The 276,148-nt window shown below is 43.6% G+C and overlaps 13 protein-coding genes across 32 annotated transcripts; 9 read left to right on the top strand and 4 right to left on the bottom strand.

Moving 5' to 3' along the window:
- Positions 1-7,261: 7,261 nt before the first annotated feature.
- On the top strand, positions 7,262-27,744 carry CBX6 (chromobox 6). 2 transcript variants are annotated; one of them, XM_079994590.1, is made up of 5 exons: positions 7,262-7,549; positions 7,743-7,786; positions 8,075-8,140; positions 8,267-8,333; positions 16,082-27,744. In XM_079994590.1, the coding sequence occupies exons 1-5, from the start codon at positions 7,481-7,483 to the stop codon at positions 16,982-16,984; spliced, it is 1,149 nt and encodes a 382-aa protein (XP_079850716.1). In that variant the 5' UTR covers positions 7,262-7,480; the 3' UTR covers positions 16,985-27,744. The 2 variants fall into 2 exon arrangements, with proteins under 2 accessions (XP_079850716.1, XP_079850715.1); XM_079994589.1 differs by having other exon boundaries at positions 16,028-27,744.
- A 10,820-nt stretch (positions 27,745-38,564) lies between these two features.
- NPTXR (neuronal pentraxin receptor) lies at positions 38,565-70,632 on the top strand. Of its 2 annotated transcripts, none has more exons than XM_079994585.1 (5): positions 38,565-39,531; positions 61,232-61,445; positions 62,116-62,360; positions 63,386-63,565; positions 64,886-70,632. In XM_079994585.1, exons 1-5 carry the CDS (start codon positions 38,902-38,904, stop codon positions 65,108-65,110), a joined length of 1,494 nt encoding a protein of 497 aa, XP_079850711.1. In that variant the 5' UTR covers positions 38,565-38,901; the 3' UTR covers positions 65,111-70,632. The 2 variants fall into 2 exon arrangements, with proteins under 2 accessions (XP_079850711.1, XP_079850710.1); XM_079994584.1 differs by having other exon boundaries at positions 38,569-39,531; positions 61,229-61,445.
- A 5,349-nt stretch (positions 70,633-75,981) lies between these two features.
- Positions 75,982-86,132, top strand: DNAL4 (dynein axonemal light chain 4). The gene is made up of 4 exons (XM_079994612.1): positions 75,982-76,092; positions 80,793-80,994; positions 82,451-82,534; positions 85,113-86,132. The coding sequence occupies exons 2-4, from the start codon at positions 80,923-80,925 to the stop codon at positions 85,275-85,277; spliced, it is 321 nt and encodes a 106-aa protein (XP_079850738.1). The 5' UTR covers positions 75,982-76,092; positions 80,793-80,922; the 3' UTR covers positions 85,278-86,132.
- An 801-nt stretch (positions 86,133-86,933) lies between these two features.
- On the top strand, positions 86,934-107,977 carry LOC307226107 (extracellular serine/threonine protein kinase FAM20C-like). The gene is made up of 11 exons (XM_079994577.1): positions 86,934-86,952; positions 92,833-93,942; positions 95,183-95,346; positions 95,661-95,739; positions 97,715-97,807; positions 98,107-98,222; positions 98,897-99,077; positions 100,111-100,220; positions 102,799-102,880; positions 104,452-104,511; positions 105,474-107,977. Exons 2-11 carry the CDS (start codon positions 93,467-93,469, stop codon positions 105,748-105,750), a joined length of 1,638 nt encoding a protein of 545 aa, XP_079850703.1. The 5' UTR covers positions 86,934-86,952; positions 92,833-93,466; the 3' UTR covers positions 105,751-107,977.
- Positions 107,978-114,591: 6,614 nt separating this feature from the next.
- Positions 114,592-149,487, top strand: SUN2 (Sad1 and UNC84 domain containing 2). Its single transcript, XM_079994568.1, has 18 exons — positions 114,592-115,048; positions 118,779-118,945; positions 124,153-124,349; positions 125,359-125,496; positions 126,755-126,850; positions 127,603-127,696; positions 129,083-129,153; positions 130,021-130,142; positions 131,060-131,278; positions 131,784-131,861; positions 133,211-133,254; positions 134,237-134,402; positions 136,183-136,398; positions 140,638-140,722; positions 141,280-141,395; positions 142,475-142,642; positions 144,058-144,150; positions 145,105-149,487. Exons 2-18 carry the CDS (start codon positions 118,815-118,817, stop codon positions 145,219-145,221), a joined length of 2,151 nt encoding a protein of 716 aa, XP_079850694.1. The 5' UTR covers positions 114,592-115,048; positions 118,779-118,814; the 3' UTR covers positions 145,222-149,487.
- Positions 149,488-151,659: 2,172 nt separating this feature from the next.
- Positions 151,660-169,962, bottom strand: GTPBP1 (GTP binding protein 1). Of its 2 annotated transcripts, XM_079994569.1 has the most exons (13): positions 169,735-169,962; positions 168,216-168,327; positions 166,489-166,669; positions 165,622-165,970; positions 162,534-162,657; positions 160,356-160,470; positions 158,775-158,919; positions 158,450-158,632; positions 157,321-157,456; positions 156,572-156,750; positions 155,121-155,321; positions 154,097-154,138; positions 151,660-153,680 (listed from the first exon to the last, which is right to left on the bottom strand). In XM_079994569.1, the coding sequence occupies exons 1-13, from the start codon at positions 169,957-169,959 to the stop codon at positions 153,588-153,590; spliced, it is 2,085 nt and encodes a 694-aa protein (XP_079850695.1). In that variant the 5' UTR covers positions 169,960-169,962; the 3' UTR covers positions 151,660-153,587. The 2 variants fall into 2 exon arrangements, with proteins under 2 accessions (XP_079850695.1, XP_079850696.1); XM_079994570.1 differs by lacking the exon at positions 154,097-154,138 and having other exon boundaries at positions 169,735-169,961.
- Positions 169,963-173,981: 4,019 nt separating this feature from the next.
- Positions 173,982-181,227, top strand: JOSD1 (Josephin domain containing 1). 8 transcript variants are annotated; one of them, XR_013843321.1, is made up of 7 exons: positions 173,982-174,104; positions 174,783-175,622; positions 177,765-177,893; positions 178,010-178,204; positions 178,869-178,996; positions 179,860-179,949; positions 181,002-181,227. XR_013843321.1 is itself a non-coding variant. In XM_079994609.1 (6 exons), exons 2-5 carry the CDS (start codon positions 175,438-175,440, stop codon positions 178,966-178,968), a joined length of 609 nt encoding a protein of 202 aa, XP_079850735.1. In that variant the 5' UTR covers positions 173,982-174,104; positions 174,783-175,437; the 3' UTR covers positions 178,969-178,996; positions 179,860-181,227. The 8 variants fall into 8 exon arrangements, 2 of the variants coding, with proteins under 2 accessions (XP_079850735.1, XP_079850734.1); XR_013843322.1 differs by having other exon boundaries at positions 178,869-179,119; XR_013843324.1 differs by having other exon boundaries at positions 178,869-179,591.
- Positions 181,228-181,498: 271 nt separating this feature from the next.
- On the bottom strand, positions 181,499-186,719 carry TOMM22 (translocase of outer mitochondrial membrane 22). The gene is made up of 4 exons (XM_079994611.1): positions 186,559-186,719; positions 185,928-186,046; positions 183,438-183,555; positions 181,499-182,147 (listed from the first exon to the last, which is right to left on the bottom strand). Exons 1-4 carry the CDS (start codon positions 186,661-186,663, stop codon positions 182,073-182,075), a joined length of 417 nt encoding a protein of 138 aa, XP_079850737.1. The 5' UTR covers positions 186,664-186,719; the 3' UTR covers positions 181,499-182,072.
- A 938-nt stretch (positions 186,720-187,657) lies between these two features.
- CBY1 (chibby 1, beta catenin antagonist) lies at positions 187,658-193,514 on the bottom strand. 5 transcript variants are annotated; one of them, XM_079993269.1, is made up of 5 exons: positions 193,254-193,514; positions 191,577-191,695; positions 190,649-190,754; positions 189,462-189,588; positions 187,658-188,937 (listed from the first exon to the last, which is right to left on the bottom strand). In XM_079993269.1, exons 1-5 carry the CDS (start codon positions 193,423-193,425, stop codon positions 188,883-188,885), a joined length of 579 nt encoding a protein of 192 aa, XP_079849395.1. In that variant the 5' UTR covers positions 193,426-193,514; the 3' UTR covers positions 187,658-188,882. The 5 variants fall into 5 exon arrangements, with proteins under 5 accessions (XP_079849395.1, XP_079849394.1, XP_079849398.1 ...); XM_079993268.1 differs by having other exon boundaries at positions 189,473-189,588; positions 193,254-193,511; XM_079993272.1 differs by having other exon boundaries at positions 189,473-189,588; positions 193,274-193,387.
- Positions 193,515-193,895: 381 nt separating this feature from the next.
- FAM227A (family with sequence similarity 227 member A) lies at positions 193,896-215,575 on the top strand. Of its 2 annotated transcripts, XM_079994579.1 has the most exons (17): positions 193,896-194,003; positions 194,964-195,029; positions 195,460-195,597; positions 197,509-197,594; positions 198,140-198,209; positions 200,565-200,629; positions 201,153-201,299; positions 203,025-203,126; positions 204,398-204,502; positions 205,057-205,180; positions 206,477-206,584; positions 208,272-208,342; positions 208,853-208,925; positions 209,925-210,043; positions 211,856-212,013; positions 214,327-214,476; positions 215,391-215,575. In XM_079994579.1, the coding sequence occupies exons 3-17, from the start codon at positions 195,477-195,479 to the stop codon at positions 215,512-215,514; spliced, it is 1,623 nt and encodes a 540-aa protein (XP_079850705.1). In that variant the 5' UTR covers positions 193,896-194,003; positions 194,964-195,029; positions 195,460-195,476; the 3' UTR covers positions 215,515-215,575. The 2 variants fall into 2 exon arrangements, with proteins under 2 accessions (XP_079850705.1, XP_079850704.1); XM_079994578.1 differs by lacking the exon at positions 194,964-195,029.
- A 3,201-nt stretch (positions 215,576-218,776) lies between these two features.
- DMC1 (DNA meiotic recombinase 1) lies at positions 218,777-233,723 on the top strand. Of its 4 annotated transcripts, none has more exons than XM_079994593.1 (14): positions 218,777-218,795; positions 221,249-221,299; positions 221,980-222,024; positions 223,065-223,211; positions 224,368-224,450; positions 226,089-226,141; positions 226,598-226,639; positions 227,646-227,718; positions 227,971-228,062; positions 228,950-229,023; positions 229,532-229,646; positions 230,038-230,098; positions 232,173-232,289; positions 232,864-233,723. In XM_079994593.1, exons 2-14 carry the CDS (start codon positions 221,252-221,254, stop codon positions 232,931-232,933), a joined length of 1,020 nt encoding a protein of 339 aa, XP_079850719.1. In that variant the 5' UTR covers positions 218,777-218,795; positions 221,249-221,251; the 3' UTR covers positions 232,934-233,723. The 4 variants fall into 4 exon arrangements, with proteins under 4 accessions (XP_079850719.1, XP_079850720.1, XP_079850718.1 ...); XM_079994594.1 differs by lacking the exon at positions 218,777-218,795 and adding an exon at positions 219,158-219,210; XM_079994592.1 differs by lacking the exon at positions 218,777-218,795 and adding an exon at positions 219,339-219,566.
- Positions 233,724-235,337: 1,614 nt separating this feature from the next.
- On the top strand, positions 235,338-253,003 carry DDX17 (DEAD-box helicase 17). The gene is made up of 13 exons (XM_079994571.1): positions 235,338-235,838; positions 238,622-238,760; positions 240,283-240,382; positions 241,273-241,406; positions 242,439-242,504; positions 242,662-242,803; positions 243,669-243,829; positions 243,911-244,083; positions 244,502-244,612; positions 245,162-245,223; positions 245,542-245,601; positions 249,410-249,646; positions 250,312-253,003. Exons 1-13 carry the CDS (start codon positions 235,795-235,797, stop codon positions 250,824-250,826), a joined length of 1,944 nt encoding a protein of 647 aa, XP_079850697.1. The 5' UTR covers positions 235,338-235,794; the 3' UTR covers positions 250,827-253,003.
- KDELR3 (KDEL endoplasmic reticulum protein retention receptor 3) lies at positions 250,813-264,455 on the bottom strand. 2 transcript variants are annotated; one of them, XR_013843320.1, is made up of 7 exons: positions 264,341-264,455; positions 262,273-262,901; positions 256,839-256,939; positions 255,625-255,783; positions 255,177-255,429; positions 253,805-254,087; positions 250,813-253,043 (listed from the first exon to the last, which is right to left on the bottom strand). XR_013843320.1 is itself a non-coding variant. In XM_079994607.1 (6 exons), exons 2-6 carry the CDS (start codon positions 262,361-262,363, stop codon positions 254,047-254,049), a joined length of 645 nt encoding a protein of 214 aa, XP_079850733.1. In that variant the 5' UTR covers positions 262,364-262,901; positions 264,341-264,455; the 3' UTR covers positions 253,769-254,046. The 2 variants fall into 2 exon arrangements, 1 of the variants encoding a protein (XP_079850733.1); XM_079994607.1 differs by lacking the exon at positions 250,813-253,043 and having other exon boundaries at positions 253,769-254,087.
- Positions 264,456-276,148: the final 11,693 nt, after the last annotated feature.

Raw genomic sequence — 276,148 nt, 5'->3', positions numbered from 1 at the left:
TCTCTGCCCATTTTTTGCCTCTAGCTGTGCCCCTGGAAGGTTCCCTATGAGGGAATGTGGCCCTTGGGCTGAAAAAAGATACCCAGCTGTTTGGTTCAGTCCCATTCCTAACCTGCTGTCATGGACTGGCTGGATGCAGAGGAATGGTGGGAGGTACCAGCTATGGAACTCCCAAGGGAAGAAGGCTCAGAGCTCAGGGGATTGGTGGTGGGACAAGGATGAGTGGTCAGAGGGGGAAGACTGGGAGGAGGAGGTGTCAGAAGCTGATGAGGAAACAGGGTTTAGTGAGCAGGAATAGGCCGTGGCAGAGAGCAGTCCAGAATCGGAGGCGGAAGTGGAAGCTGGATAAGAAGGGGGCCAAGAGGCAGAGACCGGGTGGGCCGGTGAGGAAGCCGAGCTGTCTTCACCCTCTTGCTGCAATAAGCTTCCCCATCGACTGGTCTCTCAGAACACAAGGAGGTATGAAGAGGGAGACACTGCATTGATTTCTAAACTTACTTCACAAGCGGAGTTGTAGCCAGATCTCCGGGGACCAGTATCATAACTGAAAGAGATTTCAACAGCTGGCCGTATGCGGCGTTGCTAAAGAATTATTGTAGCAAAGAGCACTGGAGTAAGAATCTCAGGCTTTCTGCAGCTGCCAGCTTGCAGCAGTTCAAGACATAAACCAACATTCTGGCTGTATTGTGGATATCTTGCAGAGTTGAGGGTGGGGCAGGAAAAACAGAAAGCAAGCTCTGCTCATGCACCCATCAGTGTCTGAGCCAGGGGAATAGGCAAAGGAAAGGAACGGCTCTTGATCCACAGACCATTGGTTTATTGAGCATTCATCGTAATATATTTTCTGGTAAATGAGATGATGTTGGCTATTTGATGAGCAGTTCATTCTGATTGGTTGGCAGAGAGGTTAGATACTGCTGCATCAAAGCAAGTGTTATCTCATGTTTTCTGGTGCATTTCACCTTACTGCAAAAAAAATCTGATCTTTTGGAGAAGCAGGTTTGTTGCATAAAAATTCCCTATCAACTACAGCTTGGCAACCTGAATTTGCCAGTATATGATTGAATCCCACCCCAAAATAGCGGGATTCTGGGAGTGCTGAGTTAACACAATAGATTTCTGACCTCCACACAAACCGGTTTATCTGTGTGCCTAAACAGATTTCTGTGGTGGATCATGTGCTCTTGAACTAGACCAAGGTCACATCCACATCACATAGTTAAAGCACCCTTATTCATGGCTCCCCCTGCCCCAAGAATCTCGAAATCTGGTTTGTTAATGCTCTCAGCTCCCATAACAAGCTACTGTTTCCAGGATTCTTTGGAGGAGATCCATGACTCCTAAGGTGGAATAAGAGTGCTTTAAATGTGTGGGTGTGACCCAGACCCAGCCAGTATGGCCAATGGTGAGGAAAGATGGGAGCTGTAATCCAATAGGAGTTGAGGAGCCACAAATTTCTCACTCCTAATCACAATGGAGAAGACTTGGAAAAGGTCGGGAAACCTGATCCGTGCAAGCTTAGCTGGTCTACAAGCCAGAGGCCCTTGAAATAAATTATTTGCAACCAACCAAGGTTTTTCTTTATTGAATACAGCTCTTCAGCAAACTGTTTTTGGAATTTGAGGGTGAAGGGGTGGGGCTGAAATGTGCCTGGGACACAAAGCTGGGATCTGCTCTTCAAAGGTAATGTCCACAGTCCTGCAGAATACAACAGCAGTCTTCAAATGATGAGAGTTGCTATCTAGATAGTTGCATAGGTTTCCATAGCTGTTGGACAGGATGGGAGGACTTGATGAAAAGTGACTTGATGAAGGTTAAGTGTTTCGAATCTACACTTCAAGCTAGCTATCTGGACGCTGCTTGCACTGAGCCAATAAGAGAGAGAGAAAGCTTTCAGTCTAAATGTCCACCATTTGGCTGACACAACAGTACAGTACCAAAGAAGTGGATGAGTTTTTTATATATAAAAAACACCTAATACAATCTCTCTTTCTTGCTGGCACATATGTCCAAAGGAAAATACCACACAGTAAGTATTCTAACTTGAAAGGGGTGATCAATAACCTATCCATCTGTCTGTGAAATTACTTTAGTGCTACAAAAGTGACTTAATAGGCTGTTCTTAGGTCTACCGCATGGTTAAGCACTGGTTTGAATCTGACACATTAAACCCTGGCACTGTTATTTTGAATGAAGTGATAGTATAGAAGAAATATGCTGTCTTAAAGTGTAAGAAGAGGCATTGCCATAATGTAATGAGTTGAATAGCATGCCAAACAGTGCTGCAGAAGTTATGAGGCAGCTGGGTAAGCATTACTGCGGCTAAGATAATGATAATTGAGTTAAGAGCCACTGCCAAGGCTTGAGGCTAGAGCAGCAATGCAGAACCTGCAGCTCTCCAGGTGTTGCTGGACTATAATTCCCCAAATCTCTGACCCTTGACCATGGAGTCAGGAATCCAACAACATCTGAAGGGTCACAAGTTCCCCATTCCCTATGCCCACATCCATATTGCTAGGACCTAGATTGAGGTATCTACAGTATTCGCCAACCTTTGGTCCCTAGATGTTGTTGGACTACAACTCCCATCATCCCCAGACAACTTAGCCAATGGTCAGAGATGATGGGATTTGTAGTCCAACAACATCTGGAGCTCCTTGACTAGGTGTGGGGAACCTTTGGCTCTCCAAATGTTGATGAACCTCAACTCCCAACATCCTTGGCCATTGGCCATGCTTCCTGAGGCTGATGAGAGTTGTAGCTCAGCAACATCTGGGGGGCCAAATTTTCCCCACAACTGCCCTAGACTGACAAGGCTATGTAGTAAAAATAATACAGAGAGGCATGCATGCTTCTGCAAGCTTGGAGCAAGGGTTCCTGCAGGGAGGGATTAGTAGAGCATATACAGTACTTGCAGAAAGTCCCAGGTTCAATCCCTGCCTTTTCCAGTTAAAGAGATCTTGGTTAGTCCTACTCTGTATGGGCTCCTGGCAAGCTGCCGCTTGCATAGACACTACTGGGCTGGTTGGACAAACAGTCTGTGCTTGGTATAAGGCAGCCTCCCATGTTTTGATGACAAATAAGGTGTCTCAGTACTATGAAGGACTTGCAGCAGGAAGATTTAACCTTCATCAAACTGGATGTCAACATAAATGCAAAACTGTCCTTGGCTGGTGGGTCTGCAATTCAAGGGCAGCTTTCAATGTTTTTACAATCCATGTTTTTCAATATGAATATTTAACCCATTCTCAATGCATGCAAGCTAGCCTTTGAGGGAGGCAGGGTGGCTGGGGGGAGGTAGGAGGAAGTTCTGTAACTGTGAAGCTGAGAGCCCTTATCTGTGTGCCTTAGCAATCCAGATTGGATGTATCAATGCTTTTTCACAACATTTACCACTGTAAAGAACTGTATTTACAAAATGAATAGCTTGCCCCTTGCTATAGTTCTCATTCCAGACTTCTTGCACTCTAATAATCAAATAAATCAAAATGACTGAATGGCTTTAAAACAAGTTGTGGGGAGTTGGAGGGTGTGCACAGAAATCTAGACCAGCCATGGATGTGAAGTTGGTTCTGAAGCATTGCAGTTTGCAGAACCATTTATGCTCTCTGTCAGTTCATCTAACTGGCTTTTAAGCCAGTTATATTACCAGCTTTCACAGTATCTCATAGTAACATCCCAAGGGTGTGGTGATGTTACCACCTTGGTTCCACAGAGGGAGAGAAAACAGGATAAAAGGAGTCACTGAAAGCATTTCAAATGGACTCATGTGGAGCCCTAATTATGTGGCTGACCTTAGACTTCTCCATTAAGTCCCTCCTCAGTTTGACTCTGCACAGTGATTGCATGCTTAATTTCCTTGTATGCTTTCCCTTCAGGGCATCTGCTGATTGTAAACAAAACAAGGTAACAAGTGCTCTCCAGAGTGCTGATTGCTTCAGAAATGTAATCAAGCACCATTGCAGCTTATCAGAGCACTTAATTGCTATGTACAATGCAAAGAAAGTGGGCAACACAGGCAGGCCACTTTATTGATAACCACTTTATTGAACTGTGTAGGAAGTGTCTTGCAATTCAAATGGTAGATTCAGTGGTGTCTGGCTACTTTTTGCAGTGAACATGGTTTGAAAAGGTGGTTTATGTAACAGAGTCACTGTCTGGTTTAAAAGGGGCCATGCATGGAAGTGATTCACACGTCATATATTTATTGCTGTACTTATATATGCAATGGCTAGTCTCAGCATCCTGGCATGTGTACCTATTTGATGCATGGGGGGAGGCAGCAGTTTCCAAACTTCCCAGACTCAACCCAGGAAGGTATCCCCACTCTAGCAGCATTTTTGGCTGTATCTTAAATGTTGTAAGATACTCTACAAGCCCATCTGGGCCTGAAACGTGGACTAAAATTACAAGAACTACAAGAGATATGGATGCAGATATGGAGATAACCATATCTGCTGCATGCCCGCATTATTAAATTGCTATGTACACATGCATGGTCTGTATCGGCACATGTAAAAATGTAGTATGTGAAACTGCCCACAGCAGTCACTGGAAGCTCAGAAGCTACTTCGGTCATCTCATTAACATCAACTTGGGGTGGGATATGGGAAGAGTATCTGGAAGATGCGTTTGTGAGAGAACAACAGCATGCCGTTTGAATTGACAGAGGGCTGAAACTTGGGCTGATAGAGCCTCAGGGGATGGCTACACAAGTTGCTCACCAAGATATTTATTGCACGTTGTTCACATGTTGGTTTGCTTTCATAATGCTATGTTTTGTAATAGTTGCAAATTAAACATTACAAAGACACTATAAGGCTGAAATCCTGCACATGCTTACCTGGGAGCAAGTAATGTTGCACAATGTGACTTTTTTCTAAGTAGATCTCCACAGGATTGCACTGTAAATCTCTAGTGTACTCTTCTGCAAAAGAAAACTGTTATCCTTGCTGTTTTCACTATTCAGAGGCAGGATGTGTGTAACACAGCTTGAAACTTTAGCTGTGAGTCATTGAGTCATGTGTTATTGAATGATACACATGCAGGTGTGAATCAGTCCTTGGTATTTATTCAGCACTAGCAATATGGTAGGCCAGTGACTAGGTTTCTTTTGCCTACACACTTCAATGTTGAATAAAGTTTTGTTTTTATTATGAGAGACTTGAGAGCTTGTCTGATAATGAACACACTGACCATATGCCCAAGTGTCCACTCACACATTTTGTTTGGCTATTTCTCTTATTTACATAGTGTAACGTACGAGGTGGAAATTAATTGCTCTTCCTTTGGTAGCATCTGTGACTGTGAAGCTTCAAAACATACCCTACTATATCAGAGATGCATGAGCTACGCTCCTCCCAGGAACTACCGGTAATAACTTCAACAAATGAAGAAAACACATGAAAGTAATTGATGAACTGGTTAATTTTTTTAAGATTTCCTTTCTTTGACGTTCCATTTACTTCATCATTGCTTGATGTACTAAATCTTATTCAGTTTGTTTCTTTGTATCCATTTCCAGCTTCCTTCTTCCAGCTCTACCCTCCTGGATAAGGGTCTGTAGCTCAGGGGTGGAGCACCTGTTTTGCATAAGGAGGTCCCAGGTTCAATACTCAATAGTATCTCCTGATAAGGCAGAGTGAGAGACCTCTGACTACTCCTTATAAGGCAGTTTCCTATGTTCCTCACCACTTCCTGCAAATTGCCTGTAAATCTACACAAAATAAACACCCAGGAGTGGAGTAGGGAGAGCTGAGGATTGTCTGTGATATCCTTTTGTATGGAGGACAGAATCAGAGCAACCAATTGTGACAGGAGCTGGATTCTCAAGCATTTATGTGTGTGTACACGAGAGAAATGTGTGTTGACTTTCAGACTGTAATCCTAAACACATAGGGCTTGCCGATTGAAAGGTCGGCGGTTCGAATCCCTGCGGCGGGGTGCGCTCCCGTTGCTTGGTCCCAGCGCCTGCCAACCTAGCAGTTCGAAAGCATCCCCGGGTGCAAGTAGATAAATAGGGACCGCTTACTGGCGGGAAGGTAAACGGCGTTTCCGTGTGCGGCTCTGGCTCGCCAGATGCAGCTTTGTCACGCTGGCCACGTGACCCGGAAGTGTCTCCGGACAGCGCTGGCCCCCGGCCTCTTGAGTGAGATGGGCGCACAACCCCAGAGTCTGTCAAGACTGGCCCGTACGGGCAGGGGTACCTTTACCTTTACCTTTAAGCCTGAAATACTACAGTGGAACTTATTTCTGAGTAAACAAGTATAGGATTGACCGTACTATTAAAGCCCCTGGGGATTTTTTCTCTCATTTTTAAACTAAAATATTCTTTTTTTTTTTTTAGGAGGGCAAAGAAAATAGTAAATCTTACCACTGCACACCCCACTAAATATTGGTGCTGCATAGCCTATAGTAAAGGATGAGGGAGATTCTCCATCCCTGGTGTAAGCCTCAACATTTTTGCAGGGCTGAAGGCTTACAGCCAAAGACCCCATCAAATCACTCAGCAGCAAATCGAAAATGCGATTTCAATCTTGCTTTTAAAACGGCCTGGAATATGCTATATTTTCCAAATATGTTCCCCACCCCTGCAGAAAGATGTTCCAGAGTTACAAGCTCTAGAATCCCACTGTTTTGCTTTTCTCTCAGCGGGGTCAAAGAGTTATTTGCGCCCCCCTTTTTTTAAGCACCCATCGAGCTGAAACCCGGCTGCACTTTGCCGGAGGCGACGGCCCTCGAAAGTGTTGCTTTTATTTGCAGCGACAATGACAACATCGTGGTCATAATCTTCAATCGCAACCTGAGCAGAGGCAGGAGTAGAGAAATGAGGCAAAACATGAGCGGGGCGGGGGGGGGGCGCTGAGAAAATGGAAATAGCGGGAAACATTCGCGCGAGGAGGGGGCGCTGCCCCGCCTGCGAGTCCACGCTGTACTTTCCTGCCTCTGCCTGCCGCACGTCCACCACCCTCCCGCTCTTCAAAAAGCTGCCCGCACGGCCCCTTTAAGGGTCCGCGCTTGCGCTCTGCAGACCTTACTCCCTTCGCTCAGAAGGAGGCGAGGGCGGGGGACGAAGAAGTAAAGAAGCCCCAAAAACTAAGCAACGGGGCGCGCGAAGCCGAAGGCGGGCTTTACTCGCGTCACGTGTCCCCCTCCCTCACTCCCTCTTTCCAGGCCCCCTCTTTTCCGTGGCGGCGCGCGCGAGCAAAGACGGTGCGCACGCTCGGAGGAGGGGGCGCGCTCGCGTACGTGCGTGCGTGCGAGTTCACGGCGCGAGCCAGTCCCTCGAGCCGCTGTCGCGGGAGCAGCAGCCCTCAGAGCCGTTCTCTCGCTCGCTCGCCCGCCTCAGTCAGTCAGTCACACACTGAGGAGGGAGGGAGGGAGGGAAGGCGAGGGAGCGGGCGGGATTATTATGGGCTGTGAGTGCTGCTGCTGAGGGCTGAGCAAAAGAGAGAGAGAAATAAATAAGAAATAAACAAAAATGGAGCTGTCTGCAGTGGGCGAGCGGGTGTTCGCGGCCGAATCCATCATCAAGCGACGGATCCGAAAGGTGAGCGGCGGGCCAGCGAGGCCCCAGACCGGGACTCGGCTTTTTTAAGGGGGGGGGGGGTGTTTCTGCCGTTGCCACCTCTTTAACCTGCGCTTCCCGTTTCTCCTCTTCCCCACCGCCTCCCCCCATTTTACCCCCTCCCCTCATCTCTGCCCCCTCCCCTCTGCCAACCCCCCCCCCCCGTATTTTGCAGGGACGCATCGAATACCTGGTGAAATGGAAAGGCTGGGCCATCAAGTGAGTTCCCCCCTAGCGCCTCTCTGTGTCTTGTCTGCGTGAAGAAGCCCCGTTCCCGCCTCCTGTGGGCCTCTCCCTGGGCTAATATTATGTGTCCCTTCCCTGGGTGTGCACAAGGCGCGCGCGTGCGCGTGCACACAACACTCACAGAGTGCCTGTAGGGTTGCTTTATCCTTTTCGCCTCCCCACCCATCAAGAACTCCTCAGCATGTGCTAATATTTCTCTCTCCCCCCCCCCCTTCATTCCTTTGCAAGTGCCTGTAACTGTGTCCATCTGCACTTCTGCAGGTACAGCACTTGGGAACCTGAAGAGAACATCTTGGATTCCCGTCTAATTGCAGCCTTTGAGCAAAAGTGAGTTTGAGATTGATTCTAGACAGCAGAGGGGAGAGTTAGGAGTTATCACTTGTTTCGTTTGCAGAATGGAGAGGTTTGACTTTTTTTAAAAAAAACCAAACATTTAATTTCTCCCCTACAAAGGGAACGTGAGCGTGAGCTGTACGGACCTAAGAAGAGAGGACCCAAGCCCAAAACTTTTCTGCTGAAGGTAACTCTCACTTTAATAACTTGACTCTAATTGAACCAGTTCAAGGTTCTGGGACCTGATAACTTCAGTATGGTTAAATGCACACTAAAAACTCTTAAGAAAAATAAAACAAAAAACAGTCAGTTGGGGAATGGAAGTAGTTAGAAATTAAAGCTTCACATGTTATTTTGCGGTATGTGTCCAGGGACGCCATAAATTATTGGAAAGCTACAAATATGCTCTTGATCTCTTTCCATCTTCATTTTGACTGAAAGTGATTGCTTAAAGTGTATGTAAGTTGGCCTTTTGACCTTGTGACTTCTTGCTGTCTAAAAATGGGCCAGTGCTTTTGCCACCCTTTTTCACAGACTTGTCTGAAGGCTTTGTTGTTTAGTGTTTTCTCAGAACTTTGAAGGGGGGGGCAATGTAAACCAGTAGTTTTTAAAATCTTATTGAAAGAAAATAATTAAACTTTGGAAATACAAAAGTGCCCAGGAACTTTCTGGACCAGACAGTCCAAAATATCATTTGTTTAAGGCTATTGTGATTGCAGCACTAAAACCTGCTTTGAGGTTTCTTGTCTGTAAAAAGTGAGAAAAGTGTATATCAGAGTTTAAACTTCCTCCCAGTCTTGCTGAGGCAGTGCTTACTATATGAGAGGCAGAGTGGGCTGGGGTTCCGGTTCTCACTAATGCTGCTTTCAGCTCGTTTAAAGTAAAAGCTCTTACTGATGTGAATTTTGGAAGCATGGGTAGAAATCTGAACCTCAAATGCTGAGGAGAGTTTGCAAAGTTGGCATTTAAACCAGTATAAACCAGTTTGGAAAAGGATGATCCATCATGGAGAATAAAGATTTTAACACCCAAAGTGGATATTTGCACTTTGTCAGGACTAAGAAAACCTTGGTTGTGTAAATTTCACCACTCTTCTCAGCAAATTCCGAAATATTCATTCAGGACTTATAAAGATGACTTTGTCTAGTGTTTGACTTCTGATGACATAGGTGGTGTGATAATTGATTTAATCTGGAAACTAACTGGATAGCTTATTTACAGATGTAAATGATTCAGAAAATCCTGACCTCCATAAGAACTAGCATGCCAATGGTCAGGATTATTGACAGTTGTAATTCAACGATATCTGAGGGGTTGCAAGTTCCCCACTGCTATATTAAGCTAAGGATGACTAATTTAATATATTTGTGAGGGGCCACTCATTTTCCCAGACAGTGGTTTCAATTTATTAAATTTATACATTGCTTCCCACTAAATGTCCTGAAGCAATTTACAACCAAAGTAAAAAAATGCAATTATAAAATCACATAAACCTTAGATTAAACATAGATTTAACCATTTGTCAAATCATTGCTGGTACCCAAATGCCCAGGAAAACAAAAAGACACCAAAATGGCAACAAGGTTGATGGCAGTACTCTGGGGACTAGAGTACAGTTGTACCTTGGTTGTCAAACGGAATCTGTTCGCGAAGTCCGTTCGATTCCCAAAATGTTTACAAACCAAGGTGCGGCTTCTCATTGGCCCCGGAAACAATGCTGACAGCCGAAACAGACGTTCGGCTTCCAAAAAATGTTCGCAAACTGGAACACTTATTTCTGGGTTTGCAGCATGTACGTTGGATAGTCCTTTGTGTAGTATGAAACACTTGAGGCAAATTTGGACCCAGCTCTATTACATTCTCCTAGAGTACCTGAACACTATCTTGGAATGCATTTGAATTGATGGTGATACAACAGTAACAACAACAACCACTTCAAATGCTTTCCAAGATAGTATTCAGGTGCTCTGGGATAATGGAAACTAAAATATTGTATGCACATCAGCTTGGCCTTGTGTAAGTACAGGGCCACTTTGTCATGCTATAATGCTTTAACTTATGTATGACCTGCTTTGTACTGAACAACTCTCTGGCTTGCAAAGAATGTGATGCTGGGTCATTGTATAAATTGTAAACATGAAGGTGGGTAAATGTAAGCTAGTAGGAATAAATTAGACGGTCAGTAGCAAGTAATGGATTCTTAGTTCTCTAGGGAATTTCCCAGTCACAGTTTGCAGGATGTAGCTTGTGGTCTACAGAGAAATGGGGGGAGGGGCTGCATTCTTTGACAAGTAGTTCTTTCTCTGTTCACTTAAAAATCAGTTTTGCTTTTAATCTTCTATAATTTATTTAAGTTAGAATTTTGGAACCCTTATTATCTCCCTCAGTGCCATTTCTTTTATTCTCTGCCAGGGGGAATCAGGTGAGGAGAGCTTTGCTCATGTAGTTACAAGATGTTTGAAACTCCCAGAGCAGAAACTGATGATTTTAGCAACTTGAACACAGTTGCTACACAGTATAAACAGTCATTTAGAAATTTACTGACTCAAGGTAATACATAAAGGGAGAATTTTAACCGCATGAGTAGAGAGGTCTGCATGACTTTTTACTCTCAGAATGGATAAAAACATCCCTTTATATATTTCCTTGGGTCAGTACATCAGGTGCTTTATACTATGTTCATGAGAAGTTACTGATTTAAAAGCATGCAAGAAAATGCTTGCAGTTATGTACATTTTACTGGCTTTTCGTGAGTATATAGCTGCTAGAAAATTGGGTTAACCTACTGTGAGAAGGGGTAAGCGCTGGGCTGGCCAGGTAGAACACAATCTCCTTCAGTTGGCCATTGGGCTGTGTGGCTGAGGACTAATTTTATCCGAGTTTGTTTGTTATAGTTCATGGAAAATACACCTTGTAGCAGTAAGTCTTTGAGTTCTAGGAAGCAACTTTGAGTTCTAGTAAGCAGCTCAAGTTCTGGACACAGCTTTGTGGAATAGGGGCGGGGGAATATCCTGAAAGTTGTAATTCAGTACTGTTTGGGTAGCTGTGGAATTTTGCATATGTTAGAGTCAGGTGAGGGTAGAGGCAATACCCCTGTCTCCAGTGATGGAACCTGGACAGAAGATAATCCTGCCCACTATTGCCATCTGCCCAGTGCTAAGAGCACATGCTTTGGTTGCAAAATGTCCTAGGCTCAGCCCCCAGCATCTCCACATAGGGCTGGGAGAGACTTCTGCCTTGAAACTCTAGACAGCCACTGCTAGTCAGTATCAATCATTCTGAGTTCGATCAGTATAAGGCAGCTTCCTATGTTCATCACTGCTTCTGAGTTTATTTTCTGAACTGATAGCAATACAGTGGTGCCCCGCAAGACGAACGCCTCGGAAGACGAAAAACTCGCTAGACGAAGGAGTTTTTCGTTTTCTTAGCCGCTTCGCAAGACGCATGTCCCTGTGGGCTTGCTTCGCAAAACAAAGCTTGCCCCGCAAGCTCCGGGGATAGCGGGGAAGCGCAGCACGTCTTCCCCGCTGTCCCCGGACCTCTTTTGAAGCAAGGGGCGGCGGGGAGAAGATTGCTTCTCCCCGTTGCCTGCCCCGCAATCTCCGGGGACAGAGGGGAAGGTGCGCGCCTTCCCCTCTGTCCCCGGAGATTGCGGGGCTGGCAACGGGGAGAAGCGATCTTCTCCCCGCCGCCCCTTGCTTTAAACAGGTCCGGGGACAGAGGGGAAGGCGGGCGCCTTCCCCTCTGTCCCCGGACGGTCTCCATAGAAATGCATTTATTGATTTTCAATGCATTCCTATGGGAAACCGTGCTTCGCAAGACGAAAAACTCGCAAGAAGAAAAAACTTGTGGAACGAATTAATTTCGTCTTGCGAGGCACCACTGTATTTCACTTCCAGGGTGTGCAGAAGGTTTGGTCTGCAGAAAGGGATGTCTGAGAAGGAAGGGTTGAATGATTTCTAACAAAAGATAAAAACTCCTACCTGTACAGCTAATGTGCTAATATTTTCTGTTTATGTAGGTTTGCAGAAGTGGAAGCTGAACTATGAGTAATCAATAGAATAAATTAAGTATAGCACTGAGTGGTATTCCCCTAAAGACACAAATATTCAAAATAGAACTTCTGGCAAGGTATAAACAAAGAATCCAGTTTCTGCTTAAGGGGGATTTAAAAAAAAACCATAAGTATAAGCAATTCATGGATATATGGAAACAGACATTAGAACATAAGAGCCATCCTGCATCCTCTTTTAGCAGTGGTCAACCAAATGCTTTTGGGGAGCCCACAAACAGGACTTGAATATAATCATGCTCTCCTGCTGTTGTTCCTCAGTGACTGGTATTCATAGGCATATCACCTCTGATGCCGGAGGTAGTAGACAGCCATCATGACTAGTAGCTATTGATAGTTTTATCCTCCATGAATTTGTCTAAACACTTCTTAAAGCCCGTCCAAGTTGGCAGCCATTGCTGCGTCTTATGGTATCATAACCATTGTTTATGCTCTGTGTGGCAAAGTACTTCACACAAGTCATTGTTGGAAAGAAACATGTTAACTTTGTATTGTAGTAATTTGAATGCGCTGATAATGTGAACTTGGTTGGAAAAACACTTTTAAATGCAGCAAAAAGCACAAATGTACACATCTGTAGTCTGACTAATTCTTAGTGCATTGTTTAACTTCCCAATATTACAAAATTCCATTCATTTCCCAAAACTGGGTTTTCTGATCAAAGAAATATAGATGAACTGCTTTTATATTCTTGTGTCTCCACTTGCAGTTTCTTTATTATTTTGTGGGGCTTCTCTTAAAGGTGTGGACATTTATTAAGTACGTTGCTAGTACTGTAGTGTGGGATTTGCAATATTAAACACTAGAAGAGGGAGAGGTTATTTAGAAAATTAGTACAGTGCCATAGGTGCATGGGAGGTGGAAACTAATATAATTATGAGATTTTGATGATGTTCTCTGCTATGCCAACTTATCTTGCTGGTTGACTAGAGAGTTACTCCTCAGCACTGAAAAGAAAGCACAATATGTATGGCAAGGTGATTTCTGCTGCTCCAGAGAAGTGGACACGGAGCAATGGTTCCAAACTACAAGAAAGAAGATTCCACCTAAACATTAGGAAGAACTTCCTGACAGTAAGAGCTGTTCGACAGTGGAATTTGCTGCCAAGGAGTGTGGTGGAGTCTCCTTCTTTGGAGGTCTTTAAGCAGAGGCTTGACAACCATATGTTAGGAGTGCTCTGATGGTGTTTCCTGCTTGGCAGGGGGTTGGACCCGATGGCCCTTGTGGTCTCTTCCAACTCTATGATTCTATGTGATTGTGTTATCAGCAATTATTGCAATGAAGGAACACTGTTTATTTTGCATGCATTTAAACTAGCTGAATAGCAACACTGTACTTTTTGCATGTTGTCTCAAGTGAAGTATAGGCATTGGTTCTGAAGGTGTTGTGACTCAGCCTTCCCCTTTTAGGTAGAATTTGCTGATCCAGAGGCTCTAAGTAGAGAAAGCTTCTTGTATATTTTCCCCTCCCCTCCCCTTCATGCCACTCAAAGTATTTTTTACTCATCTCTTGTCATTTATTCTCCCATTTTCCTTTCACACCTATCTTGTACTTCTGCCCACCCCCTGCCAATTTCTTTCATCCCTGCTTCCTACTCCTTTTACATTCAGTTGTCTCTCCTATGATAGCATCTCTCTATTATCCCCTTCCTTTCTATTCCCAGTTTATTATTATTACTTTTGGAGCTGCTGCATCTGTGTGGGAAAGTAAGTAGGAAGAAAATGGGAAGGAACAGAAGCATTCACCTGCAATTCTTGTTGCAGGCACCAGATGGTGGGAAAAGCTAATTGAACTAAAGGGGGGGGATAGATACATTTGGTTAGTCTGATGGTATTTGAATACAGAAGTTAGCTGTTTTTATTAGCACATTGAATGACTTAGCCAGTTCAGCTGGTCTATATTAAATGTCTAGTTGTAAACATCACACAATGGGATGTTAGTTTTCTAAAAGGGAGGGGACCTTTTATAGCAAAGTAAATCAAATTCAACAGTGTAATATAAAACTAAATTGAAGGAGTATCTCCACCCCCATCGTTCCGCCCAGACGCTGAGGTCCAGCACTGAGGGCCTTCTGGCGGTTCCCTCGCTGGGAGAAACCAAGTTACAGGAAACCAGGCAGAGGGCCTTCTTGGTAGCGGCACCCGCCCTGTGGAACGCCCTCCCACCAGATGTCAAAGAGAAAAGCAACTACAGTGGTACCTCGGGTTAAGTACTTAATTTGTTCCGGAGATCCGTTCTTAACCTGAAACAGTTCTTAACCACCTTAGCTAATGGCGCCACTTTAGCTAATGGGGCCTCCTGCTGCTGCTGCACCGCCGGAGCACGATTTCTGTTCTCATCCTGAAGCAAAGTTCTTAACCCGAGGTACTATTTCTGGGTTAGCGGAGTCTGTAACCTGAAGCTTATGTAACCTGAAGCGTCTGTAACCCGAGGTACCACTGTACCAGACTTTTAGAAGACATCTGAAGGCAGTCCTGTTTAGGGAAGCTTTTAATGTTTGGTGCACTATTGTATTTTAATATTTTGTTGGAAGCTTCCCAGAGCGGCTGGGGAAACCCAGCCTGATGGGCAGGGTATAAATAATAATAATAATAATAATAATAATAATAATAATAATCCTTTATTACAAGGGCAGAAGGGATATTAATTTAGTAATCTTCATAATGACTTTGAACATAGATTAGTATCATCATCATGGCTTATAGGTGACCCAAGAGTACTGATTTCATGGATAGGATGAGATTTGACCAGGGATGTCTCAGCTCACTCTAATGCTGGAAGCTATAGTTGTATCTTAATAGAGGAACTTTGGATAAACTGCACTTAAATTCCGCAAATAAGGTCCATAGCTCAGTTTAGCTGCATTAGTTGTAATTTCTGAACCAACTTCAAGGGAAAATCCTCATAGAGCACATTGCAGTAGTCCAGTTTAGAGGTTACCAAGGCCTGCATCACTATAACCAAGTTATGCCTGTCCAGGAATAGCTGTAGCCTAACATACCAGCTGAAGATGGAGAAGGCAGTACTATATTCCTAGCCAATAGTCTGTGTGTCCTAATATTGTATATTTAAAGGTTTAATCTGCATGTTAATAGCATAATATCCTTTCTTAAATCTTGCTTCGTTTACTTAAGGTTTAGTCAGACCCTGATAATTTTCAAATGAATTTCTGTTTTGTTGTACAGAGTGGGAAAGCTTTTGTATGACCTAAAGCAGGATTGAATAAACCTTTTCCAAATGGAATTAATTGCATTTATAGTTCATTTTTGTGGGAGACCTGATGTTATCCTAGTTAGCTTTACTTCTAAGAAGTGGTGGATGTAATGTTCTGGCTGCAAGTCACCTCAAGACATTGTTTGTACATATTACAGGGGAAAAATATGCCTTTCTTTTAAATGCTTACTTTGCAAACTCTCCTGTTATGCGTGAAGTTTTGGTAGATTTTAACTTGTGCTGTGCTGCAGTCTGCTAAATGAGTAGCCTCAGTAATAACTAACAAATGTTCTTTGAAGAGCATCTCCTAATGTTCTTTAAGTCTTGAACAATCCCAGTATCCCAAACTGTAATTCAAAACCCAGGGTGAAAATGTATGGAAATGGATTTCATGGTTTCCACTATTAGGGTGATTTATGCTTGGTCAGATGGATTCATTTTGGGTTGGGGACATGCTAAGTTTGAAATCCAGGCCTGTGCAGAGCTCAGCCTCCACTTCCTCCAGTTAGGCTTCGTATCCTTAAGATGTCAGGTGCCTGCAGTTTAGTATGCAGAATGTGATTTATTCCCATCTAACTCCATTTTTTCCACTGCAGGCTCGGGCCCAGGCGGAGGCCCTACACATTGGGGATGTACATTTTTCTGTCAAGCCTGGTTCTAGCACATCCTCTCCCAAACTCCACTCCAGTGCTGCAGTGCACCGACTGAAGAAGGACATCCGGCGATGTCACCGTATGTCTCGCCGCCCTTTGCCCCGCCCAGACCCCCAGAATAGTGGAGTTGGTGGGGGCACTGGCATCCGCCCTCCTGTCTCTCCCTTTTCAGAAACCGTCCGCATCATCAACCGCAAGGTGAAGCCACGTGAGCCCAAGCGCAGTCGCATTATTCTCAACCTGAAGGTTATTGATAAAGATGGGAAAGTGGGAAGCAGGGAAGCAAGTTTGGCTCGATCCAAGATACCTTCACGAAACCGTGTCATTGGCAAGAGCAAGAAATTCAGCGAGAGCATGCTTCGTAACCAGATCCGCCACATGAAGTTTGGAAACTTCCCGCTGTACAACAAGCCGTCCACTCCAGTCCCATCCTTGGAGGGGAAGACAGAGGCAGGAGGCTCCCAGGGTGCCTCTTGTGGGCTCATGGGCTCTTCTGCCTATGATGCCCGCAGTTCGAGCTCCTCTGACTGCCCCTCACCAGCTCCACACTCCTCATCAGATCCAGATGATTCCCCACCAAAGCTGCTTCCTGAGACACTAAGCCCAGCCATTCCTGACTGGCGTGAATCGGAAGTCCTTGATCTATCAATTCCACCAGAATCAGCAGCCACCAGCAAGCGTTCTCCTTCCGGAGGAGGGGGTCAGATGCCATCATCTCCATCCTCTTCTGACCCAGAGCAGGAGGCTGGGGATTGGCGCCCTGAAATGTCTCCCTGCTCTAATGTGGTGGTCACTGATGTCACCAGCAACCTTCTGACGGTCACCATCAAGGAATTCTGCAATGCAGAGGATTTCGAAAAGGTGGCAGCAGCTGGAGGTGGTGGTGGAGGCAGCAAATGAGAGGCTGCCTTCTTCCTTCAGCGCAGTTGGGGGGAGGGGGAAGGGACAGGGAGGCTCTACTGCAAGATCATGCATGGTGTGAATGCCTGTTTTCTTCTCTCTCCTCCTTATCCATTCTTTCTCTCTTTGCTTGGAAATTAAGACGGTAGTAGAGGAATGGGAATGGATGTGTTTGAAGTTTCCAAATGTCACAGCTGCTAGGGGTTATGGTGGGGCATGAGTTTCCCTTTTGTCTTCAAGGGTTATGTTGAGCTGATTTGGACCTGGTGAATAAGAACTTGGGTGAACGGGTTCGTATCTTTAAGAGGGGAAGGATTTGCTTTTCCATCCTCTTTAATGAAACAGAGATCCTTTGGTCAACACAGGCAGAGTCTGCATTCCTGTTTTCCAACTCTCTACACCTCTGTACCCGTCACCTTGCTCTTATATCTGTAGCTTTGGTGAGATTGTATTGACTATACCCTAGGAAGAAGCAGCTTTTTAAGGGGAAGGGAGGTAGATCACTATGATTAGGTGGGGGCTGCTACAGAACATCTGGTGAAACTTATGTGCCCTAAATTTTCATTCTGCTGCTGGGCACTCTTCCTCCTTGCATATGCCCAAAGTGCTAACTTGGTAATTGTGGTAGCCCTTGGAGTCAGCCTGGGCACATTCTATCACTTCCATCTGTCTTGAACCATTTCTCAGTCCTGGTTCTAAGACACCCTGCACATTTTTTTGTGGTGGGCCAAACTAGAGTTTCTTCAGCCTTCTTAAGTTGTCAGTCTTGTGCCCTGCTCCTTCCTCTTCTTAAAGTCTGAGGCATGTGTGTCCCCTTCCTGAAACCTGCTATGATGAAAAGGAGAGGCGCCACACATCCATCTTCCAATGTAGGAGGGATGGAAGAGTTGTGCAGTGAGAGTGAGCCCTGTTCTTATTAACTCCATCATCCTTCCAGTGAGGTGGGTAGAAGGAGGGCCTGCTTGTTGCACATTTCCCCATCTGCATCTCTCTCTAGGTGAGTGAGATCGAAGAACATTCGCATCTACAATTCCTAGGATCTCAAACTGCCTCTACAGTTGCCAACCAAAGGTGCTAAGAACCTATTGTAAAATCTTACTGTGTGTCTCTTGGATCTTTGTGTGTGTGTGTGTGTGGAGTGCATGTGCAGTGTGTGTTTGCCTCTCCCTCCCATCCACCTGCCAACAACATGCTGCTTTTCATGAATTCATTCTGACTGAAACCTTTACAGCCTGTCTTGGAAGGAGGTAAAAATGTGGCTTCTTTGGCTATCTCCTCACCATCCCGCATAATGGGTTAATAACCATGAGCTCATATATTTGTGTCCAAGGTTCACTGCAGAAGTAAAACAATTTCTGCAAAGTTCTGCTCTGTGTTTCTTCTGCCATCTTAGTTCTAGCCCTGTTGCAAGTTTCTCTTTCCCCTCCTGGGTGCCTCTGTTTTGTTACCAGTGGCATGTGTGCGTGCAAGTGTTGCCTGTCATACTATTTGTAATCTTCGTTGCATTGTTTTTTGGGGGGGAAGGGGTGTGTGTGTGTGAGGTAGTAATATTTCTCAAGGGCTTGTCTGCATGCTATGCTGTCACTGAAATAACTGCATTCAGTTCTTAATGGCATCTCTCTTCCCTGTATTCCTGTGTGAACTTTCTTTTTTTCAAGGGCTTGTTTAGTTGTTTTGTTCAGTTTTACATTGAGTTAATTATTTATCAATACATGTAAAGACTGGTACTGCAAAAATTGTGGCATTTTAGCTCATTGGTATCTCACATCAGGAAGGACTTCAGACCTTTTAAAGCTGTCTCACCTTTTCCTCATTGACTTTGCAAAGTTCCACTTGGCTATATCTGTGTTTAAAAAGAAGCCTGGACTTTGCCAAGTACAGGATTGAGAGATGGTGTGTTGTGATACCTTATTAATAATCTTAAATATGAGTGTCTATATATAGAGATGCCTACCATAAGCAAATTGTATAATGTTAAACAGTGTGATTGTCTGTGACAGTTTGAGTGTAGTCAGTACCTAAGACATATTCAAAATGTTGTTTTTCCTTTATCCTAGCATAAAACACCTTTTGTGTCTTTTAAAATTATTTCAAAACAAGTGAAATCTACATGGTGTGCAGGCTTAAGTTCCTCCACACTCCTTCCACTAATGTGTAAGTCTAAGGCTTCTTGTAATTCCACCGGCGCATGCTTTGAAATAGCTGTTTGTTGTTTTTCATGAGTTCAGTGAGACAGGCTGTATCATTGCTTTGCCTCAAAGGAAGTGTGGAGGGTTTTTTTATGGGAGTTTATTTTAATGGCTGTAGCTTCAAAGGTGGGTGGGTTGGGTTGTGGGGTAGAGATGTATAATGGGAGATGGAGCAGGGAGACTTGTATTAAAGAGAAGACTTTAAAGGAGAGAAAAAATGAAATATTTTATGAAGCTGCAAGAGAGGAACTATTATACTGGGTGGGGGTACATACTAGTCAATCGTGTTTTGAGATTGCTTGGTATGTTTGTGTGGTGTATGGTTTTGAAGTTTGTCTAATATTTGAAAAAAGTAAATGGACAATATAAAAGGGAATTTTAATAGGAAACTCTTCAAATATTTTAACATGTGTTCTTGGCAGATTCCCGCCCCCCCCCCTTCCCTAGAGTCTCTTGTCACTTTGGTTTCTCTGTGTTTCAAAAGAGTAGGACATTCACCTTTCTTGGAGGTGTTGGAAGCTGTTGTCTGTTAGAAGCTGACTGATTTCATGTATGGTACCTCCAATGGCATCAGGTTGGCTTCCCCTTCCCCCAACAACTTGTCAGTAGTGAAAGGGTGGGGCTCAACAGTAGCTTTGGAATTTGTTCCAGAAAAAAAAAATCCCAGACTGGAAATAGTCTAGTGGGAGGGCAGATTTGCATGATATGTTAAACACAGTTTTTAATTTCTCCTTCATGACTCTCAAAGCAGTGGGATGAGGGGACACACCTGTTTGAAGGCAGTGGAATAAACCCTTGCCCAGAGGGTGAATTTAGCTATTATTATTATTATTAGAATTACATTTATATCCCACTACTTAGTGCATCCCACATCCCTAGTCTGTGATCCCAACATGGCACTTGTGGTTCTCCCTCTCGTCTTCACAATGACCCTGTGAGGTAGGTTAGACTGAGAGATAGCGACTGGTCCAAGCTCACCTAGTGAGCTTCATGATTGAGTGGTAATTTGAACCCTGGTCTCCCAGATCCACTGCAACATGCAAACCTCTACACCGTATTGGTTCCTGGGGCTGTGTTGAAAGTGTGTCTTCAGATGTCTACTTTTTCCACAGATTAGTTAGCGTGGCACTTGATAAACAAATGGGAATTAATCTTTCTGATAACATGTGAAGTAGCTTTAGTATGAAAGTGGGATGCCGCCTGGCACTCATGTCACAAGCTTCTGTTTCCTGAATACAGATACCAGCTACTCTTGTGCCATGGTGCCAACACACGGGATGCATCCAGCACCATAATTTTGGTGCAGTGATGGCTGATGAGGTGGTACCATACTGATTCTTCTAGTCTACTTAGAACAGCAGCTATTGGACTGGGATTAAGAACATAAGAGCCTGTTGGATCAGTCCAGTTGATGCCTTTGAGAAGTGTGAAAGCAGGACCAGAGCACAGCAGCTCTCCTCCCGCTTGTGATTCCCAGCAATTTGCCATTCAGAGGCATACTGCCTCTGACAGTGGAGGGAGAACACAGTCATCATGGATAGTCACCACTGATAGCCTTATCCTCCATAGATTTGTCTAATCCTCTTTCCAAGATGGTGACCATCAAAGGGATTAGCAGTCCCTGTCTGTCTCATAGTTGAGTTGAGCTGGGTGAGTTACTACTGATGCTCTAAAACTACATGACTAAAAGTACTTTAAAGGCCATTCCCTTGAGGAGGCAGGTGACAAGCAAAGCCTTGGCAGATAGGTGATTGTGAAACCAATTGGATGGAGCAGGGTTTAGTTGACTGCACCAGTGGTATCTTCTCCATCTCCATGCAGTATGATGACTCTTGTTGGGATCAGAGGCTAGGGATATGTAAGTAGCCCACAGATGCATGAGTCACTCAACTTGTGCAGTACCAGGAGTCGCTCTGATGCAAAGATAAGCCTTCTGTTTTGGCTAGCATTTTGACCACTTCTTTGGCATTAGCAACCACAGCCCCTAACCAACATCCCTAGGGAGTTCTATGCTGCTAAGATTTTACCAACCTGGTAGCTCATTTGCTTGAACATTCCCCCTCCATCTCTAGAAAGAACCATCACTCTTGAAGTGGGAGGGTCAGATGCATGTAATGCTGGAATGTAGGGTTGCTTGGCTTTGCCTTGAAATTTTCCCTTTTACAGTATTTGGCACACAACCTCCAAAAGCAGGTTGTGTTCATCTTTCCTGTTAAGTGGCAAACCTTGTACCTGACACATTCTAGCCACCAGATGGTGACAGAGGGCTACTGTTAACTGCTTCATGATCTGGGCTGTCTTTTTGCCTTGAATCATTGTGAATTTTAATGTAATAGAGGATAGGATACATCCTGTATTCTTTTGCGTCTGTGCCATGTTTGTTGTACTTCTTGTTCTTAGAGAGGAGAGTGTGAATGGGGGGAGGGGAGGGAGAAAGAAACTAGTTTTGCAAAAAAAGAAAAGAAAAAAGGTTTTTTTAAAGGTAATGAGATTTTTACAGACAGAAGGATAGAGAATTTAAAAATATTAAATGCAGTGATTGCACAAACTGTAGTGATTTTAGCTGGTCCTTAAAGAAAAGAGTATTTTTAGTATTTGTGTGTGGTAGGGAGGGTGGTGTTCAGGCCATTCAAATTGGGCAAGGGAAGAGCAAAAAGTAAGTGTCTGAGTTGAGAAAGCAAGTCCATAAAAACCTATTTTCTCTTCCCTCTACTTTCTTTTACTTGGGGCGAAGGGAGGAAGAATGCCTCCCATCTTTCCTTCCTTTCTGGATATGATTGATCCAGAGTTCAGCCTGGTTCTGGCAAAGCTTTGTCAGAAGGGCTATGTGGCATGTTATCCACTTGCAGATGAACAGTTTAGGCATCAATATGACCTACTGAGGTGAGAGCTATTTGATGAAGTGGGACATGTTGCTGCTTTGTGGTTGTTCAGTAAGTAAAAGTATCTAAGATACCAGGCAAGCAGGAAATATGTGTTTTAGCTGTGAACCAAACAAACTATTAGAAGCTGGCAAAACCTTCCTCATAATAGGTCAACCTCAATGTATACTGGGTTTCATAACAAAGAATTCCTTCTAATTAATCTAATTCACTTTACATCTTCCAGGTACTTTTTACCAAGATGTTCTCAAGTGGGTAACAGCCTTGATATGTGAGGAAAAAGTGATTAGGACCTTCGTGAGGATAGCAAACACCAAACTAATGATGGCAGCTTGGGTTGCAGTGATTGCTTTCATTCTGAGCCTTGAGGGAAAGCAAGGTGAAAGGAGCAAGTATGTGATCAAGATTTTAGCAAAAGAGACATCATGGAAGGGGAGATTCCATTAAAAGGGGGAGTGTTGGTTGGATGTGAAGATTGTCTCCAGAATTTATGTGGCACTGACTGGTGGAGAATGGGCTGGCACTTTCCCTCCTGTTCCAAAGTGTCCAGATTGCCTTTTTTTCCATGAGTGCCAATGCAAAATCTGTAGGAGAGACCACCCGTCGTCCACTTCAGTATCAATTTTCAGACAGCAGAGGAATAGTCTCCTGGTGTTTATAGGATACACCCTAAGACAAGAAGGATGAAGTGTGACAGTTTTTGTTGGAGGAAGACTGTCCTGCTACTTGAGCAGTATATTTCTTTGTGGAAGTAGCTTTCATGTTTATCTGTTGCTTGCAAAATTACACCTTTGCTTCTGTGCTCTTAATTGTTCACTTCTTGTAGTTAGCAGCAAAGCATAATTGAAATGGAAGTTTGGAATCTGTTTAGGAAAAAGTATTAGATCTCCCAGAAAGCTAAATCTTTCCTGCTAGGTTGTCCAGCTTTCTGTATTGTGCAGAGAACTCATTTTTATCTGTTCACTATTATCTCTTTTTCTCATCTGTTACCAACCAGTTGAACTGTGATATCCTTCCTCAGGGGGACTTGAGTCCCATGTCTCTGTATGTGCTAACCTATATGTGATAATTGGTTATCAATAGGCTATGGGTGCATGCAACGGGCAGTGATAGGGAAATTCTGAGAACATTACTCTGGGCCTGTGATTCCTGGTGAGCTGCTGAAATACAGTGTCTCCCATCTCAGGAGAATTCCCCTCTTTGCTCAATAACAGTACCCATTTTGGCCACGGAGAACTACCTGCAATCCTACCTCCATTATAAAATGGGTGCTATCTGAGCTGAGTCTTCCTGGTTAATAAGCTCCCATGTTCCCCCCCTCTTGTGCTTAGGGGAGGTTTAGTTGCTTTGCAACATTATTTCTTGTCCACCATCCATGGAAGCTGCAGTTGTGTGAGTGAACAACATTTTGGGTAACTGAGATGGAGGAGAAAATCAGGAAAAGGCATCCCCGCCCCCCGCCGCCCGTGCCAGATAATTAGGAGAGGCCCTTGGTCTCAGGAGGTATAAGATTCCAAGTGGGCCTTTGGTAAGGAAATGTAATAGGCCTGGAATGGATTTCACACTTAGTGCTCAGAGTCCTTCTGTTATGAACCATCATGTTGCTATTCCCCCTCCCCCCTTGCCTCTTCCCTTGAGGCTTTGCACTGTTTTGCCTGGTGCATCCTGTGCTCCAGTGTTGCTTGCTTTGCTGCTTTTTTGACTGTCCACTAGTGGTGCAAGAGCTGGGATCTTATTTTCTTATTACTGAAGAGTGTGTGTGCGTGTGTGTGTGTGTATAAGTAAAATCCTCCACTTAACCCACCACAGTGCTTTGTGTTATGCAAAGCCAGCATGGGCCAGTAGCATGACCATAAGGCTGAGAACTAGGAATGTCTGAATGCTGTGATCTGCAAGCCACTTGGCTTCCAAAGTATGTACTGAAGGAGGCTGTTCTTATGAAAGCTGCTCCCAGCACTTATGAACAGCCCTAATTGTATTTAGTATTTTCCCCATAAAATGTTTAGCTTTCATCCAAGTCAGGTTTTGCACAGCCACGAAAGAGGAGCCTGGTGTTGGAATATTCTTCTTCCATGTATGGCTTCCTTTCTCAGTTAATGCAACAGCAACACCCTGATTGCCTCGCAGTCTCTCCTGCCCTACTTGAGAGGTCTACTGGGTCTTCTTGAGATTGAAGTGTCAGGGTTACTTATGTATGGCATATGAACAACATCTGAAGCCACCTTTGTCCCATTTAGTTCTTATTGATCCAACCAACCTAATGTTGGTTGATGGGCAGTGGCACTCCAATATCTTAAACATTTCAGACAGAGATTTTTTCCCCAGCCCCTTTTAATGAGGGGCGTTAGAGATTCAACGTGGCCCTTTATTGTTTTCAAAATATGTGGTTTAACACTGAGTTAAGACCTCCCAATGTCATTGTTATGCCCTTTGTGTCAGTTACATGTTTTCCTGAACGATTAATTGCGCCATCTATTTCATTTCTCTTTTACTCCAGTCTCAGCCAAAAGATTTTCCTTGAAACAGAAAGGTGGCGTGACACTGAAATGCATCTGTGCATTTGGATGTGCCATTGCCACAGATCATAGGACCAAGGCTGTGATTGTTCAAGTGTAGAATTTAGCTTCGGCTCTGGAATTCAGCATCTTGTAAGGGATTTCAAATTCAGCTTCGTAAGAAACTGCATTCTTTATCCTTTTTTTAAAAAAAGCTAACTTATGGCTGCAAATTTAAGTTTGAAAATGTGTGAGCAATGCATGGCGAAGAAGCCAGAGTGGGGCCTGAGCATGGGTTCACAGCCCAGCATAGTTCCGCTTGTGCCTCCCAATGACTAGCAGTAGCAGAGTAAATGGTGCAAAGTAAGCAAATCTATGCAGATGTACTTAACCTTGCATGACTTAGGCATGTAGCAACCTTGGGTGAGTGCAAAGTTTAGATTATCTTGTTGGAGATACATAATCTCTTGAACTACAGAATACACCCAGCCTTCATTAAGACTTAATCTGGAATGCAAAATATTTGGTCCACCAAGCCTTGGCATCCAAACCCCACTCGCTCTCTCCAGGCTCTCTTCTCCCCACTGTTGAGTGGTAATCTCCAATCAGCTGAGCTGTGTGGTGGGGGAGACCCCCACACATGCTGTTCAGCTATTCAGTTTACATATCAGCAGTGAGGAAGAGGGAGCTTGTATTTCCTGTGCTGCATGGTGAGAAAAGGAGCCCTTTCCTCACTGCACAGCTTGGCAGTAAAATGGGCTGCCTGTGGAGAAAGGGGCTATACTCTTCCTCAATTTATATTTCTGTGTTTCTGTGCTGCATTAAGATAGGGGAGCCCTATCTCTACTTGCAGTAGAGAATTCAAGTGAGCTATCTAGTCCATTGCTGGTATGCGGAGTCTGTCCACTTTCCCATGAGGGACCCATTACTGATGCTATGTCAAGTAAAATAACATCTTGATGAAAGCTGTGTGGTTTCAGAGCTGCTTCAATACATAAGAACTTGGTAGGGTTAGGCCAAAGGTTCATATACCACCTATTGCTGTCTCCACTGGTAACCTTTATTGGGTGCCATATATGTAATAGGCAGCCTCAAGGCTATACTATGCTTGATTGTTTATTCTTTGGGTGGCTGATCACTTGCCAATCTGCAGCTACAATATACAAAGATTCTGCATGGATCAAGTTGGTCCCTCTGGTTTGCTAACATCTGAGGATTATTTCGGTCACTTAATTGGTCGTTGCCAGTACTGAATAAGTGGGGATTAAAATGTATGCCTTTCTGTGGCTATATTTCTTGCTCTGTGTAGCACAGGATGTTGCTGTGTAAGGCTCTCAACATTATAGTTGTTGACAAGGAAGAAGCTTTCCCAAGATGTACTTGGATGTTGATGATTCCTTGTCAGTCTGAAGCTTTCACTGAAGGAAATAAAGGCATGAAAGTGATCTGGGGGAAAAACTTTATTCTTTACAATGAGCAGTAAAACGATAATTTGCAGATGAGTATGTTTTGCAGCTTAACATTTGATTGGATTCATTTAAGTCCCAATTCCAATATGCTGAAAACCCATTCCTATTTTGTATAGCACTTAAAAAAATTGCAAGCACATGCTTTAAAAGTTCAGCACTCTCATACTGTGGCTTCTAATGTGAAGTACTTTGCTATTTTAAATGGGGTATCCTCTTCCATTGTTCTTTGCCTGATCATGCTTAGCATTTATTCTAGTCTCTCACAGAATCAGCCATTCCATACTGTTTTTTCCCAGACACAAGAATGACTTGTAGGAATTGTCCTATGTCATTAAATAGCATAGTGGGGAATATTTATTACTCAGAGACTGACAAGGGTATTGCTGAGACTCTTGAGTCTTTCAGTATCAGTTCTTATGCAGTCAACACATGTATGTTACTTTTTTGGTGCTGGAATGACATGGAGGAACTTTCCAACGTTGCATGTATAGTAATGTGGGAAGCAACTAGTTCTTTACAGTCAAGCTTTTCAGTGGAGCAAGAAAATAATGTAGCAACTCAACTATTCTTCAGAGACTGCTGTATGTGTCCCATGTAATTAGTGGAAGATTGCCCTGTGGTATTCATAGGCCATTATCAGTAGTAGAAAGATGTCCCCTTAACCTGGGAATAATTTATGGTTTTAATCTGGAGAATACTGTTGCTCATAGGGCGTGACATGCAAAGAATGTGGGACACCTGTGCAGATGCAAAAGCTAGGCAGCAAGTTAGGTGGTGGGTATTCTCCAAGATGAATGCCACAGGGGGCAAGGGACTGGCAGAAAGTTGGGACTTCTAAGGATGCAGTTTGTTTCATGGTGGCTGCTACCACCAGCCTAAAGTAAATATATCTAACCACGGCTTTAGTGATGTTCCTGGTGCTTATTCCCCCTCCCCACATTCCTGCAATTTTATACTCAAACCAATTCATCTGCCACATTTCTCTTTGTGAGTTCTCTTGGAGAAAAGCCTCTTGTTCCAGGAGGTTCAGAATTGGTGTTTGCTCCTCTTTTACGCTCACCCTTGCACTTGCCAGTGCCAGGCCTCAACCTTGCCAGACATGCTGCTGATGTCAGTGTGATCCCATTGTGAACCTTGTCAATACGTAAGGGCTTTCTAAGGCGATGGTGGCACTTGCTTCGAACCTTACAAAACTGCAGTCAATTGAGAGGGTTAGTGTAAGTCTGCACATTTGGCTTTTGCAAAGTTGAGGCCTTATGCTAAGTTTTGTCAAAGGGTGAGCTGAAGTTGCTGTGTTCTTGCCTCTTGGCGTATGAAATAGGCTTTAAAAACCAATAACTAAATATATATCTGGTAACTTTTTAATTTTGGCAAAAAATGCATTTAATGAAACAATTGTGCATGAATGAAGTGTTATCTATTATTTTTGTCTTATTCATTTTTAAATATAGTGTTTGCATTTGCTTGGTTGCTTTTAAAAACCCAGTTCTCAGCTGGCTAAATGTCTAGAGTGGATGGATGGGAAGCATAGTGGGGTGGGTGATTGAATCACCACCCCCATTGGCATTTCCATCAGAAAAGTGGCTTGCTCCAGGTTTTGCGGGGGGTTGTGCTAATTACTCTTGTGTGCTTGTACATTTTGTTCTTTCTGCTGCTCTTGAGTATTGTATCAATGCCAGAAATGGGGAGTTAAAAAGATGAACCCCAATAAATTGTTACATTCCACAGCTTCTTGCCTTTGTTGTATGTATGTTTGATCCCTTCTAACTTACAAAAATACGAATGACCAAATGCAAGTTTCCTCTGCCCTGGAATGGGCTGAATCACTTTGTTTGACTCTGATGGTTCATTGCAGGGCTGGGGGGGGGGCATGGTCTACATATTCATTTCTCAGTTCAGTGCCTTCGATATGCAGTGCAATGCACACAGCTCTTGTGCATCCAAGTACCTGATTCACTTCAATAGCAAATGCCTTTCTTTCTCCTCACATTGGAAACAGAGAACTGCATCTCACTGGGCTTTGTCTGCAAGTTTTGCTCATAGATGTATTGGGGTGTGTGAGTGTACAGAAACTAGCCTTCTGTGCAAAGGTAAAAATTATATTTGTTGCCCCACCCACTTTTGCACATCTCTGGCATTTGACTCTCAAAAGGTTGCCCAGAAGGCAATGTAGCCTTTGGGTTGAAAGAGGTTCCCCATCCCTCCTAGAACTTGCAGTATCTGCCATTGAAAAGGATTGATTGAAAGGATTGATTGAAAAGGATTGATTGGAGGCGGAAATGGCCTCTTCCCCACCCTGCTGGTAAAGGAGGGGAAATTTGGTTCAATTTGCACTTTACCACCTCTCCATTTGAACCTGGCCTGTCTTGGTACTTTGCCTTTCTGCATCTTGTTCCTTCAGGAGAGTTGGCAGCAGCAATGCGTCCTGAGTGGCTGTTAATTACAGGCAGCCTTTTGAAAGAAATCCTTTAATCTCTCTCAAAGCTGCTAAACTAGCATCTGTCACAAATACTGCTTGGTGCCACACCTTCCTTTCTGAAAGAAGCAGGGGAGGATGGAGGAGAGAAATGGCTATTTCCCAAAAAGGCAGGATTAGGAAGCTGGAATGGGAAGAACACTGCATGGGTCCAAATAGAACAGGGGTCGGCAAACTACGGCCCGGGGGCCTTATGCGGCCTGAAAGTGTCATGAATCCAGCCTGCATGGCCATTTGAAAACCCCCGCCAAGTGTCTGAGGCCAAAAGGCCACGTCAGTGTTTACCTCAACACAGCGCAGGGTGGCAAGCATCTCCAACACTGCTTTTCAGTGATGAGGGGACTTTTCAGCAGTTTGAATAGAGTTGACCTTGATAACCTGGCTACAATCCAGCAGGAGTTCTGTCCAACCATATTTTCCATTTACAGCAACTGATACTTTGCACTTTAAAATTTATATGAAACACAGGATTATCCAGAACTGCTAAAAGTCTAATTGTGCCAGATGCTTTACATATATACAGTTACATGTAGGCATGGCACTGTTGTAGACAGTGAGCTGGAATGGTGTCATCTGCTAGATTTAGTCCTAGCTTTTGGCAGAATTCCTTTAAAATATTTATTCATCCTTTGGAGAATGATTGCGCCTTTGGAATAGGGTGGGCATTTAAGGAAATACATCCTGCACCAAGGGTGGGGAGCGTCTGTTCTACTATCTAACCCTCCAGGCCTACTAAGTACTTTTCCTAGGCTGCACCCCACCCTGGCCCCCTTCAAGTGTTTTTGCTTGGTTGGAATGAGTTCTTGAACGTGGTAATGCCGAGTTTCTTTCGTTCCTGAATAGAGTGTGGAGAGCAGGAGGTGAGACGGAAGAAATCTCAGACATTAGTGTGGCTGGAACGTAGCTGACTGTACAAAGGGTAAGTATCACAGCTTCAGCCACTTTTGCCTCTTCCCCTCCCTATTATTACCATGTGGCCCCCATAAGGTTTCCCCTTGAGGAATGTGGCCCTTCAGCTGAAAAATGTTCCCCATCCGTATCCTAGACTCAACAGTTTGAAGCTTAAGGTGACAACTCTTATACACAGAGTTGAAGTTGCATGATTATAGCCAGCTCTTTGTTGAATATTGTAAATCCCAGGGAGAGGAAGAAAGCAATAAACAGAAAAAACAACAATATACAAAAATGACAAAGTCATATAAACAGACATAATTAGAAATAATGTAACAATTTCTGTTATAACATGCAAAACTACAATAACAAAAATCAATATTTATAATTTAGCCAAATATCTAGGTAAAAACAAACACATTCAAACAGATGAAGCAACCAAAGATCTTAGCAACAGTCCCTTCCCCTGTTTTTCACCTATGGCAGCCCATAGGAATGCTTCAGTGTCTGGATGTCACAATCATTTCTTGAAACCGCAGTAGTGTCTGTAATGGGTCGTTTGTGGAGTTCTGTCCAATCCACCAGACCTTTGCAGGAAACCATGAGCACCTGCAATTTTGCCAGTTCCATGATATCTGCAACCTTGGCTTCCCGTATCTTCTGCATCAGGGAGTGGATTTTCCTTATTCGTTCCTCGGAGATGCATCCGATACGTCTGTGAGTCTGTCCATACTCTTGAGATGTGTTGTTGTTTGCGACTTCTGCACTTTTCTTCAGATGCACTACAAAGCCGCGCCAGGAAGCCCTCAGGCAAGTAGCAAGGGCCGGCTGCTTTTGCGGGTGGCTGAGGTCATGCAAGGGGTTGAGGATGCTGCTCAGAGATCCCCTCCTTCCTGGGCTCCATGGGGCTTCCTTGCCTGAGCCTCTTCCCTGGCTGCTGATAGGGGCGGGGCTGAATTTAGTTGCCTGGAGCTCCCTGTTGTTGTTGCTGCTGCTGCTGCTGCCGCAGCCGCAGTACCCCAACTGCTGTCAGTAATCGAAGAAATTGTATAAATGGAAAATAAAAGGGGGGTGAATGGAGGATTTTGCGCTGAGCTCTCCGGAGCTGAAAAGACCCCGACCCTAATGTACACGAGGTAGGGCCAGACTGGAGAGGGTGGGATGGCTCCTCCCCCAGGAGGATTCAAACTGGACCCTACCTGCCTGCAAGAGAGGAGGAGCCAGCCCCTAGCAGGACTGCCCTCCTGGGGATAGAAATTCACAGTAAGAATTTCCATTTTTTTCCTCTGTGCCTCTCACCCCCCAGTCTTACCCTGACTGTTGCCCACAAGCATCTACAGCAAGAAATTATGTGCTATGTCTCTCCCCCCCCCCAATATAGGTACATAATTATTATTACTGTAAGCCTTCTTCATATGCTAAAGCCACCTTAAAGCCGCTTTCTAAAAATAAGAGAAAAAACTTTGAAACTGTCAGTAGCAAGCAGGCAACTAAATTGATCTTGCAGACCTCTCTGGAAGTTGATGTCTCTGCTTTTCTTTTTTATTAAGGTTTTGTGATCCTGGTATTACATTTCCCTGAGACAGGGCATTTGTCCACGACTCTCGCCCATAATGTAGGAAACAAACAGACTGACAAAGGTGAATAAGAATAAATGGAATTAATAAAGAAGGATTTTATTGAAAATTAAAACAGAAGCCTCATGAATTCTCACTCAGTTCCACTCTGGAAACCAGACCACAGCACTGCAAACATCCATGTTCACCACCTAGCCTGCTTGATTATAAAAAATTTCAATGAAGTTGTTCCAAATCTTCCCATGTTTCTCAGAATTGCACTGCTAGCATAGGTTACCTGATCAAGAATACCTTTCATTGTCTAGGATTACTCCACAACTTCCTTTGTGCAGCCAAGCCCTGGATTTTTTAATCCTGTGAATGATATGAAAGTGCATAATAATGGATGTAGGCAAGCAGCCTGTTAGCCTGAAGATGAAAGAACTCTAGTTAAAGAGCATTGTTTATATTTCTTTTAATTTTGTTTGGTGGCTGAGGATCTTTTGCTGGAGGAGTTTTAAGGAGAGCCTGAGTGGTCATGTGTTAGGGGAGCTTCTTGGTCATATAGGTGCTGATTTCAAGATGAGATTCTACTCAGCAGCTAAAGAAAAGCAGAATATGTATTTCCCTGAAGATGTCAATGCTGCATAACCATGACTAATATCCACGAATACCTGTGACCCTGCAATGGAATACATGATTCTGTATAGTAATTTGTGGCATACTCTGTGCGCTCAGCAGGCAATGGCATTTATCTTCTATGAGCTAGTAGTCATGCTAATACCTTTTCCACAATGTAACACAAGATGTCATAAATACGAGAAAGAAGGTGAGCTAGTACAGGCCATTGAATTAAATATAGCCTGAAAATATACCCTGTGATTAAGTATACCACCATCTGTTTGAAAATGAATCACAATGCCTTTCTATCCTGAAAGGCGTCATAGAGAGTGACTGCAAAACTCAACCAAAAACCCCATATACTGCCAGAACTGAAAACATCCTTCTCTTGTGTTTCCACATCAAAAATCATTTGAAAAGGAGCTGGTGTTCACATTACAGGGACTATAATTGTTCATGAAATGCTCTGTGGATTTTTCTTAATGGCACAAAGTCCTGTCCAAGAAGCCAGTCATGATCCCTATAGCAAGCCTGCCATGGTGCGTGTGAGTGGGCACAACCAAGTATGGAGTGTTTTCTTTATTCAAAAATTTCTACACTACTTCTTAGCTTGACATGGGATTGCAAGGCAAAAGATGAAAATCTGTAGTTTATATTGATTTCACTCCTAAGAAAACAAATACCCTGCAGCAATAGACAGCAGTTGATGACTGGGGAACGATGTGTACTCTGCATGTGCTAGAGGCACTTCTATAATGCTAGCAAAATACCCATCATGAGACATGGATTTAAAAGGGCTTTTGTAGTGCCCTTGTTGAGATTCCTGTTGGTGAAGGTGAGACCACCCACTATCCAGAGTGGAGGGTAGAATTTGCTGCTGCCATACCAACAGTCTCAAGTATAGCACTTTATATTTCTAAGTGAAAGGAATGACAATCATTCACTCTGCACAGGAGTAAGTAAAGGAGTGCACTTAGGGAAGCCACAGAAGTAGCAGGAAATCTGCTCTCTTCCCATGCTAGCCTCTAGCAACCTAAGCCATTAAGGAGAAAGCCTACTCTGATCTGCACTGCTGCATCCTGGGTTTTGTTGTATATACTATAGTTCTGAGCATATTTAGGAAACTGCTTTTATACCAGGTCAGGTTATTTGTCCATCTATGATTTATTTATTTATCCATTCATTCAATAAATGTCTGTCTGTCAACAGAGCGAGTCAGCAGTAAATCACACTGTTCCAAGTTGGAGTTAACTCTTTATTAGCAAAAGCCCAATCTTTCAAGACTTGGCTGAGTGTCAGGCCTAATAAGCCCAGCAGCTCATCCCCGGTAGATCTTAACCCATGAATCAGTTGCTGAGACTGAAAGTCTCCACTTCCCCACAGCTTTCCCACAGTTCCCTCCTCTCCAGGGTTTTCCCCAAGCAATTGGAGACTGCGTCTGTGTGCAGCCTCTTGCTGCTTTGCCCATTTCAGCCCCCTTCAGGTTCTGGGAGACAGGAGGGGAGCTTGTTGCAGCAGGAGAGGGAGACACCTATGACTCAAGAACTGGTTAAGAAACAGTTACAGATAGGTAGCCGTGTTGGTCTGCCATAGTCAAAACAAAAAAAATTCCTTCCAGTAGCACCTTAAAGACCAACTAAGTTAGTTCTTGGTATGAGCTTTCGTGTGAAGAAGTGTGCATGCACACGAAAGCTCATACCAAGAACTAACTTAGTTGGTCTTTAAGGTGCTACTGGAAGGAATTTTTTTTTGTTTTGGTTAAGAAACAGTAAGCAGAGAGTAGGAATATGGGGGTGGGGAGAATCACATATATGCTTATGGGTCTGAACTGGTGGTGACTGACCTAGAACAAAACCCTGGGCTCTGAAAAAGGTAAATTCCATGCTAGGGATCGTTAGAAAAATGAATTGAAAACAAAACTGCAAATCTCATGTTATATAGGTCTATGGCAGGCATAGGCAAACTCAGCCCTCCAGATGTTTTAAGACTACAGTTCCCATCATCCCTGACCACTGGTCCTGTTATCTAGGGATATGGGAGTTGTAGTTCCAAAACATGTGGAGGGCTGAGTTTGCCTATGCCTGGTCTATGGTGTGATTGCATTTGGTATAACATGGACAATTATGGTTGCTTCATCTCAAAGAATATATTGTGGAGTTTGAAAAGATTCAGAAAGGGACAATCAAATGATCAAGGAGATGGAGCAACTCATCTATGAGGAAATATTGCAGCACTGGGGGCTTTTTGTTTGACTAAGAGGCAACTTGATGGAAGTGCATAAAATTACGCATGGCATGCAAAAGTGGAGCAAAAAAAGTTGCCCCACCTTCTCAGAACACAGACAAAAGAAAGCACTTCTGGAGGCAGTGATGGCTCCCAACTTGCATGGCTTTAAAAGAGGATGGGACAAATTCAAGGAGGTAAAGGCTATCCATGGCTACCAGTCGTGATGGCCATGCTTTGCTTCCATGGTCAGAGGCTGTATGCCTGAAACCACAGGAGGAGAGAACCCTGGAAAGCCACTGCTGCCAGTCAGTGTAGACAATACTGAGCTAGATGGACCAGTGGTCTGATTCTGCATAAGACAGCTTCCTGTGTTCTGATGACTGGATTCCATACTATGACACCTGCTGACAAGTCAGTATCATTAAGATCCCTTTGTTAAAATTCCACCATCCCCCTTCACCAAGCTGTTTGTTCCCAGACAAGTTCTTCATAATGCTTAACAGCATTCTTCCTGGAAAAATAATATCTACACAGATACACATGCAAAAATTAAAGCACACAGCAGGATTCACAGTTAATTATTTACAAAGGCATTTCTCCTCTAGTCAAGCACTTCGAGTAACTGCAGTCAGTTTCCCAACGCCAATAAATATTTTCCTCTCCAGATAACACTCATCCTCATCCAGACCATTAGAGGCAGCATTTACTATTAGCAAAATAGAATATTTATCCCTTATAGGAAGTGGATTGGACAAAACATAAGAATTCACCCTTTCCAACAGTCTCTCTTTAATTACCTACAGTCCAGACTGATCTATTTGGCAACCAAGTGCCCTTCCTCCTCCTCACCCCATTTATCTTTTGCTTTACACTATAACTTATAAAGCATTTATTCCTCAGCATTTATTTCAGCTCCTTGTCATGAGGAATGATCAAAACATGCATAGTGCAATTCTGTACAGGTCTACTCAGTAGTAAATTCCACTGTGTTCAGTGCTGATTTCTCTCTAGCCAATGTGTTTAGGATTGCAGCCCTAATTCTAAAAGCCATCATATCTCTACAGGCATGCTCTCCGTTAGCTTCCAGAATACAATGCAAGCACAAGCACCAAATAATTAATAAATGCCAGCAACAATAATAAAGCAGACATCCACCCACACAAATGCTAAAATCCAATACATAATTGCAACCCAGACTCCCTCGGAAGAGACAGCAAAAAGAAATGGGTCTTGAGGACTTTCCTAATGGGGGATGGAGCCCGACTGAAGAAGCGTGGGGCTGTTGCAGAAAAGGGTCCTCTCATGCCAACTAACCTAATTATTCTCAGAGTGAGAAGTGTATCCAATGTAGAACTCAACATGTGAGCAGGCTGGTCTGGGTGAAGGTGGTCTTTTAAGTAACTCAAACCCAGACAGTTTCAGGCTTTAACTTTTAACAACTCATCCAGTGTAGCTGGTGCAACATAGGTATCACATGAATTGGCTTCCCTAGTATTTGGGTGGCTGCATTTTGCAGCAGCTCAAATTTCTGAACCATCTTCAAAGGCAACCCTAGGTCATACGTGCTGTAGTAGTCTTGCCAAAATGTCATCAATGCACTGATAACCAAAGGAAGGCCAGACCTCTCCATTCAGTTGGTATGCCAACTGTAACCTAAGCACTTGTAGCCAGTGTTGGCACCTGAGCTTCCCTAGCTTGTGCCAAGTTCAGAACCCCCAAAGCGAGTCATGCTTTGATCCAATCTGTAGATCTGAGGCCTTGAACAAGTCTTTGCTTTTTTGTTTCCTTTGCTTGTTTTGCCAGACCAGGAAAGCTTATCTCATGGGTCAGCAACCTTTCTCAACCATGGGCCAGTCCACCGTCCCTCAGACCATGTGGTGGGCCGGACTATATTTTTTTTTGGGGGGGGGGGAATGAACGAATTCCTATGCCCCACAAATAACCCAGAGTTGCATTTTAAATAAAAGCACACATTCTACTCATGTAAAAACACGCTGATTCCCAGACCATCCGTGGGCTGGATTGAGAAGGCGATTGGGACCCATCCGGCCCCCGGGCCTTAGGTTGCCTACCCCTGGCTTATCCAATCAAGCCAGCTGCCAGTAATTCACTTTCACTCCACCATCCCAATTGCTTATAATGGGCACGATACTTAACTCTGGCCGATAGACCTCCCAGTCTGCTTTTGCCTCAATAGCTGGCAGACTTCTGCAATACTTCCAAAGAGGGGCCTGTCAGTTACAGGAGCCTAATTCTGCCTTCTTCCTTTTTGCAGAATACATGGGGTAGAGGAATCAATGAAGTGTTTTTCCCACACCTCTGCCACCAGCCTGCTGCTGATCAAAGCAACTAGCTTACTATTTAATGGTTATTTAAACCACCATTCAAAATAAATGATCCTCTCCAGTATTTACAATAATCAGCTTCCACTGTGGGCATCTACTGTGGCTTTCTTCAGTTCCTGTACAGCTGCTTTTTCCTGGCATCGTTTCTTCTAGCTTTTTAGTCTTAATCATTGCTCTCAGGCACCTGGGACAAAGCATAGACAAAGCATCTTGATTCTCTGCTATTATCTGCAATACTCAACAGTCCCTCATCAACCTCCTTAGCTCCAACTAGAGATGTGCAAATATGTCCATGTTGTTTTCTCATTTTCTTAATCTTAACTATGGTCCTCTGCATTTTCACATCAGTTTGCTTTTAAAAAAAAATCAGCAATCTAGTGCAGATTTCTACTGTGTTCACAACACTCCCCTGATCTATCAAGCTTGTAACTCTATTAATAAAAGAAATGAAATTCATCTGGCGTGACTTGTTTTTGAGAACCCATGCTGGGTCTTAGTACTCACAAAAATCCACAGCCCCATAGGCAGGCAAAAGTTGTTGGAGGTTTCATTGGGTCTTGGCCACTACATACAGAAGTCCCACAGAGGAATAGAGAGAGGGGCGGGTGAGAGAGAGAGGAAGAAAGCAAAATAGTGCTAGGAACTGTTATTGGTGAAAGTTCATAATAATGGTGAAAGCAGATACTAAAAAATCAGGAAGGGAGCAAAAGCAAAGAATGTAATGAGCAATTTTTAACTGCCAGAAGACTAGGTAGATGTAAACTCAGGTCATGCTAAAGAAACAATTTCTAAATAACAAACAGTTGTGTCTTGGATCAGTCAAGACAAAATACTATTCTTGTTTTAATGCTATAATGTGCAAAGGGTCTATTGTAAGCATCCTGAAGCTCCTGGGGAACTCTGATTAGGGCAGGCAACAGATACGATAATGCAAAACTGCTTTTAAAAATCCAGAAATTCAAAACTGCTGAAAATCCAGACAAAAATGCTATGTTGCTGGCAATTTTGAAGGTGTGAGCCGGTCATGACAAAGCATTATTATTGCACAAAAAGTATTAACAGAAATGTGATATTTTGGAATAGTAGAGTTCATACAGAAAGCACACAACTAGAAACCTTGCCAGAGTTATAATGATGCTAACATGTTTTGTCATACTGCATTTTACAATTAATTATTTAGACATGCAGCAAATGGTGGTGGTCCTGTATCCTGTTTTCATTTATTTATTCTTTTCTTGTCCCCTGTTTTTGTATTCCTGAAGCATATTAGAAAGCCATGTAGTCCTATAAGATTTTCTGCTTTCATAAATAATAATAGTTTTACAATTATTAAAAAATACAGTACATTCATATTCAATTACAAAGTTCTAGCAAATGAATCAACTATTTAGAAGAGCACTGAAAGGTAAGATCTGTTTAGGAAGTAAGATTTCAAATAAAACATATTCCGCAAATTAGAAGAAATTTCAGAACACATCTAAAAGGATGCCACTGTAATTAAATTGAAGCACTGAGCTCTTTAAAAATGGCAACCTTGTCCAAAATGGAGAATTTTAAAACATGTTAATCCTGATAAACCAAACATAAATTTACAACAAGTTAAGGAAACAGGTGAGGAAGTATATAACAAAGGATCATAGAAATTTATTAAAGTATGTCAGAAACCAGATACCAGCCAGAGAGGTAGAAAGACTATTAGATGGCAAAGGTGTGGAAAAGAAGCACCACAGACAAAAGGGAAAGTGTGAGAGAACTCTTAATTGCATGAGATGGAGAAAGATCCACACTTGAAGCATTTCCCCCGGTACTGCATCTGAAGAGCTATTTCACACAGAGGTGACAGACATGCAATTGACAAAAAGCAATGTGCCACGGGTTATTCAAGCTGATATTCACTCAAGAATCGTTAAGGAGCTCCGATGTGATTTTGTTGGTCCTTACGCAAAAATAGAAATCAATCAATCTGGGATTGGCCTCTTTACCGGAGCACTGAAAGCCCCCTCAGTCCCTATAGCATTATATTATAGACCCTCCAACCTAACCTCTGCCTCGCTTAACCAGAAAGTATGGCTAGTGCTAAAAGGGTCACATACGGACCAAGCCTTTCTCGCTGGAGAAGGGCTAGGGGCAAAGAGCAACTAGGAAACGTGACTTTCTCATGTTTCCTCCTCGCCCTTTCACTGCCAGCTCTCGATCGTCATTACGCTGCTCTCTTTACATCTCAATCCGACGGGAAACAATCCCGGGCACCGCGGTTTCATTCCCCTTTCCCGAAAGAAGAAGTGCTCCCAGGGCGATTGCTATTTCCCTCCATTCCCCGCCCCAGTGTAAAAAACATGCCTGCTGGATCGTGTGCGTGCGTGTGTGTGACAAAGAGAGCGAGAGAGAATTGGTGATTCTTCGAGGCAGCACCAACAGCGCCCTTCCTCCGCTCCTCCCGGCGCCGAAAGGGTTACGAGGCAGCCGCCGGAGGGGCCCGGAGAGGAAGAGTCGATGACGTCCCCGCTCGCGCTCTCCAATCAAGATATAATCAACAGCCTTGGTTCAGGTGGCAGAAGGAAGCCGGGGCTTCTCCAGCAGCCCGTCCTCTCTCTCTCTCTCTCCAGCTCCCCGGCTCCTCTCTCCCCCACCTCGTGCCGCTTTCCCCTCCCGCCCCTTTTCTCTCTCCCACCCCCGGCTCTCCCCCTCGGGGTGCCGCTTTCTCTTGGCTGGGGTCGCCCTCGAAGCTGCCACCCTGAAGTTTCTGGTGGTGCTCCTGGCCGCAGGGATGCTGGCTTTCCTTGGTGCAATCATTTGCATCATCGCGAGCGTCTACCCTGCGGCCGGCGGCAAAGGAGCTCTCCAAGGTGCTGACAATGGCTCCAACGCCGCGGCCGCGGCCCTGCTGCCCGCCTCGGGCTCGGCCGACAAAACGCTGGGCGCTCTCCATGGTGCTGGAGAGAGCCCCTACGGGGGCTTCTCGGCGGGGCCCCACGACGCGCTGCTGGACCTGCTGGCCAGCGCCCGGCCGCAGCAGCACCAGCAGCTCTTCAGCCGCTTCCTGTGCACCCCGCTGACCGTCGAGTGCCCGTCGGAGGGGAGCCCGCAGGGGGACAGCCCCGGGGCGGCCGCCGCCAGCGAAGAGCTGCTCTTCCTCCAGAGCACGGCCGAGCAGCTGCGGCTGACGGCGCAGCAGCAGAAAGACCAGATCCTCATTGACCAGGAGACCATCCGGGAGCTGACCACCAAGCTGAGCCGCTGCGAGAACGGCCTTGAACTTAGTTTCCAGGATAGCCCCTCCGTCTGGGGCGTCGCCAGGCAAGACACCATGGGCGACCTGCCCTGGGACTCGCCGGCCATGATTCAGGAGCTCGAGGAGGCTGTCAGGTCGCTGAAAGACAGGATCGACAAGATAGAGGTAAAAAATGAAAACACACCGCCCTTCGTAAGCCAGTTCCTTTTAGGTTCTCCCTCTCCTTTACTATCCCATCCTTTCGCTTCCCCTCTGCCTTCTGCACACGTTACTTTTACCTCCTTTGCTGTAATCAGGAGTTATATTATCAGGCACTTAAAAGCCTACTCATAAGCAGTGGTTAGGGGAGACTCACAAGAGGTAAACCAAGATCTGCTAGGAAGTAACTGAAGCTCCACTTCCAGCATAGCAAGAAGACAGATGGCAACTTCATCTTGCTATAATAAATTAACTTCAGGGTAAATACTGCAGAGAAGATGATGGGCACACATACCCTCAGTCCCAGGCAGGTTTCTCTCCATTATTACTACTGCATCTCCTTGTTCATGGCCTCTCTCTCTCTCTCTCTCTCTCTGTGTGTGTGTGTCACACACACATTTTATCACACACATTGCCAATATTTTTAATTACCTCCCCCCGCAAGACCATTGCCTAAATTGTGGATGGAAGCAATCTTTCTCCCGTAAGGATAGGCTATTAGTTTGTGAACTGTCATGTTCCCCTCTGCTTCTGCCCATAAGGTTGTTGTTTTTAAATTGCATTTTAATAATTCATGCAATTTAATCGTAGCTGTGGTATATTCTGGTAAATCACTTGGCCTTAACTGGGTAAGATGTGTGTGTCTACGTTTGGGACTTGGGTGGAGGGTGACTGTGTGTGTGTGTATATATATATATATGTATATATGTGTGTGTGTGTATATATATATATATATATATATATATATATATATATATAATGAGGGGATGATGAATACAGTGGTACCTCGGGTTACAGACGCTTCAGGTTACAGACACCGCTAACCCAGAAATAGTACCTCGGGTTAAGAACTTTGCTTCAGGATGAGAACAAATTGTGTGGCGGCAGCAGGAGGCCCCATTAGCTAAAGTGGTACCTCAGGTTAAGTACAGTTTCAGGTTAAGAATGGACCTCCAGAACAAATTAAGTTCTTAACCTGAGGCACCACTGTACTTGGCTGTTGCACTGAGCACATACGTGTGAGTTGCATTCTAGTACTCTCTGTAAGGAATCTCTTTGATGGCTCACAAACATTACCTGTTAAAGAAATAGGATATGTACAGAAATGTGCATACAAGCAGGTGAACAAACAGATATACTGAGATAAAACAAAAAACCAAAAGCCAAATAGACACATGCTTGGGTCAGATTATCATCGCACACCCCACAGCCATTCTGTCCCTATCATCAGAGCACATTTCCTTTCTAGTCACATTTTAATTAATTCTCGGGAGACAGAGTTTTCTTCTCTTCTGTTGAAATACTATATATTATGAAAAACCTGGAGGCATGTTACATATTAGAGCACCTGATAGTAGAAGTTTATGAAATTTGATACTGCATTAGGGGATCCAAATCCTATTCAGTTTTGCTTTGAACTAATTATTGCTTTAATTCCCCACGAGCATACTCCTGTCTCTGTGTTATTAATTGCTTAAAACATTAATTTTATTATTTTCATGCCTCATTGCTTGATATCCGTATACCCACCAGTTACTCAGATTAATAAAGGCAACAACATAAATTCTTGGAAATGGATTCATTTATTATTTTCTTCTGTTCCTGTTAAGAACTCTATTAAAGTCAAAGACATAGTTCTACTCCAGTGTCAACTCCTGCACTGCACATGGTATTACTAGTAGGCCAGTGTAAAATGCTTGGTGGCTCTGCCACTAGGTCATTTTGTCTTTGGTTTTTAAAAATCACAATATCTCGAAAGTTGTTAGATGAAGCTAGATATTATTTCACACCCCTGTACATTCAAGATATTGGCCCTAGGGCCTTCCCCCCACATCTCCCCCCACACCACCAGGATTCTCTTATTACTCATCTTGGAATCCTTGCCCCAGATTTCTGCCTCCTGCCTGATTACAGATGGATGAGAGCAAACCTCACACAAAGAGCTACTGCTGATGTTTCCCTAGAGAGATGTTTTCTGCTTTACGGCTGCGTGAGAAAGAGAGAGGGAGGAAAGAGTTTTGAACTCCCATGCTCTGTGGATGTGCTTTGACTAGCTGATGCTGAGATGAGGATTCCTAATCAGAGAGGTGCAATTTGCACGTTATATTATTTGCCACTGAGTGCACACTCCCAAAGGAGTGGAAGCCAATCCTACCTTTCTGATGAGTGAATTCATGTCAAGGATATTGGCAAACACATGCTTTTATTGCTTTCACAGTTTACATTTGTGGGGCTGCATGTGTACCAACAGAAAACTGTATGTGTGCGCTTCTACAGTAGGTTCACTGCTGTATTTTCATGTACATCTGCAACCAGCCTTGCAGTTTTCTCCTTTGGCCAGACTTTAATGCTGTGCCCAGACTGAATCTCTGGTTCAGAGCCTCCTGTGGTCCTGGATCCTGGCAGAAGTTAGCAAGACACTGTTTGTATCCCTGCTTTCCGTTATACATCAGGGAGGTTGTTGTTGTTTTAAAAAAGCAAAGGTTGGATGGTTAGTACAGTAATTATACACTGGTTGAACTTCCAGGCTGAATTCCTTTTAGAATTTGTGAGATCTGGTACAGTACATAGGTAAAGGTAAAGGGATCCCTGACCATTAGGTCCAGTCATGGGGTTGCGGCGCTCATCTCGCTTTATTGGCCGAGGGAGCTGGCGAACAGCTTCCGGGTCATGTGGCCAGCATGACTAAGTCGCTTCTGGCGAACCCGAGCAGCACACGGAAACGCCGTTTATCTTCCCGCTGGAGTGGTACCTATTTATCTACTTGCACTTTAACATGCTTTCGAACTGCTAGGTTGGCAGGAGCAGGGACCGAGCAATGGGAGCTCACCGCGTCACAGGGATTCGAACCGCCAACGTTCTGATCAGCAAGTCCTAGGCTCTGTGGTTTAATCCACAGTGTCACCCGCGTCCGGTACAGTACATAGTCATTGGGTAAAGTCATAGCCTGCCCAGACATTCATAATAATCTTCAAAAGCCCTCCTCTCAGTGCCCCACCCTAACCACCACCATTGGAGATAAGGCAGTTAACTACTGGAGAGAGAACCTTCTTGATCCTTACACCCAGTTTATGGAACACTCTCTCCTCTAAGAAGCTCATCAGGTGCTGACTTTCATGCCTTTCCAGAGACAGTTGTTCTCTAGATGATTTGAACCATGGCTCACGTAAGTCCCAGTCAGGGTGCATTAAGCAATGCACTTCTCTCTTGGATTCCACCTGGCCAGCTTGTGAGCTGGGCTATATGGATGGGTATATTCATAGTTCAAGATAAAGCCATGCTTGTTTGCTATTAATGACCATGCCTATAGCATGTAAAACTGTTGAACTCAAGCATACAAATTTCTGCCATTCACTTTTACAACAGTCCTTTTGGAGCCCCAGTCTTTCAGATCCAAGTGTGATAGGCTGTCTTGTAGAGCTGCGTTTTTGACAGTGAAACAGTTAAAATATGCCCATGGCAATCACTAAGAGGCAGCACTGGTGGTTCATTCCTTTCAGACAGCACTCTCATACAAGATCCCTTAATGGTGGAAAGTCCTGGTGGTTCGTGTGATTGATTTGTCTGCAGAGTGTCTAGAAGAAATCTGACAGGCACACATTGTGCAGAATGCCCATGCCCATGCCCATGCCAATCATGCTGGAGGTGCTGAGGAATCTATTTCTCCCCTCCTGATATAGGGTGATTCTATGCATGTTTATTTAGAAGAAAGTCCCACTGGTTTCAATAGAGCTTACTCCTAGGTAACTTATCATCATCATTTATTAAGCCTGATAGGTGGATGGTTCTGCCTCAGGGCATGATCCTTTGACACCTTCCAATTCTAAGATTCCAGGATCTTTGCAAGCTGGCAAGGCAGGTTATTGCCATTCCCAACTAATATTTCAGGGGGAAAGCAATGAACAACGCCTGACCCAGTCAACCACAGGCAGAGCAGCTTGTGCAGGCATTGTGCTATTTTAGAAATTTTGCTCTGAGTTTCCTCATGAGATACTGAGAAGGGTTCTTTTACTGAAGAATTCAGAAAAAACAAAATTCAAGTAAGTGAAACACTAGTTTGATTTAATTTAAAATAGCCTCTTAATAACAGACCCATAGAGCCAAATTTAAACACATTTAAGTTTTTTAAGGGGAATTGAATACATGATTGATTATCTCCCACTGAAATCAAATGGAATTAACACTACTAAACTTTCACTGGATTTCCCCACAGACTTTTTATCTGCATGCTGACATACGTTAGAGAGCATCCATTGATTCTGCAGAAATTTGAGAAGGGATTTCAGATAAGATTATTACTATAATCTATGTGTTGTGTTATGACTGTGAGACATTAACAGGATTTGGGGAAGATTTATCAAATACCTATTAAAGATTTTGGATCTTAATTCACACTGAAGTGCTCTGGTTTTTATGACCCAGATCATAATCCCAGATCAATGTGGTTTATGGTAGTAATGACTAAACCCCTTAAGGACTCACCTGAGGTCACAATCCAGCTCAAATTAGATGTGATGGGCTAAACCACGGTATACAGGCAGTTGTGTGTACCTTTCTTTTTAGTGAAAAGCTGGTTTGGAGGCTGGCATCAGGAGTGGAAGAGCAGCAGAAAGAGGAGACACTTAATTCTCCACCCCACCCCCCGCCACTTGCCTGCTCAAAACTGCCTGTTCCGAACTGGGAACCCCAAGTTTTGTTACCCACCAGAGGGAAAGCTGCTTGTGGGTGGCTTTTGAGCAGACAAATAGTGAATGGGTTAACCAGTCCCTCCTCCCCATTTTACTCTTGACTGCAGCTTCTGAGATCGCTTCTCAGGGTAGGGGAGAAAAGAAACAAGCAACCATTACTTTGATTAGTTATCCCACCGAAAGCCGTAAAACAGAACATGCAGCACAATCCTAACCACATTTTCTTCGAAACAAATCATACTGAGTTTAATTTGCTCACTAGCCTTTCTTTCTTTTCTGTCCTCATTTTTCACCCAGTTGGCTCCCTGCTTGCAGCCTTAATTGAGACTATCTGAAATCCCATTAACCATGACTAATTTCTGCTGGTTTCTTCTTAGAGATTAGCATCTTATTCTGATTAGGTTGATACTAGGGTGACAGTGGGCAAGTAAAGAGTCCATTTGGTGCACGTTTCAACAAAAGTTTGCATCCGGTGTGGTCCTAGGCTTCCTACAGACACAGGGTTGTATCCAGCTAAGTCCTCCTCAAAGTAGACCCATTGAAATCAATGGAGCTACCTTATTCGTGTCCATTAATTTCAGCGGGTCTATTCTGAGCATGATTACAACCAGATGCAACCCATATTTAGGAACATAAGTGAAATGAGCTCTTGCCACCCTCCAGGGTGAAAGCTGGGTGAGCTTTGGGGAGTCAGGAGCCACTGGCAAGCTATGCATTCTTTGGGTGGGGTTCTTTCCAAGTGCCTCGTATGATTATCTAATTAAAATTGTGCTTGTTGCTTTATTTGTTAAAAGCTCCCATCTCTTTTATCTCCACTGACTTGCACCCCCCCCCTCAATATCCTTTTTCTTGCTCATTCATGATTTGTGCTTATGAGGCTATCGCAGCAGTCGCACGTGATCCTGCTTTCAATACAGCTTGTGCCTGCAAAAGATTTGGGCTGGTCATACCAGACCATTTCCTTTCAATGCATACTCTGCAATGTCCTGCTGAGATCCCATAAAGGTAAAGGTAAAGGTACCCCTGCCCGTATGGGCCAGTCTTGACAGACTCTAGGGTTGTGTGCTCATATCACTCTATAGGCCGAGAGCCAGCGCTGTCCGCAGACACTTCCGGGTAACGTGGCCAGCGTGACGAAGCTGCTCTGGCGAGCCAGCGCAGCACATGGAAACGCCGTTTACCTTCCCGCTAGTAAGCGGTCCCTATTTATCTACTTGCACCCGGAGGTGCTTTCGAACTGCTAGGTTGGCAGGCGCTGGGACCGAGCAATGGGAGCGCACCCCGCCGCGGGGATTCGAACCGCTGACCATGCGATCGGCAAGTCCTAGGCACTGAGGTTTTACCCACAGCGCCACCCGCGTCCCTATAACATACCACAAATGTTGAGATCCCATAACATACCACAAATGTTCTGGTATGTTTCAGTCCCAGTTTTGTAGTGCTTAGAACCTCTCCAGACATCAATAATATGGTAGCACTGGGGACATCATGGTAGCATCACAAAGCAAGCTAAAGCAGAATAAATCCCTCACTAATGCAGAATACACCTGCAATAGAACACCAATGTGGAGGGGCCAGCCAATCTGACTTCTCCTCAAATAATGGGGTGGGGGGGACACTCTCTCAAAGCTCAGTTCTAGACAGAAGGCTACCTATGTCTCACAACAACTGTAACAACAACAACAACAACAACAACAACAATAAAATTTATTAAAACCCACCCGCCCTGGCCAGAGCCAGGCTCAGAGTGGCTAACACCAGTAAAATTACAGTAAAAACATAACAGGGGAAAAAATGCAGCCTCATTTTAAAAGTAGCCCATAGATCAAAACCATAAGGGGAGGGAAACATAAGGGTCAGACTGAACAGCTCTGTCTTGCAGGCCCTGCAGAAAGATGTCAAGTCCCGCAGGGCCCTAGTCTCTTGTGACAGAGCATTCCAGCAAGTCGGGGCCAGTACTGAAAAGGTCCTGGCCCTAGTTGAGACCAATCTAACCACCTTGCCACTTAGGACCTTCAAAATGTTGTCATTTGTGGACCTTAAGGTCCTCCGCAGGGCATACCAGGAGAGGCGGTCCCATAGGTACGTGGGTCCTAGGCCACATAGGGCTTTAAAGGTCAAAACCGGCACCTTAAACCTGACCCTGTACTCCACCGGGAGCCAGTGCAGTTGGTAAAGCACTGGATGAATGTGATCCTGCGGCAAGGGCCCTGTAAGGAGCCTCGCCGCGGCATTCTGCAACTGCTGGAGTTTCTGGTCAGCTTCAAGGGCAGCCCTGCATAGAGCGAGTTAGAATAATCAAGCCTGGAGGTGACCGTCGTATTGATCACTGTGGCCAGGTCAGGGCGAGAAAGGTAAGGGACCAACTGCTTAATATTGCTTAACGTGTGTAGATTCAGTCCATTAGATTCAGTGCTGACTTTATTCATGTCCATCTTGCCCCCATGATTGAGGGGGCCCGGGGCCACATGACACCACCACGCTGTGTGTGCATGCCCTGTAGTGTGCACACATGATGGCAGCATGCCCTGCAGTGTGCTGACATTACTCATGCACATCACAGGGCATGCTGATGTGTCGTGCAGACAGCCTGCGGTGTGTGCGCAGGGATGCCACAGAACTTACAGGGGGCCCGGGACCTTCACTGAAATCTGGGGGGGCTTGGCATAGATGGCACGCCTGTGCATGTCTGTACACAATTTTGCAGTTCTGACCTCTGGGCAGAGCTTGGTGCTGGAGTGGCATGTTCCATTTCAATGCTTCAGGCAAAACAGGAAGTGCTGTCCTGCCCTGCTGCCCCTGTTGCTGCTGCCTACATCATCTGCCCTGCCACCACTGCCTTCACCGCCTGCCTTGCCGTCTCCACTGCTGGAGGAGAAGCAGCATCAATTTTGGGTGAGATATTGTGCACGTTGTAAGATTTCAGGCGATTTCAGTGAGATCTCAGCCAAAATCAGCAAAATCTCCACTGAAATTGGCACCAAAACAGGCAACGCTTCTCCCCTCCTGCTGGAGACAGCAGGGCAAGTGGGGCATCCATGGGAGGGCCACCTTGGGGGCTTCTGCCACCTGAGGCAGTGGCCTCACCCCATCTAATGACTGGGCCGGCCCTGACACTAATTTTTAGAATGGGGTGGAATGAGAGAGACCTGTGGCTCTGCAGAAGTTGCTCACTTTGACTCCCATTGCCTTTGACCCTTTGACTGATAGGAACTGGAGCCCAACAAAATCTGCATGGCCACAGGCACCTAAACCCTGCTGTAGAACAACCCTGTAAGACTTGACGGTATTACTTATTATCCGTAATCTTTAGACCAAACCGTCAACATAAGTCACCATTATTATTCCCATAATATGGCTGAGGTGAAGAGATGGTGGCTTTCCTAAAACCGCCTAATGAGTTTGTAGTTTGTGGCTAAGCTGAGATTTACCCAGGGGCATCATGTTCTTAATTATCACATATTCTTATCACATCCCACACTTTGCAAGCTCTGTTAAGCTTCCGAAACTCCAGCACATTGTGTGACTGAGGAACAGTTGAGGGAGTTGGATGTGTTTAGTGTGGAGAAGAGAAGAATATGAGAGGTGATATGAGAGCCGTCTTCAAATATCTGAAGAGCTGTCACATGTAGGAGGAGCAAGCTGGTTTTCTGCTGCTGCTGCTGCTGCAGGGGGCAGGGCCCGAACCAATGGGCTCAGATTACAAGAATGGGGATTCTAACTAATCATTAGAAAGAACTTCCTGATGGTAAGAGCTGTTCAACAGTAGAACGGACTACCTTGGAAGGTGATGGACTCTCCTTCATTGGAGGTTTTTAAAGAGAGGTTGGCTGGCTGGCTGGCTGGCTATCTGTCAGGGATTGTTTAGCTGTGATTCCTGCATAGTGGGGGTTAGACTAGATGGTCCTTTGGGCTCTTTCCAACTCTACATTTCTGTGATTCTATTACTATTTCAGCTGCAAAGATGGGGACAGGATGCATCTCATAAGTCCCCAAATGATCCACAACAAACCAATAAAGCTTCTAACAAGTTGGGCATGAGCTTGTGAAGCAGTCTTCTTTTACCTTAGCTGGTGAAAGTCTCAGACACTGGATTTTCTGATGCTTTAATAACTGACGGCTTTTGATCTCCTTAGGTAAATGTGTGCAACTGACAATGAATGAAATTAATCCCATCTAAGTAGACTCACACAAGGGACGCGGGTGGCGCTGTGGGTTAAACCAAAGAGCCTAGGACTTGCCGATCAGAAGGTCGGCGGTTCGAATCCCCGTGACGGGGTGAGCTCCTGTTGCTCGGTCCCTGCTCCTGCCCACCTAGCAGTTTGAAAGTACATCAAAGTGCAAGTAGATAAATAGGTACCGCTCCGGCGGGAAGGTAAACGGTGTTTCTGTGTGCTGCTCTGGTTCGCCAGAAGTGGCTTAGTCATGCTGGCCACATGACCTGGAAGCTGTACGCCGGCTCCCTCAGCCAGTAAAGCGAGATGAGCGCCGCAACCCCAGAGTCGGTCATGACTGGATCTAATGGTCAGGGGTCCCTTTACCCTTTACCTAGGTAGACTCACATATTGCAAAAGCAGAGAGTGCTTTTCTCTCCCCCCCCCCCCCGCTTTCCCCCCACTCCAGACGTTGACATTTCACATGATTAATATTACCTGGCATCTTTCAATCTTTCTGATGGTTTGGCAGCCAAGAATCATACACAAATCCCCACACCCCGCCCTCGCTTCAGCAGATGGGAAATTATGAGATCACCCAACAGCTTTTAAAAATATGCATTCTGAACATTTTCCTCCTCCCCCCATAAATATTCTCTGATAAATACCACCCAGCCCACATTGGTTTCAATAAGATAATTGGGCATAGGAGAGAAAAAGGCTTTAGGCCATGAGATCTGGAGAGCTCAAAACTCCCTGGTGATTTACAGAGCAGACTCAGCTGAGGGTGAAATATCTGACATGTACCATCCTCATCAAGGTGCAAAAAGCTTTCCAGCTTTGCTTGGGGAATTCAGCCTCCAAACATTGCTCAATCCCTGGGCAATTGTTATGTCTGAATTTGCAAAATCACACAGTCAGTTCCCATTTGCCCAGAATGCTGGGATTTACTAATAATCTCTCTGCTCCCATTTGCCCAGAATGCTGGGATTTACTAATAATCTCTCTGGAAATGCAATGGGAGCTGCTGGGTGTACATTGTTACCTGCCAATTTGGCTCAACTCATAATAAGAGCATCTCTCTTTGTAGAAAGTGGTACACTTCCATGTCCATCTGAAAAAGGTGAAACAAGCTTCACAAAGGGGAGTAATTAGTTGACTGCCAGTTAAGAAATAGAAAAGCACTGGGAATTGATTCTATACCACCAGAAGTTTTGGAATTTAATGTTACCCTGTGGTCTCTTCTGCTGGTAGCTGTATTTACATATACAGTGGTATCTCGGGTTGAGTGCTTAATTCATTCCGGAGGTCCGTTCTTAACCTGAAACTGTTCTTAATCTAAAGCACCACTTTAGCGAATGAGGCCTCCTGGTGCCACTGCGCCACCAGAGCATGATTTCTGTTCTCATCCTGAAGCAAAGTGCTTAACCCAAGGTACTATTTCTGGGTTAGTGGAGTCTGTAACCTGAAGCGTCTGTAACCTGAAGTGTATGTAACCCGAGGCACCACTGTACTGATTTAATAGGACGAGTGCTGAGGCTTGGATCACTGCAGTAATTGTCCACATGTTTAAAACTAGGGGCTGCTGTTCCTACTTATTTCACTAGCCAACCCTATCACCTACTCTTTCTGTAACAATCTCCACTCTCTTTATACTTGGCCAACTCCATCCTCCTTCCCTTTACACCTCACCAAACCCCTCTTCCTTCCTTTTACTCCTTGGCAAATCCTACCACCTGCCTTTACACCTTGCCAAACCCACCCTTCCAGCTTGCCTAAACTGCACCTTGTCTTACTCTATTGCCACTTCCACCCTCCTTGGCCTCTGATCCTGCTGTCAGAGACCAAAACAACAGCATCACTGTTAGAAGAAAAGCAGTAGAGGAGCAAGATGATTTCTGACTCTAGGTCACCTACCTCCTGCTCTGTCATCCTGCTGCCATTTGTGCAGCTGCCTATCAGCAGCCATGTAAACTGCAGCCTGACAACATCCTTCTGATTTTATTATACAGACAGAAAGGCTCTGAAGCTTACCCAGAAAATTATTGCCCAATTAGTTTGTTATGTGTAATTGGGAAACTTTATGCAAAGCGCCTGCATATTAAACTAACGAGTAATAAGAGGAAGCCATTTTGGCAAATGAATAAGCAGGGTTTAGGCAAGGTATGTTAATAAGCTCCTGTTCAGGCTTCTTTTCTTGATTGCTATATAGAAAGAGCAGATACTCATAGTGTATGAACCAAAGTTTGGTTTTACGAAGCCATGATAATCATATGCCTAGCCTGAAGGCCGCAAGAGCCTTTCCCCAACCATACAGACTGTGAGATAAACATAGCCATGAGCTGTATCTCTTCCTTTGAAGATGGGTGACTGAATGGTTTACAGTTCTCTGGTAGCAGCACCAAAAGGGCTCCTTGACAGCTGAATTTTGGTTATTCCCTGTTTCAAATAAAATTAAGAAAAATGAAATAATTTATCTCTGTGACACATTGAAGCCTCTGCTGGAACAACACAGAATGTCTGTTTAATTGGGAAATAGCAATCTTATTACCTTGATACACTTACATTTTGGGGTACCTTTTGATGCAACATACTTCTTGTTCAGATTTTAAGCATTGCCTGTGTCTCTGATTAAACTGGAAAGCAGCTGTTATGAGCTGAAACATGGAGATATAAGATATGGGCTCTCTAACGTTGTGTGAGTGATGTTTTCCCTTGTTGTGTCTGATAATTGTCCAAGTGTTTGCCTTTATACTCTGTATTTGCTACATTAGAAGCTTATTTTTATTTTAACCAGTATTTTCATCCCTGTTTATAGACAGAAGCCTTTGTTTTGGGCTGCTAGTTTAAGAAAGTACAGTACAATATTAGCATCTTCTTAGGTCTTCTTCCAAGCTCAGGCAGAATTTATGGCTTAGATTTGATAAGAAAGGCAAGTTGCAACGAAAGGATGAGAAACAAAGAAGACACAGAATTTTGGTAGAAGTCAAGGAGAATCTATCAGAATGTGGGAAAATGTTTGATGTGAAATAATTTTATATTAGAGAAATAATATAATAATATAATAATAATTTATTATTTATACCCCGCCCATCTGGCTGAGTTTCCCTAGTCACTCTGGGCGGCTCCCAATCAAGTATTAAAAACAATACAGCGTTAAATGTTAAAAACTTCCCTGAACAGGGCTGCCTTCAGATGTCTTTTAAAGATAGGATAGCTACTTATTTCCTTCACATCTGAAGGGAGGGTGTTCCACAGGGTGGGCGCCACTACCGATAAGGCCCTCTGTCTCGTTCTCTGTAACCTTACTTCTTGCAATGAGGGAACCGCCAGAAGGCCCTCGGCGCCTTAAGAACTGGAGCATTTTATTGGAGAGTGGGGAGAACACTTTTCTCTCTCTGAATGTTGTCTAACAATTTTTAGCCTACGTGGTTAATCTTTATTCCCACAACAGCACCTTCCCTGAAGGTGTGCTAGCTTGGGAGATAGAGAGTAGATCTGTGCTTTTTGCATTTCTTTGGGAATTTTTTTTGTGCTAAGAGGGGACTTGTACTGTCAGGATAGATCTCATAGAGCCTAGATTTTTCTTAGGGTTCTCCTTTTTTATTTTTTTTACCTAATCCTCATGGATTATTTTTGCTCGAGAATCTTCCAGTGGAAACAGGTTGACCTCACCACACCAAGTCTGGTAGATATGGACCTTTGACTCATTATTCCATGAAGCCCATTGTCTCTTACTTTAATATCTTAAGTAACTTTTCCTACATTGTTTTAGAATGTCTTTATAAGAGAATGAAACTTTCCTATTGCTTTTCGGTTAACAGGACTGTAGGGAGGGTGTTTAGAAGGATAATTGTTTTCTTGTATTTCATTTTTCGTTTATAATTTCTTCATATATTTCCTTTGTTTAGTGCTCATAGTAGCCTCACAGTACTTGTTTCAATTATCAATGTAAGCATTTTTATATAGTTAGCTTTCACTACTATTTACAACTTTCCACAATTTGCCAATAATTTTTAATGAATTTTCAATTCACTTTCTTTTGGTGTGATTCTGGGCCTTTGGTCACTAGCCATAAGTTCACTGGAGCAAATTAATATACTGTAATCTAAATTTATAGATCATTCTTTCATTCTAAACCATTTGTTGTTCTATGTTTGCTGGCACTGGGGCAGAGCTGGGGGGGGTGTGTGTAAAACCACAATGTAGACTTGAAACATCAGTCTCCAATGGCATGTTTTGGGTGCCATTAAAGGGCAGTGCTTAGACCTGCCCAAATTGATTCAGCTGTCAGGAAAAGCAGGGAAAGTTGATAGAATTTCCCTTGCAGCTATCACAAAGGGAGAAGTAATCTTTGGTGGCATAACACGAATACTTGGAATATGTAGGCACAAATCTTGTTCATCTCCTTGGCAGTGTAAGAGCCAGGACTGTAATTCCTTAATAATGATAGGAAATTGGGGTACTGGAGAGCAGAAGGAAGAAAAATGAACTGTATAGGAGCAAGAAATTCATTTAGTAAGGGCAATGACAGAAATGAGAAAGGGAAAAGAGAGATTACAGAGACAGAAAACGGAATGAGATGGGGTGGAGGTAAAGAAGCCTTTCATTATTCGATGTAGGACAGATTGCCTTGATGCTAACAAGAGTAACAAAAGCGAAAAACCCTTTTTTCTATTAACAGATGGAGTCATACATGAAAAACAGGGACATGGCATTTAAATCCAGAACTGGAACAATCAAAGGGTGCAGCAGACAGTATCTCTGCACCCTTTGTCAAAACCAGCCAGACTCCATGGATCAGAAAACCTTTCCAGTCGCTTGGCAGCATCAATAGAAAACAAAAAAAGGGAGAAGGCAGGTCCAGGCCACCAGCAGGCAACACAATTGAACCATCTGCAAACATGAGCTCTTATCAGGAATCATGTCTCCCTTTACCATTCCCAAAGGGAGGGCAGGGATAATGACTTTTTTTATCCTTCCTCTTCATCTGTCCCTGTCACTGCTCAGTTCTCCCAATTGTCTCTTTTCTTTGTGGATCTCTCTATTCTCTACCTGGATGGCATTTGAACAGGCCACATTCTGTGCATCTCATATCCTGCAGGGAAAAAGCCCAGATGTAATGGGGGCAAAAGCAAAGCAGAGCGAAGGTGTGTGTGGAGACCCGGAAGCATCTCCCCAGTGGCCAGCTAATTTAATACAATGAGGAACAGCCTCTCGGGGACACAGCATGAGTCTTGGGCGTTGAGTGAATTAAAACTAGAACAGTGCCGCTCACCAAAGAAACCAATCCAGGGTTCGAACCAGGCAGGAGAGAGCCAATGACCTCACATATCTCTTGTTAATGCCGATGATTCAGTTGTCATAATTGCAATTGAAGCTTCTTCTTCTTCTTTGCTCCCCACAGAGGCATGGGGATAAAGGAGCACAATTGCCCTCTTCTCGTTTCCTGATGAAGCGTTTTCCTGTTAATTCTCTCTTTTTGGAAAGGGCACCATCCAAGCCCTTTTGTTCTCCACAGTACACTCCATGCCTTATTTTCCCTACAGAGGCGATGGTTTGGTTCCCACATCACTTTTGAAAACCTTGATATGATTAATCACAAAAGTGTTACCTGAAGCGTTCCTTGATTTTAGAGAACTGGAGGGGGGAATTCAGCCAGTTTCCATGGGTCCAGGAACAATGCAGCTCTTCATCTTAGTAAGATAGAGTTGGAGTGAGTGGAAAGATCATCTAATGGCACCCAACTCTTGCTGAATAAAAAGCTTGCAAGTTTGTCTTTATTCATTCAGGGTCAAACAAGGCAAAACAAAGACCCAGGACAGGAACCCAATTCAGTAGGAAATTGGGTCCCCCTCCACATTGCGTTGCTTAAAATCATAGAATTGTAGAGTTGGAAAGGGACCCCAAGGGTCTTCTAATTCAGCCCCCTGCGATGCAGGAGTTTAACAGCTAGAGCTGAGAGCTGGCTCACAAATACCTGCTCAGGAGTGGTCTATTTGTGTGCTGAGCAGTGTAGTGTCAGAGCAATGGACTTGTGTGCACTCCCTGCAGGATTGCTCTAGTCCTTCATTATTAATTTAAATGTTCCCAGACTGAGCTCTGGTACGTAGAATAGCTCGGAGGGCTAAGCAAATAAGTTCTGGAGCTAAGCTCTGTAACCCCTGAAAGCAGTGCAAATTGTCTGGAAAGGGGCTCATGGTGAATGAACAGTTGCAGCTCCTATCAAAATCGATAGCTGTTGCAATCACCCTGTGCCTTCTGATGATGTGGAAAGGTCATGGATAAGCTCATGTGTGAACAAGGATTATAGCTTCCTCAGAATCTCAAGGCCACTTCATACATCACACACACTTTTAACACGGGCATCCAAGGAAACAGAATGGTATGTTGACAGATATATTAGCAGAGTACTTCTTCACACAGCACATAGTTAAACCATGGTCCTCGCTTTCTCAGGAGGCAGTGATGGCCACCAATTTGGATGGCTCCAAAAGAGAATTAGACAAAGTTATGGAGGATAAGGCTACCAAGGCTACTGACCATTATGGCTATGCTCTCCCTCCACAGCCAGGGGCAATAATAATAATAATAATAATAATAATAATAATAATAATAATAATAAATTTTATTTATATCCCACCCTCCCCAGCCGAAGCCGGGCTCAGGGTGGCTAACAACACTAAAACAGTGCAACATTATAAAAATATTATAAAAATTAATTAAAATCAAAATTGATGGCAACCATAAACTAAAGTTTTGTAAGGATTGCCAAAGGAGGGAGTCAGGTTGCACCCTGACCAAAGGCCTGGTGGAACAGCTCTGTCTTGCAGGCCCTGCCGAAAGATGTCAAGTCCTGCAGGGCCCTTGTCTCTTGTGACAGAGCTTTCCACCAGGTTGGAGCCTCAGCCGAAAAAGCCCTGGCTCTAGTTGAGGGCAGCCTAACCTCTCTGTGGCCTGGGACCTTCAAGATGTTTTTATTTGAAGACCATAAGTTCCTCTGTGGGGCATACCAGGAGAGGCGGTCCCATAGGTACGAGGGTCCTAGGCTGTATAGGGCTTTGAAGGTTAAAACCAGCACCTTAAACCTGATCCTGTACTCCACCGGGAGCCAGTGCAGCACTGGATGAATGTGATCTCGCAGCGAAGACCCCGTAAGGAGTCTCGCTGCGGCATTCTGCACCCGCTGGAGTTTCTGGGTCAGTCTCAAGGGCAGCCCCACATAGAGCGAGTTACAATAATCCAGTCTGGAGGTGACCGTCGCGTGGATCACGGTGGCTAGGTCAGGGCGAGAGAGGTAAGGAGCCAACTGCTTAGCTTGGCGGAGATGAAAAAATGCCGCCTTTGTTATAGCTGCAATCTGCGCCTCCATGGAGAGGGAGGTATCGAAGATTACCCCCAAACTCTTAACGGACGGTGCTGGCACTAATTGCACCCCCGCAAGAGATGGGAGTTGCCCCCTCAATCCCATATCGTCCCGTCCCAGCCAGAGGACCTCTGTCTTCGAAGGATTTAGCTTCAACCGGCTCCCACGTAACCATCCAGCCACAGCTTCCAAGCATCTGATCAGTGTGTCTGGGGCCGAGTCAGGATGGCCATCCATCAACAGATAGAGTTGGGTGTCATCAGCATACTGATGGCAGCCCAGCCCAAAACTCCGGAAAAGCTGGGCGAGGGGGCGCATAAAGATGTTAAAAAGCATCGGGGAGAGTATCGCACCCTGAGGCACTCCACACACCAAGGAGTGGCGGGATGACAATTCCCCCCCAAGCGCCACCCTCTGTCCCCGACCAGATGCTTCTGAAAATCAGTTGATGGAAAACACAGGAGGGGAGAGGGCTCCTGTGCCCGGGTCCTGCTTGAGGGTTTCGTATGGGCCACTGTAAGAACAGAATGCCAAGCTAGATGCACCATTGGCCTGATGTCTCAGGCTCTTATCTTCTTATGCTCTGTCTCAACCACATTTGAGAACATGGTCTGAGGACATGTGATGCTGTTTCATTATTAAAGTGAAATAGGTCTATCCTGGATTTTCCAGGATGGGAATCTCCCTGGGAACTCCATGTAAACTGCTCTGAACTTCCAAAGTTAAAGTGGAGATGAGGCTAAAAATGAATCAATGTGCTTGCAGCATCCACTGCTCAGCACACTTACATAACCAGCCCTATAAATGTTACATGCAGCATAACAGATGCCAAGCAAATCCAAATAATTTCTCTTTTACTTGTTGAGGGCTGCTTCCCATCTTACAGGAAAAACAAGCTCCCATTTGTTCACATGTCTCTGTGCCACGTATATGGCAGGGAAGCGTGTCACTGAGAATGCACATGAGCCTTGGGCAACTGCGTCTCCAGAGCACATCTTTACTTCATGTGTCAGACATATGTCTCCATTCCACACGTAGCAGTGATCACAATGGAGACACACAGCGGTCCAACAGGACTGACTCTCAGGAAGCTGCAGCCCTGGTTCACACATGAGCTCATGAATGATAGTATCCTCATACTCAGAAGCCTCTGGGTGATTGTATAGCAATAGATGCTGACAGCTGTTACAGTCATCAACTAAGAATCTCCTTCCACCAGACTTCGTCACTTCCTTGGCTCACCCACTGTCCTCCAGCTCTTCTTCTTCTTCTTCTTCTTCTTCTTCTTCTTCTTCTTCTTCTTCGTAAACCACTGAGGTTTTTTACAATCAAGTGGTGCATAAATTATGTGAAATGAATAAAGTTATTCTTCCTCTTCTTCCCCCTCCCCTTCCAGTGAGCTCCTATGGTGAACCACAACATAGAGCTCAACTATCTACAGCCAAGATCCTCATCATGCAGTGCAGTCATGTTCATGTAGATTATTCAGGCCCTCTGCTAAAACAGCCCTGGTAGGACACCAATACTGCCTTCTTTAGGAATTAGGTTGGTAGCTACAAAGGATAGGACCTTCTTCATGGCTGCACTGCAGTTGTGGAGCTCCTTCCCCTCTGAGATGGTTTTGATTTTGCTACACTAAAGGGTTTTATGGTGCTTCATTCCCGATTCTTACATTGTTTTAATGGATAGAGTGTTCCGTTGAATGTGTAACTTGCCTTGGGCCCACAGAAGGGAGAAGGACAGGATAGAAATGAAACAAAGCATTTCCCGAGTATCCATAGTTGCAAATCTAAAAGGTATTTAGAAAGTTCAGCTGGGAAACTAGGGCAGACATAAAAGCATCTGGAAGGCAGCAAGCAGCAAGTGACTGACACAGATCACTTACATAAAAGCAAGATAAACAGGCAACTGAGGAAACTGTGTTACCTGGATTGAGAGGCGAGGGCAGAGAAAGTAAAGCACAGTTGACAACGCAAGCTGGTTCTGAACTAGCACGTTTTCCCTCCTTGCCGCTCAGCTCACCTGAGCTGGTCATACTCTCAGATGGCCTCTCCCCAAGTAATGAATTAAGCTGTGATTATCTAGAGGCCTTTAGCGCAATGACCTCATCTCAGGCCAACTTGGGAGTGCAAGAGCTGAGCATGGTTTGTCTTTCACATACACATTTCACACCAGGGAGCCTCTTCTTCAGGTGTACCTTTTTGGATTCCTAGAATCAAAAGGGTGAGCATCCAAGGAGCACGGTAAAATAATGCTGAGGTGGGGAACCCAATAGTTTTGTGGGTATCCTCTTGACAATAAGTCTGCAGGGTGGGGCAGAAGTTACAGCACCCCTGAACATTTCAGGTGAGCAACTTACTCAGAGTGGGCTGAAACCTTTTCTGCCTCCAGGCTCACCGCCTCCTTTGTGGAGCCTCAGTTTTGCAACCTGAGTTCCCTTTAGAAAGCTCCACCACCATAACAGACAAAACACGGTTTTCAATGGATGTACCCTATTAACTTATGAGGAATTACAGGCAGGGGGGCTGCTTGCTTTTTCACTTGGCATAAGAGGGAACACAGCCTGAAATAATGATGAGATAAGCAGCCGTAGCAGTAATTAGGAGGCAAGGGCTCTAGGAGCACCTCATCAAAGGGCAGAAATGTGGTGGAATAATAGGCCTGTTTCCTTTGATGAGCTTTCGCTGTAATAAATGAGCACAACAGGGAGTCCTCAAAGACGGACATCTCCCCCAAACCTTATGGCTTTCACATCTCTCCTCTCACACAGGCTGGCAAAAAGGCTAAGGTTCGTCCTGATGGCAACAATGAGGAATAGGCAATGACTAATGGCCTGTGAAATGTCATGGGGAGGAGAGAAGGCCCCTTCCCCCTTCCCTCTCCTCCCTTGCTTCTCTCCATCCCTTCTCCTTTGCTCTCTCCTTGCCTTGCATGACTACTTGAGTCATGCCTCCCTTCTCTCCTCTTCCTTAGATCATGGGAACTTCCTGACTCCGTTCTTCCACCAAAACCCCCAAGCACAGCCCAGGAGGAAAGGCAAGCTCCAGACTGAAATCACATGATCCCCCCCCCAAGAATTCTGGGAACTGTAGTTCACCCCACAGGGCTACAATCCCCAGCACCCTTAGCAAACTACAGTTCCCAGGATCCTTTGGGGAAAGTCATGAGCTTTAAATGGCCTTCAAATATATGGTGTGTGTATACTCTCAGATAAGCTCTCTGAGCACAGCTTGCTTACCTGCTCATTGGTCTGTTTATATACCACTCGGTGTTTTCTGGGCAGTGATCTATGTGGTTTTACAAGTCACAGAAAATGTAAGCTTTCTTTCTCCCACAAATGACACTTGATCCAGAGCAGTGCTTTTCTCAAGCAAGCAGGACCTTCTGATCAGGCAGATTTCCTTGCCAGCCAACCCAGGACTGTCTTTGGAGAAACAGGAGGTGCCATTTCAGGGGTGCAAGTGAGCGAAGTCTGCATGTTGCCTCCTGCACGATACCCGCAATGAGGTTAGGGGGTGCAATCCTTGCCTTGCCCCGGGTGCTGGCAATGCGTGGTACGCCACTGCCATAGTGTAAATGGTACAGTGGTCATTTCTACCCAAAGGCATGGCTGTTTGTCTTAAAGGTTGATAGAGTTTGGGTGTGTTGAAAGGATGCACCTACGGTAATCCCAGCATGGAAACAGCATTGAATTCATCACACTTGCCACTGGTGGACAGAACACAAACCTTTAGCTTTAAAACCTGGGATTCCCTTTGCGCAAGCGCCCTGGCAGGTTGGCATGGGCGGACAATAAGGAGGACTTGCCTCCAGCTGTGGGTGCTGCTCCCTGCCGTAGCTGTGTAATACCTGCTGTGACCTCTCAGCACACAGACTCACACAGTTCGTAGAGCTCTAAGAGGATTACAGAACTACTATGTAATGTCAAAATGACAGGCGTTGCCTCGAAGCGGCAGAAAAAAGGCACGCTTCTTCATCCTCATTAGGGAAAAACTGTGATCCCGTTTCTCTCCATGCCTGACTGCTCCTTTCTTTCTTTTTTACGAGAAAAGTGTCATTTGAGAGAACGGAGTCCCACTGACTCATTTCTCCATATTGAATCCCGTGGAAAGACAAGGAAGAGTCATTACACAGACACGTTCCATGTTGTATAAGAAAACTCTTCAAGGGAGAGATACGGAGCTTGTTTGAGTTTCGAGTGATGGTTGTTGACTTTTACTCTAAATCAAAGCTTCCAAGGCAGCTAAAAATAAAACCATTAACAACAACTTCTTCCTCCTCCTCCGGTCTCTAAGCTGTATGAAGCTATTTTGTACAGCCAGACCAACAGCCCATTTAGATCAGGATTGCCTTCTCTGAGTGACTGTGGCTCTTGGGAACTTCAGGCAGAGGACTCACTCATCACCTGCTATTACGTGACCTGTTTAGATGGGGGTGTCAGAGATTGAATCAGGGTCTCTCTCTCTCATAGATTGGACTGTTTTCTGTCTCAGAAACACCTGGCTAGGCTGGACCTGACTGGTTGACCGCAAGGGGCATCAGTGCCTAGACAGAAAGGTTCTTGATTTGAATGACCCAAACCATCCATTTAAAGCACATTCAATACACATTTAAAGCACGTAACTTCCCCCAAATAATCTTGCGAGTGGTTGCTGCTTCCTCACATAGCTACAATTCCCAGCACCCTTAACAAACTACAGTTCCCATGATTCTTTGGGGGTGGGGAAGCGATGTGTTTTAAATGTGTGTTGGGTGTGCTTTAAATGCACAGTGTGGATGTGGCCTCTGAGGGTACTTCCAGATAACCTGATTATTGAGCATTCATCCTGATTTGTTTGCAGGGAAGTTAGACAACATTGGTAATTCATTCTGGTGCGTTTGCGGGATATGTTAGATGACATTGCACCAAAGCAGCATTTCCCCTTCACTTTCCTTATCACAAAAAGTCTGATCTTTGGGGGAAGAAGGTTTGTTGCACAAGAATTCCCTATCAATGGTAACTGTTCAATTTAAATTGACCAGTACAGTGGTACCTCGGGTTAAGTACTTAATTCGTTCAGGAGGTCAGTTCTTAACCTGAAACTGTTCTTAACCTGAGGTACCACTTTAGCTAATGGGGCCTCCTGCTGCCACCGCGCCGCCGGAGCACGATTTCTGTTCTCATCCTGAAGCAAAGTTCTTAACCTGAGGTACTATTTCTGGGTTAGCGTAGTCTGTAACTTGAAGCGTATGTAACCTGAAGTGTATGTAACCCGAGATACCACTGTATGTGATAGAATCCCACCCCAAAACAGCAGTAGCCTGGAAACACCCTGAGCACATGGCCCTGTTTTTCTTGCTAGGTTAACATGTTTTGCCTGGATACTTTTTGTGTGAGATATTACACACACACACACACACACACACACACACACACACTGTTTCCCATATATCATATATCTTTCCTTTGTGCGCAGCAGGATATTCCAGCCCGAATGAATGCTACTTCTGCTCCTGTGCCAGCCCAAGAGACAATCCATAACAAGATGGAAGAACTGGAGGAGCAGATCCTCTCCAAGATTTTAGCTCTGGAGAAAGACCGGTCATCTGTCCCCAACAACCACGACTTGCAACAGCAAGATGTAGAGAAGGAGCTGGATGCCCTCCAGAACCGGGTCACTGAGCTTGAGCATGGTCAGTCCTGGCATGGAAGAGTGCCAAATCTGAGGGCTCCAAAGTTGCTACATATATGTGATTGCCTGTTAGATATGTATTTCCTGAGTCTGTTCCAGACACATGAATTTATGAATGCCAAGCAAGACAAACTAGCCCATTAGTTTCCCGAAATCTACACAGGGGTAAAAACTACACAATGGCACCCTGCCTCTGAATTTGGAGGTTTCATATAGTCATCATAATATAACTAAGCAGCAGCCACTGGCAAACTTAACTTGCTGAACCCCCTTTAAAATAAACACAGGGAGAGTTAAATATACGCAAGGAATGCTGATATTGCATATTGTGTCATCTGTTTGATTATATTTTATTGGCTCTTATACAATCATTGTAAATCACTTTCAGACTTTTGTGTGCAGGTAATGCAATATGCAAGTCTAATAAAGCAAATTGAGCCATCCAAGCTGCCAATCATTACACAATCATTATGCAATGTGTCAATGAATGGTCAGGTTCATTGGATGACCCAAGTTCAATAACAACAGGAACCCATTTTTGCAATGGTGTTGTTGTGTAGTATTGGCAAGGCCTGACTTGAATTTCTGGAGTCTTTTGTTCTTCTCAGCTGCTGTCCCTGTAGTCTTTCTTGACACTTCCCCCCCCCCCCATTTCTCTGTTATGCACCCAGAAACTACAGCCTTCAACAACCCGGAAGCGTTCAAAGTCACTATCCCCGTACGAAACAACTATATGTATGCGCGGATGAAGAAAAGCTTGCCTGAGCTTTATGCTTTCACGGTCTGCATGTGGCTGAAATCTAAGGGCCCAGCAGGGGTGGGCACCCCTTTCTCCTACTCGGTACCAGGACAATCCAATGAGCTTGTATTGCTGGAGTGGGGAAATAACCCCATGGAGCTGATCATCAATGACAAGGTAAGGAGGGAAGGAAGACTTTGTCATGGGCATCTGGAAGACACATGTACTAACCTTCCTTATGTTGAGAAAAGGCCCCACTCCATTAGGAAAAATGACACCAGCCCGGAAAACAAGAGCCAACTGTAATTAATGAATCTAGAGAGATACAGATATATACCGTGCTATTTTTTCTAGAAAAAGAGGTGCCAGAACTCACCACGAGCACCTCCCTTGTTCTATTATAATGCCAATGGCGCCCACCTGAGAAGTGCCGGAACTGAGTTCTGGTGAGTTCTGGCTGGGGGGGAAAGCCCTGGATATACATGACTCCTTCCTGCTCACTTCTTAGCAGCCTCATTAAAATGAAGTGGAAGGGAATGGGTTCAAACCAAAGACTCCACCTGGTAAGTACTTTCAGAATCACAGGTTCAGGACTCCTGGCATGTGCAGCCAAGATTGTGGGGAGAGGCAGTGGCAGGTACATTTCCTCCAAGACAGGGTCATAGTGAACAGGAGACAGCGACCATGTCGGTGCTGCAGGCAGTGCTGGTGCTGCACTGGTCTCTGTCCCCCGAGAAGATGATGGACCAGCATAGGCTGAAGCATCCTATTGGGTCAGAGTTCAAACTACTTCCAAATTTCAGGCATGGTGCCAGGAGGCTGGAGGGCTGCATGCCCCTGTGGTGGGGGGTGGGGCTAGAGGCAAAAGTGAGTGGAGCAGTGGATGTGATTTTTACCTTTGAACAGTATAAATCAGAGGCTTATACCTACACATCTCTCCACCCACCCAGCTAGGAGGAATCATCACATTCAGGAAAGAGCACTCAAGGATGGCCTAGACCAGGACTGGGGAAGGGCCTAAGAGAGAGAGGCTTGGAGAAAGGCATGTGTCACCCACTCCTGTTCTGCAGCCAGCAAGAAAGGACATAATGTGCTCCTCATCAGCTTTGGGGAAGGTGATGCTAAAACACATCATTGGGAGACTCCCTCCAAAAAACTGTTTGCACTGTTCATTTTAAGGCACTTTTCTGTTTTGTTGTCAGGTGGCTCAGCTGCCAATGAGTCTAAAGTCTGGGATGTGGCACCACATCTGCCTGACCTGGATCACACGCGATGGCATATGGTCAGCATATGAAAATGGGGAGGAGCGTGGGGCCGGTGATAACCTGGCATCCTGGCATCCGGTCAAACCTCATGGTGTGATCATCTTGGGCCAGGAGCAGGTGAGTCTAATCCATTTATTGTCTTTGCAGTAGTTAACTTAAACATAATTCAAGGACCTGCCCAAGTTTTGGGCTCAAAGGGACAAAATTTGACAACTTGGGTATAAGAGATCCCCCAGCTGGTCTCTTGGACATGCCACATGTGTTGTCCTTGAAGCCTATAACCACACAGGGATTCTGGTTTGGATTTGCAGTGTGTATTTAATAGAATTGTGGTTCCAACAAAATGCCCACAGAAATTTCTTAAAATTCTAAGAATGTGTCTGCATGGCAGCTTATTGTGAACTTGCTGCTGCTCTGGCATGCAAGTTTTGTGCAGCGCCCACATGATGCCACCCCAGTGGCGTAGCGTGGGGGTGCAGGGGGGGCCAGCCGCACCGGGCGCAACATTTGGGGGGGGGCGCGCGCTCGCACTCGCAGCTCTCTGCCCCTACCTGGCTCACTCTCTCTCACTGCAGTGCTGGCTGTCCGAATCCGATCTGAGCTGCCGTGTCACCACCCACTGTGGAGGGGGAGGGTGCCAGGCGTGCGTTGCGTTGTGGAGCGGAGAGAGAGCGAGGGAGGGACTATCTGGGGGAGGGACAGTGCAGCGGCCGCCCAGCGCAGCGCTGAGCGCGGGAGAGAACCACACCCGACCAGCCCAGGCAGCAGCAAGAAGAAGCTGGCAGCGGCGGCAGGTTAGGGGTTAGGGGCGCAAATTACTTGCCTTGCCCTGGGTTAGGGGGCGCAAATTACTTGCCTTGCCCCGGGTGCTGACAACCCATGCTACGCCGCTGTGCCACCCTCATCCAAATGGCACCCTATGTTCCACCACTGCCCCCATATTCAGTCCAGATGTACAATTTCTACATTTTTGTTTTGATTTTTACTTGGGGGATTTCGGGCAGAAGTGGAGAATCTTGATTAAACAGGAAACTAATATACCGGTACTGTGTCAGAAGATAGTGCTGTGTGGATGTGATGCAAAGCTCGCATTATTGCTTGCACAATAAACTGCTGCATGGAAGCACTTGGAAATTTGCATTTTAATGCAAAAACTGGACATGCAGAAAGTTGCAGAGGGTGGGGAGAGAGCAAAGCTATTCCATAGTTTGCTGTGCCATACTGCTAAGGAAAGATGAGAATGAAACAGGGTCCTGAACTCCTTGGAAACCAATTGACCCAATGTTGTCACTTGCAGAGGATTGGCAGTGTGGCAGGGCCCATAGTTCAGCAGAGCCCATGGAAGGCCTCATATTCAATTTCTTGTATATATTTTTCTTCTCTATCTTATTGGCTGCCCTTTGTTTGTCTGCCCTTTTCTCCAACACGATGCTACAGGATGCATTGGGTGGAAGATTTGATGCCACTCAGGCCTTCGTTGGTGAAATTTCTCAGTTCAACGTGTGGGATCATGTCCTGACCCCGGCAGAGATTTTGGGCTTAGCCAACTGCACGGCCCACCTGCGAGGCAACATCATCCACTGGGATGAAAAACTGGTTGAGGTCCATGGAGGGGCAGCCAAGTGGAGCTTTGACGTCTGTGAGGAGAGGATGAAGGCGTGAGAGGTCCTTGTCCCTACCAAAGGAGCATGAAAGCTACTTCCCCTTCCTCCATTCTACTTAAGGAATGAGGCAGCACGGGAGATCTTTATCCCCATACAAAAACATCCTGGAGTCTGAATTGGTCTGGGGAGAGAGCTGCGTGTGTGAGTGTGTGCATGTGTGCAAGGGACAGGGAAACCTTCTGAACTTCAAAGAAAATTGTGACACTGTGTTTTTTCATTGTTTCAGTAAAACTCTTTCTGATTCATACCGTGAGTGGCAAGGCCCTCCAAAAAGACGTGTGTGTGTGTGTGTGTGTGTGTGTGTGTGTGTGTGTGTTAAGGAGCGGTAGGCCATATCCCAACAACAGTGTGATGAAGGCCAGGGGCTGATGTTGTGAATGGGAAACTGTTGGTGGAACTGGTATTGCCAACATTGCTCCCCCCCTTCCCATTTTGCTGGTGCCATCATTGATTTGATAAGGGGGCTCTGATAAGCAGGATTCTGAAGGCTTTAAAATTTGCTTGGTAGTGGCGGTATTTGCCCATGAGAAGCCATTGTCTTGGAATACACAAGCCAATATTCCTTTAGTCTTTGCATGCAACCACCAGGAAGTTCCACTGACCTTTCTGCCTTCTGGCCTCTGATCTCTAGCCTTCACTAGTAAGGCAGCCCTTTGCCAACAGATTCCTTAATTCAACAAAGGCCTAAATTCTAGGTTCGGGTTCTCTTCTCCTTATGATAATCCAACATTCCACCCCAGATACGAAGCCATTTGAAATGCTGTGTGATTTGCACAGTTCTGTTCATTTTTAATGAGACTTAAGATTCCAAATTCTTTTAACAGCTTTTTCTTTTTTAAAAAAAGAATCCATTGTTTTATACTTTATTATAGCTTTTAAAGAGGCAACGCATAAGTGGCAACCAGAAAATTCTGACTTTCCTACCTAACCCTTTATCTACGGGAGCTGCTCTTCCCATCTCTTCCCTTCCTCTAAGGGCTGATTCGCACATGCATGTTCTTTTACTTGATTTCTTGTCACTTGACGGTGTTATCACTTGATGACTCGCAGCTGATCATGTGAATGGCTTCCATTCAAAAGCATGGTGTTGGAAGAGATGTGTGATATGATAGGGAAGTCTCACTGTCTTTTTGATCTGTGATGACTGCTCCACCCAGGCAAATCACTATTATTTGGCGATGAAGGCCACATGCACACCATACATTTAAAACAGCCACGGCTTCCCCCAAACTACAACTCCCAGAATTCTTTTGCGGGAAGGCATGACTATTTAAAGTGGCATCACAGTCCTTTAAATGTATAGTGTCAATGTGGCCGTAATAATCAAACAATGGACTTGCATGCACAAATGAGCTCTAATGCTACACAGCTTCTTAATGGATTAGGCAACACAAAATTGTATGAGCAGGTCGACTCTCCTGCTGCTGACCCCTTGTAGATTGCTTCCAACAGTTATAAGCCTTCTGGTAAATGAGAAGAAGAACAGCCAATAGGTCACAGCAGGATCACTTCCTGACAATCCAATGTCCCTGCTCAAGAAAGGAACCATAAAGACTCCTCCTCGCTGTGAAAGCAGAGGCTAGATGGCCATTTGCTGGGTGTGCTCTACTTTAGGATTTTCTGTGTTGAGCAGAGGTTTCAATTAGATCCAGGCTGCTGGACCTCAGGCAGAGAAAGAGAGAGGTAAGTGGTGGCAGAAAAAGAGAGAAAAGGAGTAGCAGAATAAGAGAGGAAAGTATCAAACCAGAAGAATGATCAGCATCTACGTTTTTGCTTTCTAGATATTAGTTTAGATGCTCATGACATACTTTCTCCAATGCTTGTGGTGCATTGACTCAAATGGGGAATGAGTAGTAGAGACTAGACAAGAGCTTTCCAAACTGTGCGTTGCGACACATTAGTGTGTCGGCTGCAGTGTGCAGGTGTGTCACGCAACCGCTCCCTCCACTCCTCCTGGGGCTGGAAAGGGGTTAGTTAAACCTCTAATTTGCTGGTAAAACTGAACTACTGTGTTGCGAAACGATGCATGTCTAAAAAGCGTGTCACCAACATGAAAAGTTTGGAAAGCTCTGGACTAGACATTGCTCAATTATTTCATAGTTCTATAACTCCCATCTCCTCCCCAGTCTCTTTCCCAGAAAGAGCAATAGCAAATGCTCCCTTTGGTTTCTCACCATGAGAGATTAGAACACAAGTATGAAGAACATAAAACCATGTTTGAGGATCCATTCTGATTTGTTTGTGGGGAGGTCACACGATGTCACGTGTTTCCACACTTTCCAGTCCTACTTTTCCGAGAAGCAGGTGAATCAGCTTTAGGTGCGTAGCCTGAATATGCCACTCTGCGAATGCCTCCCCCAAATAGCAATGGTTGGGAAGCACCCTCAAGACTCTTTCCCTTCTTCCAGATTGTCACAATTATGTGGATACTTAAGTATTTCCCAAGTCAAGCATAAAGCATGCATTGAAGAAGAAGCTTGCCTCCCTCCTTCCCTCCCTGGTTTTTTCCTTCAACCTGTTGCAATGTTTACATTTAAGGTCAAAATATTTCTTCTGTTTTTGAATTCATTAAGGCGAGCCTTTCTCATCCTGAGTCGGTAACCGTGTGTGCCTCCTCCTCTGTGGCTTAAACAGCAATGATGTAAGTGACCCAAGTGCTTGCAGAGTATCCTGCTACTCCCAGCCCAATCTCTGCATATCATGGACCACTTGGTATTTACAGTACAATCCTATGCATGATTATTCAGAAGTACCACCAGTCAAAAGAAGCAATTGCCGCATAAATAAAACATGGATTTGATCACACAAATCCGCAAGCCCAATTGTTTTATTATTAATTATTTAAATTTAAATGAAATAAATTTGTATAAATTTGTATTAATCAAATTTGTAAAATGCAGCATAAAAATACAGAATAAAACCACAAAGTACATAATATGTTTCTCTTGTGAACTGCCCTGAGATCTTCAGATGAAGGGTGGTTTATTTATTTATTTATTATACTAATATAAAAATAAAATAAAGAACAAGAACAAGTGCAAAACAAACCAATAACTCCTCTCCTCCAAACACATTTAAAAGGACATAGACTGTTAATCTGCCAAAGGTCTGGTTTAATTGTTCTCCCAGCACACGTTCACAGATAAATGTAACATGAATTTTGTAAGGTTGCCTGCACTTAGCCAGTGGTTTTTGCTCGCCCTAGGGATAGTACTAAGCACAGAAGGCATCGAATCATTTAAGATGCACAGCTTCACGAGAAGAAATGCTACTAGCAGCAGCAGAGCAGGCGGAAGCAGCCTTGCAATTTGCTTTTCTGGAAACTAGACTTAAAACTGTTTTTAAAAGCTACCCAGGCTAGAATTGGGGTGTTTTTTTAAGTGGTCAGTTGACAACCGTCAAACTGGAATTCCCATGGACTGCCATGGTTCTTTTTCAAGCTCCTCTGGTGACCACGTGACTTGTTGCTGGATGTGTCTGTGATAACCCTTCACCCCTTGTGTGAACCATGTAAAAGAAAATGCTGTGTGTGCGTCAGCCTTGAACAGGCCATATTCTGAGGTGGGAGGCCACGTCCGCGCAGTTAATCTAGCTGTGTTCTTTTTTTCCTGTTCTGATCCCCACCATTCTCCCCCCCACATTCTCAATGTGCCACTTAGGGGGAGGGACTAACGATAACTCTTGGAGCAGCTGACGAGAGAGTCTTCACTACTCTAGTGGAAAAGAAGACGTTGGGAAGAGATTGGAAGGGTGGCTGGTTAGCCGCGGGTCAGAAATGTAGGAGCTGGGGAAGTCTGTATGCCTTTTGAGTGCCTGATATATTACAATGGTTTTGAAACCTGTGAACCCACTGAGAACTGCACCTGTGAGTTATTTTGCTTTCCTTTGGGGATCTTGTGATTGCTTGTGTCGTATTTTGCTTCCTCCCTCACCTTAAACTTACCACTTGCCATGACTGGTGATACAACACGTTGGATCTTTCTCTTTCTCTCTCTCTCTCTCTCTGAACAAAAGGGGTGAGGGAAGGCAGAGCGGACAAAGTCGTTTCATAGATTTCTGGCTCCTCCTTTAAGGACTGTTTTATATGTTGCACTTTTAATGGGCAAAGTAGATCTAGAGCAAGAATATGTGGTGGTGCTCCTCCAGAAGTTCATAGAGTTGGAAGAGACCCTGAGAATCTACAAGTCTAACGCCTTGCGATTCAGGAATATGTAGCTGTCCCCTACCTACAGGGATCAAACCTGCTACCTTCATGTTATCAGCACCACACTCTAACCAACTGAGCTAACAACATCTAGTCTAACAACATTTGGAGGAGATATCTTTGATCTAGCATATAACCACTTGCCTCCTGTTACATGTAGGGTAGATACAGTATAAGCCACAGAAACCTACTATTCTCCAAATGGCGAGAAATCCAGAGGTGAAGCATTGCTGGGTTTTGTTTCCTTCAGAAAGAGGCCGCTAGAGACTTATTGGTAGTTTGTGATATATGTTTTACTTACACATATATTCAGATGGAGCATAGGTGGAGATTCACAGAACTGAACCTGTCAACAGATCTCCAGAGTTTGCTGCTCCCCATCAGATTTCCAGAGAAACTGCCAACACCACTGGGATTTCCTGGAGAACAGCTCAGCCCTCTATGTTCTGACTGGGGTGGAATCTACACACATATAAAAAAAAGTTCTGAAAATGCTTTTTTTAAAAAAAGCGTTTTAAAAACTACATTGAATTTTCCATAAGGCTCACCATTGCCATTTAGTGTATATCGCACTTAAAACACACTTCAAACATTTTATTTGCAGTTGTATAGCTGAGTCACAGTTAGGACTGTTTATATTCCGCATGGGTACAGAATTACCCCATGGGAGAAGGCAAGACCTGTTTCACGAATGGCTCTTTCTTCCGGAAGACTCCAGCTACACAGAGCTATCTCCCTAACAAGGTTTTCCATTAAGGGTTCTTGACTACATTATCAGAGTCATTACCAGCAGCCATGCTAGTCCAACCAGTTTGGCATACCTCACTCTCACAAGCAAGCATCGCAGGGCCTGAAGGGACCCTGAGGTCATCCATTGCAACCCCCAATTTCATCCCATTATAACATTATTTGGAGCCACATACACTAGCTCTCCACAGTGTATGTGGAGTTGTCAGTGTCATGTCAGTACGCACCAGTCTTGCAAGATATACCCACTAAAACTATAACATATAAAGCTGCTATCAAATAGTCCTGTTGCCAAGGGGACCCAAACCCCTCCAAGGGAGGAGACTACACAGGAGTCGGTGAGGGGATGGAAGCAATGATGTTCAAGTTGTAAACACTGTGATCTTAGTGCATCAAGCCTGAGGGCATAATTCGACCACCGGTCACTTTCTCACTCTCCTTCTCGCTCCCCCCTCCTTCTTTTGTACAGTTGTTAAACAGGATTTGACATGTGCTCACACATGTATGTGTCATATGTATTTTTTTTGTATATTTGATGGTTGACAATAAACTTTGGTGTTTGTATTTGATTCTCTTTAGGATGCTGAGGGTATTGTGTAAAATGGCAGACTTCGTGAATAATAATAATAATAATAATAATAATAATAATAATGGGTGCAGGAGATTATTTCATAAGGCACTATTGATGTGCATTACAGGTCTTAATGATAATAATACAGGTCGCTGACACCAAGAAGCTTACATATATATTTGACAGCAAGGAAGGCAACAAAGAGAGGGATGAATTTAAGCAAATGCAGTTGCAGGTACTTGAGCTAGAGAGAGCTGAAGTGTCACACTGTTAAAGGCCTTGTTGCTTCTGATGGCAAAACATTAAGATGGCCCCCTGTTAGTGATGTCACAGTTTCTACTCCCCCCCCCCCGCTACGCACACACACACTGAGTGGCACTTGCACATTCCATGCAACACTTGCAAAAACTTGAGAAATCACTTTTCTTTCCAGAAGGAAATTACCGTATTTTTTGCTCCATAAGACGCATTTTTTCCTCCTAAAAAATAAGGGGAAGTGTGAGTGCGTCTTATGGAGCGAAGGGTGCTGCGCAGAGAGGGAGAACTGCGCAGTGCCCCTTCAGCGATGCGCCTGTCCTGCGAAGCGGGAGGAGGAACAGAAGGGGCTCCTTCTGTTCCTCCTCCCACTTCGCTTAAGGGGCGCTGCACAGAGAGGGAGAGCTACACAGCGCCCCTTCAGCGAAGCGCCTCTCCTGGCTTCTGCCTTAGCCGCGCGCAGCCTCTTCTGGGCTGGGGAAGCCTTCATCCTGCTGCCCAGGAGAGGCTGCGCGCTGCTATTCCATAAGCCAGGGCAGCGATCCCGCTTGCTGTCCTGGCTTCTGCCTTAGCCATGCGCAGCCTCTTCGGGCAAGGGGAGCCTTCATCCCACTGCCCTGAAGTGGCTTGGCTTGGCGCAGCTATCCCAGAAGCCAGAACAGCCAGAGGCTATCCCAGAAGCCAGATCCCTCTTGCTGTTCTGGCTTCTGGGATTCAGAATATTTTTTTCTTGTTTTCCTCCTCCAAAATCTAGGTGCGCCTTATGGTCTGGTGTGTCTTATAGAGTGAAAAATACGGTATATATCGAAGTGAGGAGAAAAGAGAAACAGGAAAATGCTTGGCATCCTTGAAGAAAATGAGGCAGCTAGATCCTACACACAGCAGCATGTTGCCAGGGTGGGGTGCGTGGCAGACGGCTAATGTTAGTGCGCATACTTTGAGAGCAGGAGGTTAGAGGTTCAAATCCCTGGTATGTCTATTTTAAAGGATCAGATGGGGAAAATAGGCCCTGGAGGGCTGCTGCTATTCAGCGTAAATAATGCCAGGCTAAATGGGCAAATAATTTTACCTGGTATAATAGGGCAGCTACTGAGGAGGCAAAATAATACTCTTCCTTTCCTCTTCACCAATCCAGGTACCAGACCTCAAGTCCCGTTTTTAATTTGCTGGTGACTCCTGGATGTTTTGTTTTTAAAATGTTTTATTGAATTCTGTAACAAAAAGGAAAAGGACTTAACAATTGCAATTATGGGATATACATCTAAGAATACTTTTTTTCACTGTCACCTTACAGAGGAACTCATCTAATATTAACCACGGAATAAGATCAACAGAGAACAATTTTTATATAACGCAGTTATGAGGTCCAAAATTAACACACTAGTACCAATAACTTTGCAGATCATTTGCAGTTGCATAAGTGATAAATTCCCACTAATTGGTGTAGAAATGTTCTTCAGATCCTTTTGAGACTTTTCAATTGTGTGTTGTTTTCTCACCTATCACCAGATTCCAGACTTTATTACACCACAAGGACGACTGTAAATCTTGCAATGTCTTCTATTTTTTGAGCAATGGAAATTCAAGCAGCCACCAACAGGTGGCTCCTGGATTTATATACCCTGCCCTAATCTTCCTGCCACCCTTCACACTCAACCTCACAGCTACTGGCAACTATAAAGAGGTGCAGCTCTGTGTTACCTCCAAGGTTTGCTCTTGCCCATGAACTAGCAGGCATTAGGATACACCAGAGAAATATCCACATGGCACTGATACAGAACCATTTATGACTCTGGATGTTGAATGTTCATTGCAAAGCTTGGGCCAGCATCTTCTGCTTTCGCCTCTCCAGTGCTGTCTCTGCACCATCCCAAATCTACAGGTTAGTTTAACATGAGTTGTACATTTACTCAACCAGCACACGTGATCTGCAAGCACATGTAGCTGCAACACATTTAAGAGCTTCGCACAGGTGGCTATATCTGAACCAGTGAATCTACACTCCGAACTATTGTGGTTGCTGTGGCAGCATATTCATGGCGTATCGGGAAATGTGCCAATCTGCTCTGAACAGAACCAGAAAACTCTGGTGGAGTTCAAACACAGAGGGTGTGTTCACATTACCACTTTGAAGTGTGGTGAGGCTGATGTTTTTCCAGTGTTTCACCATACATCAGCATGGCATCATTAGTGTCAGCTTCATTTCTGTTTTTGTACACACCAGGGGCCTTGATGTAACAGGGATGTCTATAAGTATTTGCATAGCTAGAGATGGATTAGCAATGCCTTAAGAACTCTAGCTGGTGTGAAGCTGGTTTAAGAAAAAACGCTTCAAACAGTAGGATTTTATAACCAAGTCCAGGACACACATGCATTTCAGATAATGTGTGACACAGACTAAAAATCTAGCACAGGAAATGTGGTAAGTAAATAGGAGAATGAACAGAACCATAGATAAATGTGGGGGGGGGGTTTTGGGTTTTTTACAGCAGAGTGAAAATACTGAGGAAAGGGAGGAAGGGTTGATTGAGATCAAAGAAACATTTTCCTCAGAAAAATAAATGATTTCAAAAGTATTTAATAAAAATGGCATAGCTGAAAAGAAAACTATAAATATGGACCAGCGTGGTACATTTCACACAAAGAACAACAACAGATTGCTGAACAATGAAAAAAATATATTAACAGCCTTTCTGCTATGATGACATATGGGGGTGGTGGTGAGGAAATGAGATGGTGGAGACAAAAGGTAAGGAGAGGAAATTAAAAACTTTAAAATTCCACATAGGAGCTATTTAGGGATGCAAACCAAGAGCACATAGAATCTCAATCAAAAAAGGAAGCTGCAAAGGAAGCCAAGAAATAGGACATGGTTCAAGAGGTCCTGGGATCCAGAAAGAATGTGTAATTTAGCAAATGGAAAAAAGCAGAAACATCAGCCACTATAAATAAGACTCAAGGTTAGCAGAGAACTGAAATTGTGAATAGCCAAACAGATAGGTTGCCAATACACAATACACTTGGATTGACTAGCATTTCTGTCAGTCTGGTTTGCCTAACATGTAATAGCTGCAGTCCACCAACCACATATTACAGCCCAATGAGGCCAAATTGGCATGAGGTTTAAAACCATCATTTTTGGGTCAGGACTCTCAGACTCAGGGCTGGCCCAAGACATTTTACTCCCTGAGGCAGAGGAGAAAATGGTCCTCTGCCCCACATCAAACCAAAGTGCCTGGTGCCTGAGGACAATTATTTTGACACCTGAAGCAGAACATCCTATTAGGGTTGCAATATGTCCTCTTTTTCCAGGATACATCCTCTTTTTCACGGGTAGAGTTGTCATAGCGATCAATAGTTAAAAATTGTTGTTATTGTTGTTTAGTCATTTAGTCGTGTCCGACTCTTCGTGACGCCATGGACCAGAGCACGCCAGGCACTCCTGTCTTCCACTGCCTCCCACAGTTTGGTCAAACTCATGCTGGTAGCTTCAACCATCTCGTCCTCTGTCGTCCCCGTCTCCTTATACCCTCCATCTTTCCCAACATCAGGGTCTTTTCCAGGGAATCTTCTCTTCTCATGAGGTGGCCAAGGTATTGGAGTCTCAGCTTCAGGATCTGTCCTTCCGGTGAACACTCAGGGCTGATTTCCTTAAGAATGGATAGGTTTGATTTTCTTGCAGTCCATGGGACCCTCAAGAGTCTCCTCCAGCACCATAATTCAAAAGCATCGTGCAAATGTGTCCTCTTTTTTGCTCTTCAAAATATGGCAATCCTACCACCAGCCCCTCTCCTTCCAAACTGGCTGCTCTTTCATAACACTGCCCCACTTTGCCTAAACTCTAGTGTCTAGTGTCAGCCCTGCTCAGACTGAGACTAGGGGAGGATGGCTCCAACTGCAGCCTCCTTCTGCACTCTTTCTCTCTCTCGCTGCAATGCCAGTTCACCCAGTCATTTAAGATGATGAGTAGTATTCCCCTTTCTTCACCCACACCTCTCTTTGCAACTGTTCTCTTTTTTCAGATAGGGCCGTTGTTTCTCCATGAGTGAAATTAATGTTCTTTCTTATTGTAACAGGCTTGTGGGATCAAAGTTTCATTACTAGAACCTCCAGGATTCAATGAAATCCCTCTCCCCGTTTCCAAAGCTCTCATTCCAGCGGTATAATTGAGGGCGTTTCGTTGCTGCTCTTGTGAAACAATTGGGAGTCAGAAATCATAGGCACTTCTACTGAGAACCATAGCTGTCAACTTTCCCTTTTTTTGCGGGAAATTCCCTTATTCCAGCGCCATTTCTCGCTGCTATCCCGGATTGTTAGATATCCTGTAGCCTGTCCCCGGGACAGGTGAGGCTTGTTGTTGTTGTTTAGTCGTTTAGTCGTGTCCGACTCTTCGTGACCCCATGGACCAGAGAACGCCAGGCACTCCTGTCCTTCACTGCCCCCCGCAGCTTGGTCAGACTCATGCTGGTAACCTCGAAAACACTATCCAACCATCTCGTCGAGGCTGCTGATCACTTATTTTCAAATCTGAAAGTTGACAGCCATGCTGAGAACTATGCAGAGATGTACCAGCAAATCCAGATTTTTTTCTGACCACCTTGCCGTGACCCATTTCCCCCAGCTTTCCTTTCTTCTCCCAACCCCCACGCCCCCTTAGTATTTTTATTTGAATTATTCACAACCGTTCAGTTTATTTTTTAATAAATATAGAATTCAGGGTCTACACAGGGGTAGGTTTTAAAAAAAAGTTCCCTGGCACCCGCCTGCTCGGATACTTCCCTCCCTATGTGACGGGGAGAGAGGCAGGAGACTGCCTGGTGCTTTGGGCTGTGCCTACGGGGCCAGAGCTCCTTTAACTGCCTGGACACATAACATCTTCCTTCCTACAACACGATCACAGCTGCAAAACCTCTGGTGCCGCTTTGCAGCATGTAGGCATTTTATTTATTTCCCAAATCGCATCCGGCAGCTGATAGACACCCGCAACTCCCGCCGCCGACGATCCTGAAGGACCTTTTCTTCCCCCTTCTCGTGACAGACAAGCGCTCGCAACCTACCCGGCGTTCTCCGCCCTTCGCGGCTCGCCCTATGGGTGAAGGGGGAAGGCGGGACTTCCGGCGTCGGTTGCTAAGACAAGCACGTTTCCTTTCCTTAACAACCGCAGGGAGGCTGGTATTTGGGGCTCCGGGTCGAGGTGACTCAGGTGAGAGAAGCCGGGTAGGCGGCTCGGGCTCCCCGCGCCCCGTTCCCCTCTCCGCCCCGTCGGAGTGGAGCCTTGGGCGCTCCCGCCGCCCGGAGACCCCAGCGCCCCCACCACACTTCCCTCCCGGCCGGCCACGGGCCACTCGGAGCGCCCCCAGCCCGCTCGGTCTGGCGGTTCTGGCCCCTCACAGGCCCCTCCGCGGGGTCCGGCCCCCTCGGGGCGGGGGGGGGTCATCCTAGGCTACCATCTTCACGGGGCGCGGGCTGGGTTTTGACGCGGAGCCTGGCGGGGCGGCGGACTAAGAGGTCAAGGCTGGAGGAAACGAGGCACCAAATATTCCGCTATTGCAGATCATTTCTCTAGCTCATCTGCTTTAGAACACTTTAGGTCTTCTTGCAATGTTTTGTGCAAATGCAAATGCAAAGAAAAGTCTGGTAGGGGAGAACTAGGAACAGTAGAATCCATGAAGAAGGCAGAAGACAAACCTAAACATACCGTCTCCTGCCCATCGCTGTACCCATAGATAGGGAACATTACTAATAGAAGAGGAAAGTCATTCACACAAGTGCCCAGGCGCTAATGGATGTTTCATGTTTGCCAGTCTCTTGAGAACAGCGAACTTTTTCTCTTCCAGGAAGTTGGCATTAGGCGTTAATTTTTTAAAATGTGCTTTTTTCATTTACAGCTCAGCTATGGAAACTCAGAGTGAGCACACTGAAATCAATATACCTAAGCTGCTTACACCCATTGATTTCAAAGGGCCTACTTTGAGTATGACTAATATTGGATATTTTCCTGTATAAGCAGCTGCAACAGATGTTGATATTTCGATAACATGTGAGCCTGACATACTGAGTCAGGCTAAGAGTCTCTATCTGATATTGCCTTCTTTATTAGCAGTTTTCCAGAATTTAGGTGGAGATCTTTCTTGCCTCTTGCTAGTTGATCCTTTTAACTGGAGCTGCAGCAGTATGAACTTGGAGCCTTCTATATGCAAAGCATGGGCTTTACCACTGACTTATGACGTCTCCCTGCTTGGGGGCCAGTGGGCACATTTGGAATTTTGCAGCAGTCCCAAAATGGCAGCTTGTGGGAGGCATTGCATAACATGAAATACCTGCCTGCAAGATAGAGAGAGAGACCAGAGCACAAAGATATGTCCACCTATCAGTGGAAGAAAGGCACCTACATCTGCCACCATTACACTCACTCACAGAGAGGTTCTTTGCATCTCTTGGAATAAAATCCAAGCCCATTTAGTTACTTAAGCTGTTCCCAAGGACTGCTTTTCTAGAACTGTCACCAAAGTATAAGGGCTAATTGGATACCCCTAAATAAACAACTGCAAAGAAAAGCTGTTTTTAGGCCTGCTGTTCTCATATCAGTACTCCCCCCCCCCCAAGAAGGCATGTAAACAAGCATTCAGTGGATCTTTTAAAAAATGAGTGTATGTTTTTAGGGGGGAATTAAGCACAAAAGTAGCTTTTGATAGATGATAAACTGACAAAAATAGCATAACATGGCAAAATATAGGATTTACCTAGGCTGATACCTCTATTCATTGCTTGGCTTGGGTTATTCCAAGGTCCTTTGAAAGATTCCAAATCCATGATCTCTCAACCTAGAGTAGCTCCAGCCTGGGGGGAAATCTTTTTCTTTTTTTTAATAATATTTATTCAGGTTTTAAAACATTACAAAATAAAAAACAGAAAACACAATACAAAAAAAACCCAAGACATTTCCAAGAAAAAATGCAAAAAAACAAAAACAGATAAAAAGGAAAAAAAAAAATTAGAAAATACATACAATCAAAACAGGAAAAAACAACAAGTTAAACCTTTACATAATTTTTTTTCTATGACTTATTTCCTTGACCTCCTCACACCTCCCCTCTTTGTTTTCTAGTTCAAATAGATATTTCAGCAAATCCTTCATCTTTATTTTTATCCTAATAATTTATCTTAATATACTGTAATTTTCCATTCTCTCTTACACCAATTAGCCATCCACTTTTACTTTATTTAATCTTATTTCTCATTAAAACTGATATATTTAAACCTATTCTCTTAAGACATTTCCCCTGGGGTCATAAAAATTCCATTCCACGATTTCTCCATCTCCCATTAAAAGCAATTTTTTTAAAAAAAAAATTCTCAATATATACACTTTAAATTCCCAGTTTTCTTTCACCGTCTCCCCTCCCCGGTCTCGGCCCCTGCCAACAGTTCCATCGGCTTACAACAGTCCATCAACCTGGAGATCTCAAATCCGAGGCTCTTAAGTCTTTTTCATGTCCCATCTGCCGATCTTCTTGATAATCTTTAATATTAAGAAACAGTTCTCGGGGGAGCTCCAACCCAACAATGGTCATATTCCTTCTTATCAAGTCTGCCAGATTTCCATAATTAAAGATAGGGCCCATAAAGTCTTCCCGATCTTGTTTCACACTTCTTCCGAGTCCAAAGGCCCCAGAAACTTCAGTCCCCTCCTGGCTCAAATTCATATCCCAAAAGTCATTTGATCCCCACATAGGGTGATCTCTCCACTTTTCATTTTCCAAATCAAGCCAGGCTCCCATCTCCAAAAACTGGCTTCTCCTAATTACAGTCATGTAAGGCCTTAACTTGTAATCCTCCAATTGTCTCTGTAGGGTTAAAGCTCCCCCTTGCATCACTTTAACAACAACTTTCTCCTTCTCTGGTTCTTCAATTTGTTCAATTGAGAAAGATTCTTGTGCCGGATTCTTGTCGACTTCTTTACTGATGCCTACTTTTGTTCCCAAAATATCAACGCTCGTAGCCATGGCATCTATCTGTTCATGCAGCTTTCCCAACAGATAAAATGTCCTATTCAATTCAAGCGTAACTTTTTTCTCCGCCGACATCCTTGAAATGTCCAAGGTCAAAGCTAATTTCTGAGTTTTTATCTTTAGGCTATTTTCCCAGCTGCATTGTTATGACCATGTCCCAAAACTCCCTCTAGCGGAAAGCAGTCTATCAATCCTTCCAGCACAGTCCCAAAAGTCTCAAAAGTAAATTAATAACAATTCCAGTTACCTTTCCTTCTTTTTAGACGCAAAAATGAACAATGGAAACAAAGTCTTTCTTTGTATCTTAACAGCTAGCTGTCAAATTTGGCAGCTGTCAAATTTGACAGCTGTCAAACCTTTCTATTCACCGTCGATGGGCTCCTCGCGGACCTCTCCCGGGTTTGGAGACGTGACGCTTCACTTCCTAAATTTTACCTTCTCCAGCAGGCTTCCCCTGCTTCCAAAGGGAGTGTAAGTAATAGCTTCAATCAGTGAAGTTTTAATCCTTTACGTAGAACTTTCCAAGACCTTAGTTAACAAACTCTTTGCTTCAGTCTATTTACAAAAGGGGGAGGTGGTCTTCCTGTTTAGACCTTCCCCCGTTCCTTGCCAAATTAAATTGTTTTAAAAACCTAATTTCCCGTTCTACTCACAGGTTGTTGTTTGAAATCCAATTGTCCACAAGAAAAAGTCAGCGCTCTCCGGCAACGGCTGTGCGGCTTCACTCCGTAAAAATAGCGGTCGATTCAAAACACTGCGCCGCTCACCCCACGTCGTTTCGAAGCCCCCCAAAAAGGGTTTCCCTACGGGTAGGGGGGGGCGCTCCTGGTGTCAGCCGAATCCCACGTTCCCAGGCTTCCTCTGCCTGGGATTTTTGAAGGGTCTCCGCCTTCGCCGCGGCGGCAAGACCCGATTTTCGTGGAGCGGGTTCCTCTAAGTCAGAGGAGCTCCGCCATTGCCGATGGCGCTAACCCGGAAGTCCCAGCCTGGGGGAAAATCTTTAGGGTTAGGAGAAAGATGTCTCCCCACCTTTGTGAGCTAATCAATCCATTTCAAGCCAGAGACTGGCAAGAAGTAGGGCTTGTGCAAAGCTAATCAGAGAAGGTTATTGTGGGATTAAGTTGCTATTCCTAAAGTTGACGAAATAAGCATTTTGAAGTGTCAGCCTTTTTTTAGTTAGAACAGGAGGGATATAATTTCTAAATTACAGTATACAGTGGTACCTCGGGTTACATACGCTTTGGGTTAGATAGGCTTCAGGTTACAGACTCCGCTAACCCAGAAATAGTGCTTCAGGTTAAGAACTTTGCTTCAGGATGAGAACAGAAATTGTGCTCCAGCGGTGCGGCAGCAGCAGGAGGCCCCATTAGCTAAAGTGGTGCTTCAGGTTAAGAACAGTTTCAGGTTAAGTACAGACCTCCAGAACGAATTAAGTACTTAACCTGAGGTACCACTGTACCTCAAAGTATTTATGGACACATTTGATTGAATAGCTGTTAACTAGGCAGGATGTAAAGGACATTGTTCCTTTAGTGACAGATAGGAATATGCAAGCAAGAAGACTTACTACTCTGTAAGCTTTTGCTTGCAAAATAGAGTTGGCATTTTGAAATGGCAGTAGCAGAGTCAAGCAGGCTGGGATTTTCACAGTATTTTAATATTGTTATCATTTCAATTTTACGTCTTATGCTAATAACAACAGACAGTTGCAAAAAAGACTATCATCTAAAACTATGGCATCATAATGCATGCATATTATCTAGTCATGTATAACCATGACTAGATGAATGGCTCATTATTTATTTTGACTCTTAAAGATCTCAGATGTATGATATCCTCATGCTGAGGATACATCAACTGAACTATTTTCTCTCTCTCTTTTTCTCTTAAGCATTGGAATACCCTGCTTCTGCAAAACTGTTGAGACTGAATTCTAAAAGGTCCTAGCCTTTTCCTAGTCTGCCCTTGATTGGTTCCCTACAGGCTGCTCTGCCCCTTCCCAGGGTCACAGTGGACAGACAATGGCAGACACTGGGGAGGGGAAAAAAGAGGAGGCGGACTATAAGAGACTTCACAGCTTTCCACTGATCAGGGTAAGAATGGGAATAATGAAGTATGATACGTTCTTGGATCAGGAGATGTGGGGGCTTGGTGCCATTAGCCTCCATTTTACTTTGCTACTTAATTTAAATAGGAGTACTGAGGTGTGGAGTGAAGCAGACTATTGGTATATCTCATAAAAATACAGTTGCACAAGGCACTCCCAGCAATCTTGTTAAAATGGGGATGTGTGTCTATTGCTCAGCAAACACCATCTTCTTTCTTTATTAAATTTCTATCCCACGCTTCTTCCCCAAAGAGTTTATTATCAAGTATTTTACAAAGTACACATGAAGAAGCAGAAGTCATTGTGGTCATTGCCTACAGTGGCTCAACAATTTCTGAACGATTGCTCAAAAGAAAGTGGTGTGCATGAAGGCATGAAAGAAAACTGGAAGGGTAAACAGAGTACCAGAAGAAGAGCCTTTTGGATCAGTCCTGTAGTCCATCTAGTCCAGGCACCTGTTCTTGCAACAGCCAACCAGATGCCTATGGGAAAGAGGAAAGGCATGTGATGTTACGAGGGAGTTCTTGATAGCAGATGGGACAATAAGTGGGCAGCAAGAAGAAATGATGGAACATTTGAGGCATGTGGAGGAAGTATAAGTCCTGTATACACATACTACTTCTGTGTTAAATGAACACAAGAGGAGGAAGAGTGAGGACGAGTGTCCTAGCTCTGACCTCTCTTGCCATTTCCTCTACTTATGCGGGCTCCATCCATTATTTAAGACTCTGAAATACTGGGTTTTACATTGCATGGGGAGGCTACACAAGCAGAACAAGTCTCCCTGCTGCATGGGGAAGGGGTGGAATTAGCATGTTCTTTCTCGTTTCCTGCCTCCACATTATTTTTAGCACAGAAGTAATAAACATGGGCAGGATTATAATCTCTCTAGGAATGGAGTATTGCAAATTCTAGCATGTGCTGCTGAGACATTTACCTGTGTAATAGAAAAGCAGAATGATTGGAAACCATTTTGTATCTTCCAAAGGCAAAGTGATCTTGGCATTTAAAAGTCTCTGTGTGTATGGCAAGTGCAAGAACTGGAAACTTACTTATTTTAGCAAGGTTTTTCTTACTGTTATGCATATCTGTATTTGAATGCAAACAGCTAGGTTTTAAAATCTTTGGCGTGCTTCTGCCCCCGTAAGGATGGGATGAGGAGAATGGGACAGAAAACCAATGTACCTCAGAGCTGTATCTAGCTTGGAAAGACGTCTTGCTTCAGGACTGCCATTTCTGTAAACGGAGAGGTACTCCAGTTGCCTAAATAGACTTCTCAGTCACAGAGGATTTCCCCTGAATTCCTGTGTCTGGCTTCTACACTTTCCATCCTTTGCCCACTCCTAGCCAAGCATGAAAGAAAGAAGAGGTGGTGGCTCCCAGATGGGTTTGGGAGTGTGGGTTGCTTTGTGGCTGATGGCCTTCCTTACATTGTCTTCCAGCACACAGACATGCCAGAGGAGATGCGAGTAGAGACCATGGAGTTGTGTGTCACTGCGTGTGAGAAATACTCCACCAACAATGAGGTATTGGTCATTTCTGAGAACTTTGTGCTTGGATTTATTTGATTTATTTTTTATTGATAAGGAAGATACATTATTATCATCATTATCAACAACAACATTATTTATTTGTACTGGACCCATCTGGCTGCCTAAACAGGGCTGCCTCTAGATGTCTTCTAAATGTCAGGTAGTTTATTATCTCTCTGACATCTGATGGGAGGGCGTTCCACACATTACTATTAAGCTCCCATGTCTGTGGGGGGAAATTGTTTGATCTCTCTGTCAGTTGAAATTAAATTTGATTAGCCAATACAACAATAAATAGAAATAATTCAGTGACGATACCAGAATCATATTAATACAAAATACCCAAATACCCATGTAAACACATGAATGATTAAATTGGTGGAGCAACTAATTTCAATTAAAAAGATAACTGCAATAAAAGTTACAAATTCATCTCAAGACCAAAATATAAATGTATCAAAGCTAACAAAAATGACCATATACCGTATTTTTCGCTCTATAAGACGCACCAGACCACAAGACGCACCTAGTTTTTGGAGGAGGAAAACAAACAAACAAACAAAATTCTGAATCCCAGAAGCCAGAACAGCAAGAGGGATCGCTGCGCAGAGAAAGCAGTGATCCCTCTTGCTGTTCTGGCTTCTGGGATAGCTGCGCAGCCTGCATTTGCTCCATAAGACACACACACATTTCCCCTTACTTGTTAGGAGGGAAAAAGTGAGTCTTATAGAGCAAAAAATACGGTAATTGATATGCATAATGACAACAGTTTGTTTTTAAAGCAGTTATATAATGAAGCCAAGAACAGCAGATAAAACTCTGTGTGTATGTGTGTGTTTCTCTCTTTATGTATACAGTGAGAGGAAAAAGTGTTTGATCCCCTGCTAAATTTGCCCGTTTGCCCTGTGACGAAGAAAACGACCAGCCCATAATTTTAATGGTAGGTTTACTGTAGCTGTGAGAGACAGAATAACAACAGGAAAACCCCCAGAAACCCAGAAGACAAAAGTCAGAGATTGATGTGCATTATAATGACTGAAATAAGTATTTGATCTCCTATCAACCAGCCAGATGTCAGGCTACCTGGTATCTTCACTGTATGTAACGAGCTGAGATTAGAAGCACCTGCTGTAAGGGAGAGGTCTTACCTGTAATCCCAGCTCGTTACAGTACCTGTACAAAAGACACCTGTCAACAGAAGCAATCAATCCAGCAGATTCCAAAGTAGCCACCATGACCAAGACCAAAGATGTCAGGGACAAGACTGTAGACCTGCACAAGGCTGGACTGGGCTACAAGACTATTGCTAAGCAGCTTGTTGAGAAGGTGAAAACGGTGCAATAATTCACAAATGGAAGAAACACAAAATAACTGTCAACCTCCTTCAGTCTGGGGCTCCGTGCAAGATCTCATCTCGCAGAGTTGCAGTGATCAGGAGAATCATGATGTCGCAGCCCAGAACTACACGGGAGGAACTTGTCAATGATCTCAGGGCAACTGGGACCATAGTCATCATGAAAACAGTTGTTACACACCACACCGTAAAGGACTGAGAGCTTGCAGAGCCCGCAAGGTCCCCTTGCTCAAGACAGCACATGTACAGGCCCGTCTGCAGTTTGCCAATGCACATCTGAATGACCCAGAGGAGAACTGGGTGAAAGTGTTGCGATCAGATGAGACCAAAATCAAGCTTTTTAGCATGAAATCAACTTGCCATGTTTGGAAGAGCAGGAATGCTGCCTACGACCTCAAGAACACCATCCCCACTGTCAAACATGGGGGACAGAATATGCTTTGGGAGTGTTTTTCTGCTAAGGGGACAGGACACCCTCACCGCATCAAAAGGACGATTGACAGGACCATGTATCGTCAAATCTTGGGTGAGCACCTCCTTCCCTCAGCCAGGGCATTGAAAATAGGTTGAGGATGGGTATTCCAGCATGACAATGACCCAAAACACATGGCCAAGGCAACAAAGGAATAACTCAAGAAGAAGCACATTAAGGTCCTGGAGTGGCCTAGCCAGTCTCCAGACCTTAATCCCATTGAAAATCTGTGGAGAGAGCTGAAGGTTCAAGTAGCTACACATCAGCCTCAATATCTTGCTGACTTGGAGAGGATCTGCAAAGAGGAGTGGGACAAAATACCTCCTGAGATGTGTGCAAACCTGGTGGCCACCTAGAAGAAACGTCTGACCCCTGTAATTGCCAACAAGGGTTTTGCCACCAAGTACTAAGTCATCTTTTGCAAAGGGATCAAAAACTTATTTCACTCGTTATAATGCACATCAATCTCTGACTTTTGTCTTCTGGGTTTCTGTTGTTATTCTGTCTCTCACAGCTACAATAAACCTACCATTAAAATTATGGGCTGGTCATTTCTTCGTCACAGGGCAAATGGGCAAATTTAGCAGGGGATCAAATATTCCCCCCCCCCCACTGTATATATAAACAGTTGATGAGCTTCAGCGGCATATGGGAAAGAATTCATTTTTCTCTCTTTCTAACTTGCTGTTCCTTCCCCTTTGGCTCCTATTCCTTTCCTTGTTGAATCTCTTGTTTCTTCCCTTCAGAGTGCTGCCAAGATGATCAAAGAGACAATGGACAAGAAGTTTGGCTCCTCCTGGCATGTCGTGATTGGGGAGGGCTTTGGTTTCGAGATCACCCATGAGGTGAAGAATCTGCTGTACATGTTCTTTGGAGGCAGTCTTGCTGTTTGCGTTTGGAAGTGCTCCTGACATACTCCATCTCTCTCTCTCTCTCTCTCTCTCTCTCTCTCTCTTCAAGCTCACCACATTCAGGAGATTTCCCCCCAGACTTTGCATTGGTTTTTGTACAATTTAAAGGGCAGGCTTATTTTTAATAATAAAATATTAAGCTTTTTCTTATTTATATACCAGCTTTATGACAAATACTGAGTGTTTGCGTGAGTGTAAGTAAATATGTTTGAGCTACTTAATCCAGCTCATAGAGTGTTTGACTCTGATTTTACCAATGTGGCTTTTTGCTTAGAGGTGGGGATCAGGGGATGGTGACTGCAAGTCACAGTTTATGAAGCCATACATTGCAGAGAGAGCATGAAGAGTTTGAATCCAAACTTCCCATTGCTTCTCCTTGCTATCTCTTCCCACTTTCTGGGAGAAGACCAGAAAAAGGCAGCTGATTTCTCTTTGCCCAGATGACAGCTGCCTGGTTGTCAGAAGTGTGTGTGCCAGCTTGACAAACCTGACCCAGTGGACGGTTGCTAGGATAATTGCCCTTCCACCTCCTCACTACACCTACAGAGCACTGATATAGCTTGTAAAGCGTATGGCACACAAATAAGACTATTTTGCATAGCATGTGGGATGGGGTGGGAGTGTCACGATGCCAATATGTTGTATCTTGTTCAGAAACTGGTCGTGGGAAGAAACTCTGCCTGAGCTGCCAGTTTCTCAAAACTTTTAAGTACAATTGTACTTCCATTTTGTAGAGTCTAATAATGCTGTCACGAGGGTGTTGATTAATGGTCCTTATTGTATTTTCTATATAGTCTATTTGAATTTGGAGTGTGAAGGGGACTTACTTTTTACAATAAATTTTTTTTAAATGCATGGCTTATGTCTGGAGAATTCACTTGGATCCATTGTGTTTGTGTGTGGTGGTGGAAGGGTGCTATGAGCTTTTCATATATTCGCCAAAAGAGCAAATTCTGCCGTGTATGTTATGAAAGGATGGCTTGTGATGTCAATTTTCGTACTTCAGTTGTGGCTTATTCCCCCATTTGATCTTTCTGTGATAGAACTCAGGGTGGCATAGGTAGGGCTTAAAACATTTGTATCTTGCCTTTCCTCAACAGAGATCAGGGCAGCTAACAAGAAAGTTTAAAATAACATAGCACAATTTATTTTTAAAAAAACTTTTTAACCCTAAACCATATCCAGGAATCACATGTTTGCCTCTTCCTATGATATATGACTTACCTGAGTACTGTGCTGATATTTGCAATATAGCTAGAATCTACTTTTGGTCCACCATGGCCCTGCTTATATAGTGAGGGATTACTGCATAGATGATCTTGATCTTGCCATACAACAAGGGACTTCCCAACTCTTGCATTGATATACATCTGGCAAAATATCTGTATGATAAACATGCATAGTATTCAATATGACATCACCATGGGAATGTGCACCTGAAAGCTTCCTTAAGGGATAATTCACTGATGGCTTGCCATTGAATTATCCCACTAAAATCAGTGGGACTCTAGTCCCTACCCCCACCCCGGAAACACATTAATATTTCCTCACTCATCAACTTGTTTCTTAGTACTTAGCATTAATTTTAATAGGCCATCTGATCTTTTTCATAGATTTACATGGGCATATGAGAGAGAACATCATTCTTCGATGATAGAATGTGGCATTGCAGAAGGTATATAATTATCTCTCTTGCAAACATGGGGCATGAGATTCTATGCATATTGATATAGTTTCTCTAATAACATTACAGAAATAAGTACAATGTCCATATTTGAACAAGAACACACGCACACTCATATGTTGGTCTTGATGACCCAACCAAGTGTCAGGCTGACCTACAGAAATCAAACTGCTAACGTGGGGGCTTATCTCAGCAAACAATCTGTTGGCTGCTTTGCCTGTCTCTTATCAGTATCCAGTGGTCATGTGGCTGTAGCTGTGACCTGTATTAAGCAAGCAAGGCCAGCCTAATTTAGCCAATCACCAGCTCTTTGGTCTGAACTCCCTGCTACAGAACTCCAGCAAAAGAGGGATTTTTTTCTCTCTTTTCCTTGGTAACAGGAGTACAGTTCAGTGTGCTTTACCTTCATAAAACCTCCTCTGTGTTACACATAATCAATGCCTTCATTCCGAAAATTTGACAGTGCTGTTATGCAGTAGCTCTACAATTTCATTATTGCAAAATCTAACATGTATTTCTCCTTAATTGGGCATAACAAGAGTTATATCGTACGGTGGTGCTTTTTATCCCCTCTGTTTACAGTGAGTCATAGATGTGGGAGTGATCAACTGGAGGGTAATATTTACTGCTGTAAAACACCCATGTCTTTTGAGTGCTAGGCCCCAATGCTCTAGCATGGCATTTTTAAGCTGCGAACCACCGTGACTTGCTTTCCTACTGAAGGAGCCATGGGAACATGATGTTCTGTCACTGAGCTATACACCATGTATCCAAGGGTAGCAATAGGAGTGACTGTGCAACTGCAACAATGTGACTAATGCATTGTCATCAAGGAATAAGAGGTGAGAATTTTGAGTGTTGCTCTGCAGTGGTGTCATGGCAACAAAGCACATTGACAGATTGCCTGGTGTGAAGGGCTGGCTTTGAAAATTTCATTTCACTGCAAGACTCAAACCCAACGACGAAAAATCTTCCAGTTTATATTGCCAGCAATGAAGTGACGCAAAGCCAGAGGGTGGCAAGATTCATCCCTGCTTAGTTTTTCCTTCTGTCGCACAAAACCACTCTCTTCCAAGATGGATCATTGGGCCATCAGACTAACATTTGAAGGCAATCATGAACCTATCAACTACATGGGATCTCATTACACACACACCTGTTCTATTATTATTATTATTATTATTATTATTATTATGTGAAGTAAGGAGAAGATAGCTGGCAGCTCCCCTCGGGTCTGGCTGTATGACATAGGGGGTAGACCACACCATTCAACCCACCTGTCAGTCATGTGGCATCATTATAACACCAGATCATTGACAGATGCCTTGTGACACCCACTTGTCAAAGTCCTTTGCACAATGTTTTCCAGGCACCTGGCAGCCAGCTAGTTTTCTGGCACTTGGGTTTTTGCCAGCCCTGGGCTCAGCAAAGCACCATGCACAGGACTTGCAAAGCAGCTATCTGCAGGAACTGGCTGCTGGAACTTGGTTGCACAGCCGGTGCAGGAGGGTTGAACTCTGCTCATCAGCTGATAGGTGGTGACTTCAGCTCAGCTCTCCAGGATTCAGTGATGCAGTCAAGTCCCCCAAAATGGCTTCACAGGCCAAATTGGAACCCATGCTGAAGGTTCCCTACCCTCATATAGAGAAACAGTGATTGTTTTAATTTGTCTATAAAGAATATAAGAGACCCCAAAGTGATTCAAAATGAGAGCGCAGGACAAGTGTAACAAACTCTCAAATTACAGTAAAATTGTAACAGCAAGGAAAAACTACAGATTGCCTGTCTGTCTCTCAGACATCGTCACGCAAGGCCTGATTCATTTTGTGCACAAAATTGTCCTAAACATGTCTGCACCAAGTGATACTTTCAATTTCTCTTCTGTATAAATAGCATTTACATGTGACACAAAGTTGGAGAAAGGCTCGCAGAGACTTTGTAATGTGAGTGCCCCATGTGAAAACAATCCAAGATCTGTAGGCTCTTTCACATAAGCCACCAAATGTGCTTTGTTTAAAGAAACAAAAAGTCAGTGGTAGTTCTTCAAGCAGGTTGCCTCTCTTCTTTCCGAGCTTAAGTGTAACATTTGAAAAATAACTTGCATTGTTTAAAATGCACAAGCATGACTATGTGCCCATTTAAACCTTGCACATCCCCCCCTCCCCTGTTTTTACATCACACCAGAAGTGTGAAAACATAGCTAGCAGATGGGAAGAGTCTTTGGTTCATAGCTACTTGAGAAGTTAATGTGTTGCTATGCTTTATTAGCAATGTTAAGAACTTATTATACTGTATTTGTAATACTTTTGATGCCCGGTTCATATGTTGTTTGTCCAGAAGCACTGTCCCACTGCATACATATGTTGTTGGTTTCTCAGTTCAGTTATATGCAGATAGTTTCAGATGTTAGTGTTTGAACACAATTTGCACAAGAGGCCTGAAAATGAGGGCTGGGTGGTTCTTGAGCTTGTTTTGGCCAAAAACACCACCACCACCCAAACTGAATGTCTGGCCCAGGGCTGGCCTTCCCCCAAATCTTGGTTTAATCACTTGTATGGGATAACAGCGGCCTGTATCAGCTCATCAAGCATGTTCCAGTGGCAACATGTTTGGGGATGAATGTCTCACTTCCTTCAGCATTTAATGTGAGGCAAGGTTTAACTGCCCACCTCAGCACCAGTTTTCAGTACTAGACCTCCATGCCCTCTTCCCTTGAAACCTGGGCTATAATAATGTGTGTATTTGAGCTCATGCAGAGAGCTGTCCTACTGACAGAACCAAGGATCATAGATTGAGAACTAGAGACAAGGATGCAGCTTCCAGTCAAGACTTGGGCCTGGCACCACACACACACACACACACACACAGAGAGAGAGAGAGAGAGAGAGAGAGAGAGAGAGAGAGTTTTTCTTGACAGTAGGTTACTTTACTGGGCCAGCACATAATGTGCTAAGATCACCTGAGCCACTTGGGTTTGACAAAGAGCCCTTGAAAGGGGGGTGGGGGGCTTTTGAATCTCCAGATCTCACTGGACCTGTCAGCAATGCTGGTTGGGGCTGATGGAAGCTGACGTTGCAACATCTGGAGGGCCCCATGCACCCCACCCCTGCCTTAAAAGGCTCTCTGCCACCTTCATCAGTCATCATTTTTAGACAGCACAGTCCTTCAAGCAGGGTTTTAGGTCAGCCCTTTTGACCGGAAAGCCTCGCACATTAGCACAAGCAAGAGCCTATTTCTCCTCCTCAAGGGAGCTATAGAACTTATTTGGCTTGTCCTCGCCTCAGTATTACTGCAATGCAAGGGGAAAGGGGGGGGGGAGAAATATGGTGTTGTCAGAATCTGGGGCGACTGAAAGTGTTAGCTGGAGACAGTTACTAGGCAACCGCCGCACCATGGGACATAAGTAAGCCGAGAGCTCGTCGTTCTCTTCGCAGCTCACAGTATTTGTTCTCTGTGTGTGAGACAAAGTGAATGTGCCATAGCAAATGCGCGGCTGCGTGTTGTGAATGGTATGCTGGTGAGGAAGTGGCTGTGTATTTTCAGAGAGTATGAGCATGGTCACATCTCCCCCCTCAGTGTCCTAGTAAAAATTGCTAAGACAAAAGGAGTGCTCTGATGGTGTCAGGAGTGCTCTGATGGTGTTTCCTGCTTGGCAGGGGGTTGGACTCGATGGCCCTTGTGGTCTCTTCCAACTCTATGATTCTATGATTCTATGAAAAGGCCCCATCTGCACCACATAGCTATTTCAAGGAGTATCATACCACTTTATTAACAGCAGTGGTTGCAATATCACCAGGTGAATGATTTGTTAAAAGAGGACAAAAAGAACCTAGGTTTTGAAGATAAAAAATCGAAATTTAACATAGAGATAATAGAAGGTAAAAACAAAATATTGTCCAGAATCTATGATATGTTACTAGAGTGGCATACAAAAGACGAGGAGGTGAAGGAGGTGATGATTAAATGGGCAATTGACTTTGGCTATAATATTGACTTTGAAAGGTGGTCGGAATTGTGGAATAGCAATATAAAGTTTACGGCCTGTATGACACTGAGAGAGAATGTTTGGAAGATGCTATACAGATGGTACCATACACCGGTGAAATTGGCCAAAATGTATAGATTAAAGGATAAGAAATGCTGGAAATGTGGTGAGGTGGAGGGTGACCTCTACCATATGTGGTGGACATGTAAAAAGACGAAAGGCTTTTGGGAATCAATCTACAATGAGCTCAAAAAAATATTTAAATATACCTTTCCCAAAAGACCTGAAGCCTTTTTGCTGGGAATGATGGGTAAAGAAATCAAAAAAGAAGACAGGACGATATTTCTTTATGCCACCACGGCAGCAAGAATTATGTGGGCACAATACTGGAACGTGGAAACCATTCCCAGCATAAATGATTGGCAGATTAAAATGGTAAACTATGCTGAACTTGATAGACTAACAGGCAGAATACGAGATCAAGATGAACAGAAATTCCAGAAAAATTGGAGTAAATATTGGAATTATATTGGAACAAATTCATAAAGTGAACTGGCGGGGTTAGAACAATTCTATCAGCGAGTGAATTTAAGACTTAAAGATTAAAAATCAAGTACGTAACAGAGGAAAATATTTGATACTTACCAAAAGGGTGGAAGGGAGTCTAGGGCTCGGTTGAGCCCAAAACATTGTGGGGTTTTTGTTTTTTTTTTCTCCTTGTTTTTTCCCCCTCTTTTTTCTTTTTCTTTTTTTTTCTTCTTTCTTTTTTTCCTTTTTGACGATTTCATTTTACTTTATTCTTTTTTATATATAGTTGGGAGAAAGGAAATGTTAGCCTATGTACCCATATTGTTATGACCTTTTGTGTATTTTTCCTTTTGATGTATATCTGTTTATGCAAAACCTTAATAAAAATGTATTAAAAAAAAGAAAAAGAAAAGTGCGGAATGGATGGGTGGTTGACAAGAAGATGTGTTAACATCCTGAGGGCAAATTGGGCTGAATGCTCCATAAAAGCCACACATAGACTAACCCCTGTGTAAGCTTTGTGCAAATCAGGATGAATTCTGAATGAATAGATCATCTGGAGAAGCCTTGTATTTTACAAAGCTTATTTCAAAGATAAAATGAGAGAACCCCACCTAAGTCACTGTGCAGGAAGAGCAAGAGATAATTTTACTAAAAAGAGAGAGAGAGAATGTAGGTGTGTTTGGCCCAAGAACAGCAACGAAAATCCAAAATCTGCATTAGGACAATACCTTTATTAGATCAACCAAAATGGTGTACTAGCTTGTGAGTTCTCCCTGGTATGTAAATGGTCTTGGAGCCTGCATCTGGTGCATTTATCAGGTGCTATGCAACCTGAAACCTGGATAGCACCTAATAGAGGCTCATGTGAATGTGTGCTGCCTTCTCTCACATTTCTGTGACCAGATGCAGACACCACAACTTTCATCAGCCAACTTTTTCTCTCCCCCCTCTGTTTACCATCTAGCCCGTTGAAGAGTTATGGAGAACTCAAAGCATTGCACGTTATTTTCCATCATAATGGTTGGCTTAATAAAGGAATAGCTTGAATTTTGTTTTTTTGAAGGGTGGGGGTGTTATTCTTTGAACTTATTTGACTTAGCAGTATTTATAAAATAATGCACTTAATGTATGGAGTGCTTTGAGGAAAGGGGGAACTAAGGGCTCAGATCTAGGTGCCACATATCAATATTTTCATGAGCTCCATAAAACACATGGCTTTTATGCCAATTCCCTCAAAAAATCTGATTTCCCTTCACAAACCCCCACACAATGAATATGGAAGGAGCGGGCAGTGCCTCTATTGCGCCTGAGAATCCTAGAAACTTGTTTTAATTCTTCTTTTCTTTTGTGGACAGTTGTTGAGCCACTGCAGCTTTTCAGTGAAGCTCGAACTTTTAAAAATGGATGAAGGAAGAAGTCATATGAATTATGTAGGTGGCTAGCTGACAGTGTTTATAGGTGAAAGGAGGGAATCAATATGTGAGCCTGCTGGGACGATGGGGTTCCACAAGAGTTTGTGATGCAATAACATAATTCGAAGAGATTTGTGGCATTGACCAATCTGCTGCTATCAATCTGGAGTTTAACTAGTTCATGTTAACCTTGGCACCACTTGCTCTTCCCTTATCAACATCATTAAATTCATCTGCAACCTCCTTTTTTGCCCTTTTCCTGCTGAGGACTTCTATGTGAGCAGAATGATTCCTAGCAGAAGCCACCTTATACAAGACCCAGAATTATTCATTTATTTTGCCTTGGGAAGGATTATCATAGCATAAGTGAAGAGGTTTTGTTTTTTATAAGTAATATTTTGCTTTAAAAAAAAACACGTCTACTTTTTCCTTTGGATTCCCAAAGCTCAAAATAAACCTTAGACAACATCCTTTACATCCTTTCGAGTGGGGATCAAATTGCGGATTATTATTTTTTTACTGACACGTGGACCTTTGTCATACATTTTGTGCTACTGGCATCCAGGACTTCATAAGGATGATGCACCACCTGCCTTCTCTGTTCCAAAGGAAATTTAAAGTCATTCTCTGTTTTCTGCTCCTTTTGGCTCTCCTGGTACACATGGTGTTGGATCTGACGCTCTCCGCCGGCCTTGATTCTTGTGGATGTACCCACAAAGGAGAAGATCAACCTAGTCCCGTGTTATCAGCCCAGAATAAGTTAAACCTGAGGATTCTCCAGGACTTCAGTGGTAGCAACAGCTCCCTGGAGAAAGGTGTTTACTCACCAGAAGGCGTACCGCTTGGAGGTAGCAGGGGCAACATCCCCCTCCAAAGCCACATCTTCGAGCCGAAAGAAGCAGAAGAAAAACCAACATGGACAGGCAGGTCCAAACTGGCTGCGCTTTTCGACCATCCACTCTACAGGATTCCAATCCCAAAAGTTATGAAGAAAGACAAGCTGTTTGCTACCAGACCGAAGGTGAAGATGTTTGTGAGAAGTAGCAATGAACGGTGAGAGGCTCTTGGGGGGTTTTTTTCATAGGGACATCTGGGTGGCCCATGCAATTTGGTATACATCCTCTGCAGGGATGGCATTCATGGAGTCAAACCCACTTCATCATATCTGACAAAGTGGGCTTGAGTCCACCAAAGCATAAAGGTAAAGGTAAAGGGACCACTGACCATTAGGTCCAGTCGTGGCCAACTCTGGGGTTGCGGTGCTCATCTTGCTTTATTGGCCGAGGGAGCCGGTGTACAGCTTCCGGGTCGTGGCCAGCATGACTAAGCCGCTTCTGGCAAACCAGAGCAGCACACGAAAACACTGTTTACCTTCCCACTGGAGCGGTACCTATTTATCTACTTGCACTTTGACGTGCTTTAGAACTGCTAGGTAGGCAGGAGCAGGGACCGAGCAACGGGAGCTCACCCCGTCGCGGGGATTCGAACCGCCGACCTTCTGATCGGCAAGTCCTAGGCTCTGTGGTTTAACCCACAGCGCCACCCGCGTCCCTATCCACCAAAGCATATGCCATAATAAATATGTTAGTCTCTGAGATTCTCTGTTACTACTTAATATAGGGATACATGTTGTTTTATATTGAGTTAGACCAGCAGGCCATCCTGTCCACCCTTGATGACTGTGGCTCTTCAGGGTCTTAGGCTGAGATATTGCTCTTAGATATGGAGAAAACAAATTCCACCACAGAGCACATGCCGCTGCCAGCACTTTGTTGCCATTTTCTGATCTCTCAAGGCAGCTGGGCTCAGAATGTTGGCCTGCCGTTCAATATGCACAGCTAGATATACATGGGGGCTCAAGCTTCTTTGCAACATTTTAAGACAGGCCATGCCTTCCAATTAAAGCATGCGAAGGCCTCCTTTCCATCCCCTCTCCTCACAACAGCCAGCCAGTATACTCGGTCCTCATTGGCCTGCTTTTCTCCCTCCTCCACCCTGGGCTCTTTTTCCTAAAGGGTTTTTGTGTGTGTACATTTGCAAACCTCGTGATACCCCTGAATAAGCATGCTGTTCATTCTAGTGCTGTGGGGGGACGGGGACCTGATAATTCTATTCTCGCATTCATTAATGGAGAATTGCAAAAGAAGATGCATAAGAAATTTTTGTTCCAGCGTGAGATCATTCCCTCTTGCTTCTCAGTTGCCAGATTTCTGTTACCTTCTGGAGCTCACTAGCCTATGATAATATATGCAATCGTTTTTGTGTATTGTGTGTGTGGGTATTGGATCTGCAGGGCGAGCAGCAATAAGGCACATGCGAAGCTTCCAAAACACGATGCCAACCCTGCCTGGCTCCAGTTCTACACTGGCATCAATCGCTATGAACTGTATGCCCGCCATGACCCTGCTCGCCTTGCCACGATGGAAGATTTGGCCATGCAGCCAATTGTCAGCTCAGGTATTCTGCGCCACATTCGGGTCCCTTGACCGCTCATACTTGCTTTCTTCTCACTTCACCCTGCCTGTTTACCTTGTGCCCCCCCTTTCAATCTTCACTTTTTTTCTCCCTCTCAGTTTGACACCCGGCCTGTTAAACCATCCTGATAAGAGTCTTGTGGGAAGGGGAATGAGCTGTTTTCTGGAATGTTCTGCCTCAGTGCTAAGCACCAGAGCGGACTCTGTTAATATTTAAATGCCAGGTTGTTTCGTCCTCATTCTCAAAACTGGGAAAGGTGGCGACTTGAGCCTTGTTTCTTCTTAACATAATTTCAGTTCAAAAGCCTGGAGGGACACAACTGAAGCTGATCATGACCTTCCCCAACCATGGACAAGCCCTCTTCAAGCCCATGAAGTGAGTAACGAAGGCCAGCAATGCTTTTAGAGGCCCCGTACCAATATCCTGGGTCCATGTTCTTTTTCATGCAAGGCAATAACCTGTCAATGGACTCCACCTGGAAAACAGATTGTGCTTGGAACCTTCCAAACTTTGAGTTAATTAGTTACCAGGCAGCCTCTGTGTAGCAAGAGGGTGAGGGGGACCCCTTCATGCCAGTTCTCCAAACAGAGCTAAAAGCAAGGCTGTGTTTGGACATAAATCTCTGGAGCAACTGTAGTGAAGGCTCCTCCTTTGATTACCACATCCCTGGAGAACCATCTCTGCCGCCTCACACTCTTTATTTATTTAATTCCTATACAGTGGTACCTCGGGTTAAGAACTTAATTCGTTCTGGAGGTCCGTTCTTAACCTGAAACTGTTCTTAACCTGAGGTACCACTTTAGCTAATGGGGCCTCCCACTGCCACTGCGCCGCCACCATGTGATTTCTGTTCTCATCCTGAAGCAAAGTTCTTAAGCCGAAGTACTATTTCTGGGTTAGCGGAGTCTGTAACCTGAAGCGTATGTAACCTGAGGTACCACTGCACCACCCTTCATCTGAGGATCCCAAGGCGGTTTGCAAACACAATAATATAACATCACTGCACACTGCCAAGTATTGTTGGCTGAAACGGATGCTTTCCCTTCATCATTGCCCAGATTCTTCATCAATGGCACAAGTTTAGACTCTGGACTTAATGGCCTTTTCTAAGCAAACATTTCTAAGCAAACGCCACATTTCTAAGCAAACTGGGATTTCAATAGCCCTAACCTAGCAATGGAAGCATTGTAATACTGTCTCCTGAAAATATGGGATATTGCAGCCTTAGGGGTGGGTTAGGGGTGCAGTTTTTCCCTGCCATTGGCACTCACCACAGTCGCTTCGCTAATAGTCAAAGCAAACAGTTTTGATGGACCATAAAGCAGGTGTTTCTATAGAATTAATTATGGGATTTGTAGACCGTCGTTCAACAACATCCTAACAATGATGCAGCATAAGATAAACCTAGGCCGTTACTGTGGAAATGGCAGAGAGCCATCGATCACCTAGGATCAGTTTTAGCTCCTGCAGTAAATGGCGAACTCAGCCCTCCATGTTGTGGCTTGTTTCTGATGGAGAGGTGCGGCCTCTGGTGGTGAAAGATGTAAAATGTTGTGCTATGTTGTTCTCAATGGACTCCTCTCCCTTTTCATTTAAGGCCACAACAATATTGTTTCAGCCTTGGCCAGTCATGCAGTTAGGCTGTTTTAGACTGGAGGACCTCGTAGTCTTACATCCCTTTCCTCTCCTTCAGATGAATAACGTGTATTGTTTCACTTGCTTCAAAACCAGGGCAACAATTGGGGGTGGGATGAGGGCTTCCTGTTTGTTATACTGAAATGGGCTATAGACTTCTGTGTCAGAGTTCTGCCTCAATCGCTCCTAGTTTGCATAGCTAGGATTAAAATTTCAGGGCTTCTCCAGACAGGTGGTTTTTCCCCTTGTGGGTGTATCTTGCAATACTGACACAATAACAGTGCATTAATGGTGGGTTTATATTGGGCTGACCACAGACCATTCCACATTATTAGTTGTTCCATGATGCTTCCACTACATTGTTGCATTACTGCTGTCTGAAGGAACCCTATAGTGCAACTAAAGCAGGACACACACACAAGCTACTCTGGAACATTTATAGTATAAAAGGTTGCAGAATTTCAGCAGGACCTTACAGGCGTGCACCAACTGGAAACGGAGTGGTATGTCCATCCCTGAAACTATTGCAGGTGCAAACAGTATTGAAAACAGAATAATGTATGTAAATTTGAGCACAAATCACCATGAAAACCCAACAAAAGGGATGGATGCAGTGTGCAGAGTGACTATGAGTTGCAAAAGATGTGTGGTCTTCAGTTCAACACTCAACAGTGAACATGATAACCCACCCCATCTCTTCTTGCCCTCTCCCCAGGCAAACCCGAGATCAGGAGACTCCAGCAGATTTCTTTTACTTCTCAGATTTTGAACGACACAATGCAGAAATAGCAGCCTTTCACCTCGACAGGTGAGTCCAGCACAGTGCACTCTCCTGTCCTGCAGGGTGCGGCAGACTCCTGCCAAATATTATCATTATCATTGATTTATCAATTCTAAACAACCATCTCAAGGCAATTTACACTAAAGATAGTGTCCAAGACAAGTATTAGTGCGAAGCAGAAAAGACAGGGCTATTTTCCAAACTGATTGTATGTTCTATGATAACGAGCATTTGTGTAGGATTTGTTGTCTGTGTTTAGAGTGTTTATTTGGTCCAGCTGCAAACAGAATTTGTTTCATTCTCCCATTTTGCTCATTTCTGGGGAGGATCCTGGATTTCCGAAGAATTCCCCCCGTTTCTGGCCGTTTGGTGAATATAACCAAAGAAATCCGTGATATCACAACGGACAGTAAACTGTTTAAGACTTTCTTCATCTCCCCAGGTGAGCACTCTGTCCCCTGTTTATCCCTCCTTTGTAATATGAGCTCTACTGTGTAGAACAGGTGTGGGGAACCTATTGCTCCCCAAAAGTTGGTGGACAGCAGCTCCCATCATCCCTGATCACTGGCCATGCTGGCTGGGACAGATGAAGGGGAGGAGGCCAACAACCTCCAGAGGGCCACAGGTCCCTCAACTTTGGTGTAGACCGACTGTGCTAGCCATGTAAGCTATTCTCCCCTCCTGTTATGCTGCTTTGCACCCACAAGACCATAGCTGTCAAGCGTCCCTTATTTGGTGGGACAGTCCCTTATCCCAGTGCCATGTCCCGCTGCTGTCCCTTAAATAAGCTACTGAAGGTAATGGGGCCCTTTCTATGTCCAGCTGTCCTTTGTCAACAACAAATAGTTGCTGTTTTTTTGTGTTGAATATATGGTATATGGTAATTTATGGACCTAATAGGTATCTAAAGCCATTTGCACGCAACAAAATATGTATTTTATCAAAGTAATTGTTGATCCCTTATTTTGGCTGCTGATCCCTTATTTTCGAGGCTGCTGGTCCTTTATTTTCAAATCTGTAAGTTGACAGCTATGCACAAGACATGTGGTGGACGTTTGACGAGCTGTTGGTATTCCCTGACTTTTGCTTTCCTCCATTTTGCGTGGGTCAACCCAGCCGGCAACGTCTGCTTCTTTGGCGTGTGCTCCTACTATTGCTCCACGGAACATGCTTTGTGTGGCAAACCAGACCAGCTTGAGGGCTCAATGGCAGCCCTCCTGCCGGACAAAGAACTGGCTGACCGGCGTTCGTGGAGAAGCCCCTGGAGGCGTTCTTACTCCAAAACCAAGAAAGCTCAGTAAGTAAGCTCAGGTGCAGAGGGAGGACCAGTATTGAAAAGGAGATTGTGAAAAGCATGTTCTGGATGAAGAGAGCCAAAGGAGAAAATTGATGAGCCAGGACAGCCGAAGACCAAGGAAGCAATGTATATATGTCCCTAAACTGGGGCTGCCCTAGACATTGACGAGTCTGCATGGGGTGCTGAATCTACATTCCCCCAACCCTCCAATTTAGGTGACACCATCACACTTCCCCATATCTGTTCAGCATTTCTTAGCTTGCCTTTTCTCCATCACTTCTAACTAGTTCTTATGTGCACAATGTAGCTGTGCTCTGTGGTAGTGAAGTAAACCAACCAGCAGACTGGTTCAGAGGCTCATTCAGGGCTGGTTGGCTCTGTCAATATACAGGAAGGGTAGCAGGAATTCCTGAAATGAATGTGCTCATGGGGTAATATGAAATGCTGGTATTTCTATGATTTTATGTTGCTGGAGCCACCCAGAGTGGCTGGAGCAACCCAGTCAGATGCGTACAAATTTGGGGTACAAATACAACAACAACAACAGATTTCTTATGCATTTATTTCATAAATACAATACTATTTTTTATACTGCTTTATTGTAAATGTTTGAAAAAGTAGCAGTACAAGCAGGAAGAATTAACTCCCCCTTAGCCGGGGGTGAACAAATGCTGATCTGTTTTCTGTCGGACACCATCTCCTGAGTTATTTTTGTTTCAAGCTCCGGAGCCATTGCTGCTCCACAACCTGACTCTAAAAGCCAGTGCCACAAAATTGCATTACATATTCAACTCAAGAGGCCCCGACTCTGCTGTTTGTGGTCTCAAAGAGCTGCAGCTGTACATGAAAAGGCTCGAACAGAATTTATGTAATCGCACTTAGCATCTGTGCCCTGTCAGGGTGATGGATACCTTGACAAACGATGAGATGACCTGGGGGAGCTAGAGAGGCTATAAGGAAGGGTGGAGACAGTTAAAGGTTTCTCCCCACCATATGCAACTAATGATAACCTTTCATGACTATCTGTTCTAAGGTGGGAATCAGATGATAATTACTGCGCAGAGGTACGACAGACGGCACCTTATGACAATATATCCCGACTCCTCAACCTCATCGACATGACTGTGCTTGACTTCCTTATGGGTGAGCTTGGGTACATTTCCTCCTGCGAGCTGCACTGCATTTGGGGACGGGACCATAGCTTAGGAGTAGAGCATCTGCTTTGCATGCAGAAGGTCACAAGTTCAACCCTTGGCACCTGCAGTTTAAAAAAAGGATCACAGAAGGGTTCTTTATACAGAGTCCAACCATTGGTTGCAGCTCTCCAAGATTTCAGACAGGGCTCTCTCCCAGTACAGTGGTACCTCGGGTTACAGACGCTTCAGGTTACAGGCGCTTCAGGTTACAGACTCCGCTAACCGAGAAATATTACCTCGAGTTAAGAACTTTACCTCAGGATGAGAACAGAAATTGTGCAGTGGTGGCAGGAGGCTCCATTAGCTAAAGTGGTACCTCAGGTTAAGAACAGTTTCAGGTTAAGAACAGACCTCCTGAACGAATTAAGTTCTTAACCCGAGGTACCACTGTACTACCATGACACAGCAGGATTCGAACCTGGGACCTTCTTTATGCCCCTCAGAGCAGGCAATCCCGGGATAGATGGACAAAAGGTCTGAGCTGCTTCCTATGTCTCCCAGTTTCTGACTGCTACAACCCTTTCCTTTGTGTCATTCCAGTCCTTTAGCTCAGCCTTTAATAGAGAGACTTTGCCTCATTGCATTTTATTCTTAGGCTCGATGGAAACTCAGCAGCACTGAGAGTTCCTGAGAAACAAATTAACTCCGTCTGCGTACATCTGCCTGCCAGCCAGCTTCCCTGGAAATAAGCATCTCTGGCTGTGCATTGTGTTAATATACGTGACTAGAACACAACCCACTAAGCAGATTGAGTTGTGTTTCCCGTTGTTTAGTTCTCACCTGTCTTTTGACATCGCCTTATTCTCTGGTGTACCTCATTTCATGGGACCATATCCTTGCACCTCCCCCCCCCCCCATCCAATTTCGCACATTGGATGAAGCAGGTTATTTGTCAGCGAAAACAAGTCACAGTGAGCCAGGGAAGGGCTTGGATCATGACGTTAATGGAGGAAAAGCTTTTGGTCTCCTCCTTCTCCCCAAAGCTGCCACCGCCCTTCTCAAAAAGCCTCTCTTAGGGGGTCAGGGGTCTTCCTGAACAATGTGGGGATGGGGCAGGGGTGGGGTGGGGCTGCTGGAGTCAGAGGTGGGCTGGGATAAAGTGACCAACATGATGCACCCAGACGCTGTCCTTGGCGACTGCCAGGGCCTGCTGACCCTCCCATATTTTAAAAAAAAAAGATTGAAGGGGGTTGGTTGCCTGCTTTTCTTCTCTTGTCTTTTATTGGTTTATTTTATTTACTTTCAAACCAATTCGTAATTTTTAAAAAAATGAAAAGTGGTAAATAAATACTTGAACTAATTAATCACCACTACTGCCACCACCACCATTTAGTGTATTGTTCATTGCCAGATTCCCCCCCCCCCCTGTGAAGTGGGTATTTTGTGGTGCACAAAATAGTTTCTTAGATTTCCCAGTGGAAAAGAGGTTGGGAACTTCAGAATTAAAGAGCACATGGCATCTGTTCTTGATCAGCTACATTCCTTATATTCTAAACATCCCCCCCCCTATATACAATGTGCTGCAAAGTCAGGATATTTATTAAATAAATAAATAGGCTCTTATAATGTTCTCATCCCTATTCTTTCTCTTTCCTCAATTTGACAAAAGCAGCGGCAGTTCATCTTAAGTCTGTGCCACTCACTGCATTTTATTGGGAGGGGGGGTGTTTGCACCTGATTTGCCCACCATTTGGCTATGGTTTAAAAAGTTACATAAACTGGATGGATTCCCCTCCTTTCATCCTTTTGTCATCGGTGCCAGTAACTTAGGCTGATTTGTTATTTCTGTCCTTGAGATCGCTTCTGCTCCACTTAATACTTCATAATTACTTCTGCCCTATCTAACAGCTTTCAGGTTGCACCCACTGACTAATTAATAGCTGGGCATTTCATTTATTCATTTATTTTATCTCTCTGCTGAGGATAGTTCAAGAGTTCGGGGGTGGGTGGGAGGGAATAGGCTTCCTCTATGGTCCTAAACATAGGTAAGGGCCACTGGGCTAAACAGTCATGCCTTACACCCAAAGAATCCTGGGAACTGTAGTTTGTTAAGGGTGCTGAGAGCTGTTAGAACACTAGTCTTCTCACAGAACTACAATTCTCAGAGTTCCCTGGAAGCCACTCTCTTTTTAATTAGCATCAGATGAAGAGTTTTGATGACCTCAGGCTGTTTGAGCCTTTCTAGTTTGCCTGAATAAAACACAGGGCTTTTTTTCAGCCAGAACTTGCCGGAACTCAGTTCTGGCACCTCTCAGGTGGGTGCCATTGCTAATCTAAGAGAATGAGGGAGGAGAGAATGAGGGAGGTGTTTATGGCAAGTTCTGGTACCTCTTTTTCTAGAAAAACGGCATGGAATAAGGATATTGCCTGATAATTGCAGTTTTTTCTTCTTCATTTGGTCTTGGAATTTATATCCTGCCCCAAGATCCTCTCAGGGTGGACTTCTCTAATACCTTCTTCCTCTTCTTCCTCCTCTGATTTTTGCTGTCTGCCTCCTCTTCTATAATTCTTGTCTCCATATGTAGGAAACATGGATCGCCACCACTATGAGACCTTTGACAAGTTTGGGAATGACACTTTCTTCCTTCATCTGGACAATGGCCGAGGGTGAGAATGCAACATGCTTCCCCGTGTGGGCGAGGGACTAGGGGAAGCTTTTGAGCTCTGTCCTACAATGATCTGCATTTTGAAGAAAGGGCTAGAGTATTCCTACTTCAGGCTGTTTCTTGAGATGAGCTGTTTTTTTGGGAGTGAACTTTGAAATCAGGAACTTACAAGACAAGGATCTAAAGCAGGCAAGAACCAGAGTATAAGGTGGCCCTGTGGCAGGTTCATGCTGAACTGCTCTTAGCAAACCATTATTTGACTATATCCGGCAGGGCCAGTCCTACTGTAAGGCAAAGTGAGGCAGCCGCCTCAGACAGCAGGTGCTGCAGCCCTGGGAAAGTGGCAGTATGTTAGAGGGCTGAACTATGCCACATGGCCTTCACTGTACCTTCCAAGTTAACCTGTTGTCTTCAGAATATCGTTATTATGATGTTTGTATCCCGCCTTTCCTCCTCCCCATTTTATCACCCAACCAACCCCAGGAGGTAGGCTTGGCTGAAACAATGACTGGCCCAATATTACCTACTGGGCTCCATGGCCTAATGAAGATTTGAACCAGAGTCTAGTCCAGAACTCTAATCACTACACCACACTGGCTCTCAGATGTGGCAAAGGATGCTGCCCAGTTGCCAGTGTTGATGCAATATTTGATTGCAAGCCCAGTCAGCTTTTGTATATGGAATTGGGGAGCGATGTTATCTTGTTCTTGGTGAAATGTCTTGGACTTGACCTGTTGGAAAGTGCTCGATGGCTGATGTTAATGACAGAGCCACATATTCTGATGAAGAAATGCAACTCAGTTTTAATGTGGCGGCGATGTAATCAAAAGCTCTTTCCAGCTGACCCAAAGATATTTGTCTTTTAGAAGACTTGTTAAAGTCCCCAAGCTTTAAATGTATGGTGCAGACATCCAAATTGACACACTTTGGAGAAGATGGCCTTGTAGTTTGTGATACTTTCAGAATTGGGTTGTTGTTTTTAAGGAACAAAAATCTCTATACCTTAACAGAAAGAAAGGAAAATCCTTCAAATTGTATAGATACTTACTGATATCAGTTCAATATGTGGGAGGGGGGACATTAACTGGTCTGGCTGTCCTCCAACTTCCCCATTCCATACCATTTACTCTTCTCTTCCAATGTCCCTTCCTAAGATACTCTGAATATAGCAAATGACAGCTGGAAAGTACAAAACTGTTTCTACACAGGGATGGAAAAGTTGTAGTTCTCCATCTATTGTTGGAGTCCAGCTCCCATCAGCCCCATCCAGTGTTGCCAGATGCTCAAGGATGATGCCTCTTAATAGTCCAGCAACATCTGGTGGATCACATTCCGGCTCTACACCATGCTAATATCTACCAAAATATGTTAATTCTGCAGGGAAAGTAAACTTTGCAACAGGATCATGAATACAGCACTGCACAAACACACCTAATCTACATGATTTGCAACATCACTTGCAACATTTGGACTTTTAAATATCAAAAGAAGTATTTATTGAGCAAGATAAATACTCCCAAAATAGCATCTCCCAAAAATAGAGAAACCATCTGTGCCTTTTGTTCTTCTCAGGTTCGGGAGACACTCCCATGATGAAATGTCCATTCTGGTTCCACTTCAGCAATGTTGCATGTAAGGATTCTTTTCTCGCATCTTGTTTATACTCTGTCTTTGGAGGGGGTATAATTAAGGAAGTATTATTTTGAGGTGGGTAATCTTTTTGGTTCTGTAGGCCAAACTGATCTCAGTTTTTAGGTTAAGGATTTTCCCCTGGTCAGATTGTAGTGGCACGGAAGGGTGTGGGTGTGCCATTCGCCTCCTCTACATAAGCCCATACACCTTGTCCACCACTGTGCTCTGCTGGTGGCATATTGTGTAGGCCAGGGGTAGCCTTCCATATGTTTTGGACTACAGCTCCAATAATCCCTGACCATTAGTCATTAATCAAAAGCATCTGAAGGGCACCACATTGGCTACTCCTGGTTAGTCATGAGGGGCTGGCCATTGGACTTGATGACCTCTCTCCCAAGCCTACAGTTCTGTGAAGTGGCTCTCATCTCAGCTATCTGAAGCATGCATACCTAAGCTAGTTCCCAGCAGATACACCGGAGCACAGTGCAATTGAGGATGCAGGCTCATTTCTGCCAGAAGCCAACAGAAATGCCCACACTCTGAGTTGGAGAAAGCCTACTCAGCTACTTCCACCACTTCCTGAAGCTAAAGGGAGATGCAAGCGCTTGTGGTTAAAACAAGGAGCCTTTTATGTAGGGCAACAACTGAGCAAAAATTTCATCAGATATGAAAACGGACTCAGCACTTCCTCCACCTTGGAACACTCGTGGCATGATACTCTTGCTTTCAGGTTCGGGATAAATATGGAGGAAATTATCTGGCAAGAATCCATAATGTTTGTGATTAGTCTGACCCTATAACTTCTTGCCCACTCTCACGCCTGCCTCTGATGTGGTTCTGATATCCCAAGTCTGTGCATGTACTAATGGAAATGCTCAGTGTGACATTTCTCATGTTTTGGTTTTTAAAAACATTGTCCTTTCTCTTCCTTGATTTTTTCCTGTTGCTGTTGATGGATCCAGTATAAAAAAGTCAACGTTCTTGCGCCTCCAACTGCTTGCTATGGAGCCTTATCGCTTGAGTGACGTCATGCGTGAGTCCTTGGCTACTGATCACCTGTCACCAGTCTTAGCGGAGCCTCACTTGAAGGCACTGGACCGGCGGCTCCAGAAGATTTTAGACATGGTGGAGGACTGCATGAAGAAGAGTGGAGAAAGCCAGGAAGTCCTGATAAATGACTTAAAAGGACAGCAGTATACATCCTCAGAGCTGCGAGACAAGAGAAGTAGCGCTGCATGAAGGGGATGAATCCCTGGCCCATTCAAACACACCTCTTTCATGCTACCTCTTACATTCAAGCCTTGCAATAGGGAAGTCACTAATCATTCTGTGCTACAGTGTGGACATAAATGGGTTAGGGACCAACCCAAGGGAGAAGGGAACTTGGAATATCTTAAAAGAACAAGAGGGAGGTCTTGGAAGCAAAACTTGGACGAAGTATAAAAGGAGCATTCAAGCTCTTTAATTGTCCTGAGACTTGCAGTGAAGCCTTGGAAGCCTGATGGGCAAGCTGTAGTTTGAATGGAAGGATAGTTAAAGCAGAGGTAGCCCACATGGTGCCTTCCAAATGTTGGTGGACTACAACTCCCATCACCCCCTGACCACTGGCTGGAAGTGATGGGAGCTGGAGTCTAACCACAGCTGAAGGGCATCATGTTGGCAACCCATTCAAGTTATTAATGCTCAGCGGAGCTTCATTTCTGTTCCTTTGTAGAATTCCTTTGTAGCATAGGAAAGGAATGTGCCTTCTCTCCCTCCTTCCCACTTCTCAGAGCAATCTATACAGCCAAGAATCGCTCTCATATTTATTCTCTTGCTATTTATTTTGAGCCATTTGCAGTGCTTTGGGCTTCTGTATGGAAGCGTGAACTCTGCCCAACCTGGCATTGTTAACTATGTTAGCTTGCCTGGGGATGAAAAAGAAGTGAGACTATGTGCGCTCGTCTTGATCTTGCCAGGTGTTGCTAACATGCTTTTCAACCCACTTCAGTCCCTGATTGAAGGTGCCAATAAATCATAGGCTGAAGTGACTTCAGGCCCCGTTGTCCTAAGATACTGATGCTGTGAGCAAGTTCTTTGCTGCTTTCATCCACAAGGCTCCCCTGATCTCTACTTGTGATCAAAGAAGAGAGGGCAACAGTACTATTATGCAAAACTCCAAGTGCCTAGAAGCAGCAGTAACAAAAGCAGCCTCCTCTCTCATAAAACATTGCTCATAGACCAAGGTCCATCTAATTATTATCACCATCATCATAAACTATCATCACCAGCACAGTTTTTTCCCTTGGAAAAGCAGCATATCAATCACACAGTCAGCCCTATTGGTTTATGTGTATACCGCCTTTCCCAGGGCAAACCATGCCCAAAGTGGTTCACAGTGATGTCGAAACAGAACATGATAATAAGAAAATGCATGAAACACAACAAAAACAACTCACTGCAGGAAGCTGCCAGATACCAAATTGCTTGTCCATCAAGACCAGGAATGTCTGCTCTGACTAGAAGCAGCTGTCCAGGGTCTCAGCCAAAGAAAGTTATTTTCTGTCATCTCCTGTGACCTGATCTTTTTAACTGGAGATGTCAGAGGACTGAACTTGGGAACATCTGCGTGCAAAACCATGGGCTGCAACCTGTCCTGCTTGCATAATGGGACTTCCTCTCCCAGGCTTCTCACTGTATGCCCCTCACCGTGTCCCTAATCTGTTCTGGGGTTTCCCCTAACCCTCAAGAGCAGATCTGGGGCTTCTACTGAACTATGAACCCTCCCCAAGCATTTCAGTCAGCTGTTCAGCATTCTGTTTTTCCCCACAGTGGCCAGCTAGGTGGAAATAACATGTACTCTGTAGGACGATCATCATCTGTAACAATTGCATGCATGGCACTTTCCCTGTGAGTTATAGACACGCTGAGATCCCACAGGCAGGCACAACCTATGAGCATTCAGGGGAAATCCTATCGAATCATGGAATGGTAGTGCTGGAAGGGACCACGAGGGTCATCTAGTCCAGCCCTGTGCAATGCAGGAATCTTTTTGCCCAACTTGGGGCTCAAACCCACGATCCTGAGATTAAAAGTCTCATGCTGTATTGACTGAGCTATATATTTGAGCCTATGTTGTTACATGTGATGATCTGACATGTGACTGCCCATTAATTAATGGATGGGCCTTCTGTGTAGAAATTTTGTAATGTATAAAGCAGTTCCGAATATGAAAAGTATAAGGATCTATGCAGATCTGGGCCAGGTCAGTGCCTGTGTAGAGGCCACTTGCGAACCCCTTGCACACTGCTTTTAATTCTAGGAAAGAAAGTCATAATGCACATGTAACAAAGCATTAAATGAATAACAAATTATTTCAGTAAAGTTTGCAGGTCCTTAGAGAAGCCAAGAGCCAAGGCCATATTGCCTGCTGCATATGTCAGAGTGCTGGTGTTATGGTTATTAAACTCTGATCCCGTCCAATTTATCTGCCGTTTCTCTCATTATTTTCTCAAAATAAAGATTGAAGCGCCCTAATGAGAGAAAGCACCCTTGGCAACAACCTCAGTAACAATGAGCCCGTCTGCTGCTGCTTATTCAAACTGTACTGTTGCTTTCTCTGAAAACATTGCATTGTGCCTACTAATTGGCCCTCGGTGTTCATAAGGGCCTCCCTTTTCAACACTTTCTTGTAACAAGAGGTTTTTCAGTTCCCATGAAGTTGAATAAATGTGATGAAAATAGAAGATACATGCAATATTTGACATGGGTTGCATTTCACTAGCTAAATTATCTCGGCTCCAAGCCTCCATCTTAAACCCAAAGGTTAAGCTCAGCACAAGACCAGGCTGCTGGTTTCAGGGACCCACCACAGTAGAGGGCTTACTGACGACGGTGTCTGGCAAGCCACCTGCTATTTTAATTTCCCACAATGCCCTTGAGTGTTGGGTGCCCCAGTGCATTCTGGGAAAATTTAAATGGTGGGAGACTTCCCAGACCCACCCACTGTCACTAGCTGGGGGAAAGGGTAGGCTGGAGGGGGGAAACAGGTGTCAGTGGTGGTGGGACCAAGGCAGGAATCAATGCCAAAGCAGACATCAGGACTTTTAGAAGCTACTTATGAGTATTTGACTGACACCAAGAATGCTTCAGCAGACCCATTTGGTCTACCTTGTTTTCAATCAGTTGTGTGTTTGTGTAAGTTCTATATCCGTGATAATTCTTCTGCAGACATGTTCTACTAGATAAATTGATCGCTACCCCTTATATTCCATATGTGAGTTGGGTCTTTTCCAATTCGCAGTGTGACCAAAGCCTGAGTGGCTCAGAACCACACAAGTCTTATTTAGTAGATTGGGAAATCTCTCGTATAAATGAAGAACGATGGAGAAGAGCTGTAGTTTGGAGGTCAACTTTCTGGAATTAATCCTGCTTATGTGGCAGTAGAGAGGGTTCACTTTGTTATGAGAGAACTAAATGTCCCTGAAGATTAGTAGGTCATCATAAACTTTTATTTAGCCTTGACAGTTCAAGCTAGTGGGCAGTGTCTTAAATCACAGAGTCTCTCTCTCTCTCCCTTTCTCTCTCTCTGTGTGTGCAGGGTGTGTTATGTCTGAGGTTGCAATCCTGTACAGACTTTCCTGGAATTAAGCCTCACTAAGTACTGTTGAACTTACTTCTGATTAGAAACTGCATTGAATGGAGCTGTATTTGTTTTTTTCTTTTTTTTTCTTTTCTCTTTCCTGAATGAACCTTTTCTTTTACTTTCTGTTATAGTAAAGCAGGGAAGCTAAACCTTTCAGCTTCAAGGACTGCATGCCTGAGTGCCCCCCCCCCCCCGGGGTGCTCCTCCTGACTGGTGTTTTATTGTGAGTGTATTCCGAAACATATTCTTGACACAACAATAGTGCCTTAATGGTGGATTTATTTTGCTTTAGTTTGTTCTGCAATGCTATCTCAGCGCTACCACATCATTGCTGTCCATAGTAGCTACCACACAACAAAAGCAGGACAAAAATAAAGTGAAACATTTGTGGCATAAAAAATTACAGGATTCCAGCAGGAAGTTACAGGATATGCACTGACTGGAAATGAAGCAGTTTCACAATCCCCTAACTTTTACAGGTGCAAACTGTATGGAAAGTGGAATTGTGTGTGAGTGCCCCAACAGCATAATCATTATGAATGTGCGATAAAAATGATATTTGTAGGCCCTCTCCTCTCTCTCTCTCTCTCTCTCTCTCTCTCTCTCTCACACACACACACACACACACACACACAGTCTCTCTCTCACAGACACAGTCTTCCCTATGCTCAGCATCACAAACAGCCTTCTCTTTACTCTCCTATATAGACAAACAGCCCTTCTCCCTTACTTTTCCTTACCTTACACTCTCACACACTTGTAAAGCTCCAGCCCAAGTCCACATGACAATTAGAATTTTACACCACCTCTCCTATCCCTGGGTTAGACGGGAAATTGTTCTGATGCAGTGTAAAGATGTATTTTCACATTCTGTTGAATTGCGGGATGAATTGCAGAATGGTCCTGACTGAGTGGGAACAATACAGCACAGAGCAGTTCCACAAATAGGTGCTCTTAGCTTTCCCTGTACTGTAATATCATGCCTAGCTCTGACCATGTCACAGATGGATGTTTGAAGAGATGTACAGTCTAACTTGTGAGGAAATGTCAGGAAATGTGTGTATTTCAACAAATTGTGAGATTTACCTCTTGGTTTTAGGGCACTTCCAGATTGGGATCTTCTACTGTAAACAAATCATAAGGATTGGATTTCTCTTTGCACGTGTTTTGCACGTTAGCTTCTACCCATTCCCATTTTTTAAGTCATGGATATTGATTGCTATGCCACCCAGAAAGTTGTCTGTGGACAGACGCCGGCTGCCTCGGCCTGAAAAGCAAGATGAGCGCCGCACCTCATAGTCACTTTTGACTGGACCTAAATGTCCAGGGGTCCTTTACCTTACCTTTACCTGCTATGCCACTACTTGTCTTCCACACCAGTGGGCAGATCTTGACACAATGTATGTGGTGGGCTGCTTTTCTGTCCCTCCCCTCAAATATTCCTCCTCTGCCTTCTGTTTTGGACATGTGCACAGATATCCGGTACCTGTACATGCACACCTGAATATATACCGGTATATTCACAATGGCCCAAATAGAAACTTATTTTGTGTGTGTGTGTGCAGGAAATGTACATTTCCATTTAGTTCTTTTATTTTTATGTTTATTCTGCCCCTGTCTTCCCTCCCCCACTCCTGCAACAAAGGACTCCCTTGTGTTAATTAGCCAGGGATTATAGGACTTTGCATTAAGGATCATTAAGCTTCTGGCATGGGGAGAATTAAAGGGAAAAAGGGCAGAGAGAACACATTTCCAACACCATTCTGATACCATTTGTAGAAAACAGAGAGGACATGCCCACCACATGCCTAGGGTGATTTCCCTCAATCTTTTACCATTTCATTCCACCAAATAATACATTTAAAAATTAAATCACATAGTTTAAATGGAAATCCTATTTATCCACCTGCATCATATTAGTATGCCTGAATGGCTCAGTTGGTTAGAATGTGATGCTGATAATGCCAAGGTGGCAGGATTGATCCCTGTATGGGAAAGCTGCATATTCCTGCTTTGCAGAGAACTGGATTATCCTCAGGTTCCCTTCCAACTCTACAATTCTATTATTCAAGCCTCAGCACAATAAATTCTCTCTTAGTTCCACTAGAGGGAGTTAGATTCTAATCTCTAGCATCATTTCACACCAAGAGTGTAGCTGGAGTGAGGAGAACAAAGTACTGCTTAAAACAGTTGTGGGTTTGGGCTTTTTTCTTAGATTGTGTTAACTTCAGGCCTGTGCTTAGGTGTTCTCTCTCCTCCTTGTATGAATGGAATAGACTGTCACACTGCCAGATTAAAAGAACTAAATAAATCTCTCTTGCTCGTTGAGGATTAATGGCTATAATTTTGGATTCTAAACAGGATGGAAAGGTGACTGAGGCTGCACTTATCCAGGTACACCAGTAGAAAGAATAGACAGGAGAGAGCGCTAGTAATGAGTGCACTAGTGTAGTAATCCAGCTGATTATGTTTGTTCCAGGATTTTACTTGTACTGGGAAGTACCCAGCACACAAATACCGGTAGGTCCTTCTGACTGCTCTGCAACCTGTTCGTTCCTCAGCACTGAATGCAGAACAGGTCCTTACAGCAGTTCCTTCGCACATGAAGGGCATACTAAGCAACTTACATTTCCTGTCTTGGCCCTTTCATCTCATCCTGCTCTAACGGAAGAGAGAATTGAGGTTGTTATAACAAATACGTATTTCCATCTGGCTGTAGCTGAGGAAGAGGTGAGGCCGCAAAACCCATCCATTGGTTCGGATCACCTACTGTTTTGTGCCTCTCCTAATGAAACTGTTTTTAGCGGCCGTTCTACTTGGGAAGATTTTTTTGGTGCTCAAGTTTCCTTGTTTTCATTTTCTTTCTCTCCCCTCCCCCTTTCCTTTTGTGCCATGTGTTTTTGGTTGTAAATCCAGAGGCAGCTCCTGTATCATTTTAAAAATCTTTGTACAACACCTGCAACATTTTAATAGTTTGGGGAAAATCCTAGTTACTGAACATAATGTCATTCCTGCCCACCTCTCTCTTTTGGCAGCACACGGTTTTAACTATGGAAAGGTGAAATAGAAATAAAATGATGTATGTATGTATGTATGAAATAGTCCTATCAGACTATATCCTGGGTGCCTCCAGACTGTCACTATTTTCCAGGAGGGATTCGAGCACATAACAGAAATGTAGGTTTGTGTAGTTAAAGTGGATTAAAGTGCTTTGTCATCCCGCAAGCAAATCAAGATGAATGCTCATTGCTATATAACTGCCCTGCAAACAAATTGGAACAAATGCTCAATAAGGACTGGGCATAGTCTCTACTTTGTGTAAGCTTTGTGCAAGCAAATCAGGCCAATTGCTTACTAAAGAGGTCCTCTGGAGGAGCCCACTAAAGATACACAATTATTCTGCATATACAGTGGTACCTCGGGTTACATACGCTTCAGGTTACATACGCTTCAGGTTACAGCCTCCACTAACCCAGAAATAGTACCTCAGGTTAAGAACTTTGCTTCAGGATGAGAACAGAAATCATGCTCCGGCGGCGCGGTGGCAGCAAGAGGCCCCATTAGCTAAAGTGGTCTTCAGGTTAAGAACAGTTTCAGGTTAAGAACAGACCTCTGGAACAAATTAAGTACTTAACCCGAGGTACCACTGTACTTGCTGCAAAAGCTGCTTTTCTAAGGAAAGAAGTGATGCAAACAGGAGTCAGAAAAGGGGTGTAATTGGTATATTTATTTATTTATGATAGCCCAGGGTGCCCATCCCTTTCACTAACTGAGACGAAACAGGAATATACTGCCTACTGCCTATCCCACTCCTACCGTGCCACATCTATGGCCACCTGGCCCAGCCCACCACTGGAACGTCCCCCTTTCACTGAAATTCAGTGCTCCCAAAGCGGTGAGTGGGATGCTGCCTCATGCGCTTCTGCCACCTGAGGCCTCCACATGATGGATGGGCCAGCTCTGATGATACCACAATAGCCTGCAGAACCCAGATAACATTCCTGGTTTCTCCCTCTGTTCTTCCTAGAAGTCATCAACATTTGGTACCTGGGTATTTCTATAAGATGGGCTGCCACAGGGAATCCATGCCTAGTCTCTGAGCAAATTATACATTATTGGTTGCAAGCTGGTTATTGATTATACTTTTTATTTTCTTCCCCTGCTCTTTTGGCCACACAAACGTGTGCTTCAGGATAACAGGATCGCTGATGGACTTACACACATCATAAATTAAATAAAACAATTTCATTCATTTAGTTGTACTTAAGTGAAAACAGTGTTCCACGCACTGGTGGCATTTAAGGCTTCAGTTCTCACAGTGGCCAACCACAGGGGCCTGGAGGAAACCCACAAGCAGGACTTGAACACAAGACCACTCTCCCCTCTGGTGGCTTCTAGCAACTGCTATCAAAAGCTTACTGCCTCCATTGTGGCAGTAGCCACTGTTAGTCTGCTCCTCCATTAATTAGTCTAATTAGCTATCTAGATTGGTGGCCATCACTGCCTCATGTGGAAGCGAGTTCCATAGTTTAACTATCCACTGCACAAAGAAGTCCTTTCTTTTAATCTGTCCGGAAATCTCTTCTCCCCTGAGAGAAATAATTTATGTTGCTTTTTTACTGCCTTTTAAAAACAAATGTTGCTCTTATTACGTAATTGCTTTTTTTATAAAAGTCATAAGGCCATATGGTTATAATGGTGCGGGGATTTTTATCTGGGGGCTTTCTAATATAGCTTGTGGAACAAATTGTGGTTAAAGATGCTAGCATAAAGAACAGGTGTTATATGCTTTTGCAGAAATTGTGGTTAAGAAGAACACCAAGAAAACAAGGTATTGACATGCTTCAGTGAAATAAAGGAACATTGCTAAAAACAGTATATAAGGGGCTTTGGGGAACGGGAAAGGGAATGGGGGTTGGATTTTACATTGCAATAGAATAGGCGGACGCAATAGGTGTAAACTTCGCATGCCCCTTTCTTAGTGGGCGGCGAAGGAGGGACTTGCGCTCAGGAAAAGGGGTTTATATATATTCATGTTTTGGTGTGTGCCTGCTTTTTCAGGTCACCCACCTTGCAAGTGTGTATTTTCAATAAAATACTGCTGCTTCATCAACTTTGCCCAGACTTTATATCAGAAGGGGTCCTAGGACTTAAGTCCTGGGGGACCAGTATTTATATCTTACATCCCCCTCCACTTTTAACATGCTTTATTGACAGGATGCTGCATGAGCTCCACATTAGAGCAACGCTCCCCACAATCGCTTCGAGGAATTTTTTAAAATACTATATTACTATTACAGTGTTTTATTGTAATTTCTGCCCGCTAGAGGCGCTTTCCCCGCGGCGGCCTTCCTAATACGTCTCAGCCTCCAAGGGGCGGGGCGGAGGAGAGGGGCGGAGCCACGGCCTGTCGCAGCTTAACCCGCCGCCGGGGCCGACCTCCTCTTACGCAACCGGGCAGCTGAAGCCAGGAAAGGGAGCTGGCGAGGAGGCGGGCCCGACGCGCGCTTTTTGTTCAAACCCTCCAATGGGCGCAGGCCGTCGGGAGAGATTGACGGCGCGGGTCAGGTGCGGCTCTTGCCAATAAGCTCCCGCTGCTGGGATTTGACAGACGCACGCACACAAAACCCGGGCCATATTGTCGCCGTGCGGCTTCTCTAGCGCTCGGAGCAGGCGGGACCGGCGGCGGCGGCGACAGCAGCTCCCGAGGATTAACTTAATTAATTGCAAAAAGGATCCACCAAGCTGACCTCGCGCACATCCCCGCGAGGCAAAAGGGCTCTCGAGGGTTTTTATTTCCCATCCTTATTGTTGTCGGCATCTCGGGCGCTTTGCGGGATAAGTTTGTGCGCTTCAGGAGGAATCCCGGCTTGGAGAGGCAGAAGACAAGAGGAGACCGGAGAAGAAAAAAAGGTGGCGCCCTTTTGTTTCGTCTTGTTTTTTCCTCTGCCCCAGAGTCAAGCTCCCCTTGCGCTGCTGCCCCAAGTCCTCCCCACCCCATTCCCCAGAAGTCACCCCAGGCGAGCCCCCCTCGCGCTTAGCCGCCCTGCCTTGATTTCCTTCCCTGGCCCGGAACAAAGCGCCACTTCTTCTCCTTCTCTGCCGCCTCTTTTAATGCCCCCCGTTTAAACAACAATATGAAAAGACGCTCCGAATTGTCTCTCCGTTTATCTCTCGGCTTATCCCCCCCCCCCCCGTCCTTGCAAGGAGCAGCGACGACCCGCCTGGCGCATGCTGCTTTTGTTGTTGTCCTCGCGAGGCACTGGCAGCTGCGGCAGATCGGAGGGACTTTTCCTTGGCAGGGAGACGCGTTGAGGAGGGGAGCGGCCCCATCCCGGGAATGTAACGCTCCTCGAGTTCGCTGGGACTTTCTCTTGGAAGACAGGGGCTGCTGCTGCTGCCGGAGGAGGGTGTTGCAGGGAGCAACGCGAAGCGGGCAGGGTGGGACTTCCTGAGGCCGCCCTCCCTCCAGCGCCCTCCCCGCGTGGCCGCCGGCTGCGGGTAACTCAGGACGCTTCATTCGACTGGCCCGTTTTTATTTCCCCGCTCAGATCTGCTCCCGGGTCCCGTTCGCTCTTTCTTTTACTGTTTGTAATTGGCTTTGAGTGGTCCCTTCAGAAACCGTTAGCCCTGCGACCGGTAACTTGCAACGGCAGCCCTTGCCAACCTGGTGCCCGCCCACCATAAAGTTCAGGACTACAACTCCTATCGCCCCTGACTATTGGCCGTGCTGGCAGGGGCTGAAGGGAATAATTATTATTATTATTATTATTATTATTATTATTTTATTTATACCCCGCCCATCTGTCTGAATTTTCATAGCCACTCTGGGTGGCTCCCAACAGACTATTAATATTAATAACAATAAAGCGATAAAACATCCGTCATTAAAAACTTCCCTAAACAGAGCTGCCTTTAGATGTCTTCTAAAAGTTGATAGTTGTTTATTTTCTTGACATCTGATGGGAGGGCATCTTAGGGCACTCAGTCCACAAGCGAGAGAGTTGTTGCTAGTGATGAATTTTAAAGGGGGTGGAGAGGGAGGTTCATAACCACTTGAAAGCCCGACTTCAGTGGTGGCTCATTATTAGTGAGGGGGGGAAACAGAACTTTTTTGAAGAGTGTTTTTATTCATTATATTTGCTACTCCACCCCTTCCCCATACAGAACTTGTGAGGGTAAAATGGCACCCTGAGTTCTGTTGTGGTAGGTTGGACTGGAAGAGTGAAGTGACTGGCCCAAGGCCACCCAGGTAACTTCATGACAGGATTTGAACACAATCCCCGCCGCTACCACTAGTCCTTGTCCAACCAGGATGGGGAAGCAGATGACAATGGACATTTTTGGACTTCAGTTCCTGTCAAGACAGCCAGTGTGTTGTAGTGGTTACAGTGTCAAACTAGGTTGAGAAGTAGATTAGGCTGAGAGACAGTGATGGGCCCAAGGCCACCCAGTGAGCTTCATGGCCGAGTGGGGATTTGAACCCTGGTCTCCCAGGGCCCTTGTCTGGCACTCTAACCGCTGTACTGTACTGACAGCCTTTGCCATTATACTTTGTTCAGTGGCTTCTGCACATGTTCCAAGGTTAGAGAGTCAGCCTTTACATTGGGAGCAAGTTTCAGGACTTGTTCTTTCTTCTTGCCCTTGCAAAAACCTGAACTGGGCCCTGAAAGGACTCCCTTTTCCCCAGATTTCTCAGTCATTCTCCTTATTGGGGAGAGTGGGGGTGAAACTTGGTAAGAAAGAAAGGAGCAAGGCAGTTTGGCACATGCATAGGAAGTAACTTGACAGAGGTCCCTTATAATCTGCTGCTTTCTCCCTTCCTGTTCTGAAAGGAGGCCAAAACTGATCCCTGGAGTTAGCATACATTCTTTCTATTGAATCCCCCCAGGGATAAGTGCTGTTTCCTAATAGCACTGAACAGATGCCTTTGTACTTTTCTTTTGCTCTTTGGGATTTGATGTAAATGCCTCTTTACTTTGCGCCCACATGGAGTGGGGAGGAGTCTCTTGTGGGCTGCTGTAAAATGATGGAAAGGGGTGTGTGGAGCATAATAAGCCCTGTTTACAGTATAGTTCTAGGCAAGTACAGGAACAGCTTGAGCATCCTGCTTCTGTGAAGGGAAGGGTTTATTTTTTATTTTTTTTTACAAGGATTCAGGGAAAGGAATCTTCTGCAGGCAAGCATGTGAACTGTCAGGATGCTGTTTTGCCAATGTAGCCTTGAAGAGAATCAGCTGCATCTCTCAGAATAGCTGTGGTGTAGGATTACAAACACAGGCTGGCATAACATGATCGAGATTTGACTGGTTTTGTTATTGAAGTTTCATAAGTGGTTGCCTATGAACAGCCTGGTGACTGCTTGCTTGTTGCTGTGATTGTAGAGAGCCAGGGAGGCAGACTTTATAACCGTATAAGGGGTAGATATTTGAGCAGAGTCAGGCTAGGTTTCTGCTGTTCAGACTGTTTTGCATCTTGGCAGGCAAATCTGCAGGGCGGCTGCCTGGTGGTGTATAAATACAGCCGCTGCCAGAGGGTCACCTAAATGAGCCTGACTTAAGTCTGAGATGGCTCTCTCCTTGGCTGGCCTGGGACATGTGTTCTTTTCTTGGCCAAGAGCTCTGCAGCTCTCTGCCAAGTTTTGGCTCCTGGTGCTCTGAAAAGGAGCATGTGATTCATATGTCTGCTGGTTAGAAAGTTGAGCTCACGTGCTCAGGCCAGCCAGACGGAGGCTCTAGTGAAGGGGCCTGTAAGGTAGCAGGAACTTCTAAATCTCAGGTCGCAGTTCCTCCTGCTGGACAAGTAGCAATGCCCCTAACCCTCCTGTTTCAAGTAGAATTAGTAGATCTGTATCAGTTACCCTTTTACAAGTGTTTTCAGATGAGCTGTTTGTGCAGCATTCATTCTGATCCGCTTGGATGGTGGTCAGATGACATTTTGTCAAAGCAAGTGTTAGCCCAGTGCATTTTTCCATTGCTTTCCTTATCACAAAAGGTCTGATTTGGGGGAGGAAATGGGTTTGTTGTGCGAAACCTCCCACACATACCAGCCTAAACTTGTTAATATGTGATTGAATCCCAAATGTTTTTGTCTGGAATGTGGCCATGAACTCTGATATTGCCACTTGCTCAACTGAGTGGAAGCTAGAGAGGGTTCTCTGAGTGTGTAGAAACTAGCCTACTGTCCAAACATAAATTTTTCTTTTAGTTATTCCCCTTGCTTTTGACTCTGGCCCCACCCACCACTGGCATATGGCCCTTGGAAGGTTGCCCAGAAGGAAAAGTGGCCCTTGGCCTGAAAAAGCTTTCCCACCCCTGATCTAGATGACCCCAAGGTCTTTCCAACCCCTGTGATCCATCGGAGTGGCTGTTATATATGCTTGCTACACCTCTAAAACTTACACTGTCATGCCAAAGACAAGACTCCTGCCCTGGACCCCAGACTAGCTCTGCATGAGCCTGATCCTGGGATCTGTATATTTTCAAGAGTGCTGGGAATTGTAGCTCTGTAAGGCTTAACTGCATTTCCCAAGTTTATTTGGGGGAAGCTGTGTGCTTCAATTGCACAGTGCGGAATGTCACTGTGGCTGTCCCAGCTGCTGAGTTTGTGGACCTTATGCTCTCTTCTCTCTCTTGCTTCCCCAGGTATATTGACAAAGGTCTGGTGGTTTTCCTTTGACCATGTCCCGACGAAGCCAGCGCCTTGGAACTGTTCGTTATTACCAAAATGAAGATGATGACAACAGCAGTAATAGTGGAGGGAGTTCATTGCTGGGTAGTCAGCACATCCTATTTAAAGACGGCTCCGATAGGTAAGTCAGAACAAAGCAAAAGGGAACCCACACCTTTCCCTCCCTCCTAAATGTTGATGCACTACCAAGTTTCTCTGCAGCTCATTATAAAACATTAGCTTGTTATTGCTGCCTTTCACATCCAAGGGTTGCAAGTGATATGTAACTGGCATGAGCTGGGGATAGGAAGAGGCATTTTGTGTTGTGGGAGAAACTAATAGCAGCTTGCATGGTGCAATCCAAATTCACAAATTAGATAGATAAATAGATATTGCATTTTGAAAAATCACATTTTCCTTTTAGACGTTTGGTTGAGAATTTTCAGCACTGAAAGTTGTATTCGGACCTCAAACTGGATTTCAGATTTATAGATCTGAAGCATGGTTGAATTTAAAATCTGAGCACAGCTGTATTTTTAGGAAATTTATTGTTAACATCAAGCAGGGCCCAAACAGGTTTAACTGCAATATTAATCACAGCTATATTGCCCAGAGCTCTGAGTCTGCATCCTTCAAAGTGGTTCTTAGAAGACTCTCAACTTGATTCTCTTCCTACGCAGAATTCCAGTATAATTCTTGCCACATTCTCCCACATGTGACTTGTGATAACCCTCCCTGTTTCCACAGTTTTTTCCCAAGCAGCAATATAGCCACACCTTGTCTGATGCACAGCACATTACTTGATTAGAGGAGAAAGGAAGGGTTGCAGTACAGGAGAAGTAATTTTTCTAGTTCTTCAGCTTTGCTGGATGTGACATTTCCAAAGTTACAAATCGTATTTATTGCAGAAGTCTTAAGGCCCTTCAATGTGTTATTAAAAATTAAGTGTAGCACTAGAGTTAATCCTAGCCTTTTATAGAATGTACGGCGCAGCAGTCAGTTGGCACAAATAGGTGGTTATGCTGTGGGAAACTTACGTTGCTTTGAAAGAAAATAAAACTTGACAGGGCCCATTTTCAAAACTTGCTTTATACGTTTCACTTTTAGAAAGTAGCAGTAGCTTAGCACTACAATGCACAGCATGGGAAAAATATTTATTTATTTATTTATACATACATACATACATACATACATACCCTTCCTTTTTTCCTTGATGGGACTCAAGGTGGCTTAGTTAAAAGCAAGAGCCATAGAAAACAGCCACAGAATGCACCATGGAAAAAAGAGAAACTTATCCTCTTTAAAATCAAAAAAGTTATTGCTTGTTACAGCTAGGGAGTTCAGTCGCTTGCCAGCCATTACTGATGTCACATGGGCTGGCCACTACAAGTGCCCACTGTGCTTGCATTTATTTATCTATTTTTGCTTTTACATCCCACCTTTCCTTCATGAAGGTCAAGGTGGTATACATTGCTCTCCTCCTCTCCATGTTATCCTTACAACAACCCTGTGAGGTAGGTTAGGCTGAGAGATGGTTTCCAAGGTCACCCAGAGAAGGTTCACGGCTGAGGGAGGATTTGAAGCAGAGCCTAGTCCCACACTCTCACCACTGCACCACACCTGTCACCATGTGAAGTGGCCTCTATTTGCTGGCTGTAACGTTTTTACTGGTCCTCTGTACTTAGGAGGAGGAGGAAAGGTGGAAGAACTGACTGATAAGTGCAATGACACTCAAACCACTATCCTGCGCTCTCTCTCTCTCTTGAAGTTCGAGTCCAGAAACAGGTCAGGGCCACAGGTTCCCCATGACCAAAGAAGTTCAGTTTACAAAAAAGGCTGAGGGTAAGGGGAAGCTGTGCTCCTTGTTTTTCAGGCAAATGGCTTGTCAGGATTTTTCTCTTCCCCCTCACCCCTGGCCCAGTCAGTTGGCAACCCCATTTTCCATCTAGGAGTAGCTATTGCCTGGCTGCTGAGGTGGGGGGCGGGGCAGGTAATGCATTCATGCGCTGCTTCTGAGCTTCCCAGAGGCCTTTAGTTGGCCATTGTGGGAAAGGGATGCTGGACTAGGTGGGGCTTTTGCCTAGTCCAGCAGGGCTCTTCTGTTCCTCCTTCCTTCCTGTTCCATCACGAGCAGCTGCTAGACACTAAGCCATCCAGGAAAACCGCAGCTGCTGCAGAGGAAGCAGGCAGGAAGTAAGAGGTGGGAGAAAGAGCAAGCAGAGCAGTATATTTGTGTGCTGAGCACATCTTCTCTCGCTTTGCAGAAGATCCGTAGGCGGCTAAGAAATGTTGTCATCTGCCTCTGCTCCCCTCAACTTTTAAAAAACATTTTTTAAATAGGCCAGGCAGAAATAGCTGCTTGTGCTATTTAAAAATGCACTCAGCAGCAAAGTTGTATATCTCTGTATTACCCTGGGCATTTCTCCTAATTCTGCATGAAAAAACCATGTTCTGGTTTCTTCCTGTAATGGAAACACGTTGTTGATCCCTCAGTGGCTATTTCCTGAGCCGTCACACCTAATCTACAGACAGAGAGGTGAGACAGGAAGTATCATACCACAGCAAATATGAGCCACTGGTTTGGTGAAGTTATTATTGAAATTTTAAAGTGCAGGTGGGCAACCTGTGGCCTCAATATCAATTTTGTGGCTCCTGAAATTGCCTCATTCTTCTATATTGTCAGGGGTTATTCCTTTCCTCGTTTCCTTTTTTTTTTTTTTTTTGGCCTGGCTTCTTAAAGTGTGTCTCCCCTCTTTCTATGTAATTTCAGAACAACTGGAAGGATCTGAGAATGTGTTTATAGCACACTAAAGTCAGAAAGGAGTTGCTTGCGCTTGCTTTCCAGAACATTAGCTGTATTGATCTGTTGTATTAAGCTCTCTTGTATACTTACTTGAGAGTAACCCTGTCAAACCCAGTGGGGTTTGCTTCTGAGTAGACCTGCACGGGATTGAGAGAGGTAACCTCCAGTAGTTTTGATGACCAGTGGTAGGCAGCCCCCCAATAGATTGTCCCTGAGAAAATGTGTCCCTTGCACAAAAAAGGCTGTCTGGCCCTGTTTAAAGCTTCAGACCTCGTAGCACGCTTTTAAACTTCTGGGTTGCCTCAGTTCATCTGCAGTACGTCAGTTATATGGTTCAAAACATGTATAGTGTGTACAAGTGCCTGGATTGAGACATTGCTCCAGTGCTGGCATAAGAAAAGGAATAGAACAAAGCCACCCACAGAGAAACTTGTTCTAGGATCCTTTCCCCACTTGGAGCATCAAGCATGCCCCATAATCCCCATAATTTGAGAATATTTTGGGGTGTTCAGTATAGAGCATGGGTTTCCCAAGGGAGCCCCCAACCTGATTTCACCCAGCCCTCTTTGGGTTCCATCATCTGTTCAACAGAGAGGGGAAAGGGCTTCAGGCTTATGCAAACTGTACAATTGCAGCTCTTTCCACTGCAAATTAAAGCAGAAGGGGGAATGTTTCAGCAGATGTTTTGCAGATATCCATAAAGGTAGTCTGTGCATTTTGCAGTGGCTGTTGCATGCCTGCCTTTCAAAGTTTTGAGTTTCTAAATAGCTTTAACTTGGGGCTTGCAGTTTATCTGTGCACGATCTTATTTGCATTCTTCTGCAGAGATGACTGAATTCTTTTTAATAAAAACAAAAGCAAGCCAAATGTCATACACAAATGATAGTTGGTGACTTGTTGCTTTCATCTTTATCTCACCCTTTCTCCAGTGCACATGGTTCCACCTTCCCATTTTATCCTCACAAAAGTGTCATGTGGCAGCTAAGACTGAGAATGTGTGACTGGCCCAAGGTCGCCTAGTAAGAAGAGTCCCTGTTGTCATGGTGGCTGCTCAAATGCTCCTGGGAAGCTCACAAGCAGGGCTTGAGCATAACAGCACCTGGCGCACATGTTCCCCAGCAACTGGTCTCCAGATGCATACTGTCTCTGATACTGCAGGTAGTGCATAGCCAGCCACCATGATTACTAGTAGCCATTGAGCTTCACAGCTAGGCAGGGATTTGAACCAGTCCCTCCCTGGACCAAGTTTACAGCTTACAGCTTACTCCCCTTTCAGAGTATCTCACCCACCTGCAGTGCACAATTATCGCCACATAATGGACATTCAAAAGCCAGTTCTAATCCCTTTCAGATCCACGCTAACCTTGAACACGCATCATTTCCCCGTTTCTCTTTCTGTCCTGTTAAGTTCAGCCCCCAGATGCATGTCTGTTAAGTGGTGAGAGTTTAGTCATTACATACTACCAGCTTCATGTGTGTGAGCTTTGCCTTTCCCACACATTTATTGATTGATTAAATTTGCATCTTGTCTTTCCTCTGATGAACTCGGGGCAGTGTTTGAGGGTTTATTCCCAGCTCTTATTTTATCCTCATGGCAACCCTGTGAGGTAGGTAGGAATGGGAGAGAAAGTAGATAAAGTTTGCATATAAGGGCTGACCTTACAGCTTAGAAAAGACTGCTGAATTCACACTTTCCAAAATGCAAGAATCAAAATACAGCCATCCTTCAAAATTTGTAGTTCCCTGGATTCTTCGGTACAGTTCTACAGCCAAGTAATATGTCCAAAAATGCAAATATTAGAGGAATATATACCGTACATAACTGTGAAAATAGCATATAAAAATGCATATATTAGAGAAAATTGCTTTGCAAAAATGTGCATTGAACAGAACTGGATACAAAAATGTGTACATTAGGAGAAATTAGCACTACAATCCTGATGAATTTAAAATAAAAATTCCAAACTGACATGGAAGTGTGGAGAACTGAACTTAAGACTGGAAGAATGAGAAATGCTCAGATTCACCCATCCCTGGTGGTAGGCTTGCTTGAGAAGGTCTCAATCAACCAGTTTGTTTCATGACATAGTGGGGATTTATATGTGCGAAAGCTGCCCCAGGTCATTTGACCCTTTAAAATATATACCTAGTTCGCTTTTTCTGTCTTAGAAAAGACTGCACAAGACACTCTGTTTAGGGTTTAAACATAACACATTATTTTACCTGGTATACTAAAACATATTTACATGCATTTATTTATATATCTGGGACTGACAGACTTATGAGACTTGACAGACTTCTTCTGAGGCACATAGCAGCGTACAACAAACTCACTAACGCTCTACAGTTGATAACAGATGTAACTGAAAAAACCGCCTACTGCGGTGACATCATAGAATTCTATGCTTCATTAATTATTTCCGTAGTATTTTAGATGCACCACTCCCACATGAACCTGGTTCTTCCATTTCTTAGTCCACCATTCTAATCACTGTCACACTGACACACATTGGCATGACAATGTGTTCCTTTTTTTACTCCTGCAGCCGGAGCCTGAGAAGGAAATCGAGCAGTGTGAAGCGGCCATCTCCGGCTCCTAGCCTGGGAAGCAACCCTGCTGCCCATACCACCTCCTACTATAGTGAGTCTGTGGTCAGCGAATCTTACCTGGGAGATGGCAGGGGACTTTCTGGCAGAAGCAGCGTCCTCTTGGATGATCCACTAGACCGCAATTCTTACTGGAGTGAGTATTTCTTTTCTGCTTAAGCCAAGGTTGGGGAATCTGTTGCCCTCCAGATGTTGGTGGACTCCAACTCCCATCATTCCTGGGCGTTGGCCATGCAGGCTAAAGGGAGTTGGAGTCAAACAACATTGGGGGGGGGGTACCAGTCTCCCACCCAGTATAAGCTGTAGAGAGGTTCTGTATGGTTGCTTAGCACTCTCCCCAGCTACTTCTTACTTTCTTACTTATTCTGAAATATTTATATCTGCTTGCTCTGCAGATCATATGTATGTTTTTCTGTTAGAATTATATAGTATTATGACTGCTCTATTTATATTAATAAGAATCAGGGTTGTGGGTTCAAGCCCCACGTTGGGCAAAAGATTCCTGCATTCCAGGGAGTTGAACTGTGTGAGCTTTGTGGTCCCTTCGAACTCTACAGTTCCATGATTCTAGGTATACTAAATGGTAGTGCTGTGCATTTCATGGTATTGGTGTGTGTGATGTTGTTAGCTTGAAGAACAAAGGCCTTCAAAGTAGGAAAAGAATTTAAATACACCAGCCTTCCTCAACCTGGTGCCCTCCAGATGTTTAGGGCATCCCAGCATTCCTGCCCATTGGCTGCACTGGCTGAGGCTGCTGGGAGTTGGAGTTCAAAACATCTGGAGAAGAGTTTGCATCCGCTTTGCTCTTCCCCAGGTATTTTAAGTTGGTGCAGGATGGCAGCCAAGCCACAGTTTAGTTGAGGTTTGTGGTTAAGGTTTCTTCTCTTTAATCACAGCCCATAGTTGTAGGACAAACCTTGGCTACACGTTATAGTTAAGGGAGGTAATGGGTAATTTGACATCAGGTGGGTGTAGCTTGCCCAAATCTGTCTCATGGGTCAAATCAGGGGGTCTAGCAAGCCAGATTGGTTCCAAGAGCCGTTGGTTCTCCACCCCTGGTATGGACAATACTGAGATTGGTGGTCTGATCCAGTATGATAAGGCAGCTTCCTGTGTTCCTAAAGAAGTTCCTCTTTCCTGGCCAGGCGAGGAGTTGTCAGCGAGGAGGAGGAGAGGTACTGGAGGCTCGGAGTCAAGTAAAAAAATCAATGGGCTGGTTGAAAGGAAAACCTACGACACCTACGCCTCATCATCTGGCTACTCCTCTGAGGATGACTATGCAGGTACAGAAGTGCTCTTTGTCCCAAGGCAGTAGCAATGATGCTCTGTAATGAGAAACCTCCCAGGAAAGAAAACTCCTGTAAAAAAAATCTTCTTGCACCAAGCCCTGTCCCACAGCATAGACTGTTTTTAGGTCTCTTGTGGTGAAAACAGAGATAACCCTTTCACAATGGCCCTTTGCCTGTAGTGTCATCATAGATTTGCAGTTCCTCTCACACACCAGCAAACCTTTGGTTCTGGCATCAGTCTCCCACCCACCCGCCATTCTCTCATGCTGCAGGAAGGCTGCTCACCTTCGTAAAAAAAAACAACCAATAAAATAAGAACAACATGACACATAATGCAATATTCCAGTTACAATTAAGCGAGCTGCAGCGACAAGAATTTAGATGCCCATACTGGTCTTGTGTTCTAGGGTTCTGTAGGGGTGGGGCAAGACCAGTTGCTATTTCTGCAGCGGATCTGCATCTCCAGCATCCTAGAGCTGACCAATCAGCATGAAAGGAGAGCTTTTTAGCTGCTGTATGCTCCAAAGTGAAGGAACACTGAAAGCACATTTTTGCTTCATTTTGAAGAGAATGGTGTGCAACTTCTGTTACGCACAATGGAACTTCACAGGGACCACAACTTAAGTCACTCCAAAGGAAGATACTGGGGCACACCAGAACTATGTGCACAGGAAACAATAGGTCTAGCTGAAGGGCAGTACATGGAGGTCTGCGCTGATAGTTGCAAAGCATCCCTAATTTTTATTACTATTGTATAATCTTAGACGGTTGTACAGTATTCAAAGGGGTGAGGCTGTGAGGGGGCATGGTTATGACTATAATGAAGGAACCCTGCTCTTCTGAATTTGCCACTACACTACTGGATGCCCAAGACACCTCACCCCACATCAGGGCAAAAAAGTGACTTTTCACCTGCTGAAAAAATGACAACAGTGTTGTGATTGGATGGGCCTGAGAAGGGAGGTTATTTCAAAGGTGTGGGGCCAGCACAGGGAAGGCCCACCTATGTGCCCCCTTCCTCATTAGGCGTAGGGACCACCACCAAAGTTTCCCTTGCACTTCTTAAAACTCAGGCAGGTTGGCAAATGCTTTATCAGTCCCCTGTTTCCTTGGAAAGGTTTCTTCTACTTTGGGAACCAAGGAAATAGAATAATAAAGAAATAATGGCTTTTCCTTCCATTCAAAGTGTGTGAAGGAGGGAGGAAGAAGTGATGTCCTGTTTGCTGACAAACCTATACTCTGTTTCCTGCAGGTCACACCTACTCGGACCAGAACACTTCTGGTTCCGTGCTGAGGAATGCAATCTCCAAAGCAGGCTCTTTTCTGTGGCTTGTGCTTACGTCACCAGGTAAATGGAAAAGCCATTAAGTGTTTTATTTACAGGAGTGATTTTCATTATGCAAGTTAGCAAATGGAAATGGAAAGACAGCCTGAGCCCTTCTATCCCTACTGAGATCACACTGCTTGTTGTCCATCATATTACAGAGGCCTGGTTGGCCTCAACTACAAATCAGGCATTTAGTGTTTCTGGTCCAGTGCTGTGGAACACACTGCCAGCAGAGATGCAGCAGACACCCTCCCTTTGGGCTTCCATACATCTCTTGAAGATCTTTTTGTGCCAATACAATTACGTGACTATTTGTGACAACAGTAGTTAGTAATAACATTATTGTCTTGGCATTGCTAAGCAAATTGGCTTCCTGTCACATCACAAATGTCTTCTTCATGCCTAGAGAGCTGGAATCAAATCTCTTGATATAATTCAACCCTTTCACGATGGAGTCTCCTCCTGAATTTCCTGTAACAGAAGGGCAGTTTTTTAGGACAGCAGTGGGAGCAATGCAGAAGATTTAGATGTTCTGGTATCTCTGACTGTTGCCATTTCTGCTGCCAGATCTGCCTACATGGCAAGCGAATAAAGGAAGTTGCGTGCCAAGACCTGTTTCCGATGAGCTACATTTGGGAGATGGGAAGTGCGTGAAGGGAAGCTGGTATTATACCACTTTGCCAGAGCAGGAAATGAAGTCTTAGACCTTGAAACAAGCTGAGCTGTTGACATGGCCTGTTGCTGTTTTTCATGCTGCTCTGGTGACTTTGCAGGTCGGATCTTTGGATTGCTATACTGGTGGATGGGGACCGCGTGGTACCGCCTGACCACAGCAGCCTCCCTGCTGGATGTCTTCGTCTTAACACGGTCAGTGTGGCAGAGAATTTGGAAAGCTCAGGAATGTGGCTGGCAGCAATTTCTGAACTGGCTGAGAGGCAGCAATTGGGTGGAAGCTGAATAGTGCAAATGCCGACAGGGTTTCCAAAGCTTGCCTTACAGGAGGGAGTGGGAGCCTCTTGCTCTCCAGGAGTTGATAGACTCTGAATCCCTGAAAATTGGCCATGTTGAACTATTTTTCTTTCTTTTTCTGGTTTGTATCTGATGTTTTAGCTTTGATATGGTTGCAGTGGCGTTACTATTTTGATTTTGTTATTCAACTTGGAATGACACTTTATAGTCAGTCCATGTATATACATTTAATTAATTAATAATAATAAATAGTTTGTATGTTGTGTGGTTGGAATGATGAATTTGTTAGGTGCCTTGAACTTCTTTTGAAAATTAGGGGGGCTAGCCATTTGAAAAATAAACAAAATAAATATGTTCAGTCTTTCTGATGTCATACAGGCTGCCCCTTATTTGCTGGAATGACCTCTCCCATGGCTGATGCTGGACTACAGTTCCTATCGTCCCTGACTGTCGGCCATGCTGGCTGGGGCTGATGGGAGCTTGGAGTCCCAACACCATTGGGAGGAGGATGACGACAGGTTGGAGGCAGCTGAACTAAGGGGTCACCATATGCAACCCAGTATTTGGGGCTGAGATTGGAGCTACAGGTTGCAAGAGACTTGCAACTGCTGCTGCCCATCTAGCTCTCTTTGGTTCCTCTTCTCACTAATGGCAACCATAGCACAAAGTGTTGTGCGAAGATATCATGTTGCGTATTTCCCTGTCTCCTGTTGCATTGTGGGGTGGGAAGGCCCATAGCCTGATGGCTGACACATTGTGTTGTGGTAGTCCAGACGTTGGGCAGTGCAATAATTACTTACTACATGTTGCATTGTGATAGACCAAGGGTGGGGGACCACAGGCCTGGGGTCTGAATGTGGCCCTCTGTGCTTCACTGTGTGGCCCTCAGAGCTTTCCCAGACCCCACCCCTCACTCTCCCTACTTTGCACCCCTGATACTTGGATAATGCCTCTTGCTTCCCTGGATGGAGGTTAGAGAGGGTTGTGGCAGTGCATATGTAGAAATTTAGCACATTGTACAAAGGTAAACTTTGCATCCATTGTTTTCCCTGCTTTTGCCTTTTGCCCTGTCCACCACTGGCATGTGGGGCCCCCAGAAGGTTGCCCAGAATGAAATGTGGCTCTCAGGCTGCAAAAAGATTTTCCCACAGGTATGGTCGACATTATGAGGAAGGGCAAATTGACCATAGACAGTGGCTGCTCCGCTGCTTTGTCAGGTTTTGCCTTTGTGGAATTCCACTGCATCTTATCCTCTCCCTTTCTCTCTTGCTCCTTGGTGCCCAGGAGCTATCCAATCCTGAAGAAGCTCCTCCTGCTGCTGCTCCTGTTGCTGTTCCTGACTGCCATTGGCTACGGTGAGTTCCATATTGCTGTCAAGGTCCTCCTGCACATCAATAAGCACTGCTTAATGATTAGTTATTCACCAACTTCCTTTCAGGAAGGGGAGAACTGTAGTGTAATAAGGACTTTGCAGGATCAGACCACCCACCATTCCTCCTCCTGCAGCAGCCAACCAGTTGCCTCTGGAAGCTCACAGGCAGGGCATGATGGCAATTATTCCTGTGTTTTATCTGCCTGCATCTGAACACTGGGCTTCCAATTTTGCTACCTCTGCTGGTAGCTTTTGTTAGTAATACCCTCCAAGATTCTGTCTGATCTCTTAATTTTTTTAAATTTCCCCTTCTGGGGAGAGGCTGTAGCTCAGTAGGGGTCCACATGCTTTGCATGTAGAAGGTCTCAGGTTCAGCCATCGGTATCTCCAGGATGGGTGGGGGAGGCCAGAGTTGGGGCTCTCCAGATGCTGCTGAACTATAACTACCCCCCTCCCTGAGCATTGGCCATGCTGGTTGGGGCTGGCAGGATCTGTTTGCCATGGGAGGCAGCGTTGAGCTAGAAGAACCATGACTGCTTCCAAAACTGGTGTCCATTCCCACATCTTATGGTGAATTGCCCAAATTTGTTCTTCCTTCTATCCGTCCTGAGCTGACTGTGGTCCCAATCCATTTCATTGAGGGACTGTATGTTCTGGTGTTATGAGGTTGAGTTGTATAAATCAACCTACCCACGTAAGCCCTCATTTGAATATTGGTGTATACGCTGAAGTTTATATTTAACTAGATTTTTGTAAGTCAGACTGGACATCTGCTTTGACAGAATAGCCGGGTAAAGACCCATCAGATAAACCCAGCTGTAACTGAACTCTCCTTACTAATCACATTTAGGTGCCTGGTATTTTTACCCCTTCGGACTCCACCCATCTGTGTTTTCTTGGGGATCTGTGAAGCTGTCGTCTCCTGTTACCAAAAAGGGAGATGAAGCAAGAGATTTTGTTGTATTCTCGGAGGTGAGTACTATGTGGATCTCAGAGGTTCATGAATAGGAGACACCCTGCAACATTTCTGCTCACTCCTAGGCTGAGGGAGTTCCCTCTTTGCTTCACAGGGATATAATTATATTCTTGTATACATAGGTGGATTCATGCAGAGCCATATACTTTGCTGTTGGCTGCTGCTGAGCTGTAACCTGGGGTTAAGATGGTCATAAATTTCTAATGGGAACAATGGTGGGTGGTGCTGTGGTCTAAACCACTAAGCCTAGGGCTTGCCAATCGGAAGGTCGGTGGTTCGAATCCCCACGAAGGGGTGAGCTCCTGTTGCTCAGTCCCTGCTCCTGCCAACCTAGCAGTTCAAAAGCACATCAAAAAACTGCAAGTAGATAAATAGGTACCGCTCTGGCGGGATGGTAAACGGTGTTTCCGTGCGCTGCTCTGGTTTTGCCAGAAGTGGCTTAGTCATGCTGGCCACATGACCCGGAAAAACTGTCTGCGGATAAACATAGGTTCCCTCGGCCAGTAAAGCGAGATGAGCGCCGCAACCCCAGAGTCGTTCGCGACTGGACTTAACTGTCAGGGGTACTTTATCTTTTTTATGGTGGGTTAAGAATCCAAGGGATAGCTCAGTCAGTAGAGCATGAGACTCTTAATCTCAGGGTTGTAGGTTCAAGCCAAACATTGGGCAAAAGATTCCCACATTGCAGGGGGTTGGAATAGATAAACAAAGAAAGAGCCTTGTTGTATCTGAAGCCTAGGATACATTCCCAGCATACATTTAAAGGAAATAATTCTGGGAGCTGCAGTTTGTCAGGGGTGCAGAGAGCATTTTACACAATTCATTTTAGATTCTTTCTAATAAATTATGGTGATAGTAGCCTTATGTAGCTGCATCTCTCTCTCTCCTCCCCCACCCCGCCTGGATTTAAAAGGGACAGCAGCAAGTTTTGTCTCGGCTTCAGGCACTGGAGAGACATCTTGAGAGCCTGGAAGGTGCAGTTTCAGTGCTGGAACTGCAAAGAGGGGAAAAGACGGTGGAAGGGGCAGCTCTGTCTCATGACGATACCCTGTCACTTCTGGATGGGCTGGTGAGACGACGAGAAACCATCTTGAGAGAGGAGTTCCGTGCAGAGTCAGACCTTCACCTCCAGGTAGGGTAGCAGCAGAGAATGAAGGGGACGTTTTGGAATCAAGGGGGAGAATTGACTGTAGGGCTGCAAGCACGTCTTCCTTCTGCATGTTGCTCCCTACCCTTGCTTTAAAAAAGCAGTTGCAGTTTGCTCAGTCTTGATCAGGATCATGGGATGGGAGGAGAAGGGTCAAACCTTTCCTCTGCACCATTTTTTCCACCTAAAAATGATCTCCTGAAGCTGCTGTTTGCAGCAAACAGCAACAAGAAGTGGGATCTTAAGGGGAGGTTTCTAGCAGAACAACAACATAGAGGGCAAATGCTTGAAAAAACTGATTGTTATGCAATTTATCTGTAAGTAATGGCACAAAAATTACTTGCTGGAGCTCTAATTGCAGTTTTGCAATATGTCAATATTTTGGTTCATTGGTTTGTTTGATTAACAAGTTCAAAACCAAACTATTAATCAGTTATCAAACTTGTGCTTGTTTTTAAAGCTATATGCTACTTCTCTTGTTTCCCTACAGAATGAGTTGGATGCTTTTCGATCCCAGCTACGGAAGGATTTCGACAGTCTCTTGAAGAAAGTATCCCAGGCTTCAGAGGTAAAACTTGATTTCATATTTTAAGGATGCAGTGTGTAGGGAAGGCTGTCATACCACCTGCATTCACTTTCAAAGAATATTGGCTTGTTGTATCATATGAACCAAGGATCCTGGCTTAACACAATGCCTGGTTGGTTAAACAAGCCACTTTAAAAACCATGGTTTGAAGTTTCTTGATGGTTTCTTGTGACATTCACCAGAGTTTGGTGTAAGCCAAGAATCCTTGCTCGTAAACACAACAAGATGACATTTCTTTGAAATTGAAATTACTCTGCAGAATAACATAGGAAGCTGCCCGTACCAAGTCAGACACTTGCCCAATCTAGCTCAGTGCTGTCAACACTAGCAGTAGCTCTCCAGAGTTTCAGACAAGGGGTCACTTCCATCCCTATTGGGGGATGATAGAGATTGAAGCTGGGATCCTCTTCATGCTAAGCAGATGCTCTATGTCTCATCTATGGTCCTTCCCAGAAGTCGTCCTCCTGACTGCACAGGAGGAGGAAGTGCCTGAACCTGTGCTTGAACTTACTGGAGCTTTTTCATGTTGCGCTAAACCATGGTTTCTTGTTACATGTAGCTGAAACCACTGTTTTAACAGCTCTTGTGGTTGTAATGTGGTCCCCCCCACCATTTTTAATCCAAATAGAATATTTACAGTTTTCACTTTTTAGTAAAACATATATAACCTTTACACTGATTATTTCAATTCTGTTTCACCGCATCTTGAAACATTACTAGGTGTGATGCAGCTGATCTTAAGCACATCTTCCACTGATTTCAGGGGGGGAGGTATAAGCATGTGCTTAGCTCTATTTAATTAAATGAGGCATGCAAACCAGACTTCTGGGGGGGGGCTAACTCAGTGGGGAAGCATGAAGTCAGCTGATGGGCAGATGGACAAGGCTTAGTCCTGCATTGGCTGTACATCCTGTTCTCTCCAGAGGCTGAAACAGAAGTGCAAGAGGTGAGGAAGGTCTGTCTTGAAGCACTTTGCAAAAGCAGTCTTTGAAGCAGCCTCTTGCTTCTCCTCTATGTAGCCAGTGGTGAGCTGAAGAGAGGAGGCTCCTTTCTGCTCTCTCCTACTGCCTGCCTGCTCACTTAAATGAGAAGCATGGTGATTCTACAAAGAGCACTTTTGCAAATGGCTTTAACCCCTGCTCACCCACTGAGAAGTGGAAAAAGAAGTAGTGAATGGTCCAAATAGAAGATATGTTATGATTCATCCATCCATCCCTTGCTGTGGCGTGTTGTGCTCCTCCAGTTCTAGATACACACACAGTGCTGCACAAGCAATGGATTTTATTCTGCCTTGTTTCTATTTCCTGACCTGTGTCCTGTTTCTCCCACAGGAGACAGAAACTCGGATGCTCCAAATGACTTCACAGTGGCAAAGGTAATTTGAGCATCCTCGAGAAAGAGTTGTCCCCTATGGCAGTTTCTGTCTTATGATAGCAGGAGGGCCGGGAATGCATGTAACCTGAGAGAATTGTGTTTAAAGTGACATTGTTCTTAACTTAAAAGTGAAACTTACGTATTCTTGGAATAACAGGGTGCATGAATAACCTGAGAATTTCTGTCAGTGCTGTTCGTACAATTTATCACCTTTTAAGTAGTGATGCTGACATATAATGAGCTGGTAAGATGCATGTTCAGTGCTTGTAATACTTGCTTATATTACAAGTCAAACCTGATTGTTTGGCCCAGAAACCTGTAATTAGTGGCTGAAATATGGTTTTAGGAGATTGGAGGGGGGGTCGCACATCATTGTTTTTAATTCATTTGCAGTTTGCACCATTGTGCTTTTAAGAAAGTGCTTTTTCTTAAGTCCTGTTGCAGTCAAAGATCAACTAGGAACTATTTTTTGATAGCAAGTACTTATAAAGAGGCATAGTCAGTTGCTGCCCTATTACCTACATTCAGAACATCATTTGATTTTTTTTATCCCTCTCTGCAGCCACAGTCTCACAAAGAGACATCCATGAGATCAATAGCAAACAAGACATATTGGAAATCAGAGCAGATCCACACCATCCATTTAAATCACATTCACACACATTTAAAGCACAACTTTCTCCAAAAGTTGCTGGGAACTGTAGTTTCACCACCTTGTAGAGCTACAATTCGCAGCACCCTTAAGCTACAGTTCCCAGGCTTCTTTGATGAAATGCATGTGCTTTAAATATACATTGAATGTGCTTTAAATGTATGGTGTGGTACATAGCTTAGATTAGGCTGTCTGGTATGGGTTAATTCTCATGGGGTGGCTGTTGACTGATCTTCACAGCCAAACATAGTTTTTGTAGAACATTATTGGTGGAGGTAATTAAAGATACCACAGACTCTGAAGCACCTGAATTTTCATTTTGCTTTTGAAGCTCTACACAAGAAGGTCTGATGGGTAATTTCCAAAAGGAGATGGAAAGGCTGGAAGCACAACTAACAGGCCTGAAAAAAGAATTCGTGGTCTTGGCCTCGGATCAGAAAAGGTTGTCAAAACACGTGGATTCTTTGCCAGGACAGATCAAGGAAATGCGGGAAGATGTAAGTTCATTTTATTTTATATATCATTTATTTAACACCTTTCCTCCAGCTCAAGCTGATATACATGGTTTCTCATCTCTGCATTTTAAGTCTTGCAATAAACCTGTTATTCCAGTCCAAGGTCTCCCAGTGACCTTCATAGCTAAGCCTTTCTTGGAAAGCTTTTATCTCTGGTGTAGTATAGCCAGGGAACTGGAGGTCTGCTCCTTTCTATGTAGGAGTAGACATGAACCAGGAATGGAGAGCCTCGGGGCCAAATTAAGTCTGTCGGAGGTCCTAATTTTTCCTGCAAGGCTGTTTTCCCGAAACCACACTTAACCTGCCCTGACATCTGAGGTGTGTCATATGTGTGGTAGGTAAGAACATGGCTGCAAAGGAACAGTCTGGAGATTAAAGTGCATTACTGATGGGCGCTGACAGCAAGCCCTGCTTCCTGATCCGTGCTGAAAGCACATCTCATTGAAGTTATTTACCGTATTTTTCGTCCTATAGGACGCACCGGCCCATAGGACGCACCTCGTTTTTCGGCGTGGGGAATGAATAAAAAATATATATTCCCCCCCCCAGCCGCGGCTGCCGCCCCAAGCCTTCCACACGCCTGCCCGAAGCACGGGGCACCCTCCGGAGGGCTCCCTGTGCTTCGGGCAACAGGCTGCCGCCCCAAGCCTTGCGCGCCTGGCGGGAGCTCCCGCCGGGCGCGCAAGGCTTGCAGACACTCGCCCGAAGCACGGGGAGTCCTCCGGAGGGCTCCTCGTGCTTCGGGCTGCAAGCTGCCGCCCCAAGCCTCGCGCGCTCGGCGGTATCTCCTACCGGGCACACAAGGCTTGCAGACACTCGCCCGAAGCACGGGGAGCCCTCCGGAGGGCTCCCTGTGCTTCGGGCAACAGGCTGCCGCCCCAAGCCTCACGCGCCCGGCGGGAGCTCCTGCCGGGCGCGCAAGGCTTGCAGACACTCGCCGGGGCTGCAGGCTGCTTCCTGCTTGCAAGGCTTGCGGATAGCTTCCTGAAGCCTGGAGAGCGAGAGGGGTTGGTGCGCACCGATGCCTCTCGCTCTCCAGGCTTCAGCGAAAGCCTGCATTCGCTCCATAGGACGCACACACTTTTCCCCTTCATTTTTGGAGGGGAAAAAGTGCGTCCTATGGGGCGAAAAATACGGTATTTATATTTTATTGATATTATTATAGTAAATTAAAGTAAATAAACAAATAAAAAAGAATAGAAAAAGGAGAGGATACATCAGAAACATTTTTAAAAGCAGAGGAAAGCAGCAGAAACAAAATAAGCATACAATATAATTAAGATTACAAAACTATATAAGCTTATTGTTTCCCTTAAGTATATGTTGATTCATGTGTCACTATGGTTTTGACAAATGCATTCCAAATATGTATTAAATTTGTCGCCTGTTGTCACAATGACATCAGGTAAATGACAGCCCCACATATCTGACAAAGTGGCCTGCAGGGGGTGGGAAAGGTCAGTGTCCAGCCCACGGATCAGCAAAATGTCAAAATTAAAAGATGTCAAAAGATGAAAAGCTACAAACATTTTGTTAAGTATCTCTGCCCCACCCATCATGCCCCTTAGAACAAATCTTCCAAGGTGGAAGCACTGCTGTTGCTGCTATTTAACAAATGTATACCCCTCCTTTCCTCCCAAGGGAGCCCAGGGCAGCTGTTGCTTGTTCTCAGTAATCTCTTTACATTCTCTCCATAGAAGGTCTGCAATTCACAGGAGGAAAAGTGTTTATGAAACTTGTTCTTCTCTTTGTTGGATTTCAGGTGGAAATCCAGTTTCCGATATGGCTCAGTCGATTCCTATCCCAGTCTAAAAGGGACAGGACAGGCAGTCTGTTTCTCCATCGTGAAGAATTAGAGGAACAGCTCCTCAACCTGGAGCAGAAGATCCTTGCCAAGGTCTCCGAGGATCAGCGGCTCTCTGCGCGAGACGTCGGGGTGGTACTCCAAAGGGAGGGCGTCATAGGAGTAACAGAAGAGGTGAGAATTCGCTTACCAATTGACTGAAGTTGTTCCTCACAAGGACATTTCCAAGAATGATGCTAAGATAGTGATGTAGAATGTTACCTGTGTGTGTGTACCGTATTTTTCCCTCTATAACACGCAGATTTTTTCTCCTAAAAAGCAAGGGGAAATGTCTGTGCGTGTTATTGAGCGAATGTGTGGTCCCTGGAGCTGACTGTCCCAAGTACAGGGCAAAAATCAGGCAAAAATCATATTGCGCCGTCACGGAGGAGAGGAGGCTGCTGCTTTCCTGCATTATGCCTCAGGGTCTTACTGCCCACCCACTTCTGTTTCGTTACTGTGTTTGCTCAAACGGAACAAAGAGCAGGCAAATCCCCTCCCCTCCAGGCAAGCAGAGGGGAAAGCAAAGCGTCCTTCCCTCTAATTCCTCTCCGTGCTCCGGTGCTGCTGCTGCTGCGTCTAGGGACTCGCAGGCAGCGGAAAACATGCAGGAGAGAGGGGGGGCTGGCTTGGGTGGGGGGGACTTTTGCCTTCCTCCCCCCCCCCTTTAAACTCCTCTCCTGCATTCTTAGCCAGCTGCTTCTCCGCACATCCCTCTCGTGCTCCTTGTCCCTTCTATGTTTTTCCTTCCCTCCCCACTTAAAACGTGGTTACAAAGCACAGATCCACATGGATCCTCAGGATCTTTGCATTGGGTCACCCCAAATTCACCATCAGATCATATAGCAATGATCTGATACAAAAACAGGGCTGCAGTGGTGCAAAAATGTGGTTACAAAGCACGGATCCACATGGATCCCCAGGATCTTTGCATTGGGTCACCCCAGATTCACCATCAGATCACATAGCATGTCCATGGCTACAGCCTGCACCAAAAAAAATCACGCACCCACTGTTGCCTGGGGCTGCAATGGTGCAAAAACGTGGTTACAAAGCATGGATCCACATGAATCCTCAGGATCTTTGCATTGGGTCACCCCAGATTCACCATCAGATCACATAGCATGTCCATGGCTACAGCCTGCACCAAAAAAATCACGCGCCCACTGTTGCCTGGGGCTGCAATGGTGCAAAAACGTGGTTACAAAGCACAGATCGACATGGATTCTCAGGATTTTTGCATTGGGCTACCCCAAACTCACTGTCAAATCACATGTCTGTGGCCACAGCATGAAGCACAAAAATGATACATCCACTGTTTCATTCAGATTTTTTTTTCTTGTTTTCCTCCTCTAAAAACTATGTGCGTGTTATGGTCAGGTGCGTGTTATCGAGCGAAAAATATGGTATTTAGAGGTCTGGAATGTGAAAGTAATATTGAGGAGCAACAATGAAAAGGCTACCTCACCCCCGCTAAATTTGGCTGAAGAAATGAAGAAAGCTTTGTGGGAAACCAGGAGTGATTTTTTTGTCCAGTGGCATCCTGTTCTTAATTCTTAGTCTGTGTCCTTTCTTAGTATACTTAGTACAGTAAGCCTGCAATTTGTGTGTTTTTAATTTGTGCGCATTCACCTTTACGCACTTGGCAAATTAAAATAATTAAAGGGGGCAGGCGTCCGGGGGGAAAGACTCTGGCAACCCCCCACTCCATTGCACCCAGCGTGTTTAGACGATACGCGATTTTGGCTTTAGGCGCGATCACCGGAATGTAAGTTATGGGCTTACTGTATACCTTAATTCTTAGCATATGTATTTGTATGTGAGTTTGGTTGCTGGACCTAAAGGTTCTAGTAAAAAAACAAAGTACAGTGGTACCTCGCAAGACGAATGCCTCGTAAGATGAAAAACTCGCAAGACGAAAGAGTTTTTCATTTTTTGAGTTGCTTCGCAAGACGAATTTCCCTATGGGCTTGCTTCGCAAGACAAAAACGTCTTGCAAGTTTGTTTCCTTTGTCTTGCAAGTTTGTTTCCTTTTTCTTAAAACCGTGCATTCACGGGGTGCAGTTGCGACTTGACTTCGAGGAGCAACTCATAGCATGCGGTGTGGTAGCCTTTTTTGAGGTTTTTGAAGACTTTGGTGATTTTTGAAGCTTTTCCAAAATCCGTGCTTCGCAAGACGAAAAAATCTCAAGACGAAAAAACTCGCAGAACGAATTAATTTCGTCTTGCGAGGTACCACTGTAGGTCTCCAATATCTAAAATGTCTCCAGCTCCACCTGCCTTAGCTGAGCCATAAGCTCTGGCTCTCAACCCCCACGTCTGCAATATGGGGCAAATCTTTGTAAGAATGACTTATGTGCAGGTAGTGCTGTGAACACTGAAAATGCTGTATAAATGCCAATTATCATTATGAAGGAGCCAATGATCAGGCTTTCTATTCAGGGCTGAACCAGTCAGTCATGTTTGTTAAGGCTCTTCCCTGCCTCCCTTCTGCTCTCATGATTCTTCCAGCCCATTTCTCAACCCAGATGTCCTATGGCATCAGCACAGCCATGTCCAAACCTACTAGCCCAATGCTCCAAGCTTTGAAAATTCCCAGGGGTACAAATTTTACCCTGGGTTTGGTTTTCTTTTCACGGCCACATTATACTTTTAAGCAGATTGCTTCCCCTCAAGTATCCTGGAAGCTGTAGTTCACCCCTCTCACAGCTACAATTCCCAGCACCCTTAACAAAGTACAGTCCCCAACAGTGTGATGCAGCAGCAAAAAAAGCTAACGCTATTTCAGGCTACATCAACAGAAGTATAGTGTCCAGATCAAGGGAAGTTCTAGTACTATTCTGCCTTGGTCAGACCACACCTGGAATACTGTGTCCAATTCTGGGCACCACAATTTAAGTAGGATATTGACAAGCTGGAAGGTGTGCAGAGGAGGGCAACCAAGATGATCAAGGATCTGGAAACAAAGCCTTATGAGGAGTGGTTGAAGGAGCTGTGTATGTTTACCTTGGAAAAGAAGAGACTGAGAGGAGATACGATAGCCACCTTCAAATATCTCAAGGGCTGTCACATGGAAGAGGGAACAAGCTTGTTTTCTCCTGCTGTGGAGGGTAGGACTCAAACCAATGGCGTAAAGTTACAAGAAAGGAGATTCCAACTAAACGTACAGAAAAAGCTTTCTAAGAGTGAGAGCTATTCGACAGTGGAACGGTCTCCTTCGGAAGGTGGTGGACTCTCCTTCCTTGGAGGTTTTTAAGCAGAGGTTGGGTGGCCATCTGTTATGGATGCTTCAGCTGCATTGCAGGGAGCTGGACTTGATGACCCTTGGGGTCCGTTCCAGCTCTACGATTGATTCTATACCTTTGACAACAGTGCAAGCAATATTTTGAGTGGCATATCAGCAGCCATCCATTAGGTGGCACCGTCAGCCATCCCTTTGCTCCCTGACACAGTAATACAGTGGTGCCTCGCAAGACGAAATTAATCCGTTCCGTGAGGCTCTTCGTATAGCGGTTTTTTCGTCTTGCGAAGCAAGCCCATTGACAGCTTAGCGGATTAGCGCTATTAGCGGTTTATAGCGGATCAGCTGATAAGCGGCTTAGGGCTTAGGAAAAGTGGGGGGAAAGGGGAAAAACCCCGCAGGAACTCGCAAGATATTTTCGTCTTGCGAAGCAAGCCCATAGGGAAATTCGTTTTGCGAAGCGCCTCCAAAACGGAAAACCCTTTCGTCTAGCAGGTTTTCCGTCTTGCGAGGCATTCGTCTTGCGGGGCACCACTGTAACTCTTAACTTTGCTAATATATTTGCCTGCTGGATATTAAGCCTCAACTCTCATCCTAGGCAGTATCGGTTATTGGCAAAATAGTGATCAGCTCTGCAGGGTTTGACAGTTCCTTATTTTTCAGGTTGTCACTAACAATGTAGTGTGTAAGGCAGGAAGGAATGGTTAAGTCACAATTTATGGGTAATGTGCAACTAAGTTCACTCAGAATAGACCCACTGAAACTAATGAATATGACTAAGTTGTGTCCATTAATTTCAGTGGGTCTACTCACTGAAATTAATGACACTAACTTTTAATATCACCCTATGCCTCTTCAACCGAGTAAAAATGTGGCATGATGTTCCCAGGCAAATTTTTGGCACAGCAGTCCCACCAGTCCCTACGGTGCAGGTCTCATGTCTTAGTGGTCTGTTGATGCACCACTGATATGCAGCCAGTCTCAGGATTTGCCCCAGCAGAGCTATACCTTAATTCCTCAGGTAGCCTTGCCATTTGCACGGTTTACCTCTAGCTTGACAGAATAAAACAAAACTGGAAAATAAGTTTTGGAATCCTGAGTTCCTTACATTCATTCCCTTTGTCTTGTTTCAGCAAGTTCACCACATTGTCAACCAGGCCCTGAAGCGCTACAGCGACGATCGCATTGGAATGGTTGATTATGCTCTTGAATCTGCAGGTATGCAAACTCTGGCTAGGCTGGTCTTTCTGTCCTTACAGCTGTCCAAAAAGGTAGCCCGTGAGCTAGAATTGGCATGATGTTGATTACAGGTACTGCTGCAGGAAGGAATTGTCTGAGAATCTTCTATTTCACGTTAAAAACAACAACAATCATGCTTCTAGCCCTCATAGTGGCAAAGAATAACCTAAAACTTTGTTGCCAGTTTCTGTTATAAACTGAAAAACCAGAAAGGGTTCTTCTCCCTCTGCATATCCACACCTATTTTTCTCAAATTTCAGCAATTTTTGTCTCTTCTGTCTCTCCCACAAGATTCAGCTTCTGCCCTCTCCCAAAAAAAGTCCCTAAACCCCAAATTGCCCATTTAGAATAATGCATGCAAATATGCACTGAATAGCCCAGTTGCAGTTTGGGAGTATCTTATTGTTGGAGTGGGAAATGTTAAAGGAGTGTTCAAATCTCTTAGATTTATCAGCTGTCTGCATGAGCTCTCTTACTGCTTTGAGCAGAGGGCAAAACAATGTATCTCTCCTTCACCCATATCTTTTTAACTACAGGGGCCAGTGTTATCAGCACCCGGTGCTCAGAAACCTACGAGACCAAGACTGCATTGCTTAGTCTCTTTGGGATCCCCCTGTGGTACCACTCCCAGTCTCCACGAGTCATTCTGCAGGTAGGTCTTATGGCCCTGCCCTACCTTTTCTTCGTTATTGTATTCTCCCCAAAGTGTCTGGTTCAAATCCACAATACCTCACCCAGCAGATTACCTTTTTATTTAGACGTTCATCCTAGAAGGTTGGTATGTATTGAGAATATCCACAACTACTCTATAAAGTAAGCTGGGACAGAGTGTGTGGGTGACTGGCCCAGTAAACTTCATATGCAAGCAGGTATCAATATAGCGGTCTCAAATGTTGAGCTGGAGAAAATATGTTGTGTGTGCTATTACATGCTCAGACAAAGCATATCAAGGCTTTGCATAAACTCCCCACTAGACAGAATCTGGAACCTGGCAGTTTACCTTCCTGAGAAACTCTTGCTTTTTGCCTTGGGTTCTTTTGCAACTATTGCCCCGGTGTGTGGTCTGAAGGCACCTTGCTAAAGCTAAGCAGATCTGGCTCTGATCTATACCTGGATGGCTGGCTGCCCAGAAACTACGTGCATGGCACTTTGGGTTCCAAGATGGAAGGAAAGCAGGATATTGATGTAAAAAATTAAACAGAACTGTGGCAGTAAAAATAAAACCACCTTGTAGGAAGCAGAGAGGTAGTGAGTGCAGTAAGGAACAGGGGTCCACATGACTTAATCACAAGGATGCGCCATATTCTACATTATAAGGGGAAGAGAGAAAGCACGTGACAGAACTGATTGCCATATTCAGCAGCATTCCCGTGTCAATTACAGCATGTCTTTCCACCTTGAACTCCTTGGAAATGAAGGCGAAATGTATATTACAGATGGAGCAATCTGCTCCCTGACCTGCATGGAATTCCTAGTCACCTGCCAGGTGATTTGTTAAATACTTATTAACAAATGTTTAAAAGTCCCTTTGCCCTGTTTTATATGGAATACGATAACAGTACCACAAGGTGCCAAGGGCTGTGTTAAATTTGTGTACAAGTACCAACCCAGAGATCATTGTTTTTTCCCTCTTGGTCTTTGCATATTGGAGCATCATCTCTGCTTTCAGAATGGTTAAGTCTAACATATGGCAGCCTCTTACCTAAAACTCTGTGTTTGATTTAATTTCAGCCAGATGTCCACCCTGGGAACTGCTGGGCATTCCAAGGCTCCCAAGGCTTTGCTGTCATTCGCCTTTCGAGCAACATCCGTCCCACAGCTGTGACGCTAGAACACATCTCCAAAGCCCTCTCTCCCAAAGGGACCATTCCCAGCGCCCCCAAGGACTTTGCGGTCTATGTAAGTCACTCTTTGTTTGGGACTGGGGGGGGGGAGGAGATGTCGTAGATTGGGCAAGCTTGAAAGAGGCACACTGGAGATAATTTCCCATTCTCAGTCAGAAGAGGGAAGCTTCTCCCACAATTTGCTAGCAGGGGTTCCAATAGCATCCAGGGCTTTTCCACCAGAAGAGTTTCCTCAGATTTCTCTCTCTCTCTCTCTCTCTCTCTCTCTCTCTCTCTCTCTCTCTCTCAAAAGTACAGCAAGATGCCCTTCATAAATTTGCCCAACTGGGTCGTCAGATGCACAGCTATTTAAGGCCCCATCTGCACAATATACATTTAAACCAATATTATTCCACTTTACACAGTCATGGCTTCCCCCCAAAGACTCCTGGGAACTGTAGTTTGTGAAGTGTGCTGAGAGGAGGCCCCTACTAACCTTACAGAGCTACTGTTGACAGATTTCCCCAGGAAAAGGGACTGATTGTTGCTCAGCATCTTTAGCAAACGGTACTTCCCAGTAAGCTTCATGGCCTGGGGGATTTGAACCCTGGTTTCCCACGTCCTAGTCTGACGCTACACCACACTGGCTCTCAGTTCAATCATATACATCAGCTTTCACCCACCTGGTGTCCTCCAAGTGTTTTGGACCTCAACTGCCGTCAGTTGTGCTGGCTGAGGCTGATGGGAGTTGTAGTCCAAAGAGCCCCATGTTGGCCAAGGCTGATGTGCAGTGTGAATACAGATGCACCAGGCAACCCAAGAGTCTGGGATGAAAGGAGCCATTTGTTAGCAACCTTGGGATCATTAATGATGAAGTTTGGGTTGGTACAACCAAGACTGCAGGCATATGTATGATGCACACTGATGTTAGTCTTTGTCCAACTTACACTGCTGCAGCTCCCCCACCTCCCTAAGAATCCTGGGAACTGTAGTATGAATGTCTTGAAATTTCATTTGGAGCCCGAGAACCATCCTGCAGAACTGCAATTCCCAGGGTATTCAAGAGGGAAAGAATGAATTGAGACAGTATAAGGCACTGCATTCACATCACTCTTTTACAGCACATGGCATTTCTCAAAAATCCTGGGGATCGTAGTTACCCCACTCTCAGCACCCTTAACAAATGACGGGTCCCAGGTGTGGAGGTGTGAGATTCCAAAATTGCACCTCTTTGGGAAAGGAGGAAGAGGCATTGACGTTCATAACTACCATCAGCCTTCTTTCCCCATCCCTCTACTGCTCCCATTTGTCCCTTACCTCCTCATAGCCCTGTGTGTTTCATTTTGGCATGCAGCCACAAGACTGGCCTTTAACCGCACTTGTGTCCCTCCCCCCTCTCTAATCCTGCGGTTGCTCTGATCTCCCCACGGCCCTCCCCTCCCCATTCTCTCACCCCCTTCCCTCCTCCCCAATCTGTTTTTGTTTCCACAGGGCTTAACAGAAGAAGGGCAGCAAGAGGGCACCCTCCTTGGCCAGTTCACGTACAGCCAGGATGGGGATCCCATCCAAACATTCCACTTGCAGGTAAGGAAGGAAAAGGTGCAAGGTTTGAAGGGTGGTGGTGGGTCCAAACCCTAGCCAAGGTAGAACTGGAGAGTGTGGTACCTCAGACTGAATCAGGTGACTTGGTCCATCTAGTTCAGTACTGTCTACACTGATGGGCAGCTGGTCTCCAGCGTTTCAGGTAGGGCAGGGGCCCTCTCTCAGCCTTACATGAAGATGCCAGAGATTGAGTCTGGGACCTCATGCATGCAAATCCTATAACTCTTTGGGGAAAAGGAAGCTTTGATTGGGTTTTAAGCCAGGGATGGAGAAGCTGCAGCCCTCCAATTGCTGCTGAACTCCAACTCCTATCAGCTGCTGCACCAGGAAGGCCAGTGGGCAGGGACGGTTAGAGTTCTAGTCCAGCAGGACAAACCCCACCCCTTAAAAATTTATTGTATAAAATTATGTGTAAAAAGTTACAGGACATTAGTAGGAAGCAATGCAACATGTGCTGGTTAGCAATGAAGCAGTAGAATAGGATCAGCATTACACTAGCCATAGTTGTATGTGTAACAAATAGGATCAAGAGGGACTGAAACAATTCATTTTTGTACCTCAAGTCATCATAGGACTCTTGTTTGTTATTTAAATTGAATAAATTAATTGTATTGCAGCACATGCCTAATATTTGGTGATGCTAGGTGTGGAGTAGTCAGATAAATTTTACCTGTGGTTGCGGCAGGAATAAAGAGGGGCTATTGAAATACCCATCAACAACTTGGCTCAGGGCTGTACATCTTGTTAAGAGTGGGAAGGCGGTACCTGAGATTGTGAGCAGTGCCAGAGCATCTCACAGAAGAGGGTGGTGGTGAAGACGGCGGCATGGCAGCCCTCTGTCTCCAAAGAAACAAGCTTGATGCTTCTCTGGCCCTCAGTATTTCGCCTTTCTCTCTTCCCTTTTCCCTCCCCGCTTCCCCTTTTTTCCATCTTCAGGATGAAGGCAGGATTGCAGCTTTCCAGCTTATTGAGCTTAGAGTTCTCAGCAACTGGGGCCACCCGGAGTACACCTGTATTTATCGTTTCCGCGTGCATGGGGAGCCGGTCCCTTAACCCCTCCTGCATGACGCAGCCTTGCTCACTGGCTACCTCAAGTTCTGCGCCTCAGACTGACAAAAGGCAGACAGAGAAAAGCAGTGTTGGAAAGGAGAGCAACTTGGGATGAGTGACGCTTCTTTTTGTTACGAGGGGAAGCATGGAGACTTCAAAATTCCTATCCTGGTCAATTGGTTCTCTCCTGAGGGCAGGGGTGGGGGTACCTTTCGGTATGCAGAGGGAGAAAGAGGGCTTCTTGATTTTTGGTATTTTATATTCAGCTTTTTGGGGAAAAACAAAAGCCTATGCAGTTCATCTCTTCTCCCTCCACCATCAAGGAAAAATAGTTTCTGGGTGTTCCTTTAGAAAGCTGTGCCATGATACTGTCATAGTTCTATCAGTGTTTATGTAATTATATTATATTGGGGGGGGGGAGTGTATCTATGGATTCTTTCTTTGATAAGGGTAGTAGGAGACCCCATGCTGTTGTTTTTCCCTTTCCTGGGTTGGAAAGGTTTAATTTTTCGTTTATCACACTGTAAAAAGTGGTTTGGCGTTGGCTGCAAAAGGAGCCTGCACAGTAGAAAAAGACAGAGGGGGAAATTGATGTTTATTTAAATGAGAGGCTGCAATCCTAACCAAGCTTACTAGCAAATAAGCCCCATTTTGCTTAGTGGGAATTACTTCAGTGTGAACATGCATGGGCTTGCCCTGTCAGGTTAAGTATTTAACAACAAAGGCTGGCGTGTTGAAAGATGGGAGAAGAGTCTATTTTACAGTGCTCAGAGTTGGTTTTCTAATGGAACTGCTTAGCTCTGCTAGTATGTATCACTGTTGGAACTCATTCCCATTCTACAACACTTAATTTTCTAGAGGGAATGAATATTGTCTGGCCAGCATGGTTGTGGGGGGGGGGGCTGCTTGTTAAGTGGCAAGGGAAAGCATTCTGTACATGTTCAGAGACACCCATTATCTCAGAGAATGTGCCCCAAACTTAAAATAGAGCTTACAGGGCCTTGATGAGCCCTGCTTCAAATAAACTTCATTTTCTTCCATTGTAAAGGAAACAAGGGGTGCTTGGCTCTTGTTCTGCAGGTTTTAACTCACATGCTGCTGCAATGCCCAGTGGGTTCATATGGTCAAAAATCTTTCCACGTTTCTGCACCTGATTCCCACATGCAGTAAGACAAGGTAGTATAAGCAGCTCAAGTTCTGAGGTGGTACAATGGACAGCCTTGCATTTTCCCGTTCATACTGTTAGTAGGAAACTAGCAGAGGAATAAAGGTGGGATTTTTCTCCCTGCTATGCCAGTTTTCATTTTAATTTGCAAAGGGTATTTTTAAAAATGGCATACATACCCATCTTTACTCTGAAGTGGTACACTCTATGTGATTGCCTCATTCTTCTGCAATATATAGACTAGCCCATACGGGAAATCTCATGACTACTTGGGTAAGGTAACAGAGGTCAGAATTTGTTACATTTGCTTAACATTAATCTTTGCTGACTAGTTATTTATAGTAAATAGGTATCTGTAGTTGCCAGCAGTAACAGTTGTACTCTGGAGGGACAGCCTTCCTGGTATGGATACAGTATCTCATAAAATAGTGCCTTCATCTAGGCTTTTACCAAACCTAAGGCTGAAAACACATGGGCAGTGCTGAGTAATGAAAATTTCTGAACTGAAATTAATGTAGGAGCAATCAGGGTTTCTTTCCTACCTGCCTTTTATTTTCAGGGCAAGCTGGCTGTGCGGAGTTCCGATAAGCTAGTACTTAACATAAGCAGGAAGCTGTGTCCTTCCCACCTCCCTTCCAGCTATCTGTGGAGAGTGCTGATTGCCACAACAGCTGGCCCATCGTTTTTCATTTGGGCTTGGCCATAGTAATAATGTCCATTTAGGGATGGCACCAAATAAAGATTTAGAAATATAAGACATACAGGCATTTGGGGAACTGGCAAAAGCTAAGTTGTGCCCGAAAAGGGGAGCGAGAAGCTGCAAAAATTCATACTGGCCGCAGATTTGTTATGTCAGTGGAGAAGTCAGTGTGGCAGGAGGAAAAATGTCCCATAGCAGAAAAACCCACTCTCACTCCTGGAGGGAGAAGCATTGTCTTCATCCTAAATCCCAAGAGGAGTGGGCTAATGCGGTGTTCAGCTTGAGTAGTTCCCCAAGCTATATAGAATACAGCTGGTTTCTAAACTATATCGAGGAGCCAAGTAGACTCTTGAGTAAATATGATCAAGGGCATAGCTGCACACCTTTTGAGGATGCTATGACAGGAAAGTGGTATTAGTTATGTGTAGAAGCCACTTTGGCAGTATATAAATTAATTACATAATGACACACATCAAGTAGATTCTAAGAAACAGAACATATCCATAAGGAAATAACAGTATTACGTGAGTCTCACAGCTTCAGTGTTTAAAAAGTCATAAGGATTGATGAAGGTAACTCAAACGACAAGAGGGCAGCTTTCCTGTTTTAAACCTGAAACCATGAGTGGTGGTGGGATTTAGCATATACTCACCTCCACCCCAACAACAGCTTTTGCCTGGATGCTTCTGGTAACACATAATCCTGATTATAACTAAAGGGCCTTGCATTGCTAACTAAACACATATCTATCTATGCATTCTTGCTAAACTACTGCGGAAGTACATCAACACAGTTTATCTGCTAAGCATTTCACAGCTTCCCCAGTCTGGTGCTGTTAGCTGCTCCAGCTAACACAACCATGTGGTTTGCAGGATCAGTTAAGATGACCTGCACTATTAGAAGAGGCACATCATTCTATCAGGGTCCAGTGATAACTGCTATGCTCTTTGGTCTATAGCAGAATCCTTGTGAGGTGTTTTGATGCCCTTGCATGCAACAAGTGAATAAAGGCCAGTTCCAACAGTTTTTTCCTAGAAAGCAAGTAGAAGGATCACATGGTCAAAAGCAACTCTTGCTTTGTATCAGGCAGGAGTTGCATAATCTGACATGCAAATTTAGCAGCATTCTGGAAGGCGCGTGTGTGCGGTTTGCATTACAAAAATACATTGGCCAGGTTTTCCTGCTTTTTTTATCTGAAATACAGAATAAGGGCTAGGAAAAAACCAGGCTTGTTACAGGAGGGTGGATTGCAGTTAAACCTTAGGAGAAACTTCTTTAAAGGTAAGAGCAATCTGACAGTGGAACCAATTGCTTTGAGGGGTGCTGGGCTTTTGCTTACTGGATGTCTTTGAGCAGATAGCTATTTGCTGGGAGTGATATAGCTCCAGATTCTCTGCAGTGATGGGGCAATGTTGGGCGAGGTAGCCTGAAGGACCCCAACTGATTTTGAAATTAGGCAATTTTGAGGCTTGCTTCAACTCACCATGCTTGGTAGGCAACCTGTTGTGCTTCTACAAAGCACTAGGTCAACTTATGGTGTTGGGGGGGGGATTTCTAATAAAAACTTGTGTGTTTTTTGTAGGCAAAAGAAAATATAGGTCTTACTCTTGTCTTTGTACTCTCCAAAAGATGGGGGGGTGTAATAAGCACTGATTTTTACCTGTTCTCTACTCCTCATAAAAGAGGTTGATGGCTAGGTTGTACTTGGGAGAAAATGGAGAGAAGTCTGTTTAGGGGTGTATAAATCCCATGTTGATCATTGTGGGGTAGTTTCCCGCAGTTGGGCTCCATACAATAATTTATGTGGATAGGCTTCTCTGCTCTAGTAGTTGCATGGAAAGAAAAGATGTGTTTAACAGACCCTAAGTGCAACAAAGTGATTAAAAATCTAGAGTGACCAAATGAACATTCAGTGAGCTTATGAATGAATGCATTTGGAAAAGCATGAAGCTTTCCTGGTCCTAGGGTCAGCTCAAAGCCACATCAAGCAAAGAGTCAACAGTTGAAGAATGCTGGTGAGTCATGCACATAATGGCTTCATGAAACTGTAGGCATTTCATGCTTGGTGTCAGCTCCCTGACCAGTAGTAAGGTGCTCAGATGGCATTTGCAAGGCGAGAGCAAGTAGGAGGCACCTTCCAAGGCATGACTTCTTTGCCCGCTCCCTTTACTTTTGACCTGGCCTGTTGTACTCTGTAAAGCACCATGCACACTGATGGTGCTGTATTAATAATAATGCTTCTCCTATGAAAACAGTTATGTACAAAGTGTGCTTGGATTTGTATCTAAGACTGTATGTAGCCTGTTGCAAATGCTGCACTGTTCCGTTCCTTATTTTCTATCTCTGGATTGTAATTTATGCCTATGCAAAAGAAACTCAAGACAATAAACAATTTTTCTAAAAAGGGTGAAGCTGACCATTGATGAAGAGGGGACACTTTTTGGCCAGGGTGAAGGCTAGAAGCATTAGCGAGAAGAGACTATGCTGTCAATAAGTTGCATTGGAGCTGTTGTCACTGTCGTCCACATTTCTGTTCCTTCTGCCTGAGGTTTTTCTTTAGTCCACTGCTTTCCCCGGGAAAACCCACTGTTTGATGCTTGTTCCAATTCAGCAGTAATCTGCAGAAAACTTGATTGACATTTGTTCCAATTAGGTGATACACAGCAGGTTTTCCCAGGGAAAGCAGTGGGACTGAAGAAAAACCTCTGACAGGAGGTACAGAAGTGTGGATGAGCCCTCAGTCAGTGCAGGACACACACATTCAAACTCAACATTATAAAGCCAATTAGGAGAGGGGGAAAAGGAGGGGGGCAAGGAGAAATATTGTTTATAAGCCTGCAGGCAGAAACTGTCCTGTTTCAATTGATTATATGTAAGCTGCTCTGGGAGCCTTTTTGACTGAAGAGTGGATACAAATGCTCTTGTAAAATTCAGCCAATGCCCTTATTTTTACCGTATATTTCGCTCTATAAGACGCACCAGACCACAAGACGCACCAATTTTTGGAGGAGGAAAACAAGAAAAAAACATTCTGAATCTCAAATGCCAGAACAGCAAGAGGGATCGCTGCGCAGTGAAAGCAGCGATCCCTCTTGCTGTTCTGGCTTCTGGGATAGCTGCACAGCCTGCATTCGCTCCATAAGACGCACACACATTTCCCCTTACTTTTTAGGAGGGGAAAAGTGAGTCTTATAGAGCAAAAAATACGGTAATTGCAGCAATTGTGATGAACCGAACAAAAGCCTGGCTCTTATCTGTGCCTAGATGGGAAACAGAACAGGGTTCATGACTGCAGAGATGTTTGCAGGTTCTAGCCCCTTTCCAGCACAGTTGTATTTTACAACTACTGCAAACCACTAACTTGGGAGACTTTGGTAATTTAAACACTATAAAAATGCCATAAATAAGCAAGTGGGACAGCTGAGTTCCAACTGCATTGCCTCCTGGTCCTTGCAAACCACCATTCAATATATTTTGCTACTTAAGTTTAAAGTACAATTTAAGCCACTCTGAAAACCGCTCCACTTATAAGAGCAGGATACAAGTACTGAAAACAGAAGTGTAAAAAATTAAAACCTACCATTCCAACATATTTACTAAATGTTAAGTTCATTCTCTCCAATTCCTATCATCTGAAAGATCACCACCAAAGTTTGGCAATACTTAATCATTTTCCATGTGTTTGATGGGCTTAACAGACCAGCAGCATTTCTCCAGCAGATGCACCTTCTCACAAGGAGGGAGGATGCTACAACTAATGACGTTTCCCCATGTGTCACTATTAAAAGAGAAGTCCTTTCCTCCTGTTAAAAGTTTGGCAATACCTTTTGACTTTCGGCTTCTGCTTAGGTGCTGAAGTTCACTGGTATACAGCCCAGTTGCCAACTTTTATTCCTTTGCCTTTAACAGCTGCACGAATAGCAGGAATTCAGCAGACAAGAGCTAGCATGATTGAAATGCAGTGGTTAGAATGTCAGATAAGGACTAGGACTGGGGAAGACACTGGTTCAAACCCCCACACTGCCATATAAAGCTTACCGAGTGACCTTTGGTCTCTGCACCTCACCTACTTCATAGTGTCATAGTGTACACTGCTCCCCAACCTTGAGCTGCTTGGAGAAAAAATGAGGGGAAAATGTAAAATACCTATTGCCAACACCAGAGGGTACAAAGTTCACAGGCACTGGAATATGTGGGTGCTGTTCACCTGTATATTACACTGTGGCCCATTGCGGTCTTCCTGATAAACTACCTCCCTCCTTAAAGTTTTGTACTCTTGTCAATAGCAAAAAAACAAAATGAAATGAAAGTAGGGGCTCATTTTGCATACAGTGAGCAAAATGACCCTTCTCTTGTGGTCAGCACTACTAACACCCCTGACTAGGCACAAAAACCAAGGTGTGTTCCTAGCCCCGGAGAGCAGCCAGCCCTGATCTCAAGGAGTAGCTTCAGCTTTGCATGATGCCTGCTTGAAAACATCTAAGCCTCCCCTCTGACAAATGCAGATTCAGAGGTACCAACGCAGTTACCGCTTCATTCCCTCTACAGTTGGAAGAACTGACAAACAACAAAGCCATTTAATTTTAAAACTTTAAACAAACCTTTCTTTTTATTATTATTATTATTACATCATGCCAGCCTCAGTAGTCTTTAAATGCTGGTCACAAAACAGAACACAGCACCATGTGGCTTTTTTTTTTATAATGAAAACTTCAGCACTGCACATTCCTCTTTCAGAACTAAGGAATGAAAGGAGAAGAAAAAATAAAAAGGACACCACACCAAGGTCTCCACTTCCCTTGGAAATAGAAGGCCATGAGGCAGATGTCGCTACCGGGCGCCCAAGGCACCAAGTGATACAGGCTGCTGTCTTCCTTTAGCCACAGCACGCTCCATTCTCTCCCCAAGGGTGCTATTAATACTGTCACTGCTTAGGATGCTGCCCACAATGTTTCAGGCAAGAAAGTAGACCATAAACCATGCCTACCTACTCATCAGTGTTGACTCTTAGCTTCTGGGAAACTCCAGCCATTCAAAAATGTTAGGATGATGTTGCAGACAGCAATATGAGAGACATGGGGAGAGACTTTAAAAGCTACAAACCAGTGAACTACAAACCTGGTTTTTGTTTTTAAACAAAAACATGATGCCAGTTAAAAGTCAATTCAGAATAAGTGCCTCAAAAAGAAGCAGCAAATGTGTATCAAAGTTATAAAATCTTGAACATGTGTCCAAATTTAAAAGCAAAGCTCAGAGCTGGTTCCAGTAAACCTCTTCCTGCTTTTACACAGTGAGTGTATCTAAACCCATGACAGTTACGATTCTGAGGAGGCTGAAATGGGGGGTGCAAGCTGGCTTCTAGACACTAAGAGGCCCATGCCCACTTACAGGCAGCAACACCCATTTCCCTAATGAGGAGAAATGAATTCTTGCATTACACAAATATGCAGGGAGAAGTCGCCCACTGTCAGTGTCAGTTCTTGAAGAGGTGAAGGAAACACTGCCTTTAAAGATACACTTGGGTACCATTGGGAAGAAATGGGTGAGTCACAAGAAGCCAACTTGCAGTGTCTCTCCCTTTCCCCAATCTGACGTAGCTGGTTAGAAAAGCAGATATGGCAGGATTCAGAATATGCAGGCACCCATGACTGACTGCAAGAAAAATAGTAGGTTTTGAACACAAGGCCCAAAAAGGATTGTGTGAAATCAATTTGTTGACCTTACACCAACAATTCCAAAGCCACCAGTGCTTTTGTGGCCTGCTCCACCTCCTCCCACAAGTCTCGCTTTTAAAGTAAGCTTACAAGTGCATAATTATGAGATCTAGGATCTCATATCAATCCAGCTTTTGGAATGCTGCTGGAGTGTGTGTGTGTGTGTGTGTGTGTGTGTGTGTGTTCCTTCATGTCGATGACCAATTGCAGGCATTGGTACTTTAAACTAAAGGAGGCCGCCCAGGGCTCACGCAGTTTGACTGGTGTGAAGGGGGGGGGGATTCCTACCTCTTCCAAACCAGCTAGCATATTCATACTTGTATGCATGGGATTTCAGGAATTCTTGATTGCAGACCACAGACACAGGGTCAGTTTCAAAAATATATATATGACAGGGTGGGGAAGAGAAGAGGAGGCAGTTACCTTACTCTGTATACCTAGATCCTCCCAATTCTTCATCCGCACGCATACCACACACAAACATCCACCATAATAAAAACTAATAAAAAATCATGACTAAGAGCTCACGATGTACAAAATGTTTGGGCGGGGGGGGGGGGGTAAAAAGGGAGAAGGCGGCAGCTGGTCAGTCCCACATGTGCTTTTGTCACCTTCGTTAGCTTAAACTGTAAACCCTGCGTCCCCCCGGTGGCTCCTCTCCCAGAGGCGAGGAGGAGGAGGAGAAGTTCCACAGTAGCAGATCAGCTGGGATGGATTTTGGTTAGGCTGCTCCGGGTTTTTGGGTTGAAGAAGGGGAGGGTGCGAATTCCGCAGTGATTAAAAACGATGTTCAGCAGCCACCAGCAGGAGTCACAATAGCCCCTTGAGACTTCACTTTATGGCGCTGCCCTCCACGTCGGCGGCCACCTCCTCCAGTCTTCACCTGGGGGTAGATAAAAAGAGCGCTCAGGTAAGGGCAAGGTGGGGAAGGCAGGATCTGAACCTCTCAGCCCTAAACTGAACAAGAGGAGTGGGAATGGACAGTGTCAATCAACCGTATCCAGAAGTGAAAGGCAAGGATGGGGAACCTTTGACTCATGGGCAAAGGATGTTGGAAGTTACAGTCCAACATCTGGAGTGCCACTGGTCTCCCATCCCTGGGGGAAGGAAAGAACTGAAGTTGTCTTTGTCCTTTCAGGTCCTATGAGCACCTTTGCAATAGGCCAAACTTCTACCAAAGCAAGCAGGAATTCTAAAAGGAAAATTGTAAGACTTTGGAGGGGAGGGGGATGTCTTGCAACATCGTGGCCTTTTCTCCCCAAGGCAATCAAGTCAAAGCAACAGAGGATGCAGAAGTACCTTGCTGCCCTCTCGGTTGTGAGGCTCTTCATCCAGGGCTGGCTGAAGGAAAGCAGCAAAGAAAGAGAAGCATAGGTGAGCAGAAGGCAGCAGACATCCAAGATGTTGGACAAAGATCAGCAGAGGGGAGAGCAGTCCCTTAAAAACTGCCACCAAGTGAGCACAGCAAGAGAGGAAACAAAGCACCAATGATATAGACAGAGGCTATGACAGACTTTGCCCCCCACCCAAGACAAACTCTGGAGGAGAAGAGAGTACAACAAGGGCACCAAGAAGCCACATTTACACCCAAGATGCAAAGCAAGAAAGCAGCTCAGATTCTTTCAGTCCTATTCTTAGAGGGCACCCTGTAACATGTGTATAAAAGAGCATTTCTTTGCTACAATTATCATTGTGGCTGATGCTTGCAATTGCAGCATTTAAACCTCACCCCTTCAGTTTCAGGAGTCTCAGAATAATGCCAACACACACTTAAAATACAGCAAAGTGAAAAACAAAAGAGCAAAGGAACTGAGACTAAGTTTTCACTTCAGCAGAAAGAACTTCATTTCAAAGGTTCAGCAGCCAGATGCCCCATGAAACAGAAGGCTGAGAGCTCCGTCATTGGTCAAGGAGATCCTTCTACAGCCTGTGCACAACTACGCAAGAGGTCCTTCTCTGAGCTCTGCATGCCCTTACCGCACATAGCAAAGACATGCAGAACAAAAGCCCAGCCGATAAGCTGCAGAACAGCAGCAGGGCTCCGATGGGGAAAGTTAACAATACAGTTATGGGCAAGCGGGGCAACTGCTCAGGGCCTCATGCCAGGCCAGGCCTGCTGTTTCTGCCCACTTGGCAAGGCTCTCACCCTCCTCCCTTCTTAGAGCCACTTCACAGCCACTAACTAGTATTCAGGCACAGGACTAGGAGGTAGCAGGTGAAATCTGGCTCACCTTAAAAGGTAAGCATGTTTACTACAAAAAGCTTAAGAAGCCATGAAAGATAACTTTGGAATAGGAGGGAGGGCACAGGCTGTTCTGCATACCTGAGGCTGTTGGGCGCTCGAAGGTGCTGAGGGGGCTGCTCCCAGCGAAACTGCATCATCTGCCACTGTGGGACTCGCCGTCGCCATGCCAGCCTGGGCTCCCCCTTCCTCTCGCTTGGTCAGGGGCCCCTTTTTCGTGGACTGCATCTTGATCTGCTGAGGCTTGGAGTTCATTGGAGAGTTATTTGTGGTCTGGAGTAACTGCCAGTCAAAAGGATGGTAGAGGCAAAAAACAGAATTGTGCTTGTGTTGTTGCTTTCATTTTAAGCACAGAGTTGGTTTAAGCAAAGTTCACCTTTGGCATTAAACAGGACCTCAATATGTGGAAAGAAAATGCTCTTCCCCAGGGAGGCTCGCCTGGCATCTTCATTACACATATTTAGGCACTAGGGAAAACCATTCCTCTTCTCCCAGGCCTTTGGCTAATTAAACATTCTGTGGCCTTTTGAACTGGTTTGTGTGTTTGTATTGTTTTGTTTCTTGCAATGTTGTGTATTTTTGTGTTTTTATATTGTGAACTGCCCTGTGATCCCAAGATGAAGGGTAGTATAAATTTAATAAATAAAAGGACTGGGAATGGTGCGCACACACAGCAACACACCAAATCTCATTCACACCCACACAGCTCTCTTATCTCCCACTTCCCCTGCAGTGGGAAGGAAAGTGACAACAATTTCCTCTCTGTTCTTTAAGCACTTTCTGTTTCATGTTTCTTATTCCCTGCAGTAGGGCAGGTAGGTAAAGCAGAGGTGTGATAACAGCATCTAAGCCTCGCTGGGCCATACACCAAGTCAGGATGAAAATAGTCTCCTTTCATTATTATTTTTAACCCAGGTCATGCATGAAACTGCCTTCTGTCAACAACCAGGTCCCACAAAGTTCCCAAGATCTTTTTAAAAAGTAATTTATAGAGATGGGGGAAAAGCACTTGAAGGCCAAGCAACTTGCCCTTCACCCAGAAAGGAAGCAAGGCCCTCACAGCACAGACCAGGTGGCTGGGCTGGCAGAAAGGTTCCGCAAGTATTAAAAAAACTTGCCCATTTGAGCAACATATGGTTTAAAGGGGGAGAGGCATAGATGGTCAAGAATCCCCCTTCAGCAAGGGAATACAGAAATTAGTGGAAGAAAAAGAAAGCTTGTTCTGTCTAGCAGGGTTATATGCAAGTCTGGGTTTAAGGTTGTTGTGTGTTTGTTTAAATCAACTCACTCCTATCCTAAAGCCAGGGGAAAATCAAAAGGAAAAGGAGAACAGAGCCACTAGTGCATATGACATGGTTTCAAGGAAGGTATGGAAATTCTGAGAAGCCAAGCAACTTCCCCATCATCATCTATCAAGAAGCTCGAGTTTTCAGTAACTAACTAGAGGGAAGGGAGGTGTCTTTAGTACTGTACCTAAGGCATGCACAAACTTTGAGAACCCATGTCCTATTGTACCCCAAAAGCTCTGTTACCTTGGTGATGGTACCCACAGCTTTGGTACGCCCTTCACGGAAAACCAGCCGCTGGTCTATGTGCAGGTACTCCGGGGTCTTGATGAAGCGGAAGTGCACGGTCGCCTTGTCTCCTGTGCGTAGACAGTCTTTGTCCATACTGAGGATAGTGGCTGTCTGGCGGATGCTGCCACAATGCACTGTGAACAGTTAAGATTCTCACTGGCACTCAAACTGCAACAAGTAGACAAATCTCAGTAGCACAGGATATCCTGAACTGCCACCAGCTATGCTGCTGCATGCAGATGCCGCTAAATTCACAATACAAACACCTTACGAATCCATGTTTGTCATCAGGTACTGTAAATTCAATTTCCAGCGGAGAGGCAACGTCAGAAGATAATCTACGTACATAGCACTGATCTGCTCAGCAAGCCAGCCCTACCACCATGCCTCATAACTTCTATAGGGAAGGCTACAGAGGCCAAGTGCAATTCTTCTATAGCCATCCATTGAACCCATAGCTCAAGTGGGATTTTGATGAAAGTGCAAGTCAGGCACCCCTAGTGACAGATCCCATAAGAGCCTTCTATCACTTCCCAAATTTGATCCACAAGGAATCGCTTTCTCTTTCAGCCATCCTCTTGTGGTTGCTGCTCCTCGTAAATTTGTCGGTATCAGAAGTTAAATGACGCAACCATGAATTAATTCAATACCCAGGGCCAAGGCAGGAGGAGTGTGTAAGGGACACCAAAAAACCCTACACATACCCATTGCCTGATAACGTGGACTGATGGTGGTAGGATGATGCAGAACCAGAATCTCAGCTTCAAATTCCCAAGATGCTTGAGGATTTAATCGGGGAGACACCATCACCATGCCTTTCCGGATAGAGGAGCGCTTGATCTGGAAGTGCAACAATTTTAAAGCATAATTTAGCAGTAAATTCACTCAGGCTGATTTTTTTAAAAAAAAATCTATATCTTTTCCTAGCATTTTACAGATGAAAGGCTACATAAGCCTCTTTTGGGATGGAATTGGATGCCCATTCAGCTGAACATAGTGCTGAGCATGAGTTTTACAAAGGCGTTGGGAGAACTTCAGTCGCAGACACACTTATGTTGCCTAAATGATCCAGAAATTACAAATGTCCATCTTTCATGGATGTAGAGAAGTTGGGATGCAATAGTGAAAGTATTCCTTTGGCTTTCTCTCTGCCAAACAAATGACCACAATGTCCACTGCTGCCTTTAGACAAGTTTAGTCCTAGCATGCATTTGCAATATTAGACCCTGCAAATAAAACCTGCTCTCAGCCCTATATATTAAGCCTGACAAATTGCAATCCTAAAAACAATGACTAGGGAGAAAACCACATCTGAATGCAGCAGGACTTGGTTCCATTGCCCAAGGATGAAGACAGATGTGATTAACAGTTGGATTTCATATCTCCCAAACATGAAGAACCAGTCACCATATGTTTCTCCTCAGCAGTTCTGGGTGCAACAGGAAACCAGCCAAGCACCTAACAGAACCCCATCTGAATGTCCGCTATCTCCTCCCACATTCTACCTTCAAACTGTCATGAAATGACACCATTAAGGCGGCTCAAAAACCAGCCCTAATATTCTCTTTCCCCACAACCCTATTTTATTTACCATCTAGTCTGATGAAGATTTCTACAGAACTTAAAAGCTTACATGTTATTTTATAGCATTAGGGATTGCCCTTATGTAGATTTTGGAATTTTTTTCTTATGGGCCAACGCAACTAGCTTTACTTTTTGTGCAATCTCAGAGTAAACATTCTCATAACTGCACTGGCAATTTCCCAAAAAACCCTCATTTTCTCCCAACAGAAAAGCAATGGAATACCCTTGGCCAATGAAGTCCACGCTCACCTTCTTCAGAGCAAAGGAGGCAGTCTGTCCTCCTCGAACCTCTTTGACGGGCATGCGCTTGCGGTGGATGGACTTCACAGCAATGGGCAAGAAGTTACCCAGAGGGTCTGGGCCGAGCAGCAAGGTGTCATTTAACTTGATCAGGCCTCTTAGTGTTGTCCCAGACACCACTGTCCCTACACCCTGCATCAGGGAGAAGTGCAAAAGGCAAATGGATTAGTCACAATGCTAGAGCAACAGCAGAATCAAGCCAACATCCCCATTCCTTCCTCCTCGTGGAAAAAAAATTAGACTGAAGTGAGACTCTCAGCACCACTCTCCTTACTGGAACAGAGTAAGTGTCATCTATCTGGAATTCTGCAGGTTCCTCTTCCCTGTAACTGGTCCTTGGAGACAGGAGATTGAGAAACATCTTAAGCAATTCCAGGTTCTCACCGGTGACATTGGAAATCTGGAATATTGGGCACATCCTAATTGGAACAGAGAGAGAAAGAGAGAGAATGAGAACATATGAGTTATTCACAGTTCTAAGTTAGGTTGATCTTAATACTTGCAAGACATCACAGGTGCTGGTTGGCATGTTCAGTATCAGAAGGAAAATTCCCTACAGGAAAGTAATAATAATAATAATAATAATAATAATAATTATTATTATTATTATTATTATTATTATTATTATTATTTATACCCCGCCCTCCCCAGCCAAGGCCGGGCTCAGGGCGGCTAACAAGCAATAATAAAAACAAGTTGAATGAATACAACTTTAAAACAAGATTAAAATACAACAATTAAAATATTGAAACATTAAAATATTAAAATGCAGCCTCATCACAGGAGAAAGGAAAAAGAAAAAAGAAAAAAGTACAAGCTGTACTACCCTTAACACTAGCAACATTCAGTTAAATAACTTTATATCTACTTCTGTTTTTTTCTGGGATGGCAGCAAAAGTGCCGACTCAACTGGAGAGTCATCTTGCATGGTCAGCTTCCTTTCAAATCACACACTCTAGTTACATCAGATGTAATATTTACATTTTTAGCTCCTACAATTTTACTCTCTTTCCCCCTCTCTCATCAGCAGTTGGGACCAAGCTATTAAGAGAATGGTCCAGCAGACATGCCAACCATCATCAGTTGTCCAGGATATTTCAAGAAGAGGACAGACCGAACACAATGCTAGCTGCCAACCTCATGCAACTGTTCACTTCCTTCATTGATCCCAGCTTTCCAGTATGGCTTATCTTCTGATCCATACATATGGCATCCACATTTTGCGGCAGCGGCGGGGAGGGTGTCTCATGCAATAGATCAGCAGCAGACTCCTGGCCGGATTTCTTACAAAGCCATTTGCTTCAGCCTCTACACACAAGCAGGGCCATTCCTTTTCTGCTCCTAGCCATCACCCCCCATCCTCCCAAGTCCTCTGCTTGCTTTCATCCTTGCACCAACTGTGGATGCCAGAAATGGATTCAAAGCAACAGAGGCAACTCCACATGGTTTCATTAGAATTTGACCTTGGCATTTCCCACTCACTGGCAATAAAAACAAACTAATATATGTGGCAAAAAGAAATATGATTCCTGAAGTCCACTCTAACTCCAGTCCTGGCCATTTCTACCATCCATCTGCACCTCTTCGCATGCATTTCTTGTCCAGAAACCTGGATAATCTGTTTTGAACCTGCCCAATAGAACTAAAGGCGCAGATCCCACCAATTCAGGATCCTTGCTATTTAAGCCTGTAAACATATTCCACATCTCTGTTGCAAATTCCTTGTACTGCAACTGGAAAAAGGCCTGTCTATGCTCCCAACCAATTATCATCCCAGAAGAGTCTTGGGGTCAAAGTTCAAATCCCATGTTCTAAGCAGACAAAGAGTGGTCCACTTTGTTTTCATTTCTGTCACCTTTCTGAGCTGAAGTTGGAGGCAGTAACGATGACATCATCTTTGCTCTGGACCAGGACAGGGATCTTTCTGCATCCTGGCGACTTCAGAAGTCGTTGCAACAGCTTCAGGGTTTCTTGATGAATAAAATGGAGAGGATTAGATCAATATCCCTTTCTTGCATTCAACTTTATTGCCTTAGTTGTATTTACCTAATTTTAAGACCTTCTAAGAACCAGATGGTTGTTATTATGTCCTCATATGTAAAGCCACAGAATTCAAAGAGGGTGTACTTTCTTTTCCCCATAATTGTATGTATGCGTGAGCAAGCTGGAATATTGTTACAGATGTCAGCTTCCCTAGGATTTTAAATTTTAAAAGAAAGCTATTTAAGTATCAAGAACATATAAGAGAACATGCAGGAGTCTTTGATACCAAAGGGTTAGTGAAATTGGGCTTTAGAGGTTGTAGTATGGGGCTTCTTGTGTTCTTAACAGATCTTTTCTCTCTCCATGTCTGGGTGTTGACCACATTGACAAACCTTCCCCAGTCTGACACCTCCAGATTCTGAATTACCATCCCCCCCATTATGGACCATTGGCCATATCAACCAAGGATGATGGGAGTCATAGTAAATGCATCTGGTGGGCACCAGGATATTGATCTGAAAAACAAGCCAGCTATTACAGCTAGTATGTATTGAATTTCCACTCATTGTAGAAGTTTGTCAAGCTAAGCCTCAGAGAGAGAAATAAGTTCAGTATTGCTACTAAGAAGCTATCAAAACATTACATACAATCCAGAATTTTGCATGGGCTTTTCTGTACTACACATCCTGTTTCAATTTCAGGAAGCCTGCAGGGAGACTATGGAATCTTATGACTGGAAGGCTATCGTTTTCACAAGAAAGACTAGGATGTGTTTTTTGCTTGCGAACTGGTGGTTTCATTTAGTTTTCTTACAAAGCTAACAGTGCTGCCAGAGCTTTGAAAAGATGTCCAATTCTAGCCAAACCCCTGTCTCAAAATTTGCCCCGGCGGTGGATTCCATGTCTAATTGCTTGTTGTGCTAGTTGCTCCTCTAAGACAAGAGCTTGTCTTTGCCAGAATAAAGCGATTTCCCCATAAATGCTTACTGTTATGATGAGGAGTGAAAAACAAGGTGTGCACATGAAAGATGGGTGCCAAGATGTATGCAACATCACGTACACATTTTACAAGCACCTGCTTTGAAGCACACCGAATACTAGGTCCGCCTGACCAATTCTCGAATTTCCATTTTCTACCTCAGTGCTAGCTGCACATTGCAGAGGTTCCTCGGTCATCTTATACAGCAAGTAACAGAAAAGCCCATAATTGCAGCACCAGAAGACCAGGGGTCTCTTGAATAGGAGCCCACACATTTTGAATGAGCTTGATAGCAAACCATTTGCTCTCTCGCTTTCCACTATGTAGTCCCAAAGTGCATTCCTTTTCTATTTGATGCCCAGCATCTGCCACTAGTGAACATCTTTGTGGACCTCTTCTCTTGGAAGTGCATAATTACATACAGGGGAGAAGGCAATAATATTTCCTAAGCAGTCATTTTGGTTGCACAGTTTATGGCTATTGGCCAGTTTATGGCTATTGGCCACGGTTTCTCAGTGTTCAGGGATATCATGTAACTGAACATCAGTTGCGGGAGGGGAAACAGCAAGAAAGAGTTGCTGCTTTCGTTTCAGGAAGCACCGTGTTGGGCCCTGTGGGGAACAGGCTACACTAGTTGGTTCTTTCATGACCCTAAGAACCAGGAAGTGAACAGATGCAAAAAGTCTAAATCTCAGCTGCCTTCTCTTTCCCGTAAGCTTATTTACAGCAATTGGGGAAGAATACAAATCAAAACATTGCTTCTGAGCAGCTTCACTGTTGCAAAACAATTGTTTTAGAACTGCTGATAAGACAGTTTTAAGAGACCAGCTACAGAGAAAAAATTGTACATCAAATAAGTCTCAACGAGTAAGAAGCAATGCAGGCCAGGAATTGGAGATGGTGAGTAAGAAGAGTTTGCTTAAACAGCTCCTTAGTAGAGTCTGAAGACACACTACCAAAACAGATGGCAAACACTTCACAGGAGAGAGAAGCTGTTTGCATCATCTTCAGTTTATTTTATTTAAATACCACCCTTCACCCCACAATCACAGGGCAGTTTACAGGCAAATACCTTGGAGAATGTTGGCAGGACACATGTCAATCTTGGTCACCACCACAAAGACTGGGACGTTGAGCGCCAATGCAAGGCCCAGGTGCTCCTTGGTCATCCCAACAATTCCTGCATTGCTGCCAACCTGTATCAAGGAAAAGCACAATGAAGTGGGGAGTGGGCGAGGCAGGCAGAATTTTAAGTCTCTGTCTAGATATACGGCTGTGACTTTGCTGGGCAGCGTAATGCAGACGCCAGAAGAGAAAGGCAAGAGGTTAATTTTTAATAAATTATGAGAGCAATGGTTCTATCTAATACTGTTGTCCCACTAGCGCAACAGACTTCTATTTGTGCAACAGAGCTTCTCTTTCCTCTCCTCCCAATTCAGCCCCCTTGTACAGCTTCAAAACCTGCTCCAGACGGTTGCGGGAGTTCTGCTCACACAGCATTGGACAGAAACCCGGTGCTCTTACAATAAAGTAAGAGCTAATTCAGACATTAGCACTTGCCACTCTTGGAATAATGTTTCTGGTATGTTCCATGGTGTGCAAAGTAAACCAGAAAGGCTTATTTCCTGCTGCTTCACCAGGACAATGTCAAGAACAGATAGAAGAGGAATCCTGGGTCCTATTCCCAGAATCCTCTCAGAAAAAGCCACGGTGGAATAGGTTATCAACTAAACTTTTCCCAGTTCATGTCAATCACAAAATCACTTTAAAAAACCATTGCATTTGCAGGTGACATTGTGTCAGAGCTAGCCTTCTTGTGGGTGCATGCCCACTACCTCCTTCTCCTAGCATTGCCAAGAATGGCTAGTACAGTCTGCTCAAAATAAGTGTCATAACTGGAGCTCTACTTCTCTGTTTTGATGTAGGGAAGCCAGTGACACTGTTAAGATGATGTGCCCAGCCTCCCTGGCTTATGAAGTCAGGGACTAGCATTGGGGCGAAGCACTCCTCCCTAACTCTTCTTCTTCCTCACATCACATGCCAGCTTCACCACAAAGCTCCTGGCTTGTATCAAGCCAGAATTCTCAATTACAGCCAACCCCCGATTTGTGGTGGGGTTATGTTCCGGGTCATTGCACGCTTGCATGAAATCACATGCAATGGAAACGCCCTGCCCCCCCCCCATTTTGGTGAAATCTTTCCTGGTCACTTCCATGTGCATGGTCGCACACATATTGGTCGTGCCTAAAATGGGTGTTCCCCATACCTCCAAAATGGGGAACTCTGGTTTAATGCCAATTAACAAAACTGGAAAATAATCTAGCACCACAATCTAGAGATAGGAAACCTGTGACCAGATGCTCTTGAACAACTCTCATCATCACCACTAGTGATGTCAAATTCTAGAGAATAATCTTTTGGAGAATATTCTCAAGAATATTCTTGATTAATGAGAATATTGTACTATTGAATGGAACTGCAAAAACCAGTTACTGGCACTGAATAAAAATATAGAAAAGTCAGCTGTTTAAATCAAGGCCACCTCACATGCTGTTACACATAATTGTATAGGCCTAGGTACTTTTAAGTGTAGAAAGCATTACAACTATTTTCTGTAAAAAAAAAAAAAATCACACTTATGGCCAAGGGTATAGAATTGCTAAGAATAAGGTCACACCTAAATAGAAAAAAAGGCTATTACATATAGTTGAAATACATACAAATTCAAATGTTCATCAAATTAAATGAATAGCATTTTTTAAAAATGGTTTTCTGTAGCTCACATTTCAGAACTGCCAATGGTGAATGACACAATGCCCAGTAATGTAACTGGATCAAAAAAAATCATTATTCATTATTTACATTGGCAATATCACAGCTTGATTTATAATTTACTAGATTTTTTTAATGTGGGTTGTAAAACTGGTTCTTCAATTAGACTTTACAGTTCATGGAAAATATCCTCCAGATAATTTTCTAGCAGAGAATATTGTCAAAAATATTCTCATTCTTGAGAATATTCTCTGGAGAATATTCTCACCTCACCTCACTAATCACCACCCACCAACCTTGTTGGCTGGGGCGAATGGACTTGGGAATCTAACAACATCTGGAGGGCCACAGGTTTTCCTTTTCTTGACATACACCATGGCTGATGAACCTGGGAACAATGTCCCAACTGAGCCACTATCTCAGAGTGTATCAGCTACCCCTTAATGTCATTCTGCAAGCATATCATCAAGTGGCAGGCTGTGGCTCTTATTGATAAGAAAGGTTGATATGGGATACTGACCCATGAACAGAAAACTAAGCTAAAGAATTTCTATACCACTACATCTCCTCACAAGGAAGCACCTGTCTGCAGTTTAGAATACCCTGCCAATAAATCTGAGAATTCTTTGTTTATGTGACTGAAGCACACATACTCCAAAACCAACACAGGAATGTGCCACAGTGGGAGGAATAGTTTGCCTCTCATGGTTGCGGAAAGAAATCCACTGATACAGATAGAACCTGAGACAAGTTGTGTTAAACCACTATGGCAGAATTAGGTGTCCTCACAGTGCAGAAAAAAATCTTTGTTGCTGCTGCTGCTGCTGCTGCTGCTGCTGCGAGAGTGGGGGAGACCAGCAAGGACAAATGTCAAATTAAGTTCTGGAAACAGGTACCGAACCTTGAATGCTTTGCACACATGACAATATCTTTGACACCCTGACACATGGGCAGGGGGCACTTCAGAAAGAGCTTTTCTGAACTTCATGGTGTTTTTGCTTAGAGCATTTACTTACGTAGAAACTTGCACCCATATCTGATGCATGAGCATGAATGGAGAACTCAGTTCAATCCTTAACATAGGCCATAAATCACCCTCAGACAGGCAAAAGAGGAACATGGTGAACCGCAAGAAACAGTCCTCCAAGCAGTTTGTTCCCAACCTTGAAGCCTCCAACATTCTACAGTAGGAAATCACCACTTACTGAGAGTGACATGGCCCACAGCTCCAACTAATTTTTGAGCTCCCGTTCACAATAACAGTGAGACTTCTAGCCTATATTGTTTTGATTAATTCCTTAACTCTCCAACAAAAAAGATGGGAAAGTGCTGTGGATGTTAAGAGCCCCTTGCTGCTCCTGACATCCCACCACCATGGCACAGCTTACCATTAGCATGCAGAAGTCAGGTAGGTGCCCAGTCATGCCAAAGACTGTAGTCTTCAGGTACTTCTCGTGCCCAGCCAGGTCAATGAAGGTTATGACCTTTGTTGACTTCTCACAAATCTTAGTCCACTCCAGACTTCCACCGTGGCTATCAGGCTTGTTCACTACATTCCCCTCACTGTCAAAGCCCAGTATGTCATTGCCCACGCTGCTAGTACGGCCCGATTCGATCTCGTGCTTGTGGCGGAAAAGCTTTTGCCGGGCAAAGCCACGTCCATTGTCCAGCTCACCATGGGTGAGGACACCCAGCAGTGTGCTCTTCCCCGCGTCCACATTGCCAACCACGGCTACCCTATAAGAAAGGCAAAAGGAAGCCATCAGAATGTCAGCGGTCATGTGCAATCTCTGAATAAGGCTAAAATCCTTTAAAAATGAGTAAAAGACAGGACCTATGGGGTTTCATAGACTAGAATTTTAGAGCAGGAAGGGACACTTATGGTCATCTAGTCCAACCCCCCTGCAATGCAGGAATAGGAAGCTGTCCCATACAGGGATCAAACTTGCCACCTTGGCATTATCAGCACCATGCTCTAACCAAGTGAGCTATCCAGGTTTACACATAGCACATAGAGGGCAAAAACCTACAACAGCAATCCTTTGATTCAGATACTGCTTGATCAGCCAAGTATGTGCGCAAGATCCTAACCACTGGCTTGTATACAAAGCACAGAGGAAAGGAAAGATAATTAGTAAGGAGAGGCAGAGTCACTCCCATAGCCAAACCAGAGTTTCCAGCTTCTCACCACTACGTGTGCAGGTTACAGGAGTGAGCTTCATGCTGACGAACATGCCTTCTACCTATCTCCTTACCTGACCTCCAGGAAATCGTTGTCACCCACCCGCTTCCGCACCAGGTAGTCACGCACTTTGCCTCCTGCCTCTTGGTGCTCCCGCAAGAGGATCACATCTGCATCTATTTGCTCAGCCATGCTCTTCACGGTGGCGTAGGATGCTTCCATATCTGCATCACTGAGCCCGTACTCAGTCCCATCTAATGTAGGCACGGGGAAGAAATGAGGAACAGCTGCTTCAAATGTTTTGTCAGACCAGGAGTTACTTTGTCATTAATGTAACCTCACCAGGGTCTTGCCACAGATGGGCTGGGCAAGGAAATGAAGAATCCATTTTAATTTCAAATGCTTATGCAACACAATGCATTTAACTGTTCATTTAGCCCTATTTCACCAGACTAAACAGCATCAATCTCAAAAGTTTGGAAGGAAAGGTGGGATGTATGAGAGTCAATTGTGCTACCCTCTTCAAAACCTTGGCTCCATTAGTTGAAGACACAACAAGGTCATTACCTAATCCCACACCCTACTCTAGAGGTAGCCAAGATGCCCTCCAGATGTTTTGGACCACTGTTGCCATCAGACTCGGCCACCATAGCCAATGGTCAGGGATGATGGGAGCTGTAGTTCACAAGATGTAGTTGACTCCTCCTACCCTAACCCATTAAATGCTGATAACAGTTGAGAAACTTATGCTGGTGCAAATCTAACACTTGCTACACTTCCCCCCTCCCCCCACCCATTTCTTTGAAGACTGAGCAGACTGACATCACCTGAGCCAAGAACACCAATGCCAAAACCACCAGTCACTTCAAAGGCAGCAAACACCCTTTAATCTTTTACATTGGGTGGTGGGAGTAGAGAAAAGTAAATATGTAGCACTACCAAAAAAACCAAAACCCCAATTAGAGGAAAAACATTAACTGCCCTAAACATTTTCAACTTGCTTTACGGAAAAAAACCATGACTGCATGCAATGCTAAGCTAAACCAGGGATTAGCAACAACAACCAAACACGCAGCTACCCAGAGTGAAAACCGTGGCGGCTTTGCTCCTCCACTGGTCCTGCTGCTGTTTCACTACTCAGAGCCAAACCATTGGGCTTAGTGTTACATGCAAACCCAAGCTTGAGGTTTTCCTCACTCTCAACAAATGGTGAACTTATTGTAACCAAGATTTGCTCTTGGTTTACCATTCACAGTTTGTTTGGGGAAAACAAACAATTCACTAGCAGCTCGAATTATGCTCAGATAATTCATGGTTGAATTTAGCCATAACTGTACTGAGTCCACCCTGGGATTGTGAGAATAGTACACATCGGCAGCGCACAGTAACAAAGGGATCTCTGTGCAGCCTCTCTGGGAAAGTGGTTCTCTTGAGCATATCGTTTGGAACAGAGCATTCAAATTATGGTTTAATAGCAGACAAGCTAAAACACCCGTTCTTTACCCCACATGTCATTTGAATGGGATATACTTATTCAAAACGCAAGTCAGAATTGTTTACTGAAAGCAAATAGTTACTACTAGGCATGTGTGGCCAACATGCAACACAGCATTAGCTGCATGCAGGAATAATCCAATGAATTTATTTGTGTTATGGAAGAAAGGCTTTTAACTCTTGAGATCTAGTATACTAACTGTCCCATCCCACAAACACTATACTTCAAGCAATAGCTGTTTCTGTTGAAACCACTATGGCATCTTTAGCTTGGCTTGTGGTATTGAAGGAGGAAACCATGCTCACCTGATCCTTGTCCAATGACATAGATGGTCTCCCCGCATCCTTCATCCATCCTCTCCCACATCTGCCGCAGCAAGCTATCATACTGCTCTGATGTTGGGCTCACCATTACTAGCTGAAAATAAACCAGGTATCTGTGTTAAACATCCTGATATGGGGGAGGGGGCCAAAATCACTGGCACTAACTAGTAGATGATTTTCTAGAGGCCACATTCTCTCAAATTGTTTATGAACGGTTTTTCAAGGAGTTCATAATTATGAGACTCAGGGTTAATGACAGAGGAAATAAAAAAGGGTTGATATGACACCAAGGAGCCACAAAGTAAAAAGGGAAATTCAGAAAGCTTAGCAAAAGCAGTGTGAAGAAGGCTGAAGTGTATATGTGTATGTGTGTATGTATACTTTCTCTCTCTCTCTCTATATATATATATATAAAATGTTCATTATAAAAACACTGTAGATCAAACAAATCCTTAATAATGAGTTAGATCACATGAAAAGCCACTCCACTTTTCCCTATGACTTCCATTTACCCACAACTGCAGAGGTCACACAAAAAATGTAAAGCACAACAGCCCCAGATGCCTGAACTTACAAAATGGCCCATCATCACTTTTCATGGCTACTCTGCTCTGAGATTTTGACCCTTTTGAGCACATCACATGATGCCCATCCAGCAGGTTAACTAACAGTCATGCAGGTATCTCTGCCCATTCTTTTGATTAAACATCACCCCTTATTCCACTTCAGGGTAGTTCTACAGAACATAAAGGCTATCCCTTTACAGTACTTCACCCACAGCACCTGTTTAACAATTTCAACTTTAACCTTTTTTAAAAAAAGCAATGCCCTAAAAAGATAAACGAGGAGCTTGAACTTTGCACTTGGAAGGGCTGTATTAACACAGCACGAGGGTGGTGTTGTTGTTGTTGTTTCCCCGTTTGTAGTTTCCTTAACAACTTCAGCTGAAACCTACGCTTAAACTGGGAGTAAGCCTCGCGGAAATGAATGGAACTTATTTCTGAGCAGGCATTATTTACAGGGCTGGGCTGCTGGGCTGCCGGGCTGCAATCCTTAACGTGCCTAAACGTGGGGTAAGCCCCACTGAAAACGGAGGGCCTTACTTGCGAGTAAGCCTGTTTACGCCCCCCCCCTTCTCGTCCCCGTCTGAATCCCTTCCCGCGTGCCACGTACACCAGCCCGTACCCTTGAAGCTGCCGCCGTTGCCGCCGCCGCCCCTTGGCGACACCCTCGCCCTCCTTGTGCCTCAGGACTCGCAGGGGGGCAGCCGGCCTCTCGCCGCCTGAGGGGGCAGCGTCGGCAAGGGGCCCGGGGTACCCGCTCCGCGCTCCTTAAAGGGGGCTGGACGAAGCGCCCGGAAGGACAAGGGGAGGCACCGCCGCCAGACCGAACGGAGAGAGAGGGAAGTGCCGGGCGCGTGAGGGGGACCGGAGGCGCCAGGTATCGGGGTCCGGGCTGGCGGGGCCCTGGGTCTCCGCTGCCCCCCGGCCGCCGGGCCTACCTTGCTGGTGAGGTCGAGCTCGGGCTCCCCATTGAGCACCTCGCCGTCCTCGCTGCAGTCCGAGTCCGCGACGCCGCGGTGGAACCTGGAAGAGGCCGCCACTGCCCCGCCGTGAGAGGCGGGCTCCGGGGCGAACATCGAGGCCGGCACCGGCGAGCCCCCCATCGGGGAGCGACTGCGCTCCGTCGCCATCTTGGCAGCCCCGGCCTCCTTCTCCGGCCTCATTAGCATAGGCCCCGCCCACCCCTCGCGTCGACCGAGCCGGAGGAGCCCGCCGAGCTCCGCCCCCCGAACGGGCCTGCTTAATAATTTAGTACCCTGCTGACCAATCGGGGAGCCGCGCTGTTAGTAATTGCTGTATTGCTATGACAACCCGCAGCTTATTAATATGGATAAGCCATGTCTCCTTCGAAGACCCTTTTTGCGGTTCCTCCGGTTCAGAAAGTAAAAGCAGCGGCAGCAGCGCTACTGGGATTTTTATTTATCTCTATTCTGGAAACTCTGGGCAGGAGCGGGGCGGTGTTATATTTCTATCTGCTCGCGGCCAATGGGAGGGAAGAATGCATGATAAACAAAGTTCCTCGCCAATCGTGGCAAACATTTAAGTAATAGGCGGGAGTGCAGCCTCCGCCAATCAGAAAACAAGATTATGGCCGAGGTGAGTAGGTGAGAAAAGAAGGCGGGGATTTTATCGTGGCGGCCAATAAGAAGGAGTGTACATATGCCAAAGCCAATCAAATACCCCAACCCATTTTGTGATTGAATGGGGGATTGCCTCTATTTACTTCTGTCTCTGAGACAGATTGTCTCGCCCGGGATAATCCCTGGCAAAAGCTGATGAAACGGGGTTGAAATAAATCGCTTTGAGCGGTGATAATCTTATGCAATCGAGCAGTCATACTTGCGTTCCGTGACTTTCGCCCAAGGCCAATAACGTTTTGTTTCCTTGTTTTTCAGCCTCATTTTGAGAGCGAGGAGGTGGCACTGAAACGTGTCTGGACTAATCTCCAAATGCTCAAAGCCTTCGTTTAAATCGGTGAAGCCTCACTCAGCCCAAGCGCTTTTGTTTTGGCACTGGTGTTCCTGGTTTCGCATTTCTTATCCATTAGCCAGCAGACAAGCAATAATAATAATGCTACTGCTATTGTTATTACCTGTTCTTCACCAGCAGGTCCCAGGCCAGGTTAGGACAATCTAAAGTTCAAATTTAAAAATCACTTAAAATACATGACTTTTGAGGGGTTTTTTATTCAGTTATTTTAAGTTTCTTTAGATAGACAAATACTTTATATTGGTGTTCCATCTAGTCTGCACCTTTAGGAAAAGTAAGAAAGCTTTTTGGTATTTTAAAGATTAACATGTTTTGTAGCATAAACTTTCCTGGGCCTGTAGGATGTGCCAATAACCAAGATGGAAGAATCACTTATCTTCTCAAAATACAAAATTCTTCCACAAAAAAATTCACATACTATGTAGACATGTATACATCTGGAATACATAAGGAAGAGAGGAAGATGCTGTATCTTTGTAGCGTGGAGTCACAATATTTCAAGCACTGCAAGAGAGCTGTGTGTTACTGTACTATTCAGCACTCAGTAATGAAATTCAATCCAGTCAGTATGGGCGTTGTCAAAATCTGACAATTAGTGGCCAGTTCCTAATAAAAAGAGCAAGGTAAAATTAGTGATATTGTGAATACTAGGGTTTTTCTTCTCACTGATGACATGAGGAAATACGTACAATAAATCACAGGTCAAAGTGGTGACTGCTCAGTTGCATAAGATTACAACAGTTGAGAATTATTGTGTTTCAGACTTGTGTTATAAGCATTGTCTAAGGATTGACCCAGACCCAGACTTTTAAATCTCAGTGTGAGAGAAGTAAATAGAGGAAATCCCCATTCATTTATACAGTACACACAATATAAAGCTATAGGGAGCTGAGGGCCACTTATTTTCATGGGTGAAAAAAATCTCAGAAAATATTAAAAGTATTGATGAAGACTTGGATTTTCATGACATTTGGAATGGCTGAATTTATCAGCTTTTAGCCTACCTATACTCTGTCTCTTGTATAATATTAATTTGGTTGATGAGTTATCTTGTGGAATGATGACTGAATTGCCTACGTTAGCTGTTGAATTTGTTCCCATTTTGAATTGGTAAGGACAGATGTGACTGACAGATGGAAGTGGAAAGATATTGGCCAGGCAACAGATAGCCTTGTCATTTTATATGCTGTTTAACATTATAGTGGAATGATCTGGAGTCTCAGACTGTGCTGCCATCAGTATGTTGACAACATGCAACTTGAATTCTTTGTTACAGCTAAAGCAGGTGTGAGGTGGATGTGCTGGATCAGTGCCTGATTTCCGTAATGGACTGGGTGAGAGCCAACAAACTGAAGCTCAGTCAGCGTAACACATGTGTCGCTTGAAGAAACAAGTGTTGCTGTTGGGTACACTTGGATTCAATCCAGTCATTTGGCACAAGGAGCCTCAGTGTGGCACAGAGTGCCTTCTACCAGCTTTGGCTGGTAGCCCAGGTACAACCCTGTCTGGATAGGGATAGCCTGACCTTGCTTGTCTATTTTCTAGTAACCTCCAGTTTAAACTTTGAAGACTGTTTGGAAACTACAGCTAATACAGAATGTAGCTATTAAATTGTTAACTGGAACAAGAAGGCGTTAATACAAAGCATGGGACATGGCCAGTACAAATTGGCTGCCAGTTTGTTTCTGTACCCAGTTCAAAGTGCTGTTTTGACCTTGAAAATATATTTACATAAAAGACCGTCTTCATATGAATCTGTCCAGAACCAAAGATGGTTATCTGCAGTCCTCCTTTGTGTGCCACCTCTGAAGGGTAAGGAGGGTGGCAAAGAGAGAAAAACCATTTATAGTCACCTCATTCATAGAATGGTGTCCACAGGGTGCCAACCATGTCATTTTAGCACCAGGCAAATATGTATTTATTTTCATGGGCATTTGGGCAACATATTATTACTAAATCTGTTTTTGATATATTTCTGTTGCTTTATTAATGTTGTGGTTTTTTTACAGTACTTAGCTGTAAATCATTTTGGCACATTTATTTTAGTAGATAGTGATACATAAATTCAGCATATGTAACCTAACCTATATAAGCTTACCTTCCTTATGGTCCTTAAATCTTAAAGACAGCCCATATAGTTGAGGAAGTATGCCGGTCTTCCCCAACTGGGCGTCCCCCATGTGATGTTGGACTAACATGCTAAACAGGCCTAGCCATAGGAGCCAACTCCTAGGGGCCCTTGGGGTCTTCAGCCTCCCAATAAAATATTTGAGGGGGCCGCCCCCCCAGTTGATGGGCATTGTCATTCAAATGGTATACATACACTGTGTGGTGTGATCAATTATGTGGGGTGGGGCTGCACCAAGAGGCGAGAGGCTAACATTGGTTACTGGCTCCCAGTTCTAATTTGAAATACTGCACAATCGCATCCACAGACTGAATAAATAACTCTCGTTTATAAATAAAATCAAGGCTACTTCAGCTTCATCCCTGAGAAAAGGTACATTCAGCAGCGCAGGGGTTCCCAAACTGTGGTCCTGCGTTGTGGGGGGGGGGGGGATATTTTGGGAATCACTGCAGTCGGGTAGGAGAGGATCTTTGCTGCTCCAGCACAAACGGGCAGCGGCTGTCATGCATGCAAGCTGCCTGAAATACAGTGGTACCTCGGTTTAAGAACAGCCATGTTTACGAATTATTCAGTATACGATGTATGCACCGATTGAAATGTTTACCAATGTCAGGCACCCAAACGGAGCGGGTGAGGCGAGGCGCGTTAAAACCATGACTCTCTGATTCAAAGGCATGCATATCCTTAATTATATTTTTATCTCACCCGCCACGCGGCTTAGGAATGCCTACACCCGCCTTTTATGTCCTTAACAACACCCCTGTGAAGTGGGTCGGGGCTCAGAGGACGCCTGGCAGAGAATTCCGTCCGCGCCGGGCTTCATAGCCATGAGGAGGAATTGTGAACACGCGGTCCTCCTCCCGGCTCGTCACACCCAATCCTCAGCCCCACAACTCCGTACTGCCTATAATAAGGCACAGCTCAAGCCGCACGCGCAGCGGAGGGTTAAGATTTCAGAAGAGATTGCAAAGGCAACGTCTCCGGCGCCGTCTGAAAGGGAGGAGGGAGAGAGAGCCAGGACCGCCTTCTCTGACGTCACGCGGAACCCTGCTCCATAGGCCCGCGCCGGGGGCGGGCTCAGCGCGCTCACACACACACACGCGCGCGCGACGGGGAAGGGCTCTGTTATGGTTGCGCATGCGCTGGCTCCTGGGTGGTTGTTGGGCTTCAGCAGGTTGGGGCCGCTAACGGGTGAGTAGCAGCGTGACGGGGGGACGGGGCGAGGGGTCGCGAAGGGAGAGAGGCGTTCCGTGTGTCCCCCCCCCAAAAAAAAACAAGAATGCGAGAGGGCCTGTGGGGTTGCCCCCCACCTGAGTAGAGCTCTTTTCTCCCACACGTCACCCTGGACAGTCTCTCTTCCTCGCCCCCCTCAAAAGACTCTCCGGTTCCCTCTTCTCCCGAGTTGGCGAGTTCAACGCCTCCCCCCCCCTCTCCGCGCCCCACAATCCAGAGAAGGAGCTGCCCCCCCCCCCGAGCGGGCACAGGGGCCTGCTGACTGCATGACTGCGGTTCCCCAGGACAGGCCAGGATTGCTGTGATTGCAAGCACAAACTCCCGTTCCCTACTCTCCCCCCCCCTCGCAGTTCCTGCACGCGCTTCTCCTGCCCGCACTTAACGGCGGGATATTGGCACCCTCCGCGACGCCGAGGAGGGCTGGGGGTGCTTGTGAGGCAAAGGAAGACCCTTCTTTCCGGATGTGGGGAACCCCGGATCTCATAAGGCAGGCCTCCCTTGCACCTCCGTGGCTTCTTTTTGTTTTGTTTATGCAGAGCAGTTCTGGAAACCCTTTTCTGGGTGCTGTTTTAAAAAGTCGGTAACCGGGCAGTGATAATTCTGAGCTTTATTGGATCTCTTCTTTTCTCCCATCAGGAACACAAGAAACCTGGGACAAGGAATTTTGTACCTGGCAAAGTTGGAGGACCCCCACCTGGAAGAAGCAGTCTGTTTCCCTGTCTCTCTGCATCTGTGTTTTGGGGACGCAGCCTCTCTGACAAGATTGCAAAAATGCAGTTGATGCCTCTCTGGGGGCCCTGTATTCCTTCTGGACAGCACCAACTTGGCCTTGCTTAATTACATGATATTTGTCTTCCCCCACCCCTTTTTTGTTATTGTTGTTAGATTGAGCATATTTTAAGTTAGGCTGTGGATCTTTGTCTTGGAGGCATCATTGACCAAAGGAAATGGAGGAAAAAGAGCGATGTGATACATTCTATCTGACACTCTGATGTTAAGGCCATATAAAACATTTTTCAAGGGGAGGCCGAGAAAAAGATGCAAATATACTAAGGACGGTTCCTTGCAGGCTAAAGGAGGTGGGAGGGTGGGAGAAAAATGATTAAAATCTTTAAGTTATTTCTGCAGCCATCCAGTGAATACAACTATTAAAGTAACAGCAGGTGTTCCACTTGTGTGGGCTGGAGTTGTCTAGAAACGAAAGGCTGCTTGCTCTGCTTTTTGTGTGGTGGGGAGAAACTTCATAAACTTTGTCATCTCCTATCTTCACGTCCTACACTACAAAAAAAAAATGAGTTGTGTGCCATGGAAAGGTGACAAAATAAAATCGGAATCATCTGAAACACCACAGCCGATGCCAGTGCGTATTTATCATGAAAAACAGCGCAAGGAGTTATGTGCTCTCCATGCCCTCAATAATGTCTTCCAGGACGGCAATGCCTTTACCCGAGACACATTACAGGAGATTTTTCAAAGGTAAGAAGAACTTGGTTTGCCAGCATTATGTTAAGGGGGGGGGTGTTTTGTTTTCTGTACACGCATTCACTTCTTTAGTTGTATTTAGTGCCTCAGAAACTCTTTGTGGGTTGGGTGAGGAAAAGAAGAGTTTCCAGAATTTTGACACTGATTCTGAATGGTTTCTTGTTTCATCAATTGCCACACATTTTACTAAGGAGACCAACAATACAGTTTGCCTTTTTGTCCAGGGTTCTGCCTCTCAGTACCAGCTTTTGAAGCAGAAACAAAATCCTCTTAGAGCTGCGCTTTGCATAGGTTTTTTGATGTGTAATTAAAAAGAAGACACACGGGCAAAATGTAGCCAGGGGATTTCATGAGAACACTTATTTCCTGATGTTAAATACAATTCTTGCTGTCCTGGGTATGGTGGACCATCATCCCTCAGGCTACATCTGCCAGTCTTTCATCATATCTCTCTGTCTGCTCTCTGGGAACCAGTGTCTTCTGCAAGTCCTCCTGCTCTTAACTCTTCCTTGCACCATACCATTCAACTACCCAAGTTGCTTCTGCTCCTTTGATTTACACATCAGGCTCTCCATGCTTCCTCTTTTGTTATCCAACTAAACAGTAGCTGATATGGTCCCATTATTGTATCATGTGTGTTAGTAACTAGCTTGAAAACAGTGCTTGGAACTGAAAAACTAGGTGGTAGGCCTTGGGTGTATGCTTGATCCTTTATTTACTACAAATGTTTTGAGAAATGTGCTACTCAGCCATTTGCAAACTGGAATTCTCCCAATCTCTCTTTATGGATAGTCTTGTGCACCCTTAATAATGAGTAAATATAACGGAGGGGCTTACTCTTTTGAGTAAAAATGCCTAGGATCATGCATATATTTTAAAGCTGGTAGTCTGAAGTTTTTGTTGAAAATTAAAATAGGTAATATAGTCAAGGCAATAGTTCCTGTGTTGTTTATGTAGTGTTTTCTTGTTCTTCTGGGAGTTCTCCATATTCCTTGAGACTCTTGGGAGGCTTAATTTAAGACATGGTACATTTAAGTGGATTCCCTTGAGTTTCTATCTTGAACTTATTGGAACTGAAAAGTGTGTAAATGTTCAGGAACATTTAGAAAAGTTCTTAACGTCTAGGTTCCTGATGAAGGATTCCGTGTCTTAGGTCTTTACAAATGTAATTGTTGAAGGATTATGGCTGTAATTAACGAACCCACAAAACTTGCCTATCACACACCAGAGCAAAGTGGCCCTATGCAGTCCTAATTTGTTTAATACATCTTTGCCTGCTTTCTTTACTGTCTTAGATCATAGACTGTTGTATTGGTTACCATGAGCATGTGAAATGGATCAAAGCAGATCTTTCTTGCCTATTTAAAAAGTGGCACTGTCTGTTGTTAACCTTTAGGGGAAAGGACAAGGTGCCCTTCGTTCCTCCAATGCAGTTATGGATGAACAAATGTCATTTGGCTGTGGAGAGATCATTTCATGGTAAATGTCTGAGGATTGCTCATTTCCAGATGCCAGTCATAATTACAGATTGAGCTTGTGGGGATACCACACATACCGTAGCTTGTTCATGTGATTGAAACCAGCATGACCTATTTGGCTTTGTTCAGACAATAGTTGATGTTTGAATCTTACAGGAGTGTCATGCTCTTTCAACACAGAGAGGTATCTGTCAGTGTAAAATCAAGAATTTTACCAGTTTTTCAAAAGTGTAGAAATCATTGTACTGTAATTCTTCTGTTTTGGATGAAGTCTCTATCAGGGCCCAGTCAGGTTTAGTGTTGTGAAAGTTTATTCTTCTCACTCTTTGAAACTTTGCTGTCTTTTATTGTAGGTTCTATAATGGTTCATTGTAATCTTCTATATGTTAGCAATGACTTTCATTTGCTTTTTTGAGGGATATAAATCCGGTGACAGAAAAACAATAGGTTTACTTTGAGAACACTTAATGGACTTCCCCACTCTCTGTCCATCCCAGCACCTACCTCTTCCTACAAATGTACAGACAGAGTAGTGGACTTAATTTATTAACCTTTTTGTCCATCTTCAGCTATCTTTCCCCAAATGGTCAGCCTTGCTTCATCATCCACTTGGGACCAATGCTATCTTCATGTTTCTACAATGTGTTTTCATGTTCAGGTTGTCTCCCAACACCATGGTGACACCCCACAAGAAAAGCATGCTGGGAAACGGGAACTATGATGTGAACGTCATCATGGCAGCTCTTCAGACCAAAGGTTATGAAGCAGTTTGGTGGGATAAGCGCAGGTAAAGAGAACCAGACTGTCAAGAGAGACTTGCCATCATTGGAACTGGCTTCTTCCTATTTGGTTTATAAATAACTGTAAGAGCCTAACATTTTCTTTCTTCTATTCTCTGTTCAGGGATGTCAGTGTAATTGCCCTCTCCAATGTGATGGGCTTCATTATGAATCTGCCATCAAGCCTCTGCTGGGGTCCATTGAAACTTCCTCTTAAACGGCAACATTGGATCTGTGTCCGGGAAGTGGGAGGTATCTACTATAACCTTGACTCTAAACTCAAGGTACCTGAATCCATTGGAGGTGAAAGTGAGCTCAGGTAGGTTTTCTTCCATCCTAGCCAGTGTAACCTAGGTGCCCATCCTCTGAACATACTGTAAATTGAAGTGCATAATCCGTAGTGTAGATTGGTTTTAATCTCCCAGAGATGAAGGGAGTAAAGTGTACCAACAATGGTGAAGAATGAAAACAGAAGCCTAGACTTTGTCCTTATCCTTCACTTTTTTGCAACAGAATTAGCTCAGATTGAAAAGTAGGCATTTGACGTTACTTAGTAATAGGAACCCATTTTCAGGGCAAGGGCAACATTACCCTGGTGGAAAGTTGTTGGGGGCTGCATTCGACTGGCAGGTGCAACCAGAACCATACACACACACACTTGTTTTTTCTTTTTAGTTTATTTAATACTTAATTCATAGTAAGGCTCAAGGCTCACTGGAAGGTGATTTTCTTCATAGACTTTTAAAACAAAGTTTGTTAAAGGGTGTTACTGTCTTTTGAACCGTAAGATTTTTTTTAAAAAGTTCTAAGATCTCTGCAGTTCCAGCTGAAGAAAACCAATAAGATCAAATCATGGCTGACCTGCAAGTTCTTAAAGCTATTCAAATGGCAGAATATAGGTGCATACCAAAAATTACACTCAACAAAAAGATTGCATTTGAACTGTGCTTTCTTTTTCCCCTACCCACCTTTAACTGCTACAGGAAGTTTTTGAGACACCAGCTGCGAGGAAAGAACTGTGAACTTCTTCTAGTGGTGCCTGAAGAGGTGGAAGCACATCAGAGTTGGAAAGCGGATGCATGACCTGCAACTACCCTGTCCTCGCACTACAGTACTGGTCCTTCTCCCTCCACCAATTTCTAATGTCCTGTGATGTGGATAATGAGCACTCTTCTCCTCTTCCCTGGAACTTTGGCATTTCCCCCCCATTATGAGGCCATAAGGCAACCACAAGGTATTGTCGGAGCCAACATGAAGAACAGAAGCTGGACATGTAGTAGGGGAAGAGAAGGAGGTGGACGTAACAGAACCAGATCTGTGCTCTTTAATTATAATGCATACTTTCATTTAGAAATGGGTGTTGGAATTCTCCCCTTTAATTTCCTGCTCCCCCCCCCCCCCGCCCCAGTCTTAGAAGGACTTCATACTGGGTTACGCACAACTATCTCCAGGAGTTCCTATAGCTCCTGTTTGGCTAGTGTGTGTCTCCTTCAGGGTAGGGCTGGGGCCAGGCATATTCTTCCCCCCCAAAGCCATGCCTGCCTCCCTCCAACCCTCATTGTGGAACTCCCTACAGGAGTTTTGGGCTTTTCCTGCCTCCATACTCTTCATTATGTGTGTCCTTTGTCTCCAACACCAAACTTTATGTTGAAGAAATTTGCAAACCATTTGGGTCTCTCAGGAAACTCTAGATACTCTTAGCAAAGGTATGGTGCTTGTGGATTCCCCTTTTGTAATAGTAATTGTGCCAAGAGTTAGGGGAGATGTAGACAAAATGGGACCATAATAATGGAACTCCTTACAGGAGTTTTCCTGTCTCATGCTCTTTTTAAGTGTGGTCTGAAAATGAAAGACTGAATAGTTTGGAAAAGTGGTAGCTAAATTGATGCTTATTTAAAAGCCTCAAGTATTTTTGTTAGGTGGTCCACATGTAGCCTGTGTTTATTTTTCTTATCTGTCTGTCCTGTAATTCAGGGAAATATTCACTGAGCAGGGAATAAAACTACAGGCTGTTTGAGGATGAAATCATGAAACAAAAGGGAAGAGTAGCCAAGTTTCAGCAAGGTAGGAAGCTGGAAATGGAGCAAATGTTGATTTCCAAGTGGAATTATGGGAAACAAGATCAAAGGGCTAGATTTTTGTTGCTCTTGTATAGCAACGGTCAGTTGTTGGGGTTGAGAATGCTTAAGCAAGTTTGCTGGGGATGAGGGAAGACTGTTTACAACAGGTAGGCTGAGCCACATTATGATTGGCAGGTGACCCTCCTGAATTTAACTCTTCTCTCCTCACCAACTAAGTGAACAAGCTAAAGACCCTGGCAGGAGACTGCATTAGTTTTCCTTCTGATCTGATTCAGGTGTTTCACATCACTTCTTTGTGCTAGTTAGTAGGTGAAATGGAGAAGGTGGCCTTTCACTCGATTGACTTCTCCTTGAACCCCGTTTATTCTATTGTTGCATTTTTCATTATTAATGCTTTTTGCCAGCTTCATTTTCAGTAGTACTGGAACAGTGGAAGTAGAACCCACTTTTTTAGTTTCATTCTATAGGAAAATGTAATGGTTAAGGAGGGCTGAAACCGACCCCTTACATCCTTGGAATCTGACCTGTCCATTCTAAGCATGAGCAAGATACAATACATGCTTTCTAAGCCAGCATTCCAAGCCCTTCACAGTTGAATGCAGTGTGAATGGTATCAACATCTTGTTTATTGACCTCTGGACACCTTGCAGGCAATATACTGGGAACTTGTGTTGGCTATTCTCTGCATGTATTACAGTCATAGCCTAATAACTTCTATTTTTACAAATGCCCTCCCCTTTCTTCTGGACTACACATTCCAATAACCAAAGCCAGCTAGCAGAATTTGTACACACATACACACACTTCACAAGCAGAACATCAGGCTTGCAGTTCTGCTTCTGACTTGAAGCCATCCCCCCCCCCAAAAAAAAAATCTCAAAGACATTATTTTGTCTGCTGGCTAAATAATAGCACTTTGGAGAGACCCCGTTTGCATGGAAGCCAATGGACCAGTGCACAATATGCAAATATCTTTTAAAGCATACAGCTGTTTCTTTCCGTCTGTGTGTATTTATGTCATTGTTCTGTCCTTAGGGAAAAAGTGGTGTGATTCAGCAGCTCAGGAAAAGGGAACATGTGATCACCCACCCCTCTGGACCAGAGTTATGGCAGCAGAGGAAAGGAATCAGCCCATTCCCATTGCTTGGGAATGAAGAAGCCCTTAATTGTTTTCCTGCTTGTTTGGTTTTGTTATAGCCTTGTCTTGGGTTTGTTTACAGAGATGTATTTTGTTTAACCAAATATTAAAAATGAAAAAGCCTTCCTGTGTCCTGTCACTTCTGTGTGTTGAAATGAATTGTATTGTAATAATGTATATAAAGGAAAAAAATAAACACATGTTGGTATGAAGCTGTAGCCTAAGAAGAACTTATTACCCAGCTACTCTCCACTGGAGTTGAGAGGGTCCCTCCCTGCCATTACTACCGAACACAAACGTGTAAAGCTAAGGGTTGACACTCCATTGGTAAGTTTTAGTATCCTGCTGTTAGCAAGCATAATGTATGTAAAGCCTGAGATAATAAAGAAAATACTTCCATGTTTGCACTGAAACTTTAATACAAAAGTGCTCTAGCAAACTTTGATACTAATAGATTCAGCACAGATAAGACTTGGCAAAAATGACTTCCTGCTTCCCTTATTTTTCAAATATGTAACATTGTAGGGCAAATATCTTTCTTCAAGTAAGAGCTCACTGCATAGAGTCAAGTGCATTCTAGGTTCTTCTATATGCTGCACATTCTGGCACATTTACTCCATTTCTTGCTGTTACTGCTCTGAAATACAGTTGGAGAAGAACGCAGGGCTATTTACACTGACAATTACAGGTTAAAGTTGACCAAATATGACATGTCCTGAGGTGGTTTCCTGGAGGTAAGGCTACCAAAACAGAAGCTTCCAAAGTCTCCATAGTTACCTATAATGTTGCTTGAATGGATGGAAAAGTCATGACTGCCTAAAGATTGCAGGAGATCCTGATAGGGGTTCTGCCTTCATTAAGAATAGTTAATATCCCAAGGTTATGAGAAAAAAACGCTGGCCTAATCAAACAGTTCAAACAAATGATTTCAATATTTCATTCCAGGATATGGGTCCAGTGTAGCTTCATTAAATCTTTCCAGGAAGAGACGGCAGAGCACCTGGCATCCCTCCAGACAATCCTGTGTTTGGTCCTAATAAAATCTGTTAAGAAATGTGAAAAAGTTTACAAATGCTTCAAAAGCAAGAGCAGCATTTTAACTACTTAGCCTACTGGAGGAAGGATTTTCACCTTCCGGTGAATAACGCTCCAGATCTTTTGTAAAACTTAAAAAAGGGAACACAGCATTTCCTACCATTCTGGAATATTAGTCTCTTCTTAAAACCATGCTGTTGCTGGTGTGGAATTCCAGTACTTAAATACAAGGCTGCATTACAATACAGTCATACCTCGTGTTGCGTTAGGTTCATGTTGCGTCTTTTCAGCTTGCGAACGCAGTAAACCTGCGTATATACTTCCGGGTTTCACCATGCACGTGCAGAAGCGTTCCGCGCACTATGTGCAAAAGCGATCATGCTTTGCACATGCGCAGAAGTGCTCGATCGCGCTGTGCACATGTGCAGAAGAGGCGCTCTAGTTGCGGACATTTTGGTGGTGGTCATTCGGGCAGTGTGAGAAGTGTCAGGTATTTTGTAATTCTAATATTTCAATATTTCCACCACCACCCCCGGTCAAGTGACCAAAGATGTTCTCTTATATCAATGGGGACATTTCTGATATGCAGCAATAAAAAGGCTTAACTTTTGTAGCCATAGTAAAGGAAGAAAACTAACCAGTCATAAATTCATGCCAATAAGAAAAGTAGGGCATGTGTTATTTGTAAATAAAGGAACACATTGTTACTATTAAGGCCAGTCAAATGTCATCACTCAGAAGTTTTGCTGTGAGTGGACATAACCATCAGCCGACGTGCTTCTGAAGTCACAAAATAGGCAATACCCCAGCCAAATCTGGAAATGTGGTGTTTTGTACTCTTTCAGCTGGTTTGGTGCAATTATGGGAAGTACAAAAGCTAGAATTAACATAGAAAGGAAGAGACTATGCAGAAATCTACCCCATCTTGCATCAGCAGCTGGGGTGACTGGAAAGTGTTAGGATGATGGAATGCCTGTAAAAGACACTGTGGGAAGTGATTCATCAGGAGGAAAAAAGTGAAAGAGGTCATGCAGTAAATGAGGGGGGCTATTATTTCATCATATAGCAAAGGTATATGCTACATGAGCAAATGTGCACAAAAAGATATAGATGAAGAACAGAATCAAATACAGTGAAACTGATCCACTAGATGCTTTGAGACAGGTAATTCTGCAAAGATTCAGGAATTAAATGTACTGCGTGGTGGAGGAAGATTCACAGATAAAAGGAGGAACATTCTGAAAAGGATAAGAATCACAGACTTAATAGGCCAAAAAATGCTGTAATTCAGTTCTCACCTGTCGCTGTTGCATCTGCTGTTGCTGCTCCATTTGCAGTTTCTCAGTTTCAAAAACAACAGGAAGAACTAGGATCATGAAGGAAGTGGTCCCAATCCACAAAGCTGCCCTGGAGAATCTTTTTTGGGGGGTAGGAGGAGGGGAGAGAAGGTAATAAGTAAAGCTAATGTTTCCAACTTCACTACAGCTGAGGTCCAGCGCCGAGGGCCTTCTGGCGGTTCCCTCATTGCGAGAAGCAAAGTTACAGGGAACCAGGCAGAGGGCCTTCTCGGTAGTGGCGCCCGCCCTGTGGAACGCCCTTCCAGCAGATGTCAAAGCGATAAACAACCACCTGACATTCAGAAGACATCTTAAGGGAAGTTTTTAACTTGTGATATTTTATTGTATTCTTGGTTTCTGTGGAAGCCGCCCAGAGTGGCTGGGGAGGCCCAGCCAAATGGGCGGGGTATAAATAATTTATTATTATTATTATTATTATTATTATTATTATTATTATTATTACTACAATGGAAATGACTTATCCTAAAGATCTCACTGTTAGATTGCATTAGACTATTATTCCAGTTTCAGTACAATCCTATTCATATATACTCCAAGGTAAGCTCCACTTATCTAAACTTATAGGACTTACTCCCTAGTAAACGGTTATGGGATTGCAGCCTTAAATCCCCTTCCTATGGCAACATTAGTGTGTGTGAACCTTATAACATGTCTCATCACAATCATATTTTTGCTTCCAAATATAAATACACTCCCTATAAATATCCATCACAATCTGAAATACCTCCAGGTTTTCTCCCTTAAAACTACCAAGATTCCATTAAAAGACAAAGAATTAGCAAAGGAAGGAACTAAATGCATAAATAGTGTATAAAGTTTGGTTTTATACCATAATGAAGTTTCCTTAAAGATCATAGGCAACCTGAGTGAAATCCAACATCACACAAACAGCCTTCTACTCATGTGATGCAGCTTTCTGTCATCCACAGCACACTTTAGATCCCAAATCTGTTCTGAGAAGCTCCCCAACCCTCCAGAGCAAACTTGAGCATGCAGAGACTACAACAGGAAGGGGAAATCCTCTTCTGCTCACAGAAGTTTGTTCATGAGTGGACTTAACTGGATATCGCTTCAAAAGAAAAACCTTTCCTCCTCAACTCACTAAGAATGTTTTTTTTTGGGGGGGGGGAGTTAAATACATGGATTGATCTTTGTGGGAACATTAGGATACTGTGTCATGCAAGCTTAGAAATTAAACAAGAGACCAAAGCTGTGCTTTCCAACCCTCACAAAATTTGAAACACATGGAAGAGCAACATTTTAATTTTAATCATTAGCAGCCAAAAGCGGTTCGTTATATATACCTATCTCAGGATAATACTTCATACATCTGACAAAATGAACTTTAGTCCCTGAAAGTTTTGGCTATAAAAAGCTTGTTATTTTTTAAAGCATCATAGGATTCTTTGTTTTTGCTGCAAAAGACTTACAAGGATATTCCTCTGGAAATTATTTTATTCGAGGTCTTAAAAGAATATAATTACATTTCAAGCAAATCACTGATTCACAATCTTTTATTAGCAATAATTTTGGTTTCTTCTGAATGGAAACTTCTTAGTATGTATTCTATTTCAGAATGTTTAAGAAAATATGATCATGACTACATTAAAAAAGAGCAAAATGAGAATATAAATTCTATTTAACAGGGTTATTTTGTGTCCACAACCTGAGAAATTTATATTTATATTTGATGACAAATTGTTTGGTGTAGTACAGCCTTGCATTTATTATTCATGTCTATATGGAGTATGTGTGTGTAATACGAGAGTTTAAAGAGCGAACAAAAGGAAAATTACCATTTCATGGAATAAAGGGCCCAAGCCATTTGACTACAAGGTCTCTGTTTAGTTGAACTACTATAACTGAATTATGAGTGCTATATTTCTGAGCATACTCAAAATAGTTCTCTAGAACTTCACTCTCACAAGTAAATATAGAACCCCTTTTCTCCCCAACTACAGATATCACAATTATCTCAATTATTTATGATCAATTCCATGTCAATGGCTCCTTGCAGGCAAAGGGTTTTTTAAAATATTTAATTTACATTCATTTCTCAGCCTTTTCTTCATTAAAGCTTGAATATGCATGGTACATTCTCAACTGCTTGACCATCATTATCCAAACAGCGTACAACGGATCATTTCTATCATCTCACTAAAAACACACACATCTAGAGTTCTGAATTAAGAAGTCTAAGTATTCTCAATGGCTGTCTGTCCAACTTAAGAAACGCAAAACACCACCAACTCCCTAACAATTCTCCATCCCCTTGCTGGCTGAAGGAGCCAGCCACTTCACTGAGAAGGGCTACCTTAACCACCCACAAACCAGTCTTGCGAGGCATAGCTAAGTGGCCACCTGCGCATGGTATCTGAGGACCAGGGACCAAGGGGCTTGGGTCCTCACCTCCCATTTCCCCCTCCTCACCTGTACATTTTCTGGGCTACAGAAAGAGACACGCCGAAGGTAGCTCCAGCCGCCGATCGGACGCTTTCCGGGAACATCTCTGTCAAGCCCCAGAGCCTCTCTGCTAGCGTCTCGTCCAGCTGCAAACGTGGAAAGGAGAGATGAGCCCCACAAAACAAGACCTGTCCCCTAAACCCGGACCCCGTTAACACTGAAAGAGTCCTGCTGAATGGGAACAAAGGCCGATCTAGTCCGGAGCTTCGTTCTCAGCAGCGGCCAGCCAGATGCCAATTAATTATTATTATTATTATTATTATTATTATTATTATTATTATTATTATTATTATTATTATTATTATTACCCGGGGAGTCCTCCTGCAAGGAGAAACCTCAGCAGGCACCAATCCACGCTCCCAGCAGCACCGCCCCTCCGTCGAGCCCCCTCCTCCTCCCGGCTCGCGCAAGGCCCCCTCCAGAAAACACACAGAGGAGACGCTTCCCGCGCTGCTGCTCCTCCTCCTCCTCCCGCGTCTCCTGGCCGGGGCTTCAGCTCACTCGAGCTCCCCGCCTGGGCCCAAGGCAGGGCCGACTCCAGAGAGGGGTCACCTCGCACATGGCCGCCCGGCCAAGCTCCGGCAGGGGCTGGCTTTACCTCGTCGTCGTCGTCCTCCACCTCCTCTTCCAGCTCTTCGGCCTTGCCCGCCGCGGACTTGGGCAGCAGCAGGTCCTCCGGGGAAAGGGGCATCGCGGCGGCCATGACTGCAACGAGGGGAGGGCAGACAACGACGAGGCAGGCTGCCGGCAGCGGAGAGCGAGCGTCGCCGGAAGCGGAAGGAGAGGGAGAGCGGAAGCGCGCGGGCTGTGCTCTGCCGCTGCGCAGCGACACCCAGCGGACGGGAGGAAGAGGTTGAAAAGGCCACGCGGGGCTCGCTTGTTGTCGCGCAAAGGCAGCTCCTTCTTCTCCGAGCTGAATTGTATTTACTGTATTTGTGGGATGTTGCAGCGTATTCTCGCCTTACGGCCAGAGTGGTTCTGCTTATGGTGCTGGTCAGCCAGCCCACTCCCCCCGGCAGGAAAATTTAAGGCAGGGACATTGTAAGATGTGGTGGCCCCCTCCAGATGTTGATGCACTACAAACCCCATCATCCCTGACTATGGGCCTGTGTTGGCTGGGGCTGAGTCCAGCAACATCTGGAGGCCACCACAGTGGCCGCCTCTGCAACAAGATGCGAAGAGATCTGGAAGGGGATTTCCCTCTTTCTGACAGTCCGACTCCATCTCTCTTTAATTTTTCCAATGACATTCAGGATCCCGTGCTCAGTCTTCTTGGGCAGATGTGTTTGTTTTTCTGACCTCTGAGGCTCTGGTGCTTTTTAAGTTGAAGAGCTCCCGTCCGCCCACCAGCAAAGCAGGCCCTTTTATTCACACACAGAGAGAACACAAAATTCCAGAAGGCAAATGAAGATTTATTCTAAAGAGAGTAAATTCTGAAGAATGGGGCTTTTGCACTTCCAAAGGGGTAAATAATATGGTAGGTAAACATGTGTGGGCATGTAAATATATATAGCATCCATGTTTTCAGGGTGCTTTTAAAAAATTATTATTATTTATATAGGATTAATACTTTTCTGAGGAGTTAATCTTCAGGAGGGCCAGATTTCTCTTGAACTTGGATGATGTCCCTTAAAACACCACCCAGAGTAGAGTAATGGGCTATGTAATAAAACAAATACACAAGTCAACACTGCAGCAATAGAAACACTGTAATGACTTTATTTTTAAAGTATAAAAATAGATTTATACAACAATTCAACTCAACATTTAACTTACAGTGGCCTGAATGGAACTGGTGGCTGTACAAAGAATTGCCTGAAGATTTGTTTTTTACCAAGACAAGGAAGAAGGTAGAATGCACATGGAATTCATGGAGTGTTATAGAACTCTGATACATCATGAAGGAGAGGGATAAAAATGGAAGAGAACCAGTTGTTCAATGTGGAGTTTTGCCATACTAATGAGGCAATACAGCACATCATTGGGCTGGCGTGGGAAAGGAAGAGATGAAAGAACATATGGGACAGAGGTCTCATACCCCCGTTACACTACTGTACTGTGGCTGTGAACTCAAGCTACTCTGCAAAGGAAAAATAGGTCACCTCAAAACATGGTGACATCAGGTGACTGACATGTGGGTGAACTAAGGATCTGAACCACTATGCTGAAAAGGTCCCTCCCCCCGTGGTGTGTCAGTCAGCTTTAGAGTATAGGCCATTGCTATTCAGAATGACTGTGAGCCAACTAAAACATGTAACTTCCCACATTGTTCACTGTCATCTCCAATTATCAAAGGTTTTCCTCACTAACATATATTGTAGGCCTATAAGGGTAAGGGCCCAGAATGCTGCCTATCACCAGTGGTGTCTCTGTATCAGCTCACCGGCTCAAGTTCTGGACCTTACTTTTTCCAGAGAATTCTGCGTCCCAAAGATAAGAAACAGCCAATTGAAAAGCATTTCTGAAACATGTTAAGAGAGAGACAGCAAGAGTATGTAAGTATATGTTGCAAGCAGTTTCTCCCTTTTTCTTTTGCTCTCCCCACACCCCACGATCTTGATTGCCTTCTTGGGTGGGTGGGAAGAGACGCTTATTAACTACAAACCACTACCTGCTACTGATTAAATTAAATGTATATTGCAGAAATATGTTAAGAGCACTTGGATAGAAGCTCCATTAGGGAAGAAGAAAAGTAGGACAGCTGCTTTCTGACAGCACTGTAGAACTTAATAGTATTTCACATTTGGAGTCCTGGCTAGATATCCAGCAACATAAGGTCACAACAACAAATGTCTTCCAAGGCAGGTGTGGCTTCCTAAGTTCCTTGCAGTGGATGGTTTTAACCATATCCTCTTGCTCTTCCCTCTTCCACCTTCTAGAGGCCTTCACATCCAGTTCACTTCCTCTTTCGGCTATAATTTTTCAGTTCCTCCATCTCTTTCTGCATGAGGTGAGACTCTGCAGTCGTCTCAGAGAGCTACAAATAAAAGGAAAAAATGGCAAAAAATGGCATTTGTTTTCCCATATTGTTTTAGTGCTGGTAACCCTTAAAAACAAGTACATTTGTTTGTTTCTCTCTAAAGCAGTGGATTTCAAACTACAAATCCAGAGGGAATTCCTTCTACATCATATCATCTTCCATTAACTTCTGCCTATTGCAGATGATTCTGGGACTTGTAATGAGGCACATTCACAATGAATAGCAAGCACTAGTCCTCTGGAATGCATTTCATATTCCTTATGAACCTGGGCTTTGTGGGGGAAATCAATAGAATAATATTGGAAAAGCTCTTTTCTGGGCAACCATGCTGCCACTGCCTATCTTCTCGTAAAAGGAACCCAGGGTTCTCAATAAGATCATGAAGTGTTCTGGAGCCTGGTTTGAATCCCATGAGACATTGACCCACTGTGTCACCATTGTCATTCCCCTGGTTTTGTATCAAGTAGAAAAATTAATGCAGATATCAAAGACATATTGATGCACAGAGGTGAGTGAATCACCTCATTCTCACCATATCCAACAAAATGTCAATTTTCAGCTGTAGGAGATTGTTCTCTTCCTCCAGCTGCTGGATCCGTTTCCGAAGGCGGTTTGTCTCCCTGCGGTCCCCGGTGTCCCCAAATGACTCTAGGAGAGAGAAAGTGGTCAGAACTAGAATCACCTTGCACTCACAGAAAAGTGTCAAAACTTCACAACTATAGCCTGCTCTTTGGGAGAAAGGCGATGACAAACCTAGACAGCATCTTAAAAAGCAGAGACATCACCTTGCCAACAAAGGTCCGTATAGTAAAAGCTATGGTTTTCCCAGTAGTGATGTATGGAAGTGAGAGCTGGACCATAAAGAAGGCTGATCGCCGAAGAATTGATGCTTTTGAATTATGGTGCTGGAGGAGACTCTTGAGAGTCCCATGGACTGCAAGAAGATCAAACGCATCCATTCTTAAGGAAATCAGCCCTGAGTGCCCACTGGAAGGACAGATCGTGAAGCTGAGGCTCCAATACTTTGGCCACCTCATGAGAAGAGAAGACTCCCTGTAAAAGACTCTGATGTTGGGAAAGACTGAGGGCACAAGGAGAAGGGGATGACAGAGGACGAGATGGTTGGACAGTGTTCTCGAAGCTACCAACATGAGTTTGACCAAACTGCGGGAGGCAGTGGAAGACAGGAGTGCCTGGCGTGCTCTGGTCCATGGGGTCACAAAGAGTCGGACACGACTAAACGACTAAACAACAACAACATAGCCCTCTAGCAGCTCTGAGAAACAATTGCATTAGCTAGATGGAATCCAACACGGTCAATGTGCTGACATCTTGGTGTACCTTTAAGATGCCCTATTAAATGTCCTCCCCAAGAAGAGTGTCAGTAGCCTTGTGATATGAATGACCATTGGTGAACCATGCACACCCACCCACTGAAGCTGGCATCTTCACCTAGTCAGACCCAGACTACAGCACAAATACCACTCCTGACACAAGGCCGGAAACCAGAACCAACATCAACACTACAGTACTAATATTTGCCACAATACATCAAATAAGGGGGTATGGAGGACAATGGGAGTACAGATTCAGTATGGCTGGGGATTATTGCAAGAGTTGTATCTTCTGAGGAACAGGATGAGGCTACTGAGAACCTGATAAGGATTGCTTTTGGATTATGGCCAATGGGATTAGTGTTCTCTCTCACCTGCTATCCACTGGCCATTCTCAAACCTCATACTCTGTCCAGTAAGGGTCATGACAGGAGTGCCATACTCCAGGCCTAGCTCAATCTCCCGGCTTGATCTATCCAGCTGTAGGAGGAAAATGGACACAACGTTTTGTTTTCATTCTCAACTCAACTATACAAAAGATAAGAATCATATTCATTGCTCTGTCCACTTTGACTCTGATCTTGCCAATAACTGGCATGTGGCCCTCCAAAGGTTCCCCACAGGGGCCCTTGGGTTGAATAATATTCCCCATCCCTGGTTTTGTCAATCCAAGATTTTACCTGCTAAAACAGTGGTACGGGGGACAGACACACAGTGTAACAAAGATGCATGGTTTATTGTTTTTACAGACAATTGGAAGCCTTTAAAATTAATCAACACAAACACTGCAATAATTATGATTCAGACCTTCCACTCAGAAAAAATCAGAGCAAGAATCTGAAACATAACCCTTTTTCCTTCTAGGAGTGGATGAGCTATTCTAAGTGTTGGTACTCCTCGCTTGTAAATTAGAGGTATTAATAAGTTGCATGTGTATTTGTGTATTTATTCCTGTTGTGCAGCTGCTTAAAAGTTTTGTTTCAAAATTGATGGGGTTGTATCCAATGCTAGTCCTGCTCAAAACAGACCTTTTGAGGTGAATGGCAATGACTAACTTAATTTCAAATCTACACTGAGCACGACTGTATAAAACCCATGGTCTGTAGTATTTATGGATTTCTATGAGCAGCACACTCCAGTCTATGATACATTCTGTGTGCAGCATATGGCTGTGACTGGCTCTGCCTCTCTAGTTTCCAAGGCACTATTTTGTGACTGACTGTAGCTGGGGGACCCTGGGACTCTATTTTAAAAAAGGGGAGAATTAGGTCCCAGAAACCTGTTTTAGGTTCCACAACTTACCATGTGCAAATTGGAAAGTGAGGCTGATTTCCTGGGTGGGGTTTTCTTTGGACTGAATGTGTTTCCAAAGAGCGGCATGGCTTCCTCACTTAAAAGCTTGTTCGAATTGTTCTGGTTGCCTGAAATAAGAAGGAAGCAAAAGAAACAAAAGACCATTACCTCATGACCTCATCACTGTGCACAACATTAAGAGGCTGTGAGTCAGAGCAGATTGGCCTACTTAGTGTCATCAAAATAGTGAGAACAATAACTGTCATTTTCCAGAAACAAGTTTCTAGTTCGCGTGGATCTGGAGACAGTTAAAACATTTACAGCTCCCCCAGCCTAACCTTTTTTAAAGAAAAATGGTTGGTAATTTTTTTAAAAAAGAACATTTCTACTATGGGCTTCATGTTAGGCTACTAAATACACTAAGTATTTTGTGTGGAATTGCCACCCTATTCCATATTGTAATTTGTTTTAACTGTTTTTAATAATGAATTTTAAATGGTTGTAACCAGTCCTGGGATCTAATTATGAAAGGTGGGTAATGAATTTAATAAATAATAATAATACCTTATGCACTCATATTTTTAGGAGGGATTACAAACAGTGTTGTCATCCATATGTAATCCTCCCTTTATTCCAATCACCAAAAAAAAAAAAAAAAATGCAAGGGGGAATAGGGGATACTGAACGGTAGCACATTCTCCACAGGTCTGGTGGATTTTAGCACTAATATTCTGTCTGTTTAACGTAGTTTGGGCTGAGGGGAAACATCCCATTTAAGAGAACATAAAGTGACAGGATAACAAATGCTATCTGCAAACCCAAAATTAGACTAATCTATCACCATCTTTTACATATTAGAAATCGTCAGGTCAGGTCATTCAGTCTGCTTTTGTGTATGCATGGTTTGGGAAATATCAATTGTAGCAAAAGATTAGATACAGTACTTTAAAAATTAAAAGGGGTATCATATATCCTATTCCTTTTGCTGCTCATTACTGCCCTTAACAACAAGTCTGCAAAGTGCCATTCCTCAAAATTATCTCAATATTGGAACTAATATTGAAACAATGAAATCTGTTGTCATTGCTTCACCAAAGTCAGGCTTGGAGGTTTAGCTGCACAATGAGTGTGATCAAGCACAATATCTTAAATTGAATATTGTAAAAGGTGGTTCTTCATTATTTATGCAAATATGTGAGAGACCCTTTGAAGCCATGCCTAGCACTGCTGGATTCATCTAAAGAGAGTGTGGAAATGAATCACTTACCACGTAGCTTGGAATACAAGTATTTTCCACCCACCTCTTACACACACTCACACAACTTTAGCAGATGTGCCGCTATGCAAAAAATCAACAGGTGCAGCTCATCACTGCAGCTCCATCTTTGGGAAAGCTGCACCTGTTGAATATCTGCCTGAACTACAGCTTTAAAAGCTCTCTCAGGCCGGCAAGTGGCAACCTTAGCGGCACCTTAAGGGCCGAGACCCCTAACTAACCCCAACAAAATCCTGATTCTGGTTATAGTGGGAGCTTAATACTCTGCATCCCATTGTTCAGGGGGCAGATCGAGACCGCAACAAATAAAGCAACGGGGGAGGGGGAGGGAGCCGAGAGTCGCTGCCGTCCTAAACCCGCCAAATGGCTTCACCCCAGCATCGCGCACCGACAACCGTGGAGCTCCTCACCCAACAGATGCACAACACACCTCCGCACCCTGGTTGTAGCCACCGAGATCAATTGCGCATGCGCACTCTTTGATGCTTCGCGACTTGCGGTAGCCGAGAAACGCACAGCGGGCGGAACCACCCCAGGAAAGAAATCGAAAATTCCACAGGACAGAGGAGGGGGCACACGCATTTCATTTTAAATACATAGAGTGGCGGATTTTTTTTAAAAAATGGCTCAAAATAAGTAAAATGCCCTGCGTCTGGAGGAAGCTTGTGAGAATATAAGAAAATGCACCCCTTCTCTTTTCGTGTCATGGTTGTATCCCAAACCGCCGGGAAACGCGGAGCGAACGGCAGCCTCGCGGATGGGACCGTACCATTGTTTATAAAAGGCGGGGGGGGGGTGAGAAAATTGTTTTGGTCGAGTTGTAAAATTACGTTAACAGTGTTATCCCTCGGGAACAGAGCTCGTGAATGAATTGCATCTCACACGCAGATTCGCCAGTCGTAGTCGGCATCTAATGCTACCTTTTAGAGATGCATAAAGGTTCAATAAATAAATGGTTTGCTCCGAGTAGTTGCCACGGTGAGGGAAGAACGCTCAGAGAGGAGGACATAAAAGGGCCCGTTGTGGGCGTGGTCGGCAGAGAATCCGGCGTGATTGGAGGGGCAGGGAGCATTTTTGATATCGGCCCTCTTGGGGTCCGGAAGAAACAAACAGGGTCCCACAGCTGCGTGGGCAAGGACTCTTCCCGCCCTTTCACTCCGGTGCGTATGGGCGCCCCTGTGTTACTTGATGCTATGTAACACCCGAATAAGTTGGGAACGTCGTTTTTTCACGTCGACCATCAACGTCTTTTTTTTTGATGAGCCTCTATAAGCTTCCCAAAGGAAAGACGGGGGAGATCATCATACATGGACTATTACTGTTCACTTTGTTGCTCTCATTTTGCTGGCATTTTCTTCACAGTCTTAATCTGGCGACCAATCTGGGAGATCTGCATCGGCAAAGCTCTGCATGCCTGGTGGACAGTTCTTCCCTTAATTCAGCCTAGGCCATATCAACACCCATGACTGTTAAAAGTAGTATTGTGCTTTAAATGCCTGGTGCAGATGTGGTGTGAACTGGTAGTTTTCTTATCGACAGTTTTATGTTGCTACTGATTAATTTTGAAATAGCTGTACATTTCCTTGTAGGAAAGGTTCTCCCAAGCCCTTGGTTATTTTGTCTGCCCCTTTCCCAGTTCTACATTGTTCTTTTTGAGATGGGGCAATCAATTTTATACCATGCATTAGCTGCAGCATTGGCACATATAGAAGGTCATTAAGGTATTTCAGTTTCATGTTTTAATTTCCTGGTGATCACCATCATGGAATTTACAGTTTGTTTTTCTAAGAGTGTGCAGAAGTGATTAAAACATAACAAACCTCTTCCTCCCACCCTATCCTGACCCATTTCACCTTTGGATAAACATGCACAGGATCGGGCTGCACATTGATATGCAAAGCACTCCAGTACTGGACACGTTTTCTTGGAAATAAAGTTGCCAAATTGTGTAGAGAATACACCTGTGCAATGTAATGATACTTTTAGGCTGATTAGAATTTGCACATTTTTACTCAGAAGGAAGTGTATATAATGTAGCCTCAGAATGCTAAAATACACATTTTTTTATATTTGAAAAAATTATAATCAAAGGTAATACAATTTTATGTGTCTCTTCACAGTTTGAATGAAAAAGTAACACTAGCAAGAAAACTAATGTGTGTGACAGAACAAGAAACAAAATTCTGGTAGCTTCATAAAATCCTGATACTTTGCTATCCCTCCGTGCAGTGGAGAACAATGCAGTTAATAGTTGTGATTTTCAGGCTTGAAATTTCTTCTGGGAATACCTAACTACAGCTAGAATTCCAAATTGCTGCCTCTGAGTTGGCAGCTGTAATTACTACAAATTAAGGAAGACAAATTAGAATAATTTTCCCCATGGGACCCTTTCTTACTAAGCTATATTTGGTGGAGGGGAGTGGGGCAGAAGTGTTATATTTATAAAGTAACCCTTTTGGTATCCGCATGAGGAACGCTAAAAAGGTTAAATCAGCTCAAGCCAATAATTGGAAAAGTTAATTTAAGTGTGATCATGCTTTGGGAACAAAATAGCAAGCAAGTTTGTGGGGAAATGTGTGTTTAATATAAATGTGTTGTCTCCACTTTATTTTTTAGGATTTAGTAATTTCAAGATGCAATTTGTAACTATTAAATCATTTGTGAGCCCTTTAAAGGGATTCTTGATATTGCCATCAGCAACCCAAGAAAAAAAAAGAGACGCCGTCACTTGCACATTAGATGACAAACCACGATGTATCCTTTGTTCCTATAGTTAATAATGTATGTGTAAATAAATATATAGCTTGTATCAAATATATCTGTTTTACTTTTGCTTTAAAGTGTTTGGGTAATACTTATTTGGAACTTGAACGTCATTTTTTTGAGTTTTGGAGAAATCTTGAGTCATCATTGGGGTTGCCATATTTCAAAGAGTAAAATTCCTGACACCCACAAAGTTGTGGAACTTTTTTGGAGAACAAACCTACATTGTTGAGCTTTTTTTGGGAAACCTAAACCAAAACAGTCATTTTAAGCTTTTTGAGCTGTTCCATTGCTTTTTCCATCATGTTGCCATACATCTGGGTTTTCCCTGACATTCAACAAAATTCACCCCCGACACCATTTTTACACCCTAAAAACCAGGACATGTCAGGAATTTTCCTGATGTATGACAAACTTGGTCATCATCCCCAAACCTAGATACTTGGTCATGAAAAAAAGAAATATAATTGCAATCAGTCTTTCATGATAGTTGTGTGAGTTGAAATAAGGAAATACTATTATTTGTCTTGCATCTAGTGGGGCAGCAAGCAGCATGTGGTCAAAATTAGGCAGTCAGTTGAACACTTGTTGACTCAACATACACATAAAAAGGTAAAGGTAAAGGTACCCCTGCCCGTACGGGCCAGTCTTGACAGACTCTAGGGTTATGCTATAGGCCGGGAGCCAGCGCTGTCCGCAGACACTTTCGGGTCACGTGGCCAGCGTGACAAGCTGCATCTGACGAGCCAGCGCAGCACACGGAATGCCATTTACCTTCCCGCTGGTAAGCAGTCCCTATTTATCTACTTACACCCGGGGGTGCTTTCGAACTGCTAGGTTGGCAGGTGCTGGGACCGAACGACGGGAGCGCACCCTGCCACGGGGATTCGAACCGCCGACCATGCGATCAGCAGGTCCTAGGCGCTGAGGTTTTACCCACAGTGCCACCCGCGTCCCGCCAACATACACATAACACATTGCTTAAAAAGTTGGGCTCCACCTTCACACTCTGCCGAGCAGTAGCAACATTCCTTTAGAAGACATCTGAAGGTAGCCCTGTATAGGGAAGCTTATTAATATTTCATGTTTTGTTATGTTTTTATATATGCTGGAAGTCCCAAGAGTGGCTGGTTTGTGGGGGGGCTAGATTCCCCTAAATTCCGGTGTGCCAGATCCTCCCAATAATTCCTGGATGTAGTAAAAGTCAGAATTAATCAAGATTTGATTAAATTTTGCCAAACATAGAAATCTCCTGGATTTAGCTATGCTAAGGAGCCAAGCCAGCTTTGCAGAGCTAGCTAGATGGGCCATTAGCAGAGGACACAGACCAGTCATGGACCATCAAGGAAACCATCAGAGGTCAAGACTGCCAGGCAAGAAGGAGTGGGTATTCTTTGTTGAGTGCTAGTGGGCTAGAATTAGGGTTTCAACTTTGAATGATGTAGACTGTGGGTAGGTCCTTTGAGTCAATTAGCAGCAAGAAGGAGAAGGAGGGGCAGAACTCCATGTGAGTTGGGGATAACAAGCTGGAACTAAGAATCACAGAAGGTGGCTGTCCTTTGAAACCAATGCTGCACTTAAGGGGGAAGTCAGACCCTCATAGGATGTGAATGCCCTGCAATCGCTCCATCTAGGTCCAGGTTGTATATGTGTAATAAAACCATATATCATAAAGACACCACAGTCTCTGTTGTGCCTCAAAAGGTAATACAGACCCTAGTAAGCATGTCTGCAACCCCTGGAATTTCATACCATTCAGGGAGATTGGGGTGGTGTGTAGCAGTTTATAAAATAAATATAGCATTTAAGTGATGGCAATAGGAGGTTTAACAAAAAGGAGGAGGAAGAATTTTGCATATGCTTTGAAGGTTTTCAAAATATTCCTTAACAAATATCTGGTAGTGTACGTCATTGGCAGCATAGGACAAGTGAACCAGAAAATTTCTCACTTAGAACTGGGTCTGAAAAGATATGACAGTAGTGAAGGAGTGAGTAAAGAAATCTTATCAGCACTTTATACAAGGAATCCCACTGTGTTTTTCTGATGCTACTTCTAAATAATAGATGCTTGGTCAAAGTATATTTCTTAGCCTTTTTGATGACAAACTGAAAATCAGTTGTTGCTGCTGTTGTTGTTTTTTTAAAGCGGAGGTGAAGTCCTAGATCAGCACTAATATAACTGTGTTGAACCAGAGAATAGGAGACATCAGGTACAATGATTCTATCGCACCAGCTAGGTCTAAATGTTGCAAGTTTTTGAATCCCCATATTTTTCATGCACATATATTTATTGACAAGATCTTCTAGTTGTCAAATATTTTATTTTACTCACATTTCTAATCCTAATTTCAAATACATTTCTTAGGTTCCTGAAGAATGTTCAGGTTTTAACTGAAACTCAGTGTTAAAAGAATTACAAGATAGTGAGGGAATTAATAATGCCTCTCTTATTGAATACAAAGAAGGTAAATTCCAGGACCTTGGTAGGAAGTTAGTGCCTAACCACCCTTTTCCATTATTTTTCTCATTGAAGGTAATTGGGGAAATGGGGCTCAAGAGACGCAAGACATCCAGAAAAGTATCGAGATCAGTTAGGGCAAAAGGTATGCATTAATACTACCAAATATGAAATGGAGGCTCTAACCCCTTTAAAATGATGTTATTGTTAGAACATATTTATTCGAGTAAATTTGTATTTTGTCCTGTAGTTCAGACATGCCAAACCATGATTTGTGCTAACTGCGGTTAGAACTCTTGGCAATAAATCACCGTCCGCCAAGTTGTTGCGTGGATAAATAGGGACCTCCCATAATCTCTGCCCTAAGGAAGGATTAGAGAGGGAGATAAATATTACCATTTTGTCTTACTCTTTCTCCAAGGCACTGAGGTTGGAATACATGGCTATTCGGCTCCACACTGCCATCACCATTTTATTCTCTTTTTGTGTCCCAAAATACTGAACAACTTGGGAGTGTGAGAAGAATCTGGTTATAGAGGAAAAAATTATCAGTGAGCGTTAGCCTGAATTTGTAAAGGGTTTTTTCCCCTGATGTCCAGGGACAGACATGGATAAGATTTAGTAATAACAAAAACAGGTCATGAGATGTCATGACTCGCAACAATCAGGTTTCCCAGTGCAGAGTTGCAGTAGAATCAGTTGAGCATCTTAGCCAGTCAAAGTACATTTAAGAAAGTAACTGTGTTCCTGGCATGGACTGAGCTTAGATATATTGGAAAATACAAAAGAAGGTGCTGAATTTAATTAGGGAAGAGGATGCTTATTGGAGGGAAGCTCTTACTTGCAGAGGATAATTTATGGTCAAATCAGGGCTTTGAACTAGGCACTGGGGATTTCATTAAGCAAATACAAGCATAATACTGGTCACTGCAGGGAAATTCCCCTTTATGGTAGGCCACTTGGGGAACTTCGGTGGGAAGCTTTGGGAACCCCCCTCAATAAATGATAATTAATTCAATTTGAGTTTTCTCTGATTACTTATGTTAGTGTTATGCTCTTTGCTCAGAGCAAAACCCTAGCGAATATACCGTATTTTTCGCTCCATAGGACGCACTTTTCCCCCTCCAAAAATGAAGGGGAAATGTGTGTGCGTCCTATGGTGCGAATGCAGGCTTTCGCTGAAGCCTGGAGAGTGAGAGGCATTGGTGCGCACCGACCCCTCTCGCTCTCCAGGCTTCAGGAACCTATCCACAAGCCTTGCAAGCCCGGCGGGAGTTCCCGCGAGCTCACGAGGCTTGCGGGCAGCAGCCTGCAGCCCCAGCGAGTGTCCACAAGCCTTGCGCGCCCGGCGGGAGGTCCCGCCGAGCGCACGAGGCTTGGGGCGGCAGCCTGTTGCCCGAAGCACAGGGAGCCCTCCGGAGGGTTCCCCGTTCTTCGGGCGAGTGTCTGCAAGCCTTGCGCGCCTGGCAGGAGCTCCCGCCGGGCGCGCGAGGCTTGGGGCGGCAGCCTGTTGCCCAAAGCACAGGGAGCCCTCCGGAGGGCTCCCCGTACTTGGGCGAGTGTCTGCAAGCCTTGCGCGCCCGGCGGGAGGTCCCGCCGGGCACGCGAGGCTTGGGGCGGCAGAAGGGTCTCCTTCTGTTCCTTCTCCAGGTTCGCTGAAGGGCAATGCCCCTTCTCCCTCTCTGCGCAGCACCTCTCCTGTGAAGGAGGGGCGCTGGGCAGAGAGAGAGAAGGTGCAGTGCTCCTTCAGCGACGCGTCTGTCCTGGCTTCTGCTTTAGCCCTGCGCAGCCTCTTTGGGCAGGGGGAGCCTTCATCCCGCTGCCCTGAAGAGGCTTGGCGCGGTTACCCCAGAAGCCAGAACAGCCACACGGTATCCCAGAAGCCAGATCCCTCTTGCTGTTCTGGCTTCTGGGGTTCAGAATAATTTTTTCTTGTTTTCCGCCTCCCAAAACTAGGTGCGCCCTATCGTCCGGTGCGCCCTATGGTGCGAAAAATACGGTACTTAGTCTCAAGGCCTGTTTAGAGTTCCAGTTTAACCAAGCATTGGTTCAGCATGCTGTCCACTATACCACTCTGGCTCCTGGTCATCTGTATGGGCTCACTTCATTCTGGGGTGGCCACAGTACCCACACAAACCACTGACAAATAACAAACCTCCCTTTGCTTGGAATCCATTTGCTATAGTACCATTGGCCAGCTCCCTCGACTAATAAAGCGGGATGAGTGCTGCAACCCCAGAGTCGGTCACAACTGGACCTAATGGTCGGGGGTCCCTTTACCTTTTATAGTACCATTAAAAACTGGCACAGGCATGTGGTGGAGTGCAGTGGAAAGGGGAAAATATGCTACTTCATTTTTCTGGTGGAGCAAAAATATTTGCAAACCACAACCCCAAATCCAGTGCTCTTATTTAACCAATTCATGCGAAAAGGTTGTCCATTTCGTCCTAAAATGCTCTTCAGATGCTAAGGGTGGCCATTTTTTTTCCTTATGCTGTAGAGAGAGACCAGAAGGTGACACAGAAGTTTGGGAAGCATGCTACAGAGAAAATAGCTCAGAAAAAGGTATGATGGCATGTGAGGGATCGGGAGTCATTGATTCCTGTGCATATTAGAGTGCTATATATTAGAAAGATGCAGAATCCTAGATGCTCAGGAAGTATGAGATGAATTGTGATACAAGTGCCTAGGAAGGTCTCATGATGAATCAGATAGTTGGTCTTTTTAATCCATTATACACTCCTATAATAATTGTTTCATTTATATCACTAGTCGTTAGTATTTGTACAGTACAGTGCTTTTGAATGTTCAAAGGTTTTTTTCCACATCCTTTTACTCGCCACAGTCCTGAAAACAAGCTAAGATATTATTAGTACCTAATTCTAGAGGGGGAGCTAAGGCTGAATATGGCACTAGATTTGTTAATAGTTAACCATTGCTGTGTATGAAGGTGATTTTTGTCAGGATTCTGGTGAGTCCCAGAAACTGTGGAATGTCAACAGACTGTCCTTAGAGTGCTCACTGGGTTGAATTGTGGGCAGAGTGTCTTCTTGATTTCTCATGTATTAATTGTTTTTTTAACCCCTAGATGGTAACAGAAAAGGATAAACTTGTGGAATTATATCAATACCCAGGATACTGTAAGGAGAAACCTACACCATTGCCAAATGGAATAGAGCTGAGTGAAATTTTGGAGAAGGTGATTCGTGCCCAGGGTAAAACACCAGTTGGTAAGGTACGCTGCATATCTCAAACATTCAGAAGTTGATAGCAGGCTGGATGAGGGAGGTAGTAGGGGTGAATTGATAATGTAGGGTCATACATGCTTTTTTGATGTGTATTTACGTGGCGCAAGATAGTATAGCTGGAGCAATGTCAGCACCAGGCACCTTCAGGCAGTTGCTAGGGCCACAGCATCCTGACAGGGGTCACATCTGATGACTTCCCTCGCCCTCCCCTTTGTTGGTTTTCCTGGTCTATCACTCTGAACAGCCCCAGGTGGCTCAACCTAGTATCACCCTTGCGGCATTGTGGGCAGTTAAAACTGTGGTTAGACCCAGTTGCTTATGACCGCTTGGAATGCTGTGACTGTGGCTTGGTAAATTAGGGCCACTAACAGAGGACAGAGCTCACTAAAGGACACTTTAACCAGGGCTCCCTTAAACCTGGAGTTGACCCAAGTGTATAATCTGGTACAGGAGTTATGATCTTGCTATAATAGCCATGGTTAATTGGACTGAGAATGAGCATTGTTCCTGCCTTCTTCCTTCCATTCTTCATTCTCTTTCAAGGCAGAGTTGAAACATCCAGTGTTTCTTATACCTCATTTCCCCATTATATCTCAACTGGAAAACTCTGGTTAATCTTGGACAACAAACCAGGATGTGAAATCAGGGTCTGAAACGTCTAGACCAGAGCTTTCCAAACTGTGAGTCGCGACACATTTGTGTGTTGAGTGCAGTGTGTTGGTGTGTCACGCGAACACTTCCTGCGCCCCTCCCAGGGCTGGAGAGGGGTTAGTTTAACCTCTGGTTTGCTAGTAAAACTGAATTACTGTGTCATGAAATGATGCATGTCCCAAAAGTGTGTCACCAACATGAAAAGTTTGGAAAGCTCTGTTCTAGACCATCAGGAGCATTGCTAGGCCTTTGAAAGACTTGGGGCACAGCCAATCACACATATTTGCGTAAAATTTGCATGTACTGATACTCATTATGGATTCATATTTGAGCTGACCTTCAGCAGGAAAGCCACCCTGTAAGCAAAGTAACAATTTAAAAAAAAAAAAGGGGGGGGGAGAGAAGATACAGGAGAGCCAGAATCCAGTACAAAAAATCAAAGGTTCAGGCTCCTTAGACCATGCTCCTTAGACCATGAAGAGTCTTTTGGCACCTTAAAGATTAACAGATTTATTATGGCATAAGCTTTCATGGACTGGAATTCAGTTCATCAGATGCATGAAATTTAATCCTAAATTGGCAGGCATACATACACACCATGTGGGTTTTCCAGACTGGAGTTAAATAATGTAAATGTGTCATTGAGATGTTGCAAACAGATTGTTGGCAACAGCTTTTTTTATAAAAAAAAACTTACTGGATTTTCTATAGAAAGCGTAAATTTGGATTAAATTGGGAACAGGGGTAGACCTGCCTTTTGATGACTATGAATTATGTGGGCATTACGAAAAAAAAAGCTTGCAAGGATGAGGAGCACTCATCCCATAATAAACACTAGTTTGGATGTACCAATAGTATGGAGCCAGGACTGAAGAGGAGTGAGGTCAGAGGAAATGAAAATGTAAAAGTAAGCAACAGTAATAATTACACAAAAGCAAAAGAGTTACAATTAACAAGGCCATGGTGATACATTTATTGTTCAGCTAATTAACACATGCAGTATGATCAAAATCCATAATCTTGATTTAAGACCATTATATTCCTGTTTAATTTCTTTAAAGACACGCTGGGCTTCAAAGATGCTGCAAAAGTTTCTCGATGCGCCATGTATCCAAGCTATTTTGCTGGACAGTTTCTGGTGGCAGTTTCTGCACTTGTATCATGTAAGAATAAAGGCTGAATATTGGGGGCTTGGAAGATACTTTTCCTCCTGATTTTTCGTTTCTGATTTGCAGGTGCTCAGTTTCTTTAGCGACAGTGCATTTCTCTTTTAATGCTAGTCCCAGTGCCAGCCCAGCAATTGCAAATGAACATTCCAGATTTTTTTTATTGCATTGCAGAGGCACAAAACACCTGTAACTTCTGCTTTGGACCTGCTTGCTAGCCTCACTTTCAGTGCCACACAGGGATGGCCTACCCATTAAGTCATTAAATAAGAACAGACTGTCTTGCATCATCTTTCAGGGATGCTTTAGACATGCTCTTTATTGGGCATTCTTGATGTTTTGTGTCGGGGCAGTTATACACAGTCCTGCTTTCAATGCAGTTTGTGCCTGGATAAGTTTCAGGGTAGACATACTGTTTCCAGTCAGTGCATGTCTCGTAACTTCCTGCTGAAATCCTGTAACTTTTCTAGTCTGTTTTTGTTTTTTTGTTTTTTTGTTTTTTGGTCCTGCTTTTGTTGCACTTCAGTGCAAGAACGCCCTTCAAGATGGCCATCATGCAATAGCATTGGAGATGCATTGGCAAACAGCTAATAAAGCAGACTGGTGTGTAGATGATCCAGTATAAATCCATCACTAATGCACAAATGCATTGAATCAATGGCATTTTGCAGAATACACCAGCCTACCCACCCACACAAACCAGTCTGGAGGGAGGGCCCCTTATATTTAGACAACTGCCACATAGCATCCTTCGGTCCAATGCCTGTCCTGCTTTTCTTCGTTATGTAGCCAGTTCTTTCTTTTAAGTTATTTATCATTTTTTATAATAGTATTATTTATAATCACAGGAATTCACAAAGCAGCCAACAACAACAAAAAAATCACAATGAAACCTTTAAAACATTAGCAAAGGAAACAGTTTAACACAGAAACCAGTATAATAGCATTATCAAATCATGATAAAAGCTAATGCTTTTAGAGTTGATGTTTCGCTTATCAGAGATACCTCGGTCTCAGACAAATTAACACTATATGTCTGCAGTAGCCCTTAGTATTGTGCCCAATATCAAATCAGAAGCCAATTCACTACTGTGAACTCAAGCTAATGGTCTGGCAGCTGTATTTTGAACCAGGTGAAGTTTCTGTATGCTTTTCGAAGGCAGTCTCATGTATAAGTAGCTTTCATTTCACTATGTGTATGTTTGTAGTTTATCCTACCTTTCTGAAGCCTCATTGCAAATGCCTCACCTTTATTTCTTTCCCAATAGCCAAATCAAGAGATTCAGGGACATTTGTTCGAACGCATTTCAGAAAATTATTCTCGCATTCTGTTGGGCTGTCACAAGGTTGCCAATCAGGAACACATCCTTACAGTAAGTATGAAAAAAATCAATAAAGGGATAACAGGTTTCAAGCAGGGAAACTCCCATTTGTGCCAATGAGAGATATTTTCCGAATACTAATTTTCACCCTGATATTGCTTACTGTTATTGTGCTGGGGACGCTTAACCTTCCCCTATCCTTGTACAGTGGTACCTCGGGTTACAAACACCTCAGGTTACAAACACTTCAGGTTACAAACTCTGCTAACTTGGAAGTAGTACCTCGGGTTAAGAACTTTGCCCCAGGATGAGAACAGAAATTGTGCTCCCGCGGTGTGGCGGCAGCAGGAGACCCCATTAGCTTAAGTGGTACCTCAGGTTAAGAACGGTTTCAGGTTAAGAACAGACCTCTGGAATGCATTAAGTTCGTAACCAGAGGTAACACTGTACTGTGGTGACAGTGACAACCACTCACCTGACCTGGTATTTAGTATTTCAAAACCCACAGCATGATTGTGGATCACATCATTAACTTAACATGTTAACAGTTAACAGTTGCAGTTAACCAATTTATTTGAGCTTTGATTTCCCCTGCCTTGATTTAGGTTTTCCCTTCACTGCTGAGTCAAGCTGTGTACACCTGCTTCTGCTACTGTTTCTCAAGGTCCTGGTTCAATACACATGAATTCAAGGCTGGGCTCTGTGATATATTCTCCGAGTGGCTGCGAGGTGAGATGGCCTGTTCTCCTTGCTTATGAAGGGAGCTGTATAGACTTTGATTGGAGATCCATGTTTCACACCATGCAGTAATGTTTATGGCAGTGCTTTTTTCTGGGAGGACACAGGGGTACGCATACCCCTAAACGTTTTATGAATCTTTGTACTTTTGTCCATTTACTGTATTTATTTCCCCCCGATTTGAACTATAAAATGGTGATTTTCTTGAGTCAAAATGAGAGTACCCCTAAACATTTTTTAAGGAAAAAAGTACTGTTTTTAGCAATCCTTCAACATAACATAACCAGCAGTTAGCTGCCACCCCCTTCCCCTCTTTGAGTCACATTCAGTCAAGAAATGTGTCTCATCTTGACATTTTTGAGCTGTCCTTAGGCTTCTTTCTCTTACCCTACAGTCGAATCCAAATAATCACTTGACTAGTCATAAGTTCCAGAGAAGAGCCATGTTTGCTGTAACAAAAGCAGCTAGCAGTCCTGTAGTACCTTAAAAGAATTAACACATTTATTAAGGAATATACTTTTGTGGATAAGGATGCAGTTCATCAGATGATCAAAGTTTATGCCACAATAAACCAGTTAGTCTTTAAGGTGCTATAAAACTCTGTGTTGTTTAAGCTACTTATATGTGCCCAAGGGGGAATTTGCAGTTGTATTTGTTAAACAGCCGTTCTCCGTGCCACTTTGGAAATGGTTTTGGAAAGTGAGGCATCTTTCAGAAGCAGTTTGCAATATGGCATGAAGGCATTAAAAAGCGAAGAACCCATTGGGCATGCTTCAGTTCTTGGGTGGAGGCTGTCTTTTTCCAACATAAAACATAATCATACATAGTAAAGGTAAAGGGACCCCTGACCATTAGGTCCAGTCATGATCGACTCTGGGGTTGCGGCGCTCATCTCGCTTTATTGGCCGAGGGAGCCGGCGTACAGTTTCCGGGTCATGTGGCCAGCATGACTAAGCCGCTTCTGGCGAACCAGAGCAGCACACGGAAATGCCGTTTACCTTCCCATCGGAGCTGTACCTATTGGTCTACTTGCACTTTGACGTGCTTTCAAACTGCTAGGTTGGCAGGAGCAGGGACCGAGCGACGGGAGCTCACCCCGTCACCGGGATTCGAACCGCCAACCTTCTGATCGGCAAGTCCTAGGCTCTGTGATTTAACCCACAGCGCCACCCGCGTCCCAGTCATACATAACACTGTCCAATAAGTTACGATTTACTGTGTATAGATGATAATAACGAGTGCATTCTTTTGCTTCTCACTATCTGTCCTCCCCCTCACCCCATATAGGTAGCTTGAATGCACCAGGGAGTTATACTAAATGGGATTATTCCCAGTTGGAGCCAGAGCGATCCAGAAGAGAAGATTTGCTGTCTGGAAAAGGAAAATTAGGGACTGGTAAGTCAAGATGAGCAAATCTTTTAATTTCAGTTTCTCATTTTTCAGATAATAAGTTTAGTTCTCTGCAATTCCACATCAGTTTGCAATTTTTTTAAAAAAATGCATGAAAAGTCATCAGAATGTATGTCGCTTTCTCCTAATATTTACATTTTTGTATGCAATTTTATTTAGTTAGTTTCAACTTTCTGTTTAAGGATGCTTTAAAAATGGGCATTTTGGGTAGGGGGGGAGGGTGCCTTTTGGTTGCTTGTTTTTTAATGTATTGACAATTGGGAGAAATTGATAAGTGATGTAGAATTACTGGAAGCTGTAAGAAAGACTTGTAACAATGCCCAGTGTGCCTCTTAATATTTGGCGTCTTTTACAGATGTTGCTGGTATGTGTTTCGTTGTTGTTGTTGTTGTTGTTGATGATGATGATATCCTGCTATTTCTCCAAGGAATTCAAGGCAGCACACAGGGTTTTTCTGCTCCCTTTTACTTTCTCACATCAATCCTGTGAACTAGGTTCGGCAGAGAAGCAGTCAATGGTCCAAAGTTTTTCTTATGCCTGAGTGAAGATTTGACTCTGGGTCATCCTAGTCCAACATGCTAAGCCAGTGGTAGGGAATGTCTGGCTTATGGTCCTAATTAGGAAGTGCCTGCCAATTTGGGAACTTCCTTTCTCTAGTTGGGAAAAACGGGTTGGATTCAAAATGGAGCATTTGCAAAGGATAAAATTCTGCAGTTTCATACTTGGAGAAGGCAGTTTGAATGCATATATTTGCACATGTATGCAATCCTATTGTGCATTTCCAATCTCTTAACCATTTCTGCACCAGCACAGATTGTGGTGCCATGGACTCACTATAGTGGGTAAGCGTAGTTTTGTAAAGAATCTTTCTTGGGTTTTTTCTGTTGGAGGCAGTATTTGCAAATTGCTTTTAAGAGGATTTTCCTCTCCTTAAGGTTCATTATTGTGGGTTGTATTCCAGTACTGGGCAAGCAGAATACCACTTGCACAGTGGGAATTTTGTTTCACCTGTGCATTCTGCAGATCTGCTTTGGAGGGTCTCACAATGTTCGAGAGCTGATTTTGAGCAGGGCGGGCTGGAGGGCACAGGAGAAAAAGTTCCATTGTGTGCATGTAACTCTGCTACTTGAGTAGAGCTGTAGTATTGGATACAGCCCTGTGTAATCAACATGTCTGCTTCCAGGAGGTCTGATATAGTATATTTGTGGTGTAGGAGGATATTCAGTTCCAGGTACAATAGATCAGAGGACTGTCTTTCCTAGAGTTGGCATCCAGCTGTGAAGGGAGCACTGCCTTTATTCACTTCCCTGTTTTGATGGGATTTACCCCCTTGGATCAGCAAAATATTCAAGTGTTCATGATTGTTCAGCTCGTACCTGGCTAGTTTAGAACCATTTGGGTTCAGCTTCCATGTGAGCCTCGTAACTGATGGTGTAGGAAGGAAGATGGCTATGTACTGCTAGGGTAGAGGATAGCCTTACATAGGTAGAACCCTCATCATTTCAATAGGATTCTGAGAAATCCCCCAAAGGACCAAACTTCATATGTAAGAAGTATAAAGTATGCATTGTGGACAGTGTGTTCTGTGTCCCAGGCAGAGAGAAAATTCCCTATTCACCCAATCATAGGTAATAAGGAAATAATTTATAATAAGCAACTTTGATTTCCACAGGCTGTGATATTTCCTTTAGCAACTATGTGTTACCTGGTTCTACACGGAAGCACCCATTGACACTCCGAAAGGTAATAGGTTATTTCATTTGTAAGCATCAGTATAGGGGCTGTTAATATGGGCAAAGTGTTCTAAAGATAGACGAAAGATTATACCAGAGCAGGTGGAGGATCAACTCATAGAATCATAGAATTGTACAGCTGGAAGTGACTACAAGGATCATCTAGTCCAACAGGAATCTTGCCCTACTTGGGGCTTGAAGCCATGACCTTGAGATTAAGAGTCTGGTGCTCCTATCGATCGAGGCATTTGCTCATATGACTTAAGGTCTATAAGCCCCATGGTACAATGATTTTAAGAAAATAGTACCAGTAACTCTTCCCAATGCTGTGTTGCATTTGGTAAATAAGAGTGAGTGCTGATCTATTAAAAAGAAATGAAAAATGCTACCTGAATAATGTCCCAATATTTAAAGTCCTTTCCTCCTTTTTAAAATCTCCAAACTTACTCCTCCCCACCCAAATTTAATATGTAAAAACATAAATGTGGTATGATTTTTTTCTTCTTCTCTTGTGATCTAGAAGCATACAGCCATTAAAAAAGTCAAGAAGTCTGTCTCCAGGAAAAAAATTCAAAAGCAGTTTCCTTTGGAAGGTAATACAGTGAAAAATTTGATAAATGTATGCAAGATCTGTTGTAAACATTAGAGTCCTCCATTGCGCTAACAGCACTGATGTGGCATGCTTTTTCCAAGTGAGTGTATGGAAGCGTGTGTTGTCATGACTCATAAGTAATAGATGTAGATAAATTACAGTGGTACCTCAGGTTACATATGCTTCAGGTTACAGACTCGGCGAGAAGCCAAGTTACAGAGAACCAGGCAGGGGGCCTTCTCGGTAGTGGCACCCGCCCTGTGGAACGCCCTCCCACCAGATGTCAAAGAGAAAAACAACTACAGTGGTACCTTGGGTTAAGAACTTAATTTGTTCTGGAGGTCCGTTCTTAACCTGAAGCTGTTCTTAACCTGAGGTACCACTTTAGCTGATGAGGCCTCACACTGCTACTGCACCGCCACTGTGCAATTTCTGTTCTCATCCTGAAGCAAAGTACTTAACCCGAGGTACTATTTCTGGGTTAGCGGAGTCTGTAACCTGAAGTGAATGTAACCCAAGGTACCACTGTACCAGACTTTTAGAAGACATCTGAAGGCAGCCCTGTTTAGGGAAGTTTGTAATGTTTAATAGGTTATTGTATTTTTATATTCTGGTGGAAGCTGCCCAGAGTGGCTGGGGAAACCCAGCCAGATGGGCGGGGTATAAATTATTATTATTATTATTATTATTATTATTATTATTATTATAAATCTCTCCTTTGGGTAAAGCATGGAATGTTCTCTCATTTCTTCATATATTAAGTGTATGGGCTCCCAGTAAAACGAGGCTGTATTTTAAGCTGTATTTTAATCAACTGTTTTTTTTAAAATGTTTTTATTGTATTTTATATTTAGTGTTAGCCACCCTGAGCCTGGTCTTGGCCAGGGAGGGCGGGGGTATAAATAAAAAGTTGTTGTTGTTGTTGTTAGTCATTCTTTTTAAATTAAGAGACAGCTTACATAACAACTGAGAAGCTTTTTCTCCCTCCCCCAACCCCTAGAAAAAATGAGTCTATATTTTCACTCTTTGAGGACTACAGAGGATGATGAGCAGCATTCATCACAGAAGCATCAACGCTCATCAAAAAAGAAACTGAAGATTGCTTTGCTTCCTCGAGAGGTAATGTAATTCATGTAGAGGGGACATTTTAAAATAGCACAATTACTTGAGGATAAGATAGTAACATATCCCTACTGCTTATACAGATGTCCTTTGAATTCAATACAGATGATATTATTATTATTATTATTATTATTATTATTATTATTAATTTTATTTATACCCTGCCCTCCCCAGTCAGGACCTAGCTCAGGGCGGCTAACATCAGAATATATAATACATTAAAAACATAGAATCAAACAATCAATTAAAATACAACTTAGAATCAAGCTAAGGTCAAATAAAATCAGATGGCAACCCATGAATTATAACTATAAGGGTTGGGAACATTAAGTGCTTGGTAGGCCCAACTATTTGTTCTGGGCTTATATGGGCCAGTGGGAAGAGTTTCGGAGGCCACTTACATGCAGGGTCTTATAAAAGGATCTTACAGAAGGAGAGGGGGGTCAAACTGGGCCCCGACCAAAGGCATGGCGGAATAGCTCCATCTTACAGGTCCTGCGGAAAGATGTCAGATCCTGCAGGGCCCTGGTCTCTTGTGACAGAGCGTTCCACCAGGCTGGGGCCAGTGCTGAAAAGGCCCTGGCTCTTGTCGAAGGCAGTCTAACTTCCTTGAGGCCTGGGACCTCCAAGGTGTTATTATTTATGTAAGGTCCTCCGCGGGGCCATAATAGGAGAGGCGGTCCCATAAGTACGAGGGTCCTAGGCTGTATAGGGTTTTAAAGGTTAAAACCACCACCTTAAAGGATACAAGCTTAATGAGGATGATTATTCTGAGACACAAAAATCAGGAGTGAAACAGAAAAGAAGCATCTTGAATGAGCAGTTATGTCAATCAGAGAACAGTCCCAAATTATCTGTGAGCTGATTCACATTTGAAAACTACCCACATGGACATATGAGGGGCCACAGCCAGGCTGACCACAAGACATCACTCATGCAGAAAGACTCTGTAACCTCCAAAGGGGCAAGTTTAAAAAAATGCTAGTGGAACCACAGAAAATGTGAATCCATGCACATACATGCCATTTATGCAAAAAGCATCTGCGAGCCCTGCTCAGCCATGAGACAACCCTTCCCATTATTGAGGGGCTCACATTAGGATATTAAATGTAGCAAACTGTAAAGGTGAGGTTGCTACATTATTGTGCCAATGAAAAATCTGTAGGAAATCAAATATTAGGGATACAATAATGTATCTTCTAGATCTAGAAGAACGATGTATATTTGTAAAACAATTGACATTCAAAAGATATTTCAAATCTTTCCCTTTGGTTTTTGTTGTGAAAATTGGATGCAACAATTCAAGGTTTCTGACCTGAAATGCAACATAAACATGAAATTTTACTGCTTTTGATTTGTTACTTCCCCTGATAGGTTAAAGGAACAAATGCGTCTACATAAAGTATACTGAATTCTGTTGCATATAAAGTGAAATAGAATTAATAGCTGCCGGCTATTACCGAATGTTGAATACTACATGCCTTTTGCCATCAAACGTTAACTGCTGCTGCAAAATTATTGGATGTCAAATTATTGGATTCAAAATGATTGAATATCAAATGGTAGCCGGGGAATGTTTGGAGAATGTTCTCCATCAAAATTCAGGAAGACTTTGAGAAGCTATTTTTTATATTTTTATATTTGAGAAGCTAACAAGGTGTTAGCAGTGGTTGTTGCGGACAGTTCGAATGTATTATCAAAGTTCTGTGATCATTCACTCTGGATGGAAACAATTACAGTTGTGAGATGCTACTACATGCACAAATCTGAGTGTAATAGAAGTAACCACTGTCCTCATTTATCTTCTAGTCACATCCAGCCAGTTCTGGTCCTGAGTACACTTGGCACCACCTGAATATTCATGGTCACTGCCCACTAATTCAGCACTTTCTTCAGAAGCGGAATGCTGTATCAAAGGCAGGATGTGACATATTTTTAAGCAGGAGGGCAATTTGCAAGCCAATACCATATCCTTATGAACTGTTCAAGGGAAATGAGGATGGGAAATTCTTTTATATAGCTACGTTTTTGTTCATGATTCACCAGTTCAGAATTACTTATGTACAGTGTATTATGCAGTATGTTGATCAGTTCATAGCTTATATTTAGGACATTAGACCATTAGGGTTGTTGTTTTAAAAAATGGCCACACTTAACAATTCAAACTAAGCCACATCAAAGAGTCCCGGGTATCAAGGGGTGTAAATATACAAAAGTCATTTTTGACTATGTTCTGGGAATCATGCAGTTCCTCTGAACCTCTGTCAGGAATTCTTGAGTGAGATGATCATGAAGGAAGACAAACTTGAATAACAGTTTGTTCATTGTTCCTGATCTTTCTGTGAAATAATGCAGAACAGTAGCGAAGTACTGGATGTGCTCTCAGTATCTGATGAGTTAGGCCAGATAAGCCTAGCCGAAACCGTGTGCCCTAAATCAATTCTTAGATGCAGGGAAGGATCTGTCAATTTTGGTTCTCTCAGTTTCTCATTTTTCCAACATTAAATTCAGTTCCCAGCATTTCTGCAGGAATTTGTGATTTAAAAAAAAAAATCCTTATGAGAATTATTTGGCAATTTATTGTAAATTTGTCCTAATAAATACCTTTTCCATGTAATTTTGACTATTGTGCACATTTTTTCAAGCAATTTCTCCTAAAGCATTTTTGTGTTATTTTCACTAATATGTTCATTTTAATGTACCTTTTGACCTAATATATGCATTATCTTAAACAGGTGACTTGGTTGGAGAACTGCATTGTGAAATTGGATAAGTGCTAATTCTGAAACATGGCTGTGTTCTTGTTTTCATAGTGTTTTGAAAAGCGCAAATTTGATAAGAGTCACCTTTAAATGCAAACCTGAATCAAATTTCTCTCCCAATTCTCCTTGGGAGACAGTTCAATATAGAAAGGGTTCCCTGAAAGAAGGATGTTTAAAAAACACGTTGTTGTTGTTAGTGGTGGTGGTAGTAGTAGTAGTAGTAGTAGTAATAGTTTTTCCCAGTCTGGGAAAAAGTCCCCACTCAAGGGGACTTACACAGATAAAATAGAACAAATTAAAAATATAAAAAAGTCAACCATTAAAATGTAATTAAAGCAGACATAAAATAGTTCTGCTTCTTAGAGTAGATGGCAACAATTTAGTCAGCAGAGACAAAAAAAGCACAGCTAGATAATGATTTAGGAGCTGATTTTAATATGTTATAGTTAAAGATGCAACATCTCTGTCTGCAAACAAGTTCCCTGTATGGAAGACATGTTCACACTCCCAATATTTTTTTGTCTTTTATTATTAAATAACCAACCTGTGCTGCAGAAGGTTCAAACTTAAGTTTTAAATTCTGAATTATAAAGCAGTTTATCATTTACTAGGGCTGAGGACTTCTGGGTTATAAAGAGCACAAAAGGAACACATGTGTATACCTTTTAGTTTCACTGGATTGCAGCCATTGACTTTCATTGGCCATTTCATGGTCCACTCAAGCCAAATTGCATTCCCAGAAACACACATGGGGCTGTTTCTACCACTGTAATGCAGAAGGTAGGAGGGCATGCAGTTCTTGACTCGGTATTAGTGGTCTTGGGCTCTTATAAAATCCTACTCTGAACCTTCAGTCTACTTTAGACCCATATTTAAAGATAATGGCCCCTATCCAGCGCAGTTATGCATGCTTAAGCCCATTTATTTCAATATATTTACATCTGTGGAGTTGAAATATTTATACCCTGCCTACTAACCAAAGTCCTTGGGAGAGTGTACAATATTGTTAAAATGCTGTACAAAAACAATTTGGATATTAGAGTCCCACTCACTGGGCAGGGCTTTCTCACCCTGGCTGATTTTGATATCTACAGTACTTAGTTCCTTGGCTCCTGGTGGTAGATGCAAGAATTACAGGTGAAGCAAAGGCCTCCCTCACCTTCCAGTCTTTGGATGCCCCAAAGCGGATGAATTTCTGCATCGCACAACAGGTCTTGGAGGAAATAACCCTGGCCTGTAAATGGCTGCTTAAGTAGCCAGATGTTAAGGGTCCTTTGCAGATTGGTGCTTCCTCCCCCAAGCTGCTACTGATGTCCATCTCAACTGGTGTAACAGATTTCTGAAAAATAGTTTTGCATTATCCATAGAGTTGCCATTGACTGAGTTTTATTCCCAGATAATTACAGAATATGCTTCCCCTCACCCCACCCCACCCCACCCCAAAGCTCAGTACATGTTCTCTTTGGTATGCTTGAGGTAAGCAATTGGATTAAAATTTTCCTTTACTTCTGAAATCACGGATTCTGCCCAGACATATGCAGAAGTGATCAAGCAAAGTTTTCAGAGCCTCCGCCAGAGGCACAAAGATTTCATGAAGACTTATCGGAGACACCGGAGAGAAATGAGGAAATTTGATCAACTGAGCAAGTATAACCTGTTGGTTTTCAGGTATTTAAAGAGCTTGTTAAGTACAGCTTTATACATTACAATCTCAACATGAAGGAGACTGGACTGTCTAAGGGCCTTTACACGATCAGCTGTATGCATAGCCAATGCATGGTTGCTGTTTGCTCACACTAAGAACTGTCATGACAGTTCAGATAGCTTAGAATTGTAGCATTGGAAAGGGACCCAAAGGGTCATCTAGTCCAACTCCCTGCAATGCAGAAATCTCAGCTAAATTATCCATGATAGATGGCCATTAAACCTCTGCTTAAAAACCTCCAGTTAAGGATAGTCCACGGCTTCCCGAGGGAAATCATTCCAATGTTGAACAGCTCTTATTGTCAGAAAGTTCTTCCTGCTGTTTAGTCAGAAACTCCATTCTTGTTTTAGACATCCTTGTATTTTTGCTATGTTGCCTTATACTGTAGTGTACAGTTAAACTTGTGCATTTATTGTACCAGTCCACATACTGCCTCTCAGTTTTGTACTTCTATTGCATGGACTTGTCATTTTCCCAGCATTTAAAATTAAATGTTTTACTTGTGATAATCCCTTGTGAGCAGAACAACTCTCCCTGCACATTGTCTGCACAATTGCATTAACTTTTTTAAAAAATTGAAGTTGTGTGCTTTCCCTGTTTATGATGGAGGGCTCATTTAGGCATATTTAAGGATAAACTTCAGTAAGACTATGTCCCTCTCAGCGTGGTTGTCTGTCCTTGTGTTTTATTCATGATGTGCTTATAAAAAATGAGTAATCAGAGTGTGGCTATTTCACTGTAAATGACCATTGTGAAAGTAGCCCTAATTTTCTGCAATGTATTGCAAGGTTTCTCTTCACCTTCCTTAAATTTAATGGCTTTTTCTTTAAATTAATTTCAAGCATAATTAATTACACTTTTTCCCTTGTCACCATAGGCAAGAGATGCTGGAAGAGATGAAAAAGCAGGCCCAAAAGCAGAAAGAGTTGTTTTCTTACCCAGAGGGACTGAGTTCTTCAGACAAGTTTATATGCCACACCCCAAAAGTCACGTTCAACTAACTGACTTGTTAACTTACATGTGGCCCTAGCAATAAATTTAGTTTTCTCTTTTTGAAATGAATGAGACTTAAGTTCAAATTGAATCTATTTGGGAGAAGCTCTTCTATAAACATTGTTACTATCTGCTTTATAAAAAGAATGTTTAAAGGAAATTAACCTAGATTTGGTGCAAAGAGATGTACAAAAGCATTTCTGATTAGAAGCAATTGTAAGGTATAAGGTGAGCACTGGTTGAGAGGGAGTTTCCTTCATTAATTCAGGCATGTCATTTATGTTGAATTCTTTTAAGAGGGGGTTCTCATTTTCATACCACTGTTTGGCCGTGTCCATTTCAATAATATATTGACTATGAACGGGACTTAAAAACAGGGCTCAGATATATCCTAGGCTAGACAGACTAAGTATAAAGCAGGGGTGGGGATTTTGGGACTCTCCATATTTTGCTAGATTACAACTGTCATCATCTCTGATCATTAGCCACACCAGATGGGGTTTATGGAAACTGGAATCCAGCAACCTCTGAAGAATCACAGGTTACCCATGCCTGGTTTAGAGGCACCTGGAAGCTGTCTTTAGAAATTTTATTTTTGCTACCTAGATCTCTATACATCTTCTAGATCTTAGCATACCTTACTTGGCAAGCTATATTTAAGCATATGTGTTTTCTCTTCACCTTATTTTCTGTTTTCATGAAAATCAAATTGTAATATTTACCTTTAAGGGGCAGCATTTTGAAATGTTAAAAATCCCAACCTACGTTGCTTTTGAAAATCTACCATTATGTACTGAAATAATGGCTTTTTGCAATATCTATATATTTAACACTACTCGGTCGTTTACATTATTTCAACAGTGCATTACAACTGTCAGTACTTATTTCATGCAGTTATTCTGAACACAATGAAGAGAAACACTAATTTAGTACACTTCGAAGGTCTGAACTTGTGTTTGACAATATTTGTTTAAAATCATAATTGACTACCTTTTTCAACGATTTCAAAGGCTCCTTAATCAGTGCTGTGACACAAGGCAGTATGTTCTTTCTCTACTTCACATCTTACCCTGCAGCCCAGTGAACTGAATGTGCTGGTATTCAGTGTTGGTGGTCTCAGGGATGCAGCATTTAGTATTTTATGCCCATAAAAGTACTGTGATAAATCTATGGAGTACCTGTGTTTCATTATTATAAATCTATGAAGAATATATCAAATTTAATTTCCCTGAGACATAGTGATTTAGGAAAAAAATTGTAACAGGACATCAGTTCTATCTAGCCCAAGTTTACCTTTTCACATTTTATAATCCCAGCAATAAAAGGAGGAGTTAGAGGATTACATGAGCAATCCTACTAGAATTCTTTTTTCTTTCTTTTTTTTTACAATTAGTTTGCAAAAAACATGCCCAAGTTAACATTTTCTGTCCTTGGAAGAAGAAATCTTTTGGTGTAGTGGTCTTACATAAAATACACAGACATGTAGCAATGTCCATAAAAACATCACCTGCCAACTTCTTAATTCTGAACCAAAAAAGGCAATTATGGTCAAGCTGAGAAATCCTGGCAATGAGCCATTTATTACAGACATTCTGACACAATTTCTTTTAGTTCTGTACCAGAGAAGTAGATACTGGCCTGATCCAGTTTGCCAGATTTCATGCTGTTTTGCATGGACTGAGAAGGTGGTGCCCATCCCCAAATATTTGAAGTTACAACTGCCAATCCTCTTGCAATAGCTACGTTCAACAGTGCGAACTGGAGAGTAAGGCTATGTTTGTGCTCCTACATTTCTGAACCATAGATTTAAGTACTGGGATATAGTCAAGGTGCATATGAAATAGTTTTTAAATTGTGTCTCTAAGCATGTACAGAATACTTTTCCCTCATCACTGAAAAGAATCACATCCCATCAATCCCAATGAATTTGGGCAAAGAGTTGGCCTCACTATTTTTAGTAAATAAGTATTGTTCTGTCCCATAATAAAGTTTCCAGTGGGAGTGCGAATGGTGACAGTGGGCATATATGGCTCCCATATGTGAGCAAACACGTTAAATGTCTTGTACATGTCCTATAAGAACTACTATGAATCTGTTCGTCCTTTGACATCACTTATGAAGCTGCTGCTCCATATCCCCTTTCAGTCTGAGGTGTGACAGAAGGATACAATGAACGGACCCTTTTCTGTAGTGGTGTCTAGATAGTAGACAACATTTCTCAACCAGTTAGCCTGGCCCAATTACTGCTCATTTTCTGACTACTGGCCAACACTCTCAGTTGGCAGGCTTTTAAAAGTATGATTTTTATTAATATGATGCTGAAGTTGTTTGCGCTGATGGTGTATTTTACTGGTAGTTTTGATGTGTGCTTTGTTTTGATCATATTTTAGTTACTGTTTTAACTTATCGTTTGCTGCCCTGTTCCCAAAAGGTATCATATAAATGTTGAAAGTAAATAAAATGCTTTCAGATTCTGTGTTTATATGATTCTAAGCAGCCAAATCCTTTCTGTGCTGCTTTTTCCCTTTCTAAGAATTTTAAGAATTTTAAAGGATATGTAGCAGAATTTCTTTCTTTCTTTCTTTCTCTCTCTCTCTCTCTCTCTCTCTCTCTCTCTCTCTCCAGACGTGCCGTGTACCAAATTCATACCAAATTCAAAATGTAAGACAAGGATTCATGGGCCTGATCCTCCTTGCAAATGGTAGAGGTCAAATTCTTATTACTCTGGTATAGCCAGACAGAAGCCTGCAGGTGTGAACATGTTCCCAAAGCATGGCCCAATAGCACAACCAACTGGTGCATTCATACATTTGTCTCTTTGATACGTTCTTATATAGGTTTGCTTTGTTTCCTGAGAATGTGTTTGCTTTGTTTGCTTCTCCTAACCCGTGTACAGTTAAAGATTGCAATAAAAAAACCTGCTAGTCTTTGTTGGCCTTCCTGATTGCTCTCTCTTCCACCCAGCTCCCTCACTCTTTAATGTCCCTACTCATTGCTGGGTTGTGAACCAGTCAGGATCTCAACATTACAGGCCATTTTTATTTTCAGATATCTCCCCCCCCCCCCTTTGGACTGTGGCTGACGGCTACACTGAACATGATTTAAACCAGGCATAGGCAAACTTGGCCCTCCAGATGTTTTGGGACTACAACTCCCATCACCCCTGACCACTGGTCCTGTTAGCTAGGGATGATGGGAGTTGTAGTCCCAAAACATCTGGAGGGCCGAGTTTACCTATGCCTGATTTAAACCCATAGTTAGACTTCCAGCTACTACAGCCTGTTCTTGGGTGAGACTGAGGGGTGGCCTGGGTACTTGATACATAGTGGGAAGGAGGCTCTGTGTAGTTGGACAGGATATCTGGTAGTTTTCTGGATATCTGCCTCCTTGGGCTCTCTGGAGAAAATACATAAAAACTGAGGCCAATGGGACAGGCCGTTTTCTGTCTTAGGAGCTATTTTACTGCTAGCGCCACATCCTTCAGACTGTGGCTCCAAACCCATCTGCACACTGCCCTAGAAGGTGACATGGAGGATATGTTCTCAATGGCTACAAGTCACAATGGGTATATGCCAAACTTCCCAAAAGCATCAGGTTTAGTCACTATGAGAGACAGGATGGTGTCTAGGTCTCTTCCATGGCCCCTCTAAGCACCACCAGGCTGTGCTCTTGATCTGTCAAAATGCCTGCAACTTTGCTCCAAGGTACCCTCAGGAGATCTAGCAACCCCTAGAGATACAACATCTATATTCTTCTTCTGGTGTAAATGTGGATAGGATTGAAGCATTTGTCATCTTTGAGGGGGTGGTTGTTATTTTAATATACATTCCCCAGCTACCCAGAGTATACCTGGAAGCCATTTTGGCTTCATTTTTCTCCTCGGATCTGGCAGCTCTGTCTAGCAGCTTTTACACCTTTTTTCATCCAACGCTGGAGTGTGAATCCCAGAGCGTGTAGTAGAAGCAGACTTGCTTGTTTAAACCAAGTCAGCCTCAGTCATATGTTACCACAGAGGCTGGGGGGAAGGTTTGATTTACTGGGCAGGAGAGGTGAGGGGGAGGTAAAAGGCTGAACATAAAAATTGATACATCTGAACATTTTCAAAAACTCTAACCCTAACCCTATCACAATCTGAAATAATACATCATCTCTCCTTTGTAACATCTGATCCTAAATGTGACCCAAAGTCTCAGGGTTTTAGTTTGCTTTTCAGGGCATCCAGGAAGAAGTAAATGTCATGGTAAAAAGTTAGAAGCACAGGGAGAAAAACGCTCTTTCCCACCATACATTATTCTGAGCCTTCTCTGCCACTTGAACGCTTAAACTGCCCTCCTTTTTCTGGCACATTCTTCTAGTTTTAGTATATATTTACTATCTGTCAAAGTGCTGGAGGGTCAGAAACAATAAAAAAATACTGAAAACACATGAGAAAGAGGGTCATGACCTTGCACTGAATATATTAGAAGAGTGCCACTAGATTTTACCTCAAAAAAGCTACTAGTATGGGTGGATTCACATTACTGTTTCTTTCAGCATCAGGAGATTTCTTTTAGTAATGTGATGAGAGCTGTATGGCACTGGAATGGTTTCAGTGATACACTGGTGAGTCATGGCGAGTGCTCTCACCTCACATACCTAAAAAAAATTACCTCACAATTAGTAAAACAGTCACCTGAGTCGTCTCCTGGCCTCTGTTCCATTTTCACTTTGCGGAACTGGAACCTGAGGCAGAGAACATACTTATAGCCTCACTTCTTCCTGATATGTAGCGCCACTGTCCAAAAATGGGAATGGACACAGTTGTATAATTTAAAAATATATATATTTAAACCGGTATCATGGTCAAGAAAGCTGGGAACAATGAGAAAACAGTGTGCAAGGATGATGTGATCTTCAGTAAATAAGCAAGATTATATAAAAAGGAGTTAAAACATGCCCTTCATCTTTTTAATTGGATGCTTCCCATCTTGTCATTACCGAGGAGCGGGTGGTTATGTTACCTCAGGAAAATATTTTTACCTTTTCCTAAAGTTATTTTGAAACATGACGATTACGAATTAGTGGTTTTTCGCTTTCTCACTGTTAAATCACTTGTCACTTCAATAGCATATTGTTGAATTGAAACTGAGTGATTGGATGGCAGATGCCATTCTTTTCTTCAAGTTGAGAGCATTCCACAGTTTTAGCATGAGAGAAGAACATAGACTGAAACCAATCCATATTTTTGAGGTGTTGAGGTCTATGTATGGTGACTTGATGGTCTCATTTTCATGTGAGGAGCTCTTTACAGGAGGCTCACATGAACATTTTCAACAGAAAAGAAAAACAAAAAGCTTTCAAAATCTGTATTTTCTTTTATATGGTAAATTTGGAGATTTTTTATGTGGGAACTCTCTTACACCATAGCTTTCATTTAATATCAAATGCTCCAATGCTCCATAACGGATGTGAGTCTCACAACCCAGGCTGAATAAATTAGCTATTGCTACCTCAGTGTGATGGAAGTCTTCAAGCATGTTGGAATCAAACAACTCTCTCTAAAATCTATGATAAAACTATTCAGTACACTTAGTCCCTTCTTGGTCATGCTATATAAGTGACGAAGGCTGCCGTCTTATATGAAGTGCACACACCAGATCCATAAAAGTGTTGCATATCTTATTGCTTTATATGCTTTTACACTCTCCAATTGCTTCCTGCAGCACTGATTGAAATCTTACTATATCTTATATTACAATGAAGTCCATGGAGGATCAAGTTGTGCAGGAAGAACCAGGATTCCAGGATGATGAGGTATAGATGCAAAGTTTGTTTTGTCTGGAATCCTCAAGAAAATTATACAAAATAGAATAAAACATTCATTTTTTAAGTAAACAAAATGGTTCATTTTTGAGTAAACTTAGAAGATGTGCATACTCATATAATTTTTCTGGGTGGCAACTTGAAAGGGGGCATTCTCCAAGGGCAGCCCCTAAGCTGCCCACAGAGGCACATCTGGCACCTTTATAGTATAGCTTTCATCATAAGCTGAAATGCACCTCTCTTTATCCTGGCCTTTAGCACCTGAGATGCATGTTTTAGGACCCATCCTCTTCTTTTGATTGTAAATTGTTTTAACTGATTTTAATGTTGTATTTTTATATTACCTGGGACCGTATGGTGAAGGTTGAGTAAAAAAAAAATCAAATTAATTCATTACAATTAATTAATTGCAACTATTAAGAAACCCCAGTGCTTTTTTTCTAGAAAAATAGGTGCCGGTACTCACCATAAAGTTGTTACAGTAAGTGCCATACTTTTTAACCAAAAAAAGTGGTCCTTGTACTGCGTACCCTTGAGCATGGAGAAAACGCTCTAAAAGTAATCCCTGCTCTGGGATAACATATAGTTGGTTGACCAAAGTGAGAGATATGTGCATAAATATCAAAATAACGAAGATTCTCATAGTTGCTGTTGTTTTTGCATCCCTTTAGGAGTCCTTTTTCCAGGACATCGACCTGCTACAGAAGCATGGAATTGTAAGCACATTTTAAAAATGCATCTGTATCCTTATTTGCCTTTCTACTCTCTGTTTGAGCTCTGACTGCTATTATGGAGCGGGCGTCACATCCTTAATTTCAAGCAAGAAAACAAAATTTTCAGTCTTTTATAGTAATCAAGATTACTTGGACTATGTGTACACTACTGCTAAACTGAGATAAGCTGTGGTGGCCAGGTGAAAAAGACCATTGTGTCTGCTGAAATTCCTTCTTCTACACAACTTACAAAGCTGCAAGAACTCTGCCTTTTTTTATTTTTACCTGGCCATCCTAAAGGTAATGACTAACATAAATGCAGCCTGTACCCAAAAAGATACTCAGCTGTTCCATTGTTCGTGTCATTGAAAAGCTACTGCACTGGAACTGATTTTATTACCTTCACAGAGAAATTATTAAATGTCCACTACATTCAGAAAAAAATACAATGAATGCTTAGAGAACTACAGGGTATAAGTACTCCTATCTGGATAGCACCAGAAAATTATATAGAAATGGTACAGCTTAATATTCTTAGAAATCAGGGATGGGGGGAACCTGAGACTCTCCAGATGTTTTTGGACTTCAGTTCCCATCCATTGCTGCCAGAATGGCCAATTGATAGGGGTGATAGGAGTTGTAGTTCAGCAACATTTGGAGGATTATAGGTTCCCCATTTGTGCTATACATCATTCTTTCCTGTTCTGCAATTTTGCCTTTGATTTCCAGCTGCTTAGGAAAACAAGGAGACCCAAACAATATATAGGCGCCACATTCATTCTGTTAATTTATTTTCATAATGTTGATCCAGCCTTTCTTTCTGAAAAGGACCTGACTAAAAACACACACCATAGAGTAGAAATCACTTGCATTTATTGATTAAAATGAGATAAAAATAAATGTAATTAGGAAACCTGCAGCAAACACCATTTTTAAGCCCTCCAAATTTTAATGAGGAACAAGATTTTGGTTTATTAACCTCCTTGATATATGTAACATCTCATGAACATCAAGAGTTCTAATCCTTTTTATGTCCTTCACAGAATGTGGCTGATATTAAAAAGCTGAAAACAGTGGGAATTTGTACAATCAAAGGAATTCAGATGACAACTAGGCGGGCACTATGCAATGTTAAGGGACTCTCAGAGGCCAAAGTGGAGAAGATAAAAGAGGCAGCCAACAAACTTATAGTAAGCAAACTCTAGCACTCCATCCTTGGGTCATTTCACACTGATAGCATAAAATGGAATATAAGCATGACTGCTTTATTGAAACCCTCATATTAAATATTTGTACTAGTTAATGTGCCTGGCAAGCCATCATAACTTCACCCAGGAATGGTTGGCAATCCAGTACATATCTATCTATCTATCTATCTATCTATCTATCTATCTAGGAGTAACTGTTGGTATATTCCTAGCTAAGTACTTTCTTGGTCAAAACACTTATCTTAGAGGTCAATTTCACATATTATGGAAGCTGTGTTTTTCTATGATGAGCCATTGTGAGGCAGTTCAATGCATTTGTTTCACCACATTAACTTTGAAAGCATGTGGCAAGAGAACCATGGCTTTCTGCAATTTGTACTCATGGTAAACACATAATGAAATAAATGTGTAGCTGCTTCCCATGTTTTAGAGATCATTGTCAAAACATGCAGTAAACATTAATTCACTAGTTCAGTAGTTTGAAATTGCCTTCTAATCAGATGTCAGCTATCACAGAAACAGAAGAAATGCATCACAAAAAGGACAAATTATGGCACATACCTGCATATGCTACTTCATATGTGCAAATTTAGAAAGAATGTGTTGTATGTATCCAATGGTATTGATCAGTTGATTGACTTCTATCAGCAGGATTGGGTGGGAAGCAATTTCCAGCTATTTCCCCTCCCCACTGCAGCCTCCTGTGTCCTTCTAAATCTGCTCTAGGGGGTTCTCCTAACACTCTGGGGTAGAACTGGAAGTTTGGGGGAGGCAGGGAATCATGAAAAATTGCTTCTCTCTTCATTCCACTGAACACAACCTTACAGCCAGCTGACACATTATTATTATTTTAATGGACCAGACAGCCCTGCAGGAGAGGACTCTTCTCTATTAAGTAGGGAAGGGTCGTTGCTACAGCACATGCTTAGCATGCCAAAGGTTCCAGGTTCAATCTTCAGTATGTCCTGATAGGGCTGGAAGACATCCCCTGTTTGAAATCTAGGATTTCAGCTGCCAGTTAGTGTAGACAAGGGTTGGGGAATGTGTGGCCATCTAGATGTTGTGGGACTAGAGCTCCCATCATCCTTGATCATTGTTTATGCTGATTAAGGTTTCAACTGCTTTGTGCTTCTTACAGGAACCAGGGTTTTTGACAGCTTTTGAGTACAGTGAGAAACGTAGGATGGTATTCCATATCACCACTGGAAGTCAAGAATTTGAGTTAGTAAACAGCCAACACTGCTTTTTATTTAACTCAGTATTTCAAGAAGCTTTTGTTGTTGCTGCTTGTTTTGTTGTTTGTTTGTTTGCTAACAAGTTCTATATCCAGACCCAATTTAACAGCTAACAGTGTCACACTATGCATGGCTGCTCTGAAACAAGTCCTGTTAAATTCAATGGACCTTACTCCCAGGCAAGTGTGTATATAGGACTGAAGCCTAATGATGCCAGGGCCATTATTCTGTCTCCTCCCAACTTAAGGTCCTAGGGAAGTCCAAGCTGATGTCCTGACACTCCTTATAGGACAGAGGATGCAATCCCAAGAGCAGGGTCAAGACAAAGGAAGTCTAATCAAGTAATTGAGTCAAAACTGACAATCCAGTAAGGGTAGACTAGGGATGGGAAACCTGTGTCCCTCTAGGTGTTGTTGGACCACAGTTCCCATCAGCTCTAGCTAGCTTGGATAATGAGCAGGGAAGTTGGTGTTGTATTCTAGCAACATCAGGAGGATTGCACATTCTGTAAATCTGGAGCAGTTGTCAAAACCTAACCAGGAAGCCAGGAAACACAAGGCAGCTTTTCATCTGGAGAATTCAGAGTACCCAGTGGTGGCTAGGGAGAGCTGTTGCCTCAGTACTATGCGGAAGCCTTCTGAGTCTTCTGATTGAACTGCCTATCAGCACTGTGAAGAGCTGTCTGTTCTTTTGAAAGGCCATTGCCCTTTTCTGTCAGAAGTGCCTCCTACATACAGCACAAGAGATGACTTGGGCAGGTGTCCATATTCTTGGCATGGTAGTGGGGGTGGAGGAGCAATGGATCCCCAAGTGATGTCCTCTTTCCCAGATGAATGAAGTCAAATAACAGGACAAGCCATGTTGGTTACTCCCCATCCTTTAAGAAAGATGGAGCAGTTGGCAATTATATTATTAGGCAAAATGGGTGGCAATTTAGTAGATAGGGGAAAATATGTACAAACCACATTTAAAGCACAAACTTCCTTTTTTAAAAAATAGTGTACAAATAAGTGGGCTAAAGATCAATATACATTAAAAGGTTAGAGTCCAACACAGTTTGGCATGTTTAAGCCCATTTGTTTCAATGAACAAGTGTAGCAAACTCCATGTTGGATTGTGGCCAAAATATTTAAATATCAGAAACTCTATCAACCAGTTATTTATATCTTCCTCTTCTACTGCTTCTTCAGAACAAGCAAATTTATTAAGCCAACTTCAAACCATAGCTTAATATTGTGGCTTGTTCTGAAGATGTTAATTATAGCTTCCTGATTCAGATAAAATGGGAAACAAGAGTTAATGGAAGATTTTCTGGTTTATTTGCCAGTTTGTGCAAAGGGGCTGCATCTGTGGCCAACAGGCTTGTTCATATCTTGTTTGAATGACTGTACAAATGTCACAACAGTAACCTATAATGTATATTCGAGATCTAAAGGAATAGCAATTTCCTGTAAACTCAAAGCCATCTAATAGCAACCCATGTTGTCCCTACAGGCTGTGAAAATCACATGCAGGGTCTTTCAACATGGGCACACTTTCCTTACAGCAAAAAGTTTATTTCATATTGCTTTCTTGGCTTTGTGACCTGTTTTGCATAACTTCTTCCCCTTATCTGCACTTCCAGTAAACTCTTGGGTGGTGGAATTGAAAGCATGGCAATTACTGAAGCCTTTGGGGGTGAGTGAAAGTATATCATGGAACATGTTCACTTCCCTAAGCTATTATAAGTGTGTGTTTGGGTGATACAATACTCTGGCTTGTTTGCAGAAATATTTAGGGAGGCATACCCCTATTTTTGTAGTGCATGTATTTGCTGGGGATGTCTGCCATTAATGTTTTTAGTGGGGCCATATAAATGAGTAAAAAGGGTGAATGGGTAATTTAAAAGAACTATTTCTTTCAAGATCAGTTTAAGTTATGCCCTAAATTTCTTAAACTTAATCCAGCTTTGTGCAGTGTTCAGGCAAACTTGCCTAAACATCAGCTGATGCATGGGGAGTTCAATTCTGCTTTCTGCAGAAAGCAGCCCAAATAATTTGTGTGTGTGTGTTTTGGGCAGTGGGGCGGGGGGGATAATACTGACTATATTGTTTCATATGACTAGCAAATTTAATTCTTTATATTTTTAATTAGAATTCCGAACCGGCAAAACTCAGCTTTCCCACACTCTTTGTGGTATGTATATGACACCCATCCTGAGAGCTGTATGTTCTGTTTCTAAAAACTTGTAATTTGCTTTTAAAATAATAACTAATATAAATATTTCTGCATCGAGATTATCTATCTTAAGGACGAAGACCTAAAAGTACCGTATATTAGTTTTACAAATAAAAAAACTGCCACTAATTCTGATTACTATTTTAATGTTATTTATAATTTCCAGATCTAACTTAACTTAGGGTACAATCCTAAAACCCCTCCAATGTTGTTGCCTGGGAGAGGTTAGGATGGTGTATATTCACCTCCCTGCCAAAGGAAAGGAGTGCTGCTGAGATGGGGAGGAATATGCCACAGCTGAGGCTTCTGGTATGCCCAAGCAGGCAGGAGGCTACTACCAACAGAGTTGGGGTAGAGTGATGGAGGCTTAGGACCTGCAGGACTCAAAGGTCTGCAGATCCCCCAAGGGATCATATCATTGGGTTCCTCAGCTAGTACAGCAGGGGGACGGGACAGTGAAGAGAAAACAAAACCCTCAATCTCATTCCTCAACAGCTAGAACAAAATTGACCTTTTCCCAGTTTTCTAGGGTCAAAAGGCTCTCTGCTCCAGCTAATGTAGGATAGGGTTGCCATATTTCAAGGAGTAAAAGCCAAGACATCCCAAAAGTTGTTGAGGTTTTTTTTACACAAGACCCAGGACAAAGCACCAGGAATGTCCAGGAAAATCTGGGTGTATGGCAGCCCCAATGGCGGAGTCATTAACCAGTGAACTCTGCTATGCTCTATGGAAAGGGAAGTTCCTCCACTTTCTTGGAACTTCCTTCCACGTTGTGAGCTTTTGATCATGCCTTTGGGGGCTGGTCAAGAACAGAAATTACTTGGGATACTTCTAAGTAGTCTTGAGGATTTACACTGGCCTTACTATAAAGCTGATAGTGATTATCAATAATGAAAAATTCCAGGTATTAAAATGGCATGTAGTAGGGCTTAAATTTGTTCACTCCTTATTGTGTGTTTTATAGTAACTGCCCAGCTTCCTGGAACGGATGGCTATACTGGTGGGAAGATTATTTTCATTGACACAGAAAACACCTTGTATCCTTTCTTTTGAGATATTACAGTTTTAACAGAATTGGAAGATTTTCCTAATGGTGACAATAAAAAAAATGTTTTGTGGTGTTAAGATTTGAAGAGTTTTATGGGTGGGTGTGTAGAGAATACCATTTATTTAATTAACTGTAGTGCATGAAGAACTGCTGAGAAGAATTTTTGCTTGTATGGGAATTCAGCTACCACTTCTCAGAAACTGGATTAGAAACTAGATACCTTAACAAGGAAACACCCCAGCCGTCCAGACCGTCTTCGTGATATTGCTGATCGCTTCAATGCAGACCATGATGCAGTTCTTGACAATGTATTATATGCACGGGCATATACAAGTAAGATTGCAACTGAAGATTGCATGGAAATCCTCCCCACTTTAAGATTAAACAATTTTCAGCTCAGTACCAAGGGGCCATCAGGAATATTATGAATTACCATTTTAAAATATGAACTCTATATTTTTGTTGTTGTAGTCCTTATGCATTCCTGTAGTGTATATGATTATTTTACCTAATTTGCATTGGGTAAAAGTAGGTTTCAGCAGAACAAATTGAAGTCTGGGGTATAAAGCTTACCTGCATTGGGCTGAACCCACAGGGCTTATCCACATGTACCTTTCCTCTGTGTTTTCCATGCACAGTCCATGCTTTAAGGTCTGTGGTCCAAGTAATCTTTTTTTTTTTTTTTTTTTTTTTTTTGCTCTGGAGCTCTCCCTGCAAAAACCTGTGCTTTACTGCTGATTCAGAGCAAACAGCAATAATAACAAGTGGTATAATTATATGCTCCCTTACCTTTAGATAGTTACCTTTGCCTAAAGCAGAAAACGTAGCAGTTATCTCAAGAAAAAAATGCAGAAGACAGTCCACAGTAGCATTGCTCAAAGTCAACTAAAGCTGTAAATGTGGGGTTGATTTCCACTGCTTCTTCAACAAACAATTGTGTCAAAAGCTCTTTTTGGATGTGCAAAAGTCACTTCAAGTCCTTCAGTATAGCATAATCTTTTTAAAAATCTTAAAACGTTTTGTGGATGGAACCTTATCCATGATATTATTACATGAGATGAAAGATACAATATATTTTTGTTGGTGGAAAACTATGCTTCCACCAAATCCTCTGGAACACAAGTTTCTACTTTCTAAGCAAGCTACCTACTTCTTCCCCCCTTTCATATTGGTTTCTAACTGCTTTTCCTGTTTTTATCATTCTTCCATGGTGCTTCAAGGTGAACATCAGATGGAATTGCTTGACTATGTTGCTGCCAAATTCCACGAGGAGCCAGGCATTTTCAAACTATTGGTATAACTCATATGTTATGTTAGTGATCTGCTCTGCTTTCCTTATTTTTATTACGTATGTACTTTGTAGTTTTTATATTGTAATTTTATGTTGTGAACCACCCCGAGATCTATGAGTATAGGGTGGTATACAAATTTAATTAAAAAAAATATAAATAATAAGCTACACCCCTGTATCCACTAACATAAACCCCACAGAACTCAATTTATGTTACATTTATTCTAAAATGTATACCTAATTTCCTCCCTCCCAAAGGAGTAGTTCAAAGCAGCTAACATGTAAAACACAGAAAAATAAAAATAGAAGTCCAAATTTAAAATCCATTGCTGTACTATAAAAGAACACAACTTAACAGCTCCAAAAAAACCAACCCCACAGAAAACCCAGCATGGGACCCAATTCTGAGTAGACATGTATAAGATTGTGCTGTTCATTTATATATCTTGAATATTTTCCAAGTAAATTTTTCTCCTTTCACATCCTCTCCCTCTCTATTATTTCTTTGCAGGTAATCGATTCCATTATGGCGCTATTCCGTGTGGACTTCAGTGGTCGGGGGGAACTGGCTGAAAGGCAACAGAAGCTTGCTCAGATGCTGTCAAGGCTTCAAAAAATATCAGAAGGTATGAGAAGCATGTAAGGCAGAATACCATGCTTTTAGATGACTGAAAAATAACTGTTAGTGTAGCACAAGGCTATTATCTTTCTTCTTCTTCTTCTTTAAGCACCGGCATTTCACCAAATAATATACTGCCAGGAGAGCAAGTATAGTGTAGTAGATAAGTGTCAAGTTCGGTTGTGGGAAATGTATTTCACACCTCCACTCCACCATAAAATGTAACAAAAATGTGCTAGTTGTTTAAAACGCAGTTAATATTTTTCAATATTACGGGAACTTTAATAAGCATAGTTCACCATTTATTACTAGAAATGCTTAAAAGCATTCTGGGAGGAAACATAATGAATTTTCTCTTTATATTTATCATCTTCCCTTGGACCTTGTTTTCACTGCAGAATATAACGTGGCTGTGTTTGTAACTAACCAGATGACTGCTGACCCGGGAGCAACAATGACGTAAGCAATTTATTAGCAATTTACTGCAATTTTTCATAAACCACAGAAATAGGAAGTAAGATAGTATAGGGAAAGGGCTAGGATATGAATAATAATAATAATAATAATAATAATAATAATAATAATAATAAATTTTATTTATATCCCGCCCTCCCCAGCCGAAGCTGGGCTCAGGGCGGCTAACAATAATCAAATAATCAAACAATCAAATAATCACACATTCTAAAAATATTTCATTATAAAAATTAATTAAAATCAAATTAATGGCAACCGATTAAGCAAAATTCTGTGCAGGTTGCCAGAGGAGGGAGTCAGGCTGCGCCCTGACCAAAGGCCTGGTGGAACAACTCTGTCTTGCAGGCCCTGCGGAAAGATGTCAGGTCCCGCAGGGCCCTAGTCTCTTGTGACAGAGCGTTCCACCAGATTGGAGCCGCAGCCGAGAAGGCCCTGGCTCTAGTTGAGGCCAGCCTAACCTCTCTGAGGCCTGGGACCTTGAGGATGTTATTATTTGCAGACCGTAGGTTTCTCTGTGGGGCATACCAGGAGAGGCGGTCCCGTAGGTACGAGGGTCCTAGGCCGTATAGGGCTTTAAAGGTTAAAACCAGCACCTTAAACCTGATCCTGTACTCCACCGGGAGCCAGTGCAGCTGGTAGGTATAGTACCGGATGAATGTGATCTCGCAGTGAAGACCCCATAAGGAGTCTCGCCGTGGCATTCTGCACCCGCTGGAGTTTCTGGGTCAGTCTCAAGGGCAGCCCCACGTAGAGCGAGTTACAATAATCCAGTCTGGAGGTGACCGTCGCATGGATCACAGTGGCTAGGTCAGGGCGAGAGAGATAAACAGGTTTTTCTATATTCTTACTTCTCTGAGAGTGCACTGCAATTATGGGTAAAGAAGGACCAGTTAGCCATTGGTGCAACTCATGCCCCTTTCCATCAACATCAGTCTCAGAATGTGGCCCCTTAAAAAATCCACATTTCTAGAATATGCCAGTTGAAGTTCATAAGGAGAAGGATGGAGATCACTAGAGTTTCACTTTCAGATATAAATAGTTCTGGGGAGCTTCTCATCTGAGTGTCGGCACTTTTCAGCTTGGAAACCTGACATGGTGTTAAGTGTCTTTGCATTTAAAAAAAAATGTATATAGCATCAGCTGAGTAGGGATGGTTCTGACAATGCCTAACAGACAGTGGAGGAACATGGGGAGTAATTTCCTTCATAGCCCCTTGTGTTTCTTGGAACACTATGGGGTTATCCACACTTAACTATTGCCCTATGCTTTCTAGGCACAGGTCCACACTCCCAGTCCGTGTCTGAGCTCTCTCACCCACCCCCCAGAAAAACCTGGTGTTTACCGCTGAATCAGAGCAAACAGCAATTTGGGCTTCCCACAGATTACCCACAGAGTGGGTTTTCATGGGGAAAGCCCTGGGTCAAAAAGAAAAAAAGCACTCAGACACAGAGCTGGAAAGCCTGGACCTGTGCCTAGAAATGTGGAGCAAAGTTAAGTGTGGATGAGCCCTGCCACTTAGCGGTACCTTTGCTTCATGCTTTTTTGTTGGAGCACTTTTCTTTTCTTTTTTGCTCTGCTTAGGGCTGTCATTTGTGGACAAGCCCTAAGCAATTTCAAGGTAGCATTGAAGGACCACATTCAAGGTTGTAGTAGTAGAGAAAATATAGAAATTAAACAAAATAACATCCACAGCTATTCTTTACTACAATTATCTTTATGTGTTTGTAACCAGAAATGATGTACCTTTTATGTATCCCTTAAAAATTCCCTATCTGAAGCAGCTGGTGATCATTGCTCTGCAATGTATGGAAGGGTGTTGGCCATCACAATTATTCTAGGGTAGCCATACGTCCAAAATTTCCCGGACATAGTGATTTTTCTTAACACTTCATTTTTTATTTGGGCAAAACTAAAAAAAACTCAACAACTCTGGCCTAAAATCAGATGAAATCAAACCTCAAAAACTTTTGTGTCTGGATTTCTACTTTTTGAAATATGGCAACCCTAAATTATCCTATAACTCTCATCCAATCATTCTCTTTTTGTTTGTTTGTTTTAGCTTTCAGGCTGATCCCAAAAAGCCCATTGGGGGCCACATCCTTGCTCATGCTTCTACAACTAGGATTAGTTTGCGTAAAGGAAGAGGAGAGTTGCGTATTGCCAAGATATATGATAGGTAATATTGAAGTTGTGTGGTACAGTGCATGCTATAGTTCTAATGACTTATTATGGTTTATTTGGCTTCAAGTTAACTTTGTTTCTGAATGGATGTTTATAAAAAAGGGAAGTGTGAATGAAGGAGGCACTCTTATCTTCAAATTAAGATTCAGGTTCCAAATAAGAGGGGAAACTGCCCTTACTAATCTGAACTAAACTTCTCTCCTCCTTGGCACCTTCAAAAGAACCAAATGTGTAATTAACAGTTCTTGCTAATTAGCCTAGGCCTATGGGTGTCTGTTTGATATTAAGGAGGATGGTAAACAAGTCTGAGTATTTATATTGATTCAGTTATGATTATCTGAGTCAGAATTCAAGTAAATCTGAAAAAATATGCTTGAAAACCATTTATGATCAAGGCTATTGCTTCTACCATGTAAAAAAAAAAAAAGAAATCAATTCAATGAGAAAGTCAAAATAAATTGTATCCAAACCCCCATAAAAGTAATGTATGCACTGAATTCCCCCCCTCTACATATCAATGCCTGCATGTACAGTTATTAAAAATGGACTCAAATTCTGTGTTTTCTCAGCCCAGAAATGCCTGAGAATGAAGCCACATTTGCAATAACTGCTGGAGGAATTGGAGATGCCAAAGAATAGGCAGAACTTGGTGGTGAACAAAGGAAGGCACGCCCACAAGCTAAATCGTGTCTAAAGTTAGTTAATTCCTGGTTACTTTTGTTCCAAATCCAGAATGTTTTAATTTCTAAACACTTTTGACATTATCGCTGGGAATGTTGTAATCTTTTGTAATTGTAGAGCAGGTTGGCTCTATGAAGGTAGTAAACTGGTCAGTCAACCTCTGAAACCTGTATGGCTGAGCTTTTTGCATGCCGACCCAGATTTTGTGCAAGGTGGCAACTGGCTTGCTACAACTTAGGTGTCAATACAAAGCAATTTCAATAGGCTGAGAGGAACCCAGTGGGTATGAGAATTAAGGCTTACAAAATGCTTAGAAATTATTTTAAAGAGATGTTGTTAATTGTTTGTTGCCCTTTTTAAAACTGATGTTTCTGTTGCAAAAAAATCACATTCCACCTCAAGGACATAACACCCAGCACTGTTTTCACTGCCAAGGGCTGCCTAACTATGTCCTTGAAGTCCTACAATATTTGCATGTAGAATGGAATATAATAGCATGGAATGCTATTGAGAATAAAATAGTATTTATTAACTGCCCAGCATTTTAAAAAGTATGCTTGTCACTGGAGCCTCCAGATAAAGAATAAGCTGGTGTAGAAAAATGGAAATGGTTTTTGCTAGAGGAATAGAAGAATTGTTTATAATGTTGTTTTTATGAGTCTTGACAGCTCTATTTAACTGAAACTAAATTGTTTATACTTGCATTTTTAATAAAATGTAGCAGTTGCTAGCTTTTTCATCCATGAAATGCATTAAACTACTTTTTTTTCCATTTGTTATGTGGGTAACAAGTGGAAGCTGCCTCCCAATAAGTTTATTCTAATTGTCTTATTCTTCCTATGCAATCTGTGCCACTGACAGCATATGTGTCAAGGAACTCTCTGCATCCAGCAATGCCAAACATAATCAAAAGGTGATTTTGAACATCCCTGAACACAATGTGGAGAGGGCTGATAGCATTACATTTTTTAACCTTAGGCTTGTGGGCTTCCTGCCTTTCTTCTCTTCCTCGGGCTCAATCACTATGAGATCAGAAACATTCGCTTCCTTTTAAAACTAACTGCAATTTGTTAATTCATGCAAACTGCCTGTGGTTTATCCAAACAAGTCAAGATCAAACCATGGTTTCTGATGCTGCCTCATTCAGATAAATCAAGGTTTAGCACCCTGTGCTGCTTTTAACTCAAGGATTTGGGCCTAGGACACATACAGTAATAATAAAGCAGACAGTACCTTGAGTAATCTCAGTGTTTATGCTGGCACCAGACAACTGCAACTTGTTCTCACAACCCTGGAAAAATGGAAGCTGACAAACAGGTCATGAATTTGGTGGTACTGTACTCTCATGTTCTCCAACAACTTGCATTCAGAGGAATGCTGCCTGATAGTGGAAATGTCCATCATAACTAGTAGCCACTGACAGCCAATGTTTCTAATCCTCTTTTCAAGCTAAAGTGGTGACTGTAGCTATATCTTGTATCAGGAAGTTTCTAATGTTTGACGTTTTATTATGTTTTAATATGTGCTAGAAGCCGCCCAGAGTGGGTGGGGTATAAATAATATAATTATTATTGTAACTATTCCTATAGCATCTAGCTATCCGCTGTGAGAACAGAATGCTACACTAGTGGACATTTTGTCTGATTCTGCAGACCATTTTAAAATGTTCTTATAAGCTGTTCTTTTAGACACAAAGGCTCCCAAGGTGCTTACAAAAGTCCCTGGTCTCAAGCTTATCACGCAACTAAACGATTTCTGCGGTTTCGTTGTACTTCGGTTGCTTACAAGTTTATAAACTGCTTCACAGCCCTGAGGACCTCAAAGTGGTGCACGAGCCAAAAAAAAGTAAATACTAATCCCAATAACAAAACAAAACAAAACTGAAGCCCTGGGTTAAGGCTCGCCTGCAACCCCGGCAATCTCGCACTGCTCGTGTACATTGGCGTGGCGTGTAGTGTAGTAATAGGTTTCTAGCAGCGAAGCGAACTGAAATTTCGGAGAGCATTCCGCGTCTTGGAGCTTTAGGAGCGAAAGTTGCTGGCAAAACCGGATCCGTGTTGCGGCATACGAAGTTCATTGTCTCACAAGCGCGGTTCGCTTCTCTATAGTCGATAGGCGATATTCTCTGAAGCCTATACGTTACAGAGTGTGCGTAGCTCTGCTATACTACCCCAGTAGTTTCTACGAAAGATGGGTACGTAGCTTCCTCACATACAGTCCCGCAATGTAGCAGCACTGGCACCAGTTACGTAAATTACGGAGGCAGTTTTATATTACCTCCATTAGAGCTTTCTTTCGGCTCGTAGGACAGGATATTTGCGCAGATGACTTTCAAGAATGGGCAGAAGCTGGCTCCCCGACGCAAGGAGCTAAACGAATGCAGGCAACGCCTACGTATTTTATGTACCGCGCACGGTACCAGGATCCTTTTGAACCGGCCCTTTACAACAGCACCGACGTTGCGTTTTTCGAGAATAAGCGCAGGCGCCCGTTCCCTCTCTGTTCCACCCGACTATTCAGGGCCGTAGTCTACGCAACAGTCGGCCAGACCGACAACGTAAGAGGCGGCAAGCTAGGTTGGCGGCGGCCATTTTGTGTCGGGAGGTCGGAGAAGAAAGACGGCGTTGTCTTTCGCGCCGAGCGGTTCCTGCTTCCATTCGGCCTGCCTGGAGCCTGCGGGAATCGAACCCTAGCGGGAGAAAGAAGGGATATAGCAGGACAATAACAACCGCGCTCGGGTCTTCTCAGCGCCGGGACTCCGGTCGTCGCTTTGCTCGCCCACGTAGCCTGGCGCCAGAGGACTCCTTCGGCCTGTGAGGATGCGAGGCTTTGGAGACCGAGGCCGAGACCGCGACCGCGGCGGGTAAGGAAGGCCGGGGCGGGGAAGGGAGCGGGGCGGCCTCCTCCGGGGAACCCGAGTCTACTGGGCTTCGCCACAGGCAGACAGAAAGCCGCCAGGTGCCGTTTCCTTGTGGCGATGCTCCTGCGCTGGGAAATGCTCGTTCCCTGCTGGGCCTCTGCCTGCCTCGTCGCTGCCGCACAGGAAACCCGCCAGGAGAGGAGAGAGGCCGGAGGGCCCTCGGCCCCTGCGGGTGGGGAAGCGAGCTAGAGGATTTCATGAACACGCTTCTTCGGAGAATAAGTTTATTTGATCTCGGATGGTAATCCTGAGTAAACATAAAGGGGCTACAGTGCGTTAAAAGCTGCTACATACATACATACATACGTGTGTGTGTGTGTGTGTATGTATGCGTTTTGTAGCAAAGCTTACTGGTTTTTCACACAGCTGCACCTGTAATCCAACAGGTGAAGCTTTTTGCACCACCGCAACTGGGGGAGGAAAGCTTCACCTACTCCTGGCTTCTCTCTTGCCAGCAATTAAAGGTTGCAATATGGTTGCTGAATGTAACTAAGCGGATGGAAAATGGCGTTGCAATATGGAGTCCAAGGTGGGGACAGGGAGGTGCTTAATGTGGGCCCATGGGGGTGGAGATCTGGGGGAGGAAATGCGAGGCCGTAGGAGGCGGGAACTAGAGGCTCCCTGGACAAAGTTCGTTTGTGTTCCTTTTCTCTTCCCTTAACTGATCGGAGGGCAGCAGGCCTCTGAACACATCTTGCACCAATCCCAACTCCCGCAGATTTTATACTTGTTGATCACTTTATTTGATCCCCAGCATTGCGTTCCTCCTCTTCCTCTGGGTTAAGGTGGGACACGGTCTCTGACTTCAGTGTCACTTTTACAGTGGTAGTAAAGTATTGTAAATTCTAAAATACAGCTGCAGAGGCATAGTGCAATCCTTACCCCAGGGTGAATTTGTTCAAATCTGACGGGGTGCTCTATAATAAAGTGATTGCAACCTAAGCTCATTTTAACTCAGTTGAGAATTTCCTTGTGACTGTATAATGCTGTTGTTCAGTGCCTTGTCATGTTCTTACTTGGGATATTTAAGCGCGAGCCTAATTATAGAGTGCATAAACAGATAGTATATGTATCATTATTGGTATCAGTATCATTTTCTTATGTTGTTAACTTGAGGAGCATATGCCGCGGTCCCAAGCACATTTACTTGTTATAAGCCCTGTCCAAATCAAGGAGACAACTTGCAAGTAAATATGCTTTGGATCAGCATTCAGTTTGAAAGAATTGGGATCAGCTGACACAGCTTGTGGTGATACTGAAAATGATAACAACCCTAGGTGTTGCTTCTCCAACCACTGTAAACACTAATGTGAGTATTACCTGTGGTAGAAGCATTGGTGCTGCTGTCATTGTGCTAGTCTGATTGAACTGCATGGGGATTTGCACAATTTTACCACAGTTTATAGATGTGTGACTTGCTGATTCAGTCAAAACAAAAAAAAAAATTCCTTCCAGTAGCACCTTAAAGACCAACTAAGTTAGTTCTTGGTATGAGCTTTCGTGTGCATGCACACGAAAAAGAAGTGTGCATGCACACGAAAGCTCATACCAAGAACTAACTTAGTTGGTCTTTAAGGTGCTACTGGAAGGAATTTTTTTTTTTTGTTTTGACTATGGCAGACCAACACGGCTACCTATCTGTTGCTGATTCAGTGTCACTGATACTGAGGTTCCAAACAGCTCTGCCTGGAAGTACCCTGGCTTTGCAGTCCTAATCCTGTTTACTCAGAAGTAAGGCCCACTATGTTAAATAGGACTTACTTCCCAGTAAGTGAGAAAATCTGGAATAAAGTAATTTTTGAGCGTTCCATTACTCATACAGCTGATAAGCTATCTTTAGGCAGCCTACAGCACAGTCCATAGGTGCTTAAAAGTAAGATTTGTTCAGTTAGGTTTACTCCCATATAAGTATTGGTTGCAAACCTTTGCACACTTTGGAGTAAACTTCCCTGGACTTGATAGGACTAGTTTATGTGTAAATGTGCTTAGAGTTGCACTGTTAGTGTCATAAATGAACTGTTGCAGTTAAAACTATCCTAGTACATATGCATGTTTCCCATAGCTTGTTGCTAAATTGTGCATAAAATGGTTTGATTATAAAGTTACCTTGTTTTTCATTTTGTTTTCATGTGTGGAATTTGATCTTTCAAAGTTATGCTCTGTTTTGTTACAAAGTAAAGTTAAAAAAACTTGCAAAAACATTTAAAGGTATGTTTAGAATTTTTTCAGTGTTTGCTGATAATACTTTCTAAAACATTTAGATTAAAGTAATTGCTTGGAATATTTTTTGCTGCTTTCCTGCAACAGTAAACAAATTACATAGAATAAGCCAGGTCGTCATCCAGAATAAAGACAATCCCTGGAATAAACATTTTACCAATTCTTGCTGTCTTCAGTATTTCCCGAAGCTGAACTGTTGTTGTTATGTTATTGATAAGCAACAATACTTCCATTGCCCCAAGGTCTCATTTTGTTTATTTGTTGGTTAAGGATATAGTATAGAAATAGAGGGGGGGGGGGGGAATGTTGCTTTAATATAACTTCACTGAGATTCAGATTACAGGGAACCAGGCAGAGGGCCTTCTTGTAGTGGCATCAATAAGATGAAATAGGTGACACTTTCCCCCATTACAGAAATGTTTTCTTAGCTTAATAATAAAGACGCAAGCATATGTTTGTCAAATACTTTGAAAAATAACTTCAACTGGAATCCCCCTCCTCTCCAGGTTTGGCGGTCCACTTCCTCCTAAAAAATTTGGAAACCCGGGTGAACGTCTCCGTAAAAAGAAATGGGACTTGAATGAATTGCCTAAGTTTGAAAAAAATTTCTATGCTGAACACCCAGAAGTGGCCAGACTCACTCCAGTAAGTTTCATTTGTTCTTCCTTTTGTGCTTGGTATACTTGGAAACTTTGCCAGCTTTAATGCTTCCCATATAGAGTGCTAACGCAGATATGAAAATAACTAGAATTATTTCTGCCAATAGCTTTGTCAGCCTGCACATTGCAGTGGTAATCTTTTCATTCACTTACTGCAATTTATAAAGTTACTTCTAATCTATCTTTTCTGTGATTACACAAGGCTTGTAAAAAAGCCTACAAAAGTATTTTAAGCTACTTGCCCAGACATATTTAAGTTAGTAATTTGTAGCATATCAAATGGCCTAAATGGTAGCGAGAACAAACATCTATTTTATAATATCTGCCCTTCGTAATTACCTGGGTGCCAGTTTTGCCTATGCAAGTCTAACTTGTTATATATGTTTATATAGGTGATTTCACCTTAAAACTGTGGCCTGGATGTTTTTTGAGTTGCAGTGTATTTTGTTAAAAATGAACTTCTGGAATAAATTTGGTTTCAAGTGTTAAGTGCATATCAATTTTTCTGGCTTGTTTCAATCCAAGCACAGAAGACTGTTGTGCTCCAATCTTTGTAGGCCCTGAAGACTTAGTTATTAAAGGTCAGTTTTACATAGGCAGTGCCCTTTTGGGTAGGAAATCTTCTTCTTCTTTACTTGTTCTGTCAGTTGCTGGTTCTGTGGAATTAGTTATGTATTATGAATTGGATGCGCTCAAATTGACTATTTTTTGTTGAGACTGTATGTCTTAATTTCTAATATGCAAGTCACCTTGGAAGAAAATCACTTGGAAATGTTCTGAAATTAAGTTTCTCACGTGCTCGTTGAAATTATTCACAACTCTTCAAGTTAACCAGTATGCAAATAAAGCATTTTAAAGGAAACTATCAATAAGATGCAAAGCAAGTGGGGAAATAACTTGCTAGATTCTTTATCTAACCTAAATTGAAATATTGATGCAGATGAGGAGTTATATGTGACTTACTAGTGTTTCATTTTTGGATTAGTAGCATATTGAACATCTTGCAGTTTGGGCAAAGAATTCACCTGAGAAAACTTTGTTACTATAAGACTCTGGATGGTGAATTCAGTGGGATTTGCTTCTTGATAAATGTATTCAGGAATGCAGCTCTAGAGGTTTTTTTGTGGTTTGTGGGTTGTTTTTACTACACGGGATTTGCGATCCCCTGAGGTGGATGCAGTTTTGGATATGAATTCTAGTACCTACTTAGCTGTACTTTCCATATTTTCTTGATAATGGAACTAATATGGAGAGAAATATTTTATATAAAAAAATTCTTATTCCACCTTTCAGAGTTTAAAAGATGTGTTGTCTATCAGGTAGGATTGTTGGAACATAAAGCTAATGCTACAGAGCATTTTACTTTAAGTGCAAATGGATGATGATGCACTGATAGAAATGAAGGGATTATCTTTTTCGTGACAGCCTGTAATGCTTTTCATAACAATGGAAGGTTATACAAAAATTTATTTTCACAAGGTTTATGTGCATTTTTTTACTCTAAACAGTATGAGGTTGATGAGCTAAGAAGAAAGAAAGAGATTACAGTTAGAGGATCAGATGTTTGCCCCAAGCCTGTGTTTGCCTTCCACCAGTGTAACTTTCCACGTAAGTATTCTGCTTTGCAGCTGTGACTAATGGGAGATCTTGGATGACATCAGTTTTGGGATGAAAGAGGGTGAAGAATCTGAAACCTCATTGACAGAAATACTGAGGGTGGGAAATCTGCTGAACTGGATGTGTTGGGTGAGGTTGAATGACCAGGTATACAACTTGGAGTTTCTCCCAGACAACTAGCTGATTTGCCATTTGCTAGCTGCACCCCTATTTGCCATAGTCATTGATGAGCTGATTACCTCAAGACTAAATTACTGTCATGCACTCTTTCTGGGAGTACCTTTGAAACAGTTCAGAAGCTTCAGTGGCTTTGGGGGGAAAGCAATATGAGCATATAACACTGATTCTTTATCAGTTGCATTGATTCCCAGTGCTCAGGGGCGAAACTAAGCTTTATTTCACTCAGGTCTAAGACCTAGTTTGGCACCCCCCCATCCATTGGCACACACGTTGTTGTTGTTGTTGTTGTTGTTGTTGTTGTTGTAGTCTTTCCCAGGAAGCAAAATCTGGGTCCCTTATTGACTGGTTTTAAGCAGCCTCTCAAGACTTGGTCCTTTAAATCTGCTTTTAAGTGATAATGATGCTGTTCTATGTTCTTAGTTGTAATTTTAACAATCAGTTCTATTTCTAAATGAATTGCTTTTAGTACTTTTATTGTGAATTTTGTATATGACAACCTTTTATTTAAATAATTTTTAAGTTGGGTACTACCTTAGCCCTGAAAGGTAGTATAAAAATCAATAAATCTTCAGTACTTGGCCCCAGAATGTGATACTAACATGTAGCATTGGTTAAACGGCACACTGTGAAAATATAATTCATGCAGAATATATGCTGTGCTGTTTTTAATGTATGATTATATCTATGTTTTTAACTTTCAGAGTATGTAATGGATGTCTTGATTGACCAGCATTTTACAGAACCAACTCCAATTCAGTGCCAGGGCTTTCCATTGGCCCTTAGTGGTCATGATATGGTGGGCATTGCACAGACTGGCTCTGGAAAGACATTGGCAGTATGTATTTTTAAGTTTTTGTTGAATTGTTTTTGTCTCCAAATTCCTTGGGAGGAAAGCACTTACTTTCAATCACAGTGACATTATGCATCATTCATGTGAAAAGAATAGAACAAAGCTGCTCCTCTCCTGTTACTTCTGCAAGTTACTTCAGCAGTACACCAAGGCTAAGTGCAGAATTTGGGCATATTTTTCCTTTTGTAGCAAACTGTGAACATCTTGGAAAGATAGATAGATAGATATCTAAAATTAAACAAGGACAAGGTAAAGGTGTGATATTTCATTAACTTTTTCACATTTTATATCATGACACCTGAGCCTGTGCATGTTTGCTCAGAAGTATCATAGAGTTGTAAGGGAGCAAGTCTCACTTTGTCCTTTGAGACTTAACATAATGCTATCTGCACTTATCTGGAAGTTATCAGTCTGAAGCATCAATACTAAATGCTTATTTGGGCATGGTCCATTGTTGTTAATTGAAGCTGATGTCATAGAAGTAGATTTAGGCTTTTGTGGTGTATGTTCTTGGAGGGGTTGTAAGAAGTCAGCCGTGTAATGTTGACTAGCATCACACTGAGGGGAATATTGTCATGGTTCATGAGCCTTTTATTCAGTTGGGCTGTAGCTTACGCTAAGCATCCTTTGCTTAGCTGATGGAGTACTTTCAGCTTTCTGTATTTGGCTTTCTATGATTACTGTCTTACTGGCAGAAGCATCTAATGCTGCTGATCCTTGCCTCTATGCACTTGGTTCAGTGACTAAAACTTGAGAGTACAGCATCCGTGCATGCCTGATTATGGGAACTATGTTGACCCATTGCAGTATTGGTGTACTGCTCCTTTCACCTCCAGGTTGGCTGTTCTCAGATACATGAAGAGGTGAAAGCTGTAAATCTCACTTTTAACTTAAAATGCGTTTGTGAATTGGACAGCTGGTATATCCACTTTGTGTCTTTAAGCAGTATATAGGTAAGATTTGAGAAGTGACTTTCATTTTCATGTCCCTTAATATCTTGATTTATCCCTGTTTCAGTACTTGCTGCCTGCAATTGTTCATATCAACCACCAGCCATACTTGGAAAGAGGGGATGGTCCAATTGTGAGTAAATATTTTTAATGCTTTTTTTACATACATTTTATGCTTTCTCATATTACATTTCAGTAAATCAAAGAGAGCTGTGGGCTTTGCCTCTGATGTTTAAGCAATTTACATAAAACAGTATTCTCACAGTATTCTTTGATGCCTTCTTTTGCAGTGCTTGGTTTTAGCTCCTACCCGAGAGCTGGCCCAGCAAGTCCAGCAGGTAGCCGATGATTATGGTAAATGTTCAAGGTTGAAGAGTACCTGTATATACGGAGGAGCACCCAAAGGTCCTCAAATCAGAGACTTGGAGAGAGGTAATTAACAGTGGGCTCGCTTTACGCAGGATGGTTGTAACATACTAATTGTGCAACCCCAATATGTGATTAAAACTTTGTATGGATACCTTCTTGGTAGCGTATTTCAATTAATATATTTAAATTATGTTGGCTGTCTCATAGGTGAATGTATTTTTAATGAAAGTTGATGGGTTTTTCCCCCTTTCACTTTCTTTGCTCTGTTTCTTCTTTACTAAATTTTTTACAGTAAGTGTGCAACTTACATTTAACTTGTGCGCATTCAGCTTTATGTGCTTGACAAAAAAAGAAAAACTAAATGGAAATGGGGTGGGCGTCCTGGAAAAAAGACTTTGGCGATTCCATCCACCATTGACCACAATGTGTTTTGATGATAAGTGATTTTGGCTTTAGGCCTGGTCCCCGGAACATGACCCCTGCTTAAGTTGTGGGCTTACTGTATTTAAAAAAATCAAATGAAATATTTATAAAGGCTGAGGAAGTAGAAATTTGAAGCCTTCGGATAAGTCTTACATGAACAGCTTGTGAGCTGTACTAGTGAGGCTTTTCTTTACCGTGCAGACTTTTAAATATTGACCTGAATTGGAAGATTTCTGTCTGCCTTCATTAAAAAAACAAAGAGTTGTATGCATAGACTGTATGTAGACTGTTGGCTAAGAATGTTGATTTCAAATTTAATGTATGCAGTATTTCTATCTAAACTTCTTTAAGAATCATAGGCTAAAAGGGCTTCAACTTGATGCACATAAAAGTGTTGGCTGTGTACATAACCGTTGTATCTTTGAATTCAGTATTTGAATCCTTGGTTAATATTAAGTTCCTTTTACGCTAACTTTCATCCCCATCCCAACTTCATTCCCTGAAGGTGTTGAAATTTGCATTGCTACACCAGGACGTCTAATTGATTTCTTGGAAGCAGGGAAAACTAATCTCCGCCGATGTACATACCTTGTGCTAGATGAAGCTGACAGAATGCTGGATATGGGTTTTGAACCTCAGATTCGTAAAATTGTTGATCAGATACGGGTATGTAAACCTTCACTGTATTAGCTTTCCTTAAATCCCCCCTTTAAAGAATACCACCCAGCTGAACATATATTCTTTCAGCCTGACAGGCAAACTCTAATGTGGAGTGCCACTTGGCCAAAGGAGGTGCGCCAGCTTGCTGAGGATTTCTTGCATGACTATGTCCAGATCAATGTGGGCAACCTGGAGCTGAGTGCCAATCATAATATCCTGCAAATAGTGGACGTGTGCATGGAGAGCGAGAAAGATCATAAGTATGGATGCTGCTGTAGTTCCTACATTTTCTTGTAAATTAGACTTCCCCTCTCCCCTTTAAAGTAGCATTATTTAAGTATGCCTATGGCAATTAGTTATTCAGGCAGACCCCGGACGTGTAACTATTTAATGATTTTTATTTGTTTTTATCCTGCCTTTTGGATCTTGGACTTTCAGAGCAGTTAAAACAGTGCTCCCTGTTTTGATAGTTCATGTGATTAAGGCCAAAAACCTATAGTTCATTACTTTATCCATAAAACACCTGCTGAGCTAAGCGAGTCTTTACTTGTCATTTAAATGCTGTGTATAATTAATTTTGAGTGGATTGAATATTGCTGTAAATGACTTGCCTCAAATAATGATATGAAATTAACTTATTTTATGTTTATAATTTGTTGTGTGTGTTTTTATTCGAAGACTAATCCAACTGATGGAAGAAATCATGGCTGAAAAAGAGAATAAGACAATTATATTTGTGGAGACAAAAAGACGTTGTGATGACCTAACTCGAAGGATGCGTAGAGATGGGTAGGCCTTCTGCTCTTTCTTTGAACTGATAATGTTGCAGATGAAAAGCTTTAAAGATGCATAGGGCTTAATTTTGTTGCTGCAAAGATGTTCCTATGTTTAGCTTGCAATGAAATCCAGGTTGCAGAAGGAATGATGTGGCTGCCTACTTGGAAACTTAATGGATGTAGTACTGTATTTGAGAATCCAGTGTACATGTTTTAAAGATGTTCATCAAAACAATTGTCAATAAGATAAAAAGGGAAAACTACTCTTCCAGAATCTGAGGGGATAGGTAGGTTGTTGAGGCAGCTCCAGGCAATGAGATAGTAATTAACCACTAGCACTTTAAGTATGACAATTAGCTTCTTTGTTTGGAAATACACACACAGTAATTGAGTGATGCAAGTAAAATAGTATTGAAGAACATGCTGTTGTTCCCTAATGTATATTGTTGCCACCCTCACTTGGAACATTCGCTGGTGCAATCTCTAGCTTTAGTAGGGGCACATTGTCCCCCAGAGGTGCATGTGGCAGCTTAAAACTGTTGAAAACCTTTTGTCTTTGTAGATGGCCAGCTATGTGTATTCATGGAGACAAGAGTCAACCAGAACGAGATTGGGTGCTTAATGGTGAGTAGCAGGAAAAGCTTTCCTGGCTTCCCAGATAATATTTGATTTTGCGCATAAGTGATATACAATACAAAATCATAAGCTTATTGATCTCATCTATATGCTGATCATGCTTATTTTTAGCTATTTGTTGATTTCAGTATTGAGTTTGCATTTTTACATGCTTTCCTAATTGAAATGCAACAAAACAGAAAATTAAGTGCATGCAGTCGTAGTGTGAGTCGATGTAAAGGTTTCAAGTCTAATTCTGGAACCATGAGAAAGAAAGTTCTCTTTATTATGTGTGGTTTTTGTGACTTGTGGCTTTTTTCCTTTCAGAGTTCCGTTCTGGAAAGGCTCCTATCCTCATTGCTACGGATGTTGCATCTCGTGGGCTAGGTTTGTACACATGGGCTTCTCTGCCTGCTTCTCAGGTCGTTTCTTTAGATTTGAAACTTATTCCAAAGAATTTTAAAGCGTGACTTTCCCCCACATGTGAAATGCCTTTTTTAACATTGATCTTTTTTTTTCTTTCATATTCAAAATCTCTTCCTGCTCCTAACAACAGGCTTTGGTCTGCAGCAAGGCCTAGGCATGACTAATCGATCGCCAGTGGGGAGAAGAGACGTCCAATTACTCAAGCCCAATTGTTCCACACACCCTCTCATTTCCAGCTTCAGCTTTGTTGCTGGATGACTAGGATTGGACTGCACCCACTAAGTTGTTCAGAATTACCAGACGGTAGAGCAAACATCTTTTTAAAAATCCCTCTCTGTCCAGATGCATTACTAATGTAATTGCACCTTAGAGACTCACCACTACTATGGAGCACTGTTTCACATACATGAATGTAACTTGTATTTTAACACACAAGCATTATCCCTCATTTTCCCACCTAGACTGGATTGCTGAGGTTATATAGTAAAAGCTACAAGGGGTTTCTTGTAGTGTGATGTATCTCAGTTTTCTTCAGTGCTGTAAAAATGGATGCTTCCGGATGCTTGGGTAAACAGTCCCGCTTTAATATCTGTATTGTGATTAAGCTCTGCATCTCAATTGGCCAGAAATGTCAGATTCTCCATATTGTAGATATTTTGGAAATCTGGAAGAGGCCACTCCTGGGAGCTGTTAGTGTTGAATTTGGTGGACTGGCCCACAGTGGCAGATCTTGTACCCAATCAATGAAAACAATCCCTCAGGTTGTTCAGAGTGACTTTGTCACTTGAAATGCTTAGTTCCCAAGTGTGATAAACATACTAAAAAAGTTGGAAGCCTTTAATCACATAACCTTCCTTCTCACATGCCATCCCCTAAATTGGAAACACTTCTCTAGAGGTGTTCATATGGATTTCAGTCTCTGTCCTCTGGGGTCATGTCTGGACCTGTGCAGGTAGAACTTGGGCCTGTTAGGAGAAGGGGTGAGGCCAGATTTTTTTGGCAGTGGTTTTTAAACAGGCTTGCTGTGTGCTGGTAGCTTCTTTGTGCATCTTGCCTAGACACTTAAAATCAGCCCTTCTCATATATATATATTTCCCCAAAACAACTCATTTGGATACTATTTAAGGAAAACAGTCTCCCCGTTCTGCCGTCTCCCCGTTCTGCCTTCTCCACTTCACCGAGGCTGGGGGGAAAAGGTACCAGAGTCTGTTTCTTGTTACTAAAGAACATCTTGGCTTGTTTTGGGGCCCAGAGTTTGCTGCTTAATAATATGTAGCTGGCAAACCTCTGGACGAATTCCTCCAAGTTCCTGGAAAGTGAAGGCTTCTACCTAAAACATAGAACAGGGGCGCGCACTTTTTGGCTGAGTCACCAGGGTTTTTCCTTCTACTCAAAGGAACATTGGTCTCAGAAAACTCCTTCCAGGTAAGTTGAGTCCCCCATAATGGCTTCTTTATGAATAACCCCCAGGAGAGAAGACTTCCCTCTGCACTGTTTTTCATTAAACACTTCACTCTGTTAAAGTCAAATCATTAAATTTCTTTTTGTTTGTTTTCTTTAACAGAAACTTTATCAGCTGCCGATCACTCAGTGCAGGTCTGGGGACATATCTACATTGGTGGTCGAAGCAGCTCTCTAGATGAAGCGTGTTTGCTAGTTTCTGCCCCTCCCAATTAAATGCCCAGTCATTTTCTGGGGGCATCTCAGTGTGAATGCATCCCCAGGTAGCCATATTCCTTTCTAGAATGATCAAGAACGGAATCTCTATAATTCCTTGGAAGAAATACTGTGATGAGCACAATTTTACATCAGTGCAAGATAGAATAGTAAGAAATCATTTTACTGCATGTTACCTCCCCTCCCCCACTCAGATAATGTGGATCTGATACACACCTTTTTAAGGTAGAAATTGACCCCACCTCTTTTCTCTTCCTTGTTGCCCTTCCATGGATTTCCACCAAAATCCAGTAATTGAGACCTTCATTGTTAACTGGCAGTCTCTGTGCTTTCTAACAAGGATATGCTTCCTGGTATTCATTATGGCTACCTAACTAATGGATGTACAGAATGGGATTGGCTGAGGTCCCATAGCCTGCTGTTTGTCAGACTCCAGTTAAATCCTAGCTATGAAGATGTGAATGCACTACTTGGTGTGTTACCCTGCCCTTACCCAACTCTTGCCCTTTGAGATCTTTGCACCAAGGACCCTAGCTGGAGACTCGCGCTGCCCCCTGTGAAATCTTGCCTTCTCACTTTTTGGTGTGATTCAGGACTTTGGAGTCTGGAAAGATTGAGGAGCCCCCCCTTGGTGTAATAAGAAACAGACGTAATACCCCTTTGCCACCACTACAACCCACTTTTATTTTTGCCCCTCTCCCCATCCCTTTATTTGAAATTGATGCAGTCTGGGCAATAGATGCAGCCTGACCTTTTGGATGTAATTTTTAGCGTCTGCATTTTTGACAGTTGCCCCCTTTAAGCCCTGTGAGGGGACAACAAGCGTTGGAGGACCTGAAACCTTTACGTGAACCCAGGTTCTCAGGCGCTTGACAGCCAAATGGGGCTACAGAGAAGCATCCATGCCAGTTCACAGAGCGAGCGTGTGTGGGGACCTCTCGCTGCCATGGACCCTTGATGCATGCTCCCCGCGCTCCAGTGGTCCCGTGTCAGAGGGCGGAGTTTTCGAAAGGAGGCCGCCAAAAATAAAAGGCAAAGAGACGGGATCGTCTGCAGCGATTTCCCACAGGAGGAGGGAGTGTGCATCGGTCTGGTAACAAAACAGGGAATGTTTCTAATTTTTACGAGAAAAGTCAATCTGTGTTTTATCTTGGATATAATCTGAATATTCTCTGTAAAATGCAGATTTTTTTTTTTTGTAAGAGCTGTTAAATTTTAATGTAAAATTGCTGTTTAAAATGTATTGCAATTTTTTTTCAAAGCATTACACTAACATTTACTTATTTTCTGCCTTTTGCACCTGTGAACTTTAAAATGTTTCCTCGAAGGTTTTGAATGTTTAAATATTGGGTTATTCCTATTGTTCAAGTTAGCTGCAAGCAGTTTATGCTAGAAATCTCACCAAGATAGTCTTGGTGATATCAAATGTTAGTGTGATATACCTTTTTAAAGGAGAATTAAAATGATCTGAATGTCCATTGGCCAAACTGTACTTCAAATTTAGAACTGGGGTAATTTATAGATACCAGGAAGATGGGGAATAAAATATCTAAGCTATCATTTTTGGGGGGAAAGCATTCCCCCCCCCCCCATTTTTGTAACGATTGGAAGGTAAGTGGTTTCAGTGTTGCTGGACTTTGTAGACTTCTCCTAACAGAGTTAAAGGCATGTGACAGTTCTCTCCTACATCCAGTCCAGTTGCTGTGTCCATAAAAAGAATGGCACATTTGTTTGATGACATGCTGGTGTAAAGTTGCCTGAATTCCACAAATGAAATGTTTGGAGATTAATATTATTTGTGTGTGTGTTCATAGCATGCATGCAGCAAAGGATGGATGAATTTTAGCGGAAGAATGAACTGCTTTGACTTGACTTTCTGAAAATAAATTATTTATGTCCATGGGCATATCTCTCCATTTAGCCTTTCGCTCTGTTGGGAAGAGTCTGTACTGTCTTTATTCTTTACAACTATTAACTTTTTTCTTTTTTCTTGTTACTGTCACCTGCATTTGTGCTCCCCACCTTCTGTTGGCACATCCTTCCACCATATCCTGTCCTCAACCCCTCACTGTGCTTTGGTTGCTTCACAAAGATGTGGAAGACGTAAAGTTTGTGATAAACTACGACTATCCAAACAGCTCGGAGGATTATGTGCACAGAATCGGCCGTACTGCCCGTAGCACCAACAAAGGCACTGCCTATACATTCTTCACACCAGGGAATTTGAAGCAGGCTAGAGAGCTAATAAAAGTCCTAGAGGAAGCCAATCAGGCTATCAATCCCAAACTGATGCAGCTTGTGGACCATAGAGGAGGTGGTGGAGGAGGAGGTAAGAAGCTTCTTTCTGCATGTGTGTGTTTTGTGTTTTTGCAGTTTCCACATTGGTTGCCTTTAGCTTGCCAGCTACATTTAATAGAATGCTACCAAGCGCTGTTCCCAGTGCCTTGTCTACTGCCCTGTGCCTGGCATCACACTGGTGTGCTAGCTCTGACCTCCCAAGATGTGGTTATCTGCAAGGAGCCGCTGTGCATGAGCAACCAATTGCCTCATAGGGCTATCCTGGCAGACAACCACACTCAATGCACGGTCAGTGTGAGGCGAGCGGGAAAGTGTGGCATTGCCCCTACATGCAAATGCAAAAAACTCATGCATAAGGTTAAGTGTATAGTGTAAGCTCAGTTGATCTAGAGCAGGGGTCAGCAACCTTTTTCAGCCGTGGGCCGGTCCACCGTCCCTCAGACCATTGGTGGGCCAGACTATGTTTTGGAGGGAAATATGAACAAATTCCTGTGCCCCACAAATTACCCAGAGATGCATTTTAAATAAAAGCACACATTCTACTCATGTAAAAACACGCTGATTCCCGGACCGTCCGTGGGCCAGATTGAGAAAGCGATTGGGCCACATCTGGCCCACAGTCCTTAGGTTGCCTACCCCTGATCTAGAGGGCATTTAAGTGAGCTTGACACCATATTCATTCATCTGTACCACCAGGCGGCCGCTCTCGTTACCGTACCAGCAACACCTCCAACAATCCCAATCTGATGTACCAGGAGGAGTGTGAACGGCGGCTCCGGGGTGTTAAAGATGGCCGGAGAGACTCGGGCAGCTTCCGAGACCGTGAACGCGGAGAGAGCTTTGCAAACGGAGCCAACAAGGCCTACGGTGGTGCATATGGGAGTGCAAATTCTGCGTTTGGGTCGCAGCAGGGCCAGTATGGCTATGCCCAGGGAGCCTATGGAGCTGCTGCTTACGGTGCAAGTGGCTATGGGGCAGAATATGGTGCCGCTGGCTATGGCGGAGCAAATGCTGCCAATGCCGGGAGAAACTCGCAGAGCACAGGCCAGCAGCAGTATGCAGGAATGGGCCGTTCCGGCCAGCAGCCTCAGCCTCTCATGTCGCAACAGTTTCCTCAGCCTCCAGGCACTAACGTAATGGGCTATATGGGACAGACTGCCAACTACCAGTATCCACCACCTCCACCACCCCCTCCCCCTGCACGCAAGTGAGACCATTTGGTTTATAGGTGACCAGTCAAGACTTGGAAATAAGAACCTTCTCTTCTCCCCTTTTCCTCACCACCCTTCCATCCCCATTGTGGTGTTTTCCCCTAATGCAGGTTAGATGTAGAGTTCACTATCAGATACTGTCCATAAACATTGGCCCCGGTCTAAATTTCCAATTTTGTTTTTAAAATTAGAGTTGACTGGAAAACTAACTTCTCTTTACATGTTTTGGCCTTGCATGTTAAGAAACCTGAAATGATTTTTTTTCTCACCCCCCTCCAAAAAAACACCTACAAGGCAGATATGTCCCAGCCCAGTTGTCATTGTGTCTGAGGCTTGTGTATGAAAACTTGCTGCGGAGAGGAACAACTTATCCATCACATAGACCACAAGAAAGATGTTGTGTAATACTCCTTAACAGAATATTTGAGATGGTGTAATTTTTGCTTATTAAAATTGAGACTTTCCACAAGGACCCGAGTCCTTGAATTTGACATAGGTGGATTTTGAAAATATAATAATTGTTTTGACTCGTCTTACAGTTGTTCCAAACCTCTCCACTTTACAGACAGAGAAAAAAAAACATTTAATTTTGGCTAGCATTTTTGCAGCACCTGGATGTCTTATCAACCCTTTGTGTAAGGGATTTAAAGAAAGTGTGTTAGAAAAAGAGATTTCTTTTCTGTACTCCCCTGTTTTCATAACTAAATCATTTCATTCTTAAAAGTTAATTGGATTTCTCTGTGGTACTCAAATTACTACCAGCTAGATTTTTCACCCAATAATAAAAACTTATGCCTCCCCACCTCAAGTTCCAAATTGCACTTCAACAGAAAATACTGAGGAAAATTAAGCAGTCACCATTTACTTGGTGTATATGCCCTTAATATAACATCTCTTATTGGGCAGATTTCAGGATCCCACTGTGCTGTGTAAAATGGCTCAGTTTTTCTGTTTCAAATTTTGAAGATTTACTTTAGGCCAAATGGAATCTAATCCCCTCTTTAGTGGGGAGGAGGAAGAGATGGCTAGTAAGTCTTGGAGCTGCATTCACATCCTGATCTGAATAGGGCTTTCCTTGGCTTTTTGAGTGAGTTTCTTCAACTATCTTTTACACTCAGCTTTTACAGGTAGGTAGCATTCTAGGAAATTTTAGGAAAGGATGGAACTTTAGTAAACCGTTCCATTCAATCTTGTTGATTTTTTCCCCAGGCTGAGCAAGGTTGTAGGTTAGTGAGTGGGGAGAGTGGGATAGAATTCTTCAAGTACTAAGGCTTATGTCCTGTGACTATTAGCAGAAGGGTTGACAAGTAGTTGGCTTTTTTAGTGCATCACCGGCTATGTTTGGACAACATGGCAGGAGATCACTTGTGTACTGTACTGATTGAGAGGCATAATGTATGTGCTACAGTGTTTTCTGTTTTGGGAAATGCATAGTTCAAATAAGTACAACAGCCCAGGTACTTTATTGCAGTGTGGGGCTCGTTTATTTTTTAAAAAAGGGGCCGTTACATTTGTATTCCTCAGTAGAGAACAGCCCGGGGATCGATAAAAAAAATTGTGTGTCTGCACGCAACATACAGGTAGGTTGTTGGCACAGACTGTGAGAGGGAAATTTGCCAGTTCAAATAGCTTTTGGTTCATTGGACTTCTGTAATTGTAACACTGGAGAAATGAGAAGTCTAGTAGTAAGCTTCAATGCTAAAAAGATCAGAAATGAACGTTCATTTTAGAAACGTATCATGGAATATCTTGTTAGCTCATGCCGAATATTAACAACCATTGAATGCTCTGGTATGTTCTGGTGCTGCTTAGTTCCACTTACCAGCTAAAGAGCCCCGTTGACAAAGCGGTGATGTCCATTGTTTCTCCAGTAAACGTCTGTCGAAATGCCAGTCCAGCATCTTCCCTTCCAAATAAATTACTCTGTGGGCTTTAAGTTGAAAGATTTAAACTCTAAACTTTAGAGGCTTTTTGGGTCGGATCAGTGCTCTGTTTCAACCCTTACTGGTATTTGAACACATTCCTGTTGTATTAAAGACTTGAATGGAAGGATTCATAGCTCTGTGGTATTCAGGCACAGCATACTAAAAAGCTATGTTACTATTAGTTTGTAAATTGTCCTTTTGATACCATCTTGTTTTCTTTTGTAGGTATGAATAAAAATACTTGTCAATAAAGATTGAACTCTCTCTCATTTAAAAGGTAGAACTTCATATGCTTTTTTTCCAGTAAGAAATATCTTATTTCTCTATACAACAAGTATAGGAATGAACATTTTACTGTCCATAGTAGGCTAAACCCAAAGGGTGCTCACTAATGGTTCCTCAGCGTTGTGGAAAAATCAAGTGGGTGCCACAGGGTTCTCTTCTGGGTCCACATTGTTGCTCAAGGTCTTTATAACGGACCTGGATGGACCAAACTGGGAGGGACAGCTAATGCTACTGAAGACAAAATTTGGATTCAAGATGATCGTAACAGATTGGAGAACTAGGCCCAAACTAACAAAACGAATTTCAAGAGGGACAAATAAGGTTCTGCACTTAGGCAGGAAGAACAAGCTGCACAAATAGAAGATGGGGGACACCTGGCTTACTAGTACATGTGAAAAAGGTCTTTGGGTCTTATGGTCCACTAAGTGGGTCAACAGTGTGATGCAGCAGCCAAAAAGGCTAATGCTATTCTAGGCTGCATCAGCAGAAGTACTTTGCCTTGGTCAGACCCCACCTGGAGTACTGCGTCCAGTTCTGGGTGCCACAATGTAAAAGGGTTATTGACAAGCTGGAATTTGTGCAGAGGAGGGTATCCAAGATTATCAAGGGTCTGGAAGCAGAGCCTTATGAGGAATGGTTAAGTAAGTTGGGAATGTTTAGCCTGGAAAAGCGATTTGATAGTCATATATGAGAGAGAAATAGAGATAATTGTGAGAAAAATATACCAAAAGATACTTCACGCTATTTTATTCGTTATAGTTCAAACACCAACAAACATCCCCATACAAAAGAAAATGTAGATACTGTTCCAACACTAAATTAGAAAGTGTTAAGCCTAAAGTGTTAGCCACCTGGACCTCAAATCTCTCAGGCACAGTCTGCTAGTCACAGTGTAGAGAAGCAGGTAAGTTCTCTGAATGCGAGCTGAGCCATATGGGAAAAAAGCGGAAGAGGACATCCTCCAGTCCTGGAGCGGGGTCTTCAGGAACTTGCTTCGCTTGCGTGTGTCTTCAGATAGGCATTGGGAGGCTCAGCTTCTTGCCTTTTAATACTAAATGGGAAAAATGAATTAAGACTTAAACTGTTTGTTCTGACAGAAAGGAATGCCACCTTGCCTCTACCAAATGCATTCATGCTGCCATTTTTAGTGGTGCTTTTAGCTCGCGAATTACAAAACCCCCCAACATAGCAATAAGCGTTTTGTAGGCAACCCGTTTAGGATGAGAAGATTCCATAAACTCTTGTCACCTGTGTACAAATCTTTGTTACTAATAGCAGCAAGAAACCCTGCACATATTAGGGTCACAGTGCCTTAGAATTTCATAACCTGTGAAGCAGTTAATAACAGGCTGAACGATAATTAAAACAGTCCTATGCTAAAATACTCAATTTTTGGAGTGTTTTGCATAGTTTACAGTATTGGTAATCTGAGATGACTCCCCACCCTCAAGAGGCTTCCTCTCACTGCTTTAACATGCAGAGCACGCTACTCTCATAGCAGTGTAGAAATTTGTCTTATATGCTTGGTATCTTCTGAGTTGGGTTTAAGTGTTTAATATTTCATGTAATTTATTTATTTAAAAGCATTGATCAACCACTCAACGTTTTAAAAATCTCTTGAGCAGTATACAATATAAAAATAGTATTTTAAAAAAATAACTCAAGACACAGAAAGCAGAATAAAAACATTCAGTCTTCAAGCACATAAAATGGCCCTCATGGGTCAGGGAGGAAGTCTTTACAAGATTTTGGAAAGTAGCTGATGGCTGATGCTTTACAAATGGCATACGCTGCTGCTTAATTCTGAAGAGTTTTTTACTGCTGGGGGCCCTCCCGCTGGAGAATGTGAAAAGCTGCATTTTTGAATGCCAATTTTCAGCTCACTGTCCCATGATACTCCGCAAGCAGCAGTACCGCTATCAGAATTTTCCTACATGACCTAAGTGCTCTTGCCCATCTGTACAGGACCAGGTGGTCTTTCAGACGACCGCTGTTAAATGTTTGGGGTGGAAAAGAAAAGCCAAGAGGTTCTGTGGAGCGGGGTGTGTGGGGAGAGCAGAGCTATAGTTGACCTGCCTGATCTCTGCCACAATTGTGGTCAGTTTCAGCCACTGACTAGCCAGCATTCTGTGATCCTTACCTTTCGTGACATAGAGGTAAAAAAAGTCACAGTAGAAGATGGTCTGTACTACTCCAGACACCACAGCAATTTGATCGTAGAAGTTCTCTGTGTGGTAGCGCCAGATCCAGTTTGCAAGGTAGAGAGCGCGATAGAGGCCCAAGAAGAAAAGGTAGTGTGTCGTGATAGTTTCAGCTTCACCTGTTTTGCTAATCATAAAAAGTTGTGGGAGGATAGCCACTGATTCCAGGTAAATTGAGAAAGTCCAGAGAATCTAAGGAAAGAATAAAGGGAAGTCCACGTTAAATGTTAGTAATGCATGAATCAGTCCAGAGAAAAACATGACAATTTTGGGCCACCTTTACCTTTCATCATGGGGCAAAAGAAAGTTCAGTTCCAGACACCAAAGGTTCAAGGAAACTTGATGCAATTACTACCTTCTTCCATTTAATATGAATGGCTTTCTTACCTCTAATGGGGTGAAACTGTGGTTTTCTAAAAATGACAGGCCTGTAACTGGAACTAAAAGGAATTCGAGGCGGAAAGAGTCATTCTCACTATCAAAGGTTTTCCGGAATTTCCCATAGATCAGGTACATGGTAAAGTAGGCACAACTTAAGAAAACAACCTGCAGAGGAATACAAAAATCAACTTATTTTCTCACAGTGCAAATCTTTTGAGGATTGGTCTGCTCAAACTTTTAAAGCTGTGTCTTTGCTAGAACCCACTAACCTAAGTATTTGCTGGCCTTTGGCTGATTGCAGGCAAGATTCAATTTGTTGTCATCACCTTATATTTTGCCTAAGGTACTCTGGTTTGGCACCTTTAATGCACTCTTAAGATGATACTGCATGTATTTTTTATGCATGTACACATACACACACACACATAGGAAACCCATTAACTACATCTCTTGTTCTTCCCTAGCCACCCTTTCTTAACCTGCTGTAAGAGTGGCTTTACAAGCCTCAGAATTGGTGCACCTTGTTCCAATCAGACTCACTGGGTCATTACCACTCTATTCTAGATTAAACAGTGGGGCAACAGGGAAGAGGCTGGGCTGCACTGCACATATTTAAAATGTCATCTTTCTTTGACGCAGTCTGCTTTCTCTCCCCAGTACAACAGAAACCTAGTGTGCACTGGCACTATTCTATTAGAGCCCTGAGCACTGTAGCTCTGCATTCGTAAACAAGTTCATTATGGCTTTGGGATGGGAATGGACTGCCTTGTTCAATCTCAATGAAGCAAGTTGCTGAGTGATTGTATCACTTTATTTCTTTATACAGTGGTACCTCAGGTTACATTCGCTTCAGGTTACATACGCTTCAGGTTACAGACTCTGCTAACCCAGAAATATTACCTCGGATTAAGAACTTTGCTTGAGGATAAGAACAGAAATTGTGCTCTGGCAGCACGGCAGCAGCAGGAGGCCCCATTAGCTAAAGTGGTGCTTCAGGTTAAGAACAGTTTCAGGTTAAGAACAGACCTCTAGAACGAATTAAGTTCTTAACCCGAGGTACCACTGTAATTGAAATTCTTTCAGTAAAATGTTAATAGAAAACCCTCTACCTCCACTGAAAATGGCCCTTTTTTAAAAGTTATAAATCAGGGTCTGAACATACCAGAATTGTTCCTATCTCAGACTGACTAGATGGAGAGCGTTCGAACTCCTGCCCTTACCTTCATGACAGTATTATAGATGGAGATGAAGTTTGTGACCAGGTCAAGGTAACGGCTTGTGAAGACAAGTGCAAAAAGGATCTGGCTCTTTCCTGAGATACCTGCAGGCCAAAAAAGGAAATTAAATGAGCAGATGATAAAGGAAAATAAATAAGCCGGGAGAAGCGCCTGGGCCTTTGGCACTGGCATAATAAAAAAGCAAAGTCCTTAGTTGGGTGAGGAAGGTAGCAACTAGCACCACAAGCCACAAACTTCAGAGCTCCCCACAGAGGCGGACTTGAATCCTCTGGCAGCACAAACACAGCCTGGAGAGGATCACCCTCCTGCCAAGTGAAGAGGCGCAGTCAGAGAACGAAAGGGTGTTGTTTCAGCTTCAACACAAGCCAGCTCCACTGCCAAGTGAACTGGAGAACCTATGGATGACTTCCCAGGATCCAGGGTGGGAAGAAAGATAACCCACGCACCATCATTGTATTGATGCCCAACACAGAAAAACAGCATAAACACAGTGGTTTGTTAAGGATGGGGACGCGGGTGGCGCTGTGGGTAAAACCTCAGCGCTTAGGACTTGCCGATCGCATGGTCGGCGGTTCGAATCCCCGTGGCGGGGTGCGCTCCCGTTGCTCGGTCCCAGCGCCTGCCAACCTAGCAGTTCAAAAGCACCCCCGGGTGCAAGTAGATAAATAGGGACCGCTTACCAGCGGGAAGGTAAACAGCGTTCCGTGTGCTGCGCTGGCTTGCCAGATGCAGCTTGTCACGCTGGCCACGTGACCCGGAAGTGTCTCCGGACAGCGCTGGCTCCCGGCCTCTAGAGTGAGATGAGCGCACAACCCTAGAGTCTGTCAAGACTGGCCCGTATAGGCAGGGGTACCTTTACCTTTACCTTTGTTAAGGATGTTAACAATTATAGGGGTAGACTACAGGATTCTTTGGGGGAAACCATGTGCTTTAAATGTGTGGTGTGGATGTGAGCAGTGTTGCCTCTCTCTTCTGAAAGACAAGTTGACCTACAGTATATTGTCTGGAAACTTCAGGCAAATATACAAAGTGAGTGTAGAAAATAAATGGTAATGAAAGAAAACAAGGGGGCAGTGCAGGAGAAAGGTAATTGATCCCCAGGTTGCAGCAGTTTTTGTTCATGGAAACACAAAAAGATCCTTATGGTACTTTGAAAACTAACAGATTTATTGTACAGCTGGAAGCCACAAGAAGCCTGTTAGCGTTTAAGATGCCACAAGCCTCTTTTTTCTGTAAGAGACTAACATGGCTACCATCTGAATTTTGTTTGTAGGTTTTTCTCTACGATACTCCCTTACGTAGAGCTCAAAGAAAGGCAGCAAAGTGGGGGGGGGGGGGGAGCAGGTAGGAAAGTGAGGAAGCCAGAGCAAGATTCACAGACTGCTGCTGCTGCTAACCCTCTCTGCCCTAGCGCTGCTAGCGAACACACTCGTATTATTATTATTATTATTATTATTATTATTAATTAAATTTATATACCACCCTTTAGCCAAAGATCCTAGGGCAGTGTATGACATTGAGAACATAATTTATGCGGTATAATAAAAACCACAATGCACAGCATAATGATAAAATAATCACAACAGTCCCCTCCCACACATTTAACAAGCCATAGATTACTTAATTGTCAAAGGCCTGGATAAAAAGGAATGTTTTCGACAATGTTCTAGGCATCTCTCAAGATTCTGCTATAGCAGCAGAGTTAAGGTGCCGACGGAGGCAAGTAGTAGCTTGGCAAACAAGTTACAGCGAGCTGCCATAGGTTCTACGGCCTCTTTGGGGCCTGTCTGCAAAAGGCCCCACAGTAACCAGAAAAGCTGTGCCAGATAGCATAGTGAGGATGAAGTGGAGGTAGCAAGTATGTCTTCTTACCTGCCTTCTCTGCCACTGAGTAAGCTAAAAAAATGCGCACTCGCCAGTGTTCAGTTGTATTTGTCTGGCGTTTCCCTCCACTTGTGTTCAAGCCATCTCCCAGATTGCTTCTTTGCCCTATTTTTGGCAGTATACAACAGAGCCAAACAGGCTCCACAAAGCACTCGGGAGCTATCGTGTCAATGGCCCAAGCCATCCAGATATTTAACAGAAGCACCAGTCATAACAGCCAACCCCCTCCGCAGCCATCTGGAAACCACTTGGATCCATCAACCTCTGAGGGCAGACCATCCTAAAAGATCTCCCGCCTCTGCAGAGGGGGAAAAAATGCTGAAAGCCTAAAGCTCAACAAGAAGTCCTCTGACCATGACAAGGGACTGATATCAATATCCCACGCTTTCAGATCACCCTCTTCCCACCCAGCCAAAAAGACAAATATTGCATGGTGTGCAATTGTAAGTGCTTGGGTTTTCCATGTTACACATGTGGCATGTCACTTGAGGTAGGGGTGTTTGCAATTCAGGCCAGCATGGCTGTTCTCCCCCCCCCCAAAAAAAATATTTTTTTATTTATTCAAACTGCTTCCATCAATGTATCCTGCCAAACTAAGAGACCATTCTCAATCCTTGCTCAGTCATTTTGCTGCCCTCAACACTTTCCATACTGATCAACCTTGAACAGTTCAAATGGCAATATTCACTCGGCCAGCCTCTTCTGTGTTGAGAGTGCAACAAGTTCCCGAATGCAGAGAAACGAGAGTAAACAGACTGGAATATCAAAGCTAGAAAAGTAGATTAGGGAGTCATCGTTGGTTTACAGGTTGGTGGCATTATTGCCATCTGGAGGGGCACTCTTGCACTAAAGCACAACAAAAGCCAGATACAACTGCCATGGTGTGAAGCTATCTATGTATGGGTGATGCACTGATTGGAAACGAAGTACTATGTCCACCCAAAACTTTGGAAGACACAAACAGTATTCAAAGTAGAGCTGCGTATAAATGCCCCAATACCATCATGAACACAAATCAGCATGAATATCCAACGAAAAGGATGCCGGCTTCAAGGGTCCTGAGGTAAGGTGGACTTTAGTAGAAAAAAGGCTGTCCATCCCTGCTTTGAGGTGCTGAAGACTCTTCATTGTTTTTGCAACACAAAAGAGCTGCCTATTATTCTTTCCTTTTCTTTTTTTGAATAGTTTAACATCTCAAAATAAACATTTTGTACAATATCATATAATCAATGACTTCCCTCCTTCCCCTTCCATGGTTCATTTTAGTTGTCTATCATTCCTGTGTATTTTACTATAACCATTTTAAGTCAGTTCTCCCACCTTACATCACTCAAATATTAAACTGTTGAATTTATCTTAATGCTGCCAACTTTTTCAGCCGTGCACATTTAATTCCCCTCTACTCAGCAAAAGTTTTCCACTCCTCTATCATTATTTCTTTTGAGGCAGTAAAATGAGAAAGTAAAATTATGCTGTTTATTGGATAAATGTTGTGGGCAGTTGCAAACATTTAACAGTCATAGGTATCTTCAGGTGAAAGAGACCAAAGACAAGTATTCCTGTCTCATTGTTTAATCAGCAACGCATTACGTGGCCCTGCAGTTTCCTTTTACAGTGATGCTCCTATATGTCTTGTTTTTCAGCCTCAACGGGATAGTGCAAAAAGGCAGGACGCATAGAAATTATGCTGAACGTATAGAACGAAACTCGATTCCACAAGTTCATTCCTCCTCCTGCTACAAACTTAAACAGTCGTCATACCCCAGGATATATGTTGTTGGACACATACACCGCACCAGGGACTGTGATATGCCTATACTGTACCACTTCAACTGCCACATCACAACACCACTCCTTCTAAACGAATCTTGATTCCACCCACAAAGAGCGTAAGGGGGGGGGAGTTTAATGGAGTGGGAAGGGCTTGAAAGGAGGAAACTAGGAATGGAAGGAGGAGTTTTAACAAGAGGCCATGGAAATACTGCCTCAGAAGAGGAGTGGGGAGAGGGGAAATCAAGAAAGTAAAAGTAGTTAGCAGCATACACTCTGGGACTCCATGAACACAGTCAGGCTTTGAGGTGGTGGGGAAGAAGATTAAAAGGCCCGCTGAAGTTCACAATCAAGATTAAATTGAGAACAAGCAGTGTATATTAAGACCATTTGTTGTGGTTGCTTTTTAACACCAAAACTTGGGAGATTAGATATATAGGAGACATGGGTGAGGGTTCATAAATGCACCTCCTAAACGGCACTTTTGGTTTTTCTGCATTTCATGCAGTGCTGTTTCACATTTTCAGTTCCGCACAGCACAGTCCTATATATGTTTCTTTAAAAGTGTCCTATGCTTACCTTGAAGTAAATATCCATAGGATTGCAGACTTACTTAAGAGTGCTGTGTGGGAGTGAAAGGACTAGTCATTGTCCTGGGCAATCCATTTCTCTGTTCCCTGTCGATCAGGTTCCTTTGTTCTTTACCAGTTTACTTAAATCCTTGGCAGAGGTTTCCCCGGCTGTATTGTGCTTCCCAGCCCTCACCCCCACCCCTCTGCCCTGGGGAAATATTCTGTCTGAAATGCGGAAGGATTCCTGTCTTATTCACAAACACACACCCCAAGGCATTTAGTTTGCTCATGTTTACGAAATGTGTTTTAGTTGGCGAAAAGGCTCAGGAGGAACCCACACAAGTGGCTACAAATCTCAAAATTTGCAGAAAATAATGGTGACTGAAAATTGCATAAAGAGATATTGTAGGAGCATCCCTACGTAACATTGAAAGGACCTCATCTGGGCAGGGTTGCCTGTCAGGACAATGGACAGGTGTCTAGCATGAGACATGGGGAAAGTGTTGACCTCAGTGAGTTATCAAGTGCTATTTGCTTTAATAGCTGGTTCTCTTATTTCCTATCAATATTCCATGTTAATTCATTTATGCTGCATTGTCCTACAAAACTACTGGGAAAGTCTTAAAACATCCAGCTTCTTAGGCAAGTGGCCACACTCCCACTTACTGTGCACTTACAGGGTTTCCAGTGCTGTTTTTTAAATCTGTGCTCACACAACAGTTCCTCAAAATGCATATGCATTCCATACTTCCTTGCAAAATACTACCATTGGATGTGCTCTTCCTCAATCCAGTTTGAGTCCTTAAGCCATTCCTAATTTATCTCTAGCAAATGTGTGAGCACCTTTGCATAGGGTGCCCCATCCGTGCTCCCTGGTGTGTACACCAACAAATCTGACACTAATGAAGTCGTGCTGATGTGAACAGCTAGAGGGGAAAGAGTTGTGAAATGCAGGGTGGGAGAACAAATTCACTGTGCTTGAAAGTGATAATGTGAACACACCTTAGGAAAAGATGTGTGACCCACGCAGGCTGAGGCCAAACCCAAATCCTCAGTCTCTGGGGCACAGTTTGTGCTCTGGTGATAAGTAACTCCCAGAAGCTTTGTCTGCTCCCTTCTTTTCCTTCTGCATTGTTTCTGCACCAGCACCTTGTCAACGGGGTGAAGAGGGAAGGAGAACAAGAACTTACCAGCGCATGACTTTGATCTCCAGATCTTCCCCAGCAACATGATCATGGCTAAGAGGTGAGAGACATCACCCAGAATCCGAAATATGTTCATGCTGGCCAAAGAATGTCCCAGAGAGTCCTGAAGGAAAACCAGCTAGTTTAATATCCCGATAAGGATTGTGGCACTACAGCAGGCCTCTTCGCTTTTCTTAGTAGATGCTTTCTGGTTCCTCGCTTGGATAAAGGGTGCTTCTCTTCCTTTTTCTTCAACAGCCAAATGATTCCTTTCTATTCCAATTGAATATTCTGCTAAGTCTTTCCCTCTCTTGGAAGGATTACTGTACACTCACACTACTATCTTTGTCTTCACCAGGATTCTGCAATGAGCTTAGAATTTGAACTTTTGGTCTTTTCCCTCTTGGTCACTTTGTCTGTAGGGAAGTCTTTGGTTCGCTGGCTCTCCTCCTAAGTCGTTCTGCTCCCTCTGACAGAGGAGTGGAAGAACATCACAGGCAAAACTTTGCAGTCCCAGCACAGGCACTGGGTGACGTGGCGTGGATGCTGTTTGTACTGAGGGTGGAGAAGGAGGCGGGAGCAACTAGGCCGAGTTAAACTTTCTCCTGCATCCTTCCAACTTCTCAAGTTACAACCTAGAATGTCGTTAAAGAGGAAAAGACAGTTAAGAGGGGAAGACACCCCTTTGCCAGCTTGAGGGGGAAATTAATGTGAATTGCTAAAGATTCCAAAGATTAGGGGGAAAGGCCCATTAGAAAATGTATTTCTTACTCAGGGCCCCAACGCAAAGTAGTGTCGCCAAACCCTCAGTGTTGTTTTGCAGACCTATTTAGTCTGCAAAGAGATTTGTAGGACCAGAGTCACAGGTTGCTTTCTTCATTTTAATTGGCTTTCCTTCACTATGTTCCAGTTTTTGTTGTCAGGAAGTATTTCTGCCAGGCATTTCCCTCTTGCTCAAAACAAAATAAAAAAATTCCTTCCAGTAGCACCTTAAAGACCAACTAAGTTAGTTCTTGGTATGAGCTTTCGTGTGCGTGCACACTTCTTCAGATACGAAGAATCTTCAGATACGAAGAATGCTCAAGTCGCTTTGGGGACGTCAAAGAGTTTTGTGGCACCTTATAAACCGGCAACTTGTTTATAACAGCATCAACTTTCACTGACTAGAGCCCAGGTGCATGGAGCATGAACCTCGGTTGTCAGACACACACATGCAAAGCGGGGAAATGTAACCAAATGTAAAAGAGCTAAATGGCAATGGAATGCAGAAAGTACACAGCCTCTGGCAATTCAGTTAGAATAAAAATATTGGAAAACTACCACAGCAGCAGTAATTGGTGAGAACAAAATTGTCTTATTGTAGCTGAATAAATTAACACCTATAGTGGAATCCATTGTTTCTATTCCGACCCAAATTTAAAGAGCAGACCTTTTTGCTAAGTTTCTATGCAGCAGTTTCACTTGTGAGTTTCTCCTCAGTGAGCCTTTGTTTCAGGATGGCCACTGTCATGGCTTGTCCACAGTGCAGCTGCCACCTTGCTGAAGTGTGTCCCCTTCTGTCTTTTACAGTCCTCTTCCAAGTTAAAGGGCAAGGTTATCAAACTGGAAGCTTCCCTCCTATTCCTGTGGAGACATGACCAGGGCTCTAAACTGCTCATGGAGCCCTCCAGAAGAACATGAGGTTTCTTAACAAGCACTCGCTGAGGCTCTTCTCTTCAGAAGTCGGTCCTTCAATTTTTCTATGGAAGGGAAATGGGATGTTCCAGAGCGTGAGGGACTTGCCAGGACTGCTCCTCTCCTTCACATGTGTGCACCAGTGAACTGAGCCTTCAGATAGGATGGGTGTGTCACCCACTTTACTCTTAGCTCAGGGGAAACCTGAACATGAGTTCTCTTAGTCTCTCACTGCCTGCTTCACGTTTGCTCGCCTATTGGCATGCGCACACATTCACGTATGTACATTAATATCGCCCTTCTCCCCACCACCCAAAGATGGGGAAATAAATCTCATTTGGAATGCTAGCACTAGGCCTTACTTCCAGGCATTTACCATTACCGAGTAAATAGGCAGAACCTTCTAGAACAGGGCCAGTCAAGCTTGGTAGCTTTAACTGAGGTGCTCGTGGTCATCATGACTTGGGCCTCGTCAATAAGAGATGTCCTACTGGCTCCATGAGATGAGTTAAGCCACACTGGCGTCATGGCAACACAATAGAGTCTGACTCTGTGACAGCCAAAGTTCCCTTCTGAGCTGCCTCCTAGGGTGAGTCCATTATTAGGACTCATATACCTTCCCCCTGTTTTGCAGCCTGCACATGTATTCCTCCTCCCACCCCCACAGCTTTTCCAGGAGCACAAATGAGTGTGAAGAAGTATGACACACAACCACAGAGCCTCTTGAAAGTGCTGGAACCATGTGGGCAACACACACACATACAACTAAACTAGGAAACTGAAGGGGAATTTAAAACAGTTCCCAATTTTAAATGGGGGTCAAGGAACTCTTAAAGGTAAAGGGACCCCTGACCATTAGGTCCAGTCGTGACTGACTCTGGGGTTGCGGTGCTCATCTCGCTTTTTTGGCTGAAGGAGCTGGCGTACAGCTTCTGGGTCATGTGGCCAGCATGACTAAGCTGCTTCTGGTGAACCAGAGCAGCGCACGGAAACACCATTTACCTTCCCACCGGAGCGGTACCTATTTATCTACTTGCACTTTGAGGTGCTTTCAAACTGCTAGGTTGGCAGAAGCAGAGACCGAGCAACGGAGCTCACCCCATTGCGGGGATTCGAACCGCCGACCTTCTGACTGGCAAGTCCTAGGCTCTGTGGTTTAACCCACAGCGCCACCCTTACCAAGCTCCAAAAAAGAGCCATTAAACTGTCAATGTGTATGTACTCTTTACAATGTCATAACTAGATGTTTCTGCACCTTGGATAAACTTTTTAAAAAATGAAGAAGGGGAAACACTTGTTTTTAACAGTAAAACTGTCAATTCTAGAATTCATATTGATTTTGTCCCACATGTTAGAACCCGGGATCATCCAGTGAATTCTGGGTTGTAAAAGATTCAGAACAAATGCTCATTGGATGAGCAGGCATTAAAATGGCGAATTTGTTTCAGTGTAAGTGTCCTGAACTCCTGGCCTACCTGGCGACAAGTCAAAAGTTCAAAGACCAGGGGTCAATCCATGCAAACAAAGTCCAAAGGTCAGGAAATGCAATCCAGGATACATTACAGAGTCAAACCCAAAGCACAGTCCCATAGAGTTCCAGGAGCATCCAAATCAAGGCCCACCAACATGGGCAGTTGAGCAGGCACAGCCCCTCAGCTCTGCTTCCCGTTTGTACTTTGCCTGCTGATTGCAGCATCTGGGCTTGATGAGACATGTGACCCTCACCTGCCGCAAGCCTCCTCCAGCTGAGGAATCACACACCTCTTCCCAGAGCTAGCAAGACCCACCTGGCCAACTAGGGAGCTGGGCTGTGGGCCCTTGCCTGCCTCAGCCTCTTACAGCGCACCCCCTGCTGCTCCCTACACCTCAGAGCCCGTCATGTTCACAGACACAGGGTCCCTCTACCTATGGTGATGGGTCCTGCTGCCCTGGTGGTTCCTGTGCACTAGTTCCTAAGACCTGCTGTCATATGTAACTGTTGTTGAGCTGATTGAGAACAGTGACCGTAATGCTAGTCCAACAATACCTGGAGGGTCACAGGCTCCCCGCTGCAACCTTAGGCCATGTGTGAAGTTTATGTTTCAGTCCTGCTTTATCTTTGGCTTCTCCTTTGGCAGACTTCATGGCTCCACACACCATTATTGCTTCCTCAAGTTCCTCAAGCAAACACTCAGCCGATAACACTTCTTCCATCACCACATCTCCATGTCAAGCCAAACTTTACTTGTCATGCTCCTGATGGACGTACAATGTGATCTGTGCTGGGGGGGTGGGGGTGGTGGTTAGGCAAACCTGAGTAACTGCATGCTACCAGGGCCGGATTTAGGTTTGATGAGGCCCTAAGCTACTGAAGGTAATTTATATGTCCAGCTGTCCTTTGTAAACAACAAATTGTCACTGTTTTCTGTGTTGAATATATGCTATATGGTAATGTATGGACCTAATAGGTATCTAAAGCCATTTCACATAACAAAATATGTATTTTATCAAAGTAATTGCTGAACTGAAATACAATTAAGAAGAAGTACGGTATATTAATAGTGAAATGGGTGGGGCCTATTACTTCCATCATAGGAGCCTACACAACACAACACACTGTTGCTGCATGTAGGTTTTATTTTATTTGTTTTTTATCTTATATTTTGGAAATGTACATCCAGTTGTTTTTTCTTTAAATTTTTGGGGGGCCCGCAAGAGTGGGACCCTAAGCTATACGTAAATCTGGCACTGCATCCTACAGAGTCCTGCAGCTGCTAGCTGCAATTTGAACCAGACAAGTGTGCAGCAGAACAGTATGAGGTGAAAGGGCACACACATATAAGTGCCTTTGAAGCGCACCATGCAAACATGCCCCTCAAGAGAGCTTCTCTTTCACAGCCCTTTTCGTCAGGCTGAGAGGCCTTATGCAGAGGAAGTAGCTGGGGAATGAGCAATGAGAATGCTCAGAATGTGACATCCATGTGCCATCAAAATGGTCGAGGGAGGATGTGGGTGAGGAGAGGCTTGAAAGAAGGGGGAAGAGGCTTCCAAATCTGGAATAACTGAAAAAGAAAAAGTTGGCACATGAAGTGGGAACAAGTAAAAATAAACCTCATCCCCCCCCACCTCCTTCTTTGCTGCAAAATAAGCTTGAAAAGCCTCGCTCCAGGTGTCTCCCTGCCTCCTAAAATAATCCAAGATGCTTCTACTGTCTCTCTCTCTTTCTCTCCCTGTGATGCCCCCACCCAACCCGCCACCCCACTAGTGCCTTGGGTTTCCATGGTGACTGCAAGCAATGTCGCTAGGGTGACAAGGAAGAGAAATGTTTTTTTTTAAAATAGAAGGGGTTCTTGATTATCTGTTGTTCTTGTGGGGTTTTATTTTATTTTTTTTTCCAAGTTGAGAGAGTTGTTTATTCTCTCCCTCCTGCCCCTCATCATTTTCATAAAATGTTGTCCCTTCAGGTCTGCTTTGATGAGACTGAGGCGAGGGCAAGAAAGAAAGGAGGATTCTGGTCTCTCCTCAGCAATGGTAGGGCAGGCCCCATAGGAGGACTCTACCACCACCACCATGGTGCTCCCTCTTTTACTTTCCCCTTTATTAGTTACGTATAGGTCAATTTCACACTTGAAGTGCATTTGAGCCTCTTTGGCATGCATCTGTGAAAATCCAGAACTGTAAGATGCCAGAGAAGATTTGGAACAAATACCTCCAGCTGTTTGTCTCTGGTGCCTTCCCTCTGATGAGGTCAGTGGAGGCTGGTCCCCTGATCCTACTGGGGCACAGCCTTCCCAAGGAGAATGACAAGCAATTACTGCCCCTGCCAAATCTGAAAGCCACACACTCTTTCCCTACACACATTTTATACTTCTGTTTGAACTCAGAGAAGTTCTGCAAACATTTATGCCTATCTACTGTTCTTTGACTAGGCAGGCGTCTGCACCACTCAGCCAATCCTAATCCAAAAGTGAAGTGGTCTCTCCCATGTGCAGAGACAATACTGAATTAGATCATGGACCAAAGTTCTGACCCCGTATAAGGCAGATTCCCGTGTTCAACAAAAAGGGCTGGTTGGGCTCCGTGGATCAAGGGTGCCCTCTAGTTTGCAGTATCAACCTGAATACTTTCCAGAGTCCAGAGAGTTTTTGCTGCACTATACATTTAAAGCAGTATCATACCACTTAAACAGCCTTGGCTTCCCCCAAAGAATCCTGGGAATTGTAGTTTGCTAAGGGTGCCAAGAATAGTTAGGAGACCCTTAGTCCCCTCACAGAGCTACAAATTTCAGAGTTTCCTAGGAAGAGAGATTGATCTGGAAATTGTAGCTCTGTGAGAGGAATAGGGGTTTGCCTAACACAAGATCCAGCCACCTTGCAAGGTCTGGACAGTGCTTGGATGGGAGACAGCCTGGGTACATTGTATATGCCACCTTGAGATTCATGGTAGAAGAAAGGAGATGTATTATTGTGCTAAGAAAATACATAAAACATCACTACTATTCTGGTAAAGTGTTTCAAGCCAGGCATCACCAGAAATCTCAAAAACTGAAAGAGGAGGGAAGAGGCTTTTATCTTATGCACCAGAATTTGAAAAGGGGGGGGGGAAAGGTAATACTTCATCTCCCTTGATATCCACTGACATCTGTTATTAAGCATCTATCTTACAACCTTTTCACAATTAAAGACATAATTCTTCCAGAAAATAACTTTTAAAACTTTTCTAGTCAAAACCAAGATAAATACTCATAACCTGCATATGAAATAGAGGGTTCAGCTGAATTGTATTGAACAACTGATGTCCAATCCTCTATTACAGAATGGTTTTTGACAAGCTGTAAATTCAATTCCACACATATTTTTTAAGGCCCATTCTTGTTTTTCAGTATCAAATAGATAATATTTTTAAACTGACAGAGACATGCGAAACTTTAGCCAAAAACTTAAGCCGTAAATCAATAGGATGTCTACCAACATATGCAAACAAGCGTTCCTGAATTACTAGTGTCCCTGTGAGAACATAAGAGCCCTGGTGGATCAGGCCAAGTGCCAGTCAGTCAATATGTTGGTCAATCCAGTAGACAGATAGATACTATTTTTCTCCTATACTATCTACTAGCTAAATAGCAAGCTAGTTAAGAGTTTTATACACTGTGCTTTTTAATCTCAAAAGAGCTATGTAAGGCAGCTTACAACAGTTCAGTATAACAATCAGCTAACAATTAAGAAGACAAATAAATTAAAATAAGAAGACAAATAAATTACAATAAATTACAATTAAAAACAAATACATCAGATGAAAATCTAAATGGCTTAAAGGCACAATAACTTTTTTTAAAAAAAACACACCAACAAAACTAGCAACCCAGATGGCTGGATACCTGCTGAAATACAAAAGGTCTTCATGAGGTGGCAAAAAAATAAAATAAAACCCTAAAATGAAACATGAAATGTTTTGCCACTGTGAAAACAGGATGCTGGACTAGATGGGTCACTGGTCTCATCTGGTGAGCTCTTCTGATGTTCTTAACCATCAATGACTCTCTAGGAAGGAAGCTCCATGAGCTAGACCACTGAAAATGGTGTCTTCCACATGGCAGTCAGATGTACCTCTGTTGCTGGGATGCAGATGTGAGCTTCTCAGCATATCTTAATAAATGGCCAAGTTCATCTGAGAAAAGTTGGTCTTTTGGTCCTAAGCTGCTTAGGGCAGCCCTTTCCACCTGGTGCTCTCCAGATGTTTTGCCCTGCAACTCACATCAGCTCTAGCTAGCACCACAGGTTGTGGAAGGCTGGTCTAGGACTAGGGATCCATCTGCACTATACATTTAAAGCATCACACCACTTTAAACAGCCATGACTTCCCCCAAAGAATCCTGAGAACTGTAGTTTAAAGATGCTGAGAATTATTAGGAGACTTTTCCCCTCTTGTAAGCACTAGTCTACCTACTCTACACACCCAAATTAATTCTAAACCTGTTTAATTGCCATGGATGCCAAGTAGGGAATTCCAGGGATGGTAGTTCTCCAAAATGGTCAGAGCCCTCTAAAAAGGTCTAAGAATTCAATAACATGAATGTCTAACACAAAGCAGCTGCAGTTTTTAGTAGTCCATATACTGACTTCACCCGTGCTGTCAAGGAGGAAGATGGTCATGTGATTACCAACCATTGTTCCTTGCTTTATTATGAACTGAACCAAATGCAGTAGCTTTTTGCAGTTGATCACAAAAAAGTGTGTTGACAAGCTGTGGTTGTGATTGACTTCCAAACACTACACTAAAATGTGCAGTGGGCAGCAGCATCTGACAGTCACATCACCACCATAGCTCACTGCAAGTCAGCAAGAGTTGTAATTAAAAACATGACTACCAGGTGCTCAGATGTTTGTGTGTATGAACCCTTGGTCCTTTCCAGTTCTATTGATTACTGTAACTGAAGAGGAACTGTGGAAAGCCAGGAGACAGAGAGAAAACAAAAAATTGAACCACCCTCCAAGTCAGGAAGTTACTGAGGATTGTAAAGAGATTCTCAAGGGAAAAGTTTAATCTGTAAGTGTATAGCTAGTGTTTTAGATGTCCTACCTAAGCAATACTCAGATAGCCTCACTGGCAGAAAACCTGAGCTCTTAAAACTGTCATTAACATCTGCTTCCCATCTCTAAGTAAGTCTCCTCATGTCAGAAGTTGGAAGGTAGCTTCCAACTCCAGCATAGGACAGGTTGATGGAGATATTCTTCTTCTACATGTTCTGAGGAGCTACTAGTTCTCCTCCATTCCTTCACTTCCCCCATCCCCACAACATTAGCAGCAGGAAAGGTTGGCGGAATGGGGCTATTTTTGGGAACGTTTCCCTAGCAACGGCTGCTGTCACCGTCTGTGGTGGTTTATCCATAGGTGCTAAAATATTCGATGCTTCTTAATAAAGAAAGCAGCTGGCAAAGCAAGGTTGGATGTAGGAAGGGTTGTCCACCCAGTCTGCTTTGCCCAGTGGCCTGGGATTCATAGGGCTTGAAAAAGTAACAAAGCAAATGATGTCTTTAAGATGAAGTGCACTTTGACTTTAGCTCCATCTATTAAGGTCTTAATCTAGAAGCAAGCCTCTTAGAGGTGAAAAGTTTCAATCCTGAGACATCTGGAGGGCCAAAATGTACCCACACCTGATACACGATAGCTTCTCTGTTAACAAGCTGAGCGGTTGAGGTAGAAATATGAGGCCTTTCTTCTCCAAGTTTGCAGAAGAATGTTGTAAAGGCCAATATAATCACGTTCAATAGTTATTAAGCTATTAAGGATCTTGATGTCCCATGCTTCTGGTCCTTTTCCAAATGGTGTATCTAGCAGCTGTGCAAGTTGGAGAGCATATTTGTATGATGAACCCATCAGATGCTGGCTTCTTCTCTTTAGGTTGGTTTGCTATTGATTTGTGCAGGAGGAGGAGGAATACAGAAGTGTTGACAACTCCCCTCCCTGCTTATTGATATTGCATTGAGGTCTGGTCTCCCGCATAAACTCTAAGCTGTCTTTTGTTTGTATACTGCTGTTGCTCAGTGTAAAACTTACTGGTGAACTGAGGACAGCTTTCGGGTCACATGATGGTGCTGACTATGTGAGTTGCCTTTGTTTTTAGTTGCTTATTTACAGTGGAAAAGGCTAAAAAATACAATGATCAATCTCTATGTGTAAGTGGTCCATCACTGCCCCCTCCAAACTGTGTCACATTCAGGAGAGTGTGTGTCATCATGACCAACAGCGACTTGAAACTGACTTGGAGGAAGAGGGGACCCCATCAACTAGGGATTTTCCAAAACTAGTGAATGTGCTCCTCAATTAGACCCAACTGAGAGGCCAACTTCCTCACATACCATTCAGTCTGTGTGTGACCACAAGCACTGTGCCTGTCAAAAGTGAGCAGAGAGGGGACCATGGAAGGTTTGAGAGCTGCCCCTTTAATGACCTCCATTCTTCAGCAAGGAGGAGGAGCCTAGAGGGTGGAGGGTGGTGATAATCAGGCCTAGCAGCAAGCTGCCCTTCTTGGGACAAGTCCTTTCTTTTCTGGATCCTGTCCAAGGTTCTGAACCAACTCTGCAAAAGTGCTGTGCAGTCTCTGCCTGTTGGTCCCTTGGTTTTGCTACCACCTCTGGCCTTTTCCTTTTTCCTCTACATGGGATCATTCTCACCAGGACAGGCTAGACACAAGCATCTGGAAGCATTAATCTGCACAACCAAATAAGTAAAGAAAGAAGTGTATTGTTTGCATCAGTTGAGTTAGACATGGGTTGCCACCATCCTTTTTACACTTTGTTTTTGATCTGAATTTCCATGAAATAATTGATTCACATGTGGCTGCTGGGCTTGTGTTAGCTCTGTTCTTATGGCATGTGGCTTGTCTTTATTTTGTTTTTAGCACAGAGTTTGCTATATTTGCTTACTACCACAAACCCACATTGAAAGATTCCAAAACTGGATGTTTGGGTTCATAGTTAATGAATTAGGTGACCTGCTCACTATGAGTTAATGAATGTTCTGCTCAACCATTGCAATGTGAAGGAAAAAGTGATGGCTGTGAGCCCAGTCACAGTGGGAATCAAAGCTAAGACGATACACTGGGGTGGAGGTACAAAGCCAACTTTACCTCATCCACCCAACTTCTCTCTCTCTTCTCTATAATTACTTCCATAGATGTATAGTTTAGGTACGTTTTTTTACAGCTTTCTGCGCACAAATACAGTGGTACCTTGGTTCTTGAATGGCATAGTTGTCAAACAAATTGGCTCCCGAACGCCGCAAACCTGGAAGTGTTCCAGTTTGTGAATGTTTTTCAGGAGCCAAACGTCTGACATAGCTTCTGCTTGAGGGCAGGAAGCTCCTGCAACCAATCAGAAGCCACGCCTTGGTTTTCAAATGGCTTCAGAAGTCAAACGGACTTCCAGAATGGATTAAGTTCAAGAACCAAGGTACCACTGTATGGACTGTAACACCAATGATGGCTGTTGTGTATGCATGGGTAATCGCAGGCCAGACATCATATGGAGAACATGCATGCCACTTCCGTAAAGGTATAAGTACACAACCTAAGAAAAGCTTGGTCAGTGGAAATTGTGGTGTTGTTTTTTGTTTTGATAATAAGATGTCATAGTCCTGTGCTGTCAGCAGAGCTCAGTGGAGGAAGAAGCCAGCCAACCAGCTGGGTCTCAGGGGGGTACTTGCCTGGAAGCAGAGTCCGTATACAGGGTTCAGTCCAATCCTAAGGTCAGAAATATCTCGGTTCATGTAGTCAGATGATCCGGGGGTCAAGAAAGCTGAGGGTCCAAGGTCATGAGAAGCAGCAAGGTCTGGCCAGGAACGACAAATGTTGTTTCCAGCAACTGACTGAGGCTGGAAACCCTGCTTTAGGGAGCCAGCTGGTTCTCATCAGCAGCAAGAAGGCTGATCAGCAGCAGGTGGAATCACTTTGTCTTCTGCTTCTTCAGGCTGCTGCTCAGCAGGTGAATCCGACTCCTGGCCCATGACATAAGATCAGATCAAGGGCCTACCTAGTCAACATCCTATTCTCACATCAGCCAACCAGATACCCATGGGAAGCCCACAAGCAGGACATGAACACAATAGCATCCTTCTTGTGATGATTCACCACAATGGGTATTCAGATGTTGATTACTACCTCTGATACTGAGGTCCCTAAATGCTCCTAGTGTAACTGAAGAATGGAAGGTGGGGAGTTTTGCTTGTGTGTTTTCACTTCTTTCCTTTAAAATCAGAACTGGAACCTAAGATTGCGGCCCACATTGCCTCTTGCAGAAGTGGGTGCCATAGTTTAACTCTGCACTGCATGTAGAAGTACTTGCTTTTGTCTTTCCGGAGTCTTCCAATGTTTAGCTTCATTGGATATCCATGAGTTCTAGTGCTATGAGATAGGGAGAAAAACTTTTCTCCATGCCATGCATGATTTTATAAACTTCTGCCATGTTACCTCTCAACTGCCTTTTTTCTAAAATAAAAAGTACCAAATGCTGCAACCTTTCTTCATAGGGGAGTCTTTCCACCCCCTTGATCATTTTGGCCGCCTTTTTCTGAACCTTTTCCAACATGCAATATACTTCCTGAGGTGAGGAGACCAGAACTGTACACAGTATTCTCTGTAAGTTGGCTTGAGAGGCCACAAGCCAAAGCCGCTTGTTTCTGCAGAGGCAGAAAACAGAATTTGTTTTTTGAGAGGAAGTTGTCACTCTCGTCCTGCCAACTATTCCAGAGAAAAGGGTTTCCCAGTTGTTTGAAGGGAGCAGAAGACAGAGCCTTCTGGACTAGAGAAAGCGCCCAGATTGTACTCACCAGATGTTGTTGGACTCCAACTCTCCTCAGTACCAGTCAATAGCGGTCATCTTGGCAAGGCTGCCAAGGTCTGCACTTCTATCTCAGTTCTCTCCATTTGACAGGCAGCCAAGCCTTTGTCAGGCTAATTCTGTTGCTTTGATGATTTGGCTGTTGCAGTTTGTCCTCTTGTCAGCTATGGTATAGTCCTTTTGCTTAGTTTTAAATGTTGTGCACAGACTTGAAGGTAACTGATAGCAAGGCGGAGTGCAAATGTTTTTAATCAATAGTTAAAGCAGCTTCCCATTCCTAATTAAGAACCGTTGGCAAAGTGAGGAATGTTTTCTGCCTCAGTTTTGCAGCTAGTGGGGAAGCGTGTACACACACACACACACACACACACACACACGTGTCACTATTCAGTCAAGGTGCTTAGAGCTGTTTACAAGTTCAAGTGTGGAAAGCAATTAAATTATACTTAAAAGAAAGTTACAGCAGAGCAGAATAAAATGCCAACATAAAGGCAACACCTACAGATTAAAACAAGGTTTAAAAATGAATAAAAAAGGGTTGCATGAAGAAAAAGGTAAAGAGTGTTAAGGGCATGTGCAAAAACGTACACATTGTGCCCTTTACTTTAATTTCAGTTGCAATTGCAAAGGTAAAAATTCAGATGCTGATTTTGTCTGTCAGTTATTGTTCCCACCACATGAATTCACTAATGTAAGTAAATGCTTTCGTACAGCATGGTAATGACCTCTCTGAAGGAGCAGGTTCACAGCCTGGGAGTGCTCCTGAGCCCATCTCTATCACTCAAAGCCCACGTGACCTCCGTGGCTAAGAGTGCCTTTTATCAGATTTTTAGTAGGACAGCTATCGTCGTTTCTGGTTTGGGAAAAACCCGACCACTGTCCTCCATGTGCTGGCAACCTCCAGACTGGATTAATGCAATGTGCTCTATGTGGGGCTAACTTTGAGGCTGATCTGGAAGCTGCAGCTAGTGCAACATGCGGAGGCTCAACTACTCATTGGGGCAGAATATCACATTATGCTGCTGCTGAAGGAATCACACTGGTTGCCAGCCAGCTTGGTTTAAAGTGCTGGTATTGGTGCACAAAGTCCTAAATGACATGGGACCAGGATATCTAAGAAATTGCTACATACCCTTCGTACCCATATTAATCACTGTGGGCATCCACAGGCATCCTTTAGCATCCTGAGATTCCTCTTTCAACAAGCTCTCTAAAATCCTTAACCTTATGTATGTGTTTGTTGTTTTTTAAAATTGTTTTTATATGTATAGTTCTTGTTTTAAAATATTTATTACATGCAAGTGTTTTTAAGCTGTTTTTATACATGTTACTTTTGTATATGTCATATCACTTTGAGATGCTTGATGAGAAGCAATCCATAAATAATATTAACAAACTGGTTTATTGAGCATATTGGACAGGCTGGGTGAATCCACACACATTTACTGTAGTAGCTGTGCCATCCATTTTCATTGCTCTGGGGCTGTAAATAAAGTCACAATTCTGCATGTGGCAAAAGCAACGACAAGGCCAGCTCACCCTATACCAAACCCTGCATTTCTGCACTTGCAGATTGGCAGTAAGTTATCTAAGGAAGCCAGGGAATGAGGTTTAAGGGAAGGACTGTGCCTCACTGGTAGAGCACATGTTCTGCTTGCAAAAGGTTCAGTTCTGGGCATCTCCAGGTAAAGTTAGCAGAGGGCCCTGTCTGAAACCCTGGCAAGACATTGGCAGTAAATGTAGACAATCTTGGGCCAGTAATGTGACTCAGTATAAGGCAGATTCCCATGTTCCTATGGAGTGAAATGGTCCTCTCTGGTTGGGTGCTAGTTAGGCACCAGTAGATGCATGGAAGTGAGAGCTGGACCATAAAGAAGGCTGATCGCCGAAGA

Source organism: Podarcis cretensis (genome assembly GCF_951804945.1).
Source record: "Podarcis cretensis genome assembly, chromosome: 10".
Taxonomy (NCBI): Eukaryota; Metazoa; Chordata; class Lepidosauria; order Squamata; family Lacertidae; genus Podarcis; species Podarcis cretensis.
Note: the sequence above shows the minus strand (reverse complement) of the source record. Positions and strands in the feature narration are given on the sequence as shown.

Excerpts from the sequence above, each read along its gene's own strand:
- CBX6 (XM_079994589.1), top strand. The coding sequence starts at position 7,481 with ATGGAGCTGTCTGCAGTGGGCGAGCGGGTGTTCGCGGCCGAATCCATC. Across the intron at positions 8,141-8,266 it reads ATTGCAGCCTTTGAGCAAAA|GGAACGTGAGCGTGAGCTGT; the intron begins GTGAGTTTGAGA and ends TCCCCTACAAAG. Across the intron at positions 8,334-16,027 it reads CCAAAACTTTTCTGCTGAAG|GCTCGGGCCCAGGCGGAGGC; the intron begins GTAACTCTCACT and ends TTTCCACTGCAG.
- NPTXR (XM_079994584.1), top strand. The coding sequence starts at position 38,902 with ATGCTGGCTTTCCTTGGTGCAATCATTTGCATCATCGCGAGCGTCTAC. Across the intron at positions 61,446-62,115 it reads GGTCACTGAGCTTGAGCATG|AAACTACAGCCTTCAACAAC; the intron begins GTCAGTCCTGGC and ends TTATGCACCCAG. Across the intron at positions 62,361-63,385 it reads AGCTGATCATCAATGACAAG|GTGGCTCAGCTGCCAATGAG; the intron begins GTAAGGAGGGAA and ends TTTTGTTGTCAG.
- DNAL4 (XM_079994612.1), top strand. The coding sequence starts at position 80,923 with ATGGCAGACACTGGGGAGGGGAAAAAAGAGGAGGCGGACTATAAGAGA. Across the intron at positions 80,995-82,450 it reads ACAGCTTTCCACTGATCAGG|CACACAGACATGCCAGAGGA; the intron begins GTAAGAATGGGA and ends ATTGTCTTCCAG. Across the intron at positions 82,535-85,112 it reads AATACTCCACCAACAATGAG|AGTGCTGCCAAGATGATCAA; the intron begins GTATTGGTCATT and ends TCTTCCCTTCAG.
- LOC307226107 (XM_079994577.1), top strand. The coding sequence starts at position 93,467 with ATGATGCACCACCTGCCTTCTCTGTTCCAAAGGAAATTTAAAGTCATT. Across the intron at positions 95,347-95,660 it reads GCAGCCAATTGTCAGCTCAG|TTCAAAAGCCTGGAGGGACA; the intron begins GTATTCTGCGCC and ends ACATAATTTCAG. Across the intron at positions 98,223-98,896 it reads GACTTTCTTCATCTCCCCAG|CCGGCAACGTCTGCTTCTTT; the intron begins GTGAGCACTCTG and ends GGGTCAACCCAG.
- SUN2 (XM_079994568.1), top strand. The coding sequence starts at position 118,815 with ATGTCCCGACGAAGCCAGCGCCTTGGAACTGTTCGTTATTACCAAAAT. Across the intron at positions 133,255-134,236 it reads ATGACTTCACAGTGGCAAAG|CTCTACACAAGAAGGTCTGA; the intron begins GTAATTTGAGCA and ends TTGCTTTTGAAG. Across the intron at positions 142,643-144,057 it reads CCAAGGACTTTGCGGTCTAT|GGCTTAACAGAAGAAGGGCA; the intron begins GTAAGTCACTCT and ends TTGTTTCCACAG.
- GTPBP1 (XM_079994569.1), bottom strand. The coding sequence starts at position 169,959 with ATGAGGCCGGAGAAGGAGGCCGGGGCTGCCAAGATGGCGACGGAGCGC. Across the intron at positions 158,633-158,774 it reads ATGACACTTACTCTGTTCCA|GGTGTAGGGACAGTGGTGTC; the intron begins GTAAGGAGAGTG and ends TCCCTGATGCAG. Across the intron at positions 154,139-155,120 it reads CGAGCGCCCAACAGCCTCAG|CCAGCCCTGGATGAAGAGCC; the intron begins GTATGCAGAACA and ends GCTTTCCTTCAG.
- JOSD1 (XM_079994609.1), top strand. The coding sequence starts at position 175,438 with ATGAGTTGTGTGCCATGGAAAGGTGACAAAATAAAATCGGAATCATCT. Across the intron at positions 175,623-177,764 it reads TTACAGGAGATTTTTCAAAG|GTTGTCTCCCAACACCATGG; the intron begins GTAAGAAGAACT and ends TTTCATGTTCAG. Across the intron at positions 177,894-178,009 it reads GTTTGGTGGGATAAGCGCAG|GGATGTCAGTGTAATTGCCC; the intron begins GTAAAGAGAACC and ends TTCTCTGTTCAG.
- TOMM22 (XM_079994611.1), bottom strand. The coding sequence starts at position 186,663 with ATGGCCGCCGCGATGCCCCTTTCCCCGGAGGACCTGCTGCTGCCCAAG. Across the intron at positions 186,047-186,558 it reads TGGAGGACGACGACGACGAG|CTGGACGAGACGCTAGCAGA; the intron begins GTAAAGCCAGCC and ends CCACGTTTGCAG. Across the intron at positions 183,556-185,927 it reads GTAGCCCAGAAAATGTACAG|ATTCTCCAGGGCAGCTTTGT; the intron begins GTGAGGAGGGGG and ends CCCCCAAAAAAG.
- CBY1 (XM_079993268.1), bottom strand. The coding sequence starts at position 193,425 with ATGCGTGTGCCCCCTCCTCTGTCCTGTGGAATTTTCGATTTCTTTCCT. Across the intron at positions 191,696-193,253 it reads GTGTGTTGTGCATCTGTTGG|GCAACCAGAACAATTCGAAC; the intron begins GTGAGGAGCTCC and ends TTCTTATTTCAG. Across the intron at positions 189,589-190,648 it reads GAATGGCCAGTGGATAGCAG|AGTCATTTGGGGACACCGGG; the intron begins GTGAGAGAGAAC and ends TCTCTCTCCTAG.
- FAM227A (XM_079994578.1), top strand. The coding sequence starts at position 195,477 with ATGCAATTTGTAACTATTAAATCATTTGTGAGCCCTTTAAAGGGATTC. Across the intron at positions 200,630-201,152 it reads AGAAAATAGCTCAGAAAAAG|ATGGTAACAGAAAAGGATAA; the intron begins GTATGATGGCAT and ends TTTAACCCCTAG. Across the intron at positions 208,343-208,852 it reads ACCCATTGACACTCCGAAAG|AAGCATACAGCCATTAAAAA; the intron begins GTAATAGGTTAT and ends CTTGTGATCTAG.
- DMC1 (XM_079994591.1), top strand. The coding sequence starts at position 220,806 with ATGAACATTTTCAACAGAAAAGAAAAACAAAAAGCTTTCAAAATCTGT. Across the intron at positions 221,300-221,979 it reads CAGGATTCCAGGATGATGAG|GAGTCCTTTTTCCAGGACAT; the intron begins GTATAGATGCAA and ends GCATCCCTTTAG. Across the intron at positions 230,099-232,172 it reads GACCCGGGAGCAACAATGAC|CTTTCAGGCTGATCCCAAAA; the intron begins GTAAGCAATTTA and ends TGTTTGTTTTAG.
- DDX17 (XM_079994571.1), top strand. The coding sequence starts at position 235,795 with ATGCGAGGCTTTGGAGACCGAGGCCGAGACCGCGACCGCGGCGG. Across the intron at positions 240,383-241,272 it reads CCACCAGTGTAACTTTCCAC|AGTATGTAATGGATGTCTTG; the intron begins GTAAGTATTCTG and ends TTTAACTTTCAG. Across the intron at positions 242,804-243,668 it reads AATCAGAGACTTGGAGAGAG|GTGTTGAAATTTGCATTGCT; the intron begins GTAATTAACAGT and ends CATTCCCTGAAG.
- KDELR3 (XM_079994607.1), bottom strand. The coding sequence starts at position 262,363 with ATGAACATATTTCGGATTCTGGGTGATGTCTCTCACCTCTTAGCCATG. Across the intron at positions 256,940-262,272 it reads GAGATCAAAGTCATGCGCTG|GTATCTCAGGAAAGAGCCAG; the intron begins GTAAGTTCTTGT and ends TTTGGCCTGCAG. Across the intron at positions 254,088-255,176 it reads TTACCTCTATGTCACGAAAG|TATTAAAAGGCAAGAAGCTG; the intron begins GTAAGGATCACA and ends TTTCCCATTTAG.